Genomic DNA, 269626 nt, shown 5'->3' on the forward strand with positions numbered 1-269626 from the left:
TTGTTGGCCAAAGTTGGTCAGGACCTCTGAACAAACAACTTGACTACCCATTAAACTGACTTTGTCTTAAAGGGGTATTCTGGACATACTTTATATATATATATATATATATATATATATATATATATATATATATATATATTGCTAGGTTTGCTGAGAAAATAATAAACAACCCATACTCAATCTGCTCCCCCGAGGGTCCTCCAAAAGCGTCTTCGGGTCCCCCGATGAGCGCTCTGGACGCAAAATATGACAAGAACTCATGTTGGCAATCACAGCCCGCTCAGCCAATCACTTACTGAGTCAGGAAGGATATTCCAGTGTATAAACACAAGATTGGTTTGGGTCTGAGCACTGGAATACTAGTCACTGTTTCTGAATGAGTTTGAATAGAAAGTGCTTGTGCAGGCACCCTGCCACTCCATTCATGGCACTAATAAAAACAGCATCTACCACCTATCCAGTGGATTGGTGATGCTTCTATATGGAATACTTTATTAAAGGGTTTCTACTGTCATAGAAACCTATATACTCATATCTTCACGGAAGCACTGAAGGTAGCCAAGTACAGCATCCTATTCTCCAGATCGCATATAATACTTATAGTTGTTTCTTCTACAATCAAATGCTTATTTCTCATCCTATGGTTTGTGGTACGACTATGGTGGTATAACCCCTTCAACTTTTTTCTTCTGCAACCACATTGCTATTATGAGGCACAAAATACCACTGTTTCAATAAACCAGGGCTGTGAAGTCGGAGTCGTGGAGTTGGAACTAGCTTTGGCTGAAGTCAGAAAAAATATACCAACATCGACTCCAGCTTTAAAAAAAATCGTTCCAAATTGTATAATTGAATTTTCATATGAATTTTATAAATGTTCTGCACTAATATATTTTATGTTTTATCAATCTAAGGAGCTTATTTACAAACCAGAAAAACACTTTCTCACATATGTTTAGTTTCCTCCATATATCAGTAATAAAGCACTGGCCCTATTAGATAAGTGGGTCGGGAAAAAGTTGTCGGTCACTATTTGGCAATTTGTTTCTGAGCTGGAAGATTCCATTGTGTGGGGGGAGATCTGTGCTGTTCTCTTCCTGGATCCTGGATGATTGTATATGAGCAGCAGAGTAATATAAAGATATCCTGTGTAATAAGGAGAAGGAGAAGCCATAAGTAGTGTAGCAGTAAACTCTGTCATAAATATGGTGTTTTCTCCCTGGGAGAAGATTGTGGTTTTTTTCTTCAGTGCACTATGGCTGTAGCAGGCTGTGTGTGTGCATGTGTGCGCGTGCTATGGCTGCAGCAGGCTGTGTGTGTGTATGTGTATGCAGTGGCGGTCTTTGGCACCAAGCACCCCAAGCGATCGCTTGGGGCCCCCAACATCCAGGGGGGCCCCCACGCCCCGCTCTTGTGCTTAAGACTGCTGGACAGGGCTGCTGGACAGGGCTGCTGCCCCGCTCGCTGCTGCCATCTGAACTGTAACTATGAGCACTCGTAATGAGCGCTCATAGTTACATGCAGCAGCAGCACTTACAGGGCGGGAGCCATTGGCTCCCTTCCTGTCAGTCACTCTTGTGGCCGCAGGAAGGCAGCTTTGTCCTTGTGGTGCCGGCGCTCCAGTGACATCACTGGAGCATCGGCGCCAGGACAAGGGGAGTGCGGCCTCTTGTGATCGCAGGGAATACACTTCCTGCGGCCACAAAAGAGAAGAGGAGACGCCCGGACCCAGTTGAGTATAAGTGTTTGTTTTATTGTGTTATATACTATATGGGAGGGGGAGTACACAGGGGTCTGTTTAACTGATGGAGCACACATCGGGGGTCTATATAAAAGGGGAAGCACACAGGGGGGCTATAGACTACTGGGGCTTCACAGAGGGGTCTATATACTACTGGGGGCAGCACACAGGGGGTCTATATACTACTTGGGGCAGCAGAATGGGGTCTATATACAACTTGGAGAGCACACGGGAGGTCTATATCCAAGTGGGGAAGCACACAGAGGGGCTATATACTACTGGGGGAGCACACAGGGGTCTATATACTACTGGTGGGGCACACAGGGGGTCTATATACTACTGGGGGAACATACAGGGGGTCTATATACTACTTGTGAGGCACACAGGTGGTCTATATATAACTGGGGGAGCACACAGGTGTCTGAATACTACTGGGGGAACCACACAGGGGGTTTAAATACTACTGGAGGAGCACACAGGGGTCTATATCAAAGTGAGGGAGCACACAGGGGGGCTAAATACCCCTGAGGAAGCACACAGGGGGCCTATATACTAGTGGGGGAGCACACAGGGGGTATATACAACTTGGGGCAGCACACAGGAGGTCTATATACTTCTGGGGGGGCTATATATAACTGGGGGAACACACAGGGGTCTATATACTGCTGGGGGAAGCAAACAAGGGGTATATACTATTGGGGGCAGCACACAAGGAGTATATATTACTGGTGGTAGTGCACAAGGGGTATATACTTCTGGGGGCAACACACAGCGGTCTATTGTTTTGGAATGCGTGTCGAGGGGGGAGGGGCCCAGACATAACTTCGCTTGGGGCCCCAGAAATGCCAAGACCGCCCCTGTGTGTATGTGTGTGCCTTGGCTGCAGCAGGCTGCGTGTGTGTGCTTGTGTGCTATGGCTGCAGCAGGCTGCATGTGTGTGTGTGTACATGTTATGGCTCCAGCAGGCTGCGTGTGTACATGTTATGGCTCCAGCAGGCTGTGTGTGTGTGTGCTATGGCTGCATTAGGCTGCATGTTTGTGTTAGAGAGAGGCATAAATTAATGGGGTATTCTGGGCAACAGTGTAAAATCCAGGGGGGAAAGGGGATGATGGGATCATAATTAATAAGTCCTATTTACCTGTCCCTCTGGCCCCTGGAGTGCAGCGTCACAGCTCATGGTCCCCCGCCGGGCTTCCAATCCCAATCAGAAATGCCAACTGAGCCAATGAGTGAGTGTAGCGGGGCACAGCTGCGATTACTGACTGGCTGAGCAAATAGTTCCTGTGGGGCCGCGTTGATTGCGGAGCATAGACACTGACAGAGAGCTGATAAATCTAGGCCTATGTCTGACCTCTATATCACTATGGCTGACCTCTATATTACTATGTCTGACCTCTATATTACAGGTATCTGGCTTTGTTAACAGTTTTTCTTTGTGTATGGTGAATACTAAGTTAGAAATTTAGAAGATTGTGAGCAGGAAAACACCACCTGCTCCATCTAGACTAGTTCTGAGTTGTTCAGGACATGGTGGCTGGAGACATGCTTTATCCACTGTACACACAAGAGAATTTGCTTTATATCTTTGCCTTATTCACTCAGAACACCCCCCAGGATCATGTAGGACATTAGGAAGAAGCCGCTGAGCCAGTTCTACTTTACACCAGTTTGATAAATAACTCCCCTGGAGTCTGACTGGCCATTTATGAAGGAGCTGGAGTCGGGAATCCGAGTCGGTCCCTGATCAGAAGACAAAATGTACATATCATGTAGCTGTTGCCTTGTGGTTGAACCAAAAATTATGGGCCTAATGCAGCACAGCATCCGTGTTAACCAAGCTACTACGCTGCCATTCTTACCTTTTATCTTCTTCATGTAAACAGATTTTTTTTTTAGATTTGATTTTTAACCAAAACAATCTTAAATTATACCTAATTGCCAAAATGAAACATTCACTCTCCCCAGGTATGTTCTGTAATGTTGCGTGCAATCTAACAAAGTCTTGCTAAATGTTTGTGTGGGCGACCAAACCATTTAATTATTTTTGAATAAATTAGTTTCATAAAATCAACCTTCACCATTTAAACACACAAATCTGAGCTCTTTTTGTCAGTGTGGGAGCAGATCTGCATAGACAGTGAACAGAAGAATATTTACATAATTTAATTGTTGCAATCATTGTGATAGCACTGCTTTCTGTGCATACATAAGTGATTTAAACTTTTGTTTAAAGAATATGAGGGGTTTCTAAGTAAAATATATTTTTTTTCTCTAGTATCACTGGTTGAAATTAACTGCTCACTGAAATGAAATTGAATATGTGTTTAATGGGGCTATTAGATTAGAGGGATTAGAAAAAACACAGCTACTTTCTTACAAAAACAGCACCATTCCTGGTCCAAGGTTGTATGTGGTATTACAGCTCAGCTCTATTCACTTCAATAGTGAATAGTAAATAGTGAGCTGCAAAATGTAAAAATATACAAGAATATAACTACTATAATACTGCCTCCTATGTACAAGAATATAACTACTATAATACTGCTCCCTATGTGCAAGTATATAACTACTATAATACTGCCTCCTATGTACCAGAATATAACTACTATAATACTGCCTCCTATATACAAGAATATAACTACTATAATACTGCTCCCTATGTGCAAGTATATAACTACTATAATACTGCCTCCTATGTACAAGAATATAACTAATATAATGAATTTTAGGAGAAGACAGAGCCAGCACTACAGATGAAAATGGCTACTCAAGGATACCTAAGGTGATATAGGGGTTAAAGCAGTATCCCACTAGACTATGTATCCGAATGCAAAGGCAGAAAACAGACTGTACAGTATATGGCCAAGGCAAACAAGAAAAAGTCTGAAGCAGTCACCGATTTAAAAGTCTTCAGTGGTTTATTCACAAATCATTACAGGGACGGGTAAGGATGGTACAGGTGCGGGAGCGTCTCTGCAAACAATAGTTTCACGGCACAGCGCTTTATCAAGTTCAGAGTACGTCAGTACCGGGAGGGGAGTGTCTTATATACAACTATTGTGCACATCTGTAAATAGAAAGAACAAGTTATATAACATATAAATGCATCTTAAAAGAAAACACTCCAATTATTTCTTTCATTCAGGGCACTAGGCCATAACTACTATAATACTGCTCCTATGTACAAGAATATACAGTAACTACTATAACACTGATTCTTATGTACAAGAATATAACTACTATAATACTGGAAGAAGGGCATTCAGCCTGAAACAAACGTAGCCTCAGGAGAAGCGTCCTGCACCCTATCCCATCCACTGTGATGAATTTGGAATAAATCCTATATCCAAGAAGCAAGAACGGTGACTGCTGGATTTCTTTCATCTACTTATATACATGATAATTACTATAATACTGCCCCAAAGTACAAGAATATAACTACTAAAATAATGTCCCCTAATACAGCCTTTTATGTATGAAAATAAAACTCATAAAAATCATATTCCAGGGGTCAAATCTAGAAAGAGATAGCTGGCACCACCTAACCCCAAGCACTGTGCTGTGGAGGACAGGTGTATATGTTCTTGACAGTCCCAGCATTAAAATGTAGCCAAACAGGGTGCTATGATTGAGAAGAAAACCTATATATGTGAAGGGTACTTGAACAAAGTCCAGCACGCACCAGTTTTCATAACCGTTCTATTATAATACTGCTCCTATGTATATGAATACTGATCACTAGGTACGAGACTGTAACTAATATTATACTGCCTTCTATTTAAAGTACAAATACATGTAGAAACTACCAGAATCTAAAGATTCGACTATTTCATCATACTCTTGTCAAAGGTATCTACTGCAATAATGATTTTGACATGTGCCACAGCAGTGGTTTCTGTTATATGTTTTTTGCTTGTAACTTTTCTTATTTTCTTTATTTTATGGCAGCTTATATAGACAGCTGGGGTGGGAAATAAGTTTGACCCTAAAAATGATGCTTCGTGCCAAAAGTCTACTTGATAACTCAGTCTAAACCAATAAAATAATTTCCAAGAGATCTCTTTTCCCTGCACAGTGTACATTTTTGCTTTGACCCAAATACACATCCCTTTCAAATACAACCTGCCATGGCCAGATGCAGGTCCCTCTGGTTATAATTCATCTGGTGTAAAGTTTACTCTAGAATTAAAATTGACGTAAATTGGAAAATACCAAAAATAAAAAAAGCTCCAACAGCACCTTGGAGATACTCCAAAAAAGTTGATCAAAGTGTAGAGGAGGGATGCACGCAGGACGGCTCACAATCCTTGGTGTGAGCACTACACTGTAGAACAAAACGGAGGGATCCCACAGCATCCGATGCAAAATAAAGTGTGTTTATTCACACATCAGGGTACAGAAGTGCAACGTTTCGGCCAATCAGGCCTTTGTCAAGCATAAACATGGTGTATATACAGGAGATATATATATGTGCAAAGCATAAAAGGAACAGCCCACGGGGAGGTACACGAGAGGGAGGGGGGAAGAGGGAGTGAAGGCAAAACAAGAGGGTAAGCAGAAAAACCAGGGATGGCACAGCTCATATGGATCATAAATAAACATCACAATAGAGATGATCAACACTTGATGAATGTCCAGATAGAAGTGTGATCATGTGTGGTAGAGATTGCGACTTTAACAGACTAAAAATAAGTGCATTACATGTATGCGCATAATCCAAACATTACCTGGTCTTGGATGAAGCCGACATGACAGGAGACTGAGCACGGAGAAGCGCTGACAGCTTCCGGACGCCAAGATCAGCTGGTCCGTGCCGCCGCGCGCGTGCATGGTCACGTGACCGGCAGAATGACGTGAACCAATAGCAGTGGGAGGGGGAGGTAAATTGGAAAATGTCCATTTCCAAATGTCCTTTTTGTAAGGCATGGGAAGCATTAAAGTACATAAAAGCCCATAAAGGTACAGGAGTTTTTTTTTCCAACAATCATAAGTTAGTCTAAAGATCTTAATAAATATTACAGTTTGCAATATATTACAGTAATACAGTACAAAATGGTGGACACCACTTAATAACAAAAGCCATGCCTAGAAATAAAGCTGTGGAATTACGTAACATATTACAGGTCACACTAAAGAGATTCATCATCAGAAAATAGCCTATCACTTTTAAAAATCTGAAAGATACTTGGAAAAAGAAGTCATTTTTCCAATTTTCCATTTGACTATATATATTATAAATTAAGAGTGAAATCTTTTGGTTTTAAGTCTGGCAAATAGGCCTAATATAAAGCTCTTTGCCCTTCTGTCTGCTATGATAAAGAGGAAACTGCTGAAAAGTGAAACTAGTAGATAGAAATGACATAGAATATAGAATGACATAGTCCAGCCTACTCCCCCTTAAGTGTAGTAAAAAATAAAATTAAAGAAATTATAATAAAAAAATAGAAATAGATTTAGAAAAAAAAGAACATGTTCCAGTATCTCAATCTAATCAGTAAGAAAAAAAAAAACTAGGTGATATACTCACTTTAAAGTCATTGGCACTTACTATTCTCTTTACATTACTATTGGCTTCATAAACGTTATGTTTAACAAAAACATTCCTGTTATGCTATATGATATAGTGGAAATAAAAGTTACATTTCCATACATATATGCCTTGGATCTAGCCATATTGGATGTTTATCAGGTGAAGGATCATCCCTAGTGAGGCAATGAGGCTATCAAGCTGGGCAGTGGGAACCATTCTGTACTTTGGCATAAAAGCAAAAATTTACTGGACCAACTATTTGCCACAGTATTTTTCACTATACCTTTTCGGCAATATTTAAAATAATACTGGTTAAAAACACCAAAAATTAGATATCAATGAGTGCTCTGTGCAAGACGGTGACAAGACCCCAAAAAACTCCCACGAAGTTTAAAAAATGCATACAGGCATGGGGTGCAGGAAAATAATAAACAAGTATACTTACATATCCTCGTACCCTGTAGCCCCACTTCCAGGTCCCGTTGACAGACACATCAACATCATGTACCCGACTGAGTAGTTGCCTGCTCAGCGAATCAGTGACTGGGATGGGACACCACCCCAGTCTCTGACTGGATGATCAGGCAATGGCTAATCTGGGCTGTGACATTGCAGCTGGATGAGATTCCAGCAGAAGATGACAGCCGGCAGCCATAAACAGGACCCGGGCACGGCAAAATAGAGGCACAAGGACAGCTGAGTTTGCTTGTTATTTTTTCGCACTCCTCTGCCTGTCTTTTTTCAATTTTGTGGGACTTCCTCTTTAAGTTCGACAATTCACTTTTGAGTAAAACACAACTTAACGTAAAGATAGTGGACTGGGCCTACAGTTTTATTCTGTTGCCTGGCCTAATGTTATTACTGTGATGTTTTGAGCAAGTTGTAGGCCATTTCGTCTTTTAAGTCATTGTGCAGCCTAGGCCTAGTCAATACACATGAGGTTCTGTAGTGTGTGAGGGTTTTTTTTTTTCATCTTGGATACACGGACACTTCAGCATTGCTCTTATTATCCTCTGTAGCTGGCAGTATAATTAGCCCTCTCTGAAGCTCCATATACGCTACAGTCAACACTCCAGGGTGACTTTTTAGGAGATAGTGCTGAAACCCAACAGAGAACCTTAATGACTAACAGCTTCTAATGGCTGCTCTTCACGTCTTGTATCGGTCATTATGGCAATGGGAATTCCTCCTGTACAAGGAGAATACATCGTAGCGCTGCGAAGAGTGGAGATGTCACAAAGGACATGCTTTCTCTCACTGCAAACATTAGGCAGAGAGTTAGAAGAAGAGCATACAAGAGCGGAGACACGCAGTGGAAGGTCATTGAGTTTCACTAATGTTATTGTTTATTTTGTTCTGTTTATTTCAGCCTAAACATTGTCTACCAATCCCATTAGCTATACTTGTTCCTAGAAACCCTCTCCTGACTTCATACTGCACTACTGCAACCAATTATATTTTTTATATTTTTCTATTGCCATTTTATTGGCAGTCGTGAGCAGGAATCCCAATTTTACATGTGTACTGCTACCATGGGTACAGCTATAGCACTAGTAGTCTCAGCAGCTATCCCAGGGCCTGGTGCTGAAGGTGGTCACTATTCCGGTCCAGGAACATTGTCCATTTTAGTGAAGAAAATCCATAGTGGAATTTTTCTACTATGAAAACTATTATGTGGGTTCTACATAAGACAAAAATATTTTATATGCGGCACTGCTACCTGACTCTCATATGAAGCAGGTTTGCATTACTACTGCCTGTTTATTGTCATCAAGGTGTGTAGGGGATTCTTGACTTTGTCATGGGATCCTATAAATTCCTAGTTATGTCTCAAACCAGCTACCTATTTATTTCCAGGTGATGTTACATATCAAACTACAGATAGCAGATAGGGTGACCTAATCCCCATTCCACTATCAAAGGAAAAGGATGTCCCTATGGTACATGGTATTGTGCTATACAGATCCTTATGGATATATACCATGCTTTTAGTATTATTAATCCCATATATAGTAAATATAAATTAAGCTTTTAATATAAGCTTTTGAATGCAGATGTCTAACTGGTCAATGTTTCAGTACTTTTTGCAAAACATGTTGTTCTCTAGCAAGGAGATTGTTAGGTGGTGGTACAGTGTGGGCAAATGTGTTAAGTCAATACAGAACTGCCCTACACGTTGTGAATGGTACACTGATAAGCCCATAATACTACATTACATTATGAACCCAGTCATTGTGCCTCTGCATGGACATCACAGGCCTAATTGTAAATGGAATGGCCTGTACCAGCCTTCTCCAGACCTTAATCCCATAGAATACCTATAGGATCAGCTGAGTCACTGTGTAGAGGTTCGTAAGTCTTTACCCCAGAGCCTCAATAACCTGAGGGCCTCCCTTTAAGAGGAGTGGGGTGATATGCCTCTGCAGACAATAAGTCAACTTGTGAACAGCAATGTAATTGATGCTTAAGGGTACATGACATATTACTGAGATATTGACAATTTTTGTTGGGGTATACCACCCGCCACTATTGTTTCCTTATGTTTTAATAAATTGTATGAGATAAGGAAATCACCATTGCATGCTTCTACTTTTTTATGATATAATATCACTGTAGCATGAACTTTTTTTGTTTTCTATACATTTTCACCCACAAGCCAAATATCACTAACAATTTGTGAAACGGTCCATCGCCGGTCCACTCCGTGACACTAACATGGAATAAAGGTCTCTTTTAAACTACTATGGGTGAGTGCCGCATCTGTTTCCTGTTGCATTAACCCTTGAGAAAGCCATGGGGACATAGTGGAACGCGTTGGGTTGGTTTGTCTACACCAAGCTGGGTTTGCTCCCCCATGTCATCTTTGTATAATTATTGTATTATTGTATTATTTATAGCAGTTCTACTGCTTTGATCTATTGCTTTTATTTCACTGTAGTAGGTATCATATTGTTGCATGTAAGCTACCTATTTGTTTATTTGCATTCCTGGTGTTTGGTGTGATTCCCAGTATTGGAGGGAGACAAAAGTCTATATGTAGACTTTTTTAAATGTTTAACTGTTTATTGGCAATATATGCAATAAATAATTTGTATTTATCTGATACATATGCATTGTGCTCTTAAATATGGTCGCTTTGTGTTTACAATGCATCTGTTACCTGTAGTACGCCCTGTTTGTAGAGCCTGGAAAGTTTATTTATATATATATATATATATATATATATATATATATATATATATATATATGTGTGTATATATTAGTTTTACATATTTTCTGATCATCCAACTTAGAAAAGTCCCTGTTAGATTTTTTTTTTTCTGTTTGTTCAAGTGAAAGCTTTTTCAGCCCAAAAATGCAAATAATAAGCATAAGGAAGCTTATTAAAGCCGAGAACCATAACAGGCTACAGGATTTCTACAGAAGAGATGTCAGAAAGGGCAGTGATGACTCTGCTGGTAACAGCCGGCTGCTGTCAGTATATAAAGTGCTTCTTCAAGCATTTTACAGATACATCTTCCGATGGCACAAAGCAGCGTTATGAAACTGGGCGGCAGGTTCCACAAGACTTATAGGGTTGATGTCACAAGGCAAAGAAGATAAAGTCAGATGTGTACTTACATCACTGTGCCAGTTGTCTTCCCCATGTGTCTATTCACTTCCTGGTTTCCTCTCTGAACTGTGAAACTGCTGTTGCAAAAGTGCAGACACTTTCCCACAATCCCCTTTGCTTGCATGTGAACAGAAACCCAACTAGCAGTACTAACTGAGCATGTGCGACACAAGAAAGTGGATGCCTGGTGGGCCATAACCAAGGGCAGCAGATTATGAAACAAAGCTGCACATGAGGGGTTAGGCAGTCTATATTTTTCAAACAATACTTTTTAGAAAATGCTTGTTCATTGGAAATAGGTTTATTTTACATAATGTATTCTATTGGATCTATGTAAGGAAACTCTCAGTTGTCAGTTTTCACTTTTTTAACAGTGTTTTAGAAGTTCACAGGGATATGTTGTGGCCCAAGCAGCAGTCACTCCTCTCCCTCTCTGTTTGGTGACATGCATGACTGATTTACTTTAATTGACTGTTTATTATTTCATAGTTTAGTCACCATTCACACCACATATGCACATTTTTGTTTTTGATTAAGACACTTTCAATTTTTGCTTATGTTATCCATTAACTTATTTTGTCTGAGGGTTGATTGAGCTACATTACATGACCGTTTGCTGGCCTGGGGGTCCCCAATACTGTGTGGGTCCCACCGTGTTTTTTTCCTTTTTGGGAATTTTAAATGTTTTTAATGTGCCGGGATCTGGTTTCCTTTGCTATTTTTTTGTGTTTTCTGTATTTCTGTGGCAGCAATTAAATTCATTTTTGTATTTTCTCTATATTTTGTCGGTGTGCTCTTACACGGCAGGGAGAGCAGAGCATAGTACACCTTGTAGCGACGGCCCTTTTGATGCCTGTATGGTGCTTCGTCTGGCTGCATCTGAACTTACGTAGTGCTGCCTTTGGAGGGAATCCCGGACGGAGTGTATACACATAGTATACACTCAGACCGAGATCCCTAGAGGTGCCGTAGAAAACTGACATGTCAGTTTTCTGCAGCCGCTATTCATTGAATAGCGGCCGCAGAAAACCCTGTCAGTGCACACTATGGAGCGAGCGGCTCCGGTCGCACGCTCCATAGTGTGCTATGGGGAGTTCTGATGCGGGTGTGCACGGATGAGCCCGCATCAGAACTCGTGTACAGGTAAGGTATACAGTTTATTATTTTTTTTTTACACAATCGTCAGCCGTCAGCCACACATGGATATTACTCGTAGCGATGTGGGCCCCAACTTTTGATGATTTTAGGTCAGAACCAAAAGACACGCTCAGCCGATAATGATTGCTGTCAGCAGCTAATCCTTGTCTCTGTTACACGGAGGGATAATCGTGTGCACGGACTAGCTTCTACGGCCACTGTTCACCGATTTGCGGCCACAGAAAATACATATGTCAATTATTTGCAACGGCCATGGTGTATACAGTGTGTATACACTACAGCCGTTGTCCAATTGAAATCAATCGGATTGTATTACTTTCATTAACAATGGTCGTTCAAAGAACGTCCATTGTTAATTAAATTAATACACTGTTTGGCTATGTTCACAACGTTTTTTCCTCTCCGTTTTTGAAAAGAAAAAAATGACATCCGTCATTTTGCTGTTTGGCCACCCGTCAGTGCAATGACAGCTGTTGGTACATTATTCTAGTTCAGGTGGACTGATTGGCCTTTGGTTGTGTCTTTAATTGTAAAGTCAATTGAATTTAATAGTAAAAACATTGAAAGAACGGTGAAAAAAGAAAAACTGCATTGCATTGAAGTGAATTAAATTCCAGCAATAATGGACGTATTTTTTTAATGGACTTTTTTTTTTTTACGTTGTGTGAACATAAATTGGGGGAAAGAAAACAAAACTAAAGTTCTAATGGAAATATGGTGGGGATTGTGGTGCTGCGTGGTTCTCTGAGACAAAACAAGAGGGGAAGGGTTTCGTTTTACAAAACTTTGGACAGCAGAACACCCACAATGTCAGAAGCTGTGATGATAAGTTGGCTGTATTCTCAGAGTGCTCCGCCTTGTCAAGCCCATTTTTCATGGTGTAAGCTTTAAAACTCGCTTGCAGCAGATTGCATTAAAAGGTTTAAAGTGGCTAAGATTCCTGTGATAGGCAAGGGAGTGACTTGATTCACAGGGCACTACTCCACACACCATCTGCTGCAGTTATCACTTGCCCCGTCCTCCATTCTTATTGCCTGTATTTCCCCAGGGCCCAGATCAGTCATAGATTGTCCCTCTAAATTATATTGTTAGCAAGAGGCTCAGACTGGATTGCTTCATGTAAGCTGCGGTCTACAAGCCATGGTGACCTCCGGACTGTGAAAAAAAACAAAAACCTTACACAGGAATGAGGTCTAGAATATTAAAAAAAAAATGTTAACACGGGGAAAACCATCACAGACTGGGAACACTCAGTTGTGTGCATTACTATATATATATAAATATATATATATATATATATATATATATATATATATAATGTTGTAAAACCTATAAAACCTACGAGATCTGCAATAATTTTTCCCCTGCTGCTGAATATGATCGCCAACACAATCACATTAAATGTCATCCGTAGAGAAGAAACCATTATCAGCAATGACAATGTGATTTTTTATTTGCATGAAAATATCTTTGCGTGTAAAAGCAGATAATTGACAACCATAGTGATAATGAACAAACGGAACGTATATCTGGAAGTTCATCACACTGAATATAGCTGTGCAGTCAAAGAGAAAATGTCATTGAAAAAAAAACGACACCAAGGTGCTCGAACAACAGTATTAGTAGGTGAAAGTGCAAAGTGATGGAAGATAGACAGAGCACAACACACAATACCACTGACGCACGAGTCTACTTTGCACTGCTGACTGGCATTGAGGGCTCACTTTGCAGTTGCTTTCATAGACAAGCTACACAGCTGTGACGTGACTGAGAATGTTTGTTGGAAACATAATGTATTCCATCTTTATTTAACATCCACATTCAGACCAACTCATTTTACCACCAACACCATGGCATCACTGTAGCCATAGGACATGCCACGAGTACAGCGAGACTTGAGTTTGTTAAGGCAGAGGCCGCTGTTGGCCAGAATAGCAGGTCTACAAGAAGGCATTTATGTGTATATGTGCTGATTTTATATATAGTGCCATATGGCTTATGTTTAAAGGGATTTTCCCACAGGATAAGGGATTATTAGCATATTGGTAGAGATCCAAATGCTGGGACCCACACTGATCCTAAGAACAGGGACAAAAGTGTCACCAGAGTGAGCCAAGTGTACAAAGCGTGTGCGGACAGTGCATTGTTTACTCTCCATAATGTTTTGTCCCCATCAGTGGCCACAATCACCTATCCTGTGGACAGGGGACAACTTCTTGCAATGGAAATACCCCTTTTCCACAATGGGCTCAAATCCTAAAAATCCACCCAAGACAGACCATATAGACCTATTATATCATTTTCAACTGTGGCATATGACATCACTGCTTTCATATCAAGGCTTACAACATCAACATCTTACCCATTGTGGCTAAGTTTTAGGATTTTTACAAAAGGTTGTTCATTTGCCGTAAGCCTACTATATCCTGTTCACTTATTGTTAAAACAATGGTGCCATCTTTTGCTTAAGTTAAAGATAGAGATAAATTCGACAAAGTTTAATATAAAGTCATTAACCAATACCTCCAGACTGGTAGGCTAGCTGGTGAAGAAGATATAAATCCTCTCTCTATTGTCTAGAGTTGCTCTTGAGTTTGTTGACTGCTCAATAGAATCCCCATTGAAGGATGTAGATATTATCTTCCATTTGTCAGCAGAAGATTCGGAATATAAGAAAGGGCACTTATCTCTGTGTAGCATCTTAATTTCTGACCATAAGAACACATCACCCAGAATGACTAAACTATTGACACCAGGAACAAGAGGAATTAAGAGAGGGCTTATCAGACCTCCACAAACTTAGAATCCCACCCCAGACATGCCCACTGCCCTATTATCTCCCGATCGTCTTTTCAACCCCAGGCCTGCTGAGCCAAATGACTGCATTCCCCATTCTTGCATTAATAGCTCAGCTTTGTTCCAATCAGCCATTACTTCAGCCACCTGTCTCCCCCTACAAAAACTTTCTTTTCTGCCTTTTTCCCCCTACTTTACAAGAACGGGCGAGCAATCTGCAGAAATTGTTAGTTGCTCTCTTTACCACAAACTGTAAGAGTGTACATTTACAATAAAGCATTGAATGGCGCACACATTTTTTTTATTTCTTTTTTTCATAGGGTCTGTGTTCTTGTTTTTACAAATCCCAGCAATCTCGGGTACCGTTCCACAACCCTAAATGTCTGTAAAAAATCTATGTGCCACTAAAACAATATAAAAAAAATGCATATTGAAGTAAACATTTAAACATAAAAACAAGTTAAAATAGTAATAAAAAAACGTAATCAATCCGAATGATCTTATTATATAAACATTTTACATTTTTAAAGTATATAGGATTTCTTTAAATTGTATCCTCTATAAAAGTGATAAACTGTTCCAAAACACACTCATTTACATGATGCGTTCACAGTGTAAAAATACAGAAATAGAAATAAAATAAATAATGCAACAAAGTTTTTTATGCAGTAAAAGAAGCAATTGGTTATTATAGTGCCGATTTAACAACATCTGTTCAAGGAAGATATTGGCCTCTTAAATTAGTAATAAGCTCGATAAATGGGACAAGTTTCTTCCTTTCAATTGTACCAAGTTGAAGTCTTTGTTCCATACATTCCTCGGTAACCCAGCCCCCAATCTCACTCCATATGGGAGGCTGGTGAAAGTGGTTCTCACAGAATTTTAGCCAGTTCACCCCAGCTGTGATCGAGATTTGGCAATGCATCCATCTGCCCTCTCAATTCAAAGGCCAAGCCCGACTGCTGCTTTTGATTCTCACCCCATAGATATATTTTCATTTAGGTTTTTTTGCTTTTTTTCACCCCTTACTGCCTTCCATTACAGCAGCGTGGGACTGCACTCACCATTCTGATCTTTGACTTGTTTCTGTCAACTTTAGGTTTAGGAGGAACAGTCTGCTGGTTATTGAAACAGTGAATGTACAGTGCTGTGGAGAAAAGAAAGTTTTTGTCCCACCCCTCTCCGCATGTCTACTACTACTGTATTTTGTCACAATGAGTTATTTTCAAATTATAATTTTTTTTACTTTTTTTTTATTTTAAACCTACTGTATAATGCAATTATATCTGGATCCAATCCTGGGAAACTTCTCAGTTTTTTAACCAAAACCAGGAGTGGATAGAAAACACAAAAAGGGGGGGGGGGGGGGATTTATCAACGTAGGAGTGCACGAGTCTTAAATTAGGCCCCACTCCCTTTACCCCACTTCTTAGTGAATCCGGTTGGCCGGTTGCCCGACCCTGTGCCCTGCGTACCAAAACCTACTTTCAGCAGGTTTGGATTTAGAATATGAGCAGGTGTAAATCATGATAAATGAGGCGCGGGAGGAGGCCACGCCTCCTCTTCGCCTTGATGCGCCCCTCCCCCACCACCACCCCGGGGGATACAGCAGGCGTACACCAAGGAGAAGGGGCAAATGTACAAATCTTCTCATTACAGTTTTCTGTTGATTCCTAGTTTTGGTTAGAAATATTGAAAAACTGACAAAAATACTATGGGGGAGATTTATCAAAGGGTGTAAAATTTAGACTGGTGCAAACTTGCCACAGCAACCAATCACAGCTCCTCTTTTCTGGAAGCGGAGCTGTGATTGGTTGCAGTGGGCAGTTTGCGCCAGTCTAAATTTTACACCCTTTGATAAATCTCCACCTATGTGTGAACACAGCCCAAGGATATGTTCACACACATCAGATTTGTTGCAGATATTTCAGCAACTAAAAATGAGTTCTGTTCATCTAAATGGATAAATTTGGCGCTACCCATAAACATGCAGGATTTGGCCACAGTTAAGTGGACCTGTCAGCAGCTTTTGCAACCAAAGTAAAGACAGTATACCGTATACAGATAGAACTTTCATTTCAATCCATCACTGCCATGCTGAGACATAGGCTATAGATATTTTATGCAAATTATAAAGCCTACAGAGCATTCTCCCTGGCTGCAAAAGCCCAGCAATATTCGAACACTTCTTGCCAAAAACTCTAACACCCTAATACCCACTCTCTCTAAATTGATAAGCTGAATATTGCTGGGATTTTGCAGTCCAGGAGAACACCCTGTGGTCTTTATCTTAAAGCTTATATTGCTGCATTGGAGTGATGGATTACAATATGAGTTATATCTCCAGATTCAGGTTAAGAGGCCCTTTTGTACACTGCTTTTACTTTCGTCAGCAGAAAGCTGCTATCACGTCCACTTTAAGAGATAGGCATTGATTGTCCAAGTGTAATGAAATTTCCTTTTGCAGAGTTTTCAGTACCAACACTTCGGGCAGTTAAAAGGAAACAAGCATCTAACCATAACCTAACCATCATATGTCCCTATAGCGCACAGGGCACTGAGGATGAAGGTAATCTGTGATATTAGCACTTTAATCAATATGCTAACTGCGCGTTGTAAGTAGAGATGAGTGAACTTTGAGCATGCTCGAGTCGATCCGAACCCGAACTTAGCGGGGGCTGCTGAACTTGGATGAAGCCCTAAGGCTATGTGGAAAACATGGATATAGTCATTGGCTGTATCCATGTTTTCCAGACAACCTTAGAGCTTTATCCAAGTTCAGCAGCCACCGCTAATCAAATACCGAACGTTCGGGTTCGGATCAACCCGAACCCGGTTCGCTCATCTCTAGTTGTAAGGCACTGGAGCAGGACTACTACGCCCAGTGCGCTACAACACCTACTTAGCATATCGATTAAAGTGCTATTATCTGTTTGTTGACCATCATTCATAGGGTAGAGGATTGAAATAAAATTTTGTTCAAACAATAATAAACAATCCTTCTGTCACACAACAACATCTGTCTTGGCAGCCTCCACACAGGTTAGATGGTCAGCCAGTCCTGTTAACAATGGTGGATTGAGACAACTTTTCATTAATGCGTATGGGGGTGTTTATAGAATAAAGATAGGGGTTTTCAAGGTAATACACACATTTCATTTATTCTCTCATAGAAGAGCTAAATACCTTGTTATGAAAAGTGACCTCTTATACATGTAATCTGCCCGCTATTGCTATCACAACTCTCTCTGATGCTAAGAATATATGTTTGCTTTGTGTCTTGGAAGAAATAAACATTAACTTGGTGAAAAAGAAAATAGAAGTGTTAGGGCTATGTTCATACAGAGCAAAACACATCAAAATACAGCCATAATTTTGAGTGAAAATAAAACAATGTGTAAGCAGGTGAAAAAAAGGGTGTATTTAGCGAAAGAAGGCGGTAAATAATGACAATAATATGCACTGTTGGACAATTTCCCTTTGACTTTAATTGAGCACATTATTATATGGAAAATACGGACGTATTTTTACCTCACTGTGTGAATGGGTGTAGTTTAGCAGCTCAATTCCATTGAAATGAATTGAGCTGAATTGAAATACCATCTACAACCTGGGGACAGGTGTGGAGCTGTTTTCGCAAGAAAGTAGCTGTGCTTTTTGGAATCCTGGATACCCGTTTAACAAGTTTTTCTAATATTATTGCAATGGCATATCAGCTAGCTAAGGGGTATGCCATTTGTGTAAAACTGTATATGTTGCTTAGGGCATAGTTCATATAGAAATAAATACTTACCTAACCACTGTCCCTGGAATACCCTCTTAAATCACTCTGATCGGTTGGGATTAGGCTGCCTTGTGCACATTGCCAGTGGACAGTGCTGAGTGAGTGTGCCACAATCTTTAAAGGTGAATGACCACAAGCATGGACATTTTCTCACTGGGAATGGGAAATCAGAAATACCATCTTTTATGTCTGGCCATGCTTGATGCCAATAAGGGAGAGCTATAGGGAATACAAAAACAGCCAAATTGCGTTCCCTATGTGCAACCCTGTTTGGGGTCCTGGTGGGTGAACCCCTTCCAATCTGACTTTATGGCTTATCTACTTAAAGGGCCTTGTCTAACAGCCTGCTAGGGTTCTAAATAAACACAAGGAGGGAGATTTATCAAACTGGTGTAAAGTAGAATTGTCTTAGTTGCCCCTAGCAACCAATCAGATTCCACCTTTCATTTTTCAAAGAGTCTGTGAGGAATGAAAAGCGGAATCTGATTGGTTGCTAGGGGCAACTAAGACAATTCTACTTTACACCAGTTTGATAAATCTCCTCCAAAATGTTAAACCTCACATGTTTTATGCTTACTGAGCCCAGTGATGCTGCTGTAGTCCACCCTGCATGATGGGCTCCCCTTGCTAACATCTCTGGGAACCATGAAACCAACCAACCAGCAATCAACTGGTCTCAAGACCAGTACAATTGTCTGCAGTGTGTTTAATATGTCATAGCTATTGGGAAGTAAACAGACGCAGCAGGAAGACTAAACAACCCTTTAAGGGTAGCTTCACACACACCGTATCGCAGCGGATTGTCTGCTGCAGATCCGCAGCGGATCCGCAGCTGATTTGATCTAATTAACTGAACACAACTGATCAAATCTGCTGCGGATCTGCTGCAGATCCAGTGTGTGTGTGAAGGCACCCTAATACATAATATTAAAGTAATTATCTGGGAAAAGAAAACTTTTTATATACTGTTACAAAGTATAAAGAAAACAATAAAGAAGCTACCACTCTTCCCCGGTGTCCTCCTATGGGTCTCTAGGTCCCCTGCTAAATGATTCCACTTAGACTTCTGTGACAGCTTGCACAACCAATCACTGATTGAGACAGGACAGTGTTGCTGCCAGTGATTGGTCAAGTCTGTCTCAGAAGTGGAGGCGGAATCATTCACTGGAGGACCCGGAGACCCAATAGGAGGACACAGAGGGACTGTGGAGAGGTAAGCATGTTTCTTTATAGTTTTCTATATACTTGTAGCAGTATTTAAAAACTTTTCCCTCAAGTAATTGATGAAAAAATAAAAACTTTTCTCTTACCATATAACCCCTTTAAGTGTGTATTTAGGCAAAGGACCAACACGTATTTAGATAACAGACACATAAACAACCGTAAAATTCTCGCTTCTTTGAGCTGCTTACAAATTACAATGTAAATTATTTTTATAACCAACCAACTTCACCCCAAACCATCTACCCAGAACATAAGCTGACTGTAGATCCAGCATCATTCAGTTACCCCCTGACCGAACAGGATCTAGCCTCATACACATATCCTAACATTTCCTAATTGGAACATGTGCCTACCATAATCCAGGAAAGAAAACATTGATTAAATTCTCTTGACAGTCGAAAAAAAAAATTTGTAACAACGTATCTAGTGTGAGATTCAGATGACACAGGACAGAGGCCCTCTGAGACTATTACCATGCATCTGCTGTATGTCTCCAGTAATGACATCTCTGGCCTGTGTCATGTCCCTGCACCCCTACAGCTGCCATTCAACTTTTCCCATTCATCTCTCAGAAGTTTCTGCTCACAAAACAGATTGTGTGATATGAGCAGAATGACAGGGCCATGAGCAGTGTAGCTGGAGCCGCTCAGTGTTTACAGGAGCGACGACTGGATATTTATATCTAATAATGGACCCTGGAGGATGGAATCTCACATCTGCTGGTGGGAATCTACAAGACCTTCTCTAGAAACTACAACCTTGTGTAGCAGGTGTGGAACCTCCCAATGTGTAAACTATTACGGTGCAGCATTTTTAGGTCTTCAGCACGTTAGTGTGGATGTGCCCTCTCCAGATGGAAAATATTCACAGTCGCTGCAATAAAGCCAAACCATAAATGCAAAGACTTAACCCCAATCAGATGAGTATTACGATTTTTATCCAATTCGAAGAGTTATTCATGAGCCATGGAGAAATTCTCAGCTAAACAATCAGAAAGCCTAATCCATCCAACTCTACTGCAAAGTTCCACAGGTTAAGAAATGATGTTCCCATCCATGATTGTCTTTTTTATAAGAATACTCCTAAATGTCTACCCAAACGCTGAAATTTTAGTCTGCTGTATGTAGTCAACTGGTTTGAGATGTTGCTGTGCCGACATGTCATGCTCTTTAGAAAGTTAAATGGGTATTTCTTGAAAAATTGACTTTTAAAAATTCCCTGTGGATAGGGGAAAAGTGGGAGAACCCAGGCTCTACTCCTTCCTATGAAGCGTTGGAAATACCCGAGTATGCCGGAAGAGGGCTGTGCTTGGCTCTTTCCGTTGCTCCATAGGAATGAATAGAGCCGCGTGTCAGATACAGAGTTATAACAAAGCTGGTGGGGTCCGATACAGGGATCGCCGGGGGGGTTCAGGGGTCAAAACCCTGCAATCTCATACTTTTCCCCTATCCTGTGGATTGGGAAAAAGTAAAATTTTCCCGGAACACCCCTTTAATATAACTGAGTAACCATACAAAATCTCTGCCATGAATGAGGCTGAACAGCAACACAAGACATAGCCCATCAACATAAGTGGTCCTGTTTCTGGAAAAAATAACCATGTTTTTTACCCATACACCCTCTAAAAGGTTAAAACAGACTTGTTGGTCAACGAGGAACAGAAGATCTCCTGAGCATGGGGGTGCCCCTGCTGTCATAACCACCACAATCAGCTAGATATGCCCTATCCTGTGGTTAGGTGATACGTTTGTCAGATGGGAATAACCCTTTTCAAAAACCCTTCAGTGTACAGTAAGTACCTTTTGAGCAGCACTACAGATATCACCTTCATGACTTTCTGAACTCCATAGAGTGTAATATTGAGGGAAAAGACCGATATTATTTATGTAATTTTTTGTCAGCAATGGAGAGGTGCTTTAAGTAGTCCATATACTGAGCGATGCCTAATAGATCCCCTTAATTATTAAGGCATCTCTTAATGTGCCAAGTTGTCACCAGTCCTGTTCACTTGCTTTTATCTGTAAACATATTAGAATGCCTCTTCTTTTAAGATACTAAGCATTTTGAGGTGCTGGACGTGTTCAGTAACTGGCCCTGCATAGAGCACATCTCAGCCTGATTACTGCGTTGGGTCTGTATCCATGTTTTCCAGGACTCCCTAGAGCTGCATCCAACTTCTTCAGTCACTGGTATTCAAATGCCAAACAATCGGACTCCAGCATGCTGCAGCTGCACTCGGCTCTTGTGATAAACGGATTGCCCAAAGTGGAAACCCCTTTAGGGTGGACTCACACTAAGCATTTTTTAAAGAAAAAGGGAAAAAACGGCACTGGCTATTCAGTTAGTGAAGAAATATGATAATCTAATAGTTTGAAGGGGCTAATACACTGATCTTAAAATCTATAATTAGGGTGACCATACATTTCATAGTATTGCAAACTGGGTATCAGAGATATTGAAGCGGTTCAGGATCCTGTTACAGACACTGTTCACCCTAATATCAGGTTTTTAGGCTATGAAAAGAACGGCCATGGTTTTAAATTAAAACAAGGGTTGTTCTTTTTTTAATGCAATGATTTGCATTTGAGTCAATGCAAACAAGGGACGTTGTTTCACACAATGTATTGAACAACGGCCATTGTTTGGCTACGGCCTTTGAATTAATATTTATGTAATTTATTTCCGGATGTTGTCCATATCCATAGACTTCAAAGCAATTTTTCATTTGAGTGCCAAATAACGAACATTGTTTTTACGTAGTGGGAACATAGCCTTAATTTGTACTGCTTTTATATATGTAATAAGGGGGTCTTTTGCCTGAGGGTTTTAGTTGTTTATAATATATAAGTACCCCTGACCTACCTGAGTGTTTTAGTTGCCTATTCCGAGGAAACATGAAACGCAATACCCACGTGTTGTTTTTGGGTTCAGTGTTTTTTTCAGTGCAGTTAAACCTTTTTCTAATCTTTTGCAATTTTGCTAAATGCTCTGCATTCGGGTGCTATTTTTTCCCCAAAGAAATGTTAGTGTTTTTTCCCCATAGACTTTTATAAAGGGGTAAATATGCCTAAAAACATCATGCCTATATGCATACTAGCTGTGCAAATTGACATGTCAATTCTATGAGCAGAGAGCCACGGAATACTGCAGCAGAATTCCGCCGATTTTGCTTCATATGAACTGGCCCTAACATGGCCCTGTAAAAATAAAAAGCTCTATGGCTTTTAGAGGGCAAGGAGGAAAAAAACCAACCCACAAAAATAAAATTGGTCTGTTTATTAAGGCCAAAATCCACTTGGTCCTTAAGTGTTTAGGCTATGTGCACACGCAGTTAGAGACCGGCCGTTCAGTGACCCGGCCGGGTCACGGAACGGCCGGTCTCAGAAAAGATCATCTAAAGATGATGTTTAGTGCCGCTTAGTTCTGATGCGAGTGCATCACTGCGCTCCCGCATCAGAACTCCCCACAGCACACTACTGAGCGTGCGGCCGTAGCCGCTCGCTCTATGGTATGCACCGACAGGATTTTCTACGGCCGCTATTTACTGAATAGCGGCCGCAAAAAACTGATATGTCAGTTTTTTACGGCGCCACTAGGGATCCCGGCTGGAGTGTATACTATGTGTATCCACTCCGGCCGGGATCCCTTTAGCCTGCATCACTACGTAAGTTCCGTGGAAATCACGGCCGTTGAAACAACGACCGTGATTTCCACGGAACTTATGTAGTGTGAACATAGCCTTAAAGTGTACCTCTAGTAGCATGAAAAAAATACACTGAAAAAATCCTGCAGGTGGGTGTTCCTCTTATGACACAAGAGGTGTACGGAATTCCCAGAAGCACCCTTGACTGTAATACACTTACAATGCAGTCTACAGCACTTTTGGGTATTCCATGCCCCACTTCCGTCATAAGAGGAATGTATTTACTATGGTCCCAAAGTGATAGGTACACTTTAAGGGGGTTACCTTTAAAGGATTACCTCTCTGGGTGCAGCATTCTTTCTCCCGGTTGTGTCTAATTCTGTCATGTCTGACTGTCTCTGTACACTCAAAATTATCAAGTGCTGCAAACTTTGTTGGTGTTAAATAAGAAAAAAATTTACTTTCTAATTACTACTAATGCACATCATAATCATTTCTCATCACTGTCTATAAAATTTACTAAATGTCATTTTAAAATGCTAAACCTATTCCAGGGTGTCCTCAATTATTATTGTATAATCCATAAGATTAATGCGAGCCTTTACAAAACATTAGCCCAAACAAATTCCATTTTGAAAAAAATAAATAAATAAATAAATAATAATAATACATATAAAACATTATATAGTATCAGGCTATGTTCACACTGCGTATGAATCCGTATGCAGGTCTTACGCTGCCGTACATGTGCCGCTGAAACTACGGGCGTGCGAAAAATCGACATGTGGCCGGAGGCGTACGCACCGCGAACATACGCCCGTAGTACAGTTATGCTTCCCTAGCTTGTTTCGAAGCGATCTGAGGCAGGTCATTTACTTGGAAATCTTCGCCCAGCCCCGTAAACCACACAGAACCTTTTGGATCGAAAAATCAAGTTAAATTTGGCTGAAATAAGTACATCGTACGGGACCGCATGTAAATCCACGGCCGTGAGTTTCAACATTTATGTCCTCAAACAATGGTCTTGTTCATTTTTCACGGCGCCGCATATGATCCGGCCGTAAGCTCATACGTAGTGTGCATTGTGCGGGCGTATATCGTATACTTTCAAGCGAACGCATCAACCTCAAAACTACGTGCGTATATTTGGGGTTCGCACTACGGACGGATTCATACGCAGTGTGAACATAGCCTCAGTGTACATTAGAGACCACGACTGCTGCCCAACTTTAAAATCCAACCCCAATATGTCCATTTGATAGCGAGTTTTATAGACTCAACTATATCCGCCTTTCAGTGTTATAGTTGCAACAATACTTTCTACAGACTTTTTCTACCTATTAAGCTGATTGGCCCAGTCATGCACCTTATTTCTGGGGGTTACAAGAGTCTTCTCAGTTGTAGCGAGCAGTCACTACAGAATAGCCTTTGGGAGTAGGGAGGGGGGAGAAGTTGAAGCAGCAGCAGCAGCTTGTCATTGTTCTCCTGGTCTACAGCAATTGTATATGTACACAGAAGTTGGATTGGCTGTCTGTGCGGGCTATTGTTGTGTAATTATCCCAGGACGGCTGTGATTGGAGCGGACAGGGCCTGGGCTAGGCTCCTGGCCACATAAGCTTATGGTACTTGCTGCAACTTTTCAGGAATGAAGTAACTTCTGACTTGAGCTGTGGATCCCGGGATAAAGACAACAAGCCAAGATGACGTTGTGTGAAACTTTTCTAGGTTAGTTAATTCCTTGTGAGCTTGGTGTGTCTACTAAAGGTTCAGTGACCGCAGGGTCCAGTTTGTAACTTGTTATGTGGTCTAGGTTGGGACCATTTGCTCTATATCCAGTTGAATATTTTTTGTTCTGTTTTGCTATAAAGTTGTGTTTCATGTAAAGTACTGACTTGATTGAGGGTTGTAATAGCGTGTGTTGCTTATGTGTATGTATGTGCAAATGTCTCTCTCCATATATATATATAAATGCATATTTATATAGATATTTATATCTATATATACACAAATACTTGTGTGTACACAGTTTTTTTTTATTGTCAGATGTTTTTAGCATTTTCTATGCTGATCCACTCGTCATTTTCTCAGATACTAATATTTATTCTTCACTTGACATTTTCTCCCATGATAAACTCTTAACTACTGTATGTGGGAATATCTGTTATTGTTTGATATAAAAAGGAAACTTTTAGTAACTTTTCTAAAGTTAAGTTGCTCTGTGTGTTATACATAGGCCTGGAACACAAAGAAGAGAGCAGACAGGCAAGATGTTTGCCGATCGATAGTATACAGTGCACTGTACAGCTTTCACATTTGACTATCGTAAAAAAAAAAAGTTGAATGCAAATCTGTTGCCCCATTGACAACGAAAACTTTAGACTTGTACTTTCTTTACAGACAAAGCAATTGTATGTCCTGAGGGGTGGGATATAGGGAGGGGGAGGGGTGTCATTATGACAATGTTAGCCTCAGGCCTTATTAAAACTTTTTTTTGTTTCCTCCATCTGCCAGGGGTCTCCCCTTGCCGGTATATCCAGCCCTTCAGCTGTTCTATATACAATATTAATGCAGACCCATTTAAATTCATCAAATACAACAGCATTAATTGTAGTCTGTGGTATTAAGGACGTCCATCTGCATAGGAACATAGAATAAGGGGTAGGCAAATCTTCACCCAGCTGCTAACCGAGAAGACTGATGCCAATTAGACAAAGTGCAGTCTGAAGTTGGCTGCATTTTAGGTTCTTTTTTTTTTTTTTACATTTTTTTCTGCAATCTCAAGTCATTGAATCTATTCAGAAAATGCTGTCTCAGCTTAGCAATCAGTGAATCTCAATCATTTATACCGAATGCAATGGTTCTAGCAACAAGAAATTATATATTTATAGGTTTAGCAAAGTAACACTGTAATACTTTATATTAAGTTTGATGCCTGCACAGATACACAAATACATAAGCACACATGAATACATAAACACAATCCTACCCACAAATATTCATACAAAAATAAACACATATATGTACATACATACACACAGATGGGTACACACATACATCATACAGATATGTCCACAAACACACATATACATAAACACACACACATTACATATACATACAGACATATTGATGTGCATACAGAAACACCCAAATATGTTCATACATACATGCAGACAATATATACACACAAACATGATACAGATATACATTATATACACAGAGATGTATAAACACAGAGATGTATATACACGTGTCTATACAGAAATACACAAATGTGTACATAGTATATACAGAAACACACAAATATATGTAGCCACAAGCACATGCATGCCCAGACACACACACACACACACATATATTTATATTTATACACACACACACACACAGATATATGTGCATACAGAAGTGTAAACACAAGCACAGGCAGACACATGTATAAATACACAAATAGGTACATATTATAAACAGAAACACACAAATATATATAAGCACAAGCACATGCAGACACACACAACAAGGCACATATATGTCCAGACACACACATAAATACACACACACAGATATGAAGTGTAAACACAAGCACGTGCAGACATCTACAGAAATACAAAGATCAGTACAGGTATCTACAAAGCACACAGTACACAAACACATGTACAAAACACACACACACACACACACACACACACATCACACACATATATTTCAATCCACATACAAATAAATACACACATAGCTATAAGGACACAGAGGATAACAGTGCTCACACAGAGACTAACATACAACCCATTAGGGTTAGTGGAGACTAGTGCTACATTGACTGACCATGTCCCAGGTTGAGCAGTTCTCTCTGCATGAATTTGTACAGGACATACACATGTATATACCAGGGCACACACATGTATATTCCAGGGCACACACATGTATATTCCAGGGCACACACATGTATATACAGGGCATACACACATATTTACAGGGCACACACATGTATATACAGGGCATACACACATATTTACAGGGCACACACACGTATATACAGAACATACACACGTATATACAGGACATACACACGTATATACCAGGACATACACATGTATATACCAGGACATACACATGTATATACCAGGGCACACACATGTATATTCCAGGGCACACACATGTATATTCCAGGGCACACACATGTATATACCAGGGCACACACATGTATATACCAGAGCCCACACATGTATATACCAGGGCATACACACGTATATACACATGTATACACAGGGCACACACACGTATATACAGGGCATACACATGTATATACCAAGACATACACATGTATATACCAGGACATACACACGTATATACCAGGACATACACATGTATATACCAGGGCACACACATGTATATTCCAGGGCACACACATGTATATTCCAGGGCACACACATGTATATACCAGGGCACACACATGTATATACCAGAGCCCACACATGTATATACCAGGGCATACACACGTATATACACATGTATACACAGGGCACACACACGTATATACAGGGCGTACACATGTATATACCAAGACATACACATGTATATACCAGGACATACACACGTATATACCAGGACATACACATGTATATACCAGGACATACACATGTATATACCAGGACACACACATGTATATACCAGGGCACACACATGTATATACCAGGGCACACACATGTATATACCAGAGCCCACACATGTATATACCAGGGCATACACACGTATATACACATGTATACACAGGGCACACACACGTATATACAGGGCATACACATGTATATACCAAGACATACACATGTATATACCAGGACATACACACGTATATACCAGGACATACACATGTATATACCAGGACATACACATGTATATACCAGGGCACACACATGTATATACCAGGACATACACATGTATATACCAGGGCACACACATGTATATACTAGGGCATACACATGTATATACCAGGGCACACACACATATATATACAGGGCACACACACACATATATATACAGGGCATACACACGTATATACAGGGCACGGTCCTGTACACACTGCAGAGGGAGCAGTGAGGAGCTGTCCGGAGCCGGAGGTGCTGAATCCCCGCACACACCAGCACACACACCAACACACACCAGCACACACCAGCACACACACACACACACACCAGCACACACCAGCACACACCAGCACACACACACACACACACACACACACACACAGCAGCTTCCCCCATCTTCTCACTGTTATCTCAGCTGAACTTTCTCAGTGCCTCTGTTGGGCCCGATATCCCCTGTATATTACACACAGGCATCACAGCTCCACAATAGTCCCAGCTCCTCACACTATACAGGAGGCAGCCGTGTATGTAATGGAGAGGTACAAGCTGTCCTGTTACCTACTAGTCACTAGTCTCATCCAGCTAACCCTCCGACTACAGCAGCTCCCCCTGATATACATGGTGACAGAGGGGAGGACAGCCTGACATATTGTCACTTTACCAGCACAGATCTGACCCCGAGAACCTGCTCCTCACCATGGGCTCCAGAGTAAACTTCTGCTGCTAGTGTCCTCCCTCTATAATACTATATACAATGTGTTCTCCATACCACAATAAGTGACACACTGCAGCAGATCTCCCTGCAGTCCTATAGACCATCCATGTACATAGGAGCTCTGCCCCCTCCATACACATACATGTATATCACATAGGAGTGGGTGACCTTACCAGGAGGAGAAGGTGAGCACACAATGACTCGCTGCATATGGCTCTGGGTTACTATTGATTTTTATTCAGCAGCCTCCTTATGTCCTGTATTCCTAGGTTTAGGCTGATGTCTATGGTCATGGTTACTACAGCCCATTGTTGGGGTCCCCACCCCCCCCCCACATTAGGGCTCCTACATGCTGATCTGTGCAGGAATCCTTCTGCTTTTCCATTACATATAAAAGACTGATGGAAAGTGGAGGATAAGAGCAGAATATGTGTAGGTGATGGTAATACATTGTTATTCTGTGCTGGGAGTCCTCAGCATCGCCACATATGGCTGGGGTGTGGGCAGCAAGGAGTTAAATACTCCATTTTCTCGCTGCTGCTGACATGTGTAGTTGTTTACTGTGCTGCTAGCACTTTAAGGAGCTGGATGGGAGGCATTGAGGGTCATGGAGGAGAAGTGCAAAGTTGTCTATAGGTTTCAGGGGGGAAGGTGACCCCTGCCTCCCAGAGATGGACCCTGAGCACAACTTTCCCCTTGCTGTGGGTGCACACAGGCATCTATCATCCGATGAGGCTTTCTATTAGAAATTATTGGACTAGACCAAAAGCTGTCATGGCATAGGGGTGGTGACAATGAGAGTTGTCATGTGCACACCCCCTGGTGCCCTCCCCACTGAAGAAGCTCCAACCATCTTGCATATTAATTATTAATCAGCTTGGCTGAGCCCGGCACCTTCTGCTGCTGCAGCAATAATAGGTGGCTGAGAGGAGCTGGGCCTGCCCACTGCATCCCCGGAGGAAGTGAGCTGCTCCATCTTTTTTGATGCTGTACTGTAAATTTCCTTCACCTCGGAGAGTAAACAGATACATAGCAGGGCTGGAGTTCTGGAGACCCCCACCCTGGTCTGCTCATGAGCCTGGTCCATAGGGGAGTGAGCCCCCAGCCTGCAGCATTGCACAGTGGAAGGGCAGGGAGGCTGTAAGGGGCAGCAAACAGCTGAATACCCAAGTAAGGACTGGTCTCCATCGCAGCCCTGTAAGCATGCACATCCCCTGACTGCTCCCCATGATGTCATTGTGAAGCAGGTAAGTCCCATTGTGTTGTGTGCAGCTCCAGCCTTTCAGCACCATGGACAGTCCCTGGTGGCTGCGACCTCCTGGGTGACCTGGGGGCAGAGGACTAGGGGGCTGCTTTCTGGGGACTCTTCCTATTCTAGGGACCCCCTCCACACCCCTTCAGCAAGGACTCTTACTTGGCCAAACTCTAAGCAGGAGGAGTTGTCTCGATGTTGTCTTGGGGCCCTGAGTAAATTCTGGGTCAGGCGAATCCTGATGTAACTAATGGAGAATATTTAGAGCAACAACACAAATGGAGAAACACTTGCAGGGAGACAAAGCCACCTCCCATGCCGCTCACATTTCTGCTTTGCATCTGTGTCTATGGACTTTGTTACATGTCACCTGCTCGATATCTCACGCCGTAGAGTTTACTTCTATTTTTTTTTTACTATATAAAGTTGATGTAAGAGAGGAGCTTAATGAGGACAATGTTACTGAGGTTACAGCGGGGGCGGGGGGAAGAGGTGAAGTGTGCGACCCATATATTGTTACATCTCTTATGGTATAAATGAAGTTGGAGAAAATCCTGGGCCATAGGGTGACACTGGCTTGTGTTGTGGCTTATTGTGTGGCTTTAGGGTTGTGCTATGGTTGTGGATTTGTTATGTTATGGAGATTCTCTAAGCCGTCACTGTTTCTGCCTCCACTAGCAGTAGTATGGAACTAGTTAGCTTCTTGCGAGCGCCTGCAAGTTGTCATTTGTGTGGTCCCCCCCCCAGGACAATATCTGACGTCTATTGTCAGACCCCCCACCCCCCCCCCCCCCAGCCCATCTTTAAATCTTCATACAGCTACAAAATCCTTTTCAGGACAGTTTTTCCTGCTCCAGATTCATTTTTCGCCTCTCCTCTGGATCATCTGCTTCCATTATCAGCTTGCTCCATATGGTCACTTTAATTAATGGCAAACAAAGAACCTGGAATCCGGGAATCAGAGGTTTGCACTCTGAGCCTTCTATGCTGTCATAGAAACCAAAGCTGGGAGCAGCCTCCCTGCCCCATAATGCTTTGTATCCTGTGATTATTGTGGGATGAGAGGCAAGCACTACAAGCAACAAGGCCACCATTTGCCTGTGTGCGTGTGTTTGTGTGTAAAGGACACAATGGATTGTCCCCTGCAGTACTACATCCTATTAAGTTCTAAAGACTATATAACAATGTGCCAGTTACGTGAAGTATTATAGGCCAAAATATCACATGACTGGATTATATATTATCGTCTATGTAACAAGGAGTTCTGCATTGTGCAAATGGATCTTTTACAGTAAAGTCATTTTATAAGCTCAGGGCCTTTTTATGCAGAAGTATTTTGTGAACTTTAGTTTTTATTTAGCACTAATGCTGAATGTGTACGTATTACCTATTAGTATAGGAAACAAGCATTTGTGCTACTTTTAATATTCTTTAAGCTGATTACTATGTGTGACGCATCTGTTTTCTCTATTTTATTATATTTAACAAGAGCTGAATGTCCAGAACGATGTATTAATAAAGCTCAGAAGAAAGTTTTTTGTTACAAAGATTCCATGTAATAGACACTAGATATTGGAAGCTTGCACAGCAATGCTTAGTTTTCCATTGGCATTGCATAGTGTCAAGATAGTAACATTTCTTCAATAAAGGGTAACCTTTGTTATCTTTCATGCGGGGTGTTCCATAAATGTGATGTATGAATTATCCACGCCACACTGCCCAGGGCAAAAGAAGGGTCCTGTCACCCTCCCACCTACATGTACAGAGCCCCAGGCTAAGCCTTTAACTTTGCCTGACCAATCAGAGCACCTCCCCTGGGAGCACTGAATCACTGCTTTATAGGGATTGCAAACCTCATTAAAATACTATAAACTGTTTAGCGATATTGTGCATGGACTCCACATCACATACAAGCGAATCACGAGCCTTCAATACCATAGAATCTGGAATATTCTAATGTATTTACTTGCTCCCATGACTCCTCCTTTGTGTCAGTAGATGCAGGGTAGCCAGGATATTTTCCTAGAAATCTTGCAAACAAACGGTACATTGACACTGCAGATTTGGTTATTTTACTTAAATAACCTTTATTTTTTATTATTTATATAAGTTTTAGGAGAATATTTCATATTTTTACAGCCAGCAGATCTGGACAGGGTGAAGGTTTAGTAGTCACGAGTATGTCCTTGTGACACATCTACTTACACACAGCCGTTCACTCAATCTCTTACTGAGTTTTGTAATAAAAACATATGGTAATTGGTTGTGGTTTTTTTTATATTCTATACCACTATTTTGGCCAGACAGCATCTTCCCAGAGAGCTCAACTTTTGTGATACACCTCTTAAAGGGAAGGAGCAAGCCTATCTAATGTAAAAAAACAAAAACAAAACTATATATATGTGGAGTCTTATAAGTAGCTACATATAGGCCCATACTTTGCTTAGTGCCTTTCTTCTATGAAATGTAGAGCATAGATATTTACTATGTTATATTGTACTAAAGCTGTAAAGATACCCAGCTTTTCCATAACAAAAAATTGGTTCCAGATTTACTAAAACAGCCTACTACTTAATCTAAGAATGTGAGTGACACATTGGCTTGGGCTGCTTGATAAATTAGTTGTGTCTTTAGATGCAGTTGTCCTTTACACCACCTATTTGTTGGCCTACCGTATGCCACTATTTTGTGTAAAGATTTTCTTAAAGAACGTCGCATTTTAAACCACGCCTCCTTCCAGATAAGCCACTCCCCTTTTACATAAATGCATGACATCTTGACCAGTCATAATATTTAGATTAGTCACTTGCCTTCCTGTCTTGACTATTGGTTTACAACTTTGCTATCTTCAGTGTCATCTTCATCCTATGCTGCTATGATGTTACTAGTAATTGATCAAAAACATTTTTGACACCACAAAAATGCTCTTGTAGTTGAAAGTGGTTAAAAACTCCACCCCAATACTTTCATCAGTGGTTTTCTATAAGAGATATGTTATTCGGCCTACTATAGTCTTCCTTCAGATACTTGGAGGAATTAAGCCCCTCATTTGGGAGAGGAGAGTAATGAAATTACAATGTTTTATGCTCTAGTCTTTCATCCTTAACTATGAACAGCAGCTCCACTGTATTAGTGCTCATTGGCGTAAGTGAGAAGATTCTTTATAGATGTATCCCAAGTCCTTTCATTGATATTATAGTTACGTCCTCATGTTTCATTATTGATCCAGGGGACATGTGTTTGATGAGTCTGTGGTTCATGTATGTGGACATTCTTATGTCATGAAAAGCCCCTATTGGCAGATACATGTTTATATCCAGATGTAACATATCCTTATTAATTACTAACCAACGATACAAAAGAGAACTTGGAGGAATATGAGCTCAGTGTGAAGTAACCATTCTTTTAGCTTGTTCATATCACTATTATACAACAGAGTACATGAAAACTCTGAAGCACTGCTGTGGGTTAAGTGTCTTTCTTCGGTGCTCTTGTGTCTTCATTATGTTGGCGTAAAGGACAAATGCCTGACAATCTCAATCTCCCTTTGTTGCCTGATACATTCATACGCTTTTTATAGTTGTTCCAGGCTCTGCTTTCCATTGTTTTACAAATGAACTCGCCAGGAGCTGATTTTCACAGCTCATCACTTGAAGCGAGGTTATAGGGGGCTGGGAGGTGGCTTGTAGGACCAGGTGACTTTTCACCAGACGTTCCAGGCTATCCATAATTACTGGGAATTAAACAGCTGAGACTTCATCAGAGACCAATAAACTGAAAGCAGGAAGAAAAGGAGGCTGGAATTTCAGAGAAAGAACAATCTTTGAGACTCGAGCCTCCATGGATAGGAGAATCCGTTGATTTCAGTTTAATAAAAACATTGCTTCTAGATTGTAAGAGGAAAGACTCTTCCACGGTTATCATTTCATATTGGTGATGTGGAAACAAAGTTAGAAAAGCTCCTGAAATTTCACACTGAAATGTTGGTTTTAGTCTATGAGCGCCTTCCATTCTTAGGGGCCCCACCAATAGGTAGATTATAGCTACATTTTGTATATTGTGGGCCAAGTCCCGCCCTGATGACCTAAACTGCATGCTATCAGTTCTGACCCACGGTCAGGCTGGGACGTGCGCCAGTAATAAGGATGCAAAAGTGCATCTGTAAAGTCCATTCCTATAAAATATAGTTCACTTATAATGACAAGTAAGGAAATACAGAAACTCATCGGTGATCGGAGAGGCATTTTGACTCATCATCTATGCATCAAGCCTTTTTTTGGCTACCTGACATTGTACAGTGATTCAGCAGCAGTGACTCTCAAAGTGCATCATGTTCTTGAATGTATCCTCTATTATTCTGGTACTGACAGAATTTTACTAGCACTAAAGCATTAAACATTGTAAAGAATGTTTATTATTATTGTTTCTACTTTACCTTCAATCTAGTATATAGCCTTAAATACTGATTGTATCACCAAGGGTTAAACTACAGCTCCCAGCATGCTGTGCCAACTACAGCAATGAAATCTACATGAATCTTCTTGTTATATATCATATTATGATCGCTGTTGACAGACAAGACCCTATATAGCTAAGAGCTTTATTCTGAAAACAGAGCTGAATCAGCTATTATGCATTACGAGAGAACTTTCCTTCCTGCTAAGAAATATCTGCCAGGCAATGGTTAGCTGAATTTCTTCTGGATGGGAAAAAAAATCAATTTTCCTCCTTCGTCATTTCAGTTCAGCCTTTTAATGCTGGTTTGAAAAGAAAAAAAAAACCAATGGCGGCTCTGTTATTAGATAGGGGTGAATTAGTCCTAGATGCTTTTGAATTATTGCTGGAAGTCACATGATCTTCGGAGGTAGCTGAGTCTGCAGAATCCCGCCCCTTACTCGGTGCACGCACTTTCCAGCTTTACACATCTTCCATGCTTAACCCTTTTTTCTTTTGATCCCTTCACTGTAATTTATTTAAAAGCCAGCATTTACTGGATCAGCGGCCCCTCTCCTGCTTCAATTGCCATTACATTTATAATCAGCTTGTCCAGATTGCACAATGAACACAGCTGCTTCTCATTTCCTGCTTGGTTTTGGTCTTCTGGGCACTGTTGTCCATAGGAAAACAAAATCTGTACCCTATGGATCTTAAGGGATACTCCTTATTTGGGACTACTGTGTGTGTTACAGCAGTACAGAGTATTTCAGGGAATAAGTAGGAAGATCTTCTAGGACTGGATCTGGAGAAAATGGGTAAAATAGGAGATCAAAGCTTTGAAATATATAGTTGAAAGAGTAGGGTTTAACACCAGTGTCCTGGTCTTGGGGAAGGTGTTGGCCTTTACATAAGATTGTGATGGTGAGAAGATTGCAACATATCATTTAGAATTATGTTAGTGATTGTCTTAATTTAAAAGTCTTCATCATCATTCCTTCATTCTTAGACCCCCCCCCCCCCCCCAATATATGGTTGGCAGCTGGCTCCTAGGTTAAGATTGTTCTCACGTGGGGGTGTCCTTCCAGTGACACATGCTGACATATGTGAGGTCTGTGCTCGTACTATGCTACACTTGTACACACACCATATGATTCTACCCTGCGTATTTCCTTGTGTATGCTTTCCTTCCCATCTACAGCCTGTGTACAACTCCATCCCTGATGCTAACGCTTAGAGGGCAGAGAGCCCCTCTGATAGATATTTTTTCATTTCTCTAAGCCGCAGCAAAATGATAGAAAATTTTTAAAGGAAACTATTTAGAAAGATGATTAGTTTTGCAACCAGGAAGCAAATGAATGGTAAAAAAAATATAGCTCTTAAGCGAATAAACGGCAGGTCAAGTTATTGGGTCCCATTATTTATTGAAAGTTCAGCTCATTTTCTGGATGAAATTGGATGGTCTTCAAATACAATTGTCTCATAGGATTCGACTTGCTAAATAATGTACAGAAGTATCCCTCCTTAAAGGGGCTATCCAGGATTAGAAAAAAACACAGCTACTTTCTTGCAAAAAAAAGCACCACCCTGTCCTAAGGTTGTGTTTGGTATTTACTTCAATTCCATTCACTTCAATGGACCTGAGCTGCAAAAAGACAAGAGTAATGCTGTTTCTGGGGAGGAAAAAGTGGCCATGTTTTTCTAAGCCTTGATAACCCCTTTACGTATTCTCAATGTGTAAGGCGCAAGATGTAAACTAATACAGGGGAAGGAATATATATGTCTGACAAATGACTTGACACGTACAAATATTTATCTGCCATCCATTCCCAAGTTAACAAAAAAATGCAAGTTTACTGTACACTTTTTATTGGATGGGTGTAATGGATGCCATCCATCAGCCATCTGTCACCCATAGGCTCCCAAATGATGGAAACATATACATATCCTTTTTTTTTTAGTGAATGGTGTAATATTGTAGATACTGTATATCAGATCTAGAAAGCACACACCACCTAAAAACAAAGTAATTGGACCTGCCCCTTACACAGTATCTCCTATCTCCTCCCATGAAATATTTAAAGCATATTAATGTCTAGAGAGAGTCTCCACATGGAATATCATTTCCATATCATTTCCACAATATATTTTTTATATCACGCTTTCGTTCCGCCTATGGCTGTATACTCATCATTTTTCATATGCACACATGTCACGGCTGTGTGGAAGTGATGAAATCTTAATGATATCATTTTAATGTCAGAGAATAGAGGTATACATCATTTCTGTATACCCAACCCAGGCTAAATTCCCTTTTGGTAAGCCCAGGTTCATGGATAACAGAAACACACAAGAAATTCTAGAAGAAAAAAAACGACTAGTAGAAACCAATCAGATATTCAGAACAGGAAGGTTTTGATGCCTCTAAAAAAATTGACCCAATCAAGCCAGATTGTATACAAATGACCTGACTAAAGATGGAGACAATCATTGAGACCATGAACCAATGGTTGACAGGCCAAAGGCGCCAGCATAAGTTGGACAAAATAGGGGAAGTACTATACATGTGTAGTGACAAGAAGGTACAAAATATTTCCACAATTATCAGCTACAAGGTTATTGCCAACTACTACATGTTTCCAAAAATTCTCATAAATATTGGTTCTACTTACAAAATGGCCACTTCTTTTATGTGACATTCTTTTTCTCTTTAACAGCAGCCTGGAGGTTAGAATCATAAATCCTGATTATTAACATGTTCTTTCCAAAGCCTCTATAGTATACATTTTAGCATTAGTGTGCAAATGTTATAGACTGATACCAGTCACAGCTATGAATGGAAATGTTCCTTAAAGTTCTATGGACTGGAGATCTGTAACAATGTTACTTAAGTTAGTTAAGTTTTCTGCACTTCCTGGCACTCATTTTATTGAGTACTTACTGCTCTCTAAAACTTTTAGTTTAGTATCTCTTTAAATTGTATGAAATATATAGACAGTCTCTTGGAGGGTGAGAGATTACGTTTTTTTTCTAGAAAGTGACAGTAGCCAGGACGGATACATTATAGTCTACCCTGGATAGACCTGCCTTATATATCTGTCATTTGTGGTATTAGCAAAACCCCTAAATTGTATGACAGGTCAGTGTCCTGGTTTCTGGCTGCAGGGCACTGCACACAAATCATTTTCTATATAATGTAACTTGTACTTGTTGTCACTCTAAAACAGATGACATTTGAAGGCTGTGGATATAGTGCTGCTCTTATATAGTACTAGGAAGCTATCATTCTAAAAATTAAAATCAGCAGTAGGGATATTTCTAATGTCAATATTCTAAAAAGGTCGTAGGGGATGCATTGGGTTGGAAATGTGCTGTACCATATAAAATGTAGAAGGATTCATTGTGCAAACTCCAGGTTTCATTCACACCAGCAGCAGGCGTAATAAGGCTGCACCCAAGTCATGTACCTGCTTACTTATCATACATGTGACATGTTGTGGGATGGTGCGGAGTCCGACAGCATCCAGTAATAAGTTCCAGAGTTTTATTGCAGCATGTCCATGTCCATGTAACCGGTCTTTTAGGTCGAAATGTTGCATTTTCCTGGATATGCTGCAATAAAACTCTGAAACTTACCATTGGATGCTGTTGAACTCCCTATCTTTTATGTGCTACAACTGTGTCCATTACTTGGATTACTGACCCTCTGGCGTGCATCCAACACCCTACTTGCTACGTGGACTTTATACTAAGAGGTACTGTTGGACTTTGGTTCTCTGTAATATTGATGACCCATCCCACAACATTGAAGCAATCAGCCCTATTGGGTCACTTTGGTTCTCTGGAGCACAGTACAAAGCTGCTGTGTAGCTCGTGGCATGCATCGTCCGTGGCTGCAGCAGCAGCTTTATTCCAGAGAAAAATAAGTTTAGTGCCCCCCCCCCTCCGTGCGCGAAAAGAAAAGGGGCGGCAGGTAGTCATCTGGGCAGCTCCCCGCCCGTGCGTAGTCACCACTCTCTGCCTGTCAGCGTGCTCGGCAGGGATGAGTGACAGACAGAGAGGCCTGTTACTGGTGCCAGTTCCGGTCAATATAAACCTTATAAACTTATAAAACCTTATAGGCACTTGTATGGTACCTGAAATCTATTGTTTAGTAGTATGAGTGCAGGAGTGCTCTGCTTACATGTAGTCTAGGCCATATCTATATGCAATCACTCTCTATTTAGGGTGCATGTTTTTTAGTAGGAAGTGAGTGTAAACATATATCCGCTACAGCTGTCTTTACCCTATGTCAGATTTAGTAATAGGTTGGAGCCTATTATCGTAACTTGAAAGAGTTACAGATATATGAAAGATATATACATAAACCACTAATGACTTCAATAAACCCCTTTTTCTACTATTTACATGTTTATGCTGCGCCCCTGCTGTTTATGGAGCCGCGCCAATGGTTATTATTAAAACCAACACAAATATTAAACACAGCTGCTCCATAACCTAGAAATAAAACTGGACCGAGCGCGCTTCCCTCTACAGCAGCCCCATAACTAACACACAGAAGGCAATACAGCTGAGCGCTCTTCTATACATGCTAGGATTCATAAAAATAATTATTGCTGCCATCTACGCTTAGCCCTTCGTACGCTCGGAAGGGGAAAAAAAAAGGAAGATAAAACATTGGAGGAGGGTAAAATGACTGCATGCTTTTATTTGCATTTTTAGGAAAATTCTTCGTGTAGCCAGCTGGGGTGAAAGGTCAGCATTTGCATATAAATGGAAAAGGATGGGGGCACGCAATGCCAGGGAGCGGAGTGTGTATGATTTTCACAGCAGTGCGCCTGTGTTTGGAAGATTAAAGTACACAGCTTGCATTTGGTTATTACTAAATGTGAAAGGGTTCAGATGCTAAATCAGAGACAAAGTAATGAAGGAGAGTGCTAGGGGAGAAAAATAACTAAACAGTAGCAGTAAAGGGACTGATAATAACCCATGATGTGGTGGTGTTAGTGGGGGGGGGGGTATCTTAAGAATGGTTAGGTACACTGCAACACGACTGCAAAGGAAGCCATGTCTGATAATGAAATGATAATTTCACTTGTATCTGTGTGCAAGTCATTACCAATCTGGCCCGCACATAACTCTTCATACGAGAAGCTGTTAGGCCTGTTGGTTATGCTCATTTAACACAAGCTATAGCAGGTGACATGATATTTATAGGCAAGGCTCCACACCAGTTTGGAAAATTTCTATTGGTCAAAAATAATTGTTTTCTACAAACAATTTTTTTTTTCCATTATCCTTTCTTTCAAATATCTTCTTGATCCCAATGCGACATTATCACAACAGTTTCCCATCTTAAATAAAGTTCTTCTGGTAAACTAAAACCCTAGTCATTTTAATAGGAGCAATTACCTTTAGCACTAGAGGAGGGTCCTGTGTATTGTATCCTGATATCTGTAATTGTAGGACTAGTGCAGGAGAGAAGGTAATTATACTTCACCACCTGCCCCTGCCATGTGTCAGTACCGCCCAGAGGGCACTAGTAACTACCCCCACCCATTAAGTAAAAAAGGGAAAACTTCTGCTGGGTGTAATGAAAGAACATAGGAGACAACTAAAATAAGCAGTGAGACAAGAAGATGTATGCAAGTAAATTGGAAAAAATTTTATCTAGGGCAGGTGCCTGTAAGTTACAAGCATTTGGAGGGATAATAGAACATTTACAGGAGATAGAGGAGCTTCTTCACTCATGTTTGCCTTTCAGGAACCTGTCTAATGTTTGATGGAGGGGAAATCTGCCCTATCCCATACGTATTGTATTTTTGTTTCCGCACTGTGTGGGTGACAGATGGACAGATGATTCTCTGGGAACTAAGGCAGGTAAGGGAAGGTGTGGCCGCAGACTGGAAGTTTCTTTTTAATCCCAGTGCTTTCCCCTTGTCACCTTTCCTTTGTCATCAGGGGACAGATGGATGGTTAAAGTCTGTTGTCTGCTCCCTGGTAACAGAGGCATAAAGTGACAGGAGATAAAGACCACTTGACCCACCTGCCTGATCCTCAATTCCCAACCTGCTGTCAGAGGCCGCTCTGCTCCTTCTGTCCTATCCCCCCTCCCCCCGAGTGCATGACATATTTCTTGTGCCATGTATTCCCAGTGACAATAAAGAAGAGAGACATTTACAGGCTGAATATACACCAGAAGGTGACCTGTTATTTATTTTCATTACAACATTAATTTTAGCTTCACCACATACAGCCCAATAAAACACTAAAATACAAGCAAAAAGAAGACTATTTCTTATATGTACACAGATACTTATTGGCACAGATAACCCAGGCATATAGGGCACAATAGTTTGTTATGCACTAATGCACACATATCTACATGAACCAGATTTGCCATGTTGATTCTGTTGTAAAAATGTAAACTTTCAAGTAATATATATAACTATACTCATAAAATGAAAAGAAAGAAAACTGACAAAAATAAACTACAGTACTCTTGAGTTAACTGATGGATGTAATGCAGGCAAAGGTAACTAATCTTCCGCCATAATCTTTGGCACTTTATGCTTCTATATTATATATATATATATATATATATATATATATATATATATATATATATATGCACCCAGTCCAGATTGGAAGCAGCGATCACAGTGGGATTGGATGCACAGTCCCAGCTCTCACCCAGGCCTCACAGTACATAATAGAAATCCAAGGACAGAATCTCTTCTTAATTGGTTCATCTTTATTTAGCAATGTTGCATGCAAAAATTTGAGAGGTTTTGGCCCACAGACACTGAAAGTGTTGAATTGTCGCTAATTTTTGTATGCAACATGGCTACATAAAGATGAACAAATTAAGAGGAGATTCTGTCCTCGGATTTCTGCTATATACTGTACTGTGTTGTTTATAATGTGTAATAACTGGAGGTCAGTACGGTCCTTGGCTATCTATGGTGGACCTAGACAATACTTGTATGGGCCGAGAGGAAGTGTGGAGAGAGCGCGAAACGATCGTAGCCCACTGTGACTTGTTTGTATCCATGAGCATTTAAGGAAATAAACACCTATTTGCAGTACTGGATGAGTGGCCCATCATCTTTACTCTATATGTGTTGATATCCCTAGGCAATACTTGACTGTCACTCCAGTAAGAAAGCAGTTAGACCCCTGCAATCATAAAACTTATCCCCTATCCATATCTGTGGATAGAAGATTTAGAAGTCTTAATAGTGGCAAAATCCTTTAATATGTAACCAGATTTCCCAAAAAGTTTGTCTCGGATGTATAAGCAAACAGTGGGATCACTTACCCCTTGGAAAATACTCACTGCCTCCAGCGTACTCACTGCATCCAGCTTACTCACTGCATCCAGCTTACTCACTGCATCCAGCTTACTCACTGCATCCAGCTTATTCACTGCATACAGCTTACTCACTGTGTACAGCTTACTCACTGCATCCAGCTTACTCACTGTGTACAGCTTACTCACTGCATCCAGCATACTCACTGCATACAGCTTATTCACTGCATACAGCTTACTCACTGCATTTAGCTTACTCACTGTGTACAGCTTACTCACTGTGTACAGCTTACTCACTGCATCCAGCTTACCCACTGTGTACAGCTTACTCACTGCATCCAGCATACTCACTGCATACAGCTTACTCACTGCATACAGCCAGCAGACACTGCAAGATGCCGAGTTAAAGTATCCTAACATATCACATTATCAGTAATTTGTATTTTTATAAAAATACCTTTTTCTGGTAAAAGCTGGAAACCTTATTTTTGTGGATGAGATGTGAAAAGCAATCTCTCTGGAAGGACATTTTTTCAATAACTGCAAACATAATAAGGAGAAAGCTCTTTCCTCTCTCCCCCCATCTGCATGCTAACAATGCATTTTCTACCTAATTTGCCTGCAGGCCACAAATATCAGCGAAGAAGTAGGTAGAGGAATATGGAGTAATAATTTATTGTTACAATGCGCTAGATTGTAAGGCACCCCCTCCTATTGGTGCTTTTACGCCTTCCTGCATCAATTTTTTCTCCTCTTTTTTTACTGCATGCAGAATAATAATAGAACAAGCAAGTGTGGAAAATATATTCCTGGGAAGGATGGATGTGCGCACACGGAGAGTGACTGAGAAAATCTATTTCTGCACTTTGATGATTAATATTATGGCCTCGCGAGGTTTGATTCGCTCCTGCATAAAGCACACATTGATGCATGACTTCAGCATTTAGCTGAAAGCTTAAATTGATACACTGTTCTTTTAGTACTGATCTAAGCCTATTGTATCCTAGGAATATCAGCGCACTAAAAAGAATCGCACAATAGCGGAACATTTAGGTGATCCACCCTCCCCATCTGGTGAAATAAGGAATACTGTGATGTTGCATTGTTCAGATCAAGGTGTCACTCTTGCATGTGTGTATATACACCAATCAACCTTAACATTAAAAGATCTGAGAGCTGAGGAGAGTAACATGGATTATCTGGTGACAATGATGCCTGTCAGGGGTAGGATATATCAGGAGCAAGTGACCAGAGTTAGAAGCAGGAAAATGGGTAAGGGATAGGGATCTGAGAGACTGTGACAAGAGCTGAATTAGGATGAGTAGACGCCGGGGTCAGAGCATCTCCATTGCGGCAGGCCTTGGTGGGTGTCACCAGTATTTAGTGGTAAGTACCCAAGGAAGGACGACCAGGGATTGGGGAGAGGATCATAGAGGCCCAAGGCTCACCAGTGTGTGGGGTGAAGGATAGCGTGTCTGGTCTGACCCACAGAGGAGCTGCTGTAGAGCAAACTGCTAGAACCTTCATGCTGTGTATGACAGAAAGAAGTGAGATCACGCAAGACAGGGCAACTTGATGTGTATGGGGCGCTGCAGACCAGTCAGATTGCCCATGTGACTCCTGTCCGCCACTAAACTAAAAGAAGCCAACAGGTCTTATGAATCACTTCCTTTATCATGTGGACCGCTGGATATGTATGTGTCACTTACCAGAGATGGCACCAGGATGCACTATGGGAAGAAGACAAGATGGCGGCGCAGTGTGATGGGCAATGCTCTGCTGGAAACCTTGTGTCCTGGCATCATATGAATTTTACTGTGACACGCACCACCTACCTAACATTTGTATTCATCAAGTCCCCCCTCCCCCCTCCTGGCAGCGGCATCTTTAAGCAGTGAAATCGCTGTGGCTACACTGCAGCCATGACAAAGACATCAAGATGGTGGTTCTGCCTCCAGGTTCCCCAGATCTAAATCCAGTAGATCACCTGTGGGATGGGCCGTGTAATGAGAGTGTGATTTGTTGTCCCAGCGGTTTTGGTAAATCTTTTTGGGTATGCAGCTAGTACACTGAATTTCTACCTAGACACTGTATAATAACAGGTAGCAGGAAATGAGTTTTTTGTCTTCTCAAGTGTATCTAATCTATCCATCTCTCAGTCATAATGTATACTGTATTTTTAGCTTTTTTATTGAATCCATAAGCAATGTTGCTCCAGTATACAGAGGCCATTGTTACAAATCAAGAGCTGAATGCATTGTTCTTTCCATGTACCTTATTCTTGTAGGTCAGATGACATTAGATATCTTTATGTAATGGAATATCTGCATCTTGCTTTACATTGACAACTGAATTCCACTAGTTTTCTTTTAACTGTATTTACACTATACATGTAAGACAGACATGCCATCTCTCCTGCACCCAGTATACTATACACAAATAATGACACCAGTGTGTGTGCGTGTGTGTGTGTGTGTGTGTGCACTTTGTAAAAATGCTATATATATAATTTTTTTTATTATTATTATTATTTTTTTTTTTCAATCTATACCAAAGAACATAAAAAAGAGCTAAACCCATATGTAAGCATTTGATTTTAGTTTACATGAATTTTTATATTTGTTTAAATGCACAAAAACGCTATTGTGATTATATTTATTTACATAGTACATTAATATATATATATATATATATATATATATATATATATATAATATAGGTAGTTACACTTACTGGGATAGTAAATATGACCATCACTTGCTGTTTTGTACTGTTTATTTAATAAAGTGAATAAAATGGGGTTAACCTTTCTTGGAAAAACAAGTCCGCTTTCTTCTAGAAACAGAACCACTCATTTTCATTGGAGCAAATAGAGATGAATTGTCATACCACATGCAACCTGAGAACGGAGGTGGCGCTGTTTTTGCAAGAAAGTAGCTGTGATTGTGACTGTAATTGTTTTATGCCTAATGCCTTTTTTCTCCATGGGAGTGTCCTTTGTAGTTGTTCTTATTGTCCTATGTAAGGTAATTAGGGAATCCGGTCTATCTTATTCAAAAAAATTCAATAGGGGATCTGGTCATTCATCTATATCAGGGAAGAGGAACCTGCAGCCCTCTAGCTGTTGCAAAACTACAGTTCCCATCATGCCTCTACAGCCAAAGTTGTGGTTATTCAAGCATGACAGGAAATGTAGTTTTACAACAGCTGGAGTTTGACCTTTAGTTCTCCTTCCCTAATCTTGACCTTTAAACACTAGAATGTAGAATAGATCTGGTCACATAGATGTACGCCCATATGACCTGTCGGCCAAGATTCACCTGTAGTAACCCACTCCTAAAGGAAATGGATGGCCTCAAAATATTCCAACAGTATTCTGGTAGGGCCCTACTGGTGATGCAAGGGGCAATATATGTTTCACTTGGCGATTTTTACAATAGAATATAGAATTAATATAGAATTCATGGTTTTCTTCAGAAATATAAATATTTTTATTCTGGGATTCCCTCAAGAGGTTGGGAATCACTACATTAGGCACATTCTGTATACGTGAAAAATAATCTAATTATATGTAGCACATCCATGTATGTCAAATATATATATCTTGCTGTTTTGGTAATAATAAAGCCAGCACAGAATGATAACTGATCATACTTATGAGCGAACACACTCTATGGATTTCCTCTGATACATATATCAGTGACTGCAGCTAAATTCCACAGGAGATTGTCACACTCGGATGCACTATATGAATAAGGCTCCACAGCAGATGAAGGATGTAAACATTACTACTAATTTCTACGAGTGGGAAGTCATTGTAAATATTTCATTCACACATCCACCCGCCCACCCGCCGGCTGATGAACAATACTGTTATCTGCAGGGTTCAACTTTATGATCAATTCATCATCACGCTGTGGATATCTGTACTGCAAAGTGTAATGTAGAGAGGGAGAGAGAACAGCGGTGCAGGAGACTTGGGCACCTTATCTCTGCGTCCTGAACGGACACTTATAAAATGATTCACAGCTATAGAATTTCATTAAGAAAAAATGGATGAAGCATGCAATTCCTGTAGGCAGCACAGTATTATAGTGACTGTAGCTGAAAGACTGATGTAATGGCTATAACAGGATGTACAGTAATATTTTCATTTACACCACCACTCGTGAGGTTGACAGTGGATGAAAACGACTTGGCCAGGTTGGATCCTTCTGTCTTGTTCATGTTGTTAGTTTAGGTCCAAGTGTTACTCTTAGGGTGCGTTCACATGTAGAGGATCTGCAGCAGATTTGATGGTGCAGATTTGAAGTTGCAGATTCAATGCAAAGGAACTCTGGGCCATCAAATCTGCTGCAGATTCTAATATGCGCCATCAAATCTGCTGCAGATCCTGTATGAATATGAGCTTTTTCAGGAGAACCTTTGGCCAAAAGTTTTTTTCGGGGCGTAAACCTGGTAGGGCAGTAGAGACGAAAATCAACACACGATACCGTTTTTCGCCTTGTTTGGTCAGCAACCAGCAATACTCTTATTTCTATGGTCAACATAAGAGAAGTCAAAGTCAGTTCTGCAAAGCTACACATAAAGTAGGTTTATAGTTTGTAACTGCAGAAACATAGCTCTGCATAGGAATTGTACACGAAGAACTATAAGGCTAAATTCACACAGACGGATCCTCAGCGGATTTCTCGCTGCAAATTCGCAACGAGATCCGTTGCAGATCCCTGCTCTGTAAAGTCTATGGGCAGATATACTCACAGCAAGATGGACATCCCGCTGCGAGTATGTCGGGAGACCGCCCTTTTAACCCCTGGCCGGCCAGAGCTTTTACATTACCTGCTCCGTGATCCGGCTTGCTTTGGGGGTTCCCGGGTGCACGTCCCGCTCAGCGAATCAATGTGCTGCATTGGGGGTTAATGGGGCAGTCGATCCATCCGTGTGAATTTAGCCTAAGGCTAGAATTATGCTATGTAAAAAATGACTATATTTCATAACAACAGCCGTTGTTGTGCAAGCTACGACCATTATTTCTTATAACGGCCGTTGTTTACACAACAGCGGCCGTTGTTATGAAATACAGCCGTTGTTTTTACATAGCGTGAACCTAGCCTAAAGTTGTTTCTTTTTCTCTTTAAAGCCCCACATGTTTTGGAGCTGGTATACGTTATTATGCTCTAACATCCTACAAGCAAACATATGTGTTTGTGAAACCCCCTGCATACCTGCTATAGACTTTCACAGATCAACCCTAGTCTAACAGTATCTGCATCTGATCTAAAGCCAAAATATACCTTTTTGAAGAAAAAACACACAAAAAAATACCAGTTATTGAGCCCCAAAACTTGAATTTGGCCTTAGATGCATTGGAGTAATAAAAATGGTTTTAAGTGTGACTATGGTCTTTAAACCACATTACTAGCTATTCTATTTATTTCTGATGACATCAATGCATGACTGTCATCTCCTCACCCATATGACTTGCTTTACTGTATAGCGCTCTGCCAATCCAGATCTGTAACATGTATAATGTATAATGCCATCCGAAATAAACAAACAAAGCGAGTCATGTATCAGGATATTATATTCTAGGCATCCTGCTCTATGCAGAATTACAGGCACTGTATAAAAATACATGATGACAAAAGACAAGTTACCGTTTGATACTGAGATAAAGATATGAACGTTGCATTCAGTCGCTGATACATTTCCGACTGGCATTAGCTGAGACTTGCCAGCGCCCGTCATGCAAAAGAGCCGTCAATCACAGGCACTTTCTATTTGTCAGCAGTAGAAAATTCACAATTAGCATTAAAAACCTGCAACATTCCCTTCCCTGGGTGACTGGCGTGTTGTGATATCTCATCACCCAACAAAACACTTGATGTTGTGAGAACAGTGAGAGGAGGAGAGAGGCCGCCCGGCACTCAGGGACCGTAGAGAAGAAAATACCATTTTTACTGCAGGCAAGATTCATTACAGTGAATGCAGAAGAAGGAATGAAGAGCTGAATAATAGCAGAGCCCCCACCCCACCCCCAGCTGCACTATGATCTATCAGGTCTTTTAAATGCAGCCGGAGAAAGATTTGTGTGCAAGAAAATCACTGTGCATAACTCAGTATTCAGTATAAGCAACCCCCAACCATTGCGCCAATGTCACTTTACAGCATTATTCTGTCCTTTTAGCCTTTATAAATAACCCCCAGCGCATGAGAATGGCTGATGTTTACAGCTCTCTCTCGCACCTGACTCTGTTCCATTTTGTAATGGAAACAAAGAAGATTGATGGCCGAAAAAGACCAAGTGCTTCTTGTAACCCGCCATTAGTTGTCCGGCTTGCAAAATTGGGGGTATATTAAGGCTAAAAGCACTGTTGTGACGTTATGGCCTCCCTGAATGTTGTGCATATACTATATGTGCCACTGTATATAGCACAGAACGTAAAGAGCTCGGGTCACCAGGTTGATGCTGCCCAGTTTAAAGGGGTTATCGAGAGCTACAAAAACATGGCCGCTTTCTTCCAGAGACAGCCCCACTCTCGTCTCCAGCTTGGGCTGGGTTTTGCTGCTCAGTTCCGTTGAAGTGAATGGAGCTTAATTGCAAACCGCACCTGAACTGGAGACAAGAGTCGTGCTGTCTCTGAAAGAAAGTGGCCATGTTTTGTAGCACTGGATAACCCCTTTAAATGCTTAGTTGGCTTAAATTGCACCAGAGTCGTGTGCCAGATCTCTGGTGAATTCTTAGTGCGAGGTATAGCATCATAGGCTATGTCCTTTTAACCAACGCCAAACATTCTTGCAAAAACAGCGCCACCCCTGTCATGAGGTTGTGTGTGGTATTGCAATTTAACTCCATCCACTACAGTAGAACTGAGCTGAAAAACCCACAGCCAAACTGAGGACAGGTGTGGGGCTGTTTCTGGAAGAGAGCAGCCATGTTGTTAAGCCTAGATAACCCATTTGAAAAGGTCCAAAATTCATGATAAATGTGGATCAAGTTCTTTGAAACAAATGTCAGAAATCTAATGTATCTGCAACAATAAATCTGCCCCAGTGATTTAAAAAAAAAAAAAAAAAAGGTATGGTACCTAAAATGAATGTTAGGGTCCCAGATAGATAGATAGATAGATAGATAGATAGATAGATAGATAGATAGATAAATAGATAGATAGGAGATAGATAGATAGATAGATAGATAGGAGATAGATAGATAGATAGATAGATAGATAGATAGATAGATAGGACATACATAGATAGATAGATAGATAGATAGATAGATAGATAGGACATACATAGATAGATAGATAGATAGATAGATAGATAGATAGATAGATATATAGATATATAGATAGGAGATAGATAGATAGACAGATGATAGATAGATAGATAGATAGATAGATAGATAGATAGATAGATAGATAGATATTTGATTTGCTGTCTTGCTACATAAACTTAATTTTCCTTTTCTTGGTTACCCTAGAAAATGAGTTCCGAGGTGAGCTGCTGAACCAAAGGTGGACCCGTGGCGAGAAAATTAACAGCTGTCACACAAAGCAAAGATTAACCAGCAGAAACTCCAAGGTAAGAATATGGGTCCAGGTCTACTTTTAGGGGGATGGGTATATGCATATAAATGTGTAATTTGTCTATACACTTTCCTACTAGACATTTACTATTGATAAAAGTCCATTCTACTTGTATCATGTGGCCAGAGATTGTATAGGATTGACCAATATACATACGGATCATCTCTTAATGTAGACATAGATGCATGTTCAGTCAATGCCTCCAGTAGTGAACGCTGGTCGTGATATTTCAGCTTATGTAGTGGAAAATACTATTCCGTCCAGCAATATTCTCTTCTGAAAAAAATGTATAGAACATTTTATCAAAGAATATAACCACAATGTTCAGAGAATTTCCCATGTGGGGCAATGGAGATATTCAATTGTAATGATTACTGCTATGATCGCTGTGATCTCAAGTAGCTGCCTGACTGTAGCCTGAGGCTAATATAACAAAAAAAATGTATACGGTATATGTTAAACGTCTTAGAATTTTTGTGAGTCAAACAAGTGTTGTAGATGTCAGGGGGTTGTGGCTTTGGCGTGTAGAAGTGACATGTTAATGAATGTGCGCGCACACACGTATATACACACACACACACACACACACGCCCGAGTGTCACGTGAAGTGAGCAGCAATCCTTTGTGCCGGCTGATCAGGATGTAACTCCTGTTTATTTGTCTACTCAAGACAGAGCTAACAATGGCCTCGCTGTCAGGGGTATTTAAATCAAGCAGCGGGGAAGACACCCCCAGAGGGAATACAATCAAAACAAGCCACGGTTACAGCCATTAGATACTTGTGCCGCTAGATTTAAAACAAGAAAATCTGTAAAATAGTAACACAGGACCATAGATTTCTTTAGGCCGGAAAAAAAAAAAAAAAAAAAAAAGAAATAAAAACACAACCCCCCCCCCCCCCACACACACCACCACCCCATCCAATTCAGCCTATCACCTGTAGTGTTGATCCAGCAAAGGGCAAAAAAAAGAAGCCCTGAGGGAGACAAAAATTACTTTCCAACTCCAAATCTGGCATCAAAATAAATTCCCTGATCAACTACAATTCTCCCGAATGTGGTGGCTAAAACCTATAATACTGCACTCAAGGCGGTCATTGAGGGCCTTTTTGAACTCTTTTAGTAAGATCACTCTCATGCTTGATAATGGTTCTGTGAGAGAACTGAAACGTTGCATCCTGTGTTTTTGCACATTTTTGTAATAAACCACCACCTTTTTTCACCTCATGCTGGAGTGCTTTGGATTTTCGTGTGATACTTGGGGATCCCCCTTGCCAAGGGATTTGCATCCAACTGCACCCGCTACACCTGCAAAGAAGTGCGGCTCCTCTCTCCTCTCTATCTATCTATCTATCTATCTATCTATCTATCTATCTATCTATCTCATATGTATCATCTATCTATCTATCTATCTATCTATCTATCTATCTCCTATCTATCTATCTCCTATCTATATCTATTATGTATTATCTATCTATCTCATATGTATAATCTATCTATCTATCATCTATCTAATTAATATGTATCATCTATCTATCTATAATCTATCTATCTATCTCATGTATCATCTATCTATCATCTATCTATCTAATATGTATCATCTATCTATCTATCTATCTATCTATCTATCTCCTATCTATCTATCATCTATCTATCTATCTATCTATCTATCTATCTATCTCCTATCTATCTATCTATCTATCTATCTATCTATCTATCATCTATCTATCATCTATCTAATATGGATCATCTATCTATCTATCTATCTATCTATCTATCTATCTATCTATCATCTATCTCCTATCTATCTATCTATCTATCTATCTATCTATCTCTCTATCTATCTATCTATCTATCTATCTATCTATCTATCTCATATCTATCTACTATCTATCCATCTATCTATCTCATATCTATCTACTATCTATCTCCTATCTATCTATCTATCTATCTATCTATCTCCTATCTATCTATCTATCTATCTCCTATCTATCTATCTATCTATCTATCTATCTATCTATCTATCTATCTGTCTATCTATCAGCTTTTCTATATCCCCAAGCCCAGCTTTTAAGTAATACAGTCTCCGTTAGATATATCACCCTGCATAACACCCTAAGGAGTCTGGAAAGCTGAGTGACAACCATTTTGTTTGATTTCATCACACTCTGGTAGTCACCCAGCTTTTTCAGAAACAACCTCACAGAAGAGGATGGCAGAAGGGCACATTTACTGGAGCTTTTAGGAGAAAATTTATATTACATTATTGTACAGTAACAGTTATTGAATTTAGACCACACAGTGCCATGCATGTTTCAGGACGTGTCATACACAGATAGGTGAATTGGAAAGCCAAAGTAGGCACCTGCCCAAGGCCACGGTCTCAATAACAGCAGCACAATACATCATCCCCAGCAGGAATTAATGACTAATGAGCTGAGCATCTTAGGAATAATTAAATTACAGCCATAGACTTAATGCTTAGAGGGTGGGAGGCTTACAGAGGTGGCTGATCCTTGCATATGGACCACCGACTTATCATGAATCAAATTACAATTACGATTGTCTGCAATGACCCCACATCTTGTGAGCGCATAGAGAGGATGCAAGCCTTCTATATCCATCCCCTTAGTCAATGTATTGCATAGTGATAGCAAGTGCCTGGGATGCAGCGCACTGGATGTAGCTATGTTACGCAGCGTATACACAATAATTAGAAAGCAGATCTCTCCAAAGGATTTTTTTCCCCAGGAAATGGAAGAGCCCAGAGAGCATCCATGTAGAATAAATTGAATGGAAAGTGTTCTGCTCTGCAAACACATACAAAGCAGAACTTCAGTGACTGTGCCCCGGAGGGAACAATATGGAGACTAAACAACATGCATATTCTCTCTTAAAAAGGAATTTTGATATGAAAAGTTGTAATATATTTACTATGTCTTAGGGGGTTACATGGTTTCACATACGAATGCAATGTTGTCACAGTGACAGGCCTGGCCAAAAATAACTCATAACAAACCCTATTGGGCAACCAGTAACCCTGGAGAGGAGGGCAGAGCATTTGTTTCACAAAAAAATGAAAAGAAAAAAAAAGATTAGAAAATAGGAGAAGGTTTCACTATCCCTGAATCTAAACAGTAAAAACAAAATTCTAGGTGATACTTTCTCTTTGGTTGGTTACTAATGTTTTAAAACCTATGGAACAGAGAGACCTATAATTCCTACAACTTTTAAAGGGAATCTCTCGCTAGGTTTAAATGAGGGCAGTATACACTAGTGACACAAATGCTGAACAGATCGGTATATAACATCATTCTGTTCAGTGGTTCTCCTAATATGCAGGAGAATAAGATTCTTGCCACACCCCTCTCCCCGCCCTCCAGCTGCTGATTGACAATTGACTGTATATACAATGCATGGATAGATGACTGCCAATCAGCAGCTGGTGGGTGGAGTTTTCTGCTTCTCATGAATTATGAGGACTACTGGGCTAATGCACATAATGAAGAGGACTCCTTGTTATTCAGGAGGATCTCTCCGAATCAACTGCACAGAACAATGTAGGTGATATATCATTCTGTCCAGCTTCTCTGTCACTAATTTATGCAACCCTTAGATAGGACAGCATCAAACTACTGACAGAGTCTCTTTAAGGGAGGGCACTAGGTAAAGCCTGTGTTGGCCCCTTTGTACTTAGGCCCACAGCAACTGCATGTGCATATATATCCCATAATGTGCCAATGCAATTCAGTGTAAAGTGAAGACAAAAGTGACTAGCAATTGTTGCAAAACGCTGTGGCTGTCAGGGCATAATGGGAGTTGTAGTTTAGCAACAGCTAGAAGAACACAGCTTTCGAGCTGTCACTTGGAATCACAAGGGTTCTTTAACATTTCCTTGAAATTTCTTATGCTTTAGATGAATGTAGAAAATGATGACAAAAGGACCCGCACGCGATCCAAAATCCGAGGTGAGATCTTGCCCCTCCTTGCTCCATTATCTCCATGACATCACACACCAGCAGGTTCATTCACAGAATGTGCCAACACTGATGTATAATTAATATTATCTATGTGAACCTTAGAAAGCTCTTAATTACTTACAATAGTACAGAGTCGAGGCAGCTGAGAGCGCAGTGTAGGAAAGGGGTCTCTGGGGGCCGGCGCTAACAGCGTACCTAGTATGAGATACAGGGACACACGCATGCTGCCGCTGTGAAACGAAAAGAAAGATCAGATCTGCTGGAATCTTAGCAAAACTCATAGGGAGGTCAGACAACAACTACAATGCTCACAGGGTATCAAAGCATCATATGCGATAAAGACACAAGGAAATGGTTGGGATTATTTCCTTCCAGTTAAGATTCTATCTCTGTATGATATCCCCTCTGATATGTAGTAAGGAACGTCTCATATACAGGCCTTGAGCAGGGATTCTCAACTTTTGGAGGGGGGTATAAGGGACACATTGTTAGTAAATCTATATTTTACATATATTTATATTTCATATATAGTATTTTAGCCTTGCTTTAAGCTAAGCTTAATCTACAGTCTGATGTCTCTACCTAGCACCATAGTATACAGACTTTCAGCAAAAGCAATTCTGTGCAGCTTGCAGAATAGACATACTATAAAACTTATTGAGATAACCACAAAGTGGTCATCTAGAGCAGGGATGGGGAACCTTCGGCTCTCCAGCTGTTGCAGAACTACAATTCCCATCATGCCTGGGCAGCTAAAGCTTTGCTGCAATTTGATGGGAATTGTAGACTTGCAACAGCTGGAGGCCCGAAGGTTCCCCATGCCTGATCTAGGGGGTCTACAGGGTGGAAATAAAAATCTGTCCCATAAGGGCATGTTCCTTTGGAGGGATTTTACAGTATTTAGCATTGTGGCTGCCCATTTGGCAAAGAGCGACATAGACACATTATGATCCCACTATAAGTTATAGTTGTGTCCCCTTCAAGGATAAGACAACCTTTCTTCTGCTCAATATATCACTGGGAGCAACAATCTGGGGTGTGGGACAAGGAGTACCAAATGCCTCAATGTGTCACCAGAAGAGATGAGTGAACCTCCAGCATGCCCGAGTCGATCCGAACCCGAACTTTCGGCATTTGATTAGCGGTAGCTGCTGAACTTGGATAAAGCCCTAAGGCTATGTGGAAATCATGGATATAGTCATTGGCTGTATCCATGTTTTCCAGACAACCTTAGAGCTTTATCCAAGTTCAGCAGCCCCCGCTCATCAAATACTGAACGTTGGGGTTCGGGTCGACTCGAACCCAAACCCGGTACGCTCATCTCTAGTCACCAGTTATTATTAAATATTACAGCAGGTTTGGAACAAGTAACCACTAATTCTTAACTTTCATTGCTCTGTCTGTAGGTATCCCAGTCGAGCTTATCGGACAGGAAGTGAGGTAAGTTCTCAGAACCACATAAAATAAAATACATTTTTAACATTTTCTACACAGAACCACAGCAATAGGACAAGCCACCTGTAACATTCCAGGCGGTAACCCCCCTCTTAGCTTTACTGCTTTGTGTCCTTAAAGCCAATATAATGCATTTTCAATAGGCTGTGAAGGTTTTGCATTCATTGTACCTTCATAGCAAATAAAAAAATAAAAAATATGATAAAACATAACACAATGAAGAGTAGCACAAATAGGCAACAGAAACATTATTAAGGGTTAGTCTTTTGCACTCACGCTAAATTACTGTATACAACTACTTTTAGAATTCAGTGAATCGGTAGGCTCCGTTCTCATAAATATAAGTTCAGCCTATAATTGGCAGCTTCCACTGTGTTGCCAACATATGCGCTTAAAGATAAAATTACATATTAGTGCTGAGGGGTTTTTTTCTGTTATTTTTATAGCTATAATGGCCCTGCTTCTAACACATATTGCCTATACTACCATCACAAGCAATTATCTCGCTCCATTTACAGTCTATTGTAATGAACTGCTTGGTTTGATTGATGTCTGCGGTCTTGCAAATACTGAAGGTGTTTGATTATGCTAAAACGTTGATGCTCTTAGCTACAATGTCACAACACCATGACTTCACCACCACAGATCAGAGCCATGGATTTTAGAGTACATTTTATTGCTAAACAATATGCTATTCCAATAGCCTTATAAAGAAAGCCAGTTATAATCTATATGTCTGGAACCTCCGGGCTCTGGCTGTAATCCTCTCTGACCAGTGTCAAGTAGCCTTTTATAAAGGTTTCCATTTTTTAAAAGTCACAGAGTTAATGTAGAAAGTGAAGGTGTCTTCCTCTGTAGCCGCGCACATACAAATCTTTAATTAAGCATACGCTATAAAACTATAATGAAGCACTCAATTAATTACGGGAGGTGAAGTGTTTCATCAGTTTTGAAGCACTTGAAGGCCAGGTTATATGGTTCATCATCCAAATGAGATACGGAAGGAGTAGAAATAGAGAAACATGGAGAAAGGACTGGTAAACTATTGCATATCACTATATGGTAATAGTGTTTTTGTATCTCATTTGTGCCCTTTAAAGCTGCCCCACCCCAGGCTGTATTGGCTCAGGACACATCAGTGGAAAGTATGCAAGACATAGAAGGTAATTCGGTGAAGTTCTTGCAAGACGTTAGTCTTCATGACTTTTCTTACACAAACATATTAGGCGGTCAGGTGAGTAAAAAGACATTTTAGAGTATTTTATATTTGTTTTTTGTCCCTGTACAGTTTACAGAATTGCCCCTTGGCCCGTAAACGCAAGGTGCAAGACACAGAGACTGAACACCCAGCATCAAAGAGGAAGTCTCACCCTCTCAAACTGGCCCTGGATGAAGGCTACAACATGGACAGCGATGGTAGTGAGGACACAGAGTTGAAAGATGAAGAGTCTGGCACAGAGGACTCTGAAGAAACCTTGGTGGAGACGGAAGAGGAATCTGAGAACCCTGGACTTAAAGAGTCTCCAAGCGCAGAGCCTAGAGAAGGTAAGGAAATAGATACATATTAGAGGCTTGTAGTTATAATTGGAGTTAGTTGCCCTGAATCGCAACTGACATCTGCCATAGATGTAAGGGAGATTCATGTTTTTGGTTTCCATCCCAAACACTTCTGTATGCCAGATCAGCCATTGGGTAATTTTTTTTATGTACCCGGATCACATTTGCCAATATTATTGTAATTTTCAGCGGTGCTTTCCAACAACACAATTACAAGATTTTTTTTTTCCTTTGATCATAGCTGAAAGCTCTCCTGTTAAAACAACATTTGAAGAACTTCCAAAAAGCGACGAAACTCCCACAAAAGCCACATACAGCAGTTATCAAGAAATCATTGCCAATTCTCTTTTAAACTTGGGCCAAATAGCAAAAGAAACATTGGTCTCGGAAGGACATTTGCCAGAAAGTGAACTGGAGACCCCTAAACCGAGTTCTGGGGTTGTGCAAATAGTCCAACCGGAAGTAGAGGAAGCTGCAGTAGAAGAGGTGTGTGATAAGGAGATCATCATACAGACAGAAGATGCTGAAGAAGTAATTGAAGTCACCAGCGAGCCCAGCAGTGAGTCATGTCTTGAACCCCGAGATGACATACACTGTGAGGATGTTTGCAAGAAGGACATGGAGGATGAAGATGATGACGAGGATGATGATGACGATGTTGATGAGGATGATGATGACGATGATGACCTGGATGATGATGAGGAAGCAGAGGAACACTCTTCTGAAATGATGAGCCAAGATGCCCCCCATGCTTCTCAGGACTCCCCTAAAATCCACTGTGAAGGACAATTTAGCCCCAAACCTGAATATTCGGTCATTGTGGAGGTCAGGTCAGATGATGATAAAGATGATGATAGTCATTCTCAAAAATCGGCTGTAACAGATGAATCTGAAATGTACGACATGATGACGCGGGGAAACCTTGGGCTTTTGGAACAAGCGATAGCTCTGAAGGCTGAACAAGTAAAAGTCGTTCGGGAACAGAGCAGAACATCAGCAGACAGCATCAAGAATTACCAAACTGAAGAAAAGCAAAATCGGTCGATAGATACAATGAGGAAAAGCTTTTATGGTAAATGTTATTTTACTTATTTCGCTTCCTCGATAAACATTCACCTTACACCAAGAAAACTAAATTTGTAACTGGGTGCTGTAGGCATGCCTAAGGGTCCACTGTAAATCTAAAAAGGCTGCATACTAATACTACGCCAAAGTTTGGTGTCTCATGGTGCAGTGTAGTGCAAACTCATCTAAAATATATTTATTATATGTTTTAGGTAATTTGTCCACATTTTTGAAGAGAGGGGTGTGGCTTCACGAGGAAGGGGAGTGGCCTAATATATGACACACTGCGCCAAGAGGCACCTCAGTTTAAACACAGATTTTAAGTTGCCATTAAAGTTAGATAAGTCTAAAGCTTAAACTAGACAGTGTGCCAAATTTATTAAACAACCTGAGCAACAATAATACAATAACACCTTAATAATGCCTCATCATTTGACTATCTAGTTTTAGTTTACACTTGCTAGCTTTTTAATCACGTTGATAATTTTTTTAAAGGGATCGTACAGTTTAGACTGTTTTAGTAGAGGGAGGTTCCTGGGCAGGTTTAGACATGATTAGAGATGAGCGAACCGGGTTCGGGTTCGAGTCCACCCGAACCTGAACGATCGGCATTTGATTAGCAGTGGCTGCTGAACTTGGATAAAGCTCTAAGGTTGTCTGGAAAACATGGATACAGCCAATGACTATATCCTTGATTTCCACATAGCCTTAGGGCTTTATCCAACTTCAGCAGCCACCGCTAATCAAATACCGAAAGTTCGGGTTCGGATTGACTCGAGCATGCTCGAGGTTCGCTCATCTCTAGATATGATGTATCTTATGAAGTCCTGAAGGTTTACTTTAAGCCAGGAGGAAGGGGATGTGGCAACTTCTCAGCCTTGACTTCCATTCAGAAAGCAGTTGTCAGTCAAGAAAATAAACACATTAAATTTAGTATGTGGTAGAATACATACTGTGGTAGACTTCAGCAAAATGTAAAACTGCTCCCAGGATGAACAAAGACAGCTGATGTGGAAGTTATGTATTCTGGGTGAAGTTACATAAATCTGGCAATGAATATCTAGTGCAATCTAAAAAGTAAGTAAAATTATAATTGAATGCTTTACTTCTATTGGAACAGCTTGAAACCAACATTGCAAAAATATGTCCTAGAAAATCATGTTTCCTATCTGTAGATGTTAACGCATTTTGCAAATAGTGAAAAAAAAAAAAGTACATTGCGTATTTCTGCAGATTGAAGTTCATTATGCCGTTGCCAAGGGTGATAAGCAAAATTTTCTGCTTCATAAGCAATTTACAAGCTAGTTCTCCCTCTCCGCTTCCTCTCCTTTATCCATCTGAAAGCTTTAAGAATATGACTCTCCCAGCAGTGTTGCGACAGTGTAAAATAATCTCTTTGTGGCTGTCTGCTGGTTTACCGGAAACAGATTAGCCAAACGTGAAAGGGAAAACGATCTCACCCATTGATTCCCTGTGTCATTTTCAGCTACGTCCTGAAATTTTGCGGTGCAAAAAATGTAATATCTGACTCTCCTTGTGGGGAAAGTGGGAGGGGGGTAATTTTGCTGAAACAGAATGAACATAACTTTTTATTAAAATGTTAAATTATTTTGTCAGCAGGTTTTCAGCCACTAAAGGGAAAGTCAGACAGATCTTTTGTCCATCACCTTAACAAAGTGGATGTGGAGGGAGAGGGAGAAACAAAGCATGAGACTGAATTTGTTCTTTCTTTAATTTTGGAATCACGTGTAGTTTTTGATGCAACCTTTAAAAGCCAAAGAAAAGAGTAGATTGGAAATGGGAAAGGGGGAAAAAAACTGTGATAACATAACTGTGATACATTTAGTGTTTTAAACTCCCCCCCCCCCCCCCCAAATCCCAACATGCTCTAGTCATGGTAATTTCCTAGCATTTTTTCGGTAGGCTCCTCTATATATGTCAGCTATACAAACAGCGTAGACAGTGCATTATAAGTGCTCATAAAAAATTCCATTAAAAATGCAAAGCGTAAAAAAAAAACACAAAAGAAGGATGTCTTGAAGTGGCAAAATAATGTAAACTGACTGAAAATAACATTACAGCAAACTGTGTTCCTACAGTTATCAGATACATACATACATATGGCACTGTATTATGCAGATACCCTCTCCTAGAAGCAATGCCTTAGTATACTTCTGAAATATGACGTCCAATGGAAAGTGAACCCAGAAATCCTATAGAATCCCAAGAGAAAAAATTGGGGGCAGGTACAGTGGAGCCCAGAGAGTTATTATAGCTCTGTACAACCTGGATTGTGCACAGGGCCCTAATATGGCCGGAGCATAAACCATTGAAAAATGTGATCGCCGCTCCATAGTACAGTATGATGTATAAGCAGACATTTAGAAGTCTGATGAAGTGTAAACAGCTGCATGGATTAAACAGAGGGAAAAAAATAGGAAAAACTGTTTTTTTCATAGACTAATTACCTTGCCACATTGGGAATAGTCATTTTGTGCAAATCTAGTCGCAAAGCACATTGAATCGCTGCAGTGACAGATGGTGAATTCATACATACAGTACAGTTTTTTTTTCTCATTTATATACAAAGAACCTGTAATCTTTCACCTGTCAGGTTGTTTGATTCTGACCCAACAGTCAAGAGCAGCAGCCATAATGCATAGAAAAAACAGCACTGAAAGATATTTCAATAAGAAAGAAAACACTGAAGAGGATGCTCAAGAATTGGAATAATTATATATTTATTCTATTTTTTTTTATAAGATGCAGCAAGACCCGAAAAAAGAGAGATCAAGTGTCCAACTCCTGGCTGTGATGGTACCGGACATGTAACAGGACTTTATCCTCATCACAGGAGCCTCTCAGGATGCCCACACAAGGACAGGATCCCCCCAGAGAGTAAGTGATAAAGCTCAAGGCTGTCTAGTTGATGGTCTGCATTCCCCTGTGCTTACCACCATCCCATCTGACGAACTGTAATTTGTAAGAGCTGCTAAGAAGGGGGGGGGGGGAGAGAAGTGACAACTGTATTAACACATTTCTGATTTAAAATAATGATTGTGATTTCCCCAGCACTTTAAGCCAATGGTGCAAGGTAGAATCTGCACTGCAACACTCCTTATGAAGCATGATATAGAAGAAATAAACTACAATATTTATGACTATGGTTAACCCCAACCATAAACCATATTGAAATAGTTAATTTCATAATTTCTATTTTTACAGTTCTGGCCATGCACGAGAATGTACTCAAGTGTCCAACCCCCGGCTGCACAGGACAGGGCCACGTTAACAGCAATAGGAACACACACAGGAGGTACTGGACCGTCAAGAGCGGCTCAGTAATTCATTCCCATTATAAAAGATATGATCTAAGTTTTTGCATTGGTTTGTAGCTTATCGGGATGCCCCATTGCTGCAGCTGAAAAATTGGCCAGATCCCACGAGAAACAGCAACAGCCTGGAGATCTCACCAAAAATAATACAAACTCAGACAGGATACTCAGGTAAGCCCCTATAGTGGATCCTTAAAGGGGTTATACAAGAGGGGGGGGGGGACACAACTGCTTTCTTTCAAAAAGAGCACCACTCTTTTGTTTGGTACTGCAGCTCAGTTTAACTGAAGTGAATGGAGCAGAGTTGCCATACCAAACACAACCTGAGGACAAAGGCGGTGCTGTTTTTGGCAGCAAAAAGCTGTGTTTTGCAATCCTGGAACACCCCTTTAAGTGTATGGAAACTAAAAAAAAAAAAAAAAAAAGAGACATAAGCCTAATATATAGGTCTGTTTTAATGCCTCCTTTCTATATACTTGTCCATGCATATTCTAATCAGATGGTGCCATATCTTACTATATCACTGACTGCCTCTTATTTAATAGTAATAGTAAAAAAATTAGGGAGGTACCTAACTCTCCAAGTAAACCTCAACAAATATTATGGCAAATGTGCCGTGTTTCTCACATAATTTGTAAATGTGCATTACATTTATTATGCGTTTTACATTTGCACCTTGCTTGACAAAGGGGGGCGGGGGTGGGATACTGGGAAAGGGGCATGGTTTAAATGCGACACTACGCCAACTTATAGGTGGTCTAAACTTAGGTTGAGCTCTGCTGTATCTATAATACTTTATAACTTATACTTCATTCATAGGCCCATGTGCTTCGTGAAGCAGCTGGAGATTCCCCAATATGGCAGCTATAGGCCCAATATGGTTCCTGCGACGCCAAGAGCCAATTTAGCCAAGGAGCTGGAGAAATACTCCAAGGTTACCTTTGATTATGCAAGTTTTGATGCTCAGGTTTTCGGCAAACGCTTGCTTGCCCCAAAGATTCAGACAAGCGAAACCTCACCCAAAGCCTTTAAATGTAAGTATGGGTCACCATGTCAAGCACTGGTTTATCTTCTTTATATTTTAAATAGGAAACAAAGAGCTAGAGAACAGATTTTGGCAATGTGGTAATAACCATGCAAATTCATTATTGAGGACCTTGGGGGGAAAGAGGGACCACCTACAGTATGCTAAAGCTAAAACAATGGCCGCATTGTCACCAGAAACCTATGTAACTTAGAAAGATGGCATCTAGACATTATAGGATAACTCAAGGACTTATATTCCCTGTCTTTCTGGAAAAGTGCTGTTTTATAAATATATATATATATATAAAAAAGCAAATACTGTATATATATTAAAAAAAATAGAAGGCAGAAGACGCATTTTAAGGAGTATGAGGTATAACATTGTAATCTGCAGCCAGAATCTCTTTCTAGAGCATTGCAAAGAATAAGAGGAGGTTTAGGAAAACTGCTTGTAGATCTCAGTAGCCTCGAGAGGGCTTTCCCTCATAACTAATCCTACTTTCCAAGATCCTTGTGTAATCCTGACACAGCTGCTCAGTAAAAAGCATTCATGCTTCAGAGACGACTCAGCTATTGCAGCACAATGGGACTTACTCCTTTATTGCTGAACCCACACAGCACACAGAATGATGACGTTGGCTACAGGCCAAATTGGAGAAGTGGTGCTGACAGCCTGGGTTAGCACTGACGGAAAAGTCATTTGTTTCACGGCAAAAATAATTCTCCCGCTGAATAAGATCGCCTCATTTACAATATTTGCAGAGCATTTTTCTGGGTAATTGTAGTGACAAAATAAATTCTTGCAAAGCAGCGAGGATGGTGAACCGTCCCAGCTCTGCTCTTCTTCTCTAATTCACTGACTGAAAATCCATCTGAGCTGGAAAGATTTATTAAATGTAAAACTTCATGGAGGAGGTAAAAGCAAATTGAAGATGAATCTTCCCGCTGTTTAAATTTCCCACAGGAGGAGATTTAAAGAAGCCACATAGCAGCTCGGGTAGCTCATAATCCCATTCATTAGGTTTTTCCTGGTGAGGATATGTTGTGTTTAGTGAACTATTTCTAGGTGTAAAATTTAATGAAAAAATAAACTTGCACTTATGTGAGTGTCAGTACCAAAATGCACATCTGCTTGGGTCACGTAACTATCATGTAATTCATAGACCTATAAGGAGTACAGGATGCAAAAAAATTTAGCTAAAGTGCCATTCTACCCACGTCCTAACAAGGTTGCCTGTTTATTCCTCTACAGCTAAACCATTTCCAAAGGCCTCATCCCCAAGTCACAGTCCATCCAGCAGCTACGTTAAAAGCACTTCATCTTCTTCCTCTGGCTTTGATTATACCCATGATGCTGAGGCTGCTCACATGGCAGCAACGGCCATCTTGAATCTTTCCACACGATGCTGGGAAATGCCAGAGAATCTCAGTACAAAGCAGCAGGACCTGCCAAGTAAAGTGAGTACCTTCTTCATCATCTGGTGAACCCCTGCTGCTAGAAGTGTAATCACAGACTATAATTTATTGCACAAAATCAGGATGCTGTTGCCAGTGTTTCTTTTTACCTTATGAGTTGTCCTGCATGTCCATAAAAGTTTTCTAAGTGTCACCTAAAATGGTCTGCAGAGATCAAAGTTACACATGTGGTTACTGAAATCATTCTTCCTTTGTGGCTGAATGTGCAACTCAATCACTAAATTTTATACAATGTCTTCCATTTTTGTTTGTGGTTGTAGTCTATGGACATCGAAGTAGATGAGAATGGCACTTTGGACTTGAGTATGAACAAGCATCGGAAAAGGGAGAACACGTTCCCCAGCAGCAGCAGTTGCAGCAGTAGTCCCAGCATGAAGTCTCCAGACCAGTCCCAACGCCAAAATTGCACCAGTGCCACAAGTAGCACTATGACCTCACCCCAATCCAGCCAGACTTCTCGGCAGGATGACTGGGATGGTCCCATTGATTATACCAAGCCAAATCGCCAGCGTGAAGAGGAGCCTGAAGAAGTATGTTACTGGTGGATGACACTCCATATGATCACTTGAGATTACTTAAAGTTACATAATGTATGATAGTACCTTGGTGTAGAGTTTACTGTAGAGACTGATGCAGCAATTGCATTGTTTATTTCTGTCCTAAGGCTGCTGGTACAGAGGGGCACATTTCCTTAGGGCTTTCCACAGTTCCTAAAATTGGACAGTCTGAACTGAGTTCTGATGTAGAAGAACAATATAATTATACATTACGTGGATAAACTCAGTAGAGGAAAATAATTAACGCCACTATATTTCACCATGGGGGCACTGCCATAAATTCTTTCTAGCTGCCGTAATGTCTTTCAGGCATTAATATATATTCTTTAAAAAATTAAAATGTGAACTCTACTTTTCTTCAAAGTCTGAACCTGCTGGAGCTTCTTTTGCTTCATCAGAAGCGGATGACCAAGAGATGCAGGAGGAGAACTTTGAAGACCGTAAATACCCTGGAGACGTGACGCTCAGCAATTTCAAACTCAAGTTTCTCTCCAAGGACAGCAAGAAAGAGCTGCTGACGTAAGTAAAATGGAATATAACGTGAATTATTAACGTACGAGAGACACAATAGCTTAGATTGAGCACAGAACACATTTTGTCAGGTAGGGAAATGTGTAAAACTTTACTGAAGGATCCAGTTATTACATAACATACTCTTGTTGGGAGGGCAGGTAAGTGGGTATACAGGCAACACTGGCGTTCCACTTATTGTATAAATCCCTCGTTGTGTATATCGGTAGAGAAAAGGTGACATCTAGAAGCAAACAAGTTTCTGCAGATCAGCTCACAGTTAACATACAGTCATTGGGGCTAGAGTATAATGTTTTTCCTTTGTAAGAATACCATGGCACGATACATAAGCATTAGGCTGGAGAGCAGAGCTGAGAAAATATTCTATTTTCTCAGATCTCTTCTCCAGCCTACAACCCTATAGAGGTAAGTCAGTATCTTTGTTTTCCTGAGATGTATAAAGGGTCCCCATTTTGCCCAGATGTACCCCTGCATTAAAGTGTGCCCATTGCCTACACACTGCGCAGGCAGCCACGTTGTGCCCTGAATCAATATTCAACACTTTCACAATCCCATGAATATTTGTTCAGTCTACAAAGTTGCTGCTTTCACTATGTGCAGACAAAGGGTACATTTTATTTCTGGCATTTTAAGAACACGGCCCTCCCGTTGGACTTACTTGAAACCAATATTTTCCCAGATATTTTGCTGCACAACGGGATATTCGGCCAATACGTGATGGGGGGTGCGCAAGTCCAAAAGGGGGCGATGGAGGAAAAAAAGCAGGAACCCTCCTGAATGAGTAAGTTCTACATTAAGCCTTCGCTTAGCATAAAAAAAATAAGTAACAGAGGGAATGTATTTTCAGACCAAGAGAATCACTGATTTTGGAAAGTCTGAATATGGTAGATTATTGCTGGGATCAGATAATTGTCGTCCAGTTTTACAACTGGTGGAAACTTTTGGTTTTATGGTACATTCCCTTGAAATGTATGAATTGCAGTGCTCCTTTCATATAGGTTTACCAGAGTGAAGGATTCGTGTTTTACAAATTTGATAGTGTTAGGCAAAGTATTGGCAGGAAAAAAAATTGGGAAGAGATGTGTATACAGAAAAAGAGGTCCACAGGCCAGCAATTATTTGCACCTTACCCCAACTTTACGTTGTAGAAAGAAATACAATGTCCGGGTGTAAAATGGTGGCTGGTTCCCTTCTCTCTTTGGAAAGTTGGGATACATATGTCTGTAGAGGTGTCATGAAACTTGTGAGCGGTGAATGCGATGAACCTGTTTTGGAGCCCTACTCTGGGTTCCAATAAACCCACTTTTAAGCCCACACGTTTGGTTTTACAGGTTAGGTTACAGATACACAACAAGTGAATATAACAAACTTACATTTCATCTTTCCTTTCTTTATCGTGATTTCTCCCTTTATTTATATTTCCAAACTGGTAAAAGGTTTTTTCAAAAGAAAAAGAAATAGCAACCAAATGATTGCCCTACTAAGGTTTCTATGCCCTGGAAATATTCTTAGGTTGCTTTGTGGATGATTGATGTTTCCTTTTTCATCTGTACTTCTTTCTGAGAGCCCAGAGTTTTCGTATTACGAATCTGTATGTATGATAGTAGACATGTCGGTTAATGGCACAAACAGTTGCAGAACGTAGAGGAATTGTTTCTTTCAGAGACCTGGAATCTTAGAACATCATGCTGTATGTAATAGTAATTTGAGTTCTTACTCCTTGAACGCCACCTGCCTTGCCCTCCCCCCACGAGTAGACTGCAGAAGTCCTTACATGTTTGTTGGTGTTGAATTGCCCTTATGGGTTGGGTACAAGTGTATATTGTCTTGATCTCTAGTGTTGTGTATGTGTTTTTTTATCTTGTAAACTGTCCCATTTTGGTGTGTGTGGAGATGAGTGCCTAATGACTAAGTGGCTCTAAGCATATAGCCCTTGTCTACCTTATTTCTTGTTAACACATTATGGGCAGCATGGCAGCAAAGCAAACAAGACAAACTATAGAGTGAAGATTAATGCTCTCCGTCTTCACCCGGAAAACGATGAATGACAGACAATGACCCTGGTCGACTTTGTGTCCTAGTTAGATGCGTTTGAGAGTTTCAGTTACAACCAAAGAAAGAATAAGTTATTCGAAGTTGCTTGTATTACCCTTCTCCTCTTGCTATTTGTCTTATAAGATTTCTTGAGATTGTAAACCAGCCCACACATGGAAGATATTCTTTCAGACTTTACACACTTGTGGGTTTTAATCTTTACTGCTAAGATGTAATACACATGTCCAAAGTGCACTGATCTGGACTGCAATGAACTACAAAACAAAAGTCCTTAAGCTGGTCGTACATTGTGATATTAGGAACTTGGAAGCTCATACAAGAAGTAGTGAAAATGTGTTTAAGTGGTTTCTGCATCCTATAGAAAGTATTACTACCAATAATGTTAGATATTTGCTCTAGAGCCTATGATAGATAGATAGATAGATAGATAGATCGATCAGATAGCTATACATTGGATGAATAGATAGGAGATATATAGATAATGATATAGATATTTATTGGATATATAGATATAGATTGGATAGATGGTCCCTGATATAAAAGTGTCTGCCATACAGAATAAGGAATATACCCATTTTTGTTGAAGCCTCTAGTGCTTTCTATTGACTTTGCGTTTTCTCTGCACGCAGCTGCCCTACACCAGGATGTGACGGAAGCGGCCATATTACTGGAAATTATGCCTCTCACCGCAGGTTAGACCTCTCTTGACTGCTCCTTTGGCTTTGGCTTGCAGGCTGTTTAGTACTATCCCGCACACCTCTTTTTTTTTCTTTTGGCTTATCCAGTTATCTATCTGTTCTCTTTCAGTCTTTCTGGTTGCCCTCTTGCTGACAAGAGTCTCAGAAACCTCATGGCTGCACACTCTGCTGATCTCAAGTATGTTTGCGCTGAGCTGAACTGCTACTCTTGCCTTTTTTCCCACTTAACCCTCTTCTCTCCCCCCCTGCTTGTCAAAATCTGCTGAGGCTGAACAAATGCTGTAACGGGTCATTCAAAATGGGTGGGGAAAACACAGAGACATTACCTATCGATTACGACAAGTGTCTGTCATTTGAGCTGTAAGCAGATTTTGCATTTTAGGGCTAATCTCTACACCCCTTGCCCACCCTGCTTATCTTATTTGCTACAGAATGGATGTCAAGTATATATTCACTTGTAGACAATGGCAAGCTGGTTTAGAGCATGCCCATCTTTCTGCCTCCTGCTGGCTGCTATCAGCATTACAAAACTGACAACTGTGTTAGGTAACCTGTCACACACAATGGAGACTACCTACTTGTGGGTACAAGGTGGCAACAGATAGGCAGGTGTCATAGCATCATCAGATTGTGGCGTCTGCTTATTCTCCTTAACATCCTTATTCTTACAATGGTATAAAAAAGTAGAGGTGCACGTTGATTAATATCTGTGTGTATTAGCACCTTGAAAATGCTCATTATCACCTAGATAGATAGATAACTAGATAGATAGAGCTGTCAAGTATACTGGGAACAGCAACGTATCCACTTCTTCTACCAGGTGTATCTGAAAACAGATGTCGGCTTATCCAGGATATAAAAACATAGCTGCTTTCTTCCAAAAATAGTGCCACACCTATCCTCAGGTTGTGTGTGCTATTACATCTCAGCTCTATTCACTAGAATAGAACTGAGCTGCCAAACCACACACAACCTAAGGAAAAGAGTGTTTCTGAAAGAAAGAAGCCATGTTTTTCCTAATTCTGGATAACCCCCTTAACCATTGTACAGTCAACTGTTCTGCATCTTTCTTGTATACTTTGTGCCTCAGTTCCCCACCAGTGCTGAGGATAAACTGAGGATGTAAAACCTATACAGACCTGGAGCTTCTCACAGCTGATGGTTTGCTACAATTATTTATACAGTTGGCCAGATAATCCTCTTTGAGCTAAACAATCTTGGGCTAGGTTCACACTTTCATCGAAGCTCCATCACAAGTTGTTTAGCTAGCAGGACCTGCACAGACAAAAAAAAATCCTGCAAGGGGTAGTTTTCTGTTCTGCAGTCATGCCCCATTGAATTCAATGGGATATCTCAGATATCAGTCAGTGTCTGTTCATAACTGGACTGCCAGGCTCCCTTTTGTGGCACAAACTGATTCTGTGACTGGGCTCCGCATGGTGTCCTGATGGAATTGTGAACCTAGTCTTAAAAGCAATCTGTGACCCCCTTACCACCTACAAAGCTGGTGGCACCACTGGATAGACATAAATGAAGGCATTAAAAAACACCTTTATTTGGGCTTTGAATGGTGTCAAAGAGGCAGAACCTATTGTTCCTTGGGCCTAGCACTGCTTCAACTCACTGTGCTGTGTGCAGTGTACATGGCTGGTTAAGCAGGGGGCAGGCTTACAGCACGGTGAGACGTAGTGGCCATAGGTATAATAAGTACTGCCTCTTTGACACAATTCACAGCCCAAACAAAGGTGCTTTTTAATGAAAATAAAAACACAGATCCAAGCAACAAACTGATATCTTTCTAGAGGTGCGCCCAGTTTAGTAGGCAGATGGGTTCCACAGATTCACTTTAAAGTGACTCTGTACCCACAATCTGACCCCCAAACCGCTTGTACCTTCGGATAGCTGCTTTTAATCCAAGATCTGTCCTGCGGTCCGTTCGGCAGGTGATGCAGTTATTGTCTTAAAAAACAACTTTTAAACTGGAAGCCCTGTGCCTAATGGTCGGGGCTTACATTGCGTATGCATTAGGCTGGCACAACCTCTCTGTCCCTCCTCCCCACCCTCCTCATCATTAGGAATGCTCCAGGCAGATTGTCTCCTATTCATCAGCTGTGTCAGCACGGAACATGGGCTGGATCGTTAAGGACATGTTCAGCACGGAGAAAATGTTCCAGTGGCATTCCTAATGATGAAGAGGGTGGGGAGGAGGGACGGAGGGGTGGAGCAAAGTTAGGGCACAGATACTCCCGTGTGGCACGGGCTGCAATTTTAAAAGTGTTTTTTTAGGACAATAACTGCATCACCTGCCGAACGGACCCCAGGACAGATCTTGGAGTAAAAGCAGCTATCCAAAGGTACAAGCGGTTTGGGGGGGTCAGATTGTGGGTACAGAGTCACTTTAAACATGTGGTCTGATACATTATAATATACACGGCAGAAAACAATGTTGTGCTACAGTACTTATGTGTTTAGCTTACAGAGTATCGTCTATACCAATTGTAGCAAACTGTGAGGTGTATAGAGTCTATAAAGGTGTTTGGTTCAATTGAAACATGTATAAGAAAGTTGTAGAGCTTTATACAATGAGTAAGCCATTAAACTGTTGGCATACTCTCTGACACGACCAGCTTATAGTTGTCTATAAATGATATACTGTATGACGTCAGGTTCACTATATGTGTCTAACAATATTTCCTTAATTTAACGGAATCATTCCTTTTAATCATCTGTATGGAAGCCCATCCAGGACAGAAATAATACTACAACATTTCTACAATGTTCATAATGTGTCTCTTCTTCTTTCCAGGTGCCCTACCCCAGGATGTGATGGCTCCGGACACATTACAGGGAATTATGCGTCTCATCGGAGGTGAGCGCCTCTGGGAATTAATTATTAAGTTTTTTATAGCTTGTATTGTGTTTCTAGGGCCCATACTGATTTAAGCAAGAAAACCACACAGGGCAAAGTCTTTCTGTGACTTGCATCATGTCACGTGTGCAAAAAATGGCATTCTAAAAATGTTAGCGGGAAGGTGTTTATTTGTCGGATATTTATAGACTATACGCTACTACAAGGAGAAATGCAGTCTAATTCAAAATGATATATATGAAAATGAATTTAAAAGCTGAAAGAAAAAAACCTGAGATCCTCTGCTGCTTTAGATAAGAAGCTCTGGTGGTCCCCATTGGTCTATGGCAGGGGTAGGGAACCTAGGCTCTCCAGCTGTTGCAAAACTACAACTCCCATCATGCCTAAAGCTAAAGCTTTGGCTGTCCAGGCATGATGGGGATTGTAGTTTTGAAAATGCAGGAGAGCCAAGGGGCCCTACCCCTGGTCTGTGGTTTACTTTGCTGTAGCAATGATGTCACCTACATCCTTAGGCTGTGTTCACACAACGTAAGAGACCGGCCGATCTGAAAAGATGATCTTTAGGGCCGCAGAGTTCTGATGCGGGCGCATCCGTGCGCGCCCGCACTAGAACTCTTCACTGCACACTATGGAGGGTATATCCGGAGCCGCTCGATCCATAGTGTGCACTGACAGGTTTTTCATTTCAGTTTCATGTCAGTTTTCTACGGCGCCGCGAGAGATCCCGGCCGGAGCGTATACTATGTGTATACGCTCCGGCCGAGATTCCATTGAAGGCAAAGCAACATACATTTTCGTAAAAAGTACGGCCATTGTTGCCGATTGCAACAACGGCCGTACTTTTACGAAAATACACGTTGTGTGAACATGGCCTAATGCTGTACAGCATAGACCTGTGCAGACCACTGAAGCAGCAACATAAAAACTTTAGTTAGTGATTGACTTAATGCTGCGTTTATACAAAGCGATAATTCGCCCAATCGATCGTTTAACGATTTTGATGCAACGATTTGGTTTTTATAACGATCAGCGTTTAGACGAATAAATCGTTAGAAAATCGTTAGAAAATTTGTAAGAAAAATCGTTATTGCGATAGTTTTTAAGATCGCTTAGGCCCATCTTTTACATAAGGTAAATCTTTGAAAGACTGTTTACACGAAGCGATCTGCGAATTTTTAGCGAACGCCGATTTGAGAACATGTTGAAAGATCAAAATGAATGATTTTTCGCTCGTCGCTTGATCGTTTGCTGTGTTTACATGAGCCGATTATCGCTCAAATGCCATCGTTATTGCGAAAATTCGAACAATAATCGTTCCTTGTAAAAGCAGCATAACACATGCAAATAAGCAAATCTATGGAAAGTTTCTTATTAGTGTAGCTGATGAATTTTACAAAAATATTTTCTTTGCCTGTCACTGTATACTATAGTTTATGTCACACATTTGGGCGTGTTCACACACACTAAAATTCCACATCAAAAACTGTGCAGAATGGCCAAGATGTCGCAGCTTATACTTTATCACTGCAGGCCATAAGCCTTAGAGATCAAATCCTTTCAAGTAACATGTTTATACATTAATGTTGTTCCTGGAAATAGCATAATTCTCAGCATAATTGTTTTTCATCGAGCGATGGGTATAATTGCCCCAGGGGACTTGGCTTTGCTTCATTTTCTGGGTTTGTTTGCCATCACGCTTTCAATCTAGCTGCACAGAGGCCAGTCAGGTGAACAGTCCAGGAATAGGTTGTACTGTGTATTCGAACCAAACATATGGCAGTAATTACATCCTCTTCTATGAATTTATAGCTTGTCAGGCTGTCCTCGTGCCAAGAAAAGCGGAATGAAAGTTACACCCACTAAGGATGACAAGGACGACCCGGAGCTAATGAAGTGAGTAGAACCTGAACATGTGATGGGAAGAATATAAGAATCTATTTAAGCAAAAAAAAAAAAAAAAAAACATGTACAGTGATTGCAAGTGAAAAGTGTTTGTAATTGGTTTATGTACAAATCACTGAAATACCCTGAAGGCAACCATGGTGTCAGCTGCAACAAACACACCATAATGAATCAATGACATCACTGAGGAAACTTTATCAAAGCAAAAGCAGATTTTGCTGTGTCTATCAACTAACCTCACCCAATGGTGATGATTACCTGTAGTGCTCCCATACGGATTATCACACATTGTGGCTACAGGGTGACACTGTGCTGCGGGTCTAATGGTGCATTTACACAGACAGATTTCTCTGACAGATTTTTGAAGCCAAAGCCGGGAATGGATTTGAATAAAGGATAGATCCCAGTCTTTCCTTTATGACCTGTTCCCTGTTTATAATCTGTTCCTGCCTTTGGCTTCAAAGATCTGTCAGATAAATCTCTCTGTGTAAACGCACCATAAGAAACAAGTGCCAAAGGGTGCGTTCACACGTACAGGATCTGCAGCAGATTTTATGGCGCTGATTTGAATCTGCAGCAGATCTGCAGCAGATCCGCAGCAGATTTGATGGCCAAGAATTGTTTTGCTTTGAATCTGCAGCTTCAAATCTGCGCCGTCAAATCTGCAGCAGATCTGCTGCAGATTTGAAGGTGCAGATTTGAATCTGCAGCAGATCTGCAACAGATCAGCAGCAGATTTGATGGTCCAGAATTGATTTGCTTTGAATCTGCAGCTTCAAATCTGCGCCATCTGCGCCATACGGGACCCGCCGCTGGATCCGGGGAGGTGAGTGGACGTCTTTTCTCTCAGCCACCTCCTCCCCGGCCACATCCCAAAATAGCCCCCCGCTGGAGAACCCGTTTAACATTAACCAGTTAACAATAGCCAGTTAGCCAGATACAGCGTGCTCAATTATTGTTGTAAGAGGAAGACAACAAAGAGAAACCCTACAAACTCCATATAAATGATACCCATGTAGCCTTCATTATATTAACACCTGACTGGAGTACTGACTGGCCTTGGGGTATATTAAACATACTAAAGTAGTGATTAACATCACATCAATACAAGTAGTTCTCCAGGCATCAGATGACTGAACGTTATCTATCATTGTAGACAGAAAGTGGACTGACCATTTAAAAGTGCCAAGGTTACTAGTCATCAAAACGACTATTGAGGAAAAAAAAAAACTCAACGAGTGTATATTATTATATTAAGAGGGATATGAAATAGATTTCTTTTGAATTATATGAAACAATATCCTTGGCCTTTTGTAAGCCTGTAACAAGCCCTATAGAATAGTCAGTTTATTGTAACTTATTCTCCGACCCTTCATGGGGGTGTTACCTTGAAAAGCATCTAGCAAGAACTGTGTACACCAAGAGCGATCAGAGAAGAAAATGAAAAATGAAATGCATTTAAATGCCAGCTCCCATTGGCATCGAGCAACAGTCACTATGGTAAAAGTGTTGCGCAACGGCGACATATTTATAATCTCCTGTGGCTACAAAGTGCATATTGTCACTGGGTGGTAGGCAACTGGTCTTCTATCAATAGTTACCCCCAGCAGTTGAGCTAAGCATTCTGGAATGGAAGCTATTCTGCCGCTCTGTCAGGGTTTTACTGGCTGCCTGGAACAAGGCTGAGCTCTGCTGCCACCCACTGAGAGAAGTGCAATTCAGGATCCATCACTGTGTTAATCATTCTTCAAATAAACTACAGCAGATGTTAAACCAAATCCCACTCTATACAATTATCACAAATGGCAAAAACCAACGTCAAGCGGCCTTTCCGCTTTCATTTGCGTGTTCATCCTCCAAGGGGTTAACAAGGAGCAGACAGATGTTTGACACTGTTTAATACTATTGCAGAGATGTAATGAAAGTTATATTAGCCACAGAAGGCAAGTAGCATAAGGGCCATAAAGGTGTGATAGAGAAGCAGGCCCTCTCTCCGGAGGATTCGCTAATTTGCTCCTCGATGTAGGAACACACAGTTTTCTTATGAATTTTTGGTGGTTCCTGCTGGTGAGGATATTAGAAGAAAATTGTGCTGCATTTACAGACAATTAAAATCAAAATCAGCATTTTTTTTTTTAGAAAGATATTATATCAGGCCTTTCCTTCAGCTTCAGAGAAGATTTTTTTTTTAAAATAATTTGCAGCAAGTATAGCAAGACACAAAATGGAATTGTCATCCTAGTTTTTCCATGTCAAAAACCAATAGGAAAAGAAATGTGTGAGCTGGGACCCCCACTGATCGCTATTAGGGTATACATTAGTTCATATATCTGTAGAAAGGCTAAAAGGAGTATGACGTCATTCAGAAGAGTATTACCTGATTCTGCAGCTCAATATACTATTAATCTGTTGCCTCCAACTATTTTATGATCTGACAAAAAGAGAGCAGCCCAGATTTACAGTTTAAGGCCATGTTCACGTGGGTTATAACACTGGCCGTTCTGTTACCCAGCCGGGTCACAGAACGGTTGGTGTTACTAAAGATCATCCCGGCCGATGATGTTCATTTCTGGTGAATTTAGATGTGGGCGTGGACCCGTGTGCGCCTGCATCCCAATTCACCGCTGCACACCGACCGCACGCTCCATTGTGTGAACTGACATGTTCTGTGCGGCCGCTATTCAATGAATAGTGGCCGCACAAAACTGACATGTCAGTTTTTCGTGCGGCTGGATAGAATCCCGGCCCGGAGCGTATACTATGTGTTTACGCTCTGGACAGGATTCCATTCATTCCAATACAACATATGGTTAGCAAAAATAACGGCCATTGTTGCAAATTGCAACAACTTCCGTGATTTATGCTAAACATAGTGAAACGTTGTGTGAACATGGCCTAAAGCTTCACATGTTCCATGAAGTTGTCCGGAATCATGGACAATTTTAATGCCCAAAGCTTTCTATTGGGCTATTCACATGTCTCTTTTTTTTACGGATCCGTTCCGTGAAAAAAATAGGACATGTCAAAACTCAGACAAGATCACAGCATGGATTCCCCCATAGAAGTCTATGAGATCTGTGTTTTTCATAGATTGCATGGATCTGACATCCATGCAATCTGTAAAAAACACAGACGTGATGTAATCAGCATCATTTAAAAAGCTTTAAACAGATCCGTGAAAAACACAGACTCGGAAGCCATCACAGATTTTTCTTTATGAATCACAGAGGTAGATAGATTCATCCACGGATCTATAAAATCACTCAACGTGTGAATAAGGCCTAAATCTTGCTGTTTTATTAGCCCATGGTAATGCATTTGAACCCCTGCCCTCTCCATACCAGGCCATGCCCATTTCCCAAAGGGCCATTCTAATAAAAGGGGTATGCCCACATTTTATCTTCCATCCACAAACAAGCTGGTCAGTGGGGGACTGATCACAAAAACAGAGAAAAGCTGTCTCCCGAACAAATGGAAATCAATTCATTCTCTGTAGCACTGTGAACTGATAACATTGATAATGTAAAATACCCCTTTAAGCCTTTTAGCTACAGTCCAGTTTTAAATGTGAACAATATGTTTTCAGAAAAACATTCAAACTTTTATTTTACTCCCTACTCAGGTGCCCGGTTCCAGGCTGTGATGGACTTGGACACATAAGTGGTAAATATGCATCTCACCGCAGTGCGTCCGGATGTCCTCTTGCCGCTCGTAGACAGAAAGAAGGTACTTTGAATGGATCTGCCTTCTCCTGGAAATCTCTGAAAAATGAAGGTCCAACATGCCCAACCCCAGGTTGTGACGGGTCAGGTCATGCCAACGGAAGCTTCTTAACTCACAGGAGGTAAAAATCATTAGTCCACCTTTATCTAGAAATGCTCTACCCTGGTTTATTACAGCCTGCAAATCCTTTTATAGATTTATACTGAAATAATATTATTTAAGCTATAAGATCTTTAAAATCTAATAAGAAATTTCTTCAGTCTGTCAGGCTGTCCACGAGCTTCTTTTGCTGGGAAAAAGGGAAAACTCTCAGGGGACGAGCTTCTCGGAACAAAATTTAAGACCAGTGATGGTAAGTGGAGATGAGTGCTGTTAGACTTAACCTGACAGGTACCAGACTGTCTATAGACAGCATAGATAACTGCCATTCGGCAGCCGGTGGGCAAAGTGTAATGATGCTCATGAATATCGAGGACCTGAGCTCATGCACATAATGGAGAGGACTGGTTATTGTCCTTGTTATTAAGGAGGATATCTCCAAATCAGCTGCACAAAATAATGCAAGTGATTCTTTTTAACTTCTCTTAGATAGGGCACCATACACCTACTGATAGAGTCTCTTTAAGATGCTAATCTTTGTAACCAAGATTCTTGTGCAGTTTAAGCTAACTTAGATACACTTTATTAATTTGAACATTCTGACTTATGAATCAAGAGTTAGGGGGAAATTTATCAAGGGTTTTGTGCCTATTTTTAGGTGAATAATTGGATTTTTGGCCCATTTTTGGTCTAAGTTCTATTTATGAACCAGTATTCAACGGGTGAATATTTTTTAGAAGCAACATTTTTTTAAATCTGCCTGTTTTGAGTATTCACCCAAAAATTCACATAATCCGGGATTAGCGCCCAATTTATTATTTTCGACCTTTAAAAAAGTCGCACAAACAGGTGCAGGCTTACATCTGGTCAGTAGCAGGTGAATATAATTGCATAATTTTTGCGACTTTTTACATAGATACATTCACTATGGCAGTGCTACATTGGCTACATGCTGCATATTAATAAATCAGTCACAAGATATTGGAACAATCCTCTTTAGAATAGTTGCACACATTAGACTCCTTAATAAATGTCCCCAAGAGTGTTTTAACGGAATTGGATTTTATTAGATTGAGGTGACACTGCACCTGCACAACTTGCCCTGAAGTCTGCAGGATTTGTTGTACATTGGTGAAAAGAGACAAATACCAGTTGCAATTGCAATACCAACTCTACCCCTTAGGCCTAATTTACACATTCAGTAGCTTTTCAGGACCGTACACTATGTCCACAGTCTTCATCTGCAATTTGCAAATTTTGTCCAAAGTAAATCCATATTTCTTTAAGTCCCTCCAAAAATGGGAAGGTGAAGGTTAAATCAAGATGATCTGTATTTTGCTCGGCCGTTATGTAAAGAAATGTGGATCCCTAGACTTCTATTGGCTACTCTGTTCCGCAATTGCATCCTGTACTAAGACCTGCCCTATTTTTATTGGTACACGGACTGCGGATCCGGAAAACTATGGATAACCCAATAGAAATCATTGGGCTCTTATTTACGGAATATGTGAATAAAGCTTAAGAAAAATCTACAATGCAATCAGTAAGCAACAAATAAGATAAGTGGTACTTACTCTGCAGACTTGACTTTTGAGAAGAATTAGGAAAATGCTTTGACTGAGCAATCTGAATGAATGAGCGGACAAGTCCATTAGTCCCTGCAGAAAGTTATACCACTAATATGTGTCTGTTTTTGCAGTGTTAGAAAATGATGAGGAAATCAAACAGCTCAACAAGGAAATAAATGAGCTCACAGAATCGAACTCTGAGATGGAGGCCGACATGGTGAACCTACAATCTCAGGTCAGTACTTTGTCTTATTTTTTGTCCTGTCAGCAAACATTGATTCTTTCTCCACTAATGTGCAGGGTAATGTAATCAGACAGGGTCAGAATAATTTACTGTATTTAGAACTCATCGTCAGTATAAGATAAAACTGAAAACATGCAGTTACAAAAATGCAAGGTCACTTACCTGTTGTTTTAGACTATGTTATATTAAAGGGAACCTGTCACCCCCCATGCCGGGGCAGAGCCGGCCGACCCCGGGTGGAGACCCATATACTTTCCCCGTGCACAAGTCCCGCTCCTGGACCCGCTCCCGTTGCCGAGATATCGCCGCCGGTAGCCCAGCGCACGCTCATTAGAGATTAGTCTGATGCTCATAGAGAATGAATGGAGCCGTAATTCTCTATGAGCGTCGGACTCATGTCTGATGAGCGTGCGCTGGGCTTCCAACAGCGATATCTAGGCAACAGGAGCGGGTCCAGCAGTGGGACTTCGTGTACAGGGTAAGTATAAGGGTCTCCCCCGGGGGATCGGCCCTTGGCACGGGGGGGGGGGGGGGGGGGGGTGACAGGTCCTTATTAACATACATGATTTTTGCATATTACACTTGTCACTGCTAAACCTTATGTAGGGTCCAAAAATCTATGAAATAAACATACTATGCAGTTGGGCCAATTCCATTAAATCACTCCATGTAACAGACAAAAGTGTTTTTGCCATGGAAGCAGAAAAGGTTTTTAGGCATGTGCTGGGACATGCAACATAATTTTAACCGGACACTCACTGAAAAAAACAATTAAGAGTCAATTTACTGTTGCATAACCAAATTTGATTTGTAGCCCTAGTCCTAGCCTAAGATGATTATATCTGTAAAAATATATCTGAGATCAGCTTCTTAACAATGCTGAATACATTCTTATTAAAACAGATAACAACAATGGAGAAGAACCTGAAGAACATTGAAGATGAGAATAAGGTTATAGAAGAACAGAATGAAGCTCTGTTTGTAGAACTTTCTGGGCTAAGCCAGGCACTCATACGAAGTCTTACCAATATCCGCCTTCCACACATGGTGAGTGTTATATTGTAGATTCTGTCTGCGTGGTTGCTGTGTGGTGAAAACTTTGTCCATACTCAGAAATAGGCCAGTAAATCACATAGCATTTGACCACTGCATGTGAAAATGTTTACACAATTTCTTTAACCGTTTCACGACCTGGAGTCATTGATGCCTCAATGCCCAGGTCGTGTTTGGACATCAGCTTATGGGATCATAATGATCCCATAAGCTGATGTCCGTATGTCTGCCCCCTCTCCTCTTTCCCCTGCCACTGTTACAAACTTATGACAGTGGCAGGGGAGAGAGGGGAGGAGGCAGAGCTCACAGGAAAGCTCCCTGCACAACCAGTCTTCACTGCCTCCCCCCCGCCGGCCTCCGTACTTAGGAAACCGGAAGCTTAAAGCTTCCGGTTTCCATGGCTACCATCGGGGCTCTGCGATCACTTCGCAGAGCTCCGATGGACATCGGCAGAGAATTCTCCTGTTGTAGTGGGAGAATTCTCTGTCAGGAGCCCTATAGATGCTGCAGTCGTGCTGACCGTAGTATCTATAGGGTCAACTCTCAGCAGCGGAGCATGGCTCCAAGGCTGAGAGTTGCGGCGGGTCCCCAGCTATCACTGACAGCCAGGACCCACCGTGGATGACACAGGCGCAGCTCCTGATTTTCATGGCTACCATCGGGGCTCTGCGATCACTTCGCAGAGTACGATGGACACCGGCAGAGAATTCTACTTCTGTAGAGGGAGAATTCTCTGTCAGGAGCCCTATAGATGCTGCAGTCGTGCTGACTGTAGTATCTATAGGGTTAACTCTCAGCACCGGAGCATGGCTCAAAGGCTGAGAGTTGTGGCGGGTCCCCAGCTATCACTAATAGCCGGGACCCGCCGCGGATGACACAGGCGCAGCTTCTGATAACTAAGATTTCTGAAACTAAAGAAAAGCTGCACTTCAATAGATTTATATTTGTGTTACTCATTTAACTGCCTTTGTTACAGGAACCAATCAGTGAACAGAACTTTGATGCCTATGTGACTACTCTGACTGATATGTACAGTAACCAAGAGTGTTACCAAAACCCAGAGAACAAAGCATTGCTTGAAAGTATCAAACAAGCAGTCAAAGGTATCCAGGTGTAAAGAAGGGGTATGAGGACATTCCCATCTAGTATTCAGGTTCACAAGCCTTGTGCTCTGTGCATTGAATCACAAACTTTATGGACCAAAACAAATTGAGAAAATAAAGCCCAAAAATATCTGGACAAAGACTGAACTTACAAATGTATATGGAAGCCAGACAGGAAGTTCGGACACATCCAAAAAAATGAAAAGAGGTGTTACCTACCTGTAATTGGCAGCGGCAAATGACTGTAAATGGGCCCATGTTGTCCAACTAAGGTGTATAAAGACACAAAGGAATCGATTCTCTGCAGCAAATCCCTGAGGTTTGTACATGGACCAAACTCAACCAGAAGCCAAAACGGAAGCTTTATCTCTGTCTGGGCCATTTCACTCCTTGTGTCTTTTGAAAAATCACCTGGCAGGGGAAATACAAATGTCAAGTATTATAAGAAGAGGCGAAAATATTTTTTATTTTCTTTTTTTGTTTTTCACAAGAAACATTTGAAGAGCAGTTCTTTAATTCCAACAGAAGCGCAAAGGATTAAAGGATCTCAGGGAAAGCTTTTGGAGTTACCAACTGCATAGTTCAATTTTGTTTTGTTTTTTATTTCTTTTGGTGTCTTAACCCTAGTGTAAGCAGTTGGAGGTCAGAAACTTGCTGTAAAACACGTGAAAATTAGTTATGAAGCGCATCAGTCGCTGACCACTCTGACAGTAAGGGTGGGGTGGCCAGCTTGTGTCATGTTACATTGTCTACAATTTTTGGAATTGTGTTATGTCTTCGTCCCTGGTGTGCTGCAGTGCAAGAAATGTAAAGCAGAAAGATTTATACGCCCTTCAGGAATGGTGGTGTGCCTTTTGGGGTTGGCGCTTGGCTGATCCTATCCAAAATTTGGCATGACCATGATTTGAGACCACCTTGAACGTATGGCTGTATAAATTTTGGCTGCACTTGACATACTTAAGTCTCATGTGCTGAAATATAAATTTATTTTTGGGAACACTTTTATTGTGAACACAGGGAACACTTTATGTATTTTTTAATTTATCAGCGGGAAAAAAAATTCCAGATTATTTTTTAAAATCCCACAGTAAAGCTATAAACCAACCACAGAAAGCCCCAGCAAAAAAAAGAAAGATATATTCAGGCAACCTATGTTATGACATAGATCAAAGTTAAGTTATTATGCTATTAAGTTATTAGTTATTGTTCATCAGAGTTCTTCTTTAACTCAAAGCATTTCTGAACTGGACCCAAGCAGTTTTAACGAAAGATATTTTTTTTAATTAATACATTTGTGCTTCAATAAAACAGACCAAGATAGAGTTATGAAACAATAGTACACATCTCCATATTGCACTACCCCACTCCATGAGAATAATACGTTTTAAGCCTTTGACCATATTTTTATCATTGGGATTTTTTACATAATCTGTTACATGACATACAGCACTAAAAGGGTTCAGAATACTATTTAATATCTCATTGTGCACTTTAAGACCTTTGTGGATTCCAATAGACAGTAAAAGAAATCAACTCGTGCACTGAGGCTTTCCGTGGAAATTCTGTATGTTATTGCTTTTTATAGAGCAGAATATTAGCAGGGAACACTTTAAATACATAGCAGTTGGCATATAGGACTCTTAAATTCTGGAAAAACAATTTCTGGATTACGTGGTGTTGAAGATTAGATGTATTGTGCAAATTCATACCACAGCCCTGCTTTTGTAAATAAGCCCCATCCTGTTTGTGAATGCAAACCAGTTTAGTACATTACCCTGTAGAACAGCTGCACTTCCACGGAAACACTATAGATATAGGTTTAATTATTATGTAAATTATTTAATTTTGGCAAGTTCTGTTGTAATTTATTCATTCATTCCATATGTTAACATTTGATATTTATTTAAAGTTTGTTAATTTATTATTATTTTTTTGTAACTGGACACCACATGGTAATAAGGGGAAAGAGCAAAAAATAAATAAAGAAAAGAAAAAAAAAAAAAAAAGAAAAACATAAAAAATAAAGAAAAACTTTTGAGAAATTATATTCCATGGGAAAATAATAAGAAATAAAAATAAAAAAACGCTATCTACAGCTACTAGTTTTGATGAAACTTAGTTATTTTTTATATATTTTGTTATTTATTCTTTTAAACAATGGGAATTTTTTAAAAAATATTTTATAAAACAGGAGTTTTGATATTTTTGTTTATTTTAATTTTATTGGGCAAAGGGGAAAAAAATAGATTTTTTTTTTCATTTTGTTGCAATTGCTTTTCTTTCTTTTTTTTTTTTAATTTATGTAACCCCTTTTGTGCTGAGGAAGACTTCATCGATTAGTTGGTTGCAGTCTTCTCCACCACAAAAGGCCACAATATTGCAGGCACTGATGACAGTATATAAAATGCTGTATTTATTTATTAAGTAAAAAAAAAATGAACATGTGAACTTGTTGTATATTTATTTTGTCATGTTTGTGAGTCTGTTATGTGATCGTTTATGTGAAGAAATTCCTGTTAATATTTAAAGTTAAATAACAAAAATAATAATAATATTAATAATAAGAAGAATAATAAAAGGTTGCATTGAAGGCTGATGCAGACTAGCTGTTGTTCTGTGATAATCTTTCAAATACTGTGAATCCGGCCTCAGGGAACTTTCAAAAACCAACCTGACTTCACTTCACAAATAAAACTCACGTTCTACTTGTGGATATCTGTCTTTTTATTGTTCTTTTCTTCACAATATATATATTATTTGTCAAAGATACACCCATATTGATGTTTTCATATCACGGACCACCGAATTGGGCCTCATTGCAGACCCGCAATAGTGGGTTACAGATCCTTAAGGTCCCTAAACTTGTCCCCGCACATACCATGGAGAAAAGTAGATTGTAAGTAGTTTTTAAATGGATATTTAGAATTAGAAAAACACTCGTCGTCAGTTTGTGTTTGGTATTGCAGCTCAGCTCCATAGAAGTAAATGGAAACAATTTGTAATTCTATATACAACCTGCCTGGTTTGCTAAGGATCTCTTTGAGTGCACTGTTATTCTGTCAGTAAAATCTGCTAGGTACCTCTGCTAGCCACGTGGATTAGAAGGCTGTGCAAGGACGCAGGCGAGGTCCATCAGCGAGGCGATTCATTGTGCAGTCAGGCTGTAAGAATGATCGGTCACTGTATTGTTCATCCGGCCATTTAAATATATTGCTAACAGCTGTGCATCCTGTTTACACAGGGAGATATGAAGCCCATAACAATACATTTGAAGCTGCACAAAAGATGTGATCAGTCCACAAGATGGCTGACAGGGAGGAGCATGTGACCATGGTCACATGCTCCTCCATGTCAGCCATCTTATGGACAGACCCACTACAGAGCAGGACAGCCCAGCATGGAGGAGGGGAGTCTGAGTTTCGTACACAGGGAGCTGCTGTCAGTATATACAGTGAATACACTTACTATTTCTGTACACTGAGCAATTAACCCCTTTAATATATCTTCCATGTAGTTAAAACGTGTTGAACCCAGAAACCATCTACAACCAGGTTAGCTGTTTCTGACAGGTCTTATTGATATGTTCATTTTATTCCAGTTATGACGTGTGTTAATTTCCCCATAGGTAAGTGTCAATGAACTAGATTGCCCTGGGTATTGTTATCTCTGTTTGCCAGTTTTCTGGTTTACAAAAGTCACAAAATTTACAGAGTCAAACTAAAAGAAAACAACAGGATAACATAGAATCTTTACATGTGCTACTCGGCGGTGGAGCTTCACCACATTGTATATGACAGATTTGCTGCGCTTCGCTGTGAATTCTAATGCTGCCTTTTCCTCCGATATTACAAGCACTTAGCGCTTTCCACTTTTTTATGGCCGTACATATCTTTAATCTTGCTCAGGTTGAGTGATGAGTGAAATGAATGATTCTGCAACAATAGATGCTTGTTCTGCTACAAATGCAGAGTAACTATGGAAACTAGGACGGCTGATGGAGAGAGTTCTGTTGGCAGAGGATGTGTCATGGAGAATAGATGTGTCCATTTGTTATTTACACTGCATGCTGGATGGGGAGGAGAGACTGTAATGCTGCTCACCTGGCTAGCAGCATATGAAATACATACACTATTATATATCTCATTGCTATCACTCTCATATACATCTTTGTATCTATATCTCTTATCTATCCAGCTATTTCATCTGTATGTTATATCTATCTATCTATCTATCTATCTATCTATCTATCTATCTATCTATCTATCTATCCATCCATCCATTATCTATCTATCTATCTCCTATCTATCTATCTATCTATCTATCTATCTATCTATCTATCTATCTATCTATCTATCCATCCATCCATCCATTATCTATCTATCTCCTATCTATCTATCTATCTACTATCTATCTATCAAGCAAAATGACTTCAGCCCTCCGGAATGAAGAAAAATGTGGGCTTTATTTGCCCATGAAACAAAAGTGCGACGTTTCAGCTCTAATAATAAGAGCTTTTCTCAAGCTTTTTTATCTATCTATCTATCTATCTATCTATCTATCTATCTATCTATCTATCTCCTATCTATCATCTATCTATCCCATATCTATCTATCTATCTATCTATCTATCTATCTATCTATCTATCTATCTATCTATCCATCTATCTATCTATTATCTATCTATCTATCTATCTATCTATCTATCTATCTATCTCCTATCTATCTATCTATCTATCTATCTAATATCTATCTATCTATCTATCTATCTATCTATCTATCTATCTCATATCTATCTATCTATCTATCTCATCTCTTCTATATATCTATTCCATCTCATATATCTATCTATCTATTATCTGTCTATCTATTTTTCTACCTCTTATCTCTCTCTATCTATTTAATTATCTATCTATCTATCTATCTATCTAGTAATCTATCTATCTATCTATCTATCTATATTATAATGGAAAATCCACAGCACTCTTCTATTATATAGCACGTTCCCTGGTCTCGACTTGGATCTGCTGGCACCCGACATCCATCTTATACGAAGTGCTGCTTCTGTTTTCTGATATCTATCTATCTATCTATCTATCGATTTCATCTATCTGTCTATCTAATGTCTCCTATCTATCTCATATGTATCTGACTTGGTTGAACTTGCTTGATGTCTTTTTTCAGCCATACTATCTATGGAACTCTCTTTATTTACCTATCTATCTACTTGAAAAAAAAGTCCCGATAGAAGGACTGAAACATCACTCGTCCAATTAATGGATTTAATAAACCTTTACACAACCTTATGGGAGTGCTGCAGTCATTTTCCTTTTGTCAGAATATCCACCAGTAAACCATGGTGTGGCATCTGCACACCCAATATTTACCTTTTTCATGAACGCTGCAAGTACATTGGCCAATATTGCATCTATTGTCATAGCACCTGCATCCCCCTATAGATATATTCAATATGGTATATGTCATTGCAATGTTTGAGTTGCCCATAGTGTTACTAAAACAGCAAAGAAAGATACTTCTGCAACATCCGTATGTGACAATACATACAACACAATTTAATATAATCTTGGTCTATTTTAGCTCAGATTGATTTGATCCTATTGGGTCAATCATATTTCCACTAGGTTTTTTGACAGAAAACTGAGTCTGTGCTATTCATTTCAGCAAGATATCAATACCCCTGATGGAAAGGGGGAGATGAGAATCTGAACATATAAGTCTTTTCTACAAGCGTTTCCTTATGTTAGGAATCACTCCTAGCTTTTTCTATTAGGAACTACACCATACTGGCCTACACCATGAGGCTAGGTTCGCACTTCCTCCAGATGTTAAGTTTATTTAGCAGGATCTGAGCAGACAAAAAAAAATTTAGTGAGCGCTCATTTTGTCCACTCAAATCCTGCAAAATAAATGGACACCAGACAAAAACCTGATGGACCTCCTTAAAATTAATGGGATCTCTCAAGTATCCATGTAAATCAGTATTGGCTATTACTGAACTGACTGCAAGGCCTCATCCTGTGGCTTCAAACTGACTTTCCAACAGAGGTTCCTAACAGAGCACCAGCATAAATGTGAACCTAGCCCAAGACGTTTGGATATCACACTGCTTCACATCTTATTGTTTTGCAGCAATAAAATCTAAGACTAAATTACATCAATGGGGACATCTGGTGGGCACTAATGGATACTGTATTTTTTTCATGCAAATAAAAACACAGCAGCTCAGATGTTTTTACCTACAGCAACTTATCACAGGTCGTAAGATATAAAACACAAGCTGTGGAATTAAACACTATAGGTTTCAAGCTGCTTGATCCAACATGGCCGTATACATTTTTAAATTCAAGAACGATTTATACAAATGTGCTTTCACATCTAATTCCTGTCGTAAACTGCTTTTAATAATTTTCTAATCTAAATTGATAATATTTATTATTTACTGGAAAAGATTCAGTATAATCTGTAACTTATTGATTAAAAACCCCACTAGTGTTCAGTAAGTGCTCCTTACTCAAGCTCGACTAAGGGGGCCTTTACACCTACCGGATCCGCTGCAGATCTAGTGCCATTCATCCTATGAGAGCACATACTTGCAGCGGGATTGACAAACTGGGCATACAGGATCCAACTAAACTCTCACAGGAGATGGGTGGAGTATAAGCTAAAAGGAGGTAGCCACACACCCCACATGTAACAAAAAAAAAAAAAAGATATCCAGCACTCCACTAACACTTGTTTACACTGTGCAGTTTGCCCGCTGTCATCTCTAACATACAGACAAAAAGAGAAAAAATTCTGCAACAACCTGCAAGCAACAAGACTCACCGCATGTACTCCCTAAAGATACTACTCTAAAGATTTTTTTTAGCTTAGGTGTGACTATCTCCTCTTAGCTTAGGTGTGACTATCTCCTCTTAGCTTGCACTCTACCCATCTCCTCATCTCCTGTGGGTGTTTTAGGCCGCGTTCACATGTACCGGATCCGCAGCGGGTTTTTAGCTGCAAATTCGCAGTGACACCTGCTGCAGATTCCTGCCCAATAAACCCTATGGGCAGACAAACTCGCAACAGGATGCACATCCCGCTGCGAGTGTGTCCGCAGCCCCGCCCTTAAACCCCCCCCCCCGCCACGGGACACTATACTTCGCCCAGTCCCGCAGCAACGCACTGATTGGCTGAGCGGGATGTGAAGACACCGGGAGCCCCGAAACTAGCCGGGGCAGGGACCGGGTGAAGTATAGGGTCCCACGGCGGGGGGGGGGGGGGGGGGGCGGCGGTTACTAGGGCGGGCTGCAGACATACTCGCAGCGGGATGTGCATCCTGCTGCGAATTTGTCTGCCCATAGAGTTCACTGGGCAGGGATCCGCAGCGGTTCTCGCTGCCAATTCGCAGTAAGAAGTCCGCTGCGGATCCGGTATGCTTAGTTTAGTGTTTAGTTGGATCCTGTATGCCCAGTTTGTAGACTTATAATCCAAGAGAGGCCATTGCTAGTATCTCACTGAGGTTCACCTTAATGCGGTGAGATTGTACATTCTGTTTGATAAAATAGTTAGCTAAGAACCTAATTTAAAAAGAAGGTTTTTATTGTGTGTATGGTAGAGCGAGTATATGTGGTGAGTCCTGACACTTGCGGTGTGCTGCAGCATTTTTTCAGTTTTTGCCTATATGTTAGCCACTGCAGCATGCAAACTGCACAGTGTGAACAAGTATTAGTGGGGTGCTGGCTATCTTTATGCTTTTTCTGTTACATTGACATGACAAAAGTTTTGATCATTAGACAAATCACCTCCACTGCAACATAGGTGATGGGCTCAGGTCCAAACAATAGGCAGCAATAAAATGCCATAAAATAATGTAAAATTAAATTTATTACACATAATACGTTCCCAAGCCATTTTGGCTCCTTTCTCAAACATCATGTACAATTAGTAAGCCATTGGGATATACATATATGTACATATACGTGCTTACATCACAGATGGTCATTACATGGCAGTGTGTTAGCTCTGGTCTGACATGCTTTCGTTCACATATCACAGGCGAAACCTTAACCCCTTGCCTCTAAAGCCTGTTTTGGCCTTAATGACCAGGCTCATTTTTCAAAATCTGACCTGTCTCACTTTATGCGCTTATAGCTCAGTGATGCTTTAACGTATGCTAGCGATTCTGAGATTGTTTTTTCGTCACATATGACACTTTATATTAGTAGCAAAATTTGGTCACTACTTTGTGTATTTTTTGTGAAAAACATCAAAATATCATGAAAAATTTGAAAATTTAGCATTTTATGAACTTCTGAAATTCTCTGCTTCTAAAAAAAGGAGGTCATAGCACATAAATTAGTTACTAAATCACATTACCAATATGTCCTCTTTATTCTGGCATAATTTGGGAAACATATTTTACTTTTTTAGGGTGTTACGGGGCTTAAATTTATTAGCAAATTATCACATTTTGTGAAAATTTCAAAAACTGATTTTTTTTAGGGACCAGTTCTTTTTTAAATGGATTTAGAAGGCTTGTATACTGGAAACCCCCATAAGTGACCCCATTTTGGAAACTAGACACCTTAAAGAATTAATCTAGGGGTATAATGAGCATTTTAACCCTACAGGGGCTGGAGGAAAGTATTCGCCATTAGGCCAGAAAAAAATCGAAAAATAAAATTTTCAAATAATATATACGTTTAGATTAAAGTTTCTCATTTTCAAAAGGAACATGAGAAAAAAGCATGCCAAAATTTGTAACACAGGTTCTCCTGAATACAAAGGTACCCCAGATGTGGGCGTAAACCACTGTATGGGCACACAGCCGGGCTCAGAAGGAAAGGAGCGCCAATTAGCTTTTTTAATGCAGATTTTGCTGAAGAAGTTTCTGAGCGCCAGGTGCATTTGCAGAGCCCCTGTAGTGTCCGCAGAATAGAATCCCCCCAAAAGTCACCCCATTTTCGAAAGTACACCCCTCAAAGAATTCATCTTTGGGTAGGATGAGCATTTTGACCCCACATGCATTAGAGGAAAGTATTCAAAATTAGACAGTAAAAATGAAAAACACAAATTTTTCCAATAATGTTTGTTTAGTTTGAAATTTCTCAATTTCACGAGGAACAAGAGAAAAAAAGTACCCCAAAATTTGTAAAGAAGGTTCTACTGAATACAACGGTACCCCATATGTGGGCATAAACCACTGTATGGGCACACAGCCGGGCTCAGAAGGGAAGGAGCGCTAATTAGCATTTTCAGTGCAGATTTTTCCGAAGAAGTTTCTGAGCGCCAGGTGCGTTTGCAGCACCCCTGTAGTGTCAGCAGAATAGAACTCCCCCAAAGGTCACCCTATTTAAGAAAGTACACCCCTGAAAGAATTCATCTTGGGGTGCAGTGAGCGGTTTGACCCCACAGGTATTAGAGGAAAGTATTCAAAATAAGACAGTAAAAATGAAAAACTCGAATTTTTCCAATAATATGTTTGTTTAGTTAAAAATTTCTTAATTTCACGATGAATGGGAGAAAAAACGTACCCTAAAATCTGTAACGCAGGTTCTTCTGAGTAAAACGGTACCCCATATGTGGGCATAAACCACAGTATGGGCACACAGCCAGGCTCAGAAGGAAGGAAGCGCCAATTTGCTGGAGCAAAACTGCAGCTAGAAATTGTTATTAGAATAGCGCAGTTACTAAAATACAATAAAAAATTTGATTACAGGTAATGTGGGGTGGTCACGGGCAACCTGGGGTGGTCACGGGCAACCTGGGGTGGTCACGGGCAACCTGGTGTGGTCACGGGCAAGCTGGGGTGGTCACGGTCAACCAGGTGTGGTTATGGGCAACCTGCGGTGGTTATGGGCAACCTGCGGTGGTTACAGACAATCTGGGGTGGTTACGGGCAACGTGGGGTGGTTACGGGCAACGTGGGGTGGTTACGGGCAACGTGGGGTAGTAACGGGCAACGTGGGGTGGTAACGGGCAACGTGGGGTGGTTACGGATAAACTGAAGTGCTTATAGGTAATCTGGGATGGGTACCTGTAATTTGGGGTTGTTACAGGCAATCTGGCGTGGTTATGGGCAATCTGGAGAGGGTCACTGGCAATTTGGGTTGGATAGAGGCGATGTGCGGTGGTTATAGGCAACGTGCGGTGGTTATAGGCAACGTGCGGTGGTCAGAGGCAACGTGCGGTGGTTACGTGCAATCTGGGGGGTTACGGGCAATCGGGGCTGATTACGCACCATCTGGAGGGGGTCACTGGCAATTCGGGGTGGTTACGGTCAACATGTGGTGGTTACAGGCAACGTGCGGTGGTTATAGGCAATGTGCGGAGGTTATGGGCAACGTGCGGTGGTTAGAGGCAACGTGCGGTGGTTAGAGGCGACGTGCGGTGGTTAGGGGCGACGTGCGGTGGTTAGGGGCGACGTGCGGTGGTTAGGGGCGACGTGCGGTGGTTAGGGGCGACGTGCGGTGGTTAGGGGCGACGTGCGGTGGTTAGAGGCGACGTGCGGTGGTTAGGGGCGACGTGCGGTGGTTAGGGGCAACGTGCGGTGGTTATGGGCAATGTGCGGTGGTTATGGGCAACGTGCGGTGATTACGTGCAATCTGGCGTGATTACGGGCAACCTGGGGCGGATATGGGCAACCTGCGGTGGTGACGGGTAATCTGGGGGGGTTAGGGATAATTTGGGAGTAAACTGCAATTATTACTATAATAAAAAGTGTGTGTTTTATTTTTTTGTATGTTTTTCACTTTTTGTACTTTATACATTCATTTTCACTGTATTACTATGATTACTGTGATATTTTCTATCTCAGTAATCATAGTTCAGTGACAGAGACCAAATTGGTCTCTGTCACTTTAAATTTTCAGAGCTGGCTGATTGTGAAGCGCATGCGCACTTCATAACCAGCCAGGAGACCGAAGAGGAAGGAGCTCCAGGATCAGGTAACGTATATGGGGAAGGGGGGGTGACTGGGGGACGGGGGTGACAGGGGGGGTGGGGGGCGACTTGGGGGGCGACACACTGACACACTTTTTATCCCCTGTCACCAATGATTTATGGTGACAGGGGATAAAAAGTGCTTTTTTGCACTGGGAACAGGCGATCAGCGGTATATAGTATATACCGCCGATCACCTGCTCCGGGACCACACGTGGGGGTCCCCGATCACTGCCCCATGCTCTCCGCTACCTCCGGGGGCGGAGAGCATGGGGCTTTGATCATTTATTAATTTCCATCCCTGCGAACAAACATCGGATGTGGCGGCGGGAGGAGGCAACGTTCTGCAGCCTCCTCCCGCCGCCCGATCGGCGGGGGAACACAAATCTCCCCCATAGACGCTGTGGTCGCATTGACCGCGGCGTTTATGGGGTTAACTGCCCGCGGGGAGCACGGCTCCCCTCCGGGCAGATGCAGCGGGAGGATGCTATGTGACATAGCCTCCTTCCGCTGCCCGATCACCGTCAGGGACAGCGGGGGGAGGCAGAGAAAGCATGACGTTTGGGGAACGTCATGTTGCGGGAACTACTTGTTTTACATGACGTTCCCCAAACATCATTTTGCGGCAAGGAGTTAAGGCTATGTTCACACTCAACATTTTTTTCTCTCCGTTTTTTAAAAGAAAAAACGACGACCGCCATTTTGAGTTTAAAATGATGTCCATCATTTTGCTGTTTGTCCGCCCATCAGTGCAATGACGGCTGTTGGTAAATTATTCTAGTTTAGGTTGAATTTAATAGTAAAACGGATCAAGGATGGAGAACAAAGAAAAACTGTGAGTGAACAATTAAAAATAACTTTACATTACTTTATATTGTAGTCAATGGTTAATTGATTTAACGGGCCCACCCAACAATGCCCGCAATTCAATTGGAACGTGCCGAACAGGAACGTGCTGACCACTGCCCAGTGTCCGGCAGTATAACACCGTCCGTTGCTATGCAACGGATGGTGATATACTATGTGTAAACATAGCCAAAGATGTCTGAAAACAATTGTCATGATCACTATTTTGACACCTGCGAAAACAACGTCTGTCATTTTATACACTGAGCACATTGGACGTCTGTCATTTTATTGACTTCGATGCATTGCATTGAAGTCAATGACATTGCGGCAATAACGAACATATTTTTGTGTGAATATAGCCTTACAATACAAGGTACATACAACTGCTTCAGCCAGTTTATATACAATAGTTCCAAGGGACACTCAACATTTACGTTAGCCTTGGTCTCTGCCTAGCAGAGTTAATTCACCACAATTACGTCCCACAATATATCAAAATAGCTTTAAGTTGTGTAATTGCTTCAGCCAGTTTGTAGTATATCTGCTGGAGTGCTCATGCAATCTTCTGTATATGGGCTGCCCTGTTCAGACGGCTGCGGTTGTGTATGAACAAACACTGATCCTATATAAGAAAAGCCTTCCTGTTACAAAGAATATCGAAACATTTTTTTCTCAAACACATTTGTGATCTTAAATTCACCATTTTAAAACACATCCCGGGCGAGAGGTAAAATAGATACAGGCAGTTTACTAATCGGAAATCCTTTTGGATTTTTAAATTTTCTACACTGACTCCTTATGGACTAAATGAGACTATTTAGAATGATTGATGGGTCAGATAGTCCAGTTAGGCAGTTTTTCCCCCTTTTTTTGTAATATTTTACTTTACAAAATATGCCTTAATATTTAGTGTCCTAGATACAATGTGGGTATATCTAATGGATAGAGTATCTTTTATGATTGTCTGTATTTATACACACACACACACACACACACATATTATATATATTAGCATGCTTCCATGAAAGAACCATCTGTGATGTAAGCACGTATACATACATCTATGTATATGTTAATGGCTTACTAATTGCATAAGACACTTGAGAAAGAAGCCGGAACTGCTTCTAAACGCGTTGTGTCTAATAAATGTCATTTTACATTATTTTATTGCTGACCACTGTTTGGACCTGCGGCCGTCACCTTGTTGGAGTAAAGGGGAATGTACTTGCATGGGAGTTCAACACAACACACCCAGGTGAGAATTCTACTGTTTGCTACTCAACCATGTGAATTGTCTGACCTATGTATGTTTGATTGATTGTTTATTTTTAGCAGGGCAAGAGTACCCCTTTAACTGCACCTCTGCATGCCTCCAATTTTATTCAATAACTGCCTAATGTTACTGAAGTGGCAAAATCAGTGGAATCAGTGTCCGTTCTTTACTGCAGGGGAGGCATTGCATTGACTTTGAACGGGCATTACAATAATGTACCTGCCTATTATTTCTGGACACTGTTCAGTAAACAGCATCCCGAAATAAATTAAGATAAACAAAAAGTTTTTTTTCTTTCAGTAATTCAATTCAAAAAGTGACCATATATATTCTATAGAGTCATTACATACAGAGTGAACTTTTTCAAGCGTTTATTTCTGTTAAAGTTGATGATTATGGATTACAGCCAAGAGAAACCCAAAAGTCAGTATTTCATAAAATTAGAATAAATAACTCAAAACACCTGCAGTGGCTTCCTAAGTGTTATAAAGGTCACTTAGTCTGGTTCAGTATGCAACACAATCATGGGGAAGACTGCTTACTTGACAAATGTCCAGAAGGCAGTCATTCACACACTCCAAAAGGGGGGTAAGCCACAAAAGTTCATTGCTAAAGAAGCTGGCTGTTCTCAGAGTGCTGTATCAAAGCATATTAATGGACAGTTGAGTGGAAGGAAAAAGTGTGGTAGAAAAAGGTGCACAAGCAACCGGGAGAACCGCAGTCATCACTTCAAAAGCCACCACAGACAGATGTCTGCAGGACATGGGCTACAAGTGTTGCATTCCATGTGTCAAGCCACTCATGACCAAGAAACAACGCCAGAAGCATCTTATTTGGGCCAAGGAAAAAAATAACTGGACTGTTGATCAGTGGTCCAAGGTGCTGATTTCAGATTAAAGTAAATTTTGCATTTCATTTGGAAATCAAGGTCCCAGAGTCTGGAGGAAGAGTGGAGAGGCACACAATCCAAGCTGCTTGATGTCTAGTGTGAAGTTTCCACAACCAGTGATGGTTTGGGGAGCCATGTCATCCGCCGGTGTAGGTTCACTGTGTTTCATCAACACCAAAGTCAACGCTGCCGTCTACCAGGAAATTTTAGAGCACTCCATGCTTCCCTCTGCTGAAAAGATTTTTGGAGATGGAATTTTCATTTCCAGCAGGATTTGGCACCTGTTCACACTGTCAAAAGTACCAATACCTGGTTTACTAACCACAGCATCACTGTGCTTGATTGGCCAGTAAACTCGCAGACCTTAACCTCAAATCCAGAAAAATTGTGATAAAAAGTGATCAAAAAGTCACATATATGCAAGCAAGGTACCAAAAGATAGTACAGATCATAATGCAAAGAAATGACACCTCACACAAACCCATAGAACAAAGGATAAAGCAATTTTAAACCCATTTAGTTTTTTTTAAAGGTTTTGATTTTTTAAAAGCAGTCAGATAAAATAAAAGTTATAAAAGTTACATATCATTGTAATTGTACTAATTTAAGGAACATAGATAAGACATCAGTTTTACTATAAGAACAGCGTACACACAAAGCCCCCAAAATGAAAACAAATTCTGCACAAATAATTTTTTTCCTGTTTTTTTTAGCTTATGGAAAAATTGAGTCTGCCATTGCAAAGTACAATTGGTATTGCAAAAAATAAGGGCTCATGCGGGTCTGTAAGTGAAAAAATCCAAGCGCTATGATTTTTTAAAGGAGAAGTCAACAAAATCTTTTATTAAAGTATTGTATTCCCCCCCCAAAAGTTATACAAATCCCCAATATACACTTATCACAGGAAATGCTTATAAATTGATTTTTATCCCTGCACTTACTACTGCATCAAGGCTTCACTTCCTGGATAAGAGCTGTGCGGGCTGTGGCTGCTGGAGAGGATGATGGCGGGGGGGTGCTCAGTGTCCCTCCAGTGCCCTGTGTCCTCTGCCATCATCCTCTCCAGCAGCCACAGCCCGCACAGCTCTGGGAGTCGGGTCGTGACATCACCATTTTATCCAGGAAGTGACATCACCATTTCTTACAGGAAGTGAAGCCTTGACACAGTAGTAAGTGCAGGGAAAAAAGCACTTTATGTGCATTTTCCGTAATAAGTGTATATTGGTGATTTGTATAACTTTTAGGGGGCACTACAATACTTTAATAAAAAATTTCACCGGACTTCTCTTTTAAACACAAAGAGCAAAAAATGAAACCGCAAAATAGGAAATTTAGCCTGGTCCTGAAGGGGTTAACCCCTTCAGGACAGGCGAATTTTTGTATTTGTGTTTTCTTTTTTTCCTACTCGCATTAAAAATTTTGCACTTTGGCAGGTTTTGCGCTTACACCATTTACCATGCGAGATCAGGAATGGTATAATTTAATAGTTTAGGCAATTACGTACTCGGCAATAGCAAATATGTTTATTTATTTATTTTTATTTATATAATGGGAAAAGGGGATTCATTTAAATTTTTAATAGGGAAGGGGAATTCTTATTAATGAAAAAACTTTATTTATTTATTTATTTTTTTACACAGTAATTAGAAGTCCCCTGGGGGACTTCTATATAAGCAGCACTGATCTCCCGATGGCAACAACGGCCGTACTTTTATGTAGTGTGAACATAGCCTAACACTGTATGTTTGTGCCCAGAGGGCTAAATACCATTCTTGCCCCAGGGTAAAACTTAAATTTTATTAGATTCCTAGTAAAATAGTTGTGATCAAGACTGGAGTGATACTTGCAACTAAGCCTGTTGCTATAAGCCAATATAGCGAAGCCTGTTCTCAGCTACCTCAGTACTACAAAAGCAGGAAGTACAGTACCCCAGTGAACCTATTTTAAGTAGCACTGTATATACACTTGATCACAACTATTTTACTATGATTCTAATGAAAGTTAAGTTTTACCTTGGGGCAAGAACAGTATTTAGCCCTCTGGGCACAAACATACAGTGTATATAATAGAGCACTGATCCATTCGATCGGTGCTCTATTGGTTTAGTCTGCTTCATACCAGATAAATAGAATATTAAACCAGGATCAGCATCATTCCGACACTGAGGCCCGGCCAGGTAAGTTGAACGGATCACCCCTCCGCGATCGCATTGCGCGCGAGGGCAATCCATCCACTAGACCACTATGGAAGGCTAACTGCTGCGGTCTTGGGCTACTAACAGCAGCCAGGATCGTGGTGGTTCAGAGCCGGGTCGCATGGCTCCCCTCTGAACCCCCTACCCGACCCAGGATATACAGTTATGTCCTGGGTCGTGAAGGGGTTAACGGATGCTGCATCCAGATGGCAAAATAATGGAGAGGTGACCGGGATTATTCAAACATCAGCTGCAATTTAACATTAAATGATGGCCATCAACCAAATTTCAACAGTCTATGAACTTGGCTCTTTCCATAATCATGTCCACTTTTGCCTCCTCACCAGGAAAGATGGGGTCAGAGGCAGTGTTGATCGAACTGTTCGAGAAAAGTTAGTAAGAGTCGAACATCTCGATTACCGAACATTTAACTGTTTGTTTGAGTTAGCGTTCGACCATCTTCTTGTCAGCCAAGTGCAGAGCACATAGAAGTGTCAGAAACGTCATTACTGAGATGTAGGGGTCTGATTAACTGTCAAAATCACATGACCATCCCATATAAAACTCACTGTGATGCGTTCTGGACGCCATTTTCAGCTCACTCACTGTGCTAGATAGAGTGCTCTCTCAGTGTCTCACTGTTTATAGGCATGCTGGCATTTTGATTAGACAATTAGGTAGTGAGATTAGTGGGGTGCTTAGCAAGGTTAGACTAGCATTTTTGGAACAAGCATTTTCCTGTCCATAGAGAGCATTGCAGTCACAGCAATACTTAGTGGTGTGGAATATGAGTCCTGTAGTCTGGAATATGAATCATGTAGCATTTAATATCAGTCCGATAGTCTGGAATATGATAGTCTGTTAGATGAGTCAATGGTACAGAGGAGTTGGTGGTCAAATTTTTCCTGAGTGGGTAAAAAGCCCATTTTGGTCAGTTTACATTGCTGAATGATAAAAAAAAAAAAAAACAATTTCTTCATCTGTTAGATGTATAAATGTTTAGTTCAGAGGAGTTGGTGGTTAAATTTATTCTGAGTGGGTACAGAGCCCATTTTTGACAGTCGGCATTGCAGAACAATTTTTTTTTAAATTATCTCTTCATCTGTTAGATGTATCAATGTTTCGTACAGAGAGGTTCCAAAGTATTCTCCCATAGACTATAATGGGATTTGATATTTGTTTGATTATATACGAATATCGTGAGCTATTCGAATCGAATTTCAAATCATGGAATATTTCACTATTCTCTCATCTCATCTATTTTATCCCCCCTTTTTTTCCTTTTTTATTCTTAAAGCCAAATTTCAGACTATAAGTTATTCCATGTTTCCAGTTTACTCTTCTGGATGATAATTACAGTTTCTCCTACTACATATAGGTTTTAAAATTAACCCGAACATCTCCCATTGACTTTAATGGGGTTCGAGTTCGAGTTGAACATCAAACTGAACTTCACTACTGTTCGAGGTTTGACTCGAACATTTTACTGTTCAATCATCACTAGTCAGAGGACCCCACTGTAAAGATTATACAGAAATCCATTTTGCACACAGAACAGTCCAAAGCTTTGAAGAACATGTTGTACGTATTAAATATAAAGCATGTTTACTTTTCTATATACCTATTGCATTTGTAATGACAAATAAGAGCTGCCTTCTGTTTTGCAGCTAAATAAAAAATTGCCATGTATTTTAAACTTATGCTTCAACAGAAACAATTCTCCCCATTTCCCTAATTGTTGGAGTTTTATTTATTTTCTTCCCTTTTAAAGCATCTGATGCCACCAGTCATCTGCTGTTCAACAATGCTGTGTTGTTGCTGGGTGTTTTATGCTTTGATTTAAGCTCTTGTAGTTATTATGCTAATAAGGCCCTCAGGAATAAGGTGGCAGATGGAAACCAACCGAACAATTCTTTTATTTTGTTTTGTTGAAAGAAAAAAAAAAGTTTGGGTGGGAGGGGGAGGGGGGACTAAATTCAACAGAAAACTCATTCTATACCCTATAAAGAAGTTTCTGAGCTGAGGTGAATGACATACCTGACAAACTGATGGAAATGAGACATATCATGCATACACCATTTGCTTACATCTAAGACACACACACACACACAAATATATATATATATATATATATATATATACATACAGTGATGCCTTGGATTACAAGCATAATTAGTTCCAGGACCGTGCATTTATTCTGATTAAAATGTAAAACTAATGAAATAAACATTCGGAAACAGCAGAATATGTGATATTATAAGTTACTGTACAGTAATGGAGAGGATGGGAAACACAAGGGCTGACAGAGACTGCAGGGAGCATGAGGGAATGAGCAGGACAGATGTGGGCACAGTATAGCAGCACTCTCTGTCCGGGGAGAGAGGGGTTACAGCTATAAAGAGGTTACCCCCACAGTCCTGTCCCCTGATGTAAGCCTCAGCCTGAAGTGGATCTGCTATGATTTGGAAGATGAGTGAGACTTCCTGGGTCAAAGTAAAGTACAGAGTACTGTAGACCCCGCTATCCAGACTATGCCCCTCCTCGACCCTTCCACCCAGTTCATGGAGCTCTTAAACCAAGTCACAATTTTTAAAAACCAAGACGCTCCTAAACCAAGGTACATTATTATTATTACCTATTCTGACTTCTTCCTCCAGTTGTGAGCTGCTGCTGCTTCTGAGGACACAAAAAACTGTATGTGAGCTGCCCTCCCCATCTCCCCCTCCTCCCCCCTCCCTTATGAGACAGCTCATGTAAACAGCTCCCTGTCCCGCTGTTTTAGCATTCTGTAATGCAGGGAGCGATAATCACAGTAAGGTCATCAGAAACTTGACCACAGATTAAGGGTCCTATTCCCCGGGACAATTATCGTTCAGATTATCGTTAAATCGTTCGAATCTAAGCAATAATCGTTGATCGTTTAATAAGACCTGGACCTATTTTTATCGTTGCTCATTCGCAAATCGTTCGCATCGTTCAAATTGTTCGGTCGTTCGCAGTAGTGACGAACGCAATAGCGACGACAAGACGACCGCAAGAACGATCATAAGTAACGATTATCGTTCCATGTAAACGGGTGAACGATTTCAGGTCTTTCACAATAGCGGTCATTTGGATCGTTTATCGTTAAAGATTATGCGAATGATAATCGTCCCGTGGAATAGGGCCCTAACTCTCCCAGCATCATAGAGTGCAATAAGGGAGGGGGAGGAGGGGGAGATGGAGAGAACAGCTCACACACAGTTTTCTGCATCTTCAGCAGAAAGCAGCAACTCAGAACTGGGCAAAGGAGACTGAAAAGGTAATAAAAAGTATGGAATGAATGGGGGGGAGGGATTCAGTATGTACTGTATTTTACTGTGATCTGCATCCGTCATGGATCTGATGGGTGGCATTTGTCAGAATGTTAAAGCAATTAAAGTTGACATAGTTTTGTGAAAGGCAAGTTTATTTTCCCCTTCAGAAACCTTTACTTTCAACAAACAAGCAAATTGGAGATTGTAATTAGAACAGTGCTATGTAGATTGAACAGGCATCTTAAGGGTAAGCTACAAATAGTTGAATCCCACCTGAGAGTGTAGAGAGAAAAACAGAAAAAAGAATGGAAAAGAAATAAAGGATTGTTGAAAACCAAGAGGGGCATACTGAACATTTGTAATATCATTTTTATAGCTACAGCGCCACTTACCAGCAAATTTTCAAACATTTTTTTTTTTTTATTTAATAGTGAGCGGAGGACCTAAAGTGCATGTTTTTCGCATGTGATGTGATGAAATAATGTTCCCTATGAAACAGAGACAGAGTAACCAAAGTAGCCCCAATGGTTAGACTTTGCATTAATACTAGAGATGGGCGAACCTCGAGCATGCTCGAGTCCATCCGAACCCGATTGTTCTGCATTTGATTAGCGGTGGCTGCTGAAGTTGGATAAAGCTCTAAGGTTGTCTGGAAAACATGGATATAGTCATTGGCTGTATCCATGTTTTCCACATTAGGGCTTTATCCAACTTCAGCAGCCACCGCTAATCAAATGCGGAAAGTTCGGGTTCGGATGGACTCGAGCATGCTCGAGGTTCGCTCATCTCTATAATACCTGACACTACTGGCTTACTGCTGAAAACAGTAGTAGGCAACAATAGTTTTAGGCTAGGTTCACACTACGTATATTTCAGTCAGTATTGTGGTCCTCATATTGCAACCAAAACCAGGAGTGGATTGAAAACACAGAAAGGCTCTGTTCACACAATGTTGAAATTGAGTGGATGGCCGCCATTTAATGGCAAATATTTGCTGTTATTTTAAAACAACGGCTGTTATATTGAAATAATGGCCGTTATTTACTGTTATATGGCGGCCATCCACTCAATTTCACCATTGTGTGAACAGATCTTTTCTGTGTTTTTAATCCACTCCTGGTTTTGGTTGCAATATGAGGACCACAATACTGACTGAAATATACGTAGTGTGAACCCAGCCTTATACTGTATATTACCATTTTGAACTGTATTTCATGTTTCTTATTATATCACAATATGGCTAGGAACAATGCATTACCACACACCAAAAAAGGCCAGACTAATGAAATTATGTTACAGATTTGGCACTCAGTACAACATTGGGCACTGTATGTAACTCTGGCAGAATTGCTTATGCTCTGGAGAATGTAAATTATTAAAAACATCTTATTACATTACATGTATCAGTGTAAAACTTACTTATCACATCGGCACATTACCCAATGCTGACAGTGTTATGTTTCATATAAAATATTAATCAATGACTTTATTGTTTATCTTAGTACAGTAAATGTCTTGTTTGTTCGATTAAATAAAAAAAACCAACCTATCTGTTCTGTACACAGTCCCATCTGCCAGACACCAGCAGGAGAGGACAATGTGAATCTTTCCAGCACCAAGGAAAACATCCTGACAACGGAGGAAGCGAGAGATCTGATCTTCCTGATTTTCTGGAGCCCAGAATGAATATACCCAAGAACTAGGCATGTGGACCCTTGGATAAGGAACATTCTGCTCTCTGGTGTTCTTATAAACTTGGAGAAGAACTAGTGAAAACCTTTCATGACAGCATGTCCTTACTGGATATGAAAAGGCTGGCACAAACCTACAAAACTGTTTATTGCACTCTCAAGAAAAACAAGATATATAAGTATTTTATCGTAACTTTATACAAATTTACGTTAAAATCTGATCATTGAAGTGTAGTTATATTGTAGCAAATTAGCTTTGGGTTATGTTCACACAACGTCAAAAAAGGAAAAAGGCAGCCGCCTTTTCTATTAAAAAAAGGCTGTTATTGCCACGATTTAATTGACTATAATGCAATGCGTTGAAGTCAATGGAATGACGGATGTCCAATGCACACAGTGTATAAAATGAAATTGCACATTTTTGGCTGTATCAAATCCAGAAAAATTATAATAAGAAGTCGCACATACGCAAACAATGTACAGATCATGGCGCATAAAATGACACATCACACAGCCCCATAGCCTAAAGGATAAAAGCGTTATAAGGATGGGAATAGAGCAATTTTAAGGAACATTTAGTTTTTTTAAATTGAATTATTTAAAAGCTGTCAGGTAAAATAAAAGTTATACAGGTTGCATATCATTGTAATCTTATCGACTAGAGGAACATATATAACATGTCAGTTTTACCATAGGATGAACGGCGTAAACACAATCAAACCCCCCCCCCCAATAAAAAAAAAAAAAATTGTGTTTCATTTTCAATTGTACCTCACATATAAATATATTTCTGGTTTCACAGCATATTTTATGCAAAAATTAACTCTGTCATTGCAAAGTACAATTAGTGACGCAAAATAAGGACCCATGTGGGTCTGTAAGTAAAAAAAAACACTATGACCTTTTAAACACAAGGAGGAAAAAACGAAAGCGCAAAAATGAAAACGGCTTTAAAAAGATAGAAGATTTATGAACACTGTCTAAAAAAAATCTTTGCTGCCCATAGTAACCATCACAGCTCAGCTTTTGTTGAATTAAATTGTCTGGTAAAATGAAAGCTGCGATGTGATTGGATGATGTATGGGCAAAAAAAACATTGTTAAGAAAAACACCACAAAAAGTTAGGCTGAAAATATTAGTGTAGATATATAGAGATACAGAGGGAGATTTATCAAACATGGTGTAAAGTGAAACTGGCTCAATTGCCCCTAGCAACCAATCAGATTCCACCTTTCATTTTCCAAAGAGTCTGTGAGCAATGAAAGGTGGAATCTGATTGGTTGCTAGGGGCAACTGAGCCAGTTTCACTTTACATTATGTTTGATAAATCTCCTCAATAGTGCGTAGAAATATCTACCAGCCCGATAACTGCTTTAGAGCAGAGTGGTGTACACAAGGGGGGACATGTATCAAAAGGAGCAGATGGGGCAGATTGGCATATTTTTGCGAATATTTTTTTTGCATCTGCCCCATCTGCACCAGTGGGTCAGAGAGGGGGCCATACGGGGGGTGTGGCAGCACACAGAGGGGGAGCGGCCTCTGCATGCGCTGCATTTATCATTTTTCCGGAGGAAAAATTATACTGAAACCTACGCCAGCTCTGAGCTGGAGTAGGTTTAAAAAACGGGATTTATATAAATCGGGATTTATATAGAGGCAGTGCTCCTCTACACAAATCCCCTAAATTCCGGAGCTGTGGGGACATTTGTAAGCCTAGTGTAAAAAACGCATGTGTATACGCTCTGGCCGGGATCCCGTAGACAATTTAAAATTGTTCTTTGACCTTTTTTTATTCATAACATTAACATATTTGATTCTAAAACCTGCCCCAAAATGATTTGTCACAGTAAATGTAGAAATTCTACAGATTTTCATGCATGACCTATGTGAAAGCAGACTTAAAAGTACAACCTTATCGGGCTGTTATTAAGGGGTCCACTTGAAAATCATGTAGAATAATTAGTCCACTGATTATTCTGATGGTATCTGTAGATTTAATGCTATAGAAGAGAACAACTCATTGGCCTGAATTTCCTTTAGTTGTTACTTTAAAGTGACATGCCCTTTAAATTGTTGCAAAAAAAATGTCTACAACTGCAAATCTGAATGTTGTGGACACAGAAAAATACTTGGCATCGGAGACCACAGAAGTTCTCGTCAATACAGATTCAGCAAATTGTCTTTTTCAGTGCATGCGGTGAATTTTCTTTACAAAGCAAAAAGATAAACTATGCAGCAACGGATTAAACCAGCCCAGTTAAGGACTTAGACACAAAGGGGAAATTTAACCTTTGTCACAACAGTTGGTAATAACTTGGTGCTAATGTATTCACCAAGCAGGAGAGGGCAGGAGAGGTGACATATGGGAAATGAGAAGGATTTTCATGGGAAACTGAGCTCCCCTGTAGCAGACAAACTTTTTGCAGCTTGCTCTTTGATTTGATGTACAGGACAAATGGCAGGAACCCAGCCTTTGGCCTCCGCTGTGAAGTGCTTTATTCCGCGGGGTGCAAGGCCACCTCTCACACCAATTGAAGCTTTTCACGTAAAAGAGAGGGGGGTGAAAAGGCCATAGAGATCAGTAATGACACAATGTTGTTCCTCTGTGTGTTTAAATAATAACAATAATAATAATGCAGAAATATTGCAGGTAGATTGACATAATGTTGCTGTCCTCAAGCACATAAATCTTTAAAAAGTTAATGGGATCTAAAACCCCATATTCACATAAACAGAACTGGTGTTGGCACATTTTATTCAAAAACAATTTCTATAACTGCAGAACTAATAGTAATGGCCACTGACAATTTTTGGTGTTATTGAAATGTGTGTGTCTTTTTGTATTACATATCCTTATGCAGAACTGAGAATATAACAATTTATTCTAAGAAACGCCAGGTTGTTTGGTAGAAAGTGGGACAACAACTGCTGCTACCAGACTAAACAGGGCCTGAGGAATCTCTGCTTTTCTGGTGGTCACACCATAATTTAAAGTGTCCCAGTTATTTGGGAAACCCTTTGATGTAAAAAGTTTGGATCAGTCAGGGTCTGGATATTCGGACCACCACTGATCTCTAAACAACGCCAGAAAAAGCACTTGGCAGAGAACTTCTTGAGTTGTATGTCAGCAACCTTTCAAATTGGATACTGCTGTATACTAAGACGTGCCCACATGGGTTCAATGTAGTCTAATTGTGCGTATGTCGGGTTCATTTCAGACATATCCAGTTTCTGCATAGAAACATTTTTGTTTGACAGGTTGTCGACGGGTTGCCCAATGTATACACCACAAGGCTATGTTCACGCTTGGTTTAACAGCGTCTGTTGCATAGCCGGCCAGCCGCCGAGCTGCATTCAGGACTTTCCTCCGCTGATACCTCTGTATGGGCTGCAGGAACATTTTTTTGTTTGTTTTTTTTTTTAAATTGAGCGGCGGCACCGTCAGGTATGCCCTTATATAAATTAGCCATTCACTTCGATGTAAAGGGCAGCCGCTGCTGCGCTTTACATTGTGTGAACAGCTATTAATTGGCTGGTGTAAAAGTGTCAGTGATCAGCAAAGGAGCGAGAAAATGCCCCCGGCTAATCATCACTCGCTTGAGTCCTTGCGCAGCCTCGTATCGGGCCATGTAAAAGGACCCTAAGTTGTGAGGTTCAGCTTCCATAAACTGGATTAGCTTTTCCCACATCCAACAGACTCGATTAGATTGAGGTCAGGGGAAAGTGTATGGGCCGTTTTGCAAGGGCCAATCCTCAGCAAAGAACTTTGCTAGAAATGCTCCTTCGGACGATAATCGGCCCGTGTGTCAGATTAGCCGAGAAGCGCGAAGATGCCTACTCAGCAGCTGATTGCATCTTTTTTTTTTAATTGTGTAAACAGGGGATGTGTGGCCAATAACAATAAATTTTAAAAGCCACATGAATGATACAGTGCTACTTTATGTGGCCCAGCCACACAATTGATCATGCTTTCTAAAGGCATTGCAAACTAGACGGACGGACGCAGTTTGATGAATGTAAAAGGACCCTATGTCATATTTCCCAAATCATTCTCAAATTTCCCCCTTTGTACACATGTCAGCAGGAGCCAGAAGGCTTCCTGCTTATGTTGCAGTGATCTTGTGATTGCCAGGTGCTGGGTAGCTGCAAAAATACTTCAATGCAATGCTGCCCCTACAGTAAAGAATGGAGGCTGATTCCATTGCAATCTGTGTCTGTTCACACAGCGTTATGTTAACACCTGTTCTTTAGAAGGGGGCGTTAAAATAATGTACCTGCCAATAAGTTCCGGACGCTGTTCAGTGAAAAGCTGTTCACGCGATGTAATGTGCGGCATATTACATTGAAGTGAATGGCTAACTGCCCGCAAGTCAATGTTAAAGGGGTACTCCGGGCGGCGGTTATTTTTAGGGTATGGCCGGGTAAGGGGTGGAAATAGAGGCCGGCGGTCACTTACCACCCAGGAGCCAGGGAGGTAAGTGGCCGCCGGCCTCTTATTCCACCCCTTCCCCAAAAATAACCCCCGCCCGGAGTACCCCTTTATAAAAGAAAAGAACATTCCTGCATCAGATCCCTTTGTATGACCCGAATGCAGCCCGGCGGACGGTTTAATAGCTGTTAAACGTAATGTGAACATAGCCTTAGACTTCCCGTAGGCAAAACTTTTGCGCAGCAGTTTTTTTGAGCCAAAAAAGTTTTTCCCTTAATGTAGAAATTTTTTACCTCTAGTATGTTATCCCTTGTTTTACTGGAATGAGCAGTACACAACACGAAGTATCACATTGTACGATAGAGGTGCACCACTAGACAGACAATCACTGCACGCACTTCAGTAATAATGGGGTTTTACCAGTAAAATGCACACTTTTATTGGTCAATCATCTAGTTACAGTGGGACCTTGGTTTCAAAACAATTGTAACTTGGTTTAAGAACATTGCTTTGGTTTAAGTGCTCCATGTACTGAGTGGGACGTAGAGTGGGGGAGAAGCATGGTCTGCAGAGGGGGGTCTTCCTTACCTTCCAAATCATAGCAGATCCACTTCAGGCTGGGGCTTGCATCAGGGGACAGGACTGTGGGGGTAAGCTCTTCATAGCTGTAACCTCTCTCTTCCCGGACAGAGATTGCTGCACGTATGTGCCCACATCTGCCCTGCTAATTCCTTCATGCTCCCTGCAGTCTCTATCAGCCCTTGTGTTACCCATCCTCTCCATTCCTACTATAAAGTGCCTGCACTCACACTTAGCTATACACACTGCTGCTATAATGTGCCTGCACTCACACTCAGCTATACACACTACTGTATAGAAAAGTTTCTGTCACTGTCCTCCTGCACAGCTCTGTGATTCTAACTTCCTGTTTGGTCCATGCTGAGCACACACCCCTTCCCCATTGTTGTCGTGACCACACAGACCTCTGACAGCAGCCCTGCCTCTCTTTTCTAGCCTGTTGCACTACATTACTACATTATGGGGATCTGCAGTTCCATCCTGTATCTACAAACTGCTGCAGTTTTTTTTCTCAGGTTTATGCAGTTACTATACATTATATTCCACATGCTGATTGCTATACTGTACAGTAACTTATAATATGACATATTAAGCAGTTTCTAAATAGTTGTTACATTTCTTTTACAGGTTATGCATAATAAAAAATCATTTGGGGGGGGGGGGGGGGGGCAGGGAACCAATTGTTGGCATTTCAATGATGTCTTATGGGTAAATCTGCTTTGGTTTCACCCAGTGGTTAGCACAGTAGCCTTGCAGCACTGGAGTCCTGGGTTCAAATCCCACCAAGGGCAACATCTGCAAGGAGTTTGTATGTTCTCTCCGTGTTTGCATGGGTTTCCTCTGGGTACTCCAGTTTCCTCCCACGCCCAAAAACATACAGATAGGTGAAGCGCTGCGGAATCTGTGTGCGCTATACAAATAAAAAAACAAACATAAAAAACATTTTATTTTATTTTTAAAGTGTGACTTGGATTATAAGCATGGTCCCTGAACAAATTCTGCTCGTAATCCAAGGCTCCACTGTATTTACAGTACATGAGCCACAGATCCTGACTGTGTATGTTGAGTCTGGTTTCAAATTACAATAGTCCCAAAAGGACCATTGTATGTTGAAAATATTGCAACTTGAGGCCACTGTCTTTATTGAAAAAGAAAATTACCAAACACTAAGCATGCTATGATTGTACAAAACTGCCAAGGAGTACAAATCTAAAATGCCCTGAAAGGGTGCGTTCACACTGAGGAAAAGAGGCGGAAATTCCGAGCGTAATCCCTCTTTCCTCTTCTTTTACTATTGAAAAAACCCTAAAAAATATAACCGTACATTATAGCTTCCAAATCTGCATCAACCAAGGTATGAGTAACATGGCAACTTGGACCTGGAGCGGGTCATGTGGCCAAAGAAGGCTGCAGCGCAGCTAATGCAAGCGAACAGGTTTTCATTGAAATATTGGGTATGTGCACACTACGGAATCCGCTCGTAGAACTTCAAGCGGATTGCCCCTCCCATAGGCTCCTTTCTATGCTCAGGCAGTGTCAGCCATCCACCCAAAGAATTGACATTACTTCTTTGGGCGGACCGCAAAATCTGCCTGAGCATAAAAAGGAGTCTATGGGATGGGCAGAACTTCAAGCAGGGGCGCACGGCGGAATCCACTTCAAGTTTTCCGCGTGGATTATGTAGTGTGAACATACCCTAAAGCCCCTATTCTGTCAGCGCTCATCTGCTCCTCACTCCCCGCTCACTGCCGCCGCTACTATATGCGGCGGCAGCGAGCTGGTAAGTGCAGGGGCGCCCGCTGGAAGCTGGCCGGGTAGCCCATAGAGGATAGTGGCAGTCTGTTGCCGCCGCTCCTATTCGACGGGGCGATAGCAGCAGATCGCTGCTATGACAGTCGTTGTTTTTCAACATGGTTGAAAGACAAACGACTGCAATGATCAGCCGACATGAACGATGATGGATGATCGTTGCCTTCTATTCCATGGGACGATTATCGGCTGTAACGGCTGATATCGTCCGATAGTCGTTCCATGGAATAGGGCCTTAAGGTCGCTACAACCTTGGTCACTTGTGAATCATAAAGTAACCTCAATCACTTTTAGTAGCTGACACACCCTGAAAACAAGGCAGTATGATGCAGCAACCTGTGTCGTAGCTAAAGTCACCATGTAGCCCAGTCCCAAGAGTCATCCATCCCCTGCCCACAGGAGGGGTGATAACTAACTGATTAGTGGAATCCAACTGCAGGGACACTGACTGATCCTGAGAATAGAGATCAACTGACCAAGTAGAATGGAGTGGCAACATGCTCATTTACTATTTATATGGGACTTCTGAACATCGGAGACAGTGAATACATAGTGGTCTTTGGGTTCCTAGTAGTCCATGATTAGCTAGAGTTCTCCTATCCCGCACCACTAGGATGCCACATAGAGGATTTCTGGTTCCATGAGTCAAACTTTTCTTCACAGGCATAGGCCAGGTTTAGACTATGTAAGTGTGCGGCTGTAATTGTGCAGCGGTATTTTTGGTGGTTCATGCGTACGCTGGAAAGTATACGATATACGGCTGCACAGTGCACACTATGTATGAATCTACGGCCCTATCGTAAACAGACCCGTAAAAAATTAACAAGACCATTGTTTGCGGCTGGAAATGCGGCCGTGGATTGACAGGCGGTCCGTACGGAGTACTTCAAAAATAGCCGGCAATGATGCCGAATGCCGATGCCTCTAATAGTTAATATATTAAATTAATAAAACACATTTTCTTTGTAATAAAGTCCCTTTCGTTGTTCAATAATTTAATTCTAACGAATCCATCATTTTGCAATTAAATATAATGTTAAAATAAATATATATATATAAATAAATGTATATTTATATATATATTTATTTTTTGACAGTATATTTAATTGCACAATGATGGATTCGTTAGAATTAAATTATTGAATAACAAAACTGAATTTATTTCAACGAAAATGTGTTTTATTAATTAAATATTAATTAGTACAGGAAGCTCCATAAGCCGTTAATTCATATTGCCGGCAATAGAGCTTTCTGTACTAATCATCACTTTACTTTAATGAAACCATCAAATGTTTCTTCTAATTATGTTATGACAATAGCATTATTAGAAGAAACATTTAGAATTATATGTGCGCTCAGCTGATTGGCTGATCGGCTGAGCGCACATATAAAGAGTCGGTCCGCAGCACAGTGACTTCATTGTGCTGCGGACCAGCGAAGAGGACGCATCGGGGTGAGTATAGAGCTCTCCCCACCCCCTCCCCGGCACTGCACCCCTCCCAGCAAGGAAGGGGGGTCACTTAACCCCTTCCTTGCTGGGAGGGTTCAGTCTGACATCAGTCTGGCCCCCAAGGGGTTAAGGGGGATGCAATACATCCTCCCTTAACCCCTTGGGGGCCAGACTGTAAGCAGCGATCTGTAAAGATGCTGCATACTGTAAGGAGCACAACACCGCTCACAATGATGGGTGTTGTGCTCCTGTTTGTGTGTTTTTTGTGTGTTTCTCCCTTTTTGTTTTTCAGATATCGGTATCCTGGGGATTACGTCGGATTCCGTGGACTACATCGATGACCAGCGTTTTTTTGTTGTTTTTTTTTAATAAAATGGTCAATGAGGGGTGTGGGGGTGTTTTTATTTGAATAAAAAAAATTTTAACTTGTGTCTTCTCTTTATTTCTTTACTTTATAGACTTAGTAGTGGAAGCCGTCTAATAGACGGAATCCATTACTAAGTTGGGGCCTAGTGTTAGCCGGTATAAAATGGCTAACACTAATCCCCTATTATTACCCCAGTACCCAATGCCACCAGGGGTACTGGGAAGAGCCGGGTGCCAGTGGTCCCGGAGCGTCAAAATTGGCGCTCCTGGACGGGGCGGCAGCAGGCTGGTAAGATTTAGGCTGGGGAGGGCCTAAACCAATGGCTCTTCCCACCCTGGTGTGATAACATAATTAGAAGAAACATTTGATGTTTTAATTAAAGTAAAGTGATGATTAGTACCGAATGCTCTATTGCCGGCAATATGAATTAACGGCTTACTGGAGCTTCCTGTACTAATTAATATTTAATTAATAAAACATATTTTCGTTGAAATAAAATCATATAACAATCATATATACATAACTATATTTATTTATATGCCAATGTGCAATTAGAAGGGTAAGTGGTATGTTTTTTGATATAATGTATTTTTTTATTGTGCAATAAGAAAGTTATTATGATTGAGCGATATTTGCTACTATATGTGGGGTATGGAAAGAGTTAATGTCTTATCATATGTAGGAAAGAGGTAATGCCCTACTAACAAGAAAGAGAATGGCTGGAAAGAGTTAACGCTCTATCTAGTCTGTAACCCGCACGCCGGTACGAAGCTCCTGGAAGGCCTGGAGCCTTAAGGTCCGAGTGCGCAGACGTGCAGGTCCTACATGACTAGGCTTTACTTCAAGAGGACGCCACCAGCAATCTTATGTAAATGCCACTTTGTACAGCAATGACATTGTGCACTGTATTGTGGAGATAGATTTGAAGTTGTTGGGAACTCTACTTTGGACATGTGTTGTGTGTGAAACAACGGTATATGAAAAATGTTTTTTAAAAAAACTCTGTGTGTTACGCCCACTTCCGGGCGATATCCTTTTATACCTGTCGATTTTTAGTCATTGTATAATAGCTGTGATCTGAAGAAGAAGCTCTTTTTGCTTTGAAACGCGTTATCGATATATACCAATAAAAACTGAGATAAAAAAAAAAAAAATCTTGTTTGTGGATTTACATCTCTGGCATGTTGCACAGGCCCAGAAAAAAAGGGTAAAGGTTTGCTACACCTCACTAGTGTATATGGCTTAACACCACACTTCAAGTTCACTACTGTCTCAGCGCCCAAGAACAAAAGGTAATGTATAAGAGCTACCTCCATCCCTCTCCCCTGTAGCTACGTACCACATACAACCCCCCCGGCTGAAAATTACAGAGTATTTTAGCCCCAAGGGACAAAATAGAAAATTGGAAGCCATAAAACAGGACAATACAGAGTAACTTGAGCGGTGCCCTGCAGCAGAGCTTTATTGTATAAGTCCTGTAATCTAAGAAAGAAGCTCTTTTTGCTTTGAAATGCGTTATCAATATGGACCAATAAAAACTGTTCCTCTCTGCAAGCAACAGAACGAGGCACACTCCCAAGACACACTGAAACACCTCTAGCCAATCTGTCAGTTTTAGACCGCTGAATCCTAATAAATAGAGATGAGCAAACCTCAAGCATGCTCGAGTCAATCCGAACCCAAACTTTGGGCATTTGATTAGCGGTGGCTGCTGAAATTGGATAAAGCCCTAAGGCTATGTGGAAAACATGGATATAGTCATTGGCTGTATCCATGTTTTCCAGACCTTAGAGCTTTGTCCAAGTTCAGCAGCCCCAGCTAATCAAATACCGAACGTTCGGGTTCGGATGGACTCAAACCCGAACCCGGTTCGCTCATTTCTACTAATAAATAATCGAAACAATTGGATTTCATACGCAGAGGAGCAAATAAAAAAACAAGCGTCCAGCAATCGATACAGCAAATAGAAGGTGACCGGGCGCCTAAGATCAGGCCGCTGCCTTTGATTTCTGAAACCCTTTAATACCTGTTTAACCTGGAATCTATTAGAGGGGAGAAAAACCTAGCCACCTTTGAAAAAAAACAAACACCATAGACTATTTTATGAACATAAGAATAAGACCAACCTCCATCAAGCATGCTAAAAAAGACAAAGCCCCCACAATATCGGCAGAAGAACTCTGAACACACAGACTAACACAAAATTGACACCTCAAATCTCAAGAGAAAACATAACCTTTCCACATAGTTTGAGCAACAGAATTACGCAAGTACTTGCCAATTAAGCGAACACTATGTCCCACAGACCCTGAGGACAAGCCACTCCTTTGTCTGCGTCCGGCACCAGGCTGAAGAATCTGTCCATCTGAAAGCGTGATAGAGAGTCAGCAACAACGTTAAACTTGCCAGGTATATACTTCGCTTTCATAGGCCGCTTTCATAGGCTTTCGGAGGCCGGCGGGAGGCCATAGTGTTTGGCATGTGTTTATGAAATTACTCAGCCTGTGAGCTATGTTTGCGATATACCTTGCAAAAATAAAGCAATGGAAAGTATATACTGTGAGTATGTGTCTTTCTAATTATAGAAGGACAACTCATCCTGAGGAAAACGCTGCAAGAACAAGGTAATATCGTTGGGTAGATTATACTACCTATTATACCACACATTATCTCTTATGATGGACTATTGTATTACCGGATCTGTGGAAGTCTGGACATGTGTGGATTTGGATTAGGATCCTATTAAGTGCGATGTTGGTTGTTTGTTTAAAGGTCCTTCACCATCTCTTTATTGTAATGTCCCCTGGCTGCTGTTTAGCCCTGATTTGCGCAAAATCGCAGTAAAAATGCAGCGATTTTGCGCAAATTATAGCTAAACAGCAGCCAGGAGACAGTACAGTATGGGAAATACCTCTTTTAAAGAAGTAAAAATCGTCTCCTGCCTCCTCACACTGACAGAGGGCAGGAGGCTTCCAGGCTGCCTCATCCACTGTGATCCTCTCTGCTCCCTGTGATGGCGCCCCCCCCCCTAGCTACGGCCCTGCCGAAGTGGACGACAGAAGATTTACAGCGTATATCACACCCATGTTGTCCCTGCAAAGCAAAATCTGCCTGTTCATGAAACTCTTACCCCAAATAGTCAACGCCACAACCACAGGAAAAAGTTCCAACAAAACAATATCAGACCAAGACTGATGCCACAGTAGCACACACCAATGACCCCTCCAATATGCCCCAAAACCCATGGACCCAGCTCTGTCTGTAAAAAGGCCTAGAGCCCCAGACTCCACAAACTTCTCTTGGAATAAAGCATGACCATTGAACGCTAACAAAAATTTGTGCCACAATGACATGTCCTCCTTCAAATCAGAAGTCAATCCAATATGAGAGACAGATGCTGCGGATCCAGTCACAGTAAAGCTCTATGGGGTCCCATACCCGCAGCGGGATTTTCATTCCGCTGCAGATATGGGACCCGGCCCCTTTAACCCCCGCAGCATACATTACCTGCTCTGCGCGGCGGCTGTGTGAAGCTCCTGGCTCCCATCGCTCCTCATCAGTGATTGGCTGATGGGGAGTGAGGGGAGCCGGGAGCTTCCCACAGCCGCGGCGCCGAGCAGGTAATGTATGCTCGGGGCCGGGTCCCATACAGGCAGCTGAGTGAAAATTCCGCTGCGTGTATGGGACCCCAAAGAGCTTCAAACTACAGGATCCGCAGCGGATTTCGTTGCAAATTTGCAGCTTGGAATCCACTGCGGATCCGGTACGTGTGAAGCTACCCTAAGACAAACTTCAGGCACCCCAGGTCTATTCACAATTGCACCACTAGATGTCCCCAGAGCACCATCACTACCACCAGCACCAGAATCATTCAGCAATACACCAATAGAGGGCGCTGTAGCGGCAGTATCAATAACAGGATCTAACAGCGCATCTCCCTCTCGGCAGGAGGATTAACCCAGGCATTTTGCAGAACCATTTTAACACTGCTCACCTCCGGAGCCACAGCAGAATCACCAGAGGCAGCCAGCAACTTAAAAACTGCAGCCAAACCAGACATTACATTACCATCCTGCAACAGGACAGAACATTCAGGGGGAAGACCAGGGAGAACACCGAGTTACTGACCACTCTTCTCGCACCAGTGACTGCTCTTCTCTTCCTCTGCCCGGCGTCCTGTTAGGAGTGAAAATGCAACGGTAGAGCCTAGAATGTATCCTCTCCATTGAGTTTCTCACTGCAGGGGATACATTCTAGCATGTTTAATAGTGAAATGCCTAGAGTGTATCCTCTCTTCTGAGTTTCTCACTATAGGGTAGGGCTGGGCGATTAATCGAATTAATTCGATTAATTCGCCCAGAAGGTTAGAATCGATTAGATTTTTTGTGAAAATCGTAAATTCGATTTTCACAAAAAATCATTGCGGGCAGAGAAGGGCAGAGAAGCGCGGAGAGTCAGTCGGGCGGGCGGACGGGAGGTGCAGGTGCCGGGCGGGAGATGGAGGGCGGGCAGCACTGCGTGGAGGTGCCGGCCGGGCATGAGGTGCAGGTTACGGCCGGCGGGAAGTGAGGGGGCGGCGCTGCGTGGAGGTGCCGGGCGGGCGGGAAGTGCGGCGAGGTGCAGGTCGGTCGGCAGTCCCCCAGAGCCGCGACCGACCTTCCCCAGCTGTACACATAGCGTTCCGTTCCCCTACCGGCCACACATGCAGGTCCCGGTCTCTGCAGGGACTGTAGTGGTGATAGCGTCGCTGCCATTACTGGAGCTGTACAGCAGGATATTCACCCCTGATCCCGCTGTACAGCTCCAGTAATGGCAGCGACGCTATCACCACTACAGTCCCTGCAGCCTCCTGCAGAGACCGGGACCTGCATGTGTGGCCGGGGTGAGGGGAGGAGGGCTATGTGTACTCCTTTTTCCAATCATTCCCAGCTGCCCCAGCCCCCCTCCATCTCCCCCAGTCGCCCTCCATCATCCCCAGTCCCCCTTCAGTCACCCCCAGTCGCCCTCCATCACCCCCAGTCCCCCTTCAGTCACCCCCAGTCGCCCTCCATCACCCCCAGTCCCCCTTCAGTCACCCCCAGTCGCCCTCCATCACCCCCACTCCTCCTTCAGTCGCCCTCCGTCACCCCCAGTCGCCCTCCATCCCCCCCTAGCTGCCCATCTATACCTGTACTACTACAGCCCTCATCTGTACCTGTACTACCACACCCCTCATCTATACCTGTACTACCACACCCCTCATCTATACCTGTACTACCACACCCCTCATCTATACCTGTACTACTACCACACCCCTCATCTATACCTGTACTACTACCACACCCCTCATCTATACCTGTACTACTACCACACCCCTCATCTATACCTGTACTACTACCACACCCCTCATCTATACCTGTACTACTACCACACCCCTCATCTATACCTGTACTACTACCACACCCCTCATCTATACCTGTACTACTACTACACCCCTCATCTATACCTGTACTACTACTACACCCCTCATCTATACCTGTACTACTACTACACCCCTCATCTATACCTGTACTACTACTACACCCCTCATCTATACCTGTACTACTACTACACCCCTCATCTATACCTGTACTACTACTACACCCCTCATCTATACCTGTACTACTACTACACCCCTCATCTATACCTGTACTACTACAGCCCTCATCTGTACCTGTACTACTACACCCCTCATCTTTACCTGTACTACTACTACTACACCCCTTATCCACTATACCTCCACTACTAAACACACAAAGAAGATCTCCTATACTATATGGGGGCCCAGAATGGCACACAGGGGGCTTGTCTACTACAGGGGAGCACTGTTACAGTGAGAAGCAATACAGTTGTCTCAAATGTCATTAAAATAGTATCTGATGCTGCAAGGACAAAACTATTCTGTTTATTTAGCAAAAAGGAAAAAAAGTCGAGATTTAAATCGAGAATCGTCCAAAATTTTTTAAAAATCGAGATTTTATTTTTTGGCCATATCGCCCAGCTCTACTATAGGGTATACATTCTTGCATGTTCAGTTGAAATGTCTTGAATATATACCCTCTCAGAGGAGAGGATATACTCAGAGGAGAGGATACATTCTAGTCATTTCAGTACTGAACATGCTAGAATGTATACCCTATAGTGAGAAACTCAGAAGAGAGGATACATTCTAGCATGTTCAGTACTGAGGTGTCTATAATGTATCCTCTCCTCTGAGTGTATCCTCTACTTTGAGTTTCTCACTGCAGGATATACAATCTAGCATATTTAGGGTTATGTTCACACACAGTATTTCGGTCAGTCTTTCTTCAACCAAAACCAGGAGTGGGTTGAAAACACAGCAGCTGTGCAAATCTCTCCATTATAATTTACACTCTAGCATGTTTTGTACTGAAATGTCTGGAGTGTATACTCTCTACCCGGTGTATCCTCTCCTCTGAGAGGGCATACATTCTAGAATGTGCAGTTATAAAAGGTCTAGAGCATGGGTCTCCAAACTGCGGCCCTCCAGCTGTTGTAAAACTACATTTCCCATCATGCCTGGACAGCCAAATCCAAAGCTTTAGCTGGCCAGGCATGATGGGAGTTGTGGTTTTGCAACAGCTGGAGGGACGCAGTTTGGAGACCCATGGTCTAGAGCACAGGTGGCAGACTTCAGCCCTCAGCTGTTATAAACTACATTTCCCTTCATGCCTTACCTGTCCAGGCATGATGGGAATTGTAGTCTGCTGGAGGGCCTGTGTCCGACATCTCTGGTCTAGAATGTTCCTTTTTCTCTGAGTTTCTCCCTGCAGGGTATACAGTCTAGCCTGTTCAGTATTGAAATGTCTAGTGTGTATCTTCTCCTCTGAGCGTATCCTCTCTCCTGAGCTTCTCACTGAGCAGACCATATTACACGGCCTGAATAAGAGGTGAAAGAGCGGTGACGTGTTAGGTCAGTGCTCGCTTCCCCTTTGTTTCCCACTCGTTGTCTGTTTTACTACACGCACAGACAGTGAGCAGGGGAACCGCGGGCAGATGCAGGACGGGCAGCCCGAACAATCCCTAGATTGTTCTTTGTAGACAGCAGCGTTATCATGATCTGGATTTCTCAACCAGTTTGAAGACCACAATCAGCCAATATCATGGATTATTACAACAAATCATTATCAGACGGAACGGACAGGAATCGTCAGAGTACGGCCAATAATCCTTTGGTGTAATAGGACCCTTTGCTGTACAGGGAACAGGACTGGTGTGAGGGGTCTGTATACAGGGGAAGAGGACTTGTGTGTGTGGGGTCTGTATACAGGGGGAGGACTGGTGTGCGGGGTCTGTATACAGGAAACAGGACTGGTGTGTGTGGGGTCTGTATACAGGGGGAAAGGACTGGTGTGTGTGGGGTCTGTATACAGGGGGAGGACTGGTGTGTGGGGGGGGTCTGCATACAGGGAGAGAGGACTGGTGTGTGGGGGGGGTCTGTATACAGGGGGAGAAGACTGGTGTGTGTGGGGGGGGGGGGGTCTGTATACAGGGGGAGAGGACTGGTGTGTGTGGGGGGGGTCTGTATACAGGGGGATATAGAGACCTCACACACACCAGTCCTCTCCTCTGTATACAGACCCCACACACCAGTCCACCCCCCCTGTATACAGACCCCACACACAACAGTCCTCTGCTCCTGTATACAGACCCCACACACCAGTCCTCTCCCATGTATACAGACCCCACACACCAGTCATCTCCCCCTGTACAGACCCCACACACCAGTCCTCTCCCCCTGTATACAGACCCCACACACCAGTCCTCTCCCCCTGTATACAGACCCTACACACCAGTCCTCTCCCCCTGTATACAGACCCCACACACCAGTCCTCTCCCCCTGTATACAGACCCCACACACCAGTCCTCTCCCCCTGTATACAGACCCCCCACACACCAGTCCTCTCCCCTGTATACAGACCCCACACACCAGTCCTCCCCCTATATACAGAACCCCCACACACACCCGTCCTCTCCCCCTGTATACAGACCCCACACACCAGTCCTCTCCCCCTGTATACAGACCCCACACACCAGTCCTCTCCCCCTGTATACAGACCACACACACCAGTCCTCTCCCATGTATACAGACCCCACACACCAGTCATCTCCCCCTGTACAGACCCCACACACCAGTCCTCTCCCCCTGTATACAGACCCCACACACAACAGTCCTCTGCTCCTGTATACAGACCCCACACACCAGTCCTCTCCCATGTATACAGACCCCACACACCAGTCATCTCCCCCTGTACAGACCCCACACACCAGTCCTCTCCCCCTGTATACAGACCCCACACACCAGTCCTCTCCTCCTGTATACAGACCCCACACACCAGTCCTCTCCCCCTGTATACAGACCCTACACACCAGTCCTCTCCCCCTGTATACAGACCCCACACACCAGTCCTCTCCCCCTGTATACAGACCCCACACACCAGTCCTCTCCCCCTGTATACAGACCCCCCACACACCAGTCCTCTCCCCTGTATACAGACCCCACACACCAGTCCTCTCCCCCTGTATACAGACCCCATACACCAGTCCTCTCCCCCTGTATTCCCCCATGTTACTGTGCTTCCTTCCCTCTGTTTCTGCACAGTGAATGGGTAGATGCTAGAATGTATCCTCTCCTTTTGAATGGTGCAGCAGCTCACTGCTTCCTACTTCCGGTGGAGGCCCCGCCCCTCCTGCTGACATCCTACCTGAAAGGAGAGGATACACTCGCATCTACCAATATGGCCGCTGTTTCCTCAGCCTCCTCAGTGCCCCTTGCCCCTCTTCCTGCAGGAAAGCCAGCCCACCTCCCAGGTCGCTCCTCCCCATCATCATGTGACACCACACGGCGTTCTTCATCATCCACAGCCAGTTCCTGGACACCAGACCGTTTGGCCATCTAAGGCTGAGGAGTCGCCTCCTCACACTCCTCCTCCGGTACAGGTAAGTCCAGGCTTCTCCCCCAGCACTATGAGCTGATAGTAAAGGTTCTCCATGACAAACACCTCACAGAGAGACTCTGGCCGCCATAGCACAGCACAAGACACCGCTAACGTGCTGCTCCGGTGCTGAATGAAGCGTCTTCCCCATTCCAGCTGCATATAACTGTTACTGAGGGCGATCTGTATGACGTCACTGGCTCAGCAACACCAATCAGCTTCTCCTGTAAGAAAATTGTATAGTGATCCCTATACTGTCCTGCAGGGGGCACATGTGGGATATTGTATAGTGATCCCTATACTGTCCTGCAGGGGGCACATGTGGGATATTCTATAGTGATCCCTATACTGTCCTGCAGGGGGCACATATGGAGGGATCCCTATACTGTCCTGCAGGGGGCACATATGGAGGGATCCCTATACTGTCCTGCAGGGGGCACATATGGGATGTTGTACGGGGATCCCTATACTGTCCTGCAGGGGGCACATATGGGATGTTGTACAGGGATCCCTATACTGTCCTGCAGGGGGCACATATGGGATATTGTATAGTGATCCCTATACTGTCCTGCAGGGGGCACATATGGGATGTTCTACAGGGATCCCTATACTGTCCTGCAGGGGGCACATATGGAGGGATCCCTATACTGTCCTGCAGGGGGCACATGTGGGATGTTGTACAGGGATCCCTATACTGTCCTGCAGGGGGCACATATGGGATGTTGTACAGGGATCCCTATACTGTCCTGCAGGGGGCACATATGGGATATTGTATAGTGATCCCTATACTGTCCTGCAGGGGGCACATATGGGATGTTCTATAGTGACCCCTATACTGTCCTGCAGGGGGCACATATGGGATGTTCTACAGGGATCCCTATACTGTCCTGCAGGGGGCACATATGGGATGTTGTACAGGGATCCCTATACTGTCCTGCAGGGGGCACATATGGGATGTTGTACAGGGATCCCTATACTGTCCTGCAGGGGGCACATATGGGATGTTGTATAGTGATCCCTATACTGTCCTCTCTGTTATGCAATGTGTGTCCTGCAGGGGGCACTTTATCATTCACTGCATGTTGTAGGTCTATACCGCTCCAGTACTTGTATTCTGTCTCATTCTCAGTGTCCTGCAGGGGGCGCACTATGGGCCAGCGCTGCACAGTGCGGGACGAGCTCATGCTTCTCTGCTAGATTTGTTATTGTTATTCACCTAGTGTCCTGTAGGGGGCGCATTGATGTCGTGATGTAAATTTGCATCTGCCGGAGAGCCATAGGTTGTGGTCACTAGTAGGACTGTTTGCAGTTATGTTTTCACAGCTCCCATGCAAACTAATGTGACTACAAATAAACAATGTGCAGCCTAACACCCCCTCCCCCTTCCTTGCAAGGCATAGCTGTGTATACAAAGCGGTAGGAGGGTTTCTAGTCAAGTTGGTTTGTCTCTTCTTTCAGAACAAATTGGTTGCGGTGTTTTCTGCATAATAATAAAGCTTTGTAGTGTTGTGATTGTGGGGAATGGATTGTGATCAGCCTGGGGCCGAGCTTGGCGTCTGGGGTCTATACGCCCCCGGGTATTGTGACAAAAACAAAAGGGAAAGGAAAGCACACAAAAAAAGCAGAACATTTTAGACCCTCTTAAACAATGTGTGAACGTAGCCTTGGGATGAATTCACACGCAGCAGATTTGTAGCCGTCCTATCTATTTGAAATACTTGTTTTTTTTTTTTTTTTTATGCAAAACTTTTTACAACAAATCTGCCATGAGTGAACATGCCTTCAGGCTGGCTTCTCGTGACCACAAGAGTACGGCCATGTGTAGCAGTAATGCTGCATATTAGGGTGCCTTCACACACACCCGATCCGCTGCGGATCCAGTGTCAGTGCATCCCTATGAGAATACATACTCGCAGCAGGATTGACAGTGGCTACAGCGGGGCAGCGCACTGATTGGCTCAGCTAGACCGGCTGCCGAGAACCCCTGAAGCAAGCCGGAGGGGGAGGAGGTGATGTATGCTCCGACTGCTGGGGGTTAAAGGGGTTATCCAGCGCTACAAAAACATGGCCACTTTTCCCTATTGTTGGATCCAGTTCAGGTGCGGTTTGCAATTAAGCTCCATTTACTTCAATGGAACTGAGTTTCAAAGCCCCACCCAAACTGGAGACAACAGTAGGGGGAAAGTGGCCATGTTCTTGTAGCGCTGGATAACCCCTTTAAAAAAACATGTTTGCTTTCTTACAGAAACAGCACTACTATTGTTCTTAGTTTGTGTGGTAATGCAGCTCAGTTCCTTGAAATTAAATCCAACGGTTGTCAAACTGCACGCAACGTGAGGACAAGAGTGGAAGCGGCCATGTGTTGTTTTTTTTTTTTTTAAAGTCTGTATAAGGTCTTTAAAGGGGTACATCAGAGGGGAAAACGTTTTCAAATCAGCTGCTGTCAGGTCTGTGACTTCTATTTTTGAAATCTCAAATCTTCCAGTACTTATCAGCTGCTGCATGTCCTACAGGGAGTGGTGTTTTCTTCCCATCCTAATATGGTGCTCTCCACTGCCAACTCTGTCAGTGACTGGAACTTCCCAGAGCAGGAGAGGTTTTCTTTAGGGATTTGCAACTGTCTGTCACAAACAGAGGTGGCAGACCGGATGGAATTTGCCACTTTCTGCAGGACATACATCAACTGATAAGTACTGAAAGGCTTGAGATTTTAAAAAAGAAGTTACTTATAAACCTATGTACCCCTTTAACTGTCCCCTATGTGTGTAACATTTGACCCTTGCAGAATTTGCTGGGGATCCTCAGTGTTTCCACAGCAGAATATAAAGGTGACGGGGTATTCTTGACCAATGCATAATGCTAGTGCTGAAATTCTCTGTTCTGCTTTTTTTTTTCTTCTGTCCTTAAACAGCTGAGTAAGGTTACTTGCCAAAATGGGAGGGGCTGTGAGCGCCGGCGAGGACAACGACGACCTGATCGACAACCTAAAGGAGGCTCAGTACATCCGCTCCGAGGAGGTGGAGCAGGCCTTCCGTGCTATTGACCGTGCAGATTACTACCTAGATGAATATAAAGGGATTGCATATAAAGACTTGGCCTGGAAGCATGGAAATATCCATCTGTCTGCCCCCTGTATATACTCTGAGGTCATGGAGGCGCTGGAGTTACATCCAGGCCTGTCCTTCCTCAACCTGGGCAGCGGCACCGGATATCTCAGCACCATGGTGGGACTCATCTTGGGTGAGTGACGCCAGCATTGCGGTTATAGGTTTAATGAGGTTTTCATGATCTGTTTGCTGTCGGTGAATGGAAACAATGTTCTAGCCGAAAGCTTATAGATGTAAACCAGTGCACTGCTGTGGGTTTGTTTCAATGTGTTAGTGCAAGTCAGAGCTATCCGATATGGGTCCAGGATAATTGTCAAAATAGAGGGAATTAAAGGAATCCATTATAAGCTTAGTGGAATTTGTTTTTATTTACTTACAGCAAACACACAGTACCTAACCCGTGTTTCTCCTGCTGTGGCAGAACTACAGCTCCCAGCATGTCTGGCAACAGTCACCTTCTCAGGGCATTGTGGGTGCTTTAGTATTGCTACTGTACAAGAGTCAGCTTGGGGACACTGAGAATGTAGGCAGTTTTCCTATCTTAGGCTATGTTCACTCACCCGTAGTGCAGTCCGCGGCCGTGGCCCGCGCTACAAATGTGCATCTGTAGTGCTCCATGCTTCATGGAGCACTATGTTCACACTTCATTACCCTAGCAATCCTTGCCGCAAAAAAAAGGTCCACATTACAACATGTCCCTTTTTTTGCGGCACGGATTGCGGCGTGTGAACAGGGCCATTGAATAACATTGGTTTCAATTGCGGACAGAACAATGGACGTGTAAATTTAGCCTCAAAGCGACTCTGTACCCACAATCCGACCCCCCCCCCCCCCCCCCCCCCCCAAAAAAACCAATTGTTCCTTAAAAAAAAAAAAAAAAAAAAAAGAAAAACTTTTACACTGGCAGCCCTGTGCCCAATGACCATGGCCTAGAGTGTCTGTGCATTAGACTGGCACAACCTCTCTGTCCCTCCTCCCCGCCCTCCTCATCATTAGGAATGCTCCAGGCAGATTGTCTCCCATTCCTCACCTGTGTGCAATGTTCAGACAGGAGAAAATGTTCCAGTGGCATTCCTAATGATGAGGCGGGTGGGGAGGAGGGACAGCAAGGTTGTGCCAGCCTAATGCATACACAATCTATGCCCTGACCATTGGGCACAGGGCTGCAAGTTTAAAAGTTTTATTTTTTTTAGGACAATAACTGCATCACTTGCCGAACGGACCCCAAGCCAGATCTTGGATTAAAGTGGTTTGGGGGGCAGAATTCGAAGCGGAGTCCACAGCTAATTTCACACGGATTTCGCTTGAAATTCCGCACCTATTCCTCAGTGTGAAGATACCTTTACTATGTAAATTAGGTGATTTGGCGCACTCAGGGTGGTACTGTGATCCTCAATGCACTGATCAGGCCCCAACCCCTCATGAATATTTACATGGCTCTCATCACTACATAGCGCCACCTCTTAATACATGAGGAGGTGTGGGAGGATCAGGGCACTGTCATAGAGACACATCAAAAGTTTTTATCAGTCAGGGTCGGAGCAGGGACATGCTCATCATCTTCTCTCCTAACTGTTTAACGTGACTGAGACTGCTGCATAATGTAAATCTATAGGGCTGTTTCACTTACATAGAGTGGGGAGAGAGACGCACAACACACTGTCTCTCCCTTATTGGTCAGATCTGAACACTTGGACCCCAACTGATCGGAAGAATGAGACCCCATGTTTACATCCTGACTGATAAATCCTTTTGAAATGTCCTTCTCCCTCAGCCCCTATTATATGGAATTTCTTACATATGTTTTATTTAGAACTGGTCTGATGCCCCTTTTATACAAGGTGTTACCTCCCCCGTATGGCTGGTGCTTGCTTTAAGCTTTATCTCTGTCATCAGGACCTTTTGGAGTGAACCACGGAGTTGAGCTTCACCCAGACGTCATTGAATACGCAAAGCAAAAGTTGGATCAGTTTGTTCGCACAAGCGACTACTTCGACAAGTAAGACTGCTGTCTGGGGCTTCGAGGGGTTCTGGGATGGGACAGGTTGTACTGGATATAGATATGCTACCAATATCTGTATAAAGTGGAAATAACACTCTTACTTGTAGCTGAATGACAACCTCTGTGGGAGCCTCAAAGGGGCCATTTTAGTTACCACCCAGCTTTCCTAGAAGCAGAAGTAAAGCTTTTTTTTTTATTTTTTTCTTTAATATTTTGTCTTTGTTGATATTCACATTCTTGTCTCTTCATATGATCTTTTTTTGTTTTCCCCTCAAGGTTTGACTTTTGTGAGCCAAACTTTGTGGCTGGGAACTGTCTGGAAATCTCTCTGGAATCCTCGGCTTATGATCGTGTGTACTGTGGAGCCGGAGTACAGAAAGAACATGAGGAATATATGAAGAACCTGCTGAAAGTTGGAGGGATCCTCGTGATGCCCCTTGAAGAGAAGGTACCCCCATAGAACTTATGTCATTTGACAGGTTAATGTAAATTCTGCACTGGTTAAAGGGTTTTTTTTCCAGTGAGCTGTGGATAGGGAAAAAGTGTCTGACTGAGAGGGACGGGTTGGACTAGTGAACCATGGTCAACTGCAGCCCTCACTAGGGGAAGATTATAACATACAGTTTATACTCTGAATGTAGGCTTTAAGAGGAGAAACTGAGACAACAGCTATGAAGATATAATAATAATAAAAAAAAAAAAAAAAATCAAAGAATTTTGCACCTATGAAACCATATAGATGTGTATATGAGATTCAGTAGATGCCTCTTGCAGTTGTGTCAGTTTATGCAGGAAGTGGGGAAATTGCATTGCATACACTGACAGCACATAGTGGGTGTCATGTACACACTTGCTAGCACGGGACGTGGATGCCACTGCAAGGGGTTAATCTATTTCCACTTACTCAATCTTGCCCTCACCTTCCCTTCAGGTGGCAAATTGACCATAACTCGCACCTCAACACACATGCTGCCACCACCCTTCAAATTAAGTGTGAAAGGACACTGTCAACCTACAACACCACTCACCGGGTTAACACACAACATCCAAAGGCTCTGGATTCTTAGAGCATACAAGGACCAAACTTATTAAAGTTTTAATAGACAAAAGGTCCAGTGCTTACAAGAATAAAGGTAAAATAACATTACATACATACATACATACATACATGCAATAAGAGTATAAAATAAAAGGGAGAAATAAGCAGAAACTATCTAAGACTTAAATAGTCGTTGCCCTCTCAGGGGGTAGGGGAAATCATGGATCGCAGCTCAGTCAGACTGACCCCCTCCACTGCCACCCGGTTTTGCTGTTACCGCCATATTTTATACCATCTAAATTCAGCTTAGATTTCAGAGCTGCCCATCAGGTGATTAGGATAATGAGTTGTCCCTGATTGGCTGATAAGGTGATGATAGGGAAGGACCAGGGACACCTCATTGCATATGTCCTGTAATTGAACCATTGTCCTATGGTTGGGGGTTTTGTGCTTGAGTGGGTCTATCCATTCTTTGAAGTAGATAAGAACTCCAGGTTTCCTGAGACCCTTAATAAACCAGGCCTAGTGTTTCCTGACCAGAGACCCTCAATAAACTGCCCAGAGTTTATGATGTGTGGACAAGCTAAGGTATAGCGGGTGGAATACACATGACAGTCTGTAGTGTAAAACACTTTCATAACCACATATAATATAACTGTACACACAATAGGGACAGGGCCGTCAATATTCCTCAGTGGGGAAGGACAATTCCCATCATGCTTAGCAAAACTTTGGGTGGAGGGTCAAAGGTTTCCCATCCCTGCTATAGAGAATATTTATTGATGGGGGTTTATGACCTTGGTTTATAAGGATTGATGTCTAAGAAAAATTTTCTCCCCTTTTCTGTCAGCTTACAAAGATAACCCGCACAGGCCCAACAACCTGGGAAACAAGGAAAATCCTGGCTGTATCATTCGCTCCTCTAGTGCAACCAAGTAAAACAGAGAATGGAAAAAGACACCCGCTCCACCTGCGTAAGTGCAATGGCATGGTGATTTCTTGCATAAAGGGAAGAAAAGTGTTTTCACTTCTGTAGAGGTAGTGCAGCCACATAGTTCATGGCTAAGCTGCAAATTAAAGAGGTTGTACAACATTTTTTTTCTTATGTGAAATCTGTCCCTTTCCCTCAGTTGTTTTCTCTAACCACCTCTGTGTCCCAGGGCATCATCCTCTGTCGCTGCTTTTTTGCTTCCAGGGCACTGGGGTCAGCAGTGACATCATGGCTCTAGCCCCACCTACTCTACTCATAGGCAGGAAATGTCTGTCTTCCTACAGGTGTCTTTAAGCAGCATGTGGCTCAGTGTCTGCCAATTATTTATTATTAACCCCTTAGTGACCGCTATGCTGCCTTTTCACGGCGGCCACTAATGGGCTTTATTCCGATGCGTACGCCTTTTAACGGCGGGCGCATCGGAATAAATTACCGGCCGGCGGCGGCTGTAGGACGGGTGATCAGCGGTCAGTGTGACCGCTGACACCCTCCTGTAACTGCCCGGAGCGGAGGATTCTCCGCTCTGGGCAGTTTAACCCGTTTAAATGCCGCTGTCAAACCATGACAGTGGCATCTAACTGGTCCCGGTGATTACGTGATTGCGATGTCCCGCGGCGCCGTCCGGTCCTCCAATGTCTCCATGGTGATCCCGGGGTCCTAATGAAGGTCCCCGGGGTCACCATGGAGATGCCTGATGCTGACAGGGGTGGCCGTGGCTATTGCCTGTCAGCATGAGGTATGATACAATACATTGCAGTACATCAGGTACTGCAATGTATTGTATCAGTGATCTAAGTATTTTACACTATTGTACAGTAATGTACACTAGTGTAAAAGTAAAAAAAAGTGAAAAAAAAATGTGCACCAAACACAACACAGCCCCCCCCAATAATAAAGATGCATTACATTCCCCATACCCAATAAAACGTGACATAAAAGTGATCAAAAACACAAATCCTATACATATTTGGTATCGTTGCGTCTGTAACGACCCAATCTATAAAACTATATCAATAATTATATCGCACGACACACGCTGTAAAAAAATAAAATAAAATACAGCTATTCTGGTACTGTTTTTTATCAATCCACTTTAGAAAATGTCATAAAAGAGATCAAAAAGTCATATACATATAAAACTTGGTATCAATAGAAACTACAGATCTTCCTGCAAAAAATAAGCCCAAAACCAGCTCTGTCGCGCAAAAGATGAGAACGCTATGGATCTTGCAATGCGGCGACAGTTTTTGTGGGTTTTTGCTAGGAAGATAGTTTCTATTGCGGTAATAGTTAAAAAAAACCTACACAAATGTGGTATCGCCGTAACCGTAGTGACCCAGAGAATACATGTATTATGTTATTAGTGACCGCCGATACGGATTTTTACCGCGATCACTAATGGGCTCTATACTAATGGGCTCTATACTGCTGCCATCAGCTCTTTATGGCGATGGTGCAGAATAGTGCAGCGGTGCCAGTAATGTCCGCAGCCCCCTCCTCTCCGCTATCGGAGGTAGCTGAGGGGTTGGGGCAGAGTGTGGGGGCAGTCCCGGCAAGTCCCCTCACCGGCGATCGCCGTTATTATCAGTATAACGGCAGCCACCAGTAACAGACATTGCCAGCGCAGCTGAACGCTTTCATCTCTTCTCACCGTGAATCCACAGTGAGAGGAGATGAGAACATGTCCCCTCCATCCCCAGAATTAACCCTAGTGACCTGGTCACTGACCCTCCCCTCCCAGGGCGGCCATCTGATCCAAGATGGCCGCCGCCATCACTGTGAACAGACTCTGTTCACAGTGATGGATTCCTAAAAATGATCAAAGCTTCATTCTCTCCACCACCGGAGGTGGTGAGCATGGGGCAATGATCGGTGACCACCTGGTGTGGTCCCAGTACAAGTGATCAGCGGTATATACTATATACCACTGATCGCTTGTTCCAAATGGTGCCGGCACTTTTTTACGCCTGCCACCAAAGTCAAGTGCCCTGGATTACTTGTAACCAGCCCGGATTGCCCGTCACCACCCCAGATTGCCCGTGAACACCCCCAGATAGCCAGTAAACACTCCAAGATTGCCCATCACCACCCCAGATTGGCACGGACTGCTCGTAACCACCCCAGATTGCCCATAACCCCACCAGATTGTCTGTTACCTCCCCAGATAACCAGTAAACACCCACATATTGCCTGTAACTAAAATGACACTCCTTCCCTTCTGAGCCCCGCTGTGTGCCCATTCAGTGGTTTATGCCCACATAAAAAATTAAATTTACGGTCTAGTTTTGAATACTTTCCTCCAACCTGGCGCTCAGAAACTTTTTCAGAAAAATCATGCACTGAAAATGCTTGGCGCTCCCTTCCTTCTGAGGCCTGCTGTGTGCCCACACAGTGGTTTATGCCCACATATGGGGTATAGTTCTACTCAGGAGAACCTGGGTTACATATATTGGGGTGAGTTTTCTCCCCTGTTCCTAGTGAAATTGAGAAATTTCAAACTAAACAAACATGTTATTGGAAAAATTCTATTTTTTTTTCATTTTTACTGTCTTCTTTTGAATACTTTCCTCTAATACCTGTGGGGTCAAAATGGTCACCACACCCCAAGATGTATTCTTTGAGGGGTGCACTTTCCTAAATGGGGTGACTTTTGGGGGGGTTTATTCTGCTGGCACTACAGGGGCTCTGCAAACGCACCTGGCGCTCAGAAACTTCTTCAGCAAAATCTGAACTGGAAATGCTAATTGGCGCTCCTTCCCTTCTGAGCCCCACTGTGTGCCCATACAGTGGTTTACGCCCACATATGGGGTACCATTTTACTCAGGAGAACCTGCGTTACAAAATTTGGGGTGCATTTTCTCTCATGTTTATTATGAAAATGAGATACTTTAATCTTAACAAATATATTATTGGAAAATTTCTATTTTCCATTTTTTCCAGCCTAATTGTGAATACTTTCCTCCAGCCCCTGTAGGGTTAAAATGCTCATTATAACCCTAGATTAATTCTTTAAGGTGTCTAGTTTCCAAAATGGGGTCACTTATGGGGGTTTCCAGTATACAAGCCTCCTAAATCAACTCAAAAAAAGAACTGGTCCCTAAAAAAATCAGTTTTGGAAATTTCATAAAAATTTGATAATTTGCTGATACATTTCTAAGCCCAGTAACACCCTAAAACAGTGAAATATGTTTACGAAAGGAAGCCAGAATAAAGAGGACATATTCATAATGTGACTTACTAACTAATTTTTGTCATGTGCCTTTTTTCTAATTTTTCATTATATTTTGATGTTTTTCACAAAAAACACACAAGGACAGTGACCAAATTTTGCCACTAACCGAAAGTACCATATGTTAAGAAAAAACAATCTCCGAATCGCTAGCATACGTTAAAGCATCACTGAGCTATAAGCGCATAAAGTGAGACAGGTGAGATTTTAAAAAATGAGCCTGGTCATTAAGGCCTAAACAGGCTTGGTCCCTAAGGGGTTAAATAAACTTTTTTTTTTTTTTTTTTTTTTTTTTAATCTTTGATCTGATGTAGGACTGCAAACCCCAGCACACATGTACATGTTAGGAGGTGTAGTCCTGGATTACATATACACTACAGTAGCCATCCTACAGGTGGTGGTGGAGTTTCAATAAGCCAGGATTGTTTTACAAGTTTACTTCAGCAAGAAATAGATAGAATGGTGACTGACATGAGGTGAAGTCTCCTCTCTCCTCTCCATATCACACAGCAGCAGCACTGCCCTAACACTGTACATCTTTACAGTACAATAGTAACAGCAGCTACATGCAGCGGTTTTCCCAGGACCCTAACACTACAAAGCAACATGGCTAACCTCTATGCCCCCCACAACACAGCTATCTGCTCCTGGTCTCCTCCTCCATGTCATGCTGTCTTTACTGCTGCAGTTTCTTCTGGGCTCAGATGTTAGTTAGATGTTAGGGGTGTGGCTAAATCAATGTGATGCATAACTCCACCCACCTGATGACTCACTGGCAGGAACAGGAAACAGAAAGGGAACGTGACATCACAGGAAGTAAAGGAAACACAGGCAGAGTGATCATGTGACTGAGCCTGAGAACACAATAAGCACTCCAAATAAAAAATAGAAGTATATATAGAATATACAGCATCCACAGAGTTCAATACAATGCTAGTTTATTGAAAAATCCCAGACAACCCCTTTAAGGATATTCTCACTTTGCTCTACCTGGTGTAACTTTTTTTTTATTCTTCTTTTTTTTTTTTGCTGTTCACATACAGCTAGTATGTTTTAATTTTGGTTAGTACTTAGACAGTGTTTTGGTCATTATTTGTAACCCTTGACCAAGTGAATCTTCGTGTTTGCACTTTTTTTTTTTCTCTCCCCCCATATTTAAAAGGCCATACCACTTGCATTTTGCATTTCTCCTACAGACCCTTATGAGGTCTTGTTTTTTGCGACACCAGTTTTACATTGCAACAACATACTTAACCCCTTAGTGACCGCCGATACGGCTTTCTACGGCGGTCACTAATGGGCCTTATTCTGCTGCCATCAGCTTTTTACGGCGATGGCAGAGAATAAGGCTGCGGGGCCGGGACGGCCCCCACCCCATCCCCCCGGCTACCGGAGGTAGCTGAGGGGTTGGGGCAGTGTGTGAGGTCCGTCCCGGCCCCCCCCCCTTACCGACGATCGCCGCTATTAACGTTATAGCGGCGACCGTCGGTAAATGAGAGTACCGGTGCCGCCGCCACCTTTCATCTCCCCCCGCCGTGAATCTACGGCGGGGGGAGATGAAATAAGTATCCCCCAGACCTCAGATCAGCCCCCCTAGTGCCCCGATAACTAACCCCCCTCCCCCGGCGGCCATCATTTACAAGATGGCCGCCGCTATCGCTGTGAACCGACTAACGTCGGTTCACAGCGATTAAAAGGTTAAAATGAATGAAAGCCCCATGCTCTCCGCCACCGGAGGTAGCGGAGAGAATGGGGCAGTCATCGGGGACCCCCCTGTGGGGTCCCGGTACAAGCGATCAGCGGTATATACTATATACCGCTGATCGCTTGTGCCATGTGCTCCAGGCACTTTTTATCCCCTGTCACCATGAATGATTGGTGACAGGGGATAAAAAGTGATGTCCCCCCACCCCCCAAGTCGCCCCCCACCCCCCCTGTCACCCCCGTCCCCCAGTCACCCCCCCCTTCCCCATATACTCACCGGATCGACGGAGCTCCTTCCTCCTCGACGTCCTGGCTGGTTATGAAGTGCGCATGCGCTTCACAACCAGCCAACTCTGAAAATTTAAAGTGACAGAGACCAATTTGGTCTCTGTCACTAAACTATGATTACTGAGATAGAAAATATCACAGTAATCATAGTAATACAGTGAAAATGAATATTTAAAGTACAAAAAGTGACAAACATACAAAAAAATAAAACACACACTTTTTATTATAGTAATAATTGCAGTTTACTCCCAAATTACCCCTAACCCCTCCCCAGATTACCCGTAACCACCGCACGTTGCCCGTAACCACCGCACGTTGCCCGTAACCACCGCACGTTGCCCGTAACCACCGCACGTTGCCCGTAACCACCGCACGTTGCCCGTAACCACCGCACGTTGCCCGTAACCACCGCACGTTGCCCGTAACCACCGCACGTTGCCCGTAACCACCGCACGTTGCCCGTAACCACCGCACGTTGCCAGTGACCCCCTCCAGATTGCCCGTAACCACCCCAAATTACATGTACCCACCCCAGATTACCTATAAGCACTTCAGTTTATCAGTAACAATCCCAGATTGTCTGTAACCCTTCCAGGTTGCACATAACCCCTCCAGGTTCCCCGTAATCATGCCAGATTACTTGTAACCCCCCCAGATTGCACGTAACCACTGCGCGTTGCCTCTGACCACGCCACGATGCCTCTGACCACGCCACGATGCCTCTGACCACGCCACGATGCCTCTGACCACGCCACGATGCCTCTGACCACCGCACGTCGCCTCTGACCACCGCACGTCGCCTCTGACCACCGCACGTCGCCTCTGACCACCGCACGTCGCCTCTGACCACCGCACGTCGCCTCTGACCACCGCACGTCGCCTCTGACCACCGCACCTTGCCTCTGACCACCGCACCTTGCCTCTGACCACCCCAAATTGCCAATGACCCCCTCCAGATTACCAGATTGCCAATGCCCATGTCAGATTACAGGTACCCACCCCAGATTGCCTATAAGAACTTCAGTTTATCCGTAACCACCCCACATTGCCCGTAACCACCCCACGTTGCCCGTAACCACCCCAGATTGTCAGTAAGCACTGCAGGTTGCGCGTAACCACCCCACGTTGCCCGTATCCACCTCAGATTGTCTGTGAGCACTGCAGGTTGCCCGTAACCAGCCAACGTTGCCTGTAACCACCCCAGATTGTCTGTAAGCATTGCAGGTTGCCCGTAACCACCCCACGTTGCCCGTATCCACCCCAGATTGTCTGTAAGCACTGCAGGTTGCCCGTAACCACCCCACGTTTCCCGTAACCATCCCAGATTGTCTGTAAGCACAGCAGGTTGCCCGTTACCAGCCCACGTTGCCCGTTACCAGCCCACGTTGCCTGTAACCACCCCACGTTGCCTGTAACCACCCCACGTTGCCGTAACCACAGCAGGTTGCCCGTGACCACCACACGTTGCCCGTAACCACCCCGCGTTGCCTGTAACCACCCCACGTTGCCTGTAACCACAGCAGGTTGCCCGTGACCACCCCATGTTGTCCGTAACCACCCCAGATTACCTGTAACCACCTCAGGTTGCCCATAACCACCCCTGGTTGCCCGTAACCACCCCACATTACCTGTAATCTAATTTTTTTTATCTTATTTTAGTAACTGCGCTATTCTAATAACCATTACTAGCTGCGGTTTTGCTCCTGTAAATCGGCGCTCCTTCCCTTCTGAGCCCTGCTGTGTGCCCATACAGTGGTTTATGCCCACATATGGGGTACCGTTGTACTCAGGAGAACCTGCGTTACAGATTTTGGGGTACGTTTTCTCTCCTGTTCCTCGTCAAATTGAGAAATTTCAAACTAAACCAACATATTATTGGATAAATTCGAGTTTTTCATTTTTACTGGCCAATTTTGAATACTTTCCTCTAATACCTGTGGGGTAAAAATGGTCACCACACCCCAAGATGAATTCTTTGAGGTGTGCTCTTTCCAAGATGTGGTGACTTTTGGGGGGGTTCTATTCTGCTGACACTACAGGGGCTCAGCAAACGCACCTGGCGCTCAGAAACTTCTTCAGAAAAATCTGCACTGAAAATGCTAATTGGCGCTCCTTCCCTTCTGAGCCCGGCTGTGTGCCCATGCATTGGTTTATGCCCACATATGGGGTACCGTTCTACTCAGGAGAACCTGCTTTACATATATTGGGGTGACATTTCTCTCCTGTTCCTCGTGAAATTGAGAAATTTCAAACTAAAGGAACATATTATTGGAAAAATTCGAGTTTTTCATTTTTACTGTCTACTTTTGAATACTTTCCTCAAATACCTGTGGGGTCAAAATGCTCACCACACCCCAAAATAAATTCTATGAGGGGTGCACTTTCCAAAATGGAGTGACTTATGGCGAGATTTTACTCCGCTAGCACTACAGGGGCGCTGCAAACGCACCTGGCGCTCAGAAACTTCTTCAGCAAAATCTGCATTGAAAAAGCTAATTGGCGCTCCTTCCCTTTTGAGCCCTCCTGTGTGCCCATGCAGTGGTTTACGCCCACATATGGGGTACCATTGTACTCAGGAGAACCTGCGTTACAAATTTTGGGGTACTTTTTTCCTCTTGTTCCTCGTGAAATTGAGAAATTTCAAACTAAACGAACATATTATTGGAAGAATTCAAGTTTTTCATTTTTACTGTCTTCTTTTAAATACTTTCCTGTAATACCTGTGGGTTCAAAATGGTCACCACACACCAAGATGAATTCTTTGAGGGGTGTACTTTCCAAAATGGGGTGACTTATGGGGGGTTTTCTCTCTGCTGACACTACAGGGGCACTACAAACGCACCTGGCGCTCAGAAACTTCTTCAGCAAAATCTGCATTGGAAAAGCTAATTGGCGCTCCCTTCCTTCTGAGCCCGGCTGTGTGCCCATACAGTGGTTTACGCCCACATATGGGGTACTGTTGTACTCAAGAGAACCTGCATTACAAATTTTGGGGTGCTTTTTGTCTCATATTCCTTTTGAAAATGAGAAACTTTAATCTAAACGTATATATTATTGGAAAATTTAAATTTTCAATTTTTTTACTGCCTAATTGTGAATACTTTCCTCCAGCCCCTGTAGGGTTAAAATGCTCATTATACCCCTAGATTAATTCTTTAAGGTGTGTAGTTTCCAAAATGGGGTCACCTATGGGGGTTTTCAGGATACCAGACTTCTAAATCCATTTAAAAAAAGAACTGGTCCCTACAAAAATCAGTTTCACGAAAATGTGATAATTTGCTGATAAATTTCTAAGCCCCATAACACCCTAAAAAAGTAAAATATGTTTACCAAATTATGCCAGAATAAAGAAGACATATTGGTAATGTGACTTAGTAACTAATTTATGTGCTACGACTTTCTTTTTTTAGAAGCAGAGAATTTCAAAGTTCATAAAATGCAAATTTTTTAAATTTTTCATGATATTTTGATGTTTTTCACAAAAAACACACAAAGTAGTGACCAAATTTTGCCACTAACATAAAGTGCCATATGTCACGAAAAAACAATCTCAGAATCGCTAGCATACGTTAAAGCATCACTGAGCTATGAGAGCATAAAATGAGACAGGTCAGATTTTGAAAAATTAGCCTGGTCATTAAGGCCCAAACTAGCTGCAGCACAAAGGGGTTAATCAACATACATAATGTTTCCATAAAATGTACTGCATAAACAAAAAAGTAACACTTTGCGCTGTAAAATTTTTTTTTTTTTTTAATGTGTTTTATTTTACCATGGGGTGGGGGGGGGGCATTGGCTTGACACTGTTAGCCCTGTGGTGAACCTGTCACTATGTCTGTGCTCCGATTACGGTTTTATTTTACTTTTCTAAGCTAGAGGGCTTCAACACCCCCTTTCTCTCCCTACCCCCCTCATGTTCTCTTACACTCTGTTTCTATGCGGCGCAGTACAGAGAGGTACCCTCTGTCACCCTTTAGCGATGCCATGACGTACCTTTTAAATCATGAGTCCTTAAGAAGTTAAAGGGGTAACTTAAAACCACTGCTCTTCTTCTCTTCTGTGTCAATTGTATGTTCCTATTATTATTATTATTATTATTATTATTATTATTATTATTATTATTATTATTATTATTATTATATTATTTGTCCCCATAATTTATACATATTTTTTTCATCGGGCATTCCCTTTTTACCACAATGCAGTTAAAAGTGCAGAATGCTAGTTTTTCTGTATCATTTCCAGTTTTTTTTTTTTCCTTCAATAAAAATACTGACTGATACTCTGTGTGCCCTTACCTAACACTATAACAAAAGTGCCCCAGTATTGTTTTTTGATTTTTGTTCATTTTTAATAAAATTGCCTTAACATGCTAAAGCGCTCGACCCCATGGACTGTTTTAGTAATTTTACATTGCATTATGCAGCCTACCACTTAAAGGGATTCTCTTCAAGACAAAAGCAGGTACAAAGTTGTGATTATCATATGTGGGCGAAATCACAGTACCATGTGATGCCCAATAGCAGCACAATGTCGCTGCAACATTACACAGCTATTGGCATCACATGCGGCGGCGGTTTCACCTGTACGTGATAATTGCAGATTTGCACCTGCCCCTTTCCTTCTTCTTTCTGGGATAGTATACCTTGGAGACATGCTGAGGAGTGTAAGGGGAGCTCTGAGAAACAGAAGAAATGGTTTTCTGCCCCCTAGGCAATCCTTTTTAAAGAGTATCACTCATTTAGACAAACTATATAGTTTATATTAGTGGGGGTCTAGGTGTTGAGACTTTCACTGGAAATGCATTGAAGGGCATGGATATGCTGTGCCCCTTCATCTCCACCCTTAAAGAGTCACTGTTGTGTGTTTTTTTTTTTTTTTGCAGAAATCAATAGTACAGGCGATTTTAAGTAACTTTGTAATTGGGTTTATTAGCCAAATATGCCATTATCGGCATTTAAAAAGCCTTTTCCCAGGTCCCCCCTCCTCCTCTTTTCCATCCACTGCAAAAAATCAGGAAATTGTGACTTGTTGCATCAGACCTACCCAGTCTGGTCTAGGGAAAGGGGAGGGGGGAGGAGGGAGTTAGCCAAAAGCAGAAAGCAGATAACAGAGGATTACAGGCACAGAGCTGGGTGACAGAGTATTCAGAGCTCAGAGAGGTCAGTGCTGACTGTCAGAGGAGATAAAGGGTGAGGTATTTGTAGATTAACTCTTTGTCCTGTTTTGGTCTTTTATTTAGCTCTCTCCATAGAGAACAATGAAGACAGGGGGGAGAGCTTCAAACTGCTTTTTCATGATAAAAATGCATTTTTCAGCTAATAAACCTAGTTACAAAGTGTCTTAAAATCGCCTGGACTTTTTTTTTTTGCAGAAATCAAAAGTCCTGACAGTGACACTTTAACAGCTATAACAATCTGCACACGGCTACAATTAAAGTCTATGGGTCTCCCTGTTTACAGAAATGCCAGAAGTTCCATTATAATTTAGTATATTGTTTGTTATAGCTGTTTAGAGTAGAGATGTAGGCGCCAAGCATGTGCCACCTTCACTCTAGCAATAGAGGGGGGGGGGCGGGGTTATCTTGGCCCCTGAACCCCTACCAATACAAACTTCTAACATGCCAGAAGTTTGTCTCAATTGTAAGTACTCTAAGTTGTTAGTAGTCAGTATTTATTAACAATATGATGGGGACAGTGCTGTATTTCTACCACTAGAGGGCAGACCGACACCACAATTTGCAGGAGAGAAACCATATTTACCAGCATAACTATAATAAGCAAGGCTGTTATATACAGCTGCACTACATCCTGTTTATAAATAGCAGTGGTTCCTAAAGTATATATTTGGAATATTCTGATAGATTGGATTTCAAGTATAGCTTTGTTTTAAAGCATGATAACTTAAAGCAAATTTGTAATTTACTTTTTTTTTTTTTTTTTTATCACATCTACTGTTTTTAGATTTTGAAAGTTATTACGACAGTGATGCTTTAAGATTTACCCAGCCATATAGAATCTGCCATACTGGAAACATTATATACCTGTATTACTGATATATATTCTGAAATTAATCCTGTTTTTCCCCCCTTAGCTCTTCCAAATGTGCGCACGTTGCAAGACCTGTCTCGCATCGCCATCAGGAGATGTATAAAAAAGGCCATCAAACAGGAGGCCTCCAGCAGGGGAAGGGTAAGGGTCCTAAAACACCCACTCTGCCTGAAGCGTAGACGACTGCACCGACGCCGTCTGGAGACTGTGGTCTTCCTGGACAAAGAAGTATTTGCCAGCCGTATCCCCAACCCCTTTGACGACAACAACAACTGCGACGACGTGGAGGAAGATCCCAGAGAGGAAGATGAACAAGTGGTTAATGACACCAAGCCAGAGCCTCCTGTTAACTATCTCCGTGAGAAGATCCTGAGCCTGCCACTTCCAGATCCTCTTAAGTACTATCTGCTCTACTACCGGGAGAAATAATCCCCAGGAGAATATGGTAGTCTTTGGAGTGTGCCATTTTCCCTATAAACTAACTGGCCTATGGGAAAGATGGCTGGTATGGCTGATCTCTTTGCCTTTTCTGACTATTGTTTCTCCAGCTCTGTGGCCAATAATTTTGTATTGCTCAATCAACCAAGAGTCCAAAAGGTCGTCTGTTTCTTCCATTCGGATTTGACTTCTCTAGAAGAACCTTTGGCGCTTCATCCAGCAAAGTGGCCCTTTAAACACGTGGTCCACTGACGTACCTGCCGCTTAGACTCTCATTAGTGACTTATAGGCAGCATTGATTATTGAGCTACTAGACTATGGATTCTTCAAGTTACTACTAAAAGACTTCCTGTGCAGGGAAATCCACCTTGTATTGCATTCTGCATTGGTGGAGCCCTTGACTGATACATAGGCTGCAGTAATAAGGCATCCCTTTTAGTCATATTGCACCCTTTTTTTGGATTTAAAAAAAAAAAAAAAAAACTTGAACAGAAATAAGAAACTTGTAATTTAAGGTAAGCATGATGGAAATTTTTGGTTCTAGCTTTACAGGGCTGTCTCAATGTAAACTATGCATCGTTTTGCATGTGAGATCTTGCTCTATACTGGACCTACATGTAAGGACAGGCATATATCCATCCCTGGATATGCCTACAGCTTCCATGTTTTTACCTCTGTCTATCTTCTGATAATGCTGGATAGACCAAGCTACCATAAAGGCAGCATATATGCCCTATTCAATGCCATGTTGAACCCTTGGTGTCTATAACTGTTTTGTATCTCCACCTGGAGCTGTGAACCTTGACCTGGGGCTCTCCAGCTGATGCAAAGCGACAACTCAGCTACAGCTGTCAGGACATGGTGGGAGTTTTAAATCAGCCACAGGCTGGGGGACTCTGTAATAAAGTGATGGGCTTTGGTTGTCAGGGCATGCTGAGAGTTGTAGTTTGGCAGCTGTTGGAGAGCCACAAGTTGGGGCTTGGATTGGAGTAATACTAGTGGTTGAAGGGTTATTCAGGATTAGACAATCGCTCCCCTTTAAGAACGACACCACCCCTGTGTTCAGGATGTGTGTGGTAACACAGTTCCAATACGAAACAAACTGAAGACCAGAGTGGCACTGTTCCTAGTAGAAAGCGGCTGTTTTTCTAATCCTGGATTCTTTTAGGCTATGTTCCCACACAGTATTTTTGATCAGTATTTAGCAACCAAAACCAGGAATGGATTGAAAACGCAGGACGGCTATGTTGACACGTTGTTGAAATTTAGTGGATGGCTGCTATAACAGGTTTTATCAACAACGTCTGTTGTTTTAAAATAGCTGCAATTATTTGCCATTAAATGACGGCCATCTACTCAATTTCAACAGTGTGTGAACAAAGTCTTTTCAATCCTCTCCTGGTTTTGGTTGCAAAATACTGACCAAAATACTGTGTAAGAACATAGCCTTAAACTGATCTTAAACCAAGTTAAATGTGCAAATGTCCGATCTCATCCGGAGTCTCCTGTATGTCTGTATTTGCAAAAAGAAAAAAAATAATAATAATATTGAACAAGGAAAATGCAGCAAATGAAACTAAATCGCACATTGTTGACAGATCAGTGCTGCCTGCTGTACCTAGATGTAACCATAAGATGGAGCCAAAGTGCATGGCTTAATAGAGTGGACTGTACAATGCAGCCTGTTATGCATCAAGGCAGAGCAGTAAAGTTAGTTTCTATGGTTTGAATGACTCTGGATACTATGAGAGATGGCACGGTTCAGGGCTATATGTCTGGCAGAGGCTTTGTGAGGAGGATATCTATAATTTGTGCACAGGAAATCATGTAATACGTGGCATTGGGTAGAAGGGACCTGATAAGCATCTAGAAGTGGAGAAGACTTTGCTCATGTTTGCACTTTAAGCCAAACCCTTGTATAAAATAAAGATTTTATGAGAAGAATAAACTCTACATAAGCCAAACCTTTGGCATCTTGGGAGCCATGTTTAAAAAAAGAGAAGAAACGAGAAATCATGGAATTGCTGATGGAACAACTTCAGTGACTTTTGACACTAGTATTATATTGTACTCATTCTCATTGGTTGGTATGGCTACAATATCACTTTCCAGTATATACGGCCCGAACTGTGGACTCCTGTGGTGAACCACACATCCTTTCAGTAATGGCGGGCAGTGGAGAAGAGCAGCGTGTGACGTCAGGGTGGGTTTTGGATCTCCCATCTTCTGCTTTGCTCTTTGGGCTGAGTTATTTCCATGATTTTTTCCTCTCACTGTATCTGTTACTGTATAAGTGCTGTTGGTAAAGGATGTTACTTCAGTGCATCCTTATGTATTGTGTTAAGATGGATTTATTTTTCTGTCTGTATATTTATGTAGTCTTTAATAATAAATGTTTTCATAAGTTTGTCTGCTTGTGTCTATTTTTAATATCTCGGGCAGCTTAAAGTGTGCGTGAGTTTTTTTGCTTGGGTTGCAGTGAAAAGCGTTGTCCAACACTTATATGCGCTAGGAAAATAATTTAGGCTGCATTCCCATGTCGTGTATATACGGCCCATAGGCAGCCTGTATGCAACAGCCTGAGCTGTCTGAACTCTGAAATCCTAGTTCACGATGCAGTGAGCTCCAAAACAGTTATAGCCATGTCAGTATAATAGCACACAGCTTTATCAGTACAGTAGCGCACAACTTTAGCTGTTTCAGAGCTCACGGCATGCGGATGATGTCAGCGCGCCGCCGACGTGAAACGCAAGACGCCGGGTCACATGGATGGAAGGCAGACCTCTCAATCACGCCCCTCTGGGCGTGATTACAGCTATTACAGATGCCCAGGACCTGTGACTGATTCTGCCCACCTTGACTAATTCCGCCCACCGTGACTACTTGCCAGAAATTTACATACAGCGCGGGACTTCTTCAAAGTAAGATAACTGACTGATGGAGCGGGGCACGGAGGTTACAGGGGGATGTTTGGGAAACGTGCTGGGTGATGTGCCAGCACGTTTCCTTATCTTAAAATGGATTTTTGGCGTGATTGGTTCCCTTTAATTGACAGGTACACTTTGAATCATCCATATCCAAAGATGCAGGATAATGAAAACTGCTTATTGAAAAAAAACATGCCTGCTCTCTTTCTAAACTCAAAGGTTTGAGTATCTTATAATAAAGGCCAATCCTAAGGATAGATTATCACTTTCTGCCTTGCTGACTTTGCTTATAGCACTGAGTCCTGTAAGTCAACCAGTCCAGGTAGGGTATAAGGAAGTATGCATGCTATGGCTCAGCAAAGCTTCCTATACTTGAGCTTGATTTAGAACTGACAGATTAGAGTGGCAACCATCAAAGATAAAGCTCACCAGGTAGGGTAGATGCTGCTGCGAGTAGCAATCAGCATGCATTGCCTAAGAATACCTATGCCTTATGGGATAGAAGGTTTAGTGTGTAATTCATGGGTAATGTAATGGATGGAAGAAGTTGATTTCTCTAGCCGATGGATTATAAGACGGTAACTCCACAACACATTAAAAGGTAAGATTTACCATTAATAGATTGGCTCCTTCATTACATATTTTACTAACAGCTGAAATGTTCATTGTACTGGAGGAAAGGAATTACAATGGGCCCCTATATCGGGGGTTGGTCTTGTATGCACCTGCTAACCCCCCCCCCCCCCCCCCCCCCCCCAGATTAGCAACACCATAGGCGGGCAAAGTATGCTGTCGATTGCAGCAGAAAACAGACCTTTTACACCCCCCCCCCCTTCTTTCCCTTTTAATCTGGGAAGTCTGCTTGACAGTCTTAGTAAATGACTTGACATCAGTCCAAGGGCAAATTGGAATATGAAGAGCTGCATAGAACACAGAAGGAGGGGAACATGTGTTTGGGCAGAGGGGTGTGAGTGATATTAACAAGAAACACATGTTCCCCGCTCCCTCCTACAGAGGTTTTGGACAGCAAAGTTTGCTCTTTGCTGATCAGACCTTGGGAGTGCACACAGTTGTGAACATGCAGTGGGGATTATATGGTCTACTACTTCTGCTTTTACCACCCCAGCAGGGGGCAGCATGTCCCAGCCGCTGCTTGTGCTTTCGGACCACTGTCAGGTGCATGCATTTGATGCTGGATTCCATCCCGGATGTCCCTGCCCAGACCAGTGTACTGTGAGTCATCACCAATAGTGTACATGTTATATGTGTGCCGAAATCTATAGGAAATGTGTTTTATAACTTATTTACTGCATGTGACAACCCCTACCATTCTTATCAAGAAGAGCAGGCATGTCAATATCTTGTACATAGCAGTACTACAGTAATTATATTCCTGTACATAGGGGGCAGTATTATAGTAGTTATATTCTTGTACATAGGGGGCAGTATTATAGTAGATATATTCTTGTACATAGGAGCAGTATTATAGTAGTTATATTCCTGTATATAGGGAGCAGTACTACAGTAATTATATTCCTGTACATAGGGGGCAGTATTATAGTAGTTATATTCTTGTACATAGGGGGCAGTATTATAGTAGATATATTCTTGTACATAGGAGCAGTATTATAGTAGTTATATTCTTGTACATAGGAGGCAGTATTATAGTAGTTATATTCTTATACATAGGAGCAGTATTATAGTAGTTATATTCTTATACATAGGAGGCAGTATTATAGTAGTTATATTCTTGTATATAGGAAGCCGTGTTATAGTAGTTATATTCTTGTACATAGGAGGCAGTATAATAGTAGTTATATTCTTGTGTTTAGGGGGCAGTATTATAGCAGTTACATCATTGTGTATATATAGGAGGTAATATTATAGTAGTTATATTCTTGTACCTAGGAGGCAGTATTATGGTAGTTATAAAACAATGAGGTATAGATGGTAGGCTAGAACCATTGTCAATAAAGTGCACCTGGGTTCCAATGTCAGATTGAGTGAGGCAGGGAATAGTGGCCAGCAAATCTTCAGCTCGGGGTGCTCTCCAGGACAGTGATGAACAATACGAGAAGTATATAATAAAGTAGAGGCACTCACCCGTTGATGCTGCATGGAGTAGTCCTTTACTACAAAACCTCAGGTAAGCAGGGAGGAAGGGTGCAGCAGGCGCATTGTGACAACAACTGACTGTTTAATGAGACAAGATTTTTCTTCTGACTGGAAGAAGCGCCTCGCTGTGCAAAACGGTACTGCACCTGCTGCACCCTCTGTCCCTGCTTACCTGAAGTTTTGTAATAAATGACTACTCCTTTATATTTTAGCACATAGGAGGCAGGATTATAGCTATTTTACATAGATACTTTTTGTGCATTGTTGACATTCTTTAAGAGTCCAAAGTTGTTTTCTCCGGCACTTGCATCCTGACTCCTTGCTCCAGGTCTATAAAGTGTTGGAACGCACGTTACGGCCCATAAATTCCCACAGGTTGTCTTCCTTCAGCCTAGAGACTGTGATTACATACAGACGCCTGCTGACATTGGACTTGCTTGTTTTGTGTCCTGAGGCCAAATATGTAAAAGAATGCATGACGTAAGCCGGCTGGAAATGTGTGTTCTGTCACTTGAAATTCATGTTGAGATTGAGCCAGCGTAATCTGCGTATATTTTCCAGCAGTCTGACGTGTATCTGGCCCTGCCATAGCAGCTGTAAAGCGGGGCCATTCCAAATGTTACATTAATAGTTTAAGCAAGTCCTATTAAAGGTGTCCTCATTTTTGCAAATAGCTTTGTAGCAGAACTAAAGGGAAAATGTGGTATTGCATGGTGGATCATCATGTAATAAATATAGTAGTTGTGCTTAGTCCTCTAGTATGTGCACAACTAATAAAGGTGTGGAGGCCCCAAACAGGCGTATACATCCATCAGCGACAACCCTTTGAGCTGGCCATTTATCTGTATTTAAGGGGACCTTTAGTCATCAGGCCGGTCTCTGGCAACTTCTTCTCACCCCACCAGCCTTGATTTATAGATCTTTTATGCCCAGCCAGGAGAGATCTATCAATGAGGGCCAGTAGGTGGGGAGAAATGGGGGGCTTGTGCTTCGGGCAGCATAACAGTAATGACCGATTCCCTCTAAAGTGATTATCGAGGATTAGAAAAACATGGCTGCTTTTTTCCAAAAAGAGCACCACTTTTGTCCTCAGGTTGTGTGTGGTATTACAATTCAGGGACTGAGCTGCAAAACCCACGCCCAAACTGAGGACAAGAGTGGTGCTGTTTCTGGATAATCCACGGAAATTCAGCTCTGCTTCATCTGATTTTCACACTGACTAATGGTGCGTTTACACAGGCAGATTTATCTGCCCAATTTTGGAAGCCAAAGTCAGGAATGGACTTGAAAAGACAGGGAATCTCAGTCTTTTCTTTGACATGCACCCTGTTTATAGTCCGTTCCTGGTTTTGGCTTCAATTCCTTTCATACCTGGATAGATAAAGGGGGAGATTTATTAAGCATGGTGTAAAGTGAAACTGGCTCAGTTGCCCCTAACAACCAATCAGATTCTACCTTTCATTTTGTAAAGAGTCTGTGAGGAATGAAAAGTGGAATCTGATTGGTTGCTAGGGGCAACTGAGCCAGTTTCACTTTACGCCATGGTGTAAAGTGAAAACTGGCTCAGTTGCCCCTAGCAACCAATCAGATTCCACTTTTCATTCCTTACAGACTCTAGAAAATGTAAGCTAAAATCTGATTGGTTGCTAGGGGCAACTGAGCCAGTTTCACTTTACCCCACGTTTGATAAATCTCCCCCAAAGTGTTAAGTATGATAGGAATTGAAGTTTGGGGGGGGGGGGGGGCCTCAGACTGTGCATTACCTAAGCTTAGTGCCCCGTAGTGCAATGCTTTTTCTAGCCATATAGGTTAGTGCATTAGTATTCTGATGTATGTTGCTCTTCAAGCTCTGAGAGTTCTTTCTAACCTGTGACTGACTTTTCAGCTGTTGCAAAACTGCTATGCCAAAGGCTTTCAGGGCATGCTGGGAATTGTAGTTTGGCAAAAACTGTAGAGACACAAATTGGAAAACACTGCTTTAAATGTTAGAATTGGCCGAGAGCTGAGACCACTCTGCACCAGTGACTTCTGCCTTTGAACAGGATAATCTGTTTTTAGTTGACAGCAGTCATGTTCATATACAGACCCTCTGGTTGTAGTTCTTTAGGAGTGATGTCATGGCTTGTTCGGTGCTCTCTGTACACAATGACGTGCCCCTTGATAATCACAAATTATACGTCTCGGCCGTGTTCCAGGAATAGTTGAATCACTTGAAGATCGGACAGATCGTAGAGACCTTTCTTTGGATGCTGATGTTCCGTGCAATGGTCTCTCGATGTTCTTTCATGATGATGTGATTTGATTGGGCTGGCTGTACATCCATGGCGGATTAGCTTACATGTGCCGTACCGCCCTGTAATACGTTCAGCATACCTATCATAATAAACTTTGCAAATAGTTTTTCGCTTTACTTTTTGTTACATGATGTTTTCTGCTCCAGTCACAGCCAAATCTGCATTCAAAAATTGTAATTCATACTGGGTCTCAGATTACAGGAGTCTTCATTGCTGTTTAAGTGTCACCAAGCACTGTACATTAGCTTGTTAAAAGGACTACATCTTTCATGTTGCAAACTTATCATGGCTATGGCTGTCACCGAAGACAGCTAAATTCTGAATGCAGCTCTGAAAGTGATTAGAGAAGCCATAATATGATTCCATGACTTTTTGTATGTTTTGTCTCTACAGTGATCTGCGCTTTAATCGTATCCGAGATATAAATTCTGAAGCTCTTCAGAAGTTGACAAACCTCCACACCTTGTAAGATCATTCATGACTAGTGGTCATCCACATGGTTAGTGACCATTTTATAAATGGAGTTTTTGTTTTCACAGATTACTGAACAACAATCAAATCAGACGGCTTTCACAGAGATCATTTGAAGCGCTGGAAGGTCTCAAACATCTGTGAGTACTCTATACAGAGAAATATATTAGCCCTATAAAAATGACACCACTACATAAGAGTTAACAGTGCAATTACATCCAGTGACTCACAGGGGGCCTCTTCTCTGATTTCCATTGTTCACTTTCGCCTTTCTTTTCCATCTGGCCGAGACTACAGTGATGATTTGTTCCAGCCGCAACTCTTCAGAACCTGCCAGACAAATATCTTAGATTCTTTTCCAGCACCTAAAGTGCCTAAACAGAAATAATGTCCCCTTGGTGGCCCCTCAACAGGTTGTATATGTAAGTGGGCTGGAAGAGGGAGGTCTAGGTAAGGCTGGGTTCACACTACGTTTTTGCAATCTGTTTTTTGCAAAAAACAGGTGAAAAACGGATAGAAAAAACTGATGCAAGTGTGTGCATCTGTTTTGATCTGTTTTTCCATTGACCTCCATTATAAAAAAAAAAACGGATCAAAATGGATCCGTTTTTTTTTAGTGGACACAAAAACGTGGTCGACCTTAATTTTGTGTCCGCTAAAAAAACATCTGTTTTTATCCGGGGTTTTTTTGTAATGGAAGTCAATAGAAAAACGGATCAAAACAGATGCCTACACATGCATCCGTTTTTTCAAGCGTTTTTCTCAGTTTTTTGCAAAAAACGTAGTGTGAACCCAGCCTAAGCTGGGGAGATGTAGGTAGATGCCTTCTTTAGGTAGGTATGTTGCTCCAGTTGATCGGTTTCCCCGGTAGGCAGGTCCCCCTGTAGGTAGACGCACCTGTAGTTAGTATGTCCCCTGTGGGTAGCCCCCTGGAACATGCGCCAATAAAAGGAGCCGCCCTGGTCTAATAGATCACGTTCTCCATCATGTGGATGGCCGGGTGGGTGCACTTGCCTGGGGAAGAGATGGCACCAGGATGTCCTATGCGAAGAACATCACCTACCTAACCATTGTACACACCGAATCCCCCCATTCATGGCAACAGGATCACCTAACGGAAGGAGTCAGTAGGATAATGCCCCAGTCATACTGCAGACCTTGTTTAGGAATGAGAAACATGACAAAGAGATCAAGATGGTGGCTCAGCCTCCACATCAATCTCAAGCCGATCAATCATCTGTAGGATCCATGGAGGACACACCTCATGCCTTACAGGAGCTGCTGCTGATACCATAAGGGACATCACAGGGCTATGGGGTTTTTATTGTTATGGCTGTTACAGATATACTGACAGTCTTGATCCCCATTATACATTGTACCTATTGTTGTTCTCGTTTTCCTTGCAGTTATCTTTACAAGAATGATATCCGCAGTATCCAGCGGAACGCTTTCCAAGGACTCAGATCACTGGAGCAGCTGTGAGTTGTAACACCACTGTGTATAAGACTCCTTATGGTTTCAGTCAGTCCCACCCATTACTCTCTATGTGTATTTTACATTTCCTTATCACTTTCTATGTATTTTTTTCCGCTCCAGGTATCTTCACTTCAACAACTTGGAGACACTTGATGCAGAGACTTTAGGAGATCTTCCCAGACTGGAGAGGCTGTAGGTCATATGTTTACTATTTAGCAGCCTGGGTAGTATCTGAATGATGTCCAGCAGAAGACAACCCAGGCTTTACAGGGGTTCACTTGTTTCTAGGATGTTCCATTTTTTTTTCTGTTTAAAGGAACAGTCTAAGCAGGATAAATACATTGTAATATGGTGCAGGGCCTGCGGGGGCAGAACATGACACAGTGATCTCTTTAGTGTTGTCTTTGTCATGCCCCGCCCCTGCGGAACCTGCACTAGGTGTAACACTAAGTTCTACTACTTTATAATTATTTCCAGTTCCCCACCATTTCGTAAACTCTGCTTGCTGTCAGTGAGTCACTTTAATGCTTTCTTTACAGTTTCTTGCACAATAACCGAATCACCAGGATTCAGCAAGGAACCTTCTCTAAGCTTCCGTCTCTGACCCGGTTGTAAGTGCTAGATTTTTACAGTATTGTACGTGTACTGATGTGATGAGACGCTTACGTCCCTTCTGTCTGGACAGACGCCTAGACTCCAATCCACTTTTCTGTGATTGTGAACTCATGTGGCTGCTGGATCTTCTCCGTACGTTCACAGAGAGGAGCAGCACGCATACAGCCGCAACATGCGAACACCCTGTCCACTTGCGGGGGTCATCGGTGAGCTCACTGTCTGAGGACCAATTCAACTGCGGTTAGCCATCCTATTATATTACCTATTAAGTTATATTTTTATTTTGTCCTTCATCCAGGGCTTCCTGGTTCATGAGTAGAGTGTGAGAATTGAGGTAAACACTGACAGAGTATTAGAGAAGAAACTACAGTGGCAGCAGCTATAATACTTTATACTGTAGCTTTCTGCCATTCAGGGGGATATTCCATGTTGGCACAATTATTGCTGCTAGTAGTGGTTCTCATGCTTGTGTTAATGTAAATAATTTGATTTTCAGAGGTGCCTCGTATTATATCGGAGCCCAAAGATGCCGATATCATTCTTGGGAACACTGTTTATTTCACCTGTCGGGCGGAAGGGAACCCTAAACCGGATATTGTTTGGCTACATAACAAGTGAGTCCATCCTTTGAAACAATATTTTGGACACTTTGTGATGTTAGTGGCGCACTATTTGGCAGTGCTATTAAGAGGCAGTATAGGGCACCACTGTGGCAATGTTTTGGTGCGGTATATAGCATTATATTGGGGCACTGTTGTCAGAACACTGCTTGGTGACCTTCTTCATGTGTTGTGCACTGTATGGTGGTATTATTCAACAGCAGCATGTTGTTTTCTTATTGGGATACCTTATAGTAGTTATTTGTGCAGTGTATGGGAGTACTATTTTCATAGCATATGGTGGCATTATTTAGCCGCTATTTCAATTTGTGTCCTCTATTGTTGATGCAGTGTTATTTGTGCTCTATATGAGGGGATTGTTTTTATAGCATATGGTGGTATTATTAGCAGTATATTTATTTGTGCCCTTCATGGCTGTTTTGTGTATGTGGCGTTATTTATCTAATATATGGTTGTATTATTTTTATAGCTTATGGCGGTGTCATTCCAGCACTGTATTTGTTTGTGCCCTCTATTGTTATATTGTTGGTGTAGTATTAATTGTGCATTATATTTATTTTATATATGGTATTATTTTAATAGCACATGGCAGTATCATTCACTGTAAATATTTGTGCCTTTTACAGTTTTACTGTTGTTGTTGTAGTGTTATTTGTGCACTATATAGAGGTACTATGGTAGTATTCTTCAACCACTACATTTATTTGTGTTTGTATTGTTAGTGTAGTGTTGCTTGTCCGTTATATCAGAGTATTATTTTCATACCACATGGTGGTATTGTTTAGGCACTTCATTTATTTGTACCCTTCATGTTTTTTTTTTTTTTGTTGGTGTGGTATTATTTCTACACTGGTATTATATGCATAGCATATGGCATTATCATTTAGGCACAATGTTTATCTGTACCCTCTATGGTTGTAATGTTGATGTAGAGATATATGTGTGTTTTTTTTGGTGGCATTTGGACACTGCATAATTATGTGATATGGTAATGCTAGATGCTGTTATTTTGGCACTGTTTGGTGGTATTATTTGGGCACTCCATAATACATATATCTGTTTACTGTATAGCTGTATTGTTTGCGCACTACATGGTGCTATCATGCTGTACAATTTGGTATTATTAGGGTATGGGTGTATTGTGTAGAGTATGTATTTTATTTTTTTCCTAGGAATGAGATTGATACAAGCTATGATGGGCGGCTGAATCTTTTACACGATGGGACCCTGATGATTCAGAATACACAGGAATCGGATAAAGGAATTTACCAATGTGCGGCCAAAAACATAGCAGGGGAAGTGCGCACACAGGAGGCCATTCTCCGCTACTCCGGCAGCCGATGTGAGTAACATGCACCGAAGTCTAGGATTCCCTGGTGCAGAACCTATACCAGCAGGAAGTGTCACCCACTTCGATGTTTTGTTGAAGATGTGTCTCTTTCTCACAGCAAAGCCATTTTTTATAATTCAGCCCCAGAACACCGAGGTCCTAGTGGGCAGCAGCGTAACGTTGGAATGTAGCGTCTCCGGAGACCCCCAGCCACGTATCACCTGGACCACAGACACAGGAGATCCTGTCTCCACAAATGATCACTTCACAATTACCAGCTCCGGAGGCCTATACATCCAAAATGTCACCTTCTCTGAGCAGGGGCTTTATCAGTGTCACGCCAGCAACAGCGAAGGCTCCATACAGGCAGCCGCCTCTATTATTGTGCAAGGTAAAAATTATACTTCTGTAGTATTAAAGGGATTGTCCACTTTGAATACAGCTTTTTTTTTTAAAACTAGCTGCACCTGTACGTTCCTTAGCAATCACTGCTTTACTGATGCTGAAAAAGGGGCGTGATCTGGAGGATGGAAGATGGAAAAAAATTTTGAGGTGAAGGGCCCCAGAGGAGCTTTACAGCAGCTTCCCATATAAAACACATACATGCTCATCTGAGCCAAGCATTCATGTCTATAGGGGATGTTGGGATGAATAGCTATACACAGGGAAACTTTAAGCCAACAGGTGCAGTATCTATAGTATATGGTCAACTTTACTTTAGCTCCCTTACTTTAGCAAAGCGTGATAACCTTATGCTGTTTACCAGGTACGGTATAAAATATCTTGCTGTAACATGCACTGCATTACTGCCTGTTTCTAGAAGCACAGAAGTTTATTGTGATTCCCAATGATCAGACTGTGACCGAGGGCCAAGATGCTAAATTTCCATGTTTTGCAAGCGGGCGACCACCTCCAGTCATAACCTGGACTAAACAAGGTAACTCCCTTATCCTTTCCCATTCTGATTGTTGTGACAGTAATGGTCAGTATTACACCAGGGCAGTGATTTCAATCCCTGACAGCTCTTGACTGGGATATGTATATTTGCAACTTCCTGTATCAGGGGTTGGGATGATATTGACAAATAGACACTCGGGATCTTCTCTGTATTAGTTTGTTGGTGGATCCCATTGAGATCAGCAAGATTCTCTAAGAAAGATGTAATTGCATGGCCGACTTCAGCGTCTGACCCTACAGCTAGATGAGTGCCATGGTCTGAATCTCCAAGTAATAGTCCTATTACACTAAGCGATTTTTAACGATAAACGAACGCAAACTAAATTGTTTTTCGTTAACCTGAAATCGTTCACCATATTAAACAGAACAATAGTCATTAGTTATGATAATTTCAATGATTGTTACTACGATCGTTTACTCCATCTGATCCCAGCAAAAGAATGAACAATGTAAAATTATACTGAACGATTAGCGAGCAAATGCGGAATTACAGAGAATGAATGCGGAATTACAGCGAATGATTAATGACGATCTTAGGGTCAGATTAAAATAAACGATCAACGACACAAGCGATTTTTTTTGATCGTTGCCTGCAATTACACAGGACGATTATTGTTTAAATTTTGAACGATATAATAATTTTCCGCACAGTAATAGGGAGTTTTGCCATGTTCATTGGAGTCACAGTATAAGTCAGGGTGTTCTGTGTTGTATACTATGAGTGCTTATGTATGATAGGTGCTTATGTATGATAGGTCCATCATACCCAACTATGATGGACCTATCATACATAAGCACTCATGTTAGAAAATACATGCTTGTTTTACTGTAAATGGCTTCTCAGTGCATATGATGAACATGGAACACAAATTCAATATTATTCTTGAGGGTAGCTTCACATGTACAGGATCCGCAGCAGGATGCGCCATCAAATTTGCTGCGGGTCCTGTACTTGTGAACACACCCTGAAGGACCTTAACTGATCAAGCCACCACCACCCTGCCCCCCCCCCCCCCCTAATTTCACCACTGGCCACATGATTGGTAATTCAGGGGTCGAACTGGTTATCATCGGCAGCCCAACCTTCTCTAGCTCTCCATGGCTGCTATGACAGATCTACTTAAACAACTTACTATAGGCAGGCTGTGCTAATATACAGTATATCGTCGATTGAACAGATCACCACAAATCATATTTATTGCACTGGTCTTTATAGGCAATTACATGATCCTAGGGGACCTAAAAAGTATTTAAAAACTAAATGAAAAAAAATATATAAATATACCTATTAGGTATTGGTGCATGCATAAATGTTTGTACATTACTGAACTATGTAAAAATACAAAATGGTCACACCCTAGAAAATATGGAATAAAAAAAAAATCTAATATATCTAAAATATTATCCAAATCATGTTGTGTGTTTTTTTTTTTTGTAACATCATATATTTTTTTTACCCCACAAACCTGTTTTTGGCTTTGCAGTACAAAATAAGGGGTGGCATAGCAATTAGCTCCGCAGACAACCAACCCTAATATGGCTCTGCAGTTAAAAATGTAAAGTTATTACTAATAGAAGGCGAAAAATACAAAATTGGCGATTCATTACAGGGTTAAAAACACCAATAGTTTTCAGATTCTTCTATTTACAATCAGCAGCGGATTACAATAGGTCCGTTTCGGGCAGTAGCCCGGGGCCCATGGCCACCCAAAAAGACTTTTCAGTGGTGTACTGTCTCCTGGCTACACTTCTGCCATGATTTGCCAAAAAATTGCTGCTTTTTTACCGCAATTTTGCACAAATCAGGGAAATATTACAATAACTATCCTGTACTATGAACACCACGCTAATGCTGCCATAGTTACAGTGGGGTTGGGGGGCTCAGGCTTGGTCAACAGCCCGGGGCCTATGGTAAAGTTAATCCGCCTCTGGTTACAATATAACACTTCTGTCTTGGCATGGAGCCATCTCAGCTGACCTAGATTTGGGCTTTGTGCCACAAAGTTTTAATACAGCCAGCCCTTGGCAGGGAAAAAGCCACATGATACAGTACAGTGTCCTGAAAAGACAGCGCCTGAAGTGAACCCATGGTGTAGGTGAATGGAAGACTGCTACTGTGTAAAATGAATGGCTGGGTATAAGTAATGTACTGCGGCAAATGGATAGTATTGGGCAGTGTTCCTCAGCCTGTAGTGCTCCAGCTGTTGCAAAACTATGACCCGGGCATGCTGGGAGTTGTAGATTTCCAACAACTTTAGAGCCACATGTCGAAGAACACTTGTATAGAAGTATAATGGTGACTTAATGGAAAGCCAACTCATTTTAGACTTAAAGGGTTAGATTCATGGCACTGTTTTATAGTAAGATTCCCTATGTTGTCTATACCAACCAATCACAGCTCAGCTTTCATTTCTCACGTTGCTCAGGCTAAAAAAAAAAGCTCAGTTTTGTTTTATTGCAGCTCATTTCCCTTGAAGGAGCTGAACTGTATGACCACACACAACCTGGGACAGGAGTGGTAGTGTTTTTGCAAGAAAGCAGCCATGTTTTTCAAAAGCTGAATAAGGCTAAGATCATACTGTGCTTTTGCTGTCCGTTTATCGTGCAGGCAAAAATGTATTCTGTTGTATGCCATACTGTTTTCCATTCAAAAGGACGCTGGTTGACCTCAGGGAGATCAACCAAAACACCGCAGAGACACCATCACGTGTCTCAACGTCAGTGTGTTTTAGAACATTGCCCCCTGGGAAATCAAATATGCAAAAGAACACTGCAGAGACACCATCACGTGTCTCGCCGTCAGTGAACTAGCCAGACCTTCCTCCGGGAAGGAGCAACCAAGCCAAGGAATGTCTCCAATTAAGGAAACCACCTAAGCAAGGTATTCATCCACAGACAGCTGTTTCGGGGTTTTTGCCTGTCATCAGTGTGGAGTAGGTTTCTGGCAAGTGGGAGCAATGACTAGTAAGTGCATGCAAAAGGACGCTGGTTGACCTCAGGAAGATCAGCAAAACAGTGTTTTGGTTGATCTCGAGACACATGATGGTGTCTCTGCAGTGTTCTTTTGCATATTTGATTTTCCAGGGGGCAATGTTCTAGAATACACTGACGTTGAGACACGTGATGGTGTCTCTGCCGTGTTTTGGTTGATCTCCCTGAGGTCAACCAGCGTCCTTTTGCATGCACTTACTAGTCATTGCTCCCACTAGCCAGAAACCTACTCCACACTGATGACGGGCAAAACCCCCGAAACAGCTGTCTTTGGATGGATACCTTGCTGAGGTGGTTTCCTTAATTGGAGACATTCCTTGGCTTGGTTGTTCCTTTCCGGAGGAAGGTCTGGCTAGTTCACTGACGTCGAGACACGTGATGGTGTCTCTGCAGTGTTCTTTTGCATAGTGTTTTCCATTGACTTACATTATGGGGGGGAAAAAAGTTGATTGCAACGGATCTGTTTATTTTTTACACAAAACATTTCTCTATGCATTAAAATCAAACGTACTGAAAGAAATACAATTAAAAAGATGGTAAAACTCAGTGTGAATTTGTGTCTTTAAAGAGACTCTGTCGGTAGGTTTATGGTGCCCTACTTCAGGGTAGCATAAACTAGTGACAGAGAAGCTGAACAGAATGATGTATCACTTACAGCTGATTCAGAGAGATCCTCCTGAATAACATGGAGTCAAGTAGTCCTCTCCATTACATAGGTGATCCCTGTAGTCCTGGATATTTATGAGCCAAATCAAACTCCACCCACCAGCTACTGATTGGCGGTTATCTATCCATGCTGTATATAAGGAATCAACTGTTAATCAGCAGCTGGAGGGCGGGAGGAAAAGCACAGCACAATCCCACTCTCCTGCATATTAGGAGAACAGTTAAACAGATTTGTTTAAGCAATATATTTGTTTTATTCAGTATATCTGTCACTAGTTTATGCTGCCCTCATTTAAGGCAGCATACACCTAGTGACAGATTCCATTACGGAAATTTCAACCAGTATCCATTCCTTTTGTTATCAGGAGATGAATTGCTGAAAGATGGCAGGCACATAATTGAGGAATCGGGGACACTCTTGATCTTGAGGGTCAGCCTTGGTGATGGAGGTCAGTACGAGTGTCATGCTACGAGTTCCATGGGGGCGAGCTCAGTGTCAGTACAGCTCCACGTACAGTCACAAGGTAAGGGCGTTCAATCCCCCCAAAAAGTCTATTTTTTCAAGAAGACTCTTCATATCATAAACATATGTTTCCCTGCCAGACATGGTGCGCATTGGTGATGCCTATGTAGAGACATCCATACGGGAGGCCATAAATAGCGTCAATGCCAGCTTTAACTCCACTCACAGACATCTCTTCAGCTGGTAGGAAACTTCATAGTTATCTCAGTAGACGTAAAAAATGTTGAAATTCTCAGTTTTTGTTTTAGGTACAATAACCATTCTGTTGTTCATACTCTTCTTACAAAACTCTGGCATTCATTTCTTCACACAGGCTCCCTAAGTCTACCAGCGACCTCATGGCACTTGCACTCTATCCAAGAGACCCTCAAGCTATCGAAATGGTAAGAGCAGCCGAAATACTAGAAATAACGCTGCAACTGATAGAGGAACATGTGCATGAAGGACTCCCCGAAGAGCTAAATACTACCAGTAAGTGGTGACTTCTTAGGGTTCCAAGCTAGTGAAAAAAAAATAATAAAATAAAATTCCAATAATCCAAAAAGTTTTTAACTTCTGATTTCCAAATGGAAGCCATTGGCAGATGTGAAAGCCATCAGCAGAAATTAAAGGGAATCTGTCAGCAATTCTAAGCAGTAAGAAAAGAAAGTGTAAAGATACCTTCTCTTTGTTGGATGTCCCAGCTACTGCTATGACTAGTGTCTAGGAGGCAGGCTCACTTTATTGAGAGATCCCCCCCTCTCTGGTATGATTGACAGCTCTAGCATCCAATCAAGAGACAACTAGAGCTGTCTGTTATAGCTAAGAGGAGGAGTCCGGGAAAGAACAGTGGTGATAAAGCAAACCTGTTTTCATTACCACCATCTTTTAATTTAAAAATATTCATGTATTATTCATGTATTGTTTTTAATTTATAATTGGAGTGTTTTTTTTGTGATTTTAACATTTGTATTAAATATATGTATAGAGGTCAAAATTCCAGATCCTCTGCTTTTCTTCACACAACCATACAATTGCGTAGTAAAAGTATGACTGCCTGAAGTTGTAACTAGTGGCAGCTTTTAATAGTACTTAATACTAACTTTATAAGTTTCATAAATTACAGATCATCTTCTCCAGTGGATATGCACTGATTACTGACTTCTCTTTAAATTGTGCCTACAGGCTACCACTACAGTGAACTGGTCTCACCCCACTATATCAGCATGATTGCCAATGTGTCCGGCTGTTCTGCTCACAGACCAACCCCCAACTGCTCTGATATCTGTTTTCACCAACGTTATCGCACACTTGATGGAACCTGTAACAACCTACAACATCCAACATGGGGGGCTTCCCTTACTGCCTTCCAACGTCTTCTTAAACCAATCTATCAGAATGGGTTTAATCTTCCACGTGGCCTTGGAGCCTCTGAAGAGTCAGGAGCCTTGCCTTTACCTCTACCTCGCCTGGTGTCTACAACCATGATTGGTTCCGAGACTGTCACTCCAGATTCTCAGTATACTCACATGCTCATGCAATGGGGACAATTCTTGGACCATGATATGGACCAGACCATCCCAGCCCTGAGTATGTCCAGATTTTCGGATTCTGCACCTTGCAGCCAGGTTTGCACCAATGACCCTCCTTGCCTTTCAATAAGTATACCAGAAAATGATCCACGTGGGAACGGTGGACGATGCATGTTCTTTGCCCGATCCAGTCCTGTCTGTGGGAGTGGAGTAACTTCCCTTCTTATGGATTCTTCTTATTATCGAGAGCAGGTTAATATGTTGACCTCGTACTTGGATGCCTCCAATGTTTATGGAAGTACACAGCAGGAATCCCGTGAACTGAGAGATCTTAGTAACCAGAAGGGTTTACTAAAAGTTGGCCAAGTGGTGCCTACTTCTGGAAAGCACTTGATGCCTTCTGCCAGTGGACCTCCAACTGAGTGTATGAGAGATGAAAGAGAAAGTTCTTTTCCTTGTTTTCTTGCAGGAGACCATCGAGCAAATGAACAGCTTGGCCTTACCTCCATGCACACGCTTTGGTTTCGGGAACATAATCGTATTGCAGAATATCTGTTCAAAGTCAACCCTCACTGGAATGGGGACAAAATCTACCATGAAGCCCGGAAATTGGTAGGTGCTCAAATGCAGCACATCACCTATGAACATTGGCTTCCTAAAATTTTTGGAGAAGTAGGTCTAAGCATGTTGGGGGAATACAAAGGCTATGACCCCAGTGTCAATAGTGGAATTTTTAATGCTTTTGCCACTGCTGCCTTCCGATTTGGACACACCTTGATCAACCCTATTCTTTATCGTCTGAATGAAAGCTTTCAACCTATTGAGCAGGGCCATCTCCCTCTGCACAAGGCTTTCTTCAGTCCCTTCAGGTTGATCCAGGAGGGAGGGATCGATCCATTGCTTCGGGGACTTTTTGGGGTACCTGGGAAGATGAGGGAACCCACAGAACTGCTGAACTTAGAACTTACAGAGAAACTGTTTTCTGCTGTACATACCGTGTCCTTAGATCTCGCTGCTATTAATGTCCAACGTGGTCGGGACCATGGTATTCCTCCCTATAATGACTACAGGGTTTTCTGCAATCTCACATCCGCCCAGGATTTTGAGGACTTTAAAGATGAGATTAAGAATCAGGATATAAGAGAGAAGCTTCGTAGGTGAGAACATTTTTAAAACAATCTTAAAATGTCGTAAGGTGGGATAGTCAACATGGATTTCTATTTCACTATGATAGTTTGGGACTATAAAGGCCACATTGATACCTAAAACATATGCATCTAAGAAAAAATCATGTCACTTACCGGTCTGCAAGTGCCATGATTCTTCTCTTATGCATAAGTGATTATTTTGGTTATTTTGGTTTTGGTTGAGTAGTAGAGCATCCCATTAGGTGTTGGAGAATCAAAAAAAGCAAGAGAAAGTACTGCTGGCTGTCGCCCTATTTAAAATTAATCTAATCTCAATTTTGCATATCCATTATAAGCACTATACACTGATTTTGTGGTTGAACAATAGATTTCATTATGACGTTTTATGTTCAACTGTGTACATAATGTCAATGGTGACTGAACTCACCCTCACTGCTGTCTTCATTGGGACATTTAGCTTGTATGGGACACCAAAAAATGTGGACCTCTTCCCTGCCTTAATTGTGGAGGACTTGGTGCCAGGAAGCCGTCTGGGACCCACATTAATGTGTCTGCTAGTGACTCAGTTCAGAAGACTCAGAGATGGAGACAGGTAAATATGATGTTTTATATATATATATATATATATATATATATTTTAATACTGCTTCCCATGTATAAGAATATAACTACTATAATACTGCTGCTATGTACAAGAATATAACTACTATAATACTGCCTCCTATGTAAAAGGATATAACTACTATAATACTGCCCCTCTATATATAAGAATATAACTCTTATAATACTGCCCCCTATGTACAAGAATATAACTAGTATAATACTGCTCCTATATACAAGAATATAACTACTATAATACTGCCCAGGGCCGGCGTCAGCACCCGGCATACTCGGGCAAGTGCCGGGGCCCACAGTGCCTCAAGGGGCCCCCCGGCACTTGCCCACACCATCTCTTCCCCTCTCACTGTGCAAACACACACACACTGACACACATTGCATTGTGTGCAGGTGGTGCTGTGCTATGAGCGCACACATTATTACCTGAGGCTGTGGGGGGAGGGGGGATGAGCCGGGCGCAGGGATGAGGGGGGCGCTGGTGAGCCACTGAAAGCATATTGTGGCTCCTCCAGGCCTCTCTATGCGTCGGACTAGAGGAGAGGGGGGCAGGGCTCACTGCACGGCAGCCTGTAGAGGCCAAACAGTAGGTCAGGGCCCAGCTGCCTGTGCTGTGCTTCCAGCTTCCCTGTGCTGCCTGCCCTTTCCCTCCTCCAGCTGTATTCCTGGGTCTCCTGTCCTCCACAGCGGCCCAGGGCAGAGGGAGATGAGACAGGTGACAGGACTGCTGCCTGACAGATACGGAGGTGAGTGTATGCTGTGACTGGGTATAGATGCATATGTGTGTAAGTCTGTATGCTAGTGGTGTGTGTATGTGTGTCTGTCTGTCTGCCCGTGTGTGCTGGGAGTAGGAAGGTTTAAGGGTCATCTCTGGCTTATCTGCTACAGTGGATTTATTGCAGATTTCCCCCTTTACTTTCCATGCGGGAGTCACAATATGCAATAAATCCACTGTGTTATATTACAATTTTTTCTGTTAAAATGTTTTGCAGGACTTTGTAGGGTAGCAACTTCTGCACCTGCATATCTATCTCTCCATTTAGTGTAGGTGATCAGCAGTGTATTATAATAAGTATATAATACACTGCTGTATACCTACACAGAATGGAGATATTATCCTCCTATCTGAGTTTGTATATATCTCTCCTCTGTGTAGGTATACAGCAGTGTATTATATACTTATTATCCTCCTGTATGAGTGTGTATATATCTCTCCATTCTGTGTATTATACAGCAGTGTACTATATACTTATTATCCTCCTGTATGAGTGTGTATATATCTCTCCATTCTGTGTATTATACAGCAGTGTATTATATACTTATTATCCTCCTGTATGAGTGTGTATATATCTCTCCATTCTGTGTAGGTATACAGCAGTGTATTATATACTTATTTTCCTCCTGTATGAGTGTGTATATATCTCTCCATTCTGTGTAGGTATACAGCAGTGTATTATATACTTATTATCCTCCTGTATAAGTGTGTATATATCTCTCCATTCTGTGTAGGTATACAGCAGTGTATTATATACCTATTATCCTCCTGTATGAGTGTGTATATATCTCTCCATTCTGTGTAGGTATACAGCAGTGTATTATATACTTATTTTCCTCCTGTATGAGTGTGTATATATCTCTCCATTCTGTGTAGGTATACAGCAGTGTATTATATACTTATTATCCTCCTGTATAAGTGTGTATATATCTCTCCATTCTGTGTAGGTATACAGCAGTGTATTATATACCTATTATCCTCCTGTATGAGTGTGTATATATCTCTCCATTCTGTGTAGGTATACAGCAGTGTATTATATACTTATTATCCTCCTCCTGTATGAGTGTGTATATATCTCCATTCTGTGTAGGTATGCAGCAGTGTATTACATACGTATTATCCTCCTGTATGAGTGTGTATATATCTCTCCATTCTGTGTAGGTATACAGCAGTGTATTATAATACACTGCTGATCGCCTACACAGAATGGAGAGATATATACACACTCATACAGGAGGATAATACGTATGTAATACACTGCTGTATACCTACACAGAATGGAGAGATAGAGACCCTCATGTGATGCCACATGATTTGCTATACAAAGGGGCCCGCTAAGGCTGTCGCTCAAGGGCCCTCCAAAACCTGGAGCCGGCCCTGATACTGCCCCTATGTACAAGAATATAACTACTATAATACGAACTGGAGAGAATGGAACGGCTGCACATCCCATCTATGGCTGATACTAATGCCGCTAGGCCTATATTAAAAATCAACACCAGAGTGTCTGTATATGAATTGATCAAGCCATATTGCCCCGTGTACCACCGCGCAGGTCCTCTGGTCCACACGGGTCCCTCCGCTAACTCCACACCGTGTCGGTCAGCGACCGCCAACCCCGCAAAGCGTGCACGTACCCACATGACCAAAATTAGCAGGATATGCCTGTGCTCACATGTCTGGACCCTATGTCTTCCCCATTCTGTGAGAGCAGCAATGGTAAGTGTAATACCATATCCATACTGGTGTCGTTTGGGGGCAGCCTTCCCCGCCGGTGGTGCTGGCTGGGTTTTGGTGGGGCTTTTTGGGTCTGGTCCTGTGACATTGGGGTTGCAGGGCCGTTCCATGGCCTCCCTTCCCTGCACGTGCACGCTTTGCGGGGTTGGCAGTCGCTGACCGACACGGTGTGGAGTTAGCGTAGGGGCCCGTTTTGACCAGAGGACCTGCGCGGTGGTACACGGGGCAATATGGCTTGATCAATTCATATACAGACACTCTGGTGTTGATTTTTAATATAGGCCTAGCGGCATTAGTATCAGCCATAGATGGGATGTGCAGCCGTTCCATTCTCTCCAGTTCGTATAACTACTATAATACTGCCCCCTATGTACAAGAATATAACTACTATAATACTGCCCCCTATGTACAAGAATATAACTACTATAATACTGCTCCTATATACAAGAATATAACTACTATAATACTGCCCCCTATGTACAAGAATATTACTACTATAATACTGCTCCTATATACAGAAATATAACTACTATAATACCGTCTTCTATGTATAAGAATGTGACTACTATAATACTGCCCCTATATACAAAATTATAACTAATATAATACTGCCCCTCTATGTATAAGAATATAACTACTATAATACTGCCCCTCTATGTATAAGAACATACCTACTATAATACTTCTCCTATTTGTACTACAATACTTCCCCTATGTCTCCCATGGACAGCTTTACCTATACCTTTTTGAGGTTTTTATTATTTCTGACTATGATGTCCTATATTTTACTAGCTTGTTTGGATATCAGCTCCTCATTCTGCTTCCTGCAGATTCTGGTATAGTAACCCGGGTGTCTTCACTCCAGCTCAGCTTTCCCAGATAAAGCAGACATCACTGGCTCGGATCCTGTGTGATAACGGGGACAACATCCGCCATGTACAGGAAGATGTTTTCCGTGTAGCCTCCTTCCCCCATGGCATGCAGAAATGTGAGGACATCCTGGGGGTAGACCTACGTTTCTGGCAGGAGTGCTGTGATGGTGAGTAGGAGGGGGTAGATAGTTTCATTTTGAGTAATACTCTGCTAAGCTGGAGGTGGCTCTGAGATTTGGCACACCTGGCACAGTATATGCGACAATAAAAAGGCAGTAAATATGACTATTGTTCCCATGTTGCACATCTGTTGCATACATCTTTCCTCTGGATTGATCGCTCTACACCCTTCCCCACTGTTCCTGGTCCTTGGTAACACGTCCTTCCTGCCAGGGGTCAAAAATCCTGTGTTTTGTTTATGGATCAGGGCGAAAAGCTTTCTTCGCGGCTCTTCGTGGCTAACCCTTACAGACCTCAATGATCTCTCAGACCCCACCTTCAAAGGGATCTGGAGAGCTCTGCAGCTCCATCACTTTCTCCTCTCCCTTCCCACTCAGTCTTTCGTCAGGTGGGCACTTACCCGTCCCTGGGTACCAGCCATCTTTGGCACTCTCCCTCCATCTCTTCTTCTCCCCTCCTTTTTCCTCCCTTTCTTCTACCTAACTTCACGTTCTTTGTTGGTTTGGGCATTAGCCCTTTCTCAGATGTTTTAATGTCACACCTTAAATTTTTATGCTTTTACCATATGAACAAGGTCAGGGGCATTGCTAGGGTCCTAAAACATCCGGGGCCCGGGCCCTCTGAGTGTCGTCATATGCGGATAGTGAAAGAGCCCAGTACAGAAGCTAGTAACCCCAATGACCGCTCTATTAGCCCAGCTCCATTGCCATCACTCACAATGACTGCAGCTAAGCAGACACAGGCACCCACCCGCCCTTGTCTCCTGTCAGGGTCACTGTCATTGGTAATGGTGCACACCACTGCCCAGGCAGCTCCTTCACTGCTTCCCCTGTACACACAGCCTCTGGGAGGTCTGCCCTAGCTCCTATCCTCTAGGCCAGTGTTTCCTAACCTTTTCTTTTTTTATATTTAAGTTTTTAAATTTTCAAAAAACAAACATTTACCGACATAGCAAGACACGAACCTTGAAAGGTCCCAAAATACAACAACACAGAAGTAGAGAACAGGGCAAATATGTAGTACAGTGCGACAGTGCAAACCAAGGTGAAGTAGTTGGTCCAAGCAGTAACGAAGGTGCCTAACCTTGGCAGTGGCGAACAAAACCAGGGAAATATGAAAAAGCACCTAGCAAAAGTGGGATGGGATCTGTGGGTTATGAAGGTGCCCTGGAAACTACACAACAATGAAAGAGAATCTACTTAGTGCCATGAACACTACAGACATAGACAAGGGGATACTTACAACACACTCAAGGGGGGGAAAGAAGTGGAGGAGTACATGAACATGTCTGGTAGATTGAAAGGTCACTGAAACCAAAGACTAAAACTGAATTAGAAAAAGAGGAGGAAAAGTAAAAATTGAGAATTGAGGATTGCGGCGGCGGCCAGACACCTGATGTAATTGAAAGAAACGGGAGGAAGGGAGAGGGAGAGGGAGGGGAGCTCACCCAGGAAACCTAGTACACAAAACGGGCCTGAGATCCTCAGGAGGTGACGCTCCTGTAATTGTTTGTGCTCTGAAAAGACAACCAAGAGCCCCAGGTAGCAGTGTACTTCTTGACCTCTATCGGGGTACGCGCAATCAGATTTTCCATCTGGTGGATCTGGTTAATCTCAGCGAACCACTCATCCAGGGAGGGGGGGTCTGAGGACTTCCACCTCCTAGGAATTACCGTCTTAGCAGCCTCGAGGAGGTGTCGAGCCAGAGATTTCTTAAAGCGGGTTTGGGCGGGTGGAAACATAAACAGGAGCACTGCCTCAGGAGTGCCAGGGATAGAAACGCGTGTGATGTCGCAGATAAGCTGTAGTACAGTGTTCCAGAAGCTCCACAGCTTCGGGCAACCCCACCAGATATGTGTCATATTGCCACCTGCATTCCCACACCGCCAACACTCATCGGGGACCGTCGGGTACCACTTATGTAGTGCTTCCGGGACCCTATACCATCGAGAGATTATTTTGTAACTGGTCTCTTGGGCTTAACACGCTATTACAGCCTTGTGGGAGAGGAAAAAGGCCTTCTGCTGCTGTTTCGGGGAGAATTGTTTCCCTAGCTCCACCTCCCATGCAGAACAATAAGAGGGCAGCTGTTGGGAGCGAGAAGACAGTAACATGCGGTAAATAAGAGAGATAGCGTGAGAGGGACATGCAGGTGCCAAACAGAGTCGTTCAAAATCGGATAAAGTTATGTGTAACTTATGGGTGTTGGAGAGGGAAGAGTAAAAATGCTGTAGCTGCATGTACTCAAAGGAATGTCTGGCCATGTGTAAGGTGGGGTCGAGAATAGAAGACAAGGGTAACAGGGCCCCTTGTTTGACCACCTGATGGAAACATAGGGGAGAATGAGTAGATACACCTAGAAAGGGTGAAGAGAGGCCCGCCGGGAAAGACAGATTATCCTTAATCGGGGTCAGGGGACCCGTTCTATTCAGGAGGGCAAGAGACGAGGCCGACGCTGGTAAGGATGCAAGCGTATGGTGGACAGTATAGGATAATGGAGTAAGATCATGAATCGAAGGAGACCATGTCCACGGGAGAGTTGACAGCAATCTCGGGCAGACATCCTGGGCCAATTGCACTCAGAGCTTAGAGGACGAGTGATGGAATAAATCCAAAACTCGGGAGTGCACACACGCTAGATAATACAACCGACTGTCAGGTAGGTCGACGCCGCCTGCATCCTTAGAGCGTGTGAGGGTCTCCCACTTGATCCGTGGGTGACCGGAGGACCAAACAAAGGAGGTGAAAAGGCGTTGCACCCACTTCCAAAAGGGGGCAGGGATGTGAATGGAGATGGTCTGGAGCAGATAGAGCAATCTGGGGAGAAGGGTCATCTTTATGATGTTAATCCTCCCAAACCAAGAGAACTCTTTTTGAGTCCAGGAAGTTAAATCTTTGGTAAATCGCACCAATAAAGGGAGGAAGTTGACTTCAAAAAGATGAGAGAGGTCAGGAGGGATACGGATGCCAAGGTATGTAATCCCCGTAGAGGGCCATACAAAAGGAAAGTTAGCTTTAAGAGTAGATCAGAGTAGAACAGAGTGAGGATCGAGGGAGACGTTGTAGGCTTCGGAGTTAGAAAAGTTTATCTTAAAATTGGACCACGCGCCAAACTGCCCCAACCGGGACATCAAGGAGGGGAGGGACACATGTGGTTGAGTGAGATAAACTAAAAGATCGTCCGCAAAGGCAGAACACTTATATTCGCACCTCCCAATGCGAATCCCCCTGATGTCCGGGTCGGAGCGGATGACAGACATGAGGTTTTCCATAACAAGGACATACAGGAGGGGGGACAGGGGACAGCCCTGTCTCGTGCCGTTGAGGATAGAGAAAGGCGCGGATAGGGTGCCATTGATCTTTAACTGAGCGGAGGGGTTCTGGTAGAGGGCGAGAATTTTGGCTTGGAAACCTTCCAAACCTATTGTTTGGAGGTTTTGTGCCAGGGAGGACCAGGAGATACGATCAAAGGCCTTCTCGGCGTCAAGTGACAGTACCATGAGAGGCTGTTTATGAGATCGAGCGTAATGTATACAATCCAGGGTCTTTAACCCCTTCACGTCAGCCATCTGTATATATACGTTCCTATTGCACATGCCCCGTGCAGTAGGAATGTACATATACGTTCCTGCTTTGACGGGGGTTTGTGATGAGAACGGGATCGCTGCAGGGACAGCGATCCCGCTCTCATCTGAGTGAGGCACCGGAGATAATGAGAATCAGCTGCGATCCCGCAGCTGAGCCCCATTAACCCCTTAGTGACCGCCGAAACGGCGGTCACTAATGGGCCGGTGCCGCCGCTATATTTCATCTCCCCCCACCGTGAATCCACGGTGGGGGGAGATGAAATAGTTAAAATCAGACCCCAGACCAGCCCCCCTAGTGCCCCGGTATCTAACCCCCCCCTCCCCGCGGCGGCCATCAGATCCAAGATGGCCGCCGCGATCACTAATGTCTGTTCACAGTGATCTCTTAGTAAAAATGAATGAAAACCTGTGGGGTCCCGGTACAAGCGATCAGCGGTATATACTATATACCGCTGATCGCTTGTGCCATGTGCCTCCGGAACATTTTATCCCCTGTCACCATGAATGATTGGTGACAGGGGATAAAAAGTGATTTAAACTAAAGGAACATATTATTGGATAAATTCGAGTTTTTCATTTTTACTGTCTACTTTTGAATACTTTCCTCTAATACCTGTGGGGTCAAAATGCTCACCACACCCCAAAATGAATTATTTGAGGGGTGTACTTTCCAAAATGGGGTGACTATGGGTGAGATTTTACTCAGCTGGCACTACAGGGGCACTGCAAACGCACCTGGCGCTCAGAAACTTCTTCAGCAAAATCTGCATTGAAAAAGCTAATTGGCACTCCTTCTGTTCTGAGCCCTGCTGTGTGCCCATACAGTGGTTTATGCCCACATATGAGGTACCTTTTTACTCAGGAGAACCTCCGTTACAGATTTTGGGGTGAATTTTCTCTCCTGTTTCTCGTGAAATGGAGAAAATTCAAACTAAAGGAACATATTATTGGAAAAATTCGAGTTTTTCATTTTTACTGTCTAATTTTGAATACTTTCCTCTAACACCTGTGGGGTCAAAATGCTCATCCTACCCCAAGATGAATTCTTTGAGGGGTGTACTTTCCAAAATGGGGTGACTTATGGGGGGTTTTCTCTCTGCTGACACTACAGGGGCACTGCAAATGCACCTGGCGCTCGGAAACTTCTTCAGCAAAATCTGCAATGGAAAAGCTAGATGACGCTCCCTTCCTTCTGAGCCCCGCTGTGTGCCCATACAGTGGTTTACGCCCACATATGGGGTACCGTAGTACTCAAGAGAACCTGCTTTACAAATTTTGGGGTGCGTTTTCTCTTATGTTCCTTTTGAAAATGAGAAACTTTAATCTAAACGTATATATTATTGGAAAATTGTAATTTTTCATTTTTTTACGGCCTAATGGTGAATACTTTCCTCCAGCCCCTGTAGGGTTAAAATGCTCATTATACCCCTAGATTAATTCTTTAAGGTGTCTAGTTTCCAAAATGGGGTCACTTATGGGGGTTTCCAGTATACAAGCCTCCTAAATCAACTTAAGAAAAGAACTGGTCCCTAAAAAAATCAGTTTTGGAAACTTTTACGAAAATGTGGTAATTTGCTGATAAATTTCTAAGCCCCGTAACACCCTAAAAAAGTAAAATATGTTTATGAAATGAAGCCAGAATAAAGAGGACATATCGGTAATGTGACTTAGTAACTAATTTATGTGATACGACTTTCTTTTTTAGAAGTAGAGAATTTCAAAGTTCATAAAATGCTAATTTTTTCAATTTTTCATATTTTGATGTTTTTCACAAAAAACACACAAAGTAGTGACCAAATTTTGCCACTAATATAAAGTGCCATATGTGACGGAAAAAACTATCTCAGAATCGCTAGCATACGTTAAAGCATCACTGAGCTATAAGAGCATAAAGTGAGACAGGTCAGATTTTGAAAAATGAGCCTGGTCTTTTAGGTGCAAATAGGCTTGGTCTTGAAGGGGTTAAGGTGTTATCCCGGGCTTCCCTCCCCGGCACAAACCCTACTTGGTCTGGGTGGACAAGGGCGGGAAGGTTGGGATTTAACCTGTTGGCAAGCAACTTAGCATAAATCTTCAAATCCACGTTTAAGAGGGAAATGGGCCTGTAGCTCCCACAAAGTTGGGGGTCCTTGCCAGGTTTAGGAATAAGGGCGACATGTGCACTAGTGGCATGGGGCGGGAAGGGGGTGGATATAGAATTGAAAGCCGATAACATCAGGGGAGAAAGAAAGGATTGGAGGGATTTATAAAATTGAGCGGTCAGGCCATCAGGAGCTGGACTCTTCCACCAGGTAGATGTGCAATGACATGCGCTATTTCATGTGCAGCAATAGGCTCCTCCAGGTCAGCTATGGCTTCCCCAGGAAGGCACCTAACCTTTTCTACCTCAGGGAACTCCTACCAGATAACATTCTACAAAATGCAAAAACCTCCTTCCGTGACTCACAGGTGACATCTTCTTTGATCTGAGATGTTCTTTTTCCCTTTTCCTCTCCATTCGGCCCCGGCCTCCATGATTATTTCTTGCAGCTGCAATTCATCTCTTCAGAACCTGCCAGACAAACATATTAGAGTGCGTTTACACTGAGAGATTTATCTGACAGATTTGTGAAGCCAAAGCCAGGAACAGACTATAAACAGGGAACTGTTCATAAAGGAAAGATTGAGATTTCTACGCTTTTCAAATCCATTCCTGGCTTGGGTTCCCAAAATCTGTCAGATAAATCCGCCTGTGTAAACACACCATTAGGCTCCGCAGTTTTCCTTCAACTTCCTTTCTCTTTTCCCACCTATAGGCTCCTATACAGTAGCAATTCCACTGCTTGGTGTCAGTGAGTAGGTAGGTAAGTGTGTTGCCCCCTGTATGTAGGATCCTCTGCTGTGCCCCATAGTAATAATGCCTCCTGCTGTGTTACCCCATATTGCAAAATGTCCCCTACTGTGCACCCTCGTATAGTAATAATGCCCCCTACTGTGACCCCATTTAGTAGTATTGCCTCCAGTGTGCCCTCCATATAGTAATAATGCCACCTCTGCTGTGCCTCCTGTATAGTAATAATGCCGCTGCTTTACCCACCATAGAAATAAAGTTCCCCTCCTGCCTGAAATTAACCTAACCGCCATCCCCACACACACTACCCTACTTGACCCCTCCACACACACAACCCCACCTAAGCCCCCAACTTACACTACCCCATCTGACCCCCCCCCCACACACACACACACACTACCCCATCTGTCCTCCCACACACATACTACCCCATCTGTCCTCCCAAACACACACACAACCCCACCTGACCCCCCCCCACACACACACACACACTACCCCATCTGTCCTCCCACACACACACACACACAACCCCACCTGACCCCTCCCACACACACACTACCCCACCTGACCCCCACACATACACACTATGCCATTCGACCCCACACACATACACTATGCCATTTGACCCCCCACATACACACTATCCCACATGACCCCCCCTACACACACACTACCCCATCTTAACCCCCCCCACACACACACACTATCTAATGCTTTAAGATAGCACCAGAAGGCCTCCTCCTCTCTGCCTCTCCACCTGCCACTCATCTGCCTCCCCCCTACCCCCTCGACTGCCTCTCACCTACCCCCTCGACTACCTCCCCACCTGCCTCCTCGACTGCCTCCTCACCTGCCTCCTCACCTGCCTCCAACCGGCCTCCTCACCTCCACCTCCGCAACAGAGGTCTCAGATAGTGCCCGGCCGACGTAGCACCCGGACGCGCTCCTCAAATCTAATCAGCGCTGAGCGGGAGCGTGGAGCCGCTGTGGCCAGCTGTGGTGCACGCATCCAATCAGCGTGTGTGCCATAGCCGGCCACAGTGGCCCCACGCTCCCGCTCAGTGCTAATTGGATTTGAGGAGCTCGTCTGGGTGCTATGTATGTTAGTGGGTGAGGCGGACGGGCAGCAGTGGCGATGTGCGAGCCAGATGCGGTCATCAAAAGAGCCGCATCTGGCTCACAAAACCAGGGCAACAAAGATCCGGGGCAGCAGGCATTTTATTCGGTGCGTGAGCCCCGAATAAAACAGCCTAGCAACCCCACTGACCTCAGTTGTGTTCCTATTTTGTGTGTTGTGGTCTGTTTATCTTATGTGAAAATTTGAATAAATTTAGAATAAAAAAAGCAGTAAGTGTATTATGGGACACAGTATTCTGACAGTTTATTGAGGACCTGGCCCCTTCTTCTTTGTGCATTTACATAGGGTGCGGGAACAAAGGTCCGTTTGATGCCCTTTCTTTACAATTCCGAAGCCGGAGGGAGCAGTTCAGTTATTCTGAAGATAATTCCCACAGATCCAGTGCAGAAGACTCTAGGTGAGTTAGGAGACTCGGGTTCTGTATACCACTCTTACTTGGACAATAAATATTGGGGATCTGGTAGGGTCACTCTAATCTAGTTCTTGATATGGTCTCTGCATGGGAGCTATTGTTGGCAGAAAAAGGCCACCTGTTCCATCTAGTCTGCCCTTTCTTATTATCTTAGGATAGATAGTACTGTATATGTGTATCCCAGGCAGGTTTAAAATCACTTACTGTAGATTTACTTACCACGTCTGCTGGAAGTTTCTTACAAGCATCTACTACTCTTTCAGTAAAGAAGTTCTCTAACCTCAGATTGTGTCCACTTGTTCCTGTGTTCAGGTGTTTTTATTAAAAACATTTCTCTCTTGACCCTTATTTAGTTACAATTCAGTCAGTATAATGTCATTGTGTGGTTACAGAGGTTTTGTGTGCTGTGTGACAGCAGAGCTGACCATAAAATGCAAGCACCCCTAGGATTCTCTGCTACTGAATGCGGATGAACAGCAACTACGGTATACACATGTGCAGTAAAGGGAGACACCTAGTGGCCATATGTATAACGTTGATTAAAACATAGAAAAAAAGTTGTGTCATTAGAGATCTATACAGCGGTATAAAAATCTCACTCTTCCTACTGGTTATACTTCTAGTTATACAGATGTTGTTCCTGTAGGCACCCTGATAAGGTCCCCACTGAAGTGGCCTAATATGGTTCCCTCAGGGCTGCCCTGATATCCTCGCTACAGGGGTGCCCTGAAATGTGCCCTACAGTGGGTCAGTTACCATATCTACTGGAGTTTCCTGATATGTACCCTACAGGGGGCTATGGTTGCACCTGCAACTCTCATATGGTCCCCACAATGGCTTGCTTCTTTATTCTTAACAGGGACACCCTAAGATGGTCCCTGCAGGGGCACCCAGTTATATTCCCCATAGGAGTGCCCTGGTATGCTTTCTGCAGAGGCCCAAGAAGTGTAATCCCCTATGTCACATATAGAACTTAGAATCTTGTCTAATATTCTTGGATCTTCTATCTACTGTTGTGCATATCACTGTACAATACCCTCAGGTTCTTAGTTTGTAGCTGGACTGAAGCGTTGTGAGGAGGAGTTTAGAGGGCGCCATTCATTACCCTGAGGACATCTTAACAAAGAATTATTATGATTATCCTATTTACATTCCTTACTTTTATTACAGACTACATCTTCCTGATGACTATTCCTCGGAGGATCACGAGCCTGGACTGGAGAGCACCATCTCCACACTGCAAAACAAGGTGATGACAGTCAACACAAAGCTACTGTATCATGAAACTAATGACGTACACGGATGTTACATATGGGAACGTGTAAAGATGTCAGGAACTGAATAGACTTGAACAGGGCTGATTTCTATTTTAAAGTGTCACTGTCGTTTAATTTATTTTTATTTTTTTGCAGAAATTAATAGTACAGGCGATTTTAAGAAACTTTGTAATTGGGTTTATTAGCCAAAACAGGCCATTATCGGCATTCAAAAAGCCTTTCCCCAGGTCCCCCCCCCTCCCTCCTCTCGCTTATCCACTGCTCATTATCAGGAAATCTCAACTGTTTTACATCAGTTGGGTCCTGTCTGTTCTAGGAAGAGGGGAGGAGGGAGATTAGTCGGCAGCAGAGAGCAGAGAACAAAGGTATTCAGAGGTCAAAGAGGTCAGTGCTGTCAGAGGAGATAGCTGGTGATGTAGCTGTAAATTAACTCTTTGTTGTCCTGTTTTGGTGCCTCATCTCCCTCCACCCCTCCCCTCTCCATAGACAACAATGAAGACAGGGGGAGAGCTTCAAACTGCTTTTTCATGATAAAAATGCATTTTTCGGCTAATAAACCCAATTACAAAGTTTCTTAAAATCGCCTGTACTATTGATTTCTGCAAAAAAATAAAAATAAATTATATATATATATATATATATATATATATATATATATATATATATATATATATATATATATATAAACGACAGTGACACTTGGGTTGTCTAGCAAAAACCTAGACCCTTAAGCTCATAAAACAATATGGCTGCTATCTTCCATACACAGCACCACACCTATACATTGGTTGTGTCTGGTAGTGCAGTTAAACCCCATTCACTGCAGTAAAGCTGGGCTGGAGTACCAGACACCACACATAGCCAGGTTTGGCGCTGCTTGTGGACATAAGCTGACATGTTTTTCTAATCCAAGACAGACCATCTGAAGGGGTTATCCAGCCCTTTAAAACTGATAGCCTACAGTATCTTCATCACCAATGCTGATACACTAATTGACAGGCACCATGACACTCACATGAGCGCCACAGCTTCTTCATTGTTTACTTCTGGTGGTGGTAAGAGGTACTGCAATTATTCCATATACTTGTATGGGAACAAAGCTGCCACCACACACAACTCATGTAGGGCTGGATAACCCCTTTAGTGTGCACAGTTCTCTCTATTACAGTACAGCTTGGCTTCTACTACTATAGGGTGGTCACCCAAAGATGAGAGCCTCACCTAGAGGATGCTTATAACATATCCTATGTCAAGTAATTTGTAGTTTGAAGGATCCCCCTTTAAAGGGAACCAATCACCTAAAAAAAAGTAGTAACGCTATTTATTCCTGCTGATCTACCCCCGAACACATTTTGTAAATGTATCTGTATGGCCTGTATGCAAATCAAAGGCATCTAGTCATCTGGGCTGCAACTATTCACAGTCCCAGGGCGTGGTTTGGCTGTCATGCTGCGTCATCTAGAGGCCATTCTAGCAGCACGTACCAGCAATGACGTATTAGCTTTAGCGGACAAGCCCAGTACAGCTGCGCCCTATTCCCGCTCTACTGCACATGTCCGAAAAAGCCTCGGACTGTCCAATCTCAATCTCTGTATCATCTGTCTATCTATTCTTCTATCTTTTTATCATCCATTTATCCATCTAGAAAAAAAACACAGCACTCCAAAATGTTCTTGTGAAAAGTGAAAGTAGTGAATTTATTTACCCATCAGACATGTTTCAGACCACTGCTTGAAATTAGACCAGATCAAATAGTCCGAAATGTCTTATCTATCTATAACTTTTAATTTAACTATTATCTATCTATCTATCTATCTATCTATCTATCTATCTATCTATCTATCTATCTATCCTTCTATATCTTTATTACATATCGGTCTAATATCTATTGGGCAGCATGAGGACTACACTATAGCTAATGGGCCTAGCATGGGGCACATACACTAGCTAAAGGCTACAGCAAATTTTAGGATGTCTAAAAAAATAACAATACACATATATGAAATGTTAACATAAGACAATTTTACAAGTACTACCTCAACACTGTGACTACAATCATCACAACATAATGACTAATATCACTATAACAGGGGGGGGTCAAACTCATGGCCCTTCAGCTGTTTCAAAACTACAATTCCCTTTGTGCCTGGACTGACACAGCTTTAGCTTTTCAGGCCTAATGGTCAATGTAGTTCTGCAACAGCTGGAGGGCTGCAGTTTAACATTTGTGCCTATACAGTCATTGAATAAAATCCACTATATAAACAAAATATTACTAATAATACCAGCATATACAGGAGAAATAATACTCTCACACTATCACCACTATCCTCACCATACAGTGACCGGCTATTGCCATTATACTGTCACTGAATAAAATCCACTATATAAAGACCAATATTCTCCCTAAGCAGTGACAATATAGTGTTACATCTGTATAGAGGTTCTTCATATCCTATAAGTGTTCATAGTGCAGTTAGATCCAGTGACTCAAAGGGGGCGTCTTTTCTGCATGAATTGCAAGAGACGTTTTCATATAGTACACAGGCTCCTCCCCCCCCCCCCCCCCACACACACCTCCCTATAGGAAATAGACCTTCCCTGTGCCACCCATATAGTAGTCAGGTCCCTCTGTGCCTTCAGCCTTCTCTGTACATCCATATAGTATTTAGGCCTGCTGTGCCCCATTATAGTAATTATGTCCCTCTGTTTCCATGTAGTGGTAGTTAGGGCCCTATGTGCCCCAATATAGAAGTTTTACTCTTTCTGTGCATCTATGTAGTATTTAGATCTCTCTGTGCAGGCAATTTCCATCCCCCCACCCCCTTAAGAAGAAAAGTATCCTCCATGCAGACATCCCTCTCCAGCACCATATTCCATGTAGATAATCTACCCAATATGTATTCTCCATGCAGGGATCCCCCCCCCCCCCCCCCGCAAGTAGACCTCCAAATTAGGCACCCCCTGTCAGCTAACCAGGACATCCATACCCCAAGCCCTATAGATGACATCCCTCACAGGAGTTAGCCCCCACTCCCATAGGCACCCCCCTCTACAACTTAGAAAAGAAAAAACATCATTACCTTCTGCGTGGCTGCAGCACTGTAGTCTTCTAGTGTTGCTTCTCTCCCTGCTCTGTAAGTGCACGATTGATGTCACATGTGCCGCAGCCCTAAGGGAGGCAGTGGCCCCTTGTGGCCATAAAACAGTGATTGGAAGGGTGGAGAGCCAATGCTCTCCTCATTTTGTCAATCACCCTGCTGCATTTAACTGTATGTGCTCCTCAGGAGGGCATACAGTTAAATGGTCAGGCACAGCTCCTTGCAGCTAAGTGAGCCCCCAAGGACCAGGAGGTCTGCACTTACTGGTTGCTGGGGGCCCACTACAGCCAATGGACATATGATTAGGCTGTCTGCAAAAGCAATAGCTTTTGCAGACAGCATTAACTGGGGAAATCTTTACTGGATTAACTGGCAAAATCTTCAGTGGGCCACCTGCCTGTGTGGGCCCAGGAGCGGCTGGCCCCCCTGCCCCCACCAAATTACGCTACTGGGTGATTGGTTCCATTTAAGTCTCTCAGTAAGGAATTCATATATCTGTATATTCTGTTTTAGGTGCGGGAACTTGAAGCTCAGGTGAGGGACCTTCAAAGGACGGTGAAGAAAATAAAACCAGAGCACCAAAATCTGCTGTGATTTAACGTTGTGGCCAGGGCTGTATTTATAGTCACGATGCCTCCAGTACTCTTACAATTCTCCCATTTCTGAGTAATCATAATGATAACCCAATGTGAGGGTGTCCATGCATGCAGCAGTTTTCTTTGTTCTCTGGCTGCATGATTCTCAGCTTTGCAGCAATTCTTGCACCACAACTGCTACATGTACGAGCGCCCTTAACAAAAAAGAGAAAATGTACAATAAAATAATTGTTTCTCCTTATTCATCAGTTGTGATGCTGTAGCAATAATTCTAGGTGGCATAACTGATAAGTATAAATGCTCATATGGACATTTACTCCTAGCATTGCTGTCTTCGCAATGGGGTTAGTGCAGGGTGTGCGCTATACAAAAATACAGGGCACACTATCTGTACCAGAATCTAGAATCTGTATATAGAGATAAGTCCAACACCCAAATACTAATATATAGTGAATAAGTATACTCACCCTACAGTGACTAAAGACTTGTAATACCACTTTACTGTAACTACTACTGCCATACAGTGGATAAAAAATACCACCATACTGTAACTATTACAAGCATAGAATGACTAAATATTGCCACCATATAATTAATAGATAACGTCACCACCCTGTAACTGAATACTATCTTACAGAGATTGAATAATACTACCACACAGTAACCATTACACACATGCCATAACTAAATAATACCACTAGTGATTGAATAATATTTTCATACCGTTATATATAGCTTAGTATTTTTCCTAACAAGTAATAAATACAGTGAATAAATAATACTGTCGTAGAGTAACTAAATAATACCACCATACTGTAACTATTACTGCCATATAGTGACTAAATAAGACTGCTATACAATGCTTGGATAATATCATCATACAGTAAATATTACAAACATACCGAAAGTAAAAATATTACCAGTCAATGCATAATACTGTATGTATTTATTGTTATACATAGATTAGTCCTTTACCTTAAATATATTACAGTGCATATTACCACCATACTGTGACTAAATAATACCATTGTACAGGGACTGATACTAGAGTACTGTAACCACCGTGTTTCCCTGAAAATAAAACACCCTCCTAAAATAAGACACCCCAACTACCCTACCAACTAGCATCCCCCCCCCGAAAATAAGGCATCCCCTACTCTAAACTAGGGCAAGTAAGGCGTCCCCCGAAAGTAAGGCCGCCCTTTGCCACCCAGGACTCACCTAATCCCCTTGTGGACCTTCACAGCCGGTGCCGCAGCTCCGCACATCTCCGCATCCTCCGCACATCTTGCTGCACGCTTGGCGCATGCCCACACACCCCACCGCATGCCTGACGCACGTCCTTCTGCTGATGCACTCCTGCTTTAGCAAGGATGTTGGTGAGTATTCCAGGGAGGTTCAGGGGGATGTATGGTAGTAATACCGTGTTTCCACAAAAATAATACATAGGGGGAGATTTATCAAACTGGTGTAAAGTAGAATTGTCTTAGTTGCCCCTAGCAACCAATCAGATTCTACTTTTCATCCCTCAGAGATTCTTTGGTGTAAAGTAGAATTTTCTTAGTTGCCCCTAGCAACCAATCAGATTCCACCTTTTATTTTTCAGATTGATTGCTAGGGGCAACTAAGACAATTCTACTTTACACCAGTTTGATAAATCTCCCCCATAGTGCCTGTTTTGAGCATATTTTCGGGGAAACACGGTATTACTACCATACAGCAATTAAAAAATACTTCCATACAATGACTTCATAATACCACCATACTTTACTGAATAATACGACTGTTAATAGCGCCATTCAATGACTAGAGAACGCCATTATACTGTAATGAGTAATACCACTAAAGAGCGATTGAATAATACCACCATACTGTACCTAAAAACACCTCCAATAACTGAATAATTTCCCCATACTGCTGATGCAACAAGAATACTAAAGTACTGCCATAGTTGAGACAGAATACAATGATCATGTAGTGGTCAGATACATGGGGCAAAGTGGTGAACACTGTATTGCAGTATAGGTTATTGTGTTCGACAGCAAGTGTCCACAACAGTCACATGCTACATACATTTTTATTACTTCCCCCCTGCCCCCAGCAACATGCCACCCGAGGCACTGCACCTATTAGTTGTAGCTAAAGACACTTTATGAACAGGTTGAGGACTCTTGAATATATTCAGCTGTGTGCCCTCAAGATAGCATTTCCCGAACCACTGACACAAGTGGTTACCAGAGTGGTATTTGCTGTAGAAGAAACTTCACCTTCATATCACACAGACTTGTTTTAGTTTCCCTGTGCAAGCTGCAGGAGGCATAAGAAGCCTGCAGAAATCACAGTTCAGACCCCCAGCTGCAATCTGTGGAGAAACCTGTAGGGTGTTCTATTTCCCTGCAGCGCCACTACAGGTAAAATGAACAATCTCTCATTGAAATGAATGAGCTGTATGTGTAATGTAAAGACTCACTGTAGGTGCAGTGGATGAGTATCCTGAACAGGGCACCCTCTCTATTATTTCTGTACTCTCTTATATAGTGTTAGACTATACCAAAAAGATAACCTCTAAATGTGAAAAGTGTATCCTATTCCTGGGCACATGGTGATAAGCCAGAATGAGTTTTACTAAAATATATCAACCCTCAGGACCCCCATAGTTGTCTGCACAAAGAAATATATGTTAGATGGCTTTATATTTTGAACAAGCACATATGTAACATACAAAATGATATAAATATAGAATGTAAAAATGTACGTTATATTGGATCTAATTGTATAAAAATGTGTGCTAATGAATTTCTATAGAAATTAATAAAGCTGTGATTTATCTGTGTTTTTGGCTTGCCTTTCTATGTTGTGCAGAATAGCAGTAAAAAAAGAACAGAAAACTAATGTATATATTATTATTCTGCCTTATGTGAACTCAAACATAACGACTATAAAAGTGCATTATATATACAGTATATGAAAATCTTATAACTACTATAGTCCTGCTGCTGATGTTCAAGAATATAACTACTATAATACTGCTCCCTATGTACAAGAATATAACTACTATAATACTGCTCCTATATACAAGAATATAACTACTATAATACTGCCTTCTATGTACAAGAATATAACTACTATAATACTGCTCCTATGTACAAGAATATAAGTACTATAATACTGCTCCCTATGTACAAGAATATAACTACTATAATACTGCTCCTATATACAAGAATATAACTACTATAATACTGCCTTCTATGTACAAGAATATAACTACTATAATACTGCTCCTATGTACAAGAATATAACTACTATAATACTGCCTCCTATGTACAAGAGCATAATTACTATAATATGATCCAGGAGAGAAAGAAGCGCTGCACCTCACACCTATGGCTGACACAAATGCCTCTCGGCTGCATATAAAAAAACATCAGAAGTTTGTGTGTAAATTTAACAAGCCACACTGCCCCATGTACCAATGTGCAGGTCTCTAATACACATGGGTCCCTACAATTTCACTGCACATTTTTTTTCCCTGCTTTTGCAGTGTACTTTATGAAAAAATTCAGCATGTCATTGCGAAGTACAATTAGTGACGCAAAAAATAAGGGCTCATGTGGGTTTCTAGGTGAAAAATTGCAAGTGCTATGGCCTTTTTAAGCACAAGGAGGAAAAAACGAAAACGCAAAAAACTAAATTGGCCCGGTCCCTAAGGGGTTAACTTAACCCATTATTTTCACCAGGCACAAAAAGCAACACAATTACAAACTCAGCTCTGCTACGTCTGGATACAATTTCACCTAAGAACGAAGACTCATTCACTCCTGTATAATCTGTGGGTATTTTTTTTTTTTTTTTAACCCTCATGGTTTTTCTTCTGTGGCATCAGTCCTCTCTTTTCATGTAAAATACTGGTCTGGCCACATTCCTGGTTCAGGACATGAGTCTTCCTGGTTGAGGACAAGAGTTTCGCTTCGTGCAGGTTAAAGTGATCAGGAAGTGAAGCAGATGAAAAATAACTGCACAGATCAGGAGGCAGCAGTAAGCATGGGGAGGGCGATCCACTCCTAGGCGGGCGATCACACCTGACTCAAGCATGAAGGACTTTTGTAGGACCTATATGCCCTGTATGCTTTTTCTATGGGACAAAATCTGGCCACCTCTAGTGACCACACGACAGCCACCTGTGTCCACTGTGGAACGTCCCATGCCCAGCCTGAAGCCAAGTGTGGACCTTGTCCGTGTGATATATGACTTCGAAGCCAGGGACCAGGAAGAATTAACTGTGCAAGCCGGGGAGGAACTCTGTATGATCAGGGATGAGGGGGATTATATCCTGGCCAGGAAACTGACAGGAGCCATGGAGATGGGACTGGTGCCAGCAAATTATACCTCGTCTTTAAGTTTTAACTCTAGTCCTAGCGCCATTGACAACGGTCAAGCGACGTTAGACCTTAATGGTCAACACAATATCTACTGCCTTGATAGCTATCCTGGCTTGAGCAATGAGGAGTAAGTAGCCTGATCATTTCAAGAGCTCTCCTGTCTTTAGCTCTGTTCATCCTGATCTTTCTGGTTCATGCAGTGTGGAAAAATAATGCTGCTTTATTCTTCCTTTCATTCCATATGCTGCTTGTGCATTGTTTCCTACACTGTGGCTCTCCAGCTGTTGCAAAACTACAACTCCCAGCATGCCCTGACAGTCAACGGCTGTCAGGGCATGCTGGGAGTTGTAGTTTTGCAACAGCTGAAGATGTGCAGGTTGGAAATCTCTACCTTCTATTTGTGGGAGTTGTAGTTGTGCTACAGCCAGGACTACAGGGCGAATCTTGCTAAAAGCCTGTGCTTCCCCCCATAGTAATAATCCCCCTGTGCCCCCCCATAGTAATAATCCCCCCTGTGCTCTGTCCCCATAGTAATAATCCCCCTGTGCTCCCCCATAGTAATTATCCCCCCTGTGCTTCCGCCATAGTAATTATCCCTCCTGTGCTTCCCCCATAGTAATAATCCCCCTGAGCTCCTCTCCATAGTAACAAACCCCCTGTGCTCCCCTCCATAGTAATAATCCTCCCTGTGCTTCCCCCATAGTAATAATCCCCCCTTTGCTCCCTCCATAGTTATATTCCCTCCCTGTGCAGTCCCAATAGTAATAATCCCACCTGTGCTCCCCCCATAGTAATAATCCCCCTGGGCAGTCCAGATAGTAATAGCCCCATATAGGATAGCCCTCCCCCCTGTAGCCCCCCATAGTATAGACCCCCTGTGTAGCCCCCCCATAGTAATGCCCTCCCCTTGTGTAGTCCCCCAAAGTATATCCCTCCCCCCGAGTAGCCCCCCCCCATAGTATAGCTCTCCCCCCGAGCAGCCCCCCATAGTATTGGCCCCTTTGTAGCCCCCACATTGCTGCAATTATGAGAGGGGAAAAAAAACACTCACCTCTCCTGGATCCTGCAGCAACGTCTCCCTCTGTCCGGCAGCTGGTCTTGCAAGTTAATTGAGCTTCCGGCACAGGCAGCTGGCCACACACCGGACCGGAAGCTCACCGCTGTAGCCCTGCGGCGCCCGGACTTCTCTCCTAGGCTACGGACATGTGACAGAAGTCCAGGCGCCGCGGGGCTACATCGGTGAGCTTCCGGTTTGTGGCCAGCTGCCTTTGCCGGAAGCTCACTGTATTTGCAAAAGATACAGCCGTCTGGAGGGACCGGCCCGGGGGGCGCGTGCCCCCTGGCCCAGCCCAACCCTGCCGGCCGGAGTGGCGGCGATCTGGGCAGATGATGGGGCGGCCTGGCCCGCCCCCCATTAGAAACAGCCCTGGCTACAGCTGGAAAGCCACAGATCGAAGAACACTGCACTGATGCCATGTTCATACAGAGAAAACATGTAAAATGCACAGAGCGATAAACAGGTCCAGCGGGGGGTCCGGTGCGGATGACACCCATGTTATTGTGTAACAAGAAATTTGCAACTACAACCACCATCATAGGCCATTTATCCCCCATAAGGTGGCTAGTGTGCACTAGGAAATTGTTATTTTACTGCAAATTGTTATTGTTACTATCATTTCTCGCTATATAAATAGCCAAGAAAGAACTGATGCAATAACAATCAATCGTAATAGTGAAAAGGCAAGACTGTATTCACACACACTGTTTTTGCAGTGTTATTGTTAGAGTGTCTTCATTGATGATTCCGCATTCAAAAGATTTTTATTTATATATAGGAAAAACAAAATAAAGGGGAAAGTGGAGGGAAGGGATACAGAAAATAAAGAGGGATAGGGATGGGAAGGGGGTCAGGAAAAACAATTCTTCATTATTTTCTTTGTGTATCTGTGGGGGGGGGGGGGGGGTCAAAAACTCTAAAGTCTGTAGCTAACAGCTACTTTCTTGCAAAAACAGTCATACCTCTGTCCTCAGGTTGTGAGTGGTATTACAATCCACTTCAATGGAAATGAGCTGCAGAGTACTCACCTCCCCTGATCCCCCATTGCTGCTGAAGATGCCCAATCTAACTGCTCAGTGCTTCCCGATTTTGACACCAAGGAGAGCCCGCTGATCTAATTACCACTGTTTTAAAAGAGCCTAAAACTATTTAGGGGGGTTTTATCAAGATCAAGGTATCTGTACTAAACTTAACTAAATCCCTGCCCCTGTGCCCCATGCCAGGTTTGAGAGATACTCTATTTAACTATAAGGGCCCATTAGGAGCTCTTATGGTTAAATACATAGGTGCAGGAGCAGACTACCTTCTGCTTAACCCCTTATGTACTGCTGTGTGTAAGTAACCCAAAGTTCCCTTACATGATGCAACACAAAAAAAGGGTTAAAAAGCAGAAGTCAAGGAGATCTCTGCTTCACTGCTCCTGCACTGATAACCCCTGACCTCTCAAAACTTTGAGAACAGAGGTAAGGGGTTATCAGAGCAGTGAAGCAGAGATCTCCTTGTCTTCTGCTTTTTAACCCTTTTTTTGTGTTGCATCATGTAAGGGAACTTTGGGTCACTTAAAAACAGTAGTGCATAAGGGGTTAAGCAGAAGGACACAGGATGGCTCTTATCTTTCCTGTGCATCCCTGGGCCCCCCTCCATGGGCTCCATAGCAGCTGCCTGGCCTGTCTCTATGGTAGCTATGCCACTGCCCTTCGCCCATAATGACTGTGGTATTAGACACGTACCACAGCTTTTTAGCAAAAATTTGGTGCACAGTAAAGTTGCCTCTGTAAATTTTTCCAGCTTTTTTTTTCTAAAAAAAAAACTAGTATATGTAAGTAATATCAACAATAATAATAATTGTAGAAATAATAATATAAATAATAATAATAAAAATAGTAGTAATAATAATAATAGAAGTACTAATAAAAATAACAATTAAAAGATAAGAAGAAAAAGAGAAATTGTATAATCAGCACATAATATAAATCATAATAACAATAGTAAAAAAATATACATGCAACAATAATCATAGAATAATTAGAGCTGTATTTTGCCACATACAACAATAAGAGCAAATATTGTGACCATACATATTATTCCCATACTGTTACTGACCAAATCCTGTATACCGAGAACAATGATACAAATGATACCAGTACATAAGAAAATATTATCACTTTACTGTTACTGACCAAATCTAATATACCAAGACCAAAAATGGGGACAAATTTTACCACCACATAATTACAATTACCACCACATACTGACGAAGTCCACCACACAGATACTAAATAAAATCCACTGTACAAAAACCACATACCGTGAACATATAATAGTTGATCCAGCTCTACATAGGTTCTGCACACCAAATAGGTGAATACAGTGCAGTTACATCTAGTGACCCACAGGGGACTTCTTTTCTGAAAGAATCACAGGGGGGAACTTCACTGAATGGAGTCACTCGCTTTTCCTTTTCTTCTTCATCCAGCCTGGGCCATCATGAGGACTTCTCCCAGCCATGACATGTCTCCGCAGACTGTGCAGAAAATATTTTAGGCTTTTCAGTTTTTCACCATTTGTGTTGGCCCCTCTGTGCAGCCCTCATATAGTATTAGACCCCTTTGTGCAGCTCCCATTTATTATTATTCCCCAGTGCCCCTAAAATATTAGGCCTCTCTGTACAAGGCCCATATAGTATTAGGCCCCTCTGTGCAGCTCCCAGTTACTATAAGGTCCTTCTGTGCAGCCCCTATTTAGTAAAGGGCCTCTCTGTTTATGCCCCATACAGTAGATTATTAGTATTGGGATGATTGATAAGTTCTATGATGGCAAGCAAGTTGCAGAGCCCCCATCCTACCAGGTGCAGAGTGCAGGCCGTGTAGATGTCTCTTAGAACCTAAGTTTTTGTTTGTTGTAATAAAAGATTTCTCCCGGGTATGCAGACTGTCAGACAGTGCCCCCTATAGGACATTGTATAGTAAAACACTGTGCAATTTAAATATATTGTAAACTACTGGATATCTCTGCATAAAAGAAAATGACCCTATGCTGCACCCATTGTGTGACTCAATACACTCTTATGGGGTGTATACCCTGAGATGCCCGATTACCCTCCATCCGTAGCCTAATGCCATGTCATGTGACTAATTCCATGTTGCTATTTCTGTCTATGCACAGGTACTGCATTGTGCCGCCTCCAACTGCAAATCACTACCTGGCCTCGGCAGCCAAAACCCATTGCTGCCAACTTCCCTTTATTTTGTTGTACTTGTTGTAAATCGTACACGTTACGGGTAAATCATTCCTGGTCCTTATTCTCTCCACTTCTCTTTTTCCACAGCTGGTTCATAGAAGTTTCCAATAGATTAGAAGCAGAGAGATTGCTAATGTCTCCACCTAATGCCCACGGCTCCTACCTGGTGCGGCCCAGCGATACCAACCCTGGACAATTTTCACTATCAGGTAAATGTAAGAAAAAGTAGAGGGAACTACAGGAAAGGACTTGGGTAACACTGTCAGAGCATGATGAGAATTGGTGCTTTGAAAAAGCAGGAGAGGGGTTGAGAAGCACTGATTGTATTGGCTATAGCCACAATATGGCCCACTTGGCCACTTTTAAGAACCACCCATATACAAGCAGAAGCCCCCCAATAAACAATAGCCAGGGGCGTAACTACCACTGTAGCAGCCATAGTGGCTGCTATGGGGCCCGCCGTTATGTTATGACTACACTTGAGGGCTTATTGGTCAGTTAGGAAGGGGGGGGAATCAAAAGTTTGCTATGGAGGCAGCCATTTCTAGTTACGTCCCTGACAATAGTACCGACAAAGTAATAGCGTCCTCCACTAAGGACACTGGTGGAATCCTTCGGCAAAGATCTCTAATTTCCATAATTATGAAATAGAATCAAGGGAAGGAAATGATGTTTGAGGTGGAATGCCCCTTTAATCATAAAGGGGGATAAGGTAACACAGCCCTCATATTTAGATACAATGTTGTTTCCTTAAATAAGAATTCTTCAAGGGTTTCCTCATACTTCATGTTATGAAATGTCAAAGGTCTTTTCATTATCACCTGAGGAGGGGCGCTGTCCTCTTATCAGGCTTCTTCTCAGGTTACTATATATCAGGCGATATAACAGGACTTGGAATGCCTGGACTTCACATCCATGAAAGATTAGGGCAGGCTGCATGTGTGACATTCAGAGCTGAAATATTAGGGGGCCCATCGCAACGGTGCAGCTAGAGCATCATGGGTGAAAAATCTGCACAAGGACTTTGTAACTCCTGCAAAACTACTACTCCCAGCACGCCATGATAGCTGCTTTTAGAGCATGCTGGGAGTAGAGAGACTTCTGCTGTATAGGATCAGTGCACATAGCTAAACCTTCCACCATTCCTATCATATCATAAGGGAGGAAAGGATGAATGCGAGGAGTAGTGACTGTCCAGTAAATTGCCAGTGGATGTCTAAACCAGAACAGATGGGACCAAGGGGGTTCCAGAGGTGGCCAGTGCCCATGCCTGAAGAGCCAATGCCAAAGCTGTCTGGACGTGATGGTCATAGTAATTCTGCAACAGCTGGAGGGCAGAAGGTTCCCCATCCCTGCGCTAGGGAGAAGTTCATGGGATATGACAGGGTTAGTTACACTTCTCCAGCTACAGATGATGGGCTTATCACTACGTTAACTCCGTTATGTTAACTCCTTAAGACACAGAAAAATTTAGCATTTTCTATTTTTCCATCTCCCCTTCTAGAAGACAGAAAAATTTTAACCCCTTAAAGACCGGGCCAATTTCGTTTTTTGTGTTTTAGTTTTTTCCTCCTCGTGCTTAAAGCGACTCTGTACCCACAATCTGACCCCCCCCCCAAACCACTTGTACCTTCAGATAGCAGCTTTTAATCCAAGATCTGTCCTGCGGTCCGTTCGGCAGGGGATGCAGTTATCGTCATAAAAACAACTTTTAATCCGGCAGCGCTGTGTCTAACGGCCAGGGCTTACATTTGTATATGCATTAGGCTGGCACAACCTCTCTGTCCTTCCTCCCCCACCTTCTCATCATTAGTAATGCTCCAGGCAGATTGCTTCCTATTCCCCACCTGTGTGTATAATGAACATTGGCTGGATCGTTAATACACCTGTGCAAAGCTCAAACAGCAGTAAATGTTCCTGGATCATTCCTAATGATGAGGAGGGTGGGGAGGAAGGACGGAGAGGTGGTGCCAGTCCGTTAGACACAGCGCAGCTGGATTAAAAGTTGTTTTTAGGACAATAACTGCATCCCCTGCAGAATGGACCCCAGGACAGATCTTGGATTAAAAGCAGCTATCTGAAGGTACAAGTGGTTTGGGGGGAACAGATTGTGGGTACAGAGTCGCTTTAAAAGGTCATAGCACTTGCAATTTTTCACCTAGAAACCCACATGAGCCCTTATTTTTTGCGCCACTAATTGTACTTTGCAATGACAGGCTGATTTGTTTCATAAAGTACACTGCAAAACCAGAAAAAAAATAAATGTGTGGTGAAATTGAAAAAACAAAACGCATTTTGTTTATTTCGGGGATATTTGTTTTTACGCCGTTCGCCCTAGGGTAAAACTGACTTGTTATATATGTCCGTCAAGTCGTTACGATTACAATGATATGTAACATGTATAACTTTTATTGTATCTGATGGCTTGTAAAAAATTCAAACCATTGTTAACAATAATATGTACCTTAAAATTGCTCCATTCCCAGGCTTATAGCGCTTTTATCCTTTGGTCTATGGGGCTGTGTGAGGTGTTATTTTTTGCGCCATGATGTGTTCTTTCTGTCGGTACCTTGAATGCGAATGCGACTTTTTGATCGCTTTTTATTACAGTTTTTCTGGATTAGATGCGACCAAAAAGGCGCAATTTTGCACTTTGGGATTTTTTTGTGCTTACGCTATTTACTGTGCGAGATCAGGAATATGATAAATTAATAGTTCGGGCGATTACGCACACGGCAATACCAAACATGTTTATTTATTTTTATTTATAACATGGGAAAAGGGGGGTGATTCTGACTTTTTTTAGGGGAGGGGGCTTTTTATTAATAGCAACACTTTTTTTTTTTTTTTACACTTATACTAGAAGCCCCCCTGGGGGACTTCTAGTATAAATACACTGATCTCTCATTGATATAGATATACAGCAAAGATCAATGAGATTGGCACTCTATTGCTTCCGCCTGCTGCAGCCGGAAGCAACTGAATGCCAAGCCGGGATCAGCGCCATTACGGCGCAGACCCCAGCCGGGTGAGGATGTGTGGATCGCTCCTCCGGGACAACGTCCTGGAGGAGCGATCCACTCCACTAGACACCAAGGATTGGCTGCATAAGGTAATTGGATGCAGCTGTCAACTTTGACAGCTGCATCTGATTACCTGATTAGCGGGCATGGTGATCGGACCGTGCCCACTAATAGCTACATGCGGCACCCGGGACCGCGGTGGTTCAGAGCGGGGTCGCCGCGCGGCCCCGCTCTGAATTCCCTTACTGACCGCAGGGCGTAAATATACACCAGCGGTCCTTAAGGGGTTAAAGGGAACTGATTGTGCTCTGTGGGGATGATTGACAGGCAGAGAGGCCACTAACAGGTCTCTTTGCCTGTCAGGCCACTAACCGGTCTCTCTGCCTGTCAATCATCCCTGCACTGGCCGCTCCCCGTCCAGATGACAAGTTGCCGCCCCTCTCCTGGACTCGCACTTCCCCACATTTGAGGGATTTTTTTGTGGATCACTAATACCTTGTAGTGACATTTAAGCACAAAATATACAGCAAAACAGAAATAAATTATTTGTGAGATGCTCTTGTTTTTACACAGCGCACTTTACACCCAAATGTGCCCACATTCCAATTAAAAAGAAGTAATGTTAATCCGGCAGGTACTGCAGTACTGGCTGGGTTGAACATCTCAGACAGCAACCTTTCCTCCAGGACCCATCCATAAAAGACCTCTTGGTGGAAATACTACTAGTTCTTCTCGAATGTTTAGCATAGAGCGATTGCGTTGCAACACCAAGATGACAGGTCATTAAGCCATTTGAATGCTATGATCACTATTGATCACAGAATTTAAATGGTTAAATAACTTACATAGCGCAATCACTGTTGTCAGTCATCTGCTGTGAGTGCCAGCTAGAGATGAGCGCAACTTGATAGTTCAGCATTTACGCTGTATCCATGTTTACCCAGACTCCCAAGGGCTGCATCCAACGGCATCAACCCCCAGTATTCGAATGCCATGTGATCAGACTCGAGCACCTCTCACTGACCATGATGCTAGCTCAACTCCAGAGCTCTGGTAATACTGCTCCCCCACTCCTGCACCGTACTGCTACAATGCAGAGCACTAAAGGCCTAAACATTTTTAGTACAAAAAAGTCACAAATAGGGTGCATTCTAGCAGTAATTCTATTTTATTATTCCATTCTAGAAGTATTCTATTTGCATAAATGTTGTGTTTCACACTAGAAAACGTGGTATTGTGATTGGAAAGCATTGTTGGAAACCAAGGGGGACTTATTGAACAATATGGTACTAAAATTCTTTATTTAATAAATAGGGAGCGCATTATCAAAAGTGCCCACTGTCTGATTGTCATCTAATTTCATTTGAGACAGCAGAACATCCTCCAAGGCCCTCTGAGCTGGGGAAGTCTATCACAGTATATTTTAGGCAGTATTTGGTCCTTATGGCAGGTCCTCATTGCAACCAAAACCAGGAGTGGACTGAAAATACAGAAAGGCGATGTCCACATAATGTTGTAATTAAGTGGATGGCCGTCATTTAATGGCAAATATTTGCTGTTATTTTAAAACAACGGCCGTTGTATTGAAATAATGGCAGTTATTTACCATTTTATGGCGGCCATCCACTTAATTTCAACATTGTGTGAACATAGTCTTTCTGTGTTTTCAATCCACTCCTGGTTTTGGTTGCCATGAGGACCTGACATGAGGACCAAATACTGCCTGAAATATACTGTGTATGAACCCAGCCTAAGGCTATGTTCACACTATGTCAAAGTTGCCGATGACAACAACCCGGCGGAACAACGCGGTGGAACAATGCCTTACTTTCAATGGGATCCCGGCCGAAACGTATACACATCGTATGCGCTCCAGCCGGGATCCCGTACGGGGCCGCAAATAACTGACATGTCAGTTTTCTGCGGCCGCAATTCAATGAATTGTGGCCGTAGGAAACCCTGTCAGTTCACACTATGAAGCAAGCGGCTCCGGCCGCTTGCTCCTTAGTGTGCAGGGGGAAGTTCTGATGCGGGCACGTGCTGATGCGCCCGCATCAGAGCTCTGCGGCCAGACGGATCATCCGGCCGGTACTTAAGTACCAGCCGCAATGACCTGGAAAGAGACCCGCTGTTCCGTGACCCGTCCGGGTCACGAAACGGTCGGTCTAATACGTTGTGTGAACATAGCCTTACACTGTAACAAACTAGGCTTTCACCCTTTCAGAGGTAAGGGTGAGAACTAAAGCCTGAATTTTTTTGCCTGGGGTAACTGCTGGTGTTCGCGTAGCTGTGTAATGATACTACCCAGCATACATTTTGTACGGCTAAGATTTTTGGAGTTTTTTCGGTCAATGTTGGGTCAGGTTTACAGCTTCTTGACATTCATCTTATTTGTTCCCAGTTCGCAATGAGAATAAAGTCACCCATTTCCGGATTAACATCAACTCCAAGAATGAATTTTACCTCCAGAATGGGAGAGGCTTCTCCTCCATCCAGGAACTTATCGTCTTCCATAAAACAAACTGGAAGCTTCTGAAATGCCCCCTGCTGGAGCCATGTGTGGTGGAGGTAACACTGATAAAAACATTACTCTGTAACACCAAAATCAACTATAACAGAACACAACAACATAACATACACAACATACCAAGATCATAGCCTAGCACTATAAAACTATACCACTGTAACATAACTATGCCACAACATCATGATTATCCATTTCTGTAATACACTAAATCTACTGTATATTACACTTACCCGCGGCAACATACATTACCAGGATAAGGCGTGTGCTGTATATACCCAGTGTTTATCTAAGGAGAGAACAACTAATATATAACATGTGGAATGTCTAATAATGAGATAAGAGCGGTAAAGCTGCCACTATACTAAGATATAATATTTAGCTTTATGTTTAGAGGGTAATTTTTTAATAGTTATATTATTGTATATAGCATGCAGTAGTAGAGTATTTATATTCTTGTACATAGGAGGCAGTAGTATAGTAGTTATATTCTTGAATATAGGGGGCAGTATTATTAGTAGTTATATTCTTGTACATAGGAGCAGTATTATAGTAGTTATATTCTTGTATATAGGAGCAGTATTATAGTAGTTATATTCTTGTATATAGGAGCAGTATTATAGTAGTTATATTCTTGTATATAGGAGCAGTATTATAGTAGTTATATGCACAAGCCAAAAAGACAGAAATGGCTGCACATCGCACCCATGGCTGACACGAAAGCTTATTCAGCTACATTTAAAACCAACATCAGAAGTTAGTATATAATTTGGCCAAACCATATTGCCTCATGTACCACGTGCAGGTCTTCTGATACACATGAGTCCCTAACCAAAGAACATCACTGTGCCGGTCAGCGACCAAAATCCCCGCAAAACGTGCGCAAGCAGAGAAGGGGGGCCACGGAATGGCCCTGCAACCCCATTGTCACAGGACTAGACCCTAAAAGGCCCCCACAGGTGCCACCGGCAGAAAAAGTGGACGCCAAGCAACACAAGTGTGAACAAGCTCTTACCTCTCTCTCCATTCCTCTGCAGGTAGAACGGGAGAATACTAGGAGATCCTCCCCTTATGTACACAGGTGCTTCCTGCTATTTTGGATCACATGGGTCTTACAAAGCACGAGTGCTAGCCACAATGAAAAAAGGGACAGAATACATAAAATATGCACAAGCCAAAAAGACAGAAATGGCTGCACATCACACCCATGGCTGACACGAAAGCTTATTCAGCTACATTTAAAACCAACAGCAGAAGTTAGTATATAATTTGGCCAAACCATATTGCCTCATGTACCACGTGCAGGTCTTCTGATACACATGAGTCCCTAACCAAAGAACATCACTGTGCCGGTCAGCGACCACAATCCCCGCAAAACGTGCGCAAGCAGAGAAGGGGGCCACGGAATGGCCCTGCAACCCCATTGTCACAGGACTAGACCCTAAAAGGCCCCCCCAGACCCCACCGGCGGAAAAAGTGGACGCCAAGCAACACAAGTGTGAACAAGCTCTTACCTCTCTCTCCATTCCTCTGCAGGTAGAATGGGAGAATACTAGGAGATCCTCCCCTTATGTACACAGGTGCTTCCGGTGGCGCCTGTGGGGTCTGGGGGGGCCTTTTAGGGTCTGGTCCTGTGACGGTGGGGTTGCAGGGCCATTCCGTGGCCCCCCTTTTCTGCTTGCGCGCGTTTTGCAGGGATTGTGGTCGCTGACCGGCACAGTGATGTTTTTTGGTTAGGGACTCATGTGCATCAGAAGACCTGCATGTGGTACATGAGGCAATATGGTTTGGCCAAATTATATACTAACTTCTGATGTTGGTTTTAAATGTAGCTGAATAAGCTTTCGTGTCAGCCATGGGTGCGATGTGCAGCCATTTCTGTCTTTTTGGCTTGTGCATATTATAGTAGTTATATGCTTGTACATAGGAGCAGTATTATAGTAGTTATATTCTTGTATATAGGAGCAGTATTATAGTAGTTATATTCTTGTATATAGGAGCAGTATTATAGTAGTTATATTATTGTACATAGGAGCAGTATTATAGTAGTTATATTCTTGTGTATAGGAGTAGTATTATAGTAGTTATATTCTTGTACATAGGAGCAGTATTATAGTAGTTATATTCTTGTACATAGGAGCAATATTATAGTAGTTATATGCTTGTACATAGGAGCAGTAGTATAGTAATTATATTCTTGTACATATGAGCAGTATTATAGTAATTATATTCTTGTATATAGGAGCAGTATTATAGTAGTTATATTCCTGTATATAGGAGCAGTATTATAGTAATTATATTCTTGTATATAGGAGCAGCATTATAGTAGTTATATTCTTGTATATAGGAGCAGTATTATAGTAATTATATTCTTGTATATAGGAGCAGTATTATAGTAGTTATATTCTTGTATATAGGAGCAGTATTATAGTAGTTATATTCTTGTGTATAGATACATAAATTACTTATCTTTTGCTGGTGCCATTCATCATTTGTAACCACTTAGAATGAACGGCTGCCAGTATAGACTAAAATATTATGGCAAGATAATCGTTCACCAGTCATTCAGTGATTCAGTGGTTGTTCAAATATCAACCTATGTTTGTGTTAGGCAGAGACGGGGAACCTGTGGCGAAACAAAGCTATTGCTGTCCAGGCTCAAGGGGAATTGTAGTTTTACCAAAGCTGGAGGGCTGTTTCCCCATCACCAGTGTAATGTATGACACTCTTCTTATGTTAAAGCACAACACAAAAGATAATGAGGTTAATGCACCTTAAACAAATATCAATATTGCTGCATGTTTAGCAAATCATGCAATTATATCTTATATCTATAAACTTTTTATAATGGAGAACAGCACCACCCAGAGGTCTTTTAAAGGTAGTACGATTATTAAGACAGTATAATAGATAAATCCTTTCTTATCGATTCCTCCTGACTGGACATTTTCCAAGATGTGTGGAGTGTGATAACCAGCTTTGTGGTGACTGTGTGACTTGTGTGTTTATGCTATATGTAGCCACGCAGTGATTGGGTTGCAGTTGCAGCTTGCTATGTTTTGCTATACTGTTCTAGTAAACCCTGATACATCTTCAGTAAGTGTGCTAGTATTGGGGGATGTCAGTGTTAGCACACGGCTGCCTGTGATGATGTGCAGAAATGATAAGTAGTTTACAGACAATGATTGCATTGGTGTCTCCAGCAGCACAGAGTATTTCAGATGACCAGTATAGGTTTTGTGGAAGGCATTGACATTATGTAATCATCTCCATTTAAACTGCACCGACAGAAATAATATAACAATAGTTCCCTACATAATACCAGCACTCCCTTTGTGTACACACACAGTATATTAGTGCTGCCCTGCTCACATTAGTGCCTCTTCGGAAAGATGGTAACCCCATATTGCCCATACACATAGATAGTATGCACTTGTGGACCCCTACAGATGAAGAATATCCCTTAGTGGCTCACACAAGGGAAGTACCCCCTTAGTGTCCCCATACAGTAAAACAATACTTACCTAGCTTCCTTCCTATAATGAGTGAGGCAGCTCAGGCCATAGGCCTCTTCTGGGCACTGGGTATGGTTCATGTAGGTACATCACTACACCCCCATCGATCCCGAAACCAGGAAAAGAATCACCCTGCTATAAATGAAGCACTCAGCACACCGACTGGATAGGGGATAGAAACTTCAGATGGGAATACCATGTTAAAAAAACATCTTATGTCGTCCTCTAGACAAACCTCAATGAAACCTGGGAGAGGTCGCGGTCAGAGTTCAAGCTGATCAGGAAGTTAGGACAAGGATTCTTTGGAGAAGTCTATGAAGGTCTCTGGAATAACAGTGAAACAGTGGCCATAAAGACCTTCAAGCAAGGTGGGTTAAATATTAAAGGGGTACCCCAGGGAAAATATCTTTCTTTCAAATCAACTGGTTTCAGAAAGTTATATAGATATGTAATTTACTTCTATTTAAAAATCTCAGGTTTTCCCATACAGCTGCTGTACGTCCTGCCGAAGTGGTGTATTCTTTCCAGTCTGACACAGTGCTCTCTGCTGACATCTCTGTCCAAGACAGGAACTGTCTACAGAAGGAAAAAAATTCTATGGAGATTTGCTACTGCTCTAGGCAATTTCTGTCTCAGACAGAGGTGGCAGGAGAGAGCACTGTGTCACACTGGAAAGAATCAACCACTTCCGGTAGGACATACAGCAGCTGATAAGTACTGGAAGACTTGAGATTTTTAAATAAAAGTCATTTAGAAATCAACATTGCTTTCTGAAACCAGTTGGTTTGAAAGAAAAAAGATTTCACTGGAGTACCCCTTAAACTTCTTGAACAAAATAATTGGAAGATGTCCACCTTACATGATCTTCTTCTCCATACAGGTGACCTCAACAAAAGCGACTTTGAGAAGGAGATAATTGCTCTGAAGAATCTGTGTCACAAGAACCTCATCCAGCTGCTGGCTGTGTGCTCTATTGGAGAACCCATCTACATTGTCACTGAGCTTATGGTCAAAGGAAACCTCAATGACTACTTGAAAGGCAAGCGAAGATGATGGCAAGACAATGATGTCTTTAAATGAACACTGACGTTATAACTTTCAAAATCTAGATCAATAGGGGATGTGAAATAAGGCAAGTTTGTAGCTTAAATGCATTATTGTTTTTAGTTATCATGCTATAAAACAAAGTTATACTTACTTGTATTCAGGCCCAGTCTTCTGAAGGCAGATTTTTTTCATCTTGTGCTAGTTGAAAAAAAAAAGACCAAATGCAGGAAGTCCTGGTGGACACATTGAGCCATGACACTCTGTACCAGCTGGGACTCCCATGTGTTTAGTTTTTCTCTACCAGCACAAGACTAAAAATCTGCCTTCAGGAGACTGGGCCTGGATACAAGTAAGTATAGCTTTGTTTTAAAGCGTGATAATTTTAAAAAATGATTGTAAATTGCAAACATGCTTTATATCACATCTAATGTTGATTTAGATTTTGAAATTTGTAACAGAAGTAACACTTTAGTATTGGGGGAGGAATATAGGAGACAAATGGCATCCATAAAAATCAATAGGCTACACATCTTACCATTCTGTTACTACTCAAAGGCCCATCCACTGTGCTAGGGGATGATTTACATTAAACTCCTATTGATGGCATGTTGAGGGAGAAAGGGTTACTAATGCACTGACTTTGCAAGATGCTGTATGAACAAAAATGAAAGAAACTGCTGCAGCCAAGCAAGGAAATTGTTACAATAGGCCCTGCTGTTGCTGAGAACAGAGAGAAGCCTTCACCTTGCATGGACTGTTTAGATTGTCTGGAGGCTCATAACTTGCAAGTACACAGCCCAGGCCTTCTTTTTGTAGCACCCCTCTTTTTCTGCACTGGGTTAAGTGAAGTGATTAAAAATATCAGGAACTTGACATAAGAGGGACATCTTAAAGACATTATACATTTTTCTATGTGACTTTGATAGAGATGTTCATGTTTCTGCAGGTACTGAAGGACAATGGCTTAAAAATGCCGATTTTGTCAACATGATTTGTCAGGTCGCAGATGGTATGGAATATCTGGAAAAGAAACATGTTGTCCACAGGGATTTGGCCACACGAAACGTTCTCGTTGGAGAAAATCTTATCTGCAAGATTGCAGATTTTGGAATGGCTCGGATACTTAAGGTGGTCCACAGTCATCTCTCCTACCAGTGTGTTGTGGGTCGACTGATTGACTGCAAAGGCTACTGGACATAGAGCATTTAGGGCCCCATAACTTATCAGTATCAAATGCTACTAAAGGAGCAAGCGCTCTATTTTCTCTCACTGTCAACTACTGTTTCCTTTGCTCCTCTACTGTCAACTGCAGGCAAGCAGAGTTTTATTGTTTAAAGCGACTCTGTACCCACAATCTGACCCCCCCCCCCCCCCCCCCCAAAACCGCTTGTACCTTTGGATAGTGGCTTTTAATCCAAGACCTGTCCTGGGGTCCGTTCGGCAGGTGATGCAGTTATTGTCTTTAAAAAAAACTTTTAAACTTGAAGCCCTGTGCCCAACGGCCGGGACTTAGATTGTGTATGCATTAGGCTGGCACAACCTCTCCATCCCTCCTCATCATTAGGAATGCTCCAGGCAGATTGTCTCCTATTCCTCACCTGTGTCAGCATGGCACATGGGCTGGATCGTTAAGGCAGCTGTGCAATGTTCAGACAGGAGAAATGTTCTAGGAGCATTCCTAATGATGAGGAGGGTGGGGAGGAGGGACAGAGAGGGTGTGCCAGCCTAATACATACACAATCTAGGTGACGGCCGTTGGGCATAGGGCTGCAAGTTTAAAAGTTGTTTTGTGGGACAATAACTGCATCACCTGCCGAACTGACCCCAGGATAGATCTTGGATTAAAAGCAGCTATCTAAAGGTACAAGTGGTTTGGAGGGGACAGATTGTGGGTAAGGAGTCGCTTCAACAAATAAAGGTTTGACCTTTAGAATATAGGATATAGAAATTAAATAGGCACTGCATTTTCAGCTAATGTAAGATGTAAGAAATGTAATACAAAGGAGAAAGTGTTCTCCTTATCAACTTAAAGGAGAAAATTTTTTATTAAAGTGTTATAACTACAGATGAGCGAACCTGGAGCATGCTCGAGTCCATCCGAACCCGAACTTTCGACATTCGATTAGCGGGGGCTGCTGAAGTTGGATAAAGCCCTAAGGCTATGTGGAAAACATGGATATAGTCATTGGCTGTATCCATATTTTCGAGACAACCTTAGAGCTTTATCCAAGTTCAGCAGCCCCGGCTAATCAAATACTGAACGTTCGGGTTCGGACGGACTCGAACTCGGTTCGCTCATCTCTAGTTATAACTTTTGGGGGGGCAATACAGTACTTTAATAAAAATTTTCGCCAGACTTCTCCTTTAACACTATATATGTTATACAGAAAAACACCACTAGGTGGAGTTATAGTTTAGTTTTGACCTTCATGCATTTTTGCTGGAGTTTCTGGGAACCTTTTTTTTTTTCTTCTAATTTTGCTCTTCATCTATTTCAGGATGACTGTTATTCTCCAGAAAACAATCGTGCTGTCCCAGTAAAGTGGACAGCGCCTGAAGCTTTAATGTACTGCAAATATTCTTCCAAATCAGACGTGTGGTCATTTGGAGTTGTAATTTTTGAGGTTTACTCACTTGGAGATGTGCCATACAAAGGTAATGCGGAAAGTGGTGCTGAGCGTAATGAGAGATAAGCGAACCTGCCGAGGTTCGGGTTCATATGAACCTGAACTCTCGGCTTCTGATTCCCGCTGTCTGCCCGTTCCGTGGAGAGGGTGGATACAGCCGGAGGACCGCCTGGAAAACTGGGATACAGCCATAGCCATAGGCTGTATCCCAGTTTTCCAGGCGGTCCTCCGGCTGTATCCACTCTCTCCAAGGAGCGGGCAGACAGCGGCAGTCAGAAGCCGAGAGTTCAGGTTCATATGAACCCGAACCTCGGCAGGTTCGCTCATCTCTACTGGTAATGAGTCAGGACTGCAGTCTGGGGTTAGAGTTACTTAGGATCCATTTTATCTCTACCATATGGGCAAACTAGGGCAAAAGCCCCGATAGTACACCCCAATGACAACCAATATCTATACATCCTACTGGGACACATAGATGTAGTGGAGTACCTAGAGATGGAACTAGTCTATAAGCCAAATTGTCCATGCATTACATGCTTATTACATATTGTCCATACATTCACATGCTTATCGGTTTCAAAGATTCATTGGGGGCTTCCAGTTTGTGGCAGGGTCTATAAAACAAGAATAGGGCTGGTAAAGTTTTTACTTATGATTTATATAAGCAATGACAAATGTACATAGGGGGAGATATATCAAACTGGTGTAAAGTAGAATTGTCTTAGTTGAGCCTAGCAACCAATCAGATTCCACCTTTAATTTTTCAAAGAATCTGTGAGGAATGAAAAGTGGAATCTGATTGGTTGCTAGGGGCAACTAAGACAATCCTACTTTACACCAGTTTGATAAATTTCCCCCATAGTATCTTCACAGGCCCACCCAGCCAAACTAAAGATGAATTCAGCTCTGCTACACTTACAACTCTTCCCAATGAGGCTGCTTCCTTTCCTGACCCGTACATGTTTCTTTTTGTTAGGAATGAACAATCGGGAAGTAATGGCAAAGGTTGCTCAAGGTTACAGGCTGCCGCAGCCTCATGGTTGCCCTGCGGAGATGTATAAAATAATGCTGCTCTGCTGGATGGAGAAGCCGCAGGGTCGACCAAGTTTCCTAGAGTTGGTAGAAAAATTGACTAATGTTAAGAGGTCAATCCGGTGAAGAAGAAGGATGGAGTTCTAGAGAATATCAATGCATATGAACTACTGAGATCATGGAGGATGGGTGTTATCATCAATGTGGCTTATGCCCCTAATGATAATGAGGAGACTTTTAGTTACATCCTGATAAAACATTGTTTTGTGACATACAATGAAACTCCAATCCATTGAGAGTTGAAAAACTGAAACTGTGACCACAGAGTGATGAGTGTACAGGAAGGGGTTACCTGTGTGACCACGCTTACCCTGTACTCTGAAGAGACTACAAAATGTTTTCATCTCACCAGCATTGAGAAAAATTGAGAAATGAATCAAAAAGTTGTTACTTCTTACAAAGCAACAAAACACTATGGGGGAGATTTATCAAACATGGTTTAAAGTGAAACTGGCTCAGTTGCCCCTAGCAACCAATCAGATTCCACCTTTCATTCCTCACGGACTCTTTGGAAAATGAAAGGTGGAATCTGATTGGTTGCTAGGGGCAACTGAGCCAGTTTCACTTTACACCATGTTTGATAAATCTCCCCCTATACACACTACTATTTATTTCAGATATAAAGCTCATTGTGTAAGCAGCTTTATTGCTCTCCTTACTCGTAAATGCACTTTGTATGAGCTCACAAAATTGTTAGCTTTCAACTTTTACTACTATAATACTGTAACCTTGTAAGATATAACTGTTATAATACTGCCCCATAAGTATAACAATATAACTACTATAATACTGCTCCCTATCTACATATATGTAACTGTTATAATACTGCCTCCTATATACAAAAATATAACTACTATAATGTGTTTGATGTGTTTTTTATTTAGCCTAGGGGCACTAGTATCAGCCATAGGTGTGAGGTGCAGCACTCTGTTTCTTCCCTGAACCGCATAACTACTATAATACTGCCCCCTATGTACAAGAATATAACTACTATAATACTGCCCCCTATATACAAAAATATAACTACTATAATACTGCCCCCTATATACAAGAATATAACTACTATAATACTGCCCCCTATATACAAAAATATAACTACTGTAATACTGCCCCCTATGTACAAGAATATAACTACTACATTACCGCCCCATGAGTACAAGAATATAATTACTATAAAACACGAACTGGAGAGAATGGAACCGCTGCACATCCCATCTATGGCTGATACTAATGCCGCTTGGCCTATATTAAAAATCAACACCAGAGTGTCTGTATATGAATTGACCAAGCCATATTGCCCCGTGTACCACCGCGCAGGTCCTCTGGTCCACACGGGTCCCTACGCTAACTCCACACCGTGTCGGTCAGCGACCGCCAACCCCGCAAAGCGTGCACGTGCAGGGAAGGGAGGCCATGGAAAGGCCCTGCAACCCCAATGTCACAGGACCAGACCCAAAAAGCCCCACCAAAACCCAGCCGGCACCACCGGTGGGGTAGGCTGCCCCCAAACGACACAAGCATGGATATGGTATTACACTTACCATTGCTGCTCTCACAGAATGGGGAAGACATAGGGTCCAGACATGTGAGCACAGACATATCCTGCTAATTTTGGTCATGTGGGTCTTATAAAGGAGTGCTAGCTGTTCAGAGAAGGAGAACTGTAAAACACGAACTGGAGAGAATGGAACCGCTGCACATCCCATCTATGGCTGATACTAATGCCGCTAGGCCTATATTAAAAATCAACACCAGAGTGTCTGTATATGAATTGATCAAGCCATATTGCCCCGTGTACCACCGCGCAGGTCCTCTGGTCCACACGGGTCCCTACGCTAACTCCACACCGTGTCGGTCAGTGACCGCCAACCCCGCAAAGCGTGCACGTGCAGGGAAGGGAGGCCATGGAAAGGCCCTGCAACCCCAATGTCACAGGACCAGACAGCAAATACTAAAAGCAAACACCAGACAGACAGCAAATACTAACCGAGAAATAACACTATTTATTCCCCTGTTTCCAATGTTTCTAGAAATCCCCCATATGTGGCCACAGTGCGTCACCTGACTCAACCACAGGCCTCAGACATGACAGAGACCTGGTAAATTTTGGGGCCTTTTTTTATTACATTTTTTTTTTTTTAGCCATTATACTGTGTCACAGAGGCCTTGCGGTGCCAAAATATTTGTGCAAGACAAGTTGACGTTTCCATCAGTACCATTCTGGGGGACAAGTGACACCCTAATAATTTTTTATTCAATTTTTAATGAGGTGGTTTAATGAGCAGGAGGGCTGCTCTAGCTCCTGTTACACCAGCCTCCCCCCTCCCCTCCTTGTCAGGTGACTCTGCTTGCTCAGCTTATCTTCTCTAGTGACATGACTCCTTCACTGAGTCCACGCAGCAGGAGAGAGGGTATGAGGGGAGGGGGGAGCTGCCTATGTGCCGGAGTCAGTCTGAGGGAAGATAAGCAAGTGAGATGTGACAAGTGATGGCTTGCAGTTGTTCAGCCAATGGGAGCTGAGCAAGCCTGTCATCTGACAAGGCAGGGGAGGGGGGAGGCTAGTGTAACAGGAGAAGGAGCTGATAGAAGAGCTTGGTGACAGTGACGACAGTAATCAGGTCTGTGTGAGTTTAGTGCACTTCCTGGTGGGGGGTGGAGGGGGGAAAAGGCAGGGAAGGGAGGCAGATAGGTGATTGCAGCATATTACAAAGTTATATAACTTTGTAATGTGCTTCAATTACTGGAAAAAAGTGTTTCATGGCACTTGTCCTTTAAGCAGCTGTTTTTCACCATTTTTTGTACGCCGTTTTGTACGTTTACTATACATCACATATGACATATTATCATTATTTGTCAGGTCGGTATGATTACAGCAACATCCATTTTATATAGCTTTTGTTATAGTTTATGGAATTTATACTATAAATACAGTTTGTGTCTTGCATATTGTAAGAGCAGTAATATTTTTATTTTTTCGCCAATGGAGTTATGTGAGGAATTTTTTTTCTTGCGGCATAATCTGACTTTTTAGAGGTACACCTTTTGAGTACATGTGACATTTTTATAGCTTTTATCTATATTTTTTAGGCTATGTTCACACTACGTATATTTGAGGCTGTATAGCAACCAAAACAAGGAGTGGATTAAAAACACAGAAAGGCTCTGTTCACACAATGTTGAAATTGAGTGGATGGCCGTCATTTAATGGCAAATATGTGCTGTTATTTTAAAACAACGGCTGTTGTATTGAAATAATGGAAGTTATTTACCGTTATATGGCGGCCATCCACTCAATTTCAACATTGTGTGGACAGAGCCTTTCTGTGTTTTCAATCCACTCCTAGTTTTGGTTGCTATGAGGACCTGACATGAGGACCAAATACAGCCTCAAATATACATAGTGTGAAGCCATCCTTAGAGGGTGAGTTAACAAAAAACTGTCATTTTGATATTTTTTTTTTTTGCGGCGTTAATGTAATAGGTTAATAGACGGAGTCATTATAGAGGCAGCAATACCAAATATATGTATCTCATTTATAGGGGATCATTTATAAAGGGGGATAAGGAATATGTATATTTATTTATTTATTTAATTTATTTCTTTATTTATTTATGTATGTATGTATGTATTTGTGTGTGTGTTTTAACTTTTTCAGGTACCGTAATGGAATGTATTATAGAGTGAATGAGCTGTCAGAACGCTGACAGCTCATTCTCACGATCAGACCCCTGACTCAGTGATTTTAATAAGAAAGAGGTCTATACCGAGGTCAGGGAGTGGAATGACTGCTGTTGTGATTATACAGTGCCTAATTTCCTGTACGCTGTCATAGTAATCATAGTTATCGATGAGTGTTATAAAGAAAATGATCGGCTGATGACAACCAACATAAAGTCTTTATGTCCTGACTAGGGATGGTCCGAACCGAGTTCGGTTTGGGTTCGTACGAACCCGAACCCTCGGTAATGATTCCCGCTGTCTGCCCGCTCCGTGTAGCGGGCGGATCCAGCGGGAGGACCACCTGGAAAACTGGGATACAGCCATAGCCATAGGCTGTATCCCAGTTTTCCAGGCGTTACTCCCGCTGTATCCGCCCGCTCCACAGAGCAGGCAGACAGCGGGAATCTGCTGCCGAGCGTTCGGGTTCATACGAACCCGAACCTCGGCAGGTTCAGACCATCCCTAGTCCTGACCTAAAATCATCAGCTGCTGATTGCGTATCGCTACATGAAATAGTGATGCACGTCCGACAGCTGACGACTGTGTAAAGAAAATAACAAAGTCCATACATACCTGACCCCTTACAAATACCTCTCCGAGCTTTTCGGTGTCCTTGCTTCTGTCCTGTGCCCGCAGACACCACTAGAACTTCTGAGCCGGTCTCTGAAGTGACAACGGCTCAGCTACCTGTCACTGAAGACATGGAGATAGACGTGTCAGAGGTGGTTGCGGGAAGCAGGAAACGCAGGGAAAAGACATAAGGACACCGGACAGCCAGGGTAAGTATGAACTTTATTATTGCCTATGTGAAAGCAAGGGCTGCATGGACATCGCTAATGAGATATATACAGTCCATGCTCACTTACATTGCTCATCCGGCCATGTAATACTCTTCTAAGGTAGCAAAATACCTTGACTCAGCCCTACTCACCCAACCCTAGGTTCAGGGAAATCACCAACACATTTGGATGTTTCAGAAAAATTCTCCTGAATATTAATTGGTGTCACCTTGTATTTTTTCCAAGATTAACCTTTTCTACAATTATTGTACTTTTCCAACTTGAACTGGCAATTTGATCACTGGCCAGTCAATTACATTGTTAGGCTATGTTCCTACAACGGGAATGTGCCGTCATTTACCTGTAAAAATTGACCATCTATTGATCATGATCATTATTTGAGTCTGTCATTGACAATACAGGTCGTGGGAACATAGCCTTACAGAGGAAAAGGTAATTGGTCTAATAGAATTCCTTGAGGCACTGTCCAGTCTTGTTACTATTACCCAGGAACAACTTTCCAACCACTAATGTACCCTTCACAGCTTTTTTTTCTTCAAAGCATATTCCGCAGCTTATGAGTTCACATCCACGCCATCAGTCGGAGGCTCTTCATTACTTACACACTTATTGTCTACCATAGGGGCTAACGTTTCCGAACTAAACTTATCCATAGAGATTTTGTGGCAGAGTACAGAAGAAGGTTTCCAGACGTTTCATCCGGGTGCCTTTCTTAGTCAGGCCTCTCCCCATTGACCTGTCTGGCACGGGTGACCCCACCGGGAGTACTACTCCCACCAGCTTAGCTCAATGGATCACCAAGGCACGCACGCTCCCTCACCACGTCAAGGTGAAGGCACCAAGAGGGAGCCCCTCCTCCCTAGCCCAATTTTACCCATTCTGAACATTAATTTGCCTATCCTTCGTAAAAACCCACAAAGAACTCCTTAAAGGCTCCCTGATCTTCCCAGCCACTAACAAAGACCTGCTCAGTGGCGATCCCAGCCTAGGTCTGCCCAGAACCCTTAAAATGTCTTAAACATTGTTGGGACATCTTAGAAAATCTAACATTTAAACTTAACTAAATATATATGGTTTGCCCATGGGGTACTTAGGCACAGAGTCCACTCCAGGTCTAGGTTCAGGGAAATCACCATCCTTCTAGTAGTGGAGTCCAAACTGCCTCAGCATCACAGGGGAGCCCATTCTAATGGAGACAGTGTCCTCCACCCATTTCCAGAACATTGAGGGGCCACTCAAAGGAAAGTGGCAGTCGAGCCGAAGCTGCAGACGTTTGTCTCCATCCTGTATTTTCTAATTAAAACTCATCTGACGTCTTTTTTTTTTTTTTAATAGCACATTTAAGTTTGACAATCATTTATCTAGAACCCTTAATATTTTATCTTTGCATAGAATACATACAGTTAGCTCAAGAGCTGCTAATGCCCACCCCAGTCTCCTAACATTGTCCCACCCAGTGCCCAGCCCAGCGGACCCACCTGGCACTCTTAACAAGTCAAAAACATTGTTGAGACATTTAAAACGTCAACTGGAATATACAGTTTGCCCATGGGGTGCTAAGGCGAGTCCACTCCCGGTCTAGGTTCAGGGAAATCACCATACCACTAGGCCTTTTAGTAGTGGAGTCCAAACTGCCTCAGCATCACAGGGGAGCCCATTCTAATGGAGACAATGTCCTCCACCCATTTCCAGAACATTGAGGGGCCACTCAAAGGAAAGGGGCAGTTGAGTTGAAGCTGCAGACGTTTTTTTTTTTGTATTTTATTTTAATTTTTTTTTTTTTAAAGAGCATTTATAAGCTGTTATGTGTGGCAGTCACGGCCTCTACAAGGTGATGATAAGGAGAAACAATAAAGGGGACCTATAACACCATCAGCAGTTAGAATACTAGGGATTCGAGTCAAATGACTTGATATAGGGTATAGAGAAACATGTTACCCTCAGATCAGACAGACCATTAAAAAGAAAAGCTAGACAGAAAGATCAGGGTTTGTCTTCCTCTTTCAGAACCCTTCTGGTTTGCCTTTGTTGTCACTGTGGCAAGGTTGATCAGTTTGCACGTTGAATGCTAGGTGGCTGTTCCCATAACGTGTCAACAAATTAGAGAGAACGTAATGTGTGCAGTAATGACAGGCATAGACTTCACAAAGTTTCTCTCGTCATTATCTGAAATGCACAGGTGTAATTGAAAGTATGTTCACACATGGTGGAGTTTCATAGTATTATCGCAATGAAGGACAGCTGGACGTCAATTACATGTACCCCTATACCCCTTTCTGAACTTTAATTTTATTACACTAATAAAAATAATTAGAACTAGGTAAAATGTGTTTAGTCAACTTGTAATAATAACCCATATAAGAGATAGCTAAGTGTAGATGCAATTCACTTATTGAACTTGTATTCACCCCTATACTCATGGCCGTAATTACCACTAGGCACCCATGGTCTGGTGCCCAGGGCAGCACCAGGGAGCAGGGAGAAGGATTTTATTTTTTAGTCTCCCACCTCCCATTCAGACTTGCCAGTAAATTTGGTGTCTTTTCGAGGGGGGGGAGGGGGTATGGTGGTATTGGTCAGGTCTGGTGTGGTGCTGTTAAATATATACAGACTGCTTTTATTAGTCATTCAATGTGGAAATTTGTTTTAAGCAGTTAAAAACCATGAAAAACGTGATTCAGACAATGTTTCTGCATGTAGAGAAATGCATTTGGCTGAAACCACGCTCCAATTTCTTCCCTGGTAGTCATGTGCTGTTACCAGAATTATTGGCCATACGCCATTGGTTGCCGCATGAGGGCCTGGGGTGATTTGGACTTTTATTAGGGGAGGGGATTTTTTATTAATAAAAACACTTTTTTACTTTTTTTTTTACTGTAACTAGAAGCCCCCCTGGGGGGCTTGTATATACATAGCACTGATCTCTCATAGAGATCAATGCTGTGTATATACACAGCAAAGATCGATTAGATCGGTCATAGATTACTATAGCCTGCTGCAGGCCATAGCAATCTATTGCCGAGTCGGGATCAGCGTCATTCCGACGCTGAGGCCCGGCACGGGCAGAAGAACGGATCTCCCCCCCGCGATCGCATTGCGGGGGGGAGATCCGTCCCACTAGACACCAGGGCAGTGTGAACACAGCATCTAAGTGCAGCTGTCAGGTTTGACAGCTGCACTTAGAGGCTTAATTAGCCGGCGCGGCAACGGGACCCGCGCCGGCTAACAGAGGCACTGCCCGGCTGCACGTGTCAGCCGGGATCAGCGCCGTTCAGAGCGGGGTCCCGGCGGGACCCCGCTCTGAACACCCCGAGTGGCACCATGACGTATCAGATACGTCATGGGTCGCTAAGGGGTTAAATAGCACATTTACTTTTCACAATAAGTTAACAACATTGTTCAAACCTTTACCTGCTATCTTCATATGTAATCACCTTTATCAAAGTTATTATATATATACAGTATATATATATATATATATATATATATATATATATATATACACACACACACACACACACACACACACACACACACATACATATATATATATATATATATATATATATATATATATATATATATATATATATCTGTGTTGTCAGTTTCTAGCTGACAGGCAGTGTATACCCTGCTGCTTATGATCTGGCTTTTCCAATACTCCGATCACCAGCTGTGTCTTCAGGCCCTGCCTCCTCCAGGTGGCGGAGGTGGCGGCCTGAAGGTACAGCTGGTGGCCAGGGGGTTTGGAAAAGCCAGATGCCGAAACACAAGAAGCAGAGATGTAAGTATACACTGCTTGTGATATGGAAATGACAGCATGGATATATACTGTACATATCTGTGCTGTCAGTTTCCCTTTATTGGCAACATAAACCCCTGTTTACACAGGAAGATGTGCGGCCGATAAAGACACATTTTTTAAGCACGTTCTGAACAGACGATCATCTGATAATCGGGCGTTTGCTCGGTCTTTGGCTAATCACTATCACTTTTACACAGGCCGATTATCGCCACAGAAGCGTTTCTAGCGACTATCCTGGATGATTTTGAACCATGTAAAAGGCAATTAAGTTGTGTCATGACAGGTTGTAGATAATTATGCTCACATGACTCCTACACATGAAAACCAATACCCATTGAAACTAATCGAGACCAATGGGCAATGGCTTTCACTGTGCACACAGAGGGGGAGATTTATCAAACATGGTGTAATGTGAAACTGGCTCAGTTGCCCCTAGCAACCAATCAGATTCCTCCTTTCATTTTCCAAAGATTTTATGAGGAATAAAAGATGGAATCTGATTGGTTTCTAGGGGCAACTTAGCCAGTTTCACTTTATACCTTGTTCGATAAATCTCCCCCAGTGTATCAATGCAGCAAATACAGGAGGTCTCACTTAGCTATGTGTCCTGTGTCCTGTGCTTAAATCCAGGCACCTCCTATTTCTCACTTCACGACAATGGTAAGTAGGGTCCTTGCCATCCTTGTGTCCTCAGCCACTTCAGAGTCAGTATAGGAAGCATCCAAAACAAGCATGATATAATGTTACAGTAATGACTCCCACCCCCTGCAGGATACTAACAGGACCCAGTGGTAAAGGGAAATTACTCATGGTAAAATGTATACCTACCGTAGTCTGGCTGTCAGGCTCCATGGTATGTTGTTTCCAAGGGGCTTGGCTGTGCTGTGTGGTGATGAGCTAACAACTGCCCATAGCAACCAGTTAGCAACCAATCACAGTGCAGCTTATAGTGCTCCAGCAGTTAAAGCTGCACTGTGATTAGCTGCCTATAGCAGCCAATCACAGTGCAGCTAATTGTGCTGCAGCAGTACAAGCTGCCCTGTGATTGGGCAGCATTTATCTCAATTACTTTTAGCGTATGTTTATTAGTCCTGTACTTAGAGATGTTGTCACTTTTTATGGTGTCTATTGTAGACAAGAAAATCATGCAGTGTCCTAATATACATGTATCCTCACCCTACAGTGATACCAGTGGTGTAGTGTAGGAGCAGTGCCAGGGTCGGACTGGGGTATCTGGGGCCCACCAGCGGAAATGATCCTGGTGGCCTGACAATGAGTGAGAACCAGTGAGAAACATGTTAGTCATTGTTTGTGCTGATTCTAAAGCTTGGGGCCCACCAGAGGATCCTGCGGTCTTCTGGTGGGCCAGTCCGACACTGAGCAGTGCTATTACAATAAACGATAACGATTCTGAACTGCCACTAATCGTTTAGTGTAATAAGGCCGTTACTGACTAGGACTATACATGGCATCAGTCATGTCACCGCCCTCACATACATCAAGTGACTAACCATAGTTCACCATTAGTCCTATATGGTTATATAATGGATATCATGGAAAAGCTCACTCACATCCCATTTTTGCCATCCATTAAACATATACATTTAAATGCATGAAAAATATGTTGAAACCTATTGCTGAATGGACCTATAGAAAAGAATTGGTAAAACATGGTGCATCAAAGTGCACACTATTCAATGTGTCTTGCCTTATTAAGGTCTGTGTAGATGTTTCTTGTGGGATAAAAGAGCATGGCATGCTATGCTTTCTTTTCCTTATGAACAGCAATGTATATATCAACTGGTAATTTTACATTACATGCAATGGGGAGTGAATACAAAAAATAAAGCTTAGAGCGAATGTACCATTAGGTTTATTCACTTTAGGGTACAAACCCACTTGACGTATTTGCTGCGTGAATCAGTCTTAAAAATAAGCAGGCAAATTGCAGGTTGGCTTTATACGATTGTTCTGCGTTAAAATTTCTGCGTATTTTTGAAGCGTGAAGCTTGTTGTTAGCAAAGCATCAGTTGTTAAAATACGCAATTGCGTATTTTTGAAGCGTGAAGCTACATGCGTTTTTCACACAGGTTGTTAACAACTGATGCTTTGCTAACAACAAGCTTCACGCTTCAAAAATACGCAATTGCGTATTTTAACGTAGAACAATCGTATAAAGCCAACCTGCGTTTTGCCTGCTTATTTTTAACACTGATTCACGCAGCAAATACGTCAAGTGGGTTTGTACCCTTAGTGTTGCACATAAATAGAACAGCATCGGTGTGAGGAAGCCGGTGCCACGGTCTATTTTTTCCCTTTTGTTCCCGCACACGGCGCCGGTCTATTACTGAGCACCAGCGCGGGCTGAAGCACTGGAGGTAGGCCGGCTCGCCCCCAGTGGAGGAAACCCCCGCCCATCTATGACACGGCTCCATTGATTCTAATGAAGCTGCGTCACAGAGGGGGCTTTCGTCTGGTGCCTAAGCCTGGGCCAGTGCTGAGTGAAAATAAAACATTGTGTGAACAGGTAAAAAAATATTTTTTCCGTATTTTGCAAAAGCAAGGGGAAAATAATGAGCACGTTCATGCTCATTTTATATGATGTGAGCACTGCTGGCCAATTTCTCATCGTCTTCAATGTAGCGCATAACTATATTGAAAATACGGCCTTATTTTTGCCACAAAATTACAGTTAATATAGTATGTGAACACAGCTTTAGGCTATGTTCACACAACGTTAAGAATGGGCGTTGTTGCTGATTAAAACAACGCCTGTTCTTGTCATAAAAATGTGCTGCCTCAAAATCAATGCAAATAACAGCCGCTATTCACACACTGCCCTGAGACCTCAAGTTTCCATGTGTTCTGGTCCTAAATTTGTCATGTATTATTGCCTTAAGACCCCAGATCTCCATGTGTATTTGTCCCAATACCTTAAGTTTTCAGGTGACATTATCTTGAGACCTCAAGTTTCCATGTGTTCTGGTCCTAAATTTGTCATGTATTATTGCCTTAAGACCCCAGATCTCCATGTGTATTTGTCCCAATACCTTAAGTTTTCAGGTGACATTATCTTGAGACCTCAAGTTTCCATGTGTTGTTGGCCTAAGACCTTAAAGCAAATGTACCATCAGGTACATCAGGGTTCCGGTGCTGTGGCCCTTTTTTTGAAACGTCATCCAGTCCCCATGCTCAGTGCCTTTCTTTTGCCATGTGCCGGCCTGGCTATGTACTGGGGACGGGCCCATCGCCTTCCAGTGTGACCAACTGAAGGGCCCATCGCCTTCCATGTGCGGGGACGGCGTTTCAAAAAAATTACCACATCGGGATCCCCTCACCGGCGCTGATTGGCTTATGTAAATAAAAACATCAAGTTTCCATGTGTCATCCCAAGAGCTATAGTTTCCAGTGGTCATTGGCTTGAGCATCTACTGTATATGTTGTTCCTTTTCATGTGTTACTGTTCCAAGACCTAAACATTACATGTATTGTTGTCCTGATGCCTGAGGATTGGATGTACCATTTTCCTGATAGCTTTAATTTTCTTGTCTCATGGTCCATAGATCTGTCTGTATACAGCTATAAATCGTGAGCTCCCTCTAGGAGGGGCTGCATCCAGCCATGGTACAGAGAGTCTGGAGCTATGAAAGCAATCTATCCAGAAAGTAATGATCTTTGGGCTTGTTGAATATTTTGATGCAGATCTTTTTTCATTGCCCCACAGAATTCTCTAACTTTTATAGAAACTCAGGATAATTATCTGTTGAAATGGCCTTCACAAGAATGTATTGAGTATGGAGAAATATCGACAAAAACCTGTGTGTGATCCTTTGGGATTTTTCTGTATGAGATCTTCACTCTGGGGCAAACACCATATTCAGGTGAGGACAAAATTGTCATATAAAGTGATATCCTATAGGACTCACATGTAATAAAATAATTCAGAAACAAAATTCCTTAAAGCATAATAGTTTTTTTTAAATTTAATTCCATATATATCCAAATGGGTGGCCATTTTGCCTCCCTATATGCTTCCATCTAGAATATTGGAAACTGGCCATAGAATGTATAAATATAATAAATGTATGCCTACTTAACAAAAGTGCTGCCTACTAGCAATGACTGTCTGCTTTTTGTATCACATATAAAGAATATGTTATAAGGGACAAAATATACCAGCTATACTAAGGACTAAATCACCTAAGTAAGGCTATGTTCACACTATGTATGTGTGCGGCTGTATTTTTTATGCGGCTGTAAATGTGCGGATGAAACTCCGGCCGTGGGAAAAAATAGACATGCGGCTGAAAACATACGGTCATTTACTTGGAAATCTGGTTCAACTAAAAATAACAAATAAAATCTTAAGAAAGTGATGCAAACACCTCTGGATGCATCTGGGAAAGCAGGGAACACAGTTTACATGAATCGCTATTACCGGGGTTTGCGATCCTCTGCAGTAATGCCGATGCCTCTTATGGTTAATCTATTGAAACACAATAAAACACATTTTCTTTGTAATAAAGTCCCTTTCGTTGTTCAATAATTTAATTCTAACGAATCCATCATTGTGCAATTAAATATACTGTTAAAATAAATATATATATAAATAAATGTATATTTATATATATATTTATTTTTTGACAGTATATTTAATTGCACAATGATGGATTCGTTAGAATTAAATTATTGAACAACAAAACTGATTTTATTTAAATGAAAATGTGTTTTATTAATTAAATATTAATTAGTACAGGAAGCTCTAGTAAGCCGTTAATTCATATTGCCGGCAATAGACCATTCTGTACTAATCATCACTTTACTTTAATTAAAACATCAAATGTTTCTTCTAATTATGTTATCACAATAGCATTATTAGAAGAAACATTTAGAATTATATGTGCGCTCAGCTGATTGGCTGATCGGCTCAGCACACATATAATTAGCGGGTCTGCAGCACAGTGACTTCATTGTGCTGAGGACACATCGGGGTGAGTATAGAGCTCTCCCCACCCCCTCCTCAGCACTGCACCCCTCCCAGCAAGGAAGGGGGGTCACTTAACCCCTTCCTTGCTGGGATGGGTGCAGTCTGACATCAGTCTGGCCCCCAAGGGGTTAAGGGGGATGCAATACATCCTCCCTTAACCCCTTGGGGGCCAGACTGTAAGCAGCGATCTGTAAAGATGCTGCATACTGTAAGGAGCACAACACTGCTCACAATGATGGGTGTTGTGCTCCTATTTGTGTGTTTTTTGTGTGTTTCCCCCTTTTTGTTTTTCAGATATCGGTATCCTGGGGATTACGTCGGATTACGTGGACTACGTCGATGACCAGCGGTTGTTTGTTTTTTTTTTTTAATAAAATGGTCAATGAATCCATTACTAAGTCGGGGCCTAGTGTTAGACGGTATAAAATGGCTAACACTAACCCCCTATTATTACCCCAGTACCCAATGCCACCAGGGGTACTGGGAAGAGCCGGGTGCCAGTGGTCCCGGAGCGTCAAAATTGGCGCTCCTGGACCGGAGGGCAGCAGGCTGGTAAGATTTAGGCTGGGGAGGGCCTAAACCAATGGCTCTTCCCACCCTGGTGTTACCAGGCTGCTGTCGTTTCGTTTTTAACCCGGCTGGTTATAAAAATAGGGGGGACCCTATGCGGTATTTTTTTTAAATAAATAAATAATTAAAAAAAACCACATAGGGTCCCCCCTATTTTTATAACCAGCCGGGTTAAAAACCAAATGACAGCAGCCTGGTAACACCAGGGTGGGAAGAGCCATTGGTTTAGGCCCTCCCCAGCCTAAATCTTACCAGCCTGCTGCCGCCCGGTCCAGGAGCGCCAATTTTGACGCTCCGGGACCACTGGCACCCGGCTCTTCCCAGTACCCCTGGTGGCATTGGGTACTGGGGTAATAATAGGGGGTTAGTGTTAGCCATTTTATACCGGCTAACACTAGGCCCCGACTTAGTAATGGATTCCGTCTATTAGACGGCTTCCACTACTAAGTCTATAAAGTAAAGAAATAAAGACAAGACACAAGTTAAAAAAATTTTTTATTCAAATAAAAACACCCCCACACCCCTCATTGACCATTTTATTAAAAAAAACAACAAACAACCGCTGGTCATCGACGTAGTCCACGGAATCCGACGTAATCCCCAGGATACCGATATCTGAAAAACAAAAAGGGAGAAACACACAAAAAACACACAAACAGGAGCACAGTGAGCGGTGTTGTGCTCCTTACAGTATGCAGCATCTTTACAGATCGCTGCTTACAGTCTGGCCCCCAAGGGGTTAAGGGAGGATGTATTGCGTCCCCTTTAACCCCTTGGGGCCAGACTGATGTCAGACTGCACCCATCCCAGCAAGGAAGGGGTTAAGTGACCCCCCTTCCTTGCTGGGAGGGGTGCAGTGCTGGGGAGGGGGTGGGGAGAGCTCTATACTCACCCCGATGTTGTCTCTTCGCTGGTCCGCAGCACAATGAAGTCACTGTGCTGCGGACCCGCTAATTATATGTGCGCTCAGCCGATCAGCCAATTAGCTGAGCGCACATATAATTCTAAATGTTTCTTCTAATAATGCTATTGTGATAACATAATTAGAAGAAACATTTGATGTTTTAATTAAAGTAAAGTGATGATTAGTACAGAAAGCTCTTTTGCCGGCAATATGAATTAACGGCTTATGGAGCTTCCTGTACTAATTAATATTTAATTAATAAAACACATTTTCGTTGAAATAAAATCAGTTTCGTTGTTCAGTAATTTAATTCTAACGAATCCATTATTGTGCAATTAAATATACTGTCAAAAAATAAATATATATATAAATATACATTTATTTATATATATATTTATTTATTTTAACAGTATATTTAATTGCAAAATGATGGAATCGTTAGAATTAAATTATTGAACAACGAAAGGGACTTTATTACAAAGAAAATGTGTTTTATTAATTTAATATATTAACTATTAGAGGCATTGGCATTCGGCATCATTGCCGGCTATTTTTGAAGTACTCCGTACGGACCGCCTGTCAATCCACGGCCGCATTTCCAGCCGCAAACAATGGTCTTGTTCATTCTTTACGGGTCCGTTTACGATAGGGCCGTAGATTCATACACAGTGTGCACTGTGCAGCCATATATCGTATACTTTCCAGCGTACGCATGAACCACCAAAAATACCGCCGCACAATTACAGCCGCAAATACAGCCGCACAGTTACATAGTCTGAACCTAGCCTAAAACTGGAATGGAGATTCTTTGTAGACCATTGTTGGGACATACCATACATATGACGTTATAAAAACTCTGCCATCTACATATTGCCTTGATCTGTAAAGTGATGATGCAAGTGATCAATAAATACTATTGATACAAAAAAAGTCTAGATTTGCTGGTTGTTGTGTATGCCTTCTCTTTACTAATAACAAAAGCCACCTTGAAGGAACTCTACACAAAAAATAAGTTTTCACTAAAGCCATGGATAAAGTAGTCTTAGAGTAAAAGTCTAAAGTTCAACATTATTTCTCAGTCAGCAATAGAATATAGGGATCGGCACTGTGCAACTCTTTTTTCAGCCACTTATAGCCTACACACGTGAGCTCAATAAACAATTCGCTTATGGTGGTGCAATGTACCAGAAGAAAGGCATGTAGATATTGTTCATTCAGCATTCAAGAAGAAAATAAATCTGGATGCAGTCACTAATATAGCAGAAAGAAACGTTCCTTTATTTTGCAATGGATATTCTCACAGCATGGTCCGAGGAGGCGGAGGACACCAAACACCCTCCACTGATGATGACAACTGTTTCACGCCTACTTTTCGGCGCTTCCTCAGCATTATTTCTAGTGCAAGCTCTGCAGGGGCAGAGCATGACATATACTAAACCTGCCCAAAGCGAACATCTAAATACAAAACCTTCTCCAGGAACAAAGAATCGGGCACATTGAAATTTGATGTCAGGAGAGATGTTTGGGAACCTCCTCAGTCCAGTTATTAGGCGCCTACTACACACTTCGTACAGGATGTTAAGAGAGTAATTACTCCATCTGCTTGCATTTTGGATGTTATGCATACAGCAGAACATATTGCAGAAAACCATGACTAAGGACCCAGTGGGGTCCGAAACGCGTTGGTGTTATATGTATATCCAATAAAGCATTCAATATCATTTGAGCTGGAGAGGATCTTTTCTTCTTTTCGTATTAAATATTCTACCCAGTCATATCTACTTGTAGGCAAGCTGAGTGACAACTTGTAAGTCTTCCATTACTGATCTGATCTCTCAGCTTTAGAGGTTGTATATGACTTAAAATAAAAACACATGGCTGCTTTCTTTCGGAAAGGGCACCACATCAGTCCCCAAACTGTGTGCAGTACTGCAGTTCATTTCCATTGAACTAAATGAGGCTAAGCTACAATACCATCCTGTATTATACTCCAGAGCTGTATTCACTATTCTGCTGGTGGGGTCACTGTGTACATACATTACATTACTTATCCCGAGTTCCATCCTGTACAGTATTATGCTCCAGAGCTGTATTCACTATTCTGCTGGTGGGGTCACTGTGTACATACATTACTTATCCTGAGTTCCATCATGTACAGTTTTATGCTCCAGAGCTGCACTCACTAATCTGCTGGTGGGGTCACTGTGTACATACATTACATTACTTATCCTGTACTGACCCTGAGTTACATCCTGTATTATAGTCCAGAGCTGCACTCACTATTCTGCTGTTGGAATCACTGTGTACATATACTACTTATCCTGTACTGATCCTAAGTTACATGCTGTATTATGCTCCAGAGCTGCATTCACTAATCTGTTGGTGCAGTCACTGTATACATACATTACATTACTTATCCTGTACTCATCCTGTATTATGCGGCAGAGCTGCACTCACTATTCTGCTGGTGCAGTCACTGTGTACATACATTACGCTACTTATCCTGTACCAATCCTAAGTTAAAGCTTCAATTATACTCTAGAGCTGCACTCATTATTCTGCTGGAGGAGTCTGACTAGTTATACTGATATGGAAAAGGTTTTGTGATTTGAAGATTTTTCAGTGGTGCCTTCTTTTGTAGGATTTTTCTGTGGTGTACAGGTATCCACAATACAGTTTATTGGTCTTTATAGGATTTATGATATGGAAACGGGTCAGTATATCACTACAGTAGGCAGCAGATGTGTCCTTCAGGAGGCTGCTGTGTAGCTTGTAGGTAACTTCTGCTGGGGCACAATGGCTATAGGATTTATCACTTAGGATTTATCACATAATATAACATAAAATGACTTCTTATAGTCTTGTAGGTAAAGTGCTAGATCTTGTTGTTTTCTTCCTCCTTCATACCAGCGGGCGAGTTTCCCTCACCTGTCTCCTCCCTGGGAGAGGTGTGTGACTACTGATAGTTATAGCAATGAGGAAGTAAATGTAATATTTCCAGTGCCAGAAAGCAGCAACCACAATGACCTCCGAACATTTACATATTTGATTGACCTTGCTGCCTTCTTCAATTTTTTTTGCTTTCACACCCATCTTACAGAGATTACCGGGTTGGAAAGTCCAGGCTGGTGAAGTGAAACAGTCAATTCTCTTCCTGGCTGATTTTGGCTGAGTATATGAGAGGTTGTGTGGTTCACCACACACCATGGGGGACTATATGGATATGATGCCACCATCCCATAGATTTATAAGCCAATTTGACTTTAAAGGAAGTGGACGTCAAGAGTTAAGTTTCAAAGCCGGGGAACGTTTCCAAGCAGTGGACCGGACAGGGGACTGGTGGATGATGGAGAAGCTGAAAGCAGATGGCAGCAGTACCGGAGAGAAGGGACTTGTGCCATATAACTACATGGCGGAAGAAGGGACGGTGGAAGAACAGCCGTAAGTAAGCCAGTATTACAGAACCCCTATAGTATCCTATGCACTGTAAACCAATGGGCTCATTACATATGAACCTAGTATGGCAAAGTGTTTATGGTTACTATATATATATAATATTTTGACCTACTATAACTACCATACTGTGCAATCTGCTGCATGCTATGAATGATGCCATAAGTCTTCTTCAATGGCATTGAATTACATGCAGAATTCTCTGTTGGCCGAGCTACGTGGGACTAAATGACTATTTCAATTTTAATTTATTTCATTTTAATTCAATTTTAGTTTATTTTAATGTAAACTTTCAACAAAGGAGTCTGGTAGTGGCTTATTTCTTCCAGCCATTTAATATGCATACATGTTTAACCAAACTGAGCATGTATGAGTATTGCCGGATTAGGAGGAACAGCTGTTGGCCAGGCTAGCATTCCACTGGCAGATGTTACAAGCAATGACAGCTAAAGCTTTGTACAAGATGAAGGCACAGTCCTTTTTATTAAGGTACAGAACGCATGTTTTAGATTATTATTAGTATTGCTATAATACTTCTAAAATTCATTAGGACATCTTGAAGGAATATACTAGTAACTTTATCATTGAAGGATTGTTTCGATGGTGTACATCAGATGCTAACCAAACCTGAACTTCAGGTTCTGTGGAGTTGCCTTAAAGGAATTACCCACATATACTGGAAGATGAAACCACAGCCTATATTTTGGGGCTTTCCATGTGCAGCCTCTAGTCATGATGATGTTGCTATAAGGTGACACCAGCCAAAGAAACAGAACACATCTCTGTACCAGGAGAAGCAAATCTATTCCTTACTGATCCCTTCCTCATTGTGTGGTTTCAGGTTGTACATTACAGCATTCCTCCTCTATTAGGCCCATGTCACAAGATGACGTGATCACAATCTGGCTGTTAAAATCTCCAGCAATCACCTGCAACTCCTGGAGGAACGTGACAGCAAGTGTTCTGTTTTCCTGCAGTTCCAGAGGGAACATAAGGTATTGCATGGTGCCCTTAGACATCAAGGCAATGCATGGACTGGCCTAGAGAGAAAGAGATGCTGCTTGTAGCTGTTCTTTTTCTGTCTTTGCTAGAAACTTAGTTGTACTCCCCTCATTGGGGTGCAATGGCACAAAGCCATCGCTATATTTGGTGGCGCCATTGTGACCACAACATGTAGGTGTGGTTTCATCCTCATGCAGCAGTACTGTAAAGGAGGAAATAATTTGGTCCCCGATGCATCCAGGCCATTGGCCACTACTTGATTCTTGGTAGCTCTCTTATTTCCTGAAAGACATGGTCAGGCAACTTCACTCTAGGGCAGTGTTCTCCAACCTGTGGCTCTCCAGCTGTTGCCAAAGAACAATTACCATTATGCCCTGACTGCATGTGATAGTAATTATAGTTTTGCAACTTCTGAAGAGCTGACGGTTGGAGAACACTGCCTTAGGTTAAGTTTTTGTTCCTGGAACAGGCTGTGCAATCTAACCCAGAGCAACCTGCACCATTTAGTTCCATCAGAATGCTTTGAGTGCTACATTGTATTTATTACAGAGAATGTCCAGCATGCCACATTGCAGTCCACTTTTGCATAACTACAACTTCCGTCACTCCAGTTGCAGTTGTGTTCGGGTGACCCTGGTTCTAGTGCAATTCACTAGACAATACTGCCTTAGGCCAGTGCCCTTGTTGCCACTTTTGGACTTATGTTATCTGCAGAAGATGTACATACAAAGCTTTCTTCATAGAATATCTAGGGAATTTCTGTGTCGACTAACACTCAATTTCTTTGAACTTTGCTCTGTTGTCACAGATCACTGGTCACATTATCACAACAGGGAAAGTACTTGCGGTTTATGAGCAGCCCTGTCATAGATACTCATCTCTGTGGGGTCCTGGTGACCACAATAACATGGTTTCTACAGAATGTCCGGTCTTATGTTGGGGACCTTTGGCTCCTAAATGGCTTCTTAGTACTTTCTTGAGTATCTCCATCCATCTTGTTGCTAGTCCCCCACTATGTTTTAGCTCTTCTGCTCTTCTATGTCCATAAAGCAAAGCTTCCATGTAATGTTTCAAGTTACTGGCCTAGAATCAAAGTCTAGGGGAGTTTGTGGGTAAACTCTAGGGATCAATAGGATTACAAAGAGTACTAACAACAGTAAATGCTGCTGCAAACTTGGTGGAGATAGGTGGCGCTAGATACTTCCTTTAGTATCTTGTTCATGTTTATCCTCAGGCAACCCCTATTCCATTCAGGATCATAGGAAGGCTTTGTGACACCCCATCAGGAGCTTGTAGTGGTGGCCCTAGTGGTTTTCACCCACTTTTCCCAGCCCGAAAATTACAGGAATAATTTAACCTTATTTCTGAAGGAACCCAAGAACCTGGTTTCACAGAAGTAAACAGATCTTCTTATGTGAAGTATTTCAAAGAAAATATAAACAATCTATGGACCCTATAAGGTGTGATGACATCATATGACCACATGAGCTCACTAGAACCCAGATATAACTTGTAATGCTGATTTTGGTCCCCACAGGTGGTTTTTCGGAGACCTGACACGGACAGAGGCCGTAAATCTCCTGTTGAAGGGAGGAAATACGACGGGATCCTTCTTGATTCGAGGCAGTGATAAGCAAGGCTTTACATATGCCCTATCAGGTACACTAACCAATAAAACAAATACACCCTCATCCATACATCTTACTGTGCCCCCCCTCCCCCTCCCCAAAGTAATCAAACAATCAGTTCTGTTCCTGGGAAGGCTATTACAGTAGGGCCCTGATAATAATGTATGCTGATCGATAAGTATAGCATAACCTGTGGTGTCCTGTACTGGTTATGTGTCTGCACTGAGCCTATCCTAGTGATTTCTATGCTGGGCAATAGCAGCTTTAAAGCCTACCAAACATTGAATGCAGCTCTGGCTGCATACAGGATGTAACTCTGGACCAGTAATGTAATGTATATAATGCATAGTATGTACACAGGGGGAGATTTATCAAACATGGTGTAAAGTGAAACTGGCTCAGTTGCCCCTAGCAACCAATCAGATTCCACCTTTCATTTTCCAAAGAGTCTGTGAGGTATGAAAGGTGGAATCTGATTGGTTGCTAGGGGCAACTGAGCCAGTTTCACTTTACACCATGTTTGATAAATCTCCCCACAGCGTTTTAAAGCTTCCACTAATTGTTCTAAGGAGGCTGCTGCACACCCAGTGGTACTGATCACCCTGCAGGTTGTTAGTGGCAGCAGAAAGGCCTGTGCCACCCCTACTGCTGCCAGATGATATATAAATAAAAACATATACATTTATATTAAATAAGTTATATTACAAAGTAATATAACTTCTTAAAGCCATGTATAAACATTTTTATTGTTACTCTCTCAAGTACCCCTTTAAAAGAGTTAAAATGTTATATGTAATGTGACTTATTAATCTAAGCACTAAAAGTAATATAAAATATGTCAACATATATTACATATAACCTCAGCACCAAAGGGTTGTGTACCCCTTTAGGTAACAAGTATTATGCATCTTTATATTCCAGTTCGCTCAGAGAACACTGTCAAACACTTCAAGATCTTTCAGGATGAGGATGGCGAGTATCATGTGAACACCTCCAGCTATTTTGAGGATCTAAATAAACTAATCGAATATTACAAAGTGAAGACAGTAGCAAAGGGTCTGCTGCTGACGACTCCTTGTGTAAAGGTGAGTGACCAGTAGGTGGCGCTTTATTGTGGAAGGGTAACTGTTTTCAATCTCAGTATTCACTAACTCCCAATATAAGACAGCTGCATATGCTACATTGTCACATTACTGTGATGTTAAGTAGATGCTGATGCCAGTGGACTTATACCACCAAAATCTGAGTTTAACCCCCCTTTTCACTGTACCAGCCATTGGAATGTAGGGGGTTTGCTGGAATACTCTAGCTGCTGTGACCTCTGTGAATTATATCATGACACATAGGGACTACCACCCTCATTATCCACCTATACTACAATGCACACTGGCTCCTTCATTGCCATTAAACTCCCCCTGGTTTGCTGCATGAGAAGGTGGCGTTACGAACAGGATTCACCTTTGTTTACTGGACTTCACTTTTAAAAATGAAAAAAAGAAAGAGTCTGACATTTGAAAGACTTTTTGGCCCCTCCTTCTTATCACTCAAGAGTCTTTATGCCTGGCCGGAACTACTTAGTGCTCCTTAGTGTGCGCTCAGGTTATTGAACTGCTGACAGTCCTGGGTGCTGCCATCTTGTGGAAAATTTTAGTTCCTCCCTGCTACTTACCTTGTCGCTGCAATCAGAGAAGCCCCTCCAAAACAGTGCAGTTTAAAGTGACCCTGGAGAAATATATAACTTTGCTCCTCATTAGTAAGTTATGTAGCCTCATTATTACTATTGTCAGAACTAGGTTGTGTTTACAATTGCACTAGACACTTCTATAGGTGGCTTTTACAATACAGTATTTCTAGCAGTTTAACATACTGTTTGTTTTAATTTAGCCCCCACAGTGCGAATGGGGATCTATGGAAAATCTACTACATGTGTCAGGGTTTTTTTTTGTGGCATAAATGGTAAATTTTTTTAAATACCATCAGTGGCGTAGCTAGAAATGGCTGGGCCCCATAGCAAACTTTTTAAGAAGGTACAAACGGTTTGTAGGGGGGAAGATTGTGGGCACAGAGTCGCTTTAAGTGACTTAAGGGGACATCTTCTCTGATCAGAGACCACCTTGAGGGAGTAGCAATAGACTTACGGTCGTAGTACCTCCTGCAGACCATTGCAGTTCTTTTGTAGTACGTCTGGCAGACCTTGTGCAGTGCTTCTGTAGTACCTCCCGCAGACCTTGTGCAGTGTTTCCGAAGAAGAGAAGTAGCCACCCAGCGTTGACAGAGTTGTCCCTTTGTCCCCTTCACTGTAGCCTCACCATCTTTGGCACTAGCCTGGCATGAAAGATAAGAAATGTGAGAAGAAATATAGTCCTTAATGTAGCATCCCGTACAAGGGTCCTGGCCTCCAGGCCAGGTCCTGGAATATACTGCAGCAGGAGTAACTCTGGAACACACTCTTTCTCAGGAATCTGGTACTAAAGCTGGGCCAAACCAGTTTATCTCAGACTATCACCAAAGGGGCCCTGTGATAGGTTAGAACTTTGTGGTATTACTAAACCCTGGTCTCTGATAGGTGTGGCATGACATACAGTACATAAGTGCATAGTTAATCCTTACACCCAGGGACGATTCTAGAACTGACATAGGGCCACGCCCTCTGAAAATCGAATGTAAGGAAGTTTAGAAAATCACCATACATATTACCATCATACTGCTCCTGAACAAACACTACTATCCTGAGATCATATAAATTGAGATAATATAAACACCAAATAATAAATATTAATAAATAATAAATACTGTTACCAATATTACCACTACACAAGGGAAAAATAATACCGCCACATCTTGAACACGCTACCCCTGCTTAATGACTGAACAATAGCACCAGTACTGATACTGAACAAAAACCACATCCAGTGACTCACAGGTGACATATTCTCTCATCAGAATCATTCACTTTCTCTTTTCATCTCCCTTCGGTCTGGGCCTTTATAAAGACTTCTGTTAGCCATGCCTTGTCCCCGCAGCATCTATCAGACATTATTTTAGGCTCCAAACTTTTCCAGCACCCTCCTCACCCCTATACAATACTTCATTCATAGTGCCCCAACATAAATAAATACCCCGTTTGACACCCGCACAGTAATTAGCCCCTTCTCTTCCTCCATGCTGTAAATATCTCCCTTTTGCCCTGACAGGTAATGAGATCCCTTCTGTGCCTCCACACTAATATAACCCCTCCTCCTGTCCCTCATGTAGTCATAACCTTCATCCTGTTTCCCCATGTAATGATAATCCCCCCATCTTGTGACCCCATGTAGTCATAATCCCTTATTTTGTGTCTCCATGTAATTATAACCCCCCTCTTTTTCCCCCATGTAGTTATAATCCACCTCATGTCTTTATGTAGTTATAATCCACCATCTTTGGCCCCCATGTAGTCATAATCTTCCTCCTGTCTCCTCATGTAGTCATAACCCCCCTCCTGTCTCCTCATGTAGTCATAATCCCCCTCTTGTGTCCTCATAATCACCCCCGTGTCCTCATAATCCCTCCTCCTGTGTCCTCATAATTCCCCCTCCTGTGTCCTCATAATCCCCCCTCCTGTGCCCCCCTGTAGTCCCCCTCTTGTGTTCCCCATCTCCTGGACACATTTCTTAAGTTAAGTTAAAAATAAAACACACTACTCACCTCTCTAATTGCTTCCATGCTGCTGTGTCCCCCTGGATACTGACATCAGTCCGTTGCTGATCTCTCTGAACCTGTATTGAGTGAGCGATCATTTATAGACACACACTGTGCAGGGAAGGCCGGTGCCGTCCCTTCAAGGGCCGTATGAACTCCCACCTGAGGCGAAGTCTTCACTTCGCCTCATGGCAGATGCTGCCCTGCTTACTGCATATACTCCTTCAGATGGAGTTGCTGCTGCTGTTGCTTGGTTTTTAACCCGGCTGGTTATGAAAATAGGGGGGACCTGTCAGGTATTTCGTATGTATTTTTATGCTCTGGACTGAAGGTTACACTACCCTACTTCTGCCACTAGGTGTCATTAGAGTCTATGTGATGTATTGTATTTGCTTTGCTTGGAGCAACAGCAAGCAAATACAATACATCACATAGACTCTAATGACACCTAGTGGCAGAAGTAGGGTAGTGTAACCTTCAGTCCAGAGCATAAAAATACATACGGAAATACCTGACAGGTCCCCCCTATTTTCATAACCAGCCGGGTTAAAAACCAAGCAAAAGCAGCCTAGTAACACCAGGGTGGGAAGGGCCTTTTGATTTTGGCTCTCCCCAGCCTTAATATTACCAGCCTGCTGCTGCCTAGTCCAGGAGCGCCATTTTTAACGCTCCGGGACCACTGGCACCCGGATCTTCCCAGTGCCCCTGGTGGCATTGGGTACTGGGGTAATATGGGGCATGGGGGTTAGTGTTAGCCATTTTATACTGGCTAACACTAGGCCCCGACTTAGTAATGGATTCCGTCTATTGGACAACTTCCACTACTAAGTCTATAAAGTAAAGAAATAAAGACAACACACAAGTGAAAAATATTTTTTTTTTCAAATAAAAACACCCCCACACCCCTCATTGACCATTTTATAAAAAAAAATCCAAACAACCGCTGGTCATCGCCGTAGTCCACCAAATCCGCCATAATCTACAGGATACCGATATCTGAAAAACAAAAAGGGAGAAACACACAAAAAACACACAAACAGGAGCACAACACCCATCATTGTGAGCGGTGTTGTGCTCCTTACAGTATGCAGCATCTTTACAGATCGCTGCTTACAGTCTGGCCCCCAAGGGGTTAAGGGAGGATACATTGCATCCCCCTTAACCTTTTGGGTGTCATACTGAACAATCTGGCCCCCAGGGGGTTAAGTAAGGGTCCCCACTTAACCCCTTGGGGGCCAGACTGATGCCAGACTGCACCATCCCAGCAAGGAAGGGGTTAAGTGACCCCCCCCCCCCTTCCTTGCTGGGATGGGTGCAGTGCAAGGGAGGGGGAGAGCTTTATACTCACCCTCCGATGTCGCAATGTGTTCTCCTAGCCGGTCCCCGGCACACTGAGCTGTGTCGGGGATCGGCTCTTTATATGTCCGCTGAGCGAACATATAAATCGAAATGTTTCTTCTAATGTTGCTATTGTGATAGCATAATTAGAAGAAACATTTGCTGTTTTAATTAAAGAATTAATAATTAAGTATTACATTGAACTCTATTGTCGGCTATTATTAAATGCCGGCAATAGAGCCGATTTCTGTAATACTTAATATTTAATTAATAAAACACATTTTCGTTCTAATAAAGCTATGTTCGTTGTTTAATAGCTTAATTAAAACAAATCAGTTATTTTGCAATTAAATATACTGTAAATAAATAAATATATATATATATTTATTTATTTATTTTTTATTAACAGTATATTTGATTGCAAAAGAATTGATTCGTTTTAATTAAGCTATTAAACAACGAACATAGCTTTATTAGAACGAAAATGTGTTTTATTAATGAAATATTAGAGGAATTAGAGGAATCGGCATTATTGCTGGGGATCGCTAACCCCGATAATTCCGATTCCTGTTATACTGTTTCCCTGCTTTCCCAGATGCATTCCAGAGGTGTTTGCATCACTTTCTGAAGATGTCTTGGAATTGTCTATTCTGTGATTTTATTTGTTAATGTTATTTTAACCAGATTCGTTACGAACTTTCTCAAAGTTAAGTTCGGTGACAAACCAAACTTTTTGCAAAGTTCGGAACTAAACTGGTTCATTACGGTTCGGTTCGCTCATCCCTAATACTTAAACAATAATTAGACATACACATGTAGACCGTCCTGATAAAAGACCCTTCTGCAAATACTGTCACAGGTTTGGACACTACAGTACCAACTGCAGAATAGTGAGTACAGCTCTGAAGTATAATACAAGATGTCCCTACAGTACAGGATAAGTAATGTAATGTATGTACACAGTGACTCCACCAGCAGAATAGTGAGTGCAGCTCTGGAGTAAAATAGAAGCAACTTGAGAATGGAGCCTTTACTACACAGGACCACTACATACTTTATCATATAACTCCTTCACTTCTATAGACCACCAGTGAACTTTACTATAAATGCCTTTACTATTTGGGCACTGTATGAAATTATTAGTTTGATTTGTGTTGGCATTGTATGGCGGTATAGGACTAGAGGCATCTGGTCACTAATGTGGCAATGTTTTTTTTTTACCATTCTCAGGATGAGCCTACAGGCACTGAGCTGAGCTTACTTCCAGTGGATGAGTGGGAGCGACCCCAGGAGGAGTTTGAGCTGACACAGAAGCTGGGATCCGGGAATTTTTCTCAGGTCTATGAAGGGTATTGGCTTGGAAAAATCAAAATAAAAGTGGCAATCAAGACAATTAACTATGGTGAGTTACAGACAGGTTCTGCAAGGGGGTTGTAACGGCAATGTACCCTTTTAGGTAACAGGTTGGTTATTAGCAAGAAGCATCAAAATAAGGTCTGTACTCTCTCTAGTACTATTCCCCAACCTGAGGCTATCCAGCTGTTGCAAAATTACAGTTCCCATCATATCCTGTTAGGACATGAGGGCATTGTAGTGTTGCAAAAGCTGAACCATTGCTCTTAAGTCAACAATATGCACTTTCCATGACTGTCCATTAGGTGGCAGCATATACATAGAGAAAGTCTATGCAGTCTTTTCTTGACCTCAAGTACATGGAGCGCTAACTGAATATTCAGGTTAAACCTCTCATCTGCTCAGACTGCAATAAACCAACTGTACCATGAACTAAATATATAAATGATGCATTGTAGCACTTAAAGAGGAAGTATCACTATTTTTCCTTTTAATTTTATGTTGAGGAGATTAACACACTCCCATTTTGAAGCACAAGTCGATAATTTATGCAAACATTAAAAGCGTCATTTCATGTTCCAGCTCCTCTGCTGCATCATTCACTGAAGCCTAAGTACCAGCAGGTGGACTGTCATTCCAACCTATGTGTAGGAGCGGGGGGGGGTACACAGACTGTGTAGGGCCCCTGTACAAAAGATACCACCTCTTGCCAGACAGATCCCAAAGTGCCAGTTCTAGTAGCATGAGCCCCGGGCTTGCAAAACCGGGCATAGCTGGCCAAACAAAATTCCCCGCGATAGCCGAGCAAAAATCAACGGAGTACTTCAGCTTTAGCTGCACTTTGCTCCACTACAGAAGAGCCTCTTTCTTGGAACTCCCTGACTTGGTAAGGATTAGTCACCCCAGATGTAGGCAAGGTGTCCCTATATGGGAGTTACCCCACCTTTGGCTTTAGCACACTGCATACTACTCTGTAATACATATAATATGTAGGTGACTAGGTGGCCAAATATAGTTCTCCACAATCACCAAAATAAGTTGCAGAGGGGATGGTCTATAATAGGGACCCACTTAGCTCCTTGCAATTGGGCATCTGTCTTCTATGCATTACAGTGCATTTACATTACCTTACTTATAATACTGTCATATGCACTGATTTTCATAGACATAATGCAACAGCTAATGCAACTTTTTTATTCCGTTCCCTCTGTTATTTTTCAGATGTGACAACACAGGAAACGTTTGTGAGAGAAACATCATTCCTGAAGACCCTTCGGCATCGTAACCTAGTATCCCTTTATGCCGTATGCTCAGTGGGAAAACCTTTTTATATAGTCACCGAGCTTCTGTCCAAGGGGGACCTGCTGAAATTTCTTCGAAGTAAGCAAAACTGATGAAAATATGGTTTTCATATTATACTGCTGCAGTTTACTAGCATGCAGTACTAGGCATCACCTGTAGGTGGTGCAGTAGAGTACATTGAAGGAATTATCCAGAATTAGAAAAAAACTTACCTGCTTTCTTCCAGAAACAGCCCCAGTCTTGTCCTTATTGCAGCTCAGTTCCATGGAGGATGCATTGCCTTAATGGGGCCATCCGCACTTCCGCACGGCACCTCTCCTGTTCATTAGTGATATTGCAAGTAGGTATCATTCACATCAATAGAGCAGAGCCGCAATACCATGCACAATCTGTGGACAGGAGTGGTGCTGTTTCTGGAAGAAAGTAGACATGTTTTAACAGTCTTGCACAGCCCCTTAAATCATCATAGCCAACTTCCGTGTACTAATTGCCACACCTTTCCTCAGGTTGTGTGTGATATTACAACTCTGCTCCATTCACTTCTGTGGAACTGATATGCAGTGCCACACATAAGCTGAGAACATGAGTGGCGCTCTTTTGGAAGCTATGTTTTTCCAACCCTAGACCACCCCTTTAAAGGGAATATTACCCCCATGAGCAGAAATTTTTGTTCCAGTCTCCTTGTGTGTATGCGGGCTGTCATATGGCTGTTCATACAGTAATTCTATAGCATTTTCAAGTAACACAAGCAGTGTTGGACTGGAGTGCCTTGGGCCCACCAGGGGAAATCATTCTTGGGGCCCACCCTTCTGCCACCATACTTATCTATGGTAACATTAATAAGGGTACATAACACGGCGTGATATGGGGCAGCATAGGGCTGCAAATGATTGCTAATCAGCAGGGCAGGTGATGTGCAGCCGACAGCAATGATCTAAGGGCCCTTTTAGACAGAAAGATTATCTGACAGATTATCTGCCAAAGATTTGAAGCCAAAACCAGGAACAGACTATAAACAGAGATCAGGTCATACAGGAAAACCTGAGATTTCTCCTCTTTTCAAATCCAGTCCTGGCCTTGGCTTCAAATCTTTGGCTGATAATCTGTCAGATAATCTTTCTGTGTAAAAGGGCCCTTAGCCGCACAAAAGATCAAATCAGCCGACTATGGGGCATTTGCTTTCATGTCAGCAGATCTCTGGCACTTTTACATGGGCCGATCATCGGCTGAATAGACTTCCTAGGAGCGCTTGTTACCAATTATTGGCCGGTGACCACAACCATTACTACCATATTGTTACTGACCAAATCTGGTATACTAAGACCAATGAACACCGCACCAGATTACAAGTAACAAATAATACCACCACATACTGACTAACATCACCACATACTGACTAACACGGCCACATACTGACTAACACCACCGCTGGTACTGAATAAAATCCTCTGAACAAAGATCAATATCCCCTCATACAGTCATATAAAGGTAGCCCCAGCTCTACACAGGCTCTATACTCCATATACATTACAGTGCACATAGATTTAGTGACTCACAGGGGACGTCTTCTCTGATCGGAGTTCTTCCCTTTTCATCTTCTTCTCCATCTGCCCTGGGCCGTTATGAGAACTTCTCTGAGCCACGAATCCACAGAATCTGCCAGAGAAATATATTAGGCTCCTCACTCTGTCACCATCATCATCTCTAAACACACTGCACATCTGTATTGGCCCCTTTACACCTTCTCTCAGTGGTTAGCCCTGACTATTTGTAGCGTGTGTGTGTGTGTATATATATATATATATATATATATATTATGTGTAGACACCTTGTAGATGGCCCCTTGTTCAGTCCTCCATATAGATGGCCCTGTGTGCCTCTACTATAGTAGAAATCCCCCTCTGTGTAATCCCCTTAGGCCCCGTTCCCACTGAGCAAAACTAGTGGAATTCCGCGGTGGAATTGTCCACCGCTGAATGCCGTTAGCCTCCCTCTCATAATTCCGCTACTTTTGCTCAGTGGGAACGGGGCCTTACAGTAGATGACAACCTCTGAGCATTCCCTATATCAGGGGTAGGGAACCTCGGCTCTCCAGCTGTTGCAAAACGGCAACTTCCATCATGCCTGGACAGCCAAAGCTAAAGCTGTAGTTGTGCAACAGCTGGAGAGCCAAGGTTCCCTATTCCTGCCCTAAAGTATATGGCCCCCTCTGTGTAGTCCCCTTATAGATGACCCCTCTGTGTAGTCCACTAAAGTAGATGCCCCCCTATGTGCATGCCCTATTGTATGCACACCGCACCCAGTATAGTTACCCTTATAGATGCCCCCCATTGTTGTCCCCCTCTGTGTAGTGCCCTTTATAGATGCCTCCTCAGTGTTGTCCTCCTTATAAATTGCCCCCATCCAGTGTCCCTTATAGATGGCTCCCTGTGCTGTCCCCCTTATAACTGGCCCGTGTTATCCATCCCCCATATAGATAGCCCCCTTATGTTGTCCATCCCTACCCACCATATAGCCCCTTATGTTGTCTATTCCCCCATATAGCCCCCTTATGTTGTCCTTGCCCCATATAGCCCCTTATGTTTTCCTTCCCCTGTATATAGCCCCTTATGTTGTCCTTTCCCTGTATATAGCCCCTTATGTTGTCCTTCCCCTGTATATAGCCCCCTTATGTTTTCCTTCCCCTGTATATAGCCCCTTATGTTGTCCTTTCCCTGTATATAGCCCCTTATGTTGTCCTTCCCCTGTATATAGCCCCTTATGTTGTCCTTCCCCTGTATATAGCCCCCTTATGTTGTCCTTCCCCTGTATATAGCCCCCTTATGTTGTCCTCCCCCTGTATATAGCCCCTTATGTTATCCTTCCCTGTATACAGCCCCTTATGTTGTCCTTCCCTGTATACAGCCCCTTATGTTGTCCTTCCCTGTATACAGCCCCTTATGTTGTCCTTCCCTGTATACAGCCCCTTATGTTGTCCTTCCCTGTATATACCCCCCTTATGTTGTCCTCCCCCTGAATACAACCCCCTTATGTTGTCCTTCCCCTGTATACAGCCCCCTTATGTTATCCTTCCCCTGTATATAGCCCCCCTTATGTTGTCCTCCCCCTGTATATAACCCCCCTTATGTTGTCCTCCCCCTGTATATAGCCCCTTATGTTGTCCTTCCCCTGTATATAGCCCCCCTTATGTTATCCTTCCCCTGTATATAGCCCCTTATGTTGTCCTTCCCCTGTATATAGCCCTTATGTTGTACTTCCCCTGTATATAGCCCCCTTATGTTGTCCTTCCCCTGTATATAGCCCCCTATGTTGTCCTTCCCCTGTATATAGCCCCTTATGTTGTCCTCCCCCTGTATATAGCCCCCTTATGTTGTCCTTCCCCTGTATATAGCCCCTTATGTTGTCCTTCCCCTGTATACAGCCCCTTATGTTGTCCTCCCCCTGTATATAGCCCCCTATGTTGTCCTTCCCCTGTATATACCCCCCCTTATATTGTCCTCCCCCTGTATATAGCCCCCCTTATATTGTCCTCCCCCTGTATATAGCCCCCCTTATGTTGTCCTTCCCCTGTATATAGCCCCTTATGTTGTCCTCCCCCTGTATATAGCCCCCCTTATATTGTCCTCCCCCTGTATATAGCCCCCCTATGTTGTCCTCCCCCTGTATATAGCCCCCCTATGTTGTCCTCCCCCTGTATATAGCCCCCCTTATATTGTCCTTCCCCTGTATATAGCCCCCCTATGTTGTCCTCCCCCTGTATACAGGCCCCCCTTCTATTGTCCTCCCCCTGTATATAGGCCCCCCTTCTATTGTCCTCCCCCCTGTATATAGCCTCCCTATGTTGTCCTCCCCCTGTATATAGCCTCCCTATGTTGTCCTCCCCCTGTATATAGCCCCCCTTATATTGTCCTCCCCCTGTATATAGGCCCCCCTTATATTGTCCTCCCCCTGTATATAGGCCCCCCTTCTATTGTCCTCCCCCCTGTATATAGCCTCCCTATGTTGTCCTCCCCCTGTATATAGCCTCCCTATGTTGTCCTCCCCCTGTATATAGCCCCCCTTATATTGTCCTCCCCCTGTATATAGGCCCCCCTTATATTGTCCTCCCCCTGTATATAGGCCCCCCTTATATTGTCCCCCCCCCTGTATATAGGCCCCCCTTATATTGTCCTCCCCCTGTATATAGGCCCCCCCCTTATATTGTCCTCCCCCTGTATATAGCCCCCCTATGTTGTCCTCCCCCTGTATATAGCCCCCCTATGTTGTCCTCTCCCTGTATATAGCCCCCCTTATATTGTCCTCCCCCTGTATATAGGCCCCCTTATATTGTCCTCCCCCTGTATATAGCCCCCTCTGATAAAAAGAAAAAAAACACAAGACAACTCACCTAACCACACGCTCCCCCGTCGGTCGCTGGCCTCCTCTTCTCTCTTCTCCTGACAGATCAGCAGCTCCGTTGCGAAGTCCCGCCAGTGCCATCACTGACCTCAGTGTGCGCCGCGGTGGCTGGGACTTCCGGTATGCGCTCCATGAACCGGAAGTCCTAGCCGCCGCAGCGCACACAAGGTCAATGATGGCGCTGGCGGGACTTCGCAATGGAGCTTGCGATACTCTTGTGATCGCAAGCAAATCTCTGCTTGCGGTCACAAGAGTGATTGACAGGGTGGGAAGCCTATGGCTTTCCGCCCTGTCAATCAGGACACTGCTTACATTTAATTGGAAGCGATTGTTGCGATCGCTTCCAGTTAAAAAGGGAGGTGCGGCCCCCGGCCCCCCTAGGAGCAGGGGGCCCACTCCAGCTCGGGGCCCACCGGGGATTTCCCCGGCCCCCCGGTGGCCCAGTCCGAGCCTGAACACAAGATATTGAAAGGAGTGAGCAGCGAAGAGTCTGTGTACGTGGGTGACTAAAATTAAATTTTTATGAGAGAATATGGCTGATACTGTAGTGATTTCCTATGCAGTTATGCAAGTATAAACTTCAGCTCTCTTACCAAGATGCTGTTTTGAATGTCCCTTTAGGTAACGAAGGGGAGAAACTAAATGTGGACGGTCTACTGGATATAGCGGGGCAGATAGTGGATGGAATGCAATACCTAGAGGTAAACAATTGTGTCCACCGGGACTTGGCCGCCAGAAATATTCTCATTGGGAAAAACAACATCTGCAAGATTGCAGACTTTGGCTTGGCAAGGTTTATTAAGGTAAGAAAACAGAATCAGCTGACCCCCAATATAGGTAAAACAGGATCCTGTTCCGGCAGGATCCGGCAGATGAGTGTGGAGGTCAAAGATCAGAAATAGCACCATATACATAACACTTCAGACAGGCGGCGTCTGCATATACATTGTAATGTAATATAGTAGTAATCATTCTTATTCTTTTCAGGATGAAACCTATATATCCCAATCCAAAGAAGTGCCATATAAATGGACAGCGCCCGAGGCATTGGCCTATGGTCGGTACACCCTCAAGTCAGATGCCTGGTCCTATGGAGTGTTACTATATGAGATCATGTCCAAGGGCATGAACCCATACCCAGGTAATTGTGGTTATTGTCTGATATCCTGTATTCTGTATATAATGATATGGAGCATGCTGGTATAACCTGGCGATCTCCTGTATATAGTAATATATGTACAGCTGGTATAAGTTATACATCTCCTGTATATAGTGATATGGAGCATGCTGGTATAACCTGGGGATCTCCTCTATATAATTATATATGTACAGCTGGTATAAGTTATACATCTTCTGTATATAGTGATATGGAACATACTGGTATAACCTGGGTATTTCCTGTATATAATTATATATGTACAGCTGGTATAAGTTATACATCTCCTGTATATAGTGATATGGGGCATGCTGGTATAACCTGGGTATCTCCTGTATATAGTAATATATGTACAGCTGGTATAAGTTATACATCTCCAGTATATAATTATATATGTACAGCTGGTATAACCTGGGTATGTCCTGTATATAATTATATATGTACAGCTGGTATAAGTTATACATCTCCTGTATATAATAACATGGAACATGCTGGTATAACCTGGGTATTTCCAGTATATAATTATATATGTACAGCTTGTATGATAATGCTTTTATTTGTATAGCACCGCAGCACTTTACATACTTTGCCAATAAGATATACATATTTTGTATTATATACATTTACTTATAGATATAGTGCTAACCATTTATTATTTTTTGCAGGTCTCCATAACTCAGAATTGCTTCGATACCTCAAAAAAGGCAACCGTATGGAAGCTCCACCAAACTGCTCAGATAAAATCTATAAGGTTATGTTGGATTGTTGGCAGGAAAACCCACTGAAGAGACCAACCTTTGACGACCTGAAGACCTCTATAGACAACCTAGCTAACTACGAGCCCTCAGAAGATTCCCCCAAACCTCCTAATAAACCAAAGGGCTGGATGAACAAGCTGAGAAAACCTGTTAAGTAATGAGGCCTGTGCCACCGAAAACGTAACCCAGAAGGAATGAGACGCCCCAGTGTTTAGATTATAACTAATACGCAACAAACTATTATATTACTACAGTGTTGTGCTAATGTATTGTGAAATACTATAAGGCAAAGATGGGAGGAAAGTTCATCTACACCGACATGTTCTTGAGAAGATATAACTCAACAAAGATTCAATGGGGTTTCCTATTATGATTTTCTGTATCTGTCTGATGAACATAAACTCTGATACAAGATATCTGGTAGTTCTCTGGACCTTAATACCCAATTTTTGTTGATCCTTTTGTTCCGTTACAAAGAGCGTCTCTTGCTTCGGAGGACCTGTGCTGTCCTGCATGATACAGACAACCCATTGATACGAATGGACATTGTGTAATACCTCACTTCCTCTGCGGTGGCGCTGCAAGGAAATTGAGCACTTGATTACTTGATATAATTTTGACTCCGTTCCTTTTATTTGGACACAGTATTTACTAGTTTTCATTGTAAAGCTAATCTTTGAACACAAGGGCGGATTTATTAATATCACCCTAAATTTAGATGACTAGGAACTAGACTAGATGCGCTGTAGCTCAAGTTATTTAACTTTATACAACTTTTTAGGCACAGTGTAGCATGTTTAAGCCATTTCTACACTCCTGCTAAGCCACGTCCCTTGTTTAGTGATGTGTAATACGTGTCTAAAACACTTAAAGGGGTACTCCAGCAAAAATGTTTTTCTTTCAAATCAACAGAAAGTGCCAGAGGTTTGTAATCAATTTCTTTAAAAAAAATCTCCAGACTTCCAGTACTTATCAGCTGCTGTATGTCCTGAAGGAAGTGGTGGATTATTTCCAGTCTGACACAGTGCTCTGTGCTGCCACCCCTGTCCATCAGTAGCAAATCCCCATAGGAAACCTCTCCTGCTCTCCAGACTGCAAAGAATACACCACTTTCTGTGGATCATACAGTAGCTGATAACTATTGTAAGACTTCAGATTTTTAATAGAAAAAAAATAGAAATCTCTGCTACTTTTTGACACTAGTTGATTTGAAAGAAAAATATTTTTAGCTGGAGTAGCCCTTTAAATGGGCATTGTAACCAAAATAACTTTTGAAGTGTCATAGAGACATACAGTATGAAAAGTTTTAATTGTTCGGGGTCACAGTGTTCAGACTGTGACCAATCAGGAGTAAAAGCTGGGAGAAGTTGTGTCACATGACAGAGATGGCTACATATTGTAAGTAGAGATAAACGAACTGTTCGGACTTTTGGTCCGAAAGCAGTTCGCTCTCTCGTCATGCCTGTGATCTCGGCCGCATAGTTGCGGGAATATGCGGCCAGGATATTCCAGGGAATCGATGTTGATATCCCTGGAATATCCTGGCCGCATATTCGCGGGATCGCAACAATGCGGCCGGGATCACAGGCATGACGAGAGAGCACCGATGCCGGTCCGCTCATCCCTAATTGTAAGTCTAGGGGCCATCTCCCAGTTCCCATCTCTCTACGCTTGTTCCCAAATCGATCTCTGTGACATGTCCAAAGTTTTCCTTTGGTGACAGGTATACTTTAATTCTAGCTCAATTTGGTTAAAAAATCTGCCCCTATGTTCTCTGTAGTTTGTCATATTTCAATAAAGTTCTTGTATTCATAGAAAATTGGATTTTCTGTTTCAGTCATAGCTATTAGAGATGAGGGAAGCAGCCGGAAATTCGTTTTGCGAGCTTCGCAAATTTTCGGTCAGACTCGTTAAGATTCGTGAATCGAATCTTAATTAAATTCATTAAAACAGCCAAAACTATAGTAGCTACAGTACTGGGACTATTACAGAAGGGTAAATTTGTTAAAGCATGTTGTTGTAAAAGTGTAAAAAATTGGAAAATCACAATTTAAAAAAAATGTCAGTCAGCCAGTCACTCATCCAATTTCCGCCATTCCTTTCCTCTCTGTCCCTATATCACTCTGTTAGTCTGCTCTAACTTCCTGCTGCCATCTTGCTCTCTCCTCCACACACAGCCGACTGGGCAGCTCTGTTACCGAACCGCCTTATATAGAGGGTGAAGGGGAGGGGCTGACATTACAGAGGAGCCTGCAGCTGATTGGACCGGCGCTAGGGATTATGGTTACTCCTTTTCCCCCGCCCAGTGATGCTCTAGACAGCATGCGTGGCCACCATTTTGTTTTTTAGCAAATTTCCTTAATGAATTGGCGGGACTTTGCTTCGCAGAACAAAGCGAATTGACAACACGATTCGCAAAGAGTCTTGATTAACCAGATTTGCTTTGCTCATCTCTAATAGCTATACTTAGAGGTGTGGATGAGGTTTTTTTATGGCTCTGTCATAGGTTCACTATATTGGCATGTTGTGTATTTGCAGTGTGGTACTGTTATACGTTGACTGTGTGCACCGTGTGGTACTATTGTATAGGCACTCTATGGCAGAATTATGTGGTTACTGTATGGTACAACTGTTGGCAGTTCTTAGTGCCATTATTTGTCAAAGTATGGCACTATGACTAGAACATAAGCTTATTATAGTAATAATATAGCTGCAAGTCCTGGCCCAACATGTGACTGCTGTCAGTTCAGGCCATCAGATTCTAAAATGCATCCATTTAATACTAGTTTGAACCCAGCCAAATAGTCATTTCCCTAGGGGCTGCCATAGACCTTGATCCTTGGTACTCGATCGAGTATAAGGGTACTCGATGGTACGCGTTACTTGGACGAGCATCTCGCAATACTCGAGAAAATCTCATCATCCGTTTCCTGTAAGTTTGGGCGCTATTTCTCAGCCAATAAACATGCAGGAGACTCTTTGGTACATCCTGCGATCAGGTGGGACCCATACAAGTCGATAGCAGCGATTGGTTGGCCAGATCAGATGACCCTGCCATATAAAATGCGCAGCCGGCAGTACTCGCTTTAGACGCATGCTGTGAGAGATCAGGGACAGAGCTGCTGCTTCTCAGGGAGAGTGTCAGTGTAGGATTTGGCATTCCAGTAGGCAGGGTATATACTAGAAATACAAACAAACAAATGTGTCCAGTAACTTATCCACCACCCAGTCTTCCACGCAGTCCAGCCACGCTACCCAAGGGAGTGGAACCCTTGCTCCATTAGCTCAGCCTCCTTCCCCACAGCCTGGCCCCTCCAGGGAAAGAAGGGATTCAGATCCACCACCATGCTCCCAGGAACTCTTTTCTGGACCCTTCCCCGAGTCAGAGCAACCGGAGCAGTTGATCTGTCCTGATGCCCAAACTATGCAGCTCACGCAGTCAGTGGGTGATGAGAGTGGGGACTTGCAAGCGGGGTTGGAAGAGGTGTCTGATGATGACGATGAGACCCGGTTGTCAGACAGTGAGGTTGTTGTCATGGATGTAGCTCAAAGTGAGGAGGAGAGTGAGGAAATGGAGTTGACAAAAATGAGGTTTAGGATACACACCGCCACAGTTAATAGTTTGTTAATGTTGTTTGTGCCTTAAGGGTGCGTTCACACCTACAGGATCTGCAGCAGATCTGCAGCAGATTTGATGCTGTGTTCAGTTATTTAAATGAAATCTTCTGCAGAAAATCAGCTGCAGATCCTGTAGGTGTGAACGCACCATAAAGGGGAGGGTAACTATCACTTCATAGAGCGATTCACGTGACTATAACTTTCATATTGACATGTCAGCCTCCTTACCCCCAACAGTTGCCAAAATAGGGCAGAGGTGGTCAGATCGTCACCTTTTTGTTTCTGTTTGTCTATCCGGGAAGTGATGATCAGGAAGGAACAGATGCCGCACTCTGCTGAGGGCCTTCTGCCCCTTTTTTTTTAAGCAAGTAGGGTTAGGGTCAGCACTTGGACCCTAACAAGTTTGGTGACATGTCAGAAATTTGGGAATGATGGTTACCCTTCAGTTTAATTTGTTGGGATATATACATATTGTAAGTTTGCACAGTATGAGAAAGAAATCTTTCTAGCTGTGCTCATGCTTGTTTGTTAGCACTTAGAATTGTCACATTAGTCAACTAGGGAATGGGATGTCACTATTAATGGGTTCATAGTTTTCAGTTCATAGTTCATATTGTAAAAGTTTAAAGTTCTGCACTTATCTCACTTTTCATTGGTTGTTGTTGTTTGATTGCACAGTTTGTGTTCACTTTTACCACTTTGATAGTTTAGAAGGATGTGTGCTTTCCCCCCAAACATTTGCACTATGATGTACCACACCAGCCCCTTACTAAGACACCATGTATAAATATATTGTACTTTTTTCTTAATTTAATATTTTCTTATTTTTTCTTAAAGGGGAACTCCGGATCGAGGCAAGAAAACATGAAACTTCTGCAGAAGCATATAGCATTATTTATTACCTATCTATCCCAGTTTTGAAACTACCAAAAATCCATTTGTTTTGTGTGTTTTTTTGTTCTGTTTTGTGTTTCTGTATTTCCTGGTTGAGCAGATGTACTCAGTACTACAGGTTCCAGAATGCATTGCTGTCCCTCTGTTTTAACCAGACTGTTGCACAGAATTAGGCATAATGGTGCCATTAGGCAGCCTCAGAGGCATGCATACATGCTGCTGTTTCCTGTCCATTTCGGTTGTGTTTCCATCAATTTCTGAGGTTGACAGGTTTTTACATGACCTTCCCTCTACCAAACTTGGGTCCCCTGCAAAAAAGCTCGAGTCTCCCATTGACTTCAAGGGGTTCGTTACTCTAAACGAGCACTCGAGTATCGGGAGATATTCGTTTCCAGTAACGAGCACCCGAGCATTTTAGTACTCGCTCATCACTACTGATTACTTCTAAAAGCTTTACCTATAATGAAAACGAATCATCACCTACCACAGTATAAATAATTGATGAAGCCAAAGACAAAGCAAAAAGTGCAACAAAATACAAAAACAGAAACAATATATACAGTACTGTGGGGGAAGGGGGCGCTATCTTCCTGTTGTAGGATATCACCTGGATTTGAGAGTAGCTTGCTTTAGAACATGGTTGCCCTTAAGCGGTCATTTTCCACATGAATATAGTTCAAAAACCAAGGCCTAATAGAGCCCCCCAGACTGATGGCGTCTCTATATCTGTTATACCTTCCCGAGCATCATGCATCTCTTTGGGCTAGGGATCCACGAAACGTACAGAAAGACCCTTCCCAAGAACAGACGTCTAGACAAGCAAAAATGTGGTTTACGATAGATAAGAAAAACAAAGAAGACATATAGAACCAGGCCAACATGATACACTATATAAAGGAAGCGAGGTGTAAAGAAACAAAGACGGCATCATGAATTAAAAGTAAAGAAAAAAAATACAAAATAACCCTTAGTTAATCCATGTCTGATTGGTATTCAACTAAGAGTCAATCTCTGGGAAAAGAGGAAAAAGTTTATTGCAATACATGAGAGAAAAGAGCGCTGCACCTCACACCTATGGCTGACACTAGTGCCTCTCGGCTGCATAAAAAACATCAGAATTTTGTGTATGACTTGATCAAGCCACACTGCCCCATGTACCGTGTGCAGGTATCTGATACACATGGGTCCCTACACTAAGTCCACACTGTGCCGGTCAGTGACCACCACCCCCGCAGGCGTGCACAGTCAGGGAAGGGAGGCCATGGAACGGCCCTGCGACCCCCATATCCCAGGACCAGACCCAAAAATGCCACACCAGAACCCGGCCAGCACCACCGGAGAAGTTCGCCCCCAAACAGCACGAGTCTGGATAAGGTATTGCGCTCACCATAGCTACTGCAGACCCACATGACCGCAATCAGCATTCTATGTGCAGTAGCTATGGTGAGCGCAATACCTTATCCAGACTCGTGCTGTTTGGGGGCGACCTTCTCCGCCGACGGTGCTGGCCAGGTTCTGGCGTGGCATGTTTGGGTCTGGTCCTGTGATATGGGGGTCGCAGGACCGTTCCATGGCCTCCCTTCCCTGACACGCCTGCGGGGGTGGTGGTCACTGACCGGCACAGTGTGGACTTAGTGTAGGGACCCATGTGTATCAGATACCTGCATGCAGGTACATGGGGCAGTGTGGCTTGATCAATTCATACACAAAATTCTGATGTTTTTTATGCAGCCGAGAGGCACTGGTGTCAGCCATAGGTGTGAAGTGCAGGCACTCTTTTCTCTCCTGTATTGGAAAAAGTTTATTACTTATGCATACTTATGCAGCACGTGAATAGTACAATGTTCATGTCATAGATTCCAGTCATCTATCGAGTTGTTTTGGGAAAGCAGTCAAAACAGCCATTAATATCTATGTATAGATTTCAAGTTCTCCTGTAGGACGGGTTGTTACTAGAGATATATTGTCGGATGCTGTAAGAATGTAACCTATGGGACCTTTCCAAGAAATGAAAATAGGATAGTGAGTTGTTTTCCTAGTTCATGGTTGGTCACGAAGTTCATGTAACTAAAAGTGAAAAAGAAAATAATTGCCTCTAGGGGCATCATTATGGTCTAGTAATAGCAGGTTTTCAGGGCCTATCATTGGGCCTAAAGGTTCCCAGAACTCCAGCACTCCTATGGGGCCTGGGGTGACCCAGCATTAGAATACTAGAGCTGAATCCCTACAGTATCCTTTATAGGAGCAGAATCCAATAATGCCATTGGCCTGGTGTACAGATCCAAGATTGGAGCCTTCTGTATTTGGAACCCACTATAAGAGCTGACTCATTGCTATGGATCCTAGTCTGTAGATTTAAGATTTACATACTGAACCTGAGGGTTTATGGAATCCACTATTGGTGTTTATAGCATTTCTAGATCCAAGAATTTAATCTAATGGCTATTGCATACCATTTCCGTGCTTTGTAATTCTTCATAGCCTTCACAGTGCTGCTGATATTGGATATTGGCAAGAGATTTGGCATGTCCTAGATGGGGGTGATAGTGACTTGGAGTTCATACTTGGGTTAGTATCTTGAGACCAAGAGGTTGTAAAAAAACAGATTATTGAGAGCTTGTACTTTATTTGATGGGTAGCAGCCAAATGAATGAAGGAACTGACAGAACAGGGGCTATAAAAGTCAATCTGCTTGTGGATCAGGCTCTTTGGTGTTAGATCCCCATGGGTAAGAGGTGCAGTGGTAAAGGTAGTCAATGGTAAAGGGAGTCTGGTGGCTCTATATGAGACTTGCAGACACAGGCAGATAGCTGATAGAGAGATAAACCAATGATATCTGTCTCTAAGATGATGACTGTTTGCAAAGTTATAAAATCATGTTTTCCTTCTAAGCTCAAGTGTCATGGAGGCCATGTTGAACCACAGCATGCATGTCTCCTCCCTTCTCCACCTTTCACTCCTATGCATGATTACTGTACAAGACTCCATGCTGGAAGCCAAAGAGGAAGCTATGGGGTAGGAAGGATGTGTTGCATCTTAGGGTACTATTACATGTCCGAATCGTCCCTATCCGGCCGATTATCGCTCCGTGTAATAAGCACAGCGATCAGCCGATGATCGTTGTCACCAGCTGATCATTGATACAGGTTCTGACCTATAATTGTCGGCCACCGACCGCGCACCGCTACGTGTAATAGCTGTGCATGGCCGGCGGCTAACGATTTGCAAAAGAAATACATTACCTCTTCCGGGTCCAGGGCTGCTCCTGCTCCTCTTCTCTCCGGGTCCGTGCGCTGCAGCTCCAGAACGACCTTTCTTAGCTGACAGGACGCTCAGCCAATCTGAAGCTGCAGCGCGCGGACCCGGGGAGAAGAGGAGCAGGAGCAGCCCTGGACCCGGGATAGGTACTGTATACCAGTTTATCAAAGGCTGCAAGCACATCGGTAACAATGTCCCTGCAGCCCTTGTTAAACGATTATCGGGCCGTGTAATAGTCCCTGTAAATGAGCACAGATCTACCAGATCAACGCTCATTTACATTTATTATCGGGCCCTTATCGGCCCGTCTAATAGTACTCTTAGCCTCTTTGGTCTCTTAAAGGGAACCAATCATCACTATTCTGCGTATAACACTGGTAACAGCTACTAATAGAGCTGCAAAAGTGCTCTCTTACCATATTTTGTGTCCGGTGTTCAGTAAGGGTATATTCAAGAAAACATGCTTTTAATTGGTGCTTGGTACAGGCAGAGCACTGTGAACTAGGCATTGGGGAAGTAACTAGATTCTATGCCTGTCAATCACCCCCACAGACAGGCAGAGAGCCATGACTAGGTATGGCCCGGACTCTACTCTGAAGCCTAGCTCACATAGCTCTGTCTGCACCACGTGTCGGATTAAAATCCCGTTTTCTTGCATATACTTTTACCGAACACTGCACGCAAGATATGGTAAGGGAGCACTTTAGCGGCTCTATTAAGAGCTGCTAACAGCCTTATAATCAGAATGGTGATGATTGGTTCGCTTTAAGTTTAGAGAGAAAACATGACTTTATAACTTTGCACAGAGCCATCCTGATTTTATAACTATTATAACACACAGCCATCATGATTTTATAACTTTTATAACACACAGCCATCAGCTCAGAGACACGTATGATTTGTCTCGTCTCCCTATCAGCTCTCTACCCATGTCTGCAGCTCTGAGCATGATACATAGACGACAGATTCCCTTTAAGGTAATGACTGGCATTGTACTAGTGTGCCAGGTAAGGTAAGGGCGGCAAAGGAAAAGATTTGCAGGAACGGAGCAGATCCAAAGAGGGAAAGGAGGGAATAACATTTCCACAGGAACCAGCCCTGCAGAATCTAGAAACAGCCCTGCAGAATCCACAGCCATATCCCAGGATGGAAAATCTGTTATTAGATACTAAAGGTTAAACCAGGAAAGGGCTCTGGCTGATGTCCCAGGCTCTGCGGCTATGCACAACCCAAATTATTGCTGTCATTTCAATGAGCGCCGTGCGTCACAGTTACCCTCTGTCATCCCTAAATATTGCTCCCTTCCGCCTATTATGACTTTCCCAGCAGCTCCCTAGTTCTAACCTGCAAGCCAGGACTCAGAATAGGAAGTAGGACAAAGGTCGGCCATTCTGAGTCGGCCAGCCAGGGACAGGGAGTGGCTGGGCCCAGGGCTCTGTCAGCTAAGCTGTGCTCACCATTGTTTATCCAGTCTCCCTCCCAGTTACTTATTAACATCCAGCAGGAGGATTGGAAGGAAACTGCACAACTTGTTGTCGAATAGTTCTAAGAATTGCAGAACAACACTACAGATACAGAGTGTTCCTGGCTCATATGCAATATTATCAACATACTAAGTGTATTATTATACTACTGTGGTTTACATTCAGGCCCTGAGCTTGGGGACCACAGCTGTGAACTAGGTATAAGAGATACAGAGGAAGCTGTCACAACCGGCCCATAGTGCAGCAGCTTTGTATAAGGGTGGTGTAGCGGTACAACTATATATCAGTAATACATTCATGCTATACAGACCAATTCCAGCATGCACATGGAAACATATTATATTGCATATAGATTCTATTCAGTGCAACATAGTCTCACTTTGTGCATTTTATGTATAGAACTTGTCTGCTTAGGTCACATTGTCCACCAATGAAATGAAGCGAGAGTCAGGGGGTTGACAGTATCACTTTAAAGAGGACCTGTCACCCCCCGCGCCGGGGTGACAGGCTCTCGACCCCCAGCTAGATCCCCTTATAGTTACCTCATGTCGCTGAGTCCTGCTGCCGGAGCCGGTCCCGGGACGGAGATATCCCGGTGAGAAGCCGGCGCGTGCGCTGTGGAGATGGGTCCAGTGCCCATAGAGAATGAATGGAGCCGGACTCATCTGTGCTGCGCGCGCACGGCTCCATTCATTCTCTATGGACGCCGGACCCATCTCCACAGCGCGCGCGCGCCGGCTTCGGACCGGGATATCTCTGTCCCGGGACCGGCTCCGGCAGCAGGACTCAGCGACATGAGGTAACTATAAGGGGATCTATCTGGGGGTCGGGAGCCTGTCACCCTGGCGCGGGGGGTGACAGGTCTCCTTTAAGCAGTGACAAGTCCAGGTGCAGCCCATACTTATCCTTGAAAAGCAAGCACTAGTGTCCACGGCCCCTGGTAACTGTGGATTGCACCTGGGCTTGTCATTTCTTTAGGTGGAGGAGGGTCGAGGTACTGTCTGCAAGGAACACATGGGGGGTAACTGCATCTGAGAGCTTCACATGTAAAAATTCCCTTAAGGGTAGCTTCACACGTACCGTATTGCTGCGTTTTTATCGCTGTGTGTTTGGTGCGATTTTTACATGCGAGTTTTGATTTTCACATGATTTTCACCAAACAATCGCACCAAACACGCAACGTTAAAAACGCAGCAATACGGTACAATATACCTCAATATAAAACTCTGACATACAAATTCACCAGTTAAAGGGGTACTCACTAGAGATGAGCGAACCTGGAGCATGCTCGAGTCCATCCGAACCTGAACTTTCGGCATTTGATTAGCGGTGTCTGCTGAAGTTGGATAAAGCCCTAAGGCTATGTGGAAACCATGGATATAGTCATTGGCTGTATCCATGTTTTCCAGACAACCTTAGAGTGTTATCCAAGTTCAGCAGCCCCAGCTAATCAAATGCCGGTTCACTCATCTCTAGCACTCACGCAAAAAAAAAAAAAAAGTTTTCAAATCAATTGGTAGCAGAAAGCTATACAGATCTGTAAATTACTTCTATTAAAAACGTTCAAGTCTTCCAGTACTTATCAGCTGTGGTATGTCCTGCAGGAAGTGATGTGTTCTTTCCAGGATGAGACAGTGCATTCTGCTGCTGCCTCTGTTGGTGACAGGAACTGTCGAAAGTAGTAATGGTTTTTCTACAGGTAGCTCCTTGTATAACTGGAAAGAGTACACCACTTCCTGCAGGCATTTTTTTCCTGGGACCGGGGAGGAGGTGGCTGAGGGAAACGACGTCCACTCACCTCCCCGGTTCTCGCGGTGCTCTGGTCCCCGGCCGCTTCTTGGTGTCTGACACGGGCCTGAGATGTGATGTCTCAGGTCAGCTCAGCCAGTCAGTGACGGAGGCGGGATCCGTTTCAAGACCGCTCAGATCCCGCCTCTGTCACTGACTGGATGAGCGGACCTGAGACGTATCGTCTCCGGCCCGCGTCAGACACCAGGAAGCGTCCGGGAACCGGGGACTGGAGCGCCGCGATGCAGGACCCACCGCTTGAACCCGGGGAGGTGAGTGAACGTCGTTTCCCTCAGCCACCTCCTCCCCAGTCCCAGGAAAAAAATGCCCCCCTGCTGGAGTACCCCTTTAAGGACACATGACATACCCGTACACCACTCTGTCCTTAAAGGGAACCAATCACCGGAAAAACGCATATAGAGCTTTTGAAATGTGCGGTTAAAGCACACAGCACACTTGCCACACGTGTTTCCATAGCCTCCGTGCCTTCCCCGTGTAAGCCGCAAAGTAACTTTATAAAACTGGCGCCCTGTATGCTAATTACCTGAGGTAGTCACCTGGGCGGTGTTCGGCTAGCAGGTAGTCACTGTCCCCTGGGCGTTCTTCCGCTGTAATCACGCCCCTCTGGGCGTGATTCAAATGGCCGAGTAGCTGTGACATTCTGATGCCTGACGCCGCGGCACATGCGCAGTGCAGCCGCTTCCATTCCGGCGGTACTGCGCCTGTGCAGAATAGCCTCGAATAGCCTGTTAGCCGGAGTTCGAGGCTATTCTGCACAGGCGCAGTCCAACCGGAATGGAAGCGGCTGCACTGCGCATGAGCGGCGGCGTCCGGCATCAGTACGTAAGTGCGCCGACGTTGGGCACGGCGCGCTCCCGAATGACGCCACAGCCACTCTGCCATTTGAATCACGCCCAGAGGGGCGTGATTACAGCGGAAGAACGCCCAGGGGACCGTGACTACCTGCTAGCCGAACACCGCCCAGGTGACTACCTCAGGTAATTAGCATACAGGGCGCCAGTTTTATAAAGTTACTTTGCGGCTTACAGGGGGGAGGCAGGGAGGCTATGGAAACACGTGTGGCAAGTGTGCTGTGTGCTCTAACAGCACATTTCAAAAGCTCTATATGCGTTTTTCCAGTGATTGGTTCCCTTTAAAGGGGTTGACCACTTTATAGTAAAACAGTTCAGTGTTCATTAATAGTAAGTGTACTTACTTTATATACTGACAGCAGCTCCCTGTGTACCTCATAGAGCTAATATTAGACTCCTGTCCTCCAGGCTGTGCTGCTCTGCTCTGTGGTATTTCTGTCCATAAGATCACATGTGTCCATATGGTCACATGCTCCTCCATGTCGGCCATCTTATGGACAAGTTCACTGCAGAGCGGGGCAGCGAAGCCTGGAGAAGAGGAGTCTGATTTTAGCTCTATGAGGTACACAGGCCATAAAGTGGCAAACCCCTTTAAGGAGGTATAGAGAGGGCTCGTGATATGAGCCCTCTCTATACCGATCCCTGCTGCTATCACTGATTGTTCATGACGGCTATTTTAACCATTTAGATGTCGCTGTCAAAACTGACAACAGTATTTAAATGGTGTTAAAAAGCTTTTATTGTTGATCTAGTGGCGGGATTGGCTCTTCAGTATGCAATAGCAGAAACTCAATGCATTATACTCGCAGCCCTGGTTCTCTTCTATGTCCAAGAGTTCCTCCGGCTCAGAGATTGTTAAAGGCTACCTTCAGAAGCCTAAGAAATTACCCCTCAAATAGCCCCATAGACCAAAGAAATTTTTAAAATAGCTTTTTATTTCAATTTCTTCAAAATTCAAATGTGTGATTACAAAGTACAATGAATGTCACAAAAATAAGACCTCATGTGGGTCTGTAGATGAAAAAATGAAGGCGCTGTGGCCTTTTAAGCACCAGGAGGAAAAAGCAAAAGTGCAAAAATGAAAATTGACTGTGTCCTCAAAGGGGTAGTTCAGCAGAAAAAAAAAATCTTTCAAATTAACTGGTGTCAGAAAGTTCCAGAGATTTGTAATTTACTTCTATTAAAACATCTCAAGTCTTCTAGCACTTACCAGCTGCTGTATACCCCGCAGGAAATGGTATTCTTTTGAGTCAGGTTTTTATGGTGATTTGGTACTGTTCTGGACAGTTCCCAACATGGACAGAGATGGAAGCAGAGAGCACTATGTCAAACTGGAAAGAATACACCACTTCCTGCAGGACATACAGCAGCTGGTAAGTACTGAAAGACTTAAGATTTTTTTAATAGAAGTAAATTACAAATCTCTGGCACCAATTAATTTGAAAGAAAACAATTTTTGCTAAACTACCACTTTAAGGGGTTAAAAGAAGTAATTTACAAATCTGCATAACTTTCTGGCACCAGTTGATTTAAAAAATATTTTTTCCCGTTGGAGTACCTCTTTAATGACAACTTTTTGACAACGCTTTTTTTGTGAAAAGCGTGCGGTCTCATCACATGGTAAATGTTCACAGGACATAAACACCATTAGAGAGAAACCCAGTAGTAACTTTATTTAGCAATGTTTTAGCAAAACGACAAAAAAAAACTAAAACCTTTAATACAGTTAATAAAAATGTGGTCATAGGAGTGATACACACAGGTGACTCCTTTATATAGACCAGTGGTTTGCAACCTGTGACTCTGGAAGTGGTAGTCTGCAGGAACTGGAGGCGGTATGTGGAGATTTGTGCTCAAGGTATAGAGCTGATTATATATACATATATAATTTATTTTTTTTTTTTTTGGACAGACAGGTGTGGTGTTATAACTGGAAGCTGAGTGTGAATATGAGAACCAGCCAGGGAACTGTGGCAGCTGCAGGATCAGATCCACAGAGGTCAGGGAGTTTGTTCTGGGTGCACACATGCCTGACATGCCGACTCTGGAGTCTCCTCTATTTATGTTAGTGGTTGTCAATGGCTTTTAATTTCCACCCAGCTTTCCCAGATTTTTATTCAGTCAGAAAGTTTCCACTTTATGCAGTGATACATCCTTACCCAACAAATTGGCTGGGTGATAGCCAATGAGACTATCACATGGCAGCCAACTAAGCTTCTCTTTGCAAGTTATTATATTAGGTCATCCAGCTTTCCCGTCTTCATGATGATTTGGTAAAATATTGCACATGTTCTTTTGGCAGCCTTGCACTTTCCTGGGCACACTTTGTTCTAGGCAGACACAAAAAACTAACTCTGGGATCTGGGTGCCAAGGTTAGTGCCAGCTATGATGGGTGTTAACCCTAAAAACAATTTCCAATGATTGTAAAACATAAAAGATCATAGAGCATACCATACACAGTCACATGACTAGTGCCCAGGGCCTTACCCAATACGATAGGTAATACAGGACTATGGGAATACAAGGGCTATGAGACACAGCACCTTCCATATAGCTGTCTGATTCCAGAATGTAGAAAAATGCTTTATATAGTACGGCTAGATTCACATGTACTGCATCGCAGCAGATCTCACACTGGGAGTTAAGTTGCGATGCTCTGTAATGTAGTTCCTATGAATCTACATTCTCGCAGCGGATTTTGATTCTGTTGCAAGAATGTAGCCCCTGTCTACCTAACTAACTGCTGCCGGGTTAATACATTTTTTTCCCAGTATTAAAATGATCTGTTAAAAAGGACAGCAAAAAATGACGCATGAACCTAGCCCAGTGATGGCTAACCTTGACACTCCAGCTGTTGAAAAACTACAATTCCCATCATACCTTGGCAGTCAAAGCCATATCTTTGGTTGTTCAGGCATGATGGGAATTGTAATTTTGCAACAGCTGGAGTGTAAAGGTTAGCCATCACCGACCTAGCCTAAGGCTCCATGCACACACAGCAAAAGCGGTGGAATTTGCCGCCGCGGAATGCCGCCAGACTCCCTGTCATAATGACAGTTTATAAGAGGCACGGAGAGAGGAACAGCGCGAGCCTCCCATAGACTGTCATTATGACAGTGAGGCTGGTGGGATTCCGCCGCTTTTGCTGTGTGCACGGAGCCTAAAGAGAGTCAGGCTTTCCCAAACTCCTAAAGTGCAGCAAGCTGTAACACTCCCTCCCAAACGAGTCTGCTTCGGACTCCGCTTTCAGATGTCAAAGCAGGAGACATTCCAGCTTGCAGCTATTCAGGAGCTTGGAAAAGCCTTTTTGACCACTTGTACCAGGTAACAACATTTCTCCATGTCCTGGAAACACAGCTGGATATATGAAAGGTACCATGTGTCTCCTTGACTTAAGTGTCAGCAGTTTGAAACATGAATTATAACAGAGTACCTTTATTACTAGGGCATTCTAGGTAGAAGGTAGCCCAGAAATAATTCCAAGTTATTAGAGGTGGCGTTAAAAGGGCTTATGCGGTTAAAGGGGTAGTGCGGCGCTAAAAAATTATTCACAGAATAACACACATTACAAAGTTACACAACTTTGTAATGTATGTTATGTCTGTGAATGGCCCCCTTCCCCGTGTCCCACCACCCCCACCCGTGTATCCGGAAGTGTGGTGCGCTATACTCACCTGTCACGTGCCGACACCAGTCTCCGATCTTCATTCAGCGACGTCTTCTTCGGGCTGCCGGCGAACAGCTCCGACTGTTCCGAATGCCGGCCTCCCTCTGCAGCGTCATCCGATGCTCAGCCGCGATTGGCTGAGCATAACTGTGCTCAGCCAATCGCGATTGAGCACAGTTGTGACGTGGCGGAGGGGGGACGGGCGGCAGCGACTCGGCCGTCCGTCCGAAGATGACGTTTGGCACAAGATGGCGGACGGCCCTCGACACGGATCAGGTAATGTATAATGCACCACACTTCCGGGTACACGTGCGGGGGTGGTGGGACACGGGGAAGGGGGCCATTCACAGACATAACATACATTACAAAGTTGTATAACTTTGTAATGTGTGTTATTCTGTGAATAATATTTTAGCGCCGCACTACCCCTTTAATATATATCATGCCCCCACCTGGAGATTAACAATTCATTTCATAAATTACCTTACCTGTCTCCTTCCCTCAGTTTTGAGCTCCTGCTTTCTGCCAAAGACAGAACACTGTGTAAGAGTTGCCAAATCGGTCTCTGCTTTCAAACCCCTTCTCCACCTCTCTTCCAGATGGCTGATGTAAACAACTCCCCTATTTGCAACATTGTAGCAACTTTTGAGTGCTGGGAGGGATAGTCACAGAGTTCAATCAGCAAATTGACCTCAGACTAAGGGTCCTATTCCACGGGCCGAGGAGGGCCCGATCAACGATGTAAACGAGCGGCGATCTGCTAGATCGACGCTCGTTTACTGGGCCTATTCCACGGCCCGATTATTGTTGAGCGAGGGCTGCAAGGACATCGTTACCGATGTCCTTGCAGCATCATACATTACCTGGCTGCAGGGCTTGTCCCCCGCGCTCTATCTTCTGAATGGCCGGTCAGCTGACAGGCCACACTCAACCAATCACAGGCCGCGGCGGTCCCGGCCTGTGATTGGCTGAGCGCTGCGTCAGCTGACCGGCCATTCAGAAGATCGAGCGTGGGGGACCCAGGGATGAAGACAGCGCAGAGAAGAAGCCCTGCAGCCAGGTAATGTATGATGCTGCTGCTGTTTCTTCTCAAATCGTTGGTCGCCCGCCGCTATTCAACCGTAGCGATGCGGGAACGATGATTTTAGGTCTGGCCCTAAATGAACGATCAGCAGATGACACGATCGGCTGATCGTTCTCTCCATTTCACCGAACGATAATCGGCCCGATTATCGTTACTGTGGAATAGGGCCCCAAGTGTCCATTTACACAAAGATTAGCTGATAAGATTATCTGCGAAAGATGTGAAGCCAAAGCCAGGAATGGACTATAAACAGATCATGTCATGAAAAGCCTGAGACTTCTCCTTTTCTCAAATCCATTTATGGCTTTGGCTTCAAATGTTTGGTAGATAATCTGTGTAAATGGACTCTAGCAGCATTAAAGAAGCTACAATGTTGAAGAAAATTTTTTTTTATATATATATATATATATATATATATAGGGGTATTAAGGGCAGAGAGACTGAACGTCAGTGCTTTTGTCTTTTGAAGAAAGCAGCATCTCCAAAACTGAGGGAAGGAGACAGATAAGGCAATTCATGTATTGAATGTGTAGGAGGGTGAAGATTATTCATCATATGCCACAGGGGTCCCATTGCCATGTCCCTAAAGCTATTCACACTGCATGGCTTAAGAACATTGACAAAACATCAATGACTAGCTCACACCAGGTCCCAAGTGACTGTTCCAATTGGAAATTGCTTGATTGGCCTGTGGTAGGGCCCGAGAGACCTTATTCCACCATTGGGTCATCTTGGGATTGTACGTGTTTACTCGTACCACTTGAAGGTCAGAAATTGAGGTGTATCAGAGACAAACTGACTTATTTCTAAACATGAACCAGGTGCAAACAGAACAAATAAGTTAAATGTCACCCAAGGGCTGCCAGGATGATGGAGTTTAGATTATGATGCATTATTTCAACAGTTTGTAGGAAAGTGGTTTCAGCCATAATGTGGACCCCATTTCACACATGTAGGATTGGCCTTAGTATTTCAACAGCTGAAGACCACCATCTTAGGGTAATAGAAGAGGAGACAATGCTATGCTTTAAAAGGCTGCCCATCTTTATTACAGAAATACAAATCAAAAACATAACATGGTAAGGCATGGAACCAAACAAACAATTAAGAATGTTTCAGTGTTACCGATGTAATAAAAACAGCTTTTCTTAAAAAATGTTGACATTAAAAAACAATAGGACTGGTGACTAAAGCTATAGGAAGGGCAGCCTGGGGGTGGGGGTGGGGATTGGGCTCCGCCACCCAGCGTCTTCCCAGTGAGGAGGGGAATGCATGGAGGGACCAGGCTTAGGTACTGGAGTCAGTCTTGGACTCGCTGACATCGTTCTTCCTCACCGGCTCCTGAGCCAGGCCGCAGGGGAAAAGGCCATTGGTCATGCGGAAGCTTCCTGAGCTGTAGAAGTAAAAAAAAAGCCATAGTTTAGAAGATGCCATAAAATTTCAAGCCATCTTAGAGATTTTCATGAGACTCCCAAAGTTTTGATGGGAACCAACTAAAAGATGGCTGAAGATCCAGTTAATATTGTCACCAAGCCACCTTTACTCAAAACTTCAGAGAACCCATGTCCAGATAGTCTGGGTGGGTAGATATTGAAGTCAAAGACAGCTGTTGGCTGCCCTATGGGCAACCATTGACTACGAATGTCCAACAGCTGCAGCCATTACAAGCTCAAGACCAGCAAGTAATGGCCATCAAATTGCGGCACCATTAACCATTTCAGGAGCATTAAAGACAGGTCATGACTAATGGTGCTGGTGCGTTTACACAGGCAGATTTATCTGACAGATTTTGGAAGCCAAACCCCGGAATAGATTTGAAAAAGGGAGAAATCTCAGTCTTTCCTATATGACCCGTTCCCTGTTTATGGTCTGTTCCTGGCTTTGGCTTCAAAAATCCAACAGATAATCTGCCTGTGTAAACGCACTATAAGGCATCATAGAGATAACACTGCAAATGTAAGTAGTCTGTCACATGCCAAGCAGGAAGTCCAAAGAGTCATATTATGTAGTCAGTCTACTAAAACCTCGGGTTATTAAAGTGTCAGCTCATACGCACATTGTTTTGAGATACTCACTTCTCGGGGGATTCCGAAACAGTGGTCATAACGGGATGAGATGGTTTACCAAAGAAGAAGCTGGCCCACCAGTGACCAGGATCGGACTTTGGAAGACCTGTGGGACAAGAAAGGTCTGTCGTCATTATAAGAGATTACTTAATAAAACATCACAATGCCTAGTCTATAGCAGACAAAAGAATTTACATTCATGTGGAGTCCTGGCAATGTCAATACCATTTAACATTCTGGATTTTCTTAGACTTCATGTTTACTGTGTTTCTTCTAGGCTTGTTAGGGCTATAGTGAAATTATGGTTCCTATAGCAAAGTAGTCAATATAGCAACCTTTTTGGTTATAATCTCAGTGCAGTCCCAATTAAGAACACTTGCCTCATCTACTGTGATTGTACCCTCTTGTTTTGTCTTAGAGGGTCTAATGATAGTAGAAGGCCTACTCAAACAGCGTAAGGCAGCTGAGCACTCCCATCATTCACAGGCTCTACTTCTATTGCAAGCATTGAAGACTTAGAGGGGTTATTCAAGATTTCACCTGCCTCAGTCTCAGTGATTAGCTATAGGGTGCCTCCGCTCAAAGAATTGACATGTCAATTCTTCGAACAGAGATGCCCTATACCTTAACATTGAGGCAGACTGAATTTCAAGCAGAGTCCGCTATTGGGATTCCGCTCTGAATGTTGGCGCAGATTTCTCAGTGATCGGGCCGTCTTATACAGACCTTAGAGGCCCCCTTTAATACAGAATTTTGCAGCCTGTACTGGATTATGTATAGTTTGCTCAAATGGAAATGAAGTAAATTCACCTCACCAAAGAGTAATAACGCACAAAGCCTGATAACAGGCAAATGTTTACACAAAGCCGACCAGGAAAGGAGACTCATCTGACAGTGGTGGAGCAGGTCAAGGTAACATACCTGGGTGGTGAGGAATGACCTCTCCAGAGTAGTCCACACTCCCACATGAGCTGTTACTGGAGGTGGATCCCAGGCGTCCTGTAAGAAGAAGCCAAAAGTCAACCTCACAATAATATTTACTAAAGATATGGAACTCAGAGAGCGACAGATGGTACTGTGGGGAATGTACACAAGGATAGTTAATAAGTAACTGGGAATCAGGGATCGAAGATGTCCAGGGTATGTAGGTTTAGGTTGCAAAATACATGAACATTCAGCCACATGAAAGTGACCACAGGTGTATAGGCACCTTTACTGCAGGTGTGAACACAGCTTAAAACAAACACATACTATTTTAGATGCTAAATCTGATGATACTCACTGCGATAGTAATCGTGGGTTGCAACAAGTGAACCGCTTGATGGAATGGCTGCCATGTTTCAAACCTTGCTTGACCTAAGATGATGTAAACCCTGAAAGGGAATAGGAAAAGGCATTGAATTTAAAGGGCAATAAGAAGTTTCTACAAAATGAAGAACAAGTTGTGGTAATAAACCAATACCTCCCACCCATTTTATTGGTAGTACAGCCATATTAAATAAATAAGGAGACCTTGGGTGGGCACTAAGAATTTGGGGGGGGACTACAGCATCTATAGCTACAACTATTACTGTAACCTATCTAGCATTACCCAATATGTGCCTCTCCAGCTACTGTAGAAGAACCACAACTCCCATCAAGCTAGACAACCAGTACTAGCCCTCACCCAGCAACAAAAGGAAGCACTCATTTTTAGCAGCCCCAAGTTCACCTACCAAAGTCAAATCAACTAAGAAAGATCTGTCTATGCTCCCACCAGGAGAGGGGCTGGTTTTATCCGTAGGGTCATTAGTGCTTAGATGGAACATATGTGTATTAACAGGGGGCACAATTAACTCTTTAAGGCCAGAAGAAGCTGGCATGTTGCATAAGCCCCAGTATGAGCGGGTCACCAGGTTCATAGTCGAGGAGGGGGAAGAATGCAGACGGGGAAGGCTGAGTAGCTGCAAGGAATAGAGAGGTCACATTACACAGAACACATGTGAATGGAGAAGACTGCTGAGCTGCACAGATGTCTCTCCACCCCCACTGCAAGCTACTGGGGGGAAGGGGAGGCAATGGGATCTAAGTTGGTCAAAGGTGACTGATCAGGTTGTGGCTGACACCAGAGAGCAAATGAATGTATTTAACTTGTCTTCCATGGACTTGCTAGCATTTATTGATAGATCTATCAATTGAGGCTGGTGGGGTGGGGACTGATTAAATGGGCACTGTAACTTAAAAACAAACTAAAACTTTTGACACTTTAATTCTTTCGGCGGAATGTGTAATCAGCCGGCCCATAGAATGGTGTCTATGGAGCCGGCGGAAAGGCGCGCGGCCATGCGCGCATACAGGCGACGGAATTCCGCAGAATTTATCTGCTAGAATTCCTCAGTTTGAACCCACCCTTAGGGTGCCTTCACACGTACCATATCTCTACATATTTATCGCTGCGTTTTTTCATGTGCAAATCAAAACTCGCATTTAAAAATTACACCAAACACGCAGCGATAAATACGCAGCGTTAAATATGCAGCGATATTGTACGTGCGTATGTGTGGTGCGTTTACACAGACAGATTTATCGGACAGATTTTTGAAGCCAAAGCCAGGAACGCATTTGAAAAGATGAGAAATCTCAGTCTTTCCTTAATGACCTGTTCTGTGTTTATAGTTGGTTCCTGGCTTTGGCTTGAAAAATCTGTCAGATAAATCTGTCTGTGTAAACGCTCCATTAGTCTATTGGACCATCGTGGTCACACGCGTAACACACCAATTTCGGACCATGAAACGTATAATGTGACTGATGTGCAGTCCTGGCCTTATTCACATGTTATGGTCATATTGCGATATTTTGGTAAAAAATTTCAGAAACTGCAGGAAAAAAAGCGCATTAAAACCCCATATAAAATAGCTGTGATGTCTGACTAACTAACGACTCCTTAAGTAGGGCAAAGGGCAGGAAAACAAAGACTTTTTCAAGACCGGATTGCAAAGAAGTAGTCCTTCCACCTACAAGAAGACTCTTTGTCACAGGAATGCAAAGTGGCCTCAGGTCATAGACTGCAAAGTCAGGTTCGGATGCTGGTAGATCCTTCACTGACCTCTGAAGTGATCTCCAACCTGTGGCTGTTCAACTGATGCAAAACTACTACTCCCAGCATGCCCAGACACTGCCCTGGCATGCTGAGAGTTGTAGATTTGTTTGAAATTGTTGTGTTATTTGGTGTTTTAGTCAAATAGTGGACAGCATTTATGTGTGAGTAGTGGGGGTTAGAAAAACATAGGGGGCGATTTATCAAACATGGTGTAAAGTGAAACTGGCTCAGTTGCCCCTAGCAACCAATCAGATTCCACTTTTCATTCCTCACAGACTCTTTGGAAAATGAAAGGTGGAATCTGATTGGTTGCTAGGGGCAACTGAGCCAGTTTCAGTTTACACCATGTTTGATAAATCTCCCCTATTAGCTCCTTTTTTCCAAAAACAGCACCACTCCTGATCTCAGCATGTGTGTGGTATTACAACTTGGCTCCATTTAATTCATTGCAACCAAACTGTGATGCCACACACAAACTGAGGACAAGAGTAGCACTATTTCTAGAAGATAGCAGCTGGGTTATTCTAACCCTGGATAACCCCTGTAACCTTCTGATTTCTAAGGGTACAAACCCACACACCGTATACACAGCAGATACGCAACAAATAAGCAGCAAATACGCAGGTACAGATTTGATGCTGTGTTCAGTTATTTAGATCTAATCTCCTGCGTATTTGCTGCGTTTTTGCTGCGTGTTTGCTGCGTATCGCAGCAGTAAATACGCTGCATATACGGTGTGTGGGTTTATACCCTAAAGGCTCATATTGAGGAACCAGAATAGTTTTCATTCCCTAGTTCTGTAACATCTGTTGCTTGGGATAAACAAAAGACTGTTTTGCCCCAAATATTGTCTCATTCCTAGTTGTGTGACCCAAAATATATTTTAAGCTGTCATGGCTGTCACCCCTCATTGCTTTAGGGCGTGTTCATACATACTGCAATGACTGCAAACAGCAGAGGGGAAGTCTCAGTCACTACTCCATATGTGTCCTCCAGTTTTGATCTGTTGTAATTAAAAATCTGAATGTGATAATGTGATACTCATGCCCCCATAAGCTGCCATTACAGCCCACTACTTTCTCCCACACTGAACAATTCACATAAATGACATCACAGTAGCATGATGTCATCAATCGTAATGTAAAGGCTGCTCTGCTACTACTCAGATATGGTGCGTGCACACTGTGCCCATGCATAGAATAGTGTCTACGGCACAGGTGGAGATGCGCGCCACCACGTGCGGGTACAGGCAACAGAATCCGCCGCGGGTCATACGTGGGAATTCCGTAGTGTGCACGCACCTTTACAGTATGAATCTGACCCTTATAGGATATATGGCCTCTCAGTAAAGTATCTGTCATGTTAGGGAATACTTGGCACAGTGTGGCTCCTATGGGGCCCCTTGTAGATCGAGGCCCCAGAGCTTGGTCACTTATGGGTAGTAGTTCCTCCATCATAGTTGGCTACTAGAATAGAGGGAGCAACTGTAATCTTTGCTATGGGGTCCCATAATTTCATGGTGGGCTTCTACTCTGGATCGCAGGACCTTTTCCTAGTTCTCCTCCATTACACTGATATATATTTTGATAATAATATTGGCCTATTGGACTATAGAGCATGGACATCTCTTTTAACTCGTGGGCAGTGGGGTGAGCAGTCACCTGGCTCCATAATACCTGTAATGCTCAGTCACCCAATGTCAGGTTACATAACAGGTCACCTGTTACTCTTGAAATACATAAGGGGATTATATGATTAGATGTCCACTGGAGCTGCAGGTGATTTATATGGAAAGTTCTGCGCTCTTGGCATTGTCACTATTATAGCCTTGCAGTGTACTGTATAACGTGATATAATAACAGATGTAGCAGAGATAAGTTTGTCAGGAATAGCAAAGTTTGCCATTTGGTTACACTACGTGGCACGTTAACAGAAACAATTAAGCTCCAGACTGAAATAGCAATTTCAGCTCTGCTACATCTACACGTTTATTCATTTTAGTGGCAACCACCCAGCCAGGAAAGGGTTAGAGGATGATTAAGTCTCTCTCTACAGTTAGGAAACTGGTCTGAACTGGCTACACCACATCCACCATCTCCCTCCTCCCCCTCCCGGCTTCTCTCTCCTCCCCCATAAGAACAGCTATGAGAAGAACAAACTGCATGCAAACCATAGAACAAAGACTCAGCTGCTGAATCTCCTCAGCCTCCGACCCCGCATGGACTCAAGAGCTGACAATCTATGATAACAACAACGAGGAACTCTATGAGTTACAATGGGTATTAATACTATAGAATATAAGAAAGGATCCCTATGATGGCGGTGGTTTTGGTTGTGGTTGGTATATTTGGATGATACATCGGATAATTGTATCAATAACAATAACCGCCATGGCGGTCACCACTGGCGTCATAGCTGCATCATTTATTGGACATACCCAACACTAATTTTTGGTTGTTATAGCAATGACTGTCTTACATTTTTTCCAGGGTATTATAACAAATTATCTGGAAGTGTAAATCAGTATCGGAATGGTTGTCGGATCAGAAATTACCAGCTCATCACCCCCATCATCTTCAATGATCACATACTAATAAATATCTAATGTTTTTCATCGTTGTTGTTACATTGGTTATTATGGTTGACTTCCTGACCACAGCACATCCTGAGTACACAAAACTGTTACAATGTATCGCCCAGATTAACCCCTCCACTCCTGCATGCCTTCCTGTTACAGCCTGTTACACAGTAACTATGGTTACCTCTTTAACCAAAGATACAGACGACAGACTGAACCCCAAGAACCTGCGCTCTAACCAGACGTAACTATAATATAATCTATTATTATTATTATTATTATTATTTTACCGATATGGCACCAACATATTCCCTAGAGCTGTACAGTCACAGTGCTGTAAGGGTTGTCAAGCAGTTTTCCACAGACTCCGAAAGCATATATACAACAAATACTGCTATTACAATGTGGGGGTTAGTTTATGGAAATATTAATATACATGAAAAAACGTCAACAACAAGACACAGGTACATATACGAATATAGCCAAGACACCCCAGCCATCCATTGGTACCTGTATTCCGACTGTACACGTCCTCAGGAGCCTGGCTCTGGGGGTTAGACGCTAGGCAACGGGGCCCATTTGAGGAGGAGAAGCTGGGACTTGTCTCCACGACCAGAGATATGATCACTGAAGTTATGTTGCCAAGATAGACGTGGAGCCGGTATATATAGTATAGTGGGAGGGCACAGCAGACCAGGGGGAGGAGAGGAGCATGGACAATGAGGCTCTGTGACTGGTAGAAGGAAGCTGATCACGTGCCATACTGTCTGAGGAGTGCTGCTGAGCACATGTATCTAAACCACACAGCACTACATCCCCCATCATCTAATGTTACCAACTCACTAAGGACTGAACTGAGCAGCTGTATCTAAAGTTATTACGTATCATAATGTCTATTGGGTCAATGTATCTAAGCCGAACTACTAACTAAATCTACTGTGATCCGGTACAGTGATGTTTTTTTGGTTAGGGATCTGCTGCGGATCCACAGCAGATCCGCAGCAAATTTGATCTACATAACTGAACACAGCATCAAATCTGCACCAACAAATCTGCTGCGCATCCTGTACATGTGAACACAACCTTAGAGACACTTTATCACAGTTGAGTTTTTTTTTTGTTTTTTTTAAATGTCGTATCACTCATGATAAATGTCTCCCTCACTTGCTGTCAGGGCGAGCTACATCAGGTCTGATGTGACGCACACATACTTCAGATTTGTAGACCTGTCCTTAGACATTCATAAATATTCATATCACAGCCGTAACCCAGTAACCCAGATCAGATTCTCCTATACCAGTATTACAGCCCCAGTGTGTATCTAAGCCTTTTATGTTTGATACTGTGCATGATGGTAACAACAATGCAAAATCTTTATTTTTCCTGGAACTAGCTATGCTACTTCCATGCTGAATAAAGTAATTCCTACAGATTCCTATATACAAGAATATAACTACTATAATACTGCTCATGTGTTCAAGAATATAACTACTATAATACTGTTTCCTATGTACAAGAATATAACTACTATGACACTGCTTCCTAAGTACAAGAATATAACTACTATAACACTGCTCCTATGTACAAGAATATAACTACTATAATAGTGCCACCTATGTACAAGAACATAACTACTATCATACTGCCCATATATACAAGAATATAACTACTATAATACTGCTCCTATGTACAAGAATATAACTACTATAATACGGTTCAGGGAAGAAAAAGAGTGCTGCACCTCACACCTATGGCTGATACTAGTACCTCTCGGCTGCATAAAAAACATCAGAATTCTGTATGTGAATTGATCAAGCCACACTGCCCCATGTACCTTGTGCAGGTATCTGATACACATGGGTCCCTACACTAAGTCCACACTGTTCCAGTCAGCGACCACCACCCCCGCAGGCGTGCACAGTCAGGGAAGGGAGGCCATGGAACGGCCCTGTAACCCCCATGCCACAGGACCAGACCCAAAAATGCCACACCAAAACCCAGCCAGCACCACCGGCGGAGGAAGCTGCCCCCAAACAGCACAAGTCTGGATAAGGTATTGCACTCACCATAGCTATCAAAGATAGAATGGGACAGACAGGAGGGATTAAAACCATGAGCACTCAGGTGTCTCCTGCTAATTGCGGTCATGTGGGTCTCACCAGGAGGAGTGCAAAACACGGAGAAAAGAGAGAAACAAAATACGGTTCAGGGAAGAAAAAGAGTGCTGCACCTCACACCTATGGCTGATACTAGTACCTCTCGGCTGCATAAAAAACATCAGAATTCTGTATGTGAATTGATCAAGCCACACTGCCCCATGTACCGTGTGCAGGTATCTGATACACATGGGTCCCTACACTAAGTCCACACTGTGCCAGTCAGCGACCACCACCCCCGCAGGCGTGCACAGTCAGGGAAGGGAGGCCATGGAACGGCCCTGTAACCCCCATGCCACAGGACCAGACCCAAAAATGCCACACCAAAACCCAGCCAGCACCACCGGCGGAGGAAGCTGCCCCCAAACAGCACAAGTCTGGATAAGGTATTGCACTCACCATAGCTATCAAAGATAGAATGGGACAGACAGGAGGGATTAAAACCATGAGCACTCAGGTGTCTCCTGCTAATTGCGGTCATGTGGGTCTCACCAGGAGGAGTGCAAAACACGGAGAAAAGAGAGAAACAAAATACGGTTCAGGGAAGAAAAAGAGTGCTGCACCTCACACCTATGGCTGATACTAGTACCTCTCGGCTGCATAAAAAACATCAGAATTCTGTATGTGAATTGATCAAGCCACACTGCCCCATGTACCGCGTGCAGGTATCTGATACACATGGGTCCCTACACTAAGTCCACACTGTGCCAGTCAGCGACCACCACCCCCGCATGGTTTTAATCCCTCCTGTCTGTCCCATTCTATCTTTGATAGCTATGGTGAGTGCAATACCTTATCCAGACTTGTGCTGTTTGGGGGCAGCTTCCTCCACCGGTGGTGCTGGCTGGGTTATGGTGTGGCATTTTTGGGTCTGGTCCTGTGACATGGGGTTTGCAGGGCCGTTCCATGGCCTCCCTTCCCTGACTGTGCACGCCTGCGGGGGTGGTGGTCACTGACTGGCACAGTGTGGACTTAGTGTAGGGACCCATGTGTATCAGATACCTGCACGAGGTACATGGGGCAGTGTGTCTTGATCAATTCACATACAGAATTCTGATGTTTTTTATGCAGCCGAGAGGCACTAGTATCAGCCATAGGTATGAGGTGCAGCACTCTTTTTCTTCCCTGAACCATAACTACTATAATACTGCTCCTATGTACAAGAATATAACTTCTATAAAATTGCCTCCTATATACAAGAATATAACTACTATAATACTGCTCCTATGTACAAGAATATAACTACTATAATACTGCTTCCTATGTACAAGAACATGACTACTATAATACTGCCTCCTATATACAAGAATATAACTATTATAATGATGTAGAGAGAGAGAGAGGGTCTGCAGTCACCAATCTTGCCGTGTAAATTATACATTTTTTTAATCAGACATGAACACATATCGAGATAGGGAGGAACATTGGTGCTTGCTGGGCAATGAATGTTGCAGGCAAGAGCAGCACATCACGTTTATTGTCCGATAATAAAATGAAGTTTACATGGAAAAAATGGTAAGTGTAGACCCTCTCTTTCTCTCCACATAATATGAATTGTTCTTTTTGAACTTTGCACCCCATCATATGGGGATGTGCATGATATCTGCTGCAGTTTGGTGCAGATGACTCACTTTCCTTTGCACTGATAACTAATATAATACTGCTCCTAGGTACAAGACTATAACTACTATAATACTGCCTCCTATGTACAAGACTATAACTACTATAATATTGCCCCCTATGTACAAGACTATAACTACTATAATATTGCCCCCTATGAACAAGAATATAACTACTATATGGTGGGGCTTTTTGGGTCTGGTCCTGTGACATTGGGGTTGCAGGGCCGTTCCATGGCCTCCCTTCCCTGCATGTGCACGCTTTGCGGGGTTGGCGGTCGCTGACCGACACGGTGTGGAGTTAGCATAGGGACCCGTGTGGACCAGAGGACCTGCGCGGTGGTACACGGGGCAATATGGCTTGATCAATTCATATACAGACACTCTGGTGTTGATTTTTAATATAGGCCAAGCGGCATTAGTATCAGCCATAGATGGGATGTGCAGCCGTTCCTTTCTCTCCAGTTCGTGTAACTACTATAATACTGCTCCTATATATAAGAATATAACTACTATAATACTGCTCCTATATACAAGAATATAACTACTATAATACTGTCCCTATACACAAGAATATAACTACTATAATACTGGCCCTTATATAACTACTATAATACTGCTCCTATGTACAAGAATATAACTACTATAATACTGCTCCCATGTACAAGAATATAACTACTATAATACTGCTCCTATGTACAAGAATATAACTACTATAATATTGCCCCCTATGAACAAGAATATAACTACTATAATTGATCAAAATATATACCAACATCCTGGCGTTGGTTTTAAATGTAGCCGAGTGGCATTAGTATCAGCCATACTGTAGGTGTGATGTGCAGCAGCTTCTTTCTCTCCATGTCGTATAACTACTATAATACTGCCCCTACGAACAAGAATATAACTACTATATTACTGCCCCTATGTACAAGAATATAATTACTATAATACTGCTCCTATGTACAAGAATATAACTACTAAAATACTGTTCCTTTATACAAGAATATAACTACTATAATACTGCTCCTATATACAAGAATATAACTACTATATTACTGCCCCTATGTACAAGAATATAATTACTATAATACTGCTCCTATGTACAAGAATATAACTACTAAAATACTGTTCCTTTATACAAGAATATAACTACTATAATACTGCTCCTATATACAAGAATATAACTACTGTAATGCTAGGAACAAAGATATAGTAGCCGGCACTAACTGACACTGCGTAATGACCACTGTAATGCAGCTACATGGAACCGCTGTGGAGTCGCGGACTGAATATGCAGCTTCTTGCTGGTGGTGCTCCGATAGAGGGGAGGATTATAATGAACTGTGCAAAGAGATACTCAGGCAGACGAACTTTTTCGCGCCGCAGTGCTTCGGCGCGAAAACGTTCGTCTGCCTGAGTTACTCCCGCACCCGATCCATCTATCCCTCCCTGTGATGTTGAGCTGAATAAAGCCGTGGTTATGCAAGTAGCTTTAACCGGTGAGTGCTTTGATTTGTATCTCTTTGCACAGTTCATAACTACTGTAATACTGCTCCTATATACAAGAATATAAGTACTATAATACTGCTCCTATGTACAAGAATATAGCTACTATAATACTGCTCCTATGTACAAGAATATAACTACTATAATACTTCTCCTATGTACAAGACTATAACTACTATAATACTGCTCCTATGTACAAGAATATAACTACTATAATACTTCTCCTATGTACAAGACTATAACTACTATAATACTGCTCCTATGTACAAGACTATAACTACTATAACACTTCTCCTATGTACAAGACTATAACTACTATAATACTGCTCCTGTGTACAAGAATATAACTACTATAATATTAGCCCTATGTAATATAAAAATATAACTACTATAATTCAAGGTAAGGCTGGGAGGAATAGCACCACTAAGCAATTACTGGCACCTATGTATGGAAACGGACTGTGGTATAGGCTCCTGTAACACCCTACACTGCAGTGCTTAGATGAAACGAAAAATACAATTCAATAATATTAAATAAAAAAAATAAAAAAGCCTTGGGCACTTACCAGTCCAATGTGTTCAAAGTCAGGACCGGAAGAAGTGCTCTGTGCGCGAAACAAATGTGAGGACGCTCACATTTGCTCCACAATCTCTCTTCCCTGCACGCATGAAGCTTTTGAAATAAACCATACTTTGAATGTATTGGACTGGTGAGTGCCCAAGGCTTCCTTTTTTCATATTATAGCTTCTGTAATACTTCCTCCTAAGTACAAGAATATAACTACTATAATACTGCTCCTATGTACAAGAATATAACTACTATAATACTGCTCCCTATGTACAAGAATATAACTACTATAATACTGCTCCTATGTACAGGAATATAGCTACTATAATACTGCCTCCTATATACAAGCATATAACTACTATAATACTGCTCCTATATGCAAGAATATAACTACTATAATACTATAATACTGACCAATACAGCCACACTGTGACTGGATAACACTCCCATACCTGACCTGACCACTACCACCATACTGTGACTGGATAACACTGCCATACCAGACCTGACCAATACCACCATACTGTGACTGGATAACACCGCCATACCAGACCCGACCAATGCAGCCATACTGACTGGATAACACTGCCATACCAGACCTGACCAATAGCACCATACTGTGACTGGATAACACTGCCATACCAGACCTAACCAATACCGCCATACTGTGAATGGATAACACCGCCATACTAGACCTGACCAATACCGCCATACTGTGACTGGATAACACCGCTATACCAGACCTGACCAATACCACCATACTGTGACTCGATGACACTGCCATACCAGACCTGACCAATACCGCCATACTGTGACTGGATAACACTGCCACACCAGACCTAACCAATACTACCATACCCCCCTTCAAAAAGACACTAGATTTTATGGCAAGTCTGAACAGGAGGTGGAAGACTAGAAAAATAAAGCAAAATAAAAAAGTTGTTTCCTTCCCCCTGCCCCCTGGTGCTGCCCCCATGCAAGGTGCTGCCCTAGGCAGACCACGAGTGCCTAATGGTAAATACAACCCTGCAGGTATACAGGACACTACAGGTATACAAGATTCCAAAACTATACACTACAGGTGCACTGGACCTCCACCAATATATACTACAGGTATACAGGACCCCAAACTATACACTACAGGTATACAGGACCTCTACCAACTCTATAGTACAGGTATACATGACCTCCACCGACTATATACTACAGGTATACAGGACCCCAAACTATACACTACAGGTATACAGGACCTCCACCAACTCTATACTACAGGTATACAGCACCCCCACCAACTCTATACTACTGATATACAGGACCCAAAACTATACACTGCAGGTATACAGGAACTCTACCAACTATATACTACAGGTATACAGGATCCCAAAAGTATACACTACAGGTATACAGGACCTCCACCTACTCTATACTACAGGTATACAGCACCTCCACAAACTCCATACTACAGGTACAGGACCCTCAAACTATACAGTACAGGTAATACAGGACCCGCAAATTATATACTACAGAACACTACAGGTATACAGGACCCCAAAACTATACACTACAGGTATACAGGACCCCCACCAACTATACACTACAGGTATACAGGACCCCAAAAGTATACACTACAGGTATACAGGACCTCCATCAACTATATACTACAGGTATAAAGCACCTTCACCAACTCTATACTACAGGTATACAGGACCCCAAACTATACAGTACAGGTATACAGAAACCCAAAACTATGCACTACAGGTATACAGCACCTCCACCAACTCTATACTACAGGTATACAGGACCCCAAACTATATACTACAGGTATACAGGACCCCAAAAACTATACACTACAGGTATACAGGAACTCCACCAAATATATACTACAGGTATACAGGACCCTCAAACTATACACTACAGGTATACAGGACCCCTGAACTATATACTTCAGATATACAAGATCTCCACCAACTCTATACTACAGGTATACAGCACCTCCACCAACTCCATACTACAGGTATACAGGAGCCCAAACTATACACTACAGGTATACAGGACCCTAAAACTATACACTACAGGTATACAGGACCTCCACCAACTATATACTACAGGTATACAGGACCTCCACCAACTATACACTACAGGTATCCAGGACCCTCAAACTATAAATACAGGTATAGAAGACCTCCACCAACTATACATTACAGGTATACAGCACCTTCACCAACTATATATTACAGGTATACAGGATCCCCAACTACACAGTACAGGTATACAGGACCTCTACCAGCTATACAATGCAGGTATACAGTACTTCCCAAACTATACAGTACATGTATACAGCTCCCCCCCATTATACACTACTGGTATACAGGACCTCCCTCAACTATACACTACAGGTATACAGCCCCCCCACCCCCTCAACTATGCACTACAGGTATACAACCCCCCAACTTTACACTACAGGTATACAGGACGGATGTTTGAAGTTTTTAGTTTATTTCTAATGTGCATAAGCTACAATTTACATAAACAGTGCAGAACTGTCAGGTATATTGGGGCATATAGGGCTACTGGCGATTTCCCCTTAAACAAAAACAACAAGGGCATAAATTGGCCTCCTGGGCACCTTAGAATAAATCAAATTAACACACTGACACTTTATACCCGGGCAGTGCCGGGTACATTTTCTAGTAACTACTATAATTCTGCTCCTATGTACAAGAATATAACCTGGCCCCTATGTAATATAAGGCTGTAAAGTTGCGGTTTAGTGAAATCATTTGGTTGTATTGGTTCTCTACAGTTTAAAATCTGGAAGGCCTTAACAGTTCCCCTCCTCCATGTATTTCATTAATAAGCAGCATCTTCAGGGGTCCTGGGGCTAATGCAGGCTGTAGTAAGTGTACACCGGCTTCCTATATATAGTCTATTGGCACGGTATCAGGAAACCTTATTCCAGGCTACTTTTGGGTTGCACAGTTTATATGTGATGCTCTCCATCAGGACTCCTTTCATACCACATGCAGTGCCTGACTCCTTGTGGGAATACCAAGCCAAGCTCACACCTGTTACTTTTCTCTTGTCACGTTTTTTTTCATACTAGTTATTATTCTTGTTATTTAGGGGACGATCGATGCGCAGCAGATCAGCAGCAGATTTGATGGTGCAGATTTGATGCTGTTTTCAGTTATTACATCAAATCAGCTGCGTATCCGCAGCAGAAAATTCCCTGCGATATGGTGTGTGTGTGAAGCTACCCTAAAGGTGTATTCCCAACTTAAAGGGGTTATCCAGCGAATAACCTGTTGATTCTTTTAAATCAACTGTCTTTTAAATCAACAGGAACTCTGTCTCAGTTTTCGATGAATCCCCATAGAAAACCTCTCCTGCTCTGGACAGTTCCTGTCTCAGCCAGAGATGTCAGTAGAGAGCACTGTGTCAGACTGAAAATAAAACAACATTTCCTGCAGGACATACAGCAGCTAATAAGTATGGGAAGACTTGAATTTTTTTAATAGAAGTAAATTACAAACCTATATAGCTTTCTGAAAGCAGTTGATTTGAAAGAAAAAGATTTTCACTGGACAACCCCTTTAACTAACATAGTTATACTTATAGGGTTTGTGCAAAGTATTTGCAAATACAATCATTAAACAAACTCCTTCTCCTGATATGCTGCTCTTTCCCTCCCATTGTTGATGACTTGTTGTCTAGGTTACAGACCGCCGCTGTGCTCTAAAAGCAGTGGTCTGGCTGGTGTATATATAGCTAGATAGCTAGCTATATAGATGTATAGAGATAAAGGGGGAAAGTTATCATTGTTACGCCCCTGGCATACACCATGAAGAAGGCGCGGGCGCATACTGTCAATATGTTCACACGGAAACAAGAACCTGTAGGAGATGCTGTCAGTCAATGCTGGTGCAAAATGACTCCATTGTCCACTAGGGGCACTGTTCCATTTTTTAAACATGATAGGTCATAGGAAATAACTTTTGATGCTGGGAATACCCCTTTAACCCCTTCACCATTCTCTAGATCTCTGCTTGACATTAGTGAATCAAAGGCTGAAAACGTGGCTTAAGTTCACACAGCTTCGGGTTGTTGCAGTGTGTCAGCTGTAGTATGTAGAGTAGCATGAAGGGACCCACTTACACTTTGGTCTACAGTTTATACCGCTGGATTATCAGGGCGTGACCTGACTTGTCCTGTTCTGGCTGTGTCTAGAATGGAGGTAACATGAGGAGACGTTAAGCCTCCTCCTCCCTCTCATTGACCTAGATTGCCGGCTGGGCACACATTTAACATCTGCTTCGGTTTTTCCTGTGGTGATCGGCAGAAATCGGAGCCTCGCGCACATATAGTATGTCACTAGAACTGAGAAGGCTTTATAGGGGGAATCTGACCATAGATCAGGACAATGCTAGTGGTCACCATCATCATCACCATTGGCCCAGGTTTCTGTTTTTTTGAGATGAGCCTTGTTGCTTGCCTGATGATACTCTGATCATTGCGGAGATCTGGTGGTCACCCAGTAGCCGGTGTTCATTTCCTCTGGAGTACTCCCAAAAGAAGTTCTGGAAATTACAATCCATTCACTACCATACACCACAAGGGGATGTAAACTTAAAGAGTACGCGTCACTAAAAATAACTTTTAACCCCCACCGGGTCCCACTGCCGAGACCAGCTATGATCAAGAGATGAAGCCAAGGGGGGATGCAGCAGCGTCATACACTCCCCGGCCGCCTGCTCTGTCCGTCTAGGTAGTCTCATTGGGGGAGATTTATCAAACATGGTGTAAAGTGAAACTGGCTCAGTTGCCCCTAGCAACCAATCAGATTCCGCCTTTCATTTTCCAAAGAGTCTGTGAAGAATGAAAAGTGGAATCTGATTGGTTGCTAGGGGCAACTGAGCCAGTTTCCCTTTACACCATGTTTGATATATCTCCCCCATAGACTTCACCTTACATAAGGGTATGTGCACTGTATGGAATCCCAGCGGATCACCCGCCGTTGATTCTGCAGCTCGCCCCCGCTCAGAGACACTGGCAGACACACGCCTCACTGCTGGTCCCATAGGCTTCATTCTATGGTTTGCCAGATTCCGCCGCCCGCCCGAAGAATGAGAGGGTTTATTCTTCGGGCGGAAGTTGGAATCTGGCAAACCATAGAATGAAGCCTATGGGACCAGCGGAGATGCGCATCCACCAGTGTCCGCGAGTGAGGGCAAGTTACAGAATCTGCGGCAGGTGATCCGCTGGGATTCTGTAGTGTGTAAATACGGTAAGGGCGCCAACACACTGGTTATTTTTTGTGGCGATTTTCTGCCACTCCTGCTCCCCCCCCCCCCCCCCCCTAAAAAAGAAAAGAAAAAATGCCACTGTGGAACATGGCTTTTCTTCTGGCATTTTTTACTTTATGTGTAAATCTTTTCCTCTGCCATCACATGACATAGACCAAAAGGGTACAAAAACACCAGGGAAAAAAAACACAAAGGGGGACATTTATGAAGTCGTGTCCAAATTACAAATGTCCCCGCAGCTCTGAAGCTCAGGGGATTTATGTAGAGGCGCATTGCCTCTACATTTTGAAAGATTTTGAAAACCTACGCCAGCTCAGAGCTGGCGTAGGCTTCAGTGTCATTTTTCCACCAAAAAAATGATAAATGCAGCGCATGCAGAGGCCACGCCCCCTCTGCGTGCTGCCGCAACCTCCTTTCTACGCCACTGGCAAAGGTGGCGCAGATGAGGCAGATGCGAACAAAATATTTGCAAAAATACCCTTTGCGAATATTTTGACGCCAATCTGCCCCATCTGCGCCAAAAAAAGGCATATTCGCCTTTTCATACATGTCCCCCAAAAACCATACCCACAGCAATTTTGAGATGACCGGAACATTCCCATTGAAGTCAATGGGAGAAAACAACACCATTTGCAATAAAAAAAAAAAAAAAACACCCTCAGCATGCTGCGTTTTGGAAAACTGTCACAGAACCTCAAAAACACCACCCCCAAAAAACGCTGCGTGTGTAAAGCAGATCATAAACTTCAATTGAATTCCAGCTAACGTTTGACTGCTGGTGTTTTTGCAAAAAAAAAACAAACAAAAGAAAACGCCATGGCCTTTTTATTGGCCACCAGGAAATGTAGAATTAGCTCTTCCATTACCCTAGACCACCATGGAAGTGGTACTAACACTCTCACTAACAATCAGAGAAGTGCAATTAACACCATTTTTATCACTTTTCATCACCGGTCATATACATTCAGCCTTTTCACTACCCTAGACCACCAGGGAATGTACATTTAACCTTTTCACTACCTGTTACAACCACAGAATGGAAATTGTAGCGATGCAATAGCTGGAGCCACAGATTGATGATTATAAGGCTGGGTTCACACACAGTATATTTCAGGCAGTATTTGGTCCTCATGTCAGGAGTGGATTGAAAACACAGAAAGGCTATGATCACACAATGTTGAAATTGAGTGGATGGCCGCCATATAATGGTAAATAACTGCCAATATTTCAATAAAACAACCATTGTTTTAAAATAACAGCAAATATTTGCCATTAAATGGCGGCCATCCACTCAATTACAACATTACGAAATACAGCCGGTCCCAGGGTTGTTTGTCGTGACGCCAGTGCCGGTTGGGCACACAGGTATGGTGGCACACCTGCTTTTAGTTTAAAGGGCCAGTTGACCTTGTTCCCCTGTGGTCAGTGACCTGCCGAGCTGCTACGGGGTCCCTTGGGTTAGTGTAGTAACGGTGGTCCGGAGTGGAGTATTGACCCACTTGGACTGTTGGCAGTGCCAGCCACAGAAAAGGGAAATGTCCTAAGAAGTGTGTGTATACTGTGTTGGTGTGGGGTAAAGAATTACAGAGTCTCTTTATCATAAATAATCTCTTGTTTACTTTGGAAGTAAGAACATACAACTTTGCTTTGACAGGGTACGTTACACTTTATAGAACACTTGATAATACACTTGGTAGTACAGGATCCAGATCTGTGATAGGAGTGTAGTGAAGAGTACAGTCGTGCTGACAGAGTTGCGTGTTATGAGATACAAGGAATCGGAGCAGCAGAGAGGAGGATGTCCTGAGAGTCCCAACCCAAGTAGTAATGTGCTCTGCCGGGATGTTGGTGGATGAGGTAGAAGAATACTGAAGAAGAAGAAGAAGAAGAGAATACTTCTGCCTGTGTTTTGACCTTTGGGTCTTCGAACCACCTTATGCCCACCAGTGTCAGGTGACTCGTCCTATGAGGGTGACACAAGCCCCAGACCCTGTTACCTGGGATGAGCGGAATGCTGAGGGTTAGAGTTCCTAGGCTCTTAGCAACTTTGATCTATCCGGATTAGTTCCTAGCTTTCTTTGGCTTTCCTAGTCAACGGCGTGGGTTGAGATGATCTCTGACTTGTTCTCTCCTGTAGGTCTAACACTGCATAGTGTTGTGTAGAGTTAGCTGAGGAAAATCTACTAGGTGCGTCTTGTCCTGCCTCCTCACCATAGAGGAACCTGACTAAGACTAACTCTTTAAGGCAGTGGGTCCTGGCAGAGGGCCAGGGCCCAAAAGGACCACTGTAGGGCGCGTTCTAGCTTGCGTCCTTCCCCTACAACGTCCAACACAGAAAGACCTCTACACTTCCTCTACCCATGTGACTTCCTATCGCCAGCGTATCTTAAGTGCGCTGAGAGTGGGTGAAGAGTGCATAA

At 42.6% G+C, this 269626-nt stretch overlaps 6 protein-coding genes and 2 long non-coding RNA genes across 11 annotated transcripts; 5 read left to right on the top strand and 3 right to left on the bottom strand.

Moving 5' to 3' along the window:
* Window positions 1–4688: 4688 nt before the first annotated feature.
* LOC138773116 (uncharacterized) lies at window positions 4689–206042 on the bottom strand. Its single transcript, XR_011359876.1, has 6 exons — window positions 205961–206042; window positions 170487–170564; window positions 80166–80357; window positions 77553–77604; window positions 37426–37474; window positions 4689–4812 (listed from the first exon to the last, which is right to left on the bottom strand). It is a non-coding gene; the product is annotated as an uncharacterized lncRNA (long non-coding RNA).
* Window positions 30096–81900, top strand: MYT1 (myelin transcription factor 1). Of its 2 annotated transcripts, XM_069954089.1 has the most exons (24): window positions 30096–30314; window positions 49546–49646; window positions 53567–53618; window positions 55037–55070; window positions 56186–56248; window positions 56374–56630; window positions 56884–57714; window positions 60471–60605; window positions 60933–61023; window positions 61103–61213; window positions 61862–62076; window positions 63321–63526; window positions 63805–64074; window positions 64466–64620; window positions 65312–65413; window positions 67317–67379; window positions 67495–67563; window positions 70192–70254; window positions 72064–72147; window positions 75779–76000; window positions 76140–76231; window positions 77678–77781; window positions 78694–78837; window positions 79820–81900. In XM_069954089.1, the coding sequence occupies exons 3-24, from the start codon at window positions 53567–53569 to the stop codon at window positions 79958–79960; spliced, it is 3504 nt and encodes a 1167-aa protein (XP_069810190.1). In that variant the 5' UTR covers window positions 30096–30314; window positions 49546–49646; the 3' UTR covers window positions 79961–81900. The 2 variants fall into 2 exon arrangements, with proteins under 2 accessions (XP_069810190.1, XP_069810191.1); XM_069954090.1 differs by lacking the exon at window positions 67495–67563.
* Window positions 118446–139946, top strand: PCMTD2 (protein-L-isoaspartate (D-aspartate) O-methyltransferase domain containing 2). Its single transcript, XM_069954093.1, has 6 exons — window positions 118446–118694; window positions 121602–121930; window positions 123694–123796; window positions 124076–124247; window positions 125689–125812; window positions 137144–139946. Exons 2-6 carry the CDS (start codon window positions 121624–121626, stop codon window positions 137527–137529), a joined length of 1092 nt encoding a protein of 363 aa, XP_069810194.1. The 5' UTR covers window positions 118446–118694; window positions 121602–121623; the 3' UTR covers window positions 137530–139946.
* LOC138773110 (peroxidasin homolog) lies at window positions 141522–177134 on the top strand. Of its 3 annotated transcripts, XM_069954086.1 has the most exons (20): window positions 141522–141698; window positions 145268–145339; window positions 145414–145485; window positions 146752–146823; window positions 146942–147013; window positions 147361–147432; window positions 147507–147676; window positions 147933–148050; window positions 149229–149398; window positions 149505–149777; window positions 150207–150323; window positions 154366–154524; window positions 154604–154706; window positions 154837–154994; window positions 155688–157191; window positions 157640–157774; window positions 161140–161348; window positions 169201–169312; window positions 170498–170576; window positions 174219–177134. In XM_069954086.1, the coding sequence occupies exons 1-20, from the start codon at window positions 141544–141546 to the stop codon at window positions 174297–174299; spliced, it is 3903 nt and encodes a 1300-aa protein (XP_069810187.1). In that variant the 5' UTR covers window positions 141522–141543; the 3' UTR covers window positions 174300–177134. The 3 variants fall into 3 exon arrangements, with proteins under 3 accessions (XP_069810187.1, XP_069810188.1, XP_069810189.1); XM_069954087.1 differs by lacking the exons at window positions 170498–170576; window positions 174219–177134 and adding an exon at window positions 167743–167786 and having other exon boundaries at window positions 169201–169275; XM_069954088.1 differs by lacking the exons at window positions 169201–169312; window positions 170498–170576; window positions 174219–177134 and having other exon boundaries at window positions 161175–161320.
* Window positions 178303–197241, top strand: SRMS (src-related kinase lacking C-terminal regulatory tyrosine and N-terminal myristylation sites). The gene is made up of 8 exons (XM_069954091.1): window positions 178303–178807; window positions 183066–183187; window positions 188403–188569; window positions 192270–192408; window positions 192921–193079; window positions 194034–194215; window positions 195586–195742; window positions 196691–197241. Exons 1-8 carry the CDS (start codon window positions 178392–178394, stop codon window positions 196870–196872), a joined length of 1524 nt encoding a protein of 507 aa, XP_069810192.1. The 5' UTR covers window positions 178303–178391; the 3' UTR covers window positions 196873–197241.
* LOC138773117 (uncharacterized) lies at window positions 196233–196817 on the bottom strand. Its single transcript, XR_011359877.1, has 2 exons — window positions 196634–196817; window positions 196233–196328 (listed from the first exon to the last, which is right to left on the bottom strand). It is a non-coding gene; the product is annotated as an uncharacterized lncRNA (long non-coding RNA).
* Window positions 206043–214652: 8610 nt separating the features above from the next.
* On the top strand, window positions 214653–233481 carry PTK6 (protein tyrosine kinase 6). The gene is made up of 8 exons (XM_069954092.1): window positions 214653–215034; window positions 217586–217707; window positions 218598–218761; window positions 223926–224097; window positions 225270–225428; window positions 230370–230551; window positions 230736–230889; window positions 231570–233481. The coding sequence occupies exons 1-8, from the start codon at window positions 214799–214801 to the stop codon at window positions 231818–231820; spliced, it is 1440 nt and encodes a 479-aa protein (XP_069810193.1). The 5' UTR covers window positions 214653–214798; the 3' UTR covers window positions 231821–233481.
* Window positions 233482–249349: 15868 nt separating this feature from the next.
* On the bottom strand, window positions 249350–256697 carry PPDPF (pancreatic progenitor cell differentiation and proliferation factor). The gene is made up of 5 exons (XM_069953366.1): window positions 256562–256697; window positions 251677–251767; window positions 251316–251393; window positions 250404–250500; window positions 249350–249721 (listed from the first exon to the last, which is right to left on the bottom strand). Exons 2-5 carry the CDS (start codon window positions 251729–251731, stop codon window positions 249616–249618), a joined length of 336 nt encoding a protein of 111 aa, XP_069809467.1. The 5' UTR covers window positions 251732–251767; window positions 256562–256697; the 3' UTR covers window positions 249350–249615.
* Window positions 256698–269626: the final 12929 nt, after the last annotated feature.

Source organism: Dendropsophus ebraccatus, chromosome 14, assembly GCF_027789765.1.
Source record: "Dendropsophus ebraccatus isolate aDenEbr1 chromosome 14, aDenEbr1.pat, whole genome shotgun sequence".
Taxonomy (NCBI): Eukaryota; Metazoa; Chordata; class Amphibia; order Anura; family Hylidae; genus Dendropsophus; species Dendropsophus ebraccatus.

Coding starts and splice junctions, on each gene's coding strand:
- MYT1 (XM_069954089.1), top strand. CDS start 53,567: ATGAATGTAGAAAATGATGACAAAAGGACCCGCACGCGATCCAAAATC. Junction 57,715..60,470: donor AATGAGGAAAAGCTTTTATG/GTAAATGTTATT, acceptor TTTTTTTATAAG/ATGCAGCAAGACCCGAAAAA. Junction 67,380..67,494: donor AATTATGCCTCTCACCGCAG/GTTAGACCTCTC, acceptor GTTCTCTTTCAG/TCTTTCTGGTTGCCCTCTTG.
- PCMTD2 (XM_069954093.1), top strand. CDS start 121,624: ATGGGAGGGGCTGTGAGCGCCGGCGAGGACAACGACGACCTGATCGAC. Junction 121,931..123,693: donor CATGGTGGGACTCATCTTGG/GTGAGTGACGCC, acceptor CTCTGTCATCAG/GACCTTTTGGAGTGAACCAC. Junction 125,813..137,143: donor AAGACACCCGCTCCACCTGC/GTAAGTGCAATG, acceptor TTCCCCCCTTAG/CTCTTCCAAATGTGCGCACG.
- LOC138773110 (XM_069954086.1), top strand. CDS start 141,544: ATGCAGTGGGGATTATATGGTCTACTACTTCTGCTTTTACCACCCCAG. Junction 145,486..146,751: donor CTGGAAGGTCTCAAACATCT/GTGAGTACTCTA, acceptor TTTTCCTTGCAG/TTATCTTTACAAGAATGATA. Junction 154,995..155,687: donor CGAAGAGCTAAATACTACCA/GTAAGTGGTGAC, acceptor TTGTGCCTACAG/GCTACCACTACAGTGAACTG.
- SRMS (XM_069954091.1), top strand. CDS start 178,392: ATGAAGGACTTTTGTAGGACCTATATGCCCTGTATGCTTTTTCTATGG. Junction 188,570..192,269: donor TGGAGCCATGTGTGGTGGAG/GTAACACTGATA, acceptor GTCGTCCTCTAG/ACAAACCTCAATGAAACCTG. Junction 192,409..192,920: donor CATAAAGACCTTCAAGCAAG/GTGGGTTAAATA, acceptor TTCTCCATACAG/GTGACCTCAACAAAAGCGAC.
- PTK6 (XM_069954092.1), top strand. CDS start 214,799: ATGGGGGACTATATGGATATGATGCCACCATCCCATAGATTTATAAGC. Junction 215,035..217,585: donor GGGACGGTGGAAGAACAGCC/GTAAGTAAGCCA, acceptor TGGTCCCCACAG/GTGGTTTTTCGGAGACCTGA. Junction 224,098..225,269: donor AATCAAGACAATTAACTATG/GTGAGTTACAGA, acceptor GTTATTTTTCAG/ATGTGACAACACAGGAAACG.
- PPDPF (XM_069953366.1), bottom strand. CDS start 251,731: ATGGCAGCCATTCCATCAAGCGGTTCACTTGTTGCAACCCACGATTAC. Junction 250,501..251,315: donor GGTCATTCCTCACCACCCAG/GTATGTTACCTT, acceptor CTTGTCCCACAG/GTCTTCCAAAGTCCGATCCT. Junction 249,722..250,403: donor GTTTCGGAATCCCCCGAGAA/GTGAGTATCTCA, acceptor TTACTTCTACAG/CTCAGGAAGCTTCCGCATGA.